Source organism: Artibeus jamaicensis, unplaced genomic scaffold (assembly GCF_021234435.1).
Source record: "Artibeus jamaicensis isolate MK-2021 breed Jamaican fruit bat unplaced genomic scaffold, CSHL_Jam_final contig_410, whole genome shotgun sequence".
In the NCBI taxonomy this organism is placed as follows: Eukaryota; Metazoa; Chordata; class Mammalia; order Chiroptera; family Phyllostomidae; genus Artibeus; species Artibeus jamaicensis.
Genome location: NW_026521820.1, coordinates 2,163,032 through 2,440,107, shown reverse-complemented (window position 1 = coordinate 2,440,107; position 277,076 = coordinate 2,163,032). Strand labels below are relative to the sequence as shown.

The window sequence follows — 277,076 nt, the reverse complement described above, 5'->3', positions numbered from 1 at the left end:
GTCCTGGTCCTGAACTCCTGTATCCAAATGAAATCCTACTTTGCAAGGACACTCGGCCAAAAACTGTGTTACTTGAGGTAGAATCCAGTCACCGAAGCTAGGCCTGTATGCACAAAGCCAGTGTCATTGGCAGTTGGCTCACAGATCCTGGTTAAACTGGATTCTGAGCAGGCATCTGAGCACCCTGCAGACGCCTCACTGTAAGGTAACAAGACCTCACAGCTGTCATCAGATAGCAGCCCATTGTGGAAATGGAAGGATTCAGGTAACCAGACCACAACTTTCTTCATAAAAGTATCAATGAGCTGAGTGCTGCCACATATATGGGGCAGACCTCTTCTTTTCAGTTTGAGTACATTTTCATTTAAATAGACTAGTTGTGATCAGACACAAACTATTTTTTCAAGAGCACCATTTGAATACATTAGAATCTCAGGATTGTTCCCTCTAGTATTTTCTACACAGTCTATTTCTTTGATCAGAAAGGTAAAGCCTGCATATCTCTCACATAGGCATTTTCTTAAGCTGTGGTGCATGTTAAAAGAGATATGAGCCACCAGAAAGTATTTGTGAAATGCTTTTGGACATATATATTAGCATGATTTATTTTTGTTCTTTTTTTTAGAGAGAGAGCTCATGGTTTAATCAGAAATTCAGAGGTTAATAATTAAAAAATAAATTTAAAAGTTTATATGCCATTATAGAATACTAACCTTGCTTTTAAAATATAAAATAAAAGGACATTTTTAATACATCTGTATTGAGCACATTCTCCACATGGGGTATTCTCTTAGTCGCTGTGGTGAGATGGCCCCAAATATGTAGAAGCATTTACACTCTACATTTGCAGAATGCTGTAGGGGTGATAAACTTCCCCATATAAATTAATTTATTGAATCATTATGGCATTCTTGAAAGAGAAGCATCATTTTCATTGTCATCATTATTAATCCTGAATTCACTGATGAAGAAGGTGGTTCTGTGGAGGTTTGGGGATTTGCCTAAGGTCTAAATCAGATGTGTGAGAAATTATTTCTCAGACCAATGTTCTAGCTTCAAGGGAAACTGGTCCCTCTGCCACCTTGATGTCTTGGACATTTAAAGCCATGTGCTCTGAAGTCTCCTGGAGGTCCTCTATCCAGCCAATTTCTTTGTCTCCGCATGAGCACAATATCTAAGCACTCAGAGTTCTAAGCTGACTGAATTTTCTTCCTAGAGGAATCCAGGAACTGTGACCACACAGCCTTTCTCCATAACTTTGCCAGTGGGCTTATAATGATACCTACTCTACATAGATTTAGAAAAAGTTCAAATAGATAAAAAATGAAGTCTAAAATACCATATCCAAAATGCCACAAGAACCTAATCTCTTGATCTCAAAAACAATAAAACTATCTTCTTGTGTATGTTCCACTCTACCCTTACCTCCCCGTTGGATGGAGTCTTCCAGACAGCCAGACTTATGAAGACAGTTTTAGTGACATTTCATGAACACTAAGCCAGCTCATTGCCTCTTTCAACTACTGTACCAGCCTAGCCCCCAAAGCCACTCTTTTCTCTGTAGCTCCTACTGAGGGAGTTGAGGATACAAAATACTTTCTCCCTGTAAAATGACTAGTCATCTCTGCTCAAGAAAATGTATTCTTAGTGGCAACTGCCTTTGTACCTTATTTAGATTTTTGCATGGCCTCACTAGAAGGAACATGTGGGAAGTCAATTTGTGGTCTTAAAAAATAGATTTGAAGGACACTACAAATGCCCATCACTTCCTAATGGGCACACAGGCTTGCCTCTTTCCTTGCCTCATGGAGAATGTTGGGTAAGCACCTAGATGGGGAAAGGAGAAGGACCTTCATCCTCGCTGCCACCTCCAGCCCAGCTCTCCAACACCAGCCCTGCATACTGAAAGAAAGCTGGTTGTGGAGATCTTCTCACTTACACAGACAAGACCTGTTTTTTTGTGTGTGTGTAGTATCAAGAGCCTTGAGGCTTGAGCAGAACCCCAGAGAATCAGCATAACAAATCTTGCTTTACTACAGAATTTCTCAAATTTAAAGGGCAGACTCGATGGCACAGACAGAGCAGACCAGGGAATTTGCTCTGTAGTGATGCCAGGCACTGACAACTATGAGCAGTAGGGGTGGAGCAGGGTGATCACACTTCTGTCTACTCTTAGGTTAGCTTGGTCTGCTTTTCTGGAGCTGCAGTGATGCCCAGGGTCTGGTTGGCAGGGCAGAGTGACATATCTGCCACCTATCAGCTTATGAAAGTTATTTAAAGTCTGAATTTTTGTGTTCTCTTCTAAAGTATTGGCTCTTTTCATAGAATTGTAATGATTAAATGAGGTAATAATGCTTAACATGTCAGATTAGCTTAATCAAAAGTACAAATTATTATTTTTGTGATAGTATATAATATTACTACTACTACTTCTATTTTGTAGCTCTCAGAATATAGTTGCCAAAATATTGTCCCAAGCAAATGTTTTGCATCCAAGCCCCTCATTTTTCAATATTTATAGGTCAGTTTAGAAATGGCCATTTTAGCCCACTGCCCTGCATGATTCTGAGTTTCCCTGAGATACTGGTTGTCCTGAATAGCCCACCTGCTTAGAGGGCACATGCCAGGCATTTCAGTTCCTTCCAGCATGAAATCAAGTGAGAATGTAATTACTTCTTTCTCTCTCACAATGGCATGTTGACTATTACTGTGGTATAACCTGGGCCACACCTGTACTAACCACAAAGAATCTGGAGTCAAAGAAAACAATCTGTGTAGTCATCTGGGTCTAGAAATCCTGTTGGCTGTGTCCCTGACAGGAAAGCAACTCCAAGTCATCACTTCTAAGAAGGCAGGTAAGATGGAGAAGAGGCATGATGGAGGAGGGAATATAAAGAAGGGGGAAGAGATCAAATTTTCTGTGTTGAATATTTAATGAAGACTAAGATTACAAAATTCGACAACGTGTATTTCATGTCACGTTGGTCCATTTGCACAGCATATGGGAGCATTTTGCTTTCTGGTTGTGCTGTGAATTGTGAGGAAAAGAATTTCCCCTATAGACCAGTTTCCCTGGCTCAAGAACAGTGTCCTATGTCTTTGTACCTTTGTCCAATAAAGCACAGCCTCCCTGGGGCAGAACAATTCACATACCATGGGCTTTGCCATCCACATCTGGAAACTGGAAATTAAATAACAGATGTTTTAGGCCCCACCTGTTATTTTAACACCCTTGGAAATCCACCCACCCACATGCACACATGTACCTGTAAGAAAATATCAGATCATCTGGGGTTCATTAGACTAAATTGTCCTGGTACCTGAGTACACAGAACCTTGATGGCTTCATTTGTATCATTCCTTAGAAGGCATGTCCCCAGTTTAATAACTGCTCCTGATTGGAAGGAATAATGAACACTTCTGTGGGTGGGAAAGAGTAACCTCACTGGGCCAAGACTGGAGATCAGTAATGAGAGACTGTATTGGAGAAAGTTGGAAGGAAAGCAAAGGTGGCATCAAGCAGTTAGTTAAAGGAAGCTTAGAGGACAGGTGAACAACTTTGGATTTGATTGAACTGAAAACTTTTTGGCAGAGCTCTGGGAGCCAATTAGGCATATTTATTCAATTTATTTAAAATGTCCCCTCAAGACAAAGGACAGGCAGGGAGTCTACATTGACTGCCTTGGCAGGTGCCCTGGTACAGTGCACAACCCATTTAACTATATATGACAACCCTGACTGGTTAATAATTTAGAGCAGAGGATGGTGTGGCAAATGGAATGAGAAGAAAATTCCACTCAGAAACCTTAAAAAGGAGCTCTGTAAGATTTAATTAAAGTTAGTGCTTTATTTATTATGTACAAATTATCTCAGGATTTAATGGTCTAAAACAATAGTCACATTTTTGCTCAAAATTCTACAATTTAACTGGGGTTGTGTTGGACCTGTAAGTGGCACTCCTGTGCCTGCATTGAACTGATGTGTAGGCAAGGCCAGCCCAGCTGGGGAGCAGGGGTAGCAGAACCTCCCCGTCCCCGATATGGTCCTTCTGCTAGGGTAGCCAGAATTCTCACATGGCTCTTTAGGGCTTCCAGCAGTGCAAAGATGGAAACTGCAAAACCTTGAGGCTTAAGTTAAGAATGAGAAGCCTATTCTTCTGCCCCATTCTATTGATTTAGTCAAATTACAAGACCAGAATAAGTGGAGGGAACTACACAGGGTATGAGTACTAGGAGGCATGGCTCAGTGAGGCCACCAGTGTAAAGGGGACACAGAAAGGATTCTCAGAAAAATTATAGTCTTGACAATATTATATTAATTTCAGGTGTACAAGACAGTGATTTGACACATATGCCTTTTGAAGAGATTACCATGAGAAGTCTGGTATCCATCTGCCACCACACAGTTATTGCAATATTGACTGTATTCCCTATGTTGCACATTATTCCTTATAACTTATTTGTGTTATAGATGTAAGTTTGTACCTTGTAATCTCCTTCCCCTGTTTTGTCCACATTCTCACTGCTCAGTCCTCTGGCAACTATCTATTCTCTGTCCCTATGAATCTGTTTTGTTTGTTCATTTGTTTAGTTTGTTAAATATTACATATAAGTGAAATGTTACAGTATTTGCATTTCTTTGGCTTATTTCACTTAGTATAATACCCTCTAGATCATAGGTCTCCAACCCCCTTCCTCTACATCCATGGATGCTGTCCCATTACTGGCTGAGCTCTGCCTCCTCTTTCCCTACCCCACCCCATCCATGGAAAAATTGTCTTCCATGAAACCAGTCTCTGGTGCCAAAAAGATTGGGGACTGCTGCTCTAGAATCATCCATGTTGTCACAAATGGCCAGATTGTTAATTCTTTTTCATGGCTGAATTATATATATAATCTTCATTATGTCATTCATCTATAGATAGACTCCTGGGTGGCTTTCATATCATGGTTTTTGTAATTAATGCTACAGTGAGCATAACAATGTGTATATCTTTTCAAATTAGGGCTTTTGTTTTCCTCAAATAAATGCCCAGGACTGGAATAGTGAACTGTATAGTAGTTCTATTTTAGTATTTGTAGAATCTCCATACTGTTTTACCTAGTGCCTTTGCCCATTTACAAACCTACCAACAGTGTACAAGAGTTCCCTTTTCTCTACCTCCTTGCCAACGCTTGTTGTTTCTTGTTGTTGTTTTTTTTGATGATAGCCTTTCTGACATTGTGGTTTTTACTTGCATTTCCCTCATGACTAGTGATGTTAATCACCTTTTCATGTGTATATTTGCCACCTATATGTCTTCTCTAGGGAAGTGTTTATTCATATTTTCTGTCTTTTTTTTCAGTTGGACTATTTGGTTTTTTGATGTAGAGTTGTATGAGTTCTTTATAAGTATAATGATTTTATTTATTTATTTTTAGTGGAGGGGGGATAGGAAGAAGACAGAGATGGAAAGAAATGATACTTGGGAAAAATACAGATTGGTAGCTTCTCACATGCCCCCAACTAGGGACTTGGCCCACAAAGCAGGCATGTGACTTTACCAGGAATCAAACCAAACACTTTCACTTTGGGGAACAACACCCAACCAACCGAGCCATGCTGGACTGGTCAGTTCTTTATATAATTTTGATATTAATCCATTATCAGCTATAACATTTTCAAATGTATTCTTTCATTCAGAATATTGCCTTTTCATTTTGTTTATGGTTTCCTTCATTGTGCAAAAGCTTCCTAGGATTAATGTAATCCCATTTGTTTAGTTTTCTATTTTATTGTCCTTGAGATGTCCTTTTATTGTTATTTAGATGACATCCAAAAATATATTTCTAGGATCTATACAAAAAGTTTACTGCATAATTTTCTTTTAGAAGTTTTATAGAATGGGGTTTTAAATTATTTGGATTTTTATTATTATATTTTGAATTTATTGTTTATTGTTGTTCAGATACAGTTGCTCTCTGGTTCCATCCATGGAACCACAAAGGGTAAGAGCTCCTTCTTTCTTTCTGCTGCATAGCATTCTATTGTGTAAATGTATCATAGTTTTTTGATCCATTCATTTACTGATGGGCATTTAGGTTGCTTCCAGCACTTGGCTATTGTAAATTGTGCTGGTATGAACATTGGGGTGATATGTACTTTTGTATTGGTGTTTCAAAGTTCTTAGGACATAATCCTAGTGTAGAATTTCTGAGAAAAAGGCAGTTACAATTTTAGTTTTGTGAGGAAATTCAATACTGTTTTGCACAGTGGCTGCACCAGTCTGCAGTCCCACCAACAGTGCGCCAGGGTTCCCTTTTCTCCAAAACTTGTTGTTTGTTGATTTGTTTATGATGGCCATTCTCACCAGTGTGAAGTGTGGTCTCGTTGTGCTTTTAATTTGTATCTCCCTGATGGCTAGCAATGCTGAGCATCTTTTCATATGTTTCTGGACCCTTCATATGTCTCTGGACCCCTCATATGTCATCCTTGGAAGTGTCTGTTGAGGTCCTTTGCCAATTTTTTAATTGGGTTGTTTGTCTTTCTAGAGTGGAGTCATGTGAGTTATTTTTTTTTAAGATCAAACCCTTGTCCAAGATATCATTGGAAAAAATGTTTTGCCATACAGTTGCTTCTCTTTCCATTTTAATGCTGATTTCTTTAGCCATGCAGAAGCGCTTTATTTTGATGAGATCCCATTTGTTTATTCTTTCCTTTATGTCCCTTGCTTTAGGGGACATATCAGTGAAAATATTGCTGTGTGGAATATCTGACTTTGTTGCCTATGTTCTCCCAAAGTACTTTGATGGTGTCACAACTTATATTTAAGTCTTTTATCCACCTTGAATTTATTTTTGTGAATGGTGTAACTTGGTGATCAAGTTTCATTTTTTGCATTTGGCTGTCCAGATCTCACAACACCATTTGTTGAAAAGGCTATTTTTACTCTATTGTATGCTTCTGCCCCCTTTGTCAAATATTAATTGACCACAGAGCCTTTGGTTTATTATTGGTCTCTCTATTCATTTCCGTTGGTCTATGTTTCTGTTCTTACATCATTACCAGGCTATTTTGATTACATTGGCTTTGTAATACAGTTTGATATCAGGTATTGTGATCCCTCCTACTTTGTTCTTTTTTCTCAAAAGTGCAGCTGCTATTTGGGGTTATTTATGATTCCATGTAAATTTTTGAAATGTTTGTTCTATATCTGTGGGATCTGTCCTTGGTACTTTAATAGGGATTCATTGAATCTATAAATTGCTTTAGGTAGTATAGACATTTTGATGATGTTAATTCTTCCAATCCAGGAACACAGTACATGCTTCTGTTTATTTGTGTCTTCCTTAATTTCTTTCTTCAGTATTGTGTACTTTTCTGAGTACAGATCTTTCCCTTCCTTATTTAGGTTTATTCCTAGGTCCTTTGATGTGGACTCCATGGCATTATGGATGAGATATGAGACAAATTCACACAGACTACCAAGTCCTAGGGAGTAAAAGGGATGGCAAGGTTACTCCCTCAAGGGGGGAGTGCCTCGGAGCAGCCTGGCCACTCTTTCAAGGGGGGAGCATGCCAACCCTTACCTTGACAGGTTTTTATTGGGTTTTAATTTGCACAGGAATACAGGTAAAGTTCAATAATCATTGTCAGGCAGTAAGAATCAAACAATAGATAGCATACAAAGAACTACAAGGGCCTATTTTACTGAGTCAAGGTCTAATGGGCTACAAAACTTTAGGAAACAAACTTATTTTCTGTTTGGGCCTTTATCATTTAACTAAGAGTATTCTTAGCAAAGCAGGTTTCACAAGATTTTACATATTCTTTCTCAGGCCTGATCATCTGGGGAGCCTGTCTTTTCCAGCACAGGGCTGCACCACCCCCTATCATTTTTTCAGGCTTATGTTAGGCAGAGGAGGCAAGATAGCCAAGGAATTTTAAGAGACTTCTTGTGGACAGAATGAGGTCTCCACCTTAGTCAAAGCTGAGGGGCAAGAGTCCATTACCCCCTTTCTTCATAGCCCCCCAAGTCCTTCACTGGGGCCTCCATGTGATCAGGCCTCTTTTAGGTCATTGCCCCCTTGGGGAATCTTACCCATCACTGGCTAACTGATCAAGCATTGAGGGCCAGTTATGAATGAAGGAGCAGAAGCAGCACTCCTGCCAGGGAGATAAGCTTTGTCTTTGATCTTAGTAGCTTATAGTCTGGAGGTCACTCACTCAGCCTTAGCCATGGTGGGGTTTCAGCTCCTGAACCCAGGCAGGGAAGTTCCCAAAAGTCCTTCATTTTTCTTGTTGCTTTAGCAAATGAAATTTTTCCCCTGATTTCTGTTTCCAATATTTCATTGTTGATGTACAGAAATGCCTTTGATTTTGAATATTGTCTGTGTATTATGTAGTTTTGCCAAATTCACTTATTAGGTCTAGTAATTTTTTTTGGTGGAGTCTATAGGGTATTCTATGTACACTATCTTGTCATCTACAAACAGTGACAGTTTTACTTCTTTCTTTCCAATTTAGATGATTTTTATTTCTTTTTCTTCTCTGGTTGCGGTGGCTAGGACTTCCAATACTAATAGAAGTGGTGAAAGCAGACATCCCTGTCTTCTTCCTGATATTCATGGGAAAGGTTTTAATTTTTTCAGGTTGAGTATGATGTTGGCTGTAGATTTCTTGTGTATGGCCTTTATTATGTTGAGATATGCTCCTTCTATTCACATTTTTAGTGTTTTTATCATAAATGTGCAGTCTACTTTATCAAACGCTCTTTCCATATTTGTTGATATTATTATTTATCTTTTGTCTTTTCTTTGTTTATGTGATGTATTACATTTATTGATTTGCAAATATTGTAGCTTATTTGCATCCCTGGTATGAATCCCACTTCATCATGATGTATGACCTATTTAATGTATTAAGGGATGTGGTTTGCCAATATTTTACTGAGGATTTTAGTGTCTATGTTCATCACAGATATTGGTCTGTACTTTTCTTTCTTTGTTGTGCTTTCAGCTGATTTGGGGATTAGGATTATGCTGACCTCATAAAAATATTTGGGGTTCTTTCCTCTTCTTGCACTTTTTGAAATAGTCTGAAAAGTATGGGTTAGCATTTCCTTAAGTGTTTTACAAAATTCTTTTGTGAAACCATCTGATCCAGGGCTGTTGTGAGCTGTGACTTTTGTGAACTCTGCTTCAATGTCATTAGTTGTTATTAGTCTGTTTAGGATATCTTTTCTTTTTGGTTTATTTCAGACTATATTTTCCTAAATATCTGCCTATTTCACCAAGGTATAAATTTATTGACATGGTGTTGTTCATGGTAATTTCTTACAATCCTTTTTGTTTCTGTGATATCAGCGGTAATCTCTCCCCTTTCATTTCTGATTTTATTTATATGGATCCTCTCTCCCCCCTTTTTTGGATGTGTCTTGTAAAAGATATATTTATTTTGTTTATTTTTTCAAAGAACCAGTTCTTAGATTTATTGATCCTTTGAATTATTCGTTTAGTCTATGCTATTTAATTCTAGTCTGATCTTTGTTATTTCCTTCTTTCTGCTCACTTGGGGCTTTGTTTTTGTTCCTCCAGTTCTTGTGGATGTAAGTTGTGTATTTGAAATGTTTCTATCTTTTTTTGGTAGGTCCGTATTGCAATGAACTTCCATCTCAAGACTGCCTTTGGTGTTTCCCATAGCTTTTAGGCTGTTGTGTGTTTATTATTATTGTTTCTAAGAATTTTTTGATTTCTTTCTTGATTTCATTATTAACCCATGTATTATTTAATAGCATGCTATTCAGTCTCAATGAATTCGAGTGTTTTTTGAGTTTTCTTCTTGATGTTGACTTCTAATTACAGGCCCCCTTGGTCCACAAAAATGCTTGATATAATTTCATTTTTTCTTGAATATGTTAAGGTTTGTTTTGTGTCTTATCATGCAGTCAGTCTTTCAAAATGTTCCATGTGCATTTATAATAAAGTGTATTTTGTTCTTTAAATATATATATATATATATATATATATATATATATATATATATATAGTCAGTTAAGTCCACTTGTTCTAGGGTGTTATTTAATGATGCTATAGCCTTACTGGTATTTTGTTTGGAAGGTCTATTTTTGGCAGTGGGGTATTAAAATCACCTTCTATAATTGTACTGCTGTCAATATCTTTCTTGAAGTCCTCCAAGATTTTTATTATATATTTGGGTGCTCTTGTGTTGGGTGCATGTGGCAGACTCTAGCCCACAGAGTCCACATGTTATAACTGAAGATGAAAACAAATGCACAGGCTACAGCAATCCTGTGGAGAAAAAGGGATGGTATGGTACTCTCTTAAGATGAGAGTCCTGCAGCCACTTCTCTCAAGTGGAGAGCACCTTGGCCACTCTCTCAAGGAGAGAGTACACCGACCCTTGCCTGGATAGGATTTTATTGGTTTTCTTGTGTCTTGCATCAAAGGAGGATTTATTATCTATTATGTAGAATATTGTTGTCTACATTTTAGGTACAATCGAGGAAATGAAAATAACGAATGCAGAAGGGAAAGACAACAAGCTCATTAGCTTCATTCTTGGGAAAATTCACACAGGCTTTGGAAATTACCTTGAAGATAGACCATACACATCTACTGCTTCAGACCAGAGTGAGAGAGTTTTAGCAAGAGCAAGCCATAACAATCTGTATGCATTTTCCAGGCCTGATTCCCACAGAAAAACCCAGTCTGAGGGTCTAGCTCTTGTCCACTAAATCACTTCTGGTTTTCCATACAAAGCTGAGTCACATTTGCCAGACCAAAACAAACTCACTCCCTACAGGTACATATATATTTGCAATGTTTATGTCTTTTTGATGGATTCTTTCCTTGAATTTATGAAGTGTCTCTTTTTATGGCCTTTGTTTTAAAATCTATTTTGTGATATAAATATTGCTATGGAAGCTGTTCTCTTGTCCTTTTGTTTGAAATACATTTTTTTTCAACATTTTACTTTCCATCTGTGTAGATATTTTGTTCTGGGGAGGATCTCTGGTAGGCAGCATTGTGTGTATCATATTTTCTTATCCATTAAATCACCCTATGTCTTTTGATTGAAATATTTAATCCATTTACTTTTAAGTTATTTTTAATATATTTTTTATTTTATTGATTATGCCATTACATTTGTTCTATCTCCCCCAGTCCATTCCCCTCCACCCTGCACACCCCTCCCCCACCATTCCCCCCCTTTAGTTCATGAACACGTGTCTCAAATTCTTTAGATTCTATATTTCCCATACCATTCTTACCCTCCCACTATCTATTTTCTATCTACTGTCCATGCTACTTGTTTTCTGTACCTTCTCCCCCCTTCTTCTCCTACCACTCCCATGTTGCTAACCCTCCATGTGATCTTCATGTCTATGGTTCTGCTCCTGATCTAGCTGTCCTCTTAGTTTGCTTTTGTTTTAGGTGTGGTTGTTAATAACTGTGAGTTTGCTGTACTTTCACTGTTCCTATTTTTTATCTTCTTTTTCTTAGGTAAGTCCCTTTAACATTTCATATAATAAAAGTTTGGTGATGATGAACTCCTTGAATATGATCTTATCTGAGAAGCACTTTATCTGTCCTTCCATTCTAAATGAAAGTTTTGCTGGATAGAGCAATCTTGGTTGTAGGTCTTTGGATTTCATGACTTGGAATACCTCTTTCCAGCCCCTCTTGCCTGTAAGGTCTCTTTTGAGAAATCCGCTGACAGTCTGATAGGAACTCCTTTGTAGGAGACTGTCCCCTTATCTCTTGCTGCTTCTAGGATTCTCTCCTTCATTTTAATCTTGGCTAATATAATGATGATGTGTCTTGGTGTGTTCCTTCTTGGGTCCAACTTCTTTGGGACTCTCTGAGCTTCCTGGATTTCCTGGAAGTCTATTTCCTTTGCCAGAACGGGGAAGTTCTCTTTTATTATTTGTTCAAATAAGTTTTCCACTGGTGGCTGTTCCTCTTCCCCTTCTGGTACCCCTATAATTCAGATGTTGGAACATTTAAAGATGTCCTGAAGGTTCCTAAGCCTCTCCTCCTTTTTTTTGAATTCTTGTGCCTTTATATTTTTTTGTTTGGTCATTTTTTTCTTCCTTCTGGTTCACTCCCTGGATTTGAGTCCCAGTTTCCTTTTCATTACTATTGGTTTCCTGTGCATTACCATTCATTTCAATTAGTTGAGCCTTCATTTATTCCTCTAATTTGTTACTAAAATCAACCAGTTCTGTGAGCATCCTGATCACCAGTGTTTGAACTGTGCATCTGAAAGTTTTGCTATTTCCTGGTTGCTTAGAGTTATGGACTCTGGGGCTTTGAGTTCTTCTTGAGCCATTTGTGGTCTGTTCATGCCTGTAATGTATGAGGAGCAGAGCCTTAGGTGTTCACCAGGGTGGGTTTTCCCAGGTCGCTGGTTTGTGATGCTGTATGTGGGTGGGGGGTCATAGCAGGGCAATAGCGGTCTCCTTCACTGCTTCCTGCTGCTGGGGCCTGTGCAGTTTGTATCAATGCTCTTTTCTTCACTGGTTTATCAGTCTGGCCGAAGGGTTCATTGTTGTCGGGCATCGTATAGTTCAATTTTCTGTGTTTTGGTTGCGTTCTTTGTTACTAAAATTTTGTTGTTTTTAAACTTGGTTGTGGGAGAAGGCACAATGTTTCCACCTATGCCTCCATCTTGGTGGAAGTCTGAATAAGAATATCTTAGAAGAATGAAAGTAAATATGAGATGTCTATAGTAAAGAAAAGTGATTTTGAGAGGATGGGGGAAGCTACTCAATAAAAGTAAGGAATAAAGCCCAGGTTGAGAGAAGTTAAGAGAGAGAGAAATAGAACAATGAAATATTCCTCATTCAACTGATGAGGGACAGAGGAAAGGTGAAATGGAGTAATACAACAGGAGAATATTGTATGGGATTTAAAGTACAAAGAAATAGTGAAGAAATAGGATTTTCTTTGAAGTAGTACAGCAATAACTATGTTAGTGCATCCAACCAGCAACTGTTTATAAAAGGTGGAAATGTAATAAATAGGACTCTTATTAAAGGGAGAAAAGAATGTGAGCTGACCTAAGAAATAAGAATGCTTATGCAAGGATAGATAGAGGAGAAATAATAAGAATCAGTGACTTTATGCATCCAGGTCTCTCCTGGCATAGGTCTGGCTGGGACTTTCCCACCTTGGGAGAGGAGGGAGCTGCTAGGCTGTTATCACTGACCTGGCTCTCCTCCAATGTACCTGCAGCAGCCACCATCTCCAGCAGACTTTCCCATTATCTTATAAAACCTCCTTACAGTCCATTTTGACGCGTCCTCTGCACATTTTAGATTCCAAACTCCATATGAAACTTTGTTTTTCAGGTCAGATAAGTGTCCTAGTTGGGTGCACAAGCAAGTGGGCTCAGCTTCTACCTACATAGCTGCCATCTTTGACTTTCTCTCCTTTCTACTTGGTAAGTCTGGATAAAGGTTTGTCAATTTCATTTAACATTTTAAATAAGTTCTTGGATTCATTGATATTTTGTATAATATTTTTAGACACTATTTCATTTATTTTTCCTCTGATCTTTATTATTACCTTCCTTCTGTTCACTTTGGGTTTTATTTGTTTTCCTTTTTCAAGTGTAAAGTTAGATTGTTTATTTGAGCTTTTTCATGAGGTTTTTTCATTTTTATTTTTTTGTTGGTTTTGTTTTGTTTTGTTTTTTAGATATGCCTGTAATGCTATGAGTTTCCCTCTTAGGGTTGCTTTCCTAGTGTTCCATATTTTGGATTATGTTCTTGTTTTCATTTGTTTAAAGATATCTTTTGATTCATTCCCTGACTTTCTTGCTTAATTATTCATTGTTTAATAACATGTTATTTAACTTGCATGTCTTTGTGTGTTTTTTCAGTGAATTTCTTATGAATGATTTCACGTTTCATCATATTATGGTCAGAGGAGATGTTGGATATAATTTCAATCTTCATAAATTTATTGAGACTTGTTTTGTTTCCTAACATATGGTCTATCCTAGAAAACATTCCATGTGCACTTGAAAAGTATGTGTATTCTGGTACTTTGGAGTGAAGTGCTCTGAAGATATTGATTACATCCATTTGATCTAGTGTGTTGTACAAAGCTGTTATCTCCTTGTTGATTTACTACCTGGAAGATCTATCCATCGAAGTAAAAGGTATGTTAAAATTTCCTACTATGACTGTATTTCTGTTTATTTCTCTCCATATATCCATCAAGATTTGCTTTAATTATTTAGGTGCTCCTATGTTGGGTGGGTAAATGTTGACTCAGGTCTTATCCTCTTGTATTGTTCTCTGTTCCCTGTATCATGATGTAGGATCCTTATTTGCCTTTACTATAGTCTTAATTTTAAAGACTATTTTGTTGGTATAAGTATTGTTACTTCATCTTTTTTCTTTGCTATTTGCATGAAATATCTTTTTCCAACCCTTTACTATTAGTCTGTGTATATCATTCGATCTGAGGTTAGTCTCTTGAGGGCAGCCTGCGGTTCTTGTTTTCTTATCAATTCCCCTACACTTTGTCTTTTGTTTGGAGCATTTAAGCCATTTACATTTAAGGTGATTATTGATAAATATATTTTGGGTGCCATTTCATTTTTAGACTCTTTTTCTCCTTCTTCCTTCTTCTTTTTTCCTTCCTTCTTCCTCCTTCCTCCTTTCTTCTTTCTCCTCTCCTTCTTCTTCTCCTCCTCCTTCTTTTTCTTCTTCTTGCCCTTTAACATTCTTATACTATACTAATTTGGTGTTAACAAACTCCTTTAAATTTTCCTCGTTTGGGAATCTCTTTATTTCTTCTTCAATTTTGAGTGATATCATTGCTAGGTATACTAGCTATGGTTGTGGATCCTTGCTTTTAATCACCTTGAATATGTCATGTCACTCCCTTCTGGCCTGGAATGTTTCTGTTGAGAAATTATATGACAATCTAATTGGTGCTCTTTTGTATGCAATTACATGCTTTTCTCTTACAGCTTTTAAGATTTTCTCCTTGTCCTTAAGCCTTGACATTTTGGTTACGATGTATCACACCATAGGCCTCTTTGGATCCAACTTGTTTAGGACTCTCTGAGCTTACTGGACTTGTGCATCTTTTTGCTTCATCAGATTAGAAAAGGTTTCAGTCATTATTTTTTTCAAATAGGTTCTTGATCCCTTGCTCACTCTCTTCTCCTTCTGGTAGTCCCGTGAGGTGGATGTTGTTGCACTTCATATTTTCCGAAATGTTTCTTAAGCTGCCATTTTAACATTTTTTTTTCATTTTGCTGCCCTGCTTAGTTGTGTGTTTTTACCTTGTCTTCCAAATAACTGATCCAATCCTCTGCTTCATCTAACCTGCTCTATTTCTTCCAGTTTATTACTTGTTTCAGATATTGCCTTCTTTATTTCTGGCTGGTCCATTTTTATGGCTTCTATTTTTTTTTCATGTTGTTGAGTAATCTTGTAATCAGTACTTTAAACTCTCTACCTGATGGATTGCTCCCTCCATTTCATCTAGTTCTTTTGGAGAATAGTTTTGTTCTTCATTTGCTATTGTTTCTTCTTCCAATTTCAATAGTTTCTTTTTATTTGTTTCTATGTATTAGGTAGATGTGCAAGACTCTGTGTCATGCTTATGTCAAACCCTGCCTATGACTGACCCTGGACAACCTGTTTGGAGTTATCAGTGATCCACAGTTTGTAGCTCCCTCTGCTGGGCCTGGGTGTATGCAGAAAGAACCAGGCTATGCGCAAGGGATGGATTTTACCAGCACCAGACTCAGGGTTTGGTTAGCTGAAGCATCAGATCTCCCAGTGATCCACCTCTGCCCACAAGCTTTCTATAGGGTTAAAGAGTGCAAGTCTTCCAACTATACTCCTCAGAAGCAGGGCTCAAGCACCAAAAGGTGAGGCAGAGTAATTCCTGTGGAAGAAGCAATTGCTCCCCCTGGAGCTCAGACAACTTGGAGGGGATTGCTCTTCCTGAGAAACCTGGCTTCTTCAGTGTGAAGAATAACTCAGCACAGGGATCCTGATGGCTATTCCTTCAACTCTCTCCCCAGAGGCACCAGCCCCGAACTCTCTTCAAGTGGCTCTATCCACTCTGCCCTTTTTCTGCTGCAGCACAGGGTAAGTGTCTGCCAACAGAATTTTCTGTGTTGGCCCTTTAAGAGGCTCTCTGAATCTCCAGTCATCTCTCCTTGGTATACAGAAACCCCACTGCTTTTCACAGCAATGTTATTTGGGTTTCTTTCTTTTTCTGGTGCTGTAAGCTGGGGAGAAAAGATTTGAGTTCAGACTCCACACTTCTCAGAGGGAACCCCCTGGTTGCTAAAATGTCCCTCCAGGACTTAAGCTGCTACCCATGAGAACCCAGCCAAATCCCTTATGCTTCCACCAACTCCTTACCAGCCACATTGTGGTGATGTGACTTCTTCCATCTGTCTGTGGTTATAGGGTTTTTCTCCAGCTAGTGTTCAGTTGGTTATTCAGGATCATTTTTCTATAATTTAGGTGTAATTCTAGTTTGGTCCTGGAAAATAGTTAGTGTAGCTTCCACTTACTCCTTCATGATCTTTGGTCTCTACTCTTGGATTTTGTTTGTTCATTTTTTAGCTCCTTTATATGTAATATTAGATTATTTGGTGTTTATTTTGTTTCTTGTGGTAGGTCTACATTGCTATGAGCTTACCCCATAAAATGGTTTTGGCTGCACCCCATTGATTTTGTAACATTGTTTCCACTTTCATTTGTCTCAAGGTAATTTTTATTTCTTCATTGACCAGTTGACTGTTTAGTAACATGTTGTTCAGGCTCCATGTGTATTTTTTCCAGTTTTTCTCTTGTAATTGTTTCCTAGTTCATGCAATTGTGGTTGAAAAAGATAGTTAATATGATTTTGTTTGGTGAAGTAACATTTGTTTTATCATGGAGAATGTTCATGTGCACTTGAAAAAAATGTGTATTCTACTTTTTGGGTGGAATATTCAGTATATATCTATTACATTCATTAGTATAATATATCACTAAAGGCCAATATTTCCTTGTTGATTTTGTCTGGCTGATCTATCTATTGATGTAAGTAGGGTGTTTAAGTCCCCTACTATTATTATATTACTGTCAATCTCTCCCTTTATATCTCTTAGTATTTACTGTATGTATTTAGGTGTTCTGATGGTGGGTGCTCTTGCTGAATTGATACCTTTATCATTATGTCATACTTTTGTCTCTTGTTGCCATCATTGTTTTAAAGTCTGTTTTGTACCTGGGTTGGTGCTCCTGTTGCCTCTCTGAGGAGGGGAAATGCCAGAAAAAAATTGGGACCTGTTTTTGGTTATTGGCAGTGAATTTCCCTGGTCTAGAAAGGTAAAGGGACACTGAAGACTAATAATGGTTGACTTCCTTGTATTTGGCCTGTACCACTTTCTGCAGTGGCTTTTCATTTTAGTGCCCTCTCACTACTCCACTCCCTCTCATCTGAAGACTGGGAAAAATGCTAAGAAAAATATAAATAGTAATAATAGTTCCAGCCAAAATGAAGGCATAGGTAGATACACTTTTCCTCCTTTAACAACCAAAAGAATAATAAAACAAATTTCTAACAAGGAAACAAAAAAACAACCAGCAGTACCAGAAAATAAAACTGTATGGAAGTCCAACACCAAGGAGTTAAAGAAGAAACATTCACCCAGACCAGTAGGAGCAGTGGAGAGGACTCATGGCAAGACAGCAGCTGGAAGACTAGGGCAGGCAAGGTGGTAGCTGGTAGCATGAGTGAGGTGGCAGCAGGCAGACCTGGTGATTCCACATTTCCATGCAGGTGAACCAGGAGGAAAAACGGGGGAATGAGACAGATTGTGCAACCCAGGTTTCCAGTGTGGGAAAATAAAGCCTCAGGACCTCTGGCTGTAAAAATCTGTGGGGGTTGAGGTACAGAAGAAACTCCCAGCTTCACAGGAGAGTTCCTTGAAGAGACCTATAGAGTCCTAGAATGTATATAAAACCATCCACTATAGAAGACCGTTCTGTGTGGCATGGGCTCAGCTCCCACTCAGAGATGCACAGGACCCACACCCACAGTTAGGTTCTCCCATGGGGAATCAGGCCTGCACTGTACCTAGACTGCTATGAGACTTGCTTTTGCTAAAATTTCCTCACCCTGAATTGAGTCAGAAAACATTTACTGCAAAGTAACTTCGTAAAATCCATGCTAAACCTTCCAAGAAAAGGAGACAGTTACCTACAAAGAAGTTCCCATTAGACTCTCAGTTGATTTCTCAAAAGAAACCTTGCAGGAAAGAAGGAGCTAGAAAGAAGTATTCAAAATCATGTAAAACAAGGCCCTAGATTCAAGATTACTCTATCCAGCAAAGCTGTCATTTAGAATGAAAGAGCAGGTAAAATGCTTTCCAGAAAAGATGAAGTTAAAGGAGTTCATCATCACCAAACCTTTACCACATGAAATGTTAAAGGGACTTATCTAAGAAAAAGAAGACAAAAAATACAAATAGTAAAATGACAACAAACTCACAACTATCAACAACCAAGCCTAAAAAACAAAAACAAATATAAACTAAGAAAATAACTGGAACAGGAATAAATTCACAGAAATAGAGATCACAAGGAGTATTATCAGTGGGGATGGGTAGGGTTAGAAAGGGGGGAAAGGTACAGGAAATAAGAAGCATAAAATGTAGGTACAAAATATAAAGAGGTTAAGAATAGTATAGAAAATGAAGCCAAAGACTTATATGTATGACCCATAGATATGAACTAACATGGGAGAATGATGGTTGGAGAGAGGGTACAGGACAAAGGGGACTAAAGGGGAGAAAAAAATGAAACAATGGTCATAGCATAATTAATAAAATATATTAAAAACATACTATTGAGTTCCACACATTGGATGTTAATAGACAATGGTGTTGGCTGTGACAGTTTTCATTTTAAGCTTCACATGACAGCTGAAATTAACTATGGTGTTCCATTTGTGTTCTTTTAATTAATGTCATTGGAACTGCAGTATATACTTAGCCATATGGTTCTATTGATATTGAAGTTAATATGGGGCAATATATCAGTGGAGAAAACACAAGTTGCACATTGATAATTGTTCAGTTTGCACGAATAGTTTTCTGGACTTGTCTGTTAAAGTTGTTAGTTGTAGAGTATTGAATAGCTAAGAAATTATTGTCTCTTTTGAAGTAAGATGGTTTTAGGTAGAAATCATTAAGTGTGGTGTGGTAAACCTAGGTGAACTCTATTTTTCGTGGCAAACATGTAAGTCATATATATTTATCTACAGAGCTATTAGTAATAACCTGTGTTATACAGTTATAACTGATATGACCTGATATAGAATGATAATTTTGTAAAACATCCCTTTGTTCACTGTATTCAGCAATATATTGATTCCCAAAAGGAAATGCATTGGAGAGGAGGAAAAGAGAATTCACTGTATAAAATTACTTACTATGCGGAAGTTGACTGAGCTTCAGAAGCTAACATTTCTAGAACAGTGTACTACACAATATCAACCAGCATTTCACTCCCTGAAGGCTACAGTGCAGTATTTGAACATGAATCAGTTTATTTTATATCATGGGAGATTTTGGAATGCTTACTAGCATAGAAAATAATTCCTAAAAACAAGGCCATTATAAAATAAATAACTTACCCTTTACATGTGATACAACATGTTTTATTAGGAAGATATTTGATAATGTCCAAAGTAAAATAAGATAAAACAAGTCATATGTTTGATTAAGTCTTTAATTTATGCTTAGTTCCAAGGTAGAGAATAAAACTGAGAAAGGATTGCAAGCTTAAATTCTGGAGAATTCTACACATTGGAATGTTATTAGACAGAGAATGCTGTTGGCAATGACAGTTTTAACTGTAAGACTTAGAAGACAGCTAAAATCAACTCCTTTGTTATATTTTGTGTACTGTTATTTCTATTACAGTCATTGGAATTGCTATTCTACATAGGCATACGGTTCAGTTGGCATCGAAGTTCATATTGGGAACTATATCATGATAGAAATAACAAGTGCACTCATAACTGTCAAGTTTGCTCTAATGATTATCTAGACTTATGTGTTAAAGTTGTTGGTTTGGAGCAATTAGAAGCTTGGAAATTCTAGAACATTTTGAAGTAAGATTAGTTTGGTTTCAAGTAATTAACTATGGTGTTGTAAACTAGGTAAACTCTGGTTTTCGAGAACAAGTAAGTTATAAAAAGTTCTCTACACAACTAGGAAAGAAGAAGCTACATAATAACAGTATAATTGAAAATGACATGATATATGTTGATATGTATGTAAAGATCCTTTTGTTTTTCATATTCACAATTGTATTGTTTCACACAGGGAAAGATATTGGAAATGGAATTGAGAATTAACTGTATGAAATTACTTGGAACCATGATGTGCTTTCAATTAGGAGACAAATATATCTAGAAGAGTCAACCAATCTCATCCACCTTTTTACTCCATGACAACTTCAGTACAGTGTTTCAATGTACATAAGATTATCTCATATTAAGGAAGATTCAGGAGTGCTTAGCACCAGAGGCTATAATTCCTAAAAAAAAAAAAATCAGTCCTTACTATGAAATGAATAATTTCATCTTTCAAGATGTTAAAACGTCTTATTGGAAAATATTTGATCATATACAAAGTAAAATATGGTAAAACACATGATATGTATATATTATATCTATATGTTTAAGATCTTTATCTATGCTCATAAAAGGTAGGATATTAGATTGAGAAATGATTGCAAGTCAAAATTCTGCTTAATACCATGCACTGGATAATACTAGACAGACAATGGTGCTGACAGTGACAGTTTTCATTGTACTCTTCAGAAGACAGCAAAAGTTAACTCCTGTTATACACTTTATTGTTATTTCTATAAGTGTTATTGCAACTGCAGTTATCTATAGCCTTATGATTCAATGGCATTGAAGTTAACATTGAGAAGAATATCATGAAAGAAACAACAGGTGGCATGTTGACAATTGTTCAACTTTGCTCCGATGATTTTGTAGACTGTGTGTTAAGGTTGTTGTTCATTGTAGTGTAGTGAGAAACTTAGAAATTGTGGTCTTTTGAAGTAAGACAGGTTTAGCTGCAAGTAACTAAAAATGGTGTTGTAAACCTAAGTAAACTCTGTTTCTTAAGGCAAACCAGAAAATTAAGAATAGTTTTCAACAGAGTGATGGATAAACAACCTGTATTGCACCATTGTAAGTGAAAATAGCATGATATATATTGACATTTTTGTAGAAGAAAGCCTTTATTCACTATATTGAGCTGTGCTCTATATCACACAGAGAAACACTTTAGAAATGAAGACACAGGAATTAACTGTTATCAAATTACTCAAAGTCAGGAAGTTGTTTAAGTTTTGGAGGCAAACATATCTAGAAGAGTATACTACACAAACTCAGCCTGCTTTTCATTATTAAAAGCTGCAGTGCATGGTTTGAACATGCTTCAGATTATTTCATACCATGGAGATTTGGGAATGCCTACAAACACAGGCAATACTTCCTAAACACAAACTCTCCTCATTATGAAATGAATATTTTTACCATTAGATATGATACAACATGATTTATATGAAGATATTTGATAGTGTCCAAAGGAAAATATAATAAAACTAGTCATATGTTTGTTTAAGCCTTTAATTTATGCTTAGTTCAAAGGTAGAGTATAAGATTGAGAAAGAATTGAAAGTTAATATTCTGCTGAGTTCTACACATTGGATGTAAATAAACTGAAAAATGGGTTGGTAGTGACAATTTTTGTTGTAATGATGTGGGAAGTTTTGGAAAACCTTTGTTCACCAAAACCCCAGGTGCCCTGGGAGAGCGATAAGGCTGTCTGGGAAAAGCAAACAGCAGGATAGTCACAAGGACTGGGGCTAGCACCCCCGCTGATGGAACCAATTTTCACATTTAGCCTTTGTACTCTGCTTCTGCCTCATAGATAGAACTAATTACCGCATTCCGCTTCTGTATCCCACTTTGCTTTGTAGACAGGAAGACCCCATAGACTATATAACCCCCAAGAATCCTTTGTTCGGGGCTCAGAATTTGGAGGCTGACTCCTCTAGGCCCGTGCACGTTAATAAACCTCATACTCCAGAATCCCTCAGTGTCTGGTTGCTTGATTTTCCTGTAACATTTGGTTCCCTGACCGGGAAGCGACCTTACACAAATTCGGGTCGACTTGTTGCTGACTGGATAAGCGGGGAGGCAGCCGGAGGTCCAACTGGGGAAGCGGGGGTGCACGTGCCCTGAGATTTCTCAGGCCCCATCTGGTTGGGGTGACAGCCGCCAGCCCACACTCCAGGTAGGAAACAAGGGTTTTGGACTATGACCTGATAGAAGGTGCCAAATCCGTTAGTGCCCCAGGGACCAGACCCAAGACCGGAGAGAGACTGATCACCTCTCAAACCAGGAATCAGGTCGGTTCGAGTCCGGCCAGGAGGCCCTCAACCAGGGAGGGATTGTTTAAACTCGGAGAGCCTGAGAGTAAAAAGTGTAAGTGACTGTGTTTGTGGCTCCACGGGCTGGTCCTACAGAGCAAGAGTGGGCCCCAACCTGCGGTTCCTGTATCAGGTCATGTGGCATAACGGTTGGCAGCTAACCCCGAATTCTGCTGGGGCAACTTTAGCCAAGACTGACTTTGTCCCGTGAGAGAGCAGGCCAGGTGGGTGAAATGAAACCCCCTTCCCTTTGTCTGCATCATTCTGGGAGGATCACCATGGGCAGGGGACCTTCCACTGTGTTAGATTGCATGCTGCAAAACTCTGACTGATTCCGGGGCCAGCAACTGAGCATAGATGCCAGTCAGTTTGCATCTCTGAGTAGCCAACATTTGGAGTAGGCTGGCCCCCTGAAGGAACACTGAACTTAGGTATAATTAGGATAGTCCACCTCATAGTCACAGGCAAGCCAGGACACTCCAATTAGTATGTTTATATAGACGGCTGGCAGGAATTAGTGCAGAACATGCTGTCAGGGTGCAGGTCAGAAGCCTAAGACAGTGGGAAAGGCTGGCAGTAGGCAAAAAGTGGCACAATCCAGTGTTTTAGTCACCCGGTCAAGAGGAACAAGCTGCCCCCATTTTCAAAGGAGAGACAGAGGAAGAGCCACCTATCAATCTGCCTTCCCTATATGCTCTGGAAACTCTCAGCCAGACCCGGGGAAGCAAAGACCCTCATTTGCAGCCAAGATTCCGGCTCCTGCTGGTCTCTGGCAGCAGAGTAGAGACCCTGCTCAAAGGGGTTGGCCTCTCTAAAATATGCCCCAGTATAACAGAGCAGCGAGGCAGCAGGCAGTGATCCCCCCCATCTGCTGGAGGGACAGGAGGTGGGTGAGGCCCACATGGCCCCCTGCATCTAGTCCTGCTAAAGAGGTTGCCAGGAAGACAAGCAGGGCTACCCCAGCCAAGGCCCGAGATTGAGCCAGGAGTGAGATGTGAAGACCTCCTGGGCCTGTGCTGGTGGCCCTGGCAGTGGGTCCTTTAGGAAACCAGATACCTCCTAGGAGCAAGGAGCCACCAGATTGCCTAAGAAAAGAAAATAGAGACTGCAGGCCAGAAGGAGAACTCCAAAGTGGGCTGTGGGAAAGGAGCCTCGCGACCCCAGACTCGTGTCCCAGTGGCCTGAGGACCAAAGATCCCATATATCAGGGACACCCCCCGAGGATGACTTACCGCAGCTCCCTGCTCCATATCTCAGGCCTCTGCCTGTGGCACCAGTGGCACCAATAAGCCCAGACGCACCGCCCCATCCGTTCCATCCTTGGCAAATAGTCCAACCCAGGATTTGCCTCAGCCAGAGGCTGAGCAATGGCCCTAGCAGCCCCAACTGCAGATGTCCAGAAAAAGGGGAAAGAAAGGCCATTTAAGGTTGAGAGACCAGTGTGCCTACTACAGAGAGAAGTGGTACTAGAAAAGAGAGTGCCCCAAAAAGGAAAGAAAAAAAGCCCACTGGCGGGCGACAAAGACCAGGGTTACAGGCACCTACAGTCCTTAGGTTAGCTGGCTTAGACCCAGACCAGACTGCCAGAGGGCTTCAGAAACTCTCCCACTCCCCTAGGAGAGGCCCTGGCCAGAGATCGAAAATCATTTACCGGGAAGGAGACTGACCCAGTGTTATCGGTGTGTAGATAACCTTTCAGCCACATCAACCTGAGACTGGTGCTGGGAGGGCCCTTGCCAGCTGTTTGAACTGCTAAGGAAGACAGGGTGCTGGGTGCCCATGAAGAAGGGATGCAGGCCTGGGCAGGGTGGGCACACTGCATGCTGACCCCAGAGCTGGGGAAAAGTAGAGCGCATGAACCAGACTCTCAAGGAAACTCTAACAAAGTTCCACCAGAAGACCGGACTGCCTTAGACTGAATTGCTGCCACTGGCACTACTTAGAGTTAGTAATGTCCCTAACCCTTCAGGCTACACCCTGTATAAGTTTGTCTTTGGGAGACCTCCTTCCATCCTCAGAATAGACAATGGGGGACCCCAGACAGCAGGAACTCCGGTGGTGACACTGCTTTCTGAGGAGGCGAGGCCCACTATGGCTTCTCCCACCCTGCAAGTGGGAAAAGTCTCCACCATGGATTTGCGGACTCTGCAAGTAGGTTCTGCTCACCCACCTCGCAGGGGTTGCCAGGAGCTGCTTTGGCTTCCGAAAATGGAGCTGCAGAGCCACCACCTTCACAGGTGGGCAGAGCCTGCTCTCCACCTGCATTGGTGACTGCAGCCTCAGTGTACCACCCCAGTGGGTGGAAGGCAGCTCTGTGGTGCCCCCAGGCCTGCGGGTGGAAGGGCCTGAGGGCTTCCTGGGCTCCTGAAACCGGAGTCCTGAGACCTTCCCAGGTGGGTGGAACCAGAGTCGGGGTGCTGTCATTTTGGGTAAAATGGATGAGCCATGTGAATGCCCCACCATGGAGGATAGAGCATGCACGGGTGTCACCTTCTTGGACAGCCCCTCATGCATGGGTGCCACCATGTTGGATGACCCCATGTGGGTGGGTGCAGCCATCTTGGAACTGGATAAGGCTTCTGTTCTGATTTATGAGCTGTATGCTACTGCTGTGTGGACACTGCAGCAGTCAAGTTCTCTGTGTAACTAGTTCTGATAGGAATGGCTCTGGTTTTGAAGGTCGTGAACTGAGGTCCAAGAGTGACCATATGATTTATAGGGTATTTACAACGTCTAAGCTTCAGAAAGGTGCAAAATGTCCCTGTGAATCTAGGAACTTTTTAGCGGAAGGTACCTATAGTGCTAGGGACTTTTGGTTGCCACATACTGAGTGTAAATACTGAGTTTAAGTATAGTCCTTCCCAGTGTGGGAAAGGAACTGAAATTAAAAGAGAGAAATAATTAAATCTGGATAAGTAGAAATGTATATAAAGGATATGAAAGTTTTAAACCTAGAGTAAAGGAAACCTCAGCTACTTGTTTTCTGGTTTTATGGGAAAAGAGCAAATTTCTCTGCCATTGGTTGTTTCTGATCAGAAACCCTGTGTACCTGAAGACCTAGAAAAGGTCACTGCAGCCAGTTGGAGAGGATGCCTTTGCCACCCAGGACCCAGAAAGGGTCATTTGGGGCTTATAAGTATTTCAGCCTGAGGCAAAGCAGCATGTCTCTGCCATGAGACCAGGCCTGAAGGAGCATGTCTCTGTGAGGCACCAGTGGACGCATTGGTGCAAGAGAATGCCTCTACCTGTGTATTGTTTCAGAACTCTGTGTTTCGGGTTTTGCTCTGTATCTACTCTGAGAAAGGAAATTGAGGATTCCAGAAAAGTTTGAAACTTTTTACTCTATAAGAAAGTGAATAAGGGAAAGTATAAGATATATAAATGAAGAAGTATATGAAAGGATGTAAAAGATTTTTGGAGGTTGCTGAAAGTCTGTGGAAAGCTGTGCAGATAGAAAAGGGTATGTAAAAGGTTGTAGAAGTTTGCAAAAGTTTTGGAAAGGAATTATGTGGAGTTAGTAATGGAAGGTATAAGGCATGGAGATGGAATCTTAGTGGGTGTCAGAAGGAAAAGGATTTTCCATCACACTTTGTATTTTTCTCCTTATCTGATCCCTCCAGAATTTGGTATTCTCAAGGAATGAATAATAACGTAAGGTTTCTTTGCATAAAACCAATAAGACCAGTCTTTAGCAGTGGTTTTGTTAACCAGGACTTTGACTAGAATGTCACACCTAAAGGAGGCATGTATGGGTTCTGGTCATTACCGGAAAGCCCTGAGGAACTAGGATTGACTTGTAAAGCGAGCGAATGCCCACTAGAAAAGCCTAGTACTTTGGTTAGTTGTGCAGTTTGTGCCAGCCTTTCCAGCGAAGGAACAAAGGTTGCTTTCCTGAAAGATGACTGAAAAGGAACCTGTAAGCACAACAGAGGCTCAAGGATTTGAGTGAAACAACTGGTACAGGCAAAACCAGATGGCTAATGTGTGGCTCTGCTTCTGCACCCCGAGGGGCATACTGAGAAGTCAATCTGAAGGTTCCCTGTGTGAGTTCCAGTAAAGCAGACTTAAGGATCAGAAGTGATCCAGGCTGCTCTTAGTGTGTTTATGCAAATGAACAGTCAAAATCAAAAGTGGGACCCAAAGTAGTCCCTGTAATAACAGTGAGGGTGATCTTAAGGAGAAAAATTGTAGTTCAAAGAAAATCACAATGCTCAGTATTGGACATCAGAATGGTGCAGCTAACTGTCTTGAAAGTTTATTTTCATTAAAAAGTTGAAACCAGGTTTGTGATGTCACTGAAGATGTACAATTTACAGGGACCTTGCAATAGAATGTCTTCCCAAAAGACACAGTGACCAGTCACCAGGCACAATGACTGGTTTGGAGATTGTTGTGTAAATTAACCTGTGTGCTCTTCTGTTTTTATAAGGCGCATGCCTATGACCTGCCTATGCCTATAGATGATTAGTTACAATATAGGCCTCACTTAAGGAGCCCATCTTCATCATCGCACCCCCCCCCACCAAAGAATCAACAGTTTGGTTGAACTAAGTAGTTGGGTTAGTGAAGGGCTGGGGCAGTCTGTGAGCTTCACTTTAGGACTGATTTTCCCTTTTCTGTCTTGATGGCTTGGACAGAAAGGGCCCAGATATCTGAAAGGAGGGAAATCTTAGTATATTCCCCTCAGCCTGAGTGAAATTAGTGAAGCACAGAAGTTTTTAGATAGGTGTAGCATGCCTTGTACACCTTCCTCCAGATAAGCAATTCTTTATTGAAGTCCCTGCCTTTGTCATTTAATAGTTATGATTTAATTGTGCTTCCAATTTCTTGCCTAATCTGTCACCTCCAGAATATGACCTGACCAGAATGCCAACGGTCCAGTAATGCCAGCCTTTGGACACCAAGCATGTGACGTCCAGGTGACAGCCAACTGCCAGGATCCTGTCCCTCCAGTGATACTGTTATCAGATATTACAACAGACCCCTGATGTACAAGAATAACCATAAAGTGATGCTAGAGCAGTCAACAGCACTGTCGAGCATCAAAAGGGGGGACTTATTTATTCCTACAAGAAGAATATTGTTATGCTAAAACAAGCACTAGTGTTGTTTAGCATAAAAGGGCAGAATGATGTGGGAAGCTTTGGAAAACCTTTGTTCACCAAAACCCCAGGCGCCCTGGAAGAGCAATAAGGCCATCTGGGAAAAGCAAACGGCAGGGTAGTCACAAGGACTGGGGCTAGCACCCCCGCTGATAGAACTAATTTTCACATTTAGCCTTTGTACTCTGCTTCTGCCTCATAGACAGAACTAATTACCACATTCCACTTCTGTATCCTGCTTTGCTATGTAGACAGAAAGAACCCATAGACTATATAAACCCCAAGAATCCTTTGTTCAGGGCTCAGAATTTGGAGGCTGACTCCTCTGGACCCATGCACGTTAATAAACCTCGTACTCCAGAATCCCTCAGTGTCTGGTTGCTTCATTTTCCTGTAACAGTAAGCCTAGAAGAGAGCAAAAATTGGTTGGAAGTTGGTGGCAAGGTAGGTGGGAGCTTAAACCAACTCTCCTGTTCCCATAGTGAAACACCTGGTCAATACTGTGGGGAAAAGAGTGAACAGCAAATGGAATCCCAGCTTATATGAAGTTTGGAAGTCAAAGGTTGCAGAGGACATAAAAAAACTGCATGGTAAGGAAATTTTGAAGGGGGACTGGAAAGTCACTGGGCCCTGCTCCTGGGATTGTGGCACAGTGACTGTGGACTCAATCCATGCTGCCCTAGGAGTTTTAGAGGAGACAAGGGTCAGGGATTCTAACCTCACAGCTCTCTGCTCTCCCAAAGCAGGGAAACCAGTCCTGCCTAGGACATACCTGGATGCTTAAAGTTTCTAGGGGGATAAATAGGTAGTGGGAGACACATATCATAGGGAATTCCATGCTTTGGTCTCTTGTCACTGCCTGCATAGTGCAAGATAAATTGTGGAGCAGGGAGACACCTGGAGATGGGAGACGAGTTGGGCCCCAATTAACTGTGACCCAGAGAGTCGCTGATTGGTCAGAGAGTGGGCTGAGTGAAAAGACCTGCACTTATTGAAAATAGCAGCCTGAAACCAGAGGAAACTCAAAAACAAAAAAGAAATGGCATGTATCTGCTATACAAGGATATCTCCCTCCTGGTAGTGGGGCCGTCTAAGAGGGAGGAAGGGGGGCACTGCAGGGACTGATCAGAGGAGGGCAACAGGGGTTCAGAAAGTTACCAGTCCAAGAGAGACTTAATTTAATAGGGGAACTAAACTTCCTGGAAGGGATTTTGAGAGTATGCAGAACCCAGGGCAACAAAGAGGGAGGGGGAAGGGTACAGGTTGCTCCTAATCAGTTCACATCACAGGTGGTACAACTTGGTGGATTAAAGGTCTGGCACAGATAGAAGAAGCAGCTCAGAGTTCAAAAGGCTTGGACTAGAGACTGGGCAACTGTGAATATTGCAGCCCAGACCTAACCCGAATCCTCCCAAAATCATAGGAAAGGAAAAAAGCAAAGCCCAGTCCTGCTCTGACTGCAGAAGCCAGGAAGACCAGCAGAACTAGTTGGTGAGTTTAAAGCCAGAAGGTTTGTTTTATCCCCAAGTTTGAGACAATAGGACCAGCATCTGTAAAAGGAACAAAGAATCAAAGAAAGAACCAGAGAGAAATCAGAACACTAAGGCAAACTGGGAAACAGAAAAAATTCACATTGCTATTCTACAGAACTTGCATATTGTTTTATTTTTATTTTTTATTTTTATTTCTTTTGTTATTATTTTTTTATTTCTCATTTCCCTTTCTGTTTACTTTTTTAAATTTTATTTAGTTATTTTTTCAAGTACAGTTTTTTTGTCTACCTCTCTCATGCCAGCCCTCCTCCCCGCCCTGTGCTCTCCACCTCCCTCCCATTTCCTTCCCCCCAGTACTCATCCCTGTGTCCTTCATACTTCTTCCTCAAAATCCCTTCCCTTTTTCCCCTTAAATTCCCTTCCCTCTCCCCTCTGGTCACTGTCCCCTTGTTCTTTATTTCAGTGTCCTCGTTTTTATTCTGCTTGCTTGTTGGTTTTGTTATTTAGCTTCCTGTTAAAGGTGAGATCATATGGTATTTGTCTTTCAACACCTGGCCTATTTCACTCAGCATAATGCCTTCCAGTTCCATCCATGTTGTTGCAAAGGGTAGTAGCTCCTTCTTTCTCTCTGCTGCATAGAATTCCATTGTGTATACGTACCACTGTGTTTAGATCCATTCACTTACTGACAGGCACCTAGGTTGCTTCTATCTCTTGGCTATTGTAAATTGTGCTGCTATGAACATTATGGTGCATAGTTTCTTTGATATTGATGTTTTAGGATTCTTAGGATATAATCCAAGCAGTGGAATTGCTGGGTCAAAAGGCAGGTTGATTTTTATTTTTCTGAGAAAATTCCATACTGTTTTCCATAATACTTGTACCACTCTGCAGTCCCACCAACAGTGAACTAAGGACTCCTTTTCCCCACACCCTCTCCAACATTTGTTGTTTGTTGCTTTATGATAGCCATGTGACCAGTGTAAAGTGGTATCTCATTGTGGTTTTAATTTGCATCTCTCTGATAGCTAATGATATTGAGCATCTCTTCATGTGTCTATGGATATTCTGTATGTCCTCCTTGGAGAAGTGTCTGTTGAAGTCCTTTTCCCATTTTTTAATTGGGTTAGATGTCTTCTTAGAGTGGAGTCATGTAAGTTCTTTGTATATTTGGGAGATTAAACCTTTCTCTGAGGTATCATTGGCAAATATGTTTTCCCATACAGTTGGCAGTCTTTTTAATTTAATACTGTTTTCTTTAGCCATGCAGAAGCTTTTTATTTTGATGAGATCCCATTTGTTTATTCTTTCCTTTATATTCCTTGCTCTAGGGGACAGATCTGTAAAAATGTTGCTGCGTGGAATATCTGAAATTTTCTTGCCAATGTTCTCCTCCAGGACTTTAATAGTGTCATGGTTTATATTTAAGTCTTTTATCTACCTTGAATTTATTTTGGTGTATGGTGTAAGTTGGTGCTCAAGTTTCATTTTTTTTTGCATTTAGCTGTCCAGTTCTCCCAATACCATTTGTTGAAGAGGCTATCTTTACTCCATTTTATGTTACTGCCCCCTTTGTTGAATATTGACTGTACAGAGTTGGGTTGATTTTTGGGCTCTCTGTTCTGTTCCTTTGGTCTATGTGCCTGTTTTTATGCCAGTACCAGGCTGCTTTGATTACAGTGGCCCTGTAATACAGTTTGATATCAGGTATTGTGATCCCTCCTACTTTGTTCTTCTTTTTCAAAATGGCAGCTGCTATTTGGGGTCATTTATGGTTCCATATAAATTTTGAAGTGTTTGTTCTATGTCTGTGAAATATGCCATTGGTACTTTAATAGGTATTGCATTGAATCTGTATATTGCTTTGGGTAATATGGACATTGTGATGATGTTAATTCTTCCAGTCCATGAACACGGTATATGTTTCCATTTGTTTGTGTGTTCCCTGATTTCTTTCTTCAGTGCTGTGTAGTTTTCTGCATACAGGTCGTTCACCTCCTTAGTTAGGTCTACTCCCAGATATTTTATTTTTGTTTTTGCTATATCAAATGGGATTTTCTTCTTGATTTCTGCTTCTGCTGATTCATTGTTGGTATACAAAAATACCTTTGATTTCTGGATATTGACTTTGTATCCTGCTGTTTTGCCAAATTCATTAATTAGTTTGAGCAGGTTTTGGGTAGAGTCTATAGGATTTTTCCATGTACACTATCATGTCATCTGCAAACAGTGACAGTTTTGCTTCCTCCTTTCCTATTTGGATGCCTTTTATTTCCTTTTCCTGCCTGATCGCTGTGGCCAAAACTCCCAAAACTATATTGAATAGAAGTGGTGAAAGTGGACATCCTTGTCTTCTTCCTGATCTTAGTAGAAAAGCTCTTAGTTTTTGCTCATTGAGTATAATATTGGCTGTAGGTCTCTCATATATGGCCTTTATTATATTGAGGAATGCTCCCTCTATTCCCACTTTGCTGAGTGTTTTTATCATAAATGGGTGTTGTACCTTATCAAAAGCTTTGTCCGCATCTACTGATATGATCATGTGGTTTTTGCCTTTGCTTTTGTTTATGTAATGAATTACATTTACTGATTTGCAAATATTGAACCATCCTTGCATCCCTGGGATGAATCCCACTTGGTCATGGTGTATATAATCTTTTGGATATATTGTTGGATGCAATTTGCCAATATTTTGTTGAGGATTTAGCATCTATGTTCATCAGTGATATTGGCTTGAAGTTTTCTTTCTTTGTTGTATCTTTATCTGGTTTTGGAATTAGGATGATGCTGGCTTCATAAAAGGAGTTTGGGAGTTTTCCACCATTTTGGATTTTTTGAAATAGTCTGTGAAGAATAGGGGTTAGCTCTTCCTTAAATGCTTTGTAGAATTCTCCTGTGAAACCACCTGGTCCAGGGCTTTTGTGTGATGAGAGTTTTTTTATTACTGCTTCAATTCTTTTGCTGTTATTGGTCCATTCAGGTTTTCTACTTCTTTTTCATTGAGTTTTGGGAGATTATATTTTTCTAGAAATGTGTCCATTTCCCCTAGGTTCTCAAATGTCTTGGTATACAGTTCTTCATAGTAATTTCTTACAATCCTTTCTATTTCTGTGGTATCAGTTGTAATCTCTCCTTTTTCATTTCTGATTGTGTTTATTTGTGTCTGTTCCCTTCTTTTCTTGATGAGCCTACTTAAAGGCTTGTCTATTTTGTTTATCTTTTCAAAGAACCAACTCCTGGATTCACTGATTCTTAGAACTGTGCTTTTAGTCTCTATGTCATTTAGTTCTGCTCTGATCTTGGTTATTTTCTTCCTTCTATTTGCTCTGGGCTGTTTTTGTTGTTGTTCCTCCAGTTCTTGCAGGCGTAGGGTTAGGTTGTTTGTTTGAAATGTTTCTATCTTCTTTAGGTAGGCCTGTATTGCTATAAACTTTCCTCTCAAGACTGCCTTCACTGTGTCCCATAAATTTTGAGTTACTGTGAGATTATTTTCATTTGTTTCCAGAAACTTTTTGATTTCTTCCCTAATTTCATTCTTGACCCATTCATTGTTTAATAGCATACAGTTCAGTCTTCATGATTTTGGGTGTTTTGGGTTTTTTCCTTTGGGGTTGGTTTCCAGTTTCAGTCCCTTGTGGTCAGAGAAAATGCTTGGTATGATTTCAATATTCTTGAATTTGTTGAGGCTTGCTTTGTGTCCTATCATGTGGTCTGTCTTTGAGAATGTTCCATGTACATTTGAAAAGAACCTGTATTTAACTTCTTTGGGATGAAGGGCTCTGTATATATTAGATAGGTCCATTTCATCAAGGGTGTTGTTTAATGCCGCAATGTCTTTGTTGATATTTTGTTTGGAAGATCTGTCCATTTTTGATAGTGGGGTGTTTAAATCCCCTACTATAATTTTGTTGCTGTCTATATCTTTCTTGAATTCCTTTAAGATTTCCTTGATATATTTGGGTGCTTCTATGTTGGGTGCATGTATATTTATGATGTTAATGTCTTCTTTGTGGATTCTTCCCTTGAGTATTATGAAGTGACCTTCTGGGTCTCTCATTATGGCCCTTTTTTTGAAGTCTATTTTGTCTGATATGAGAATTGCTACTCCAACTTTTTTTCTTGTCCGTTTGCTTGGAAAATTTGTTTCCAGCCTTTCACTTTTAGTCTGTGATGGTCTTTTGTCCTGAGGTGGGTCTCTTGTAGGCAGCATATGTGTGGGTCATGCTTTCTTATCCATGCAGCTATTCTGTGTCTTTTGATTGGAGCATTTAATCCATTTATGTTTAAGGTTATTATTGATAGGTACTTATTCATTGCCATTTTTGTACCTGTGTTCCTCTCTGTCTTTCTCTTTTCCTTCCTTTCCTTAAAGCAGTCCTTTTAGTATTTCTTGTAGGGCTGGCTTGGTGGCAGCATATTCTTTTAGACTTCTTTTGTCTTGGAAGCTCTTTATTTGGCCTTCTATCTTGATTGAGAGCCTTGCTGGGTAAAGTAGCCTTGGTTGTAAGCTTCTGTTTCTCATTACTTGGAATATTTCTTGTTATTCTCTTCTTGCTTAGAGTATTTCCATCAAGAAGTCAGTTACTAACCTTATTGGGCCTCCCTCATAGGTTACTTCCTTTTTCTCCCTTGCTGCCTTTAAGATTCTCTCTTTGTCTTGGAATATTGTCATTTTAATAATGATGTGTCATTCTTCTGCCAAGATGGAGGCATAGGTGGATGTGCCATGCCTTCTCACACAACCAAGTTTAGAGACAACTAAATATTAGCATCAGAAAACACAGCCAGAACATGGAAAATTGAACTTTTCAGAAGTCAGTTAACAACAAATTCTTCAGCCTGACCCGTAAGGGGTGAAACCAGCGGCTCGTAAAGCGGGATTGCACAGGAGGTCTCGGTCAGCTGGACTCAGGCCGAATCCAGACGCGCGGAATCCAGGCGCAGGGTTGGACCTAGTGAGCGACCGCGTGAGCCACTAGGTGAGCGACCGCGGGGGAGACAGCGGGGGAGTGGTGCTGCGTGTTGACTGTGGTCGCGCATTTGTGCGCGGGCAGAGAGGTGAGGAAGTGGGCGGTTGGACCTGGGCCTGGCTGGTCCCCGTGGCAAGCGGCAGTGGAGGGCGCCGTCATTTCCCTGCTTTGACCCCACCTCCACATACAGCGTCATAACCCAGCGACTCTGAGTGGCCCAGCCCAGGTGAACCACCTAAGGCGCTAATCCTCACCCAGCTGTGAGAAACAGCAGAGGGGGTCGCCATTTCCCCGCTCTGACCACACCCCCACATACAGCGACACAACCCAGTGACCTGGGAGTCCAAGGCACCGCTTCTCACACTTAAAGGGCCAGAACAGACCAAAAATGTCGCAAGATCTCAAAGTCCCTGAGCCCATAGATCTAAGCAATGAAGAAATAGCAAAAACTCTCAGACACACAGTTTAAAACACTGGTCATCAGGATCCTCACAGAACTGGTTGATTATACCGACAAATTAGACAAATATATGAAGGGAAAACTAATTGAAATGAATGGAATTGCACAGGACACCAATAGCAATGAAAAGGAAACTGGGACTCAAATCAATGGAGTGGACCAGAAGAAAGCAAATAATGGCCAAACAGGAAAGAGTCAAGAAGCAAGAATTCAAAGAAATGAGAAGAGACTTAGGAACCTCCAGAACATCTTTAAACGCTCCAACATCCGAATTATAGGGGTACCAGAAGGGGGAAAGGCACAGCCACCAATGGAAAACTTATTTGAACAAATAATAAAGGAGAATTTCCCCAATCTGACAAAGGAAATAGACTTCCAGGAAATCCAGGAAGCTCAGAGAGTACCAAAGAAGTTGGACCCAAGAAGGAACACACCAAGGCACATCATCATTACATTAACCAAGATTAAAATGAAGGAGAGAATCCTAGAAGCAGCAAGAGCTAAGGGGACAATCACCTACAAAGGAGTTCCCATCAGACTGTCAGCTGATTTCTCAAAAGAGACCTTACAGGCAAGAAGGGGCTGGAAAGAGGTATTCCAAGTCATGAAATCCAAAGACCTACAACCAAGATTGCTCTATCCAGCAAAACTTTCATTTAGAATGGAAGGACAGATAAGGTGCTTCTCAGATAAGATCAAATTCAAGGAGTTCATCATCACCAAGCCCTTATTATATGAAATGTTAAAGGGACTTATCTAAGAAAAAGAAGTTAAAGAAACATGAACAGTGAAAGGACAGCAAACTCACAGTTATTAACAACCACACCTAAAACGAAAGCAAACTAAAAGGACAGCTAGATCAGGAGTGGAAACATAGAAATGAAGATCTCAAGGAGGGTTAGCAACAGGGGAGTGGGAGGAGGAGAAGGGGGGAGAAGGTACAGAAAATAAGTAGCATAGACAGTAGATAGAAAATAGATGGGGAGGGTAAGAATAGTAGGCGAAATATAGAATCTAAAGGAATTGAGACACATGGACATAAACTAAAGGGGGGGTAATGGTGGGGCTGGGGGGTAGGGTGGAGGGGAATGAAGGGGGGACTAGAACAACTGTAACAGCATAATCAATAAAAAAATTAAAAGAAATAATGACGTGTCTTGAAGTGGGCCTCCTTGGGTTCCTCTTGATTGGGATTCTGTGTGATTTCTGGATTTATGTCACTTTTTCTCTCATCAAATTAGGGAATTTTTCTCTCATTTCTCTTTCAAATACATTTTCTATCCCTTGTTCTTCTTCTTCTCCTTCTGGTATTCCTATAATTCGTATATTATTACATTTCAAATGTCTTGCATTTCTCTTAATCCCTCTTCATTCTTTCTGAGCCTCTTTTCCCTTTCCTGTTCTTTCTGTGAGAAACTTTCTACTTTGTCCTCCAACTCATTAATCCGATCTTCTGTCTCATCTACCCTATTTTTAATGCTTTCTACTGTGTTTTTCAATTCAGAAATTGTATTCTTCATTTCCTCTTGGCCCTTGCTAATAGTTTCCATTTCCTTTTTCCTGTTGATATAGTTAGCGGTGAGATCATTATAACTCCCCTGTAGTTTCTGGTAGCTCATTGTGAGCTCTTTGAACTTCCTGATAACCAGTGCTTTGAATTCAGTATCAGATAGTTGACTTGCCTCTATTTCATCTAACACTCTTTGTGAGGGTTCCTCCTTTCCTTTCATTTGGGGATTGTTTCTTTGTCTTCCCATTGTTTGTGAGACTCTTCTTGTTAGCCTCAGCTTCTTACATTAATCTGTTTTGACACCCTGGGTTTATGGTGTGAAGTTCTGTGTTGGAATGCCTGTGAATTTCAGTGATGCAGTCTCTTTTGCTTATCCTGTCGTTCTCTGCTTCCACCTACTCAAATATGCAGCAATTTTTGGCTTCTCTCATACAGCAAAGTGCCATTTGTCTCTCTGACTCTACTATTGGGAGGCCTCTTCTATGGGTCCAGCTCTGGTCTTTTCGTATTTTCAAATTGGTTGTGACTCTTGTGGGTAAAAGAAAGAAAAGACAAGGAAAGAAATAAAAGGAAGAAGAAAAAAAAGGTAGGGGAATGGAAGAAAGTCTGGGTGCTGAACACTGTCCCAGGCGCCATCAGGCACTCACCCAGACACACTGCGCACCAGGCTCTGGACCCCCGAACTGTGCGCAGGCTGAAATGCCCTCTGTTCCTTTCTGTTTGGGCCACTTGGCAGGTCCCGACCGAAAAATACTAGGGAGGGAGCTGCTCAGGGGACCAGTCTGGGCGCTGGACGTTGTCTCAGGAGCAGTCCGGCACTCACCCAGATACACTACGAGTCAGGCACTTAGTCCACCGAACTGTGGGCAGGCTGAAATTCTCTTCTGCTCCTCATTGCCTGGGCCACTTGTCCAGCCCTGGCCAAAAAATCCCAGGGAGGGAGCCGTCTGGGCACTGAACGTTGGCCCAGGCATCGTTGGGCATTCGCTGCTGGGCGCTGGTCCCCCAACCATGCACCACTAGAGATCCCTGCTGTTTCTCTTTGCTCGTCCCCAAGACTACTGTACTACTGCTGTCTCCCTACTGTCTGGTTCCTCTGTGACCGTCGAGGTTTCTGGTCCCTTTCATATATGCTTGGCAACTGCTGCCTTGCTGGCTTCTCCTCCTCCGATCTGACACGCTTCTCTTCCTTTTGTACTAGGAACTGGTATCTGCTCCGTCTTACTCCATCACCATCATGAAAGCCTCCCCTCATCTTTTCTTTCTGTTTACTTTTACTTGTCTTTTGTTTGTTTAATTGCATTTTGACTGGTTTTCTCTATCCTATTGTATTTTAATTTTTCTTCTCTCACTTCACTTGTATTCCAATAACACACTCCTCTTGGTCTTTTACTTTCTATTCGTTTTATTCAGATCATATATTTCTTGTCATATTATCGTTAATCCTGTATTTGTGTAAATAATTTTTGTTCCACATTATTGTAAATACTAAACAATACCATCTCTGGTCTGGGCCCATTTCACAATCTTCCTGACCTTTATTATTGTTTTGGTTAACTTTATTCTCTCACACACTATGCCTAGTTCCTACCCTCATTCTCATTCATCTTACCATCTAACCTTACACAAATGCTCTGTCTTCTGGATTCAGCTCATATTATTTCTCTCCTCTAATAAGAGTCTTAATTCTTTTCCACCTTTTATAAAAAGTGGCTAGTTGGGCAAAATATCATGGTTATCACTGTATGTCTCCAAAGGATCGCCTATCTCTTCTCTACTGTTGGTACTTTAAATCCCATAGATACTCTCTGGCTATCTTAATCCATTTTGACTTCACCCAGCCCCTGATCACATACAAGACAAGGTGGGAGTTGTGAACACCAGTAAAGCCACTGGAGGAGAGAATCCACCAACAAAGTAACCACCAACAGGTCAAACCCAAGTATGACAAGAGACATCACATGAATAGAAGGAAGGGAAACCCTAGAACATCCAGAAAAGGAGATCAAACAGACTGTACCACTGAATCACATAAAAGTTCTACCATAGAAGTTTCCCCTACAAAAACAGCTAGCCAAACAGAACATTAGGAATAACAGAAACAAAAACAAAGAACCACCTAAAATAGGGAAACAAGAAAGAAACTGAAATCAAAAGGAATGGAAGACTGCCCACTAAAAGAGCCAAATGAAATAAAGGCAAGCAAAACTCTCATAGAATTCAAAAGATTGGTTATAAGGTTGCTCAAGGAACTCACAAACAACTACAAGTAAATAAGTGAGAACTACAACACTTTGAAAAAGGAAATAGAAGCTATAAACAAAAACCAGAATGAAATGAAGAATACAATTTCTGGAACTAAAAAAAAACACACTAGAAGGTATTACAAGCAGGCTGGATGAAGCAGAGGGCTGAATCAGTGGAAGACAAGGTGGAAAGAAACACACAGGTAGAGCAGAGCATGAAAAAAACCTCAAAACATATGGTGAGAGCTTAAGGTACCTGCAAGATAACATGAAACACAACAGAATTCTAGTCATAGGAATGCCAGGAGAAGAAAAGGAACAAGGGATACAAACACTGTTTGTAAAAATAATGACAGAAAATTTCCCAAACCTGTAGAGGGGTAAACCTACTCAAGTTCAGGAAGCACAGAAAGTCCCAATCAAGATGAAGCCAAAGAGGCCTACTCCAAGACACACCATAACTAAAATGCCAAGTTTTAAAGACAAAAAGAGAATCTTAAAAGCAGCAAGGGAGAGACCAGAAGTAACATACAAGGGAACTCCAATAAAGCTACCAGCTGATTCTCAACAGACACACTACAGGCTAGGAGAGAATGACAAAAAATTATTCCAACTAATGAAAAGCAAAGGCCTACAACCAAGGCCACTCTACCCAGTGAGGCTCTCAATTAAAATGGAGGGCAAAAAATAAGGAGTTCCCCAGATAAAAGGAGGCTTAAAGAATACACCTTCACCAAACAAGCACTGCAAGGTATGCTAAACGAAGAGAAAGGCACTGCTATAAGAAGAGAAAGAAAAATAGTGAGTGAGGATCGAAGGAACAAAGGAGGAAAACAAATAAGTACCTACCAATGATAACCTTAAATGTTAATGGTTAAATAAGCCAATCGAAACACAGAGGGTAGCTGAATAGGTAAGAAAATGTGATCCACACATATGCTGCCTACAAAAGACCCACTACAGGAAAAAAAAAAAAACTAAAGAGACTGAAAGATAAAGGTTGCAAACAAATATTTCTAAGCAAATGGATGGGAGAAAAAAGCTTTGGTAGCAATACTTGTATCAGATAAAATGAACATCAAAACAAAAGCCACTCTTAAAAGAGACACTGAAGGACACTTTATAATACTCAAGGAAAGAATCCATCAAGATGACAAAAACATTATCAACATACATGCACCCACCATAGGAACACCCAAATATTAAGGAAAATCTTGGAGGACTTCAAGAAGAATATAAACAACAACACACTTATACTATAAACAACAACACACTTATACTAGGGGATTTTAACACCCAAATGTCATCAATGAATTGATCTTCCAAAGGGAATATCAACAAGGATATTGTGGCATGGAATAAAGCCCTAGATCAAAGAAATTCAACATATGTATGTGTATATGTATATTTATATGTATATGTATATGTATATCACCTTTCATCTCAAAGATGCAAAGTACACATTCTTTTCAAATACACATGGAACATTTTTAAAGCTAGACCATTGATAGGACACAAAACCAGCCTCAAGAAATTCAAGAAATCACAAATTATACCACGAATTTTACTAGATCATAAGGGCCTAAACTGGAAACCAACCTCAAGGAAAGAATTCAAAAACACTCAAATTCGCAGAGGTTGAATGGCATGCTATTAAACAATGAATGGATTAAAAATGAGATCAAGGAAGGAATCAAAATGTTTCTGGAATCAAATGAAATGAACATCTAATAGTCAAAAACTCATGGGACAGATCAAAGGCAGCCCTGAGAGGGAAGTTCATAGTGGCACAGGCCTACCTATGAAAGATAGAAATATTCCAAATAAATCAACCTAAACCTGCATCTACATGAACTGGAGGAATAACAACAAAGCTCAGAGTGAGTAGAGAAAAGAAACAACTACGAGCAAGCAGAATTAAATGACATTAACATTCAAAGGATCAATAAATCCAAGAGCTGGTTCTTTAAAAATGTAAATAAAATGGTCAAACCTTTAAGCAGACTCATTAAGAATAAAAGAGAGTCCAAATAAACAAAATCAGAAATGAAAGGGGAGCGATTACAACTACTACCACAGAGATACAAAGGATTGTAAGGAATTACTACAAATAATGATACACCAAGAAATTTGAAAATAAGGCTGAAATTGACAAATTTCTAGAAAGATATAATCTTTCAACTGAATTAGAAGAAGCAGAAAGCTTGAAAAGACTAACAGCTGATAAAATCAAAGCAGTAATCAAAATTCCCCTGGTACACAAAAGCCCTGGATTGGATGGTTTCACAACAGAACTTTACAAAACACTTAAGGGACCACTAACCCCTATCTTTCTCAGACTATTCCAAAAAATTCAAAAAAAGGAAGACTCCAAATTTTTTTTATGGAGCTAGCATGATCCTAATTAAAAAATCAGAAGACACAACAAAGAAAAGAAATTAAAGGCCAATACTGCTGATGAAGAAAGATACTAAAATCCTCAACAAAATAGGGGCAAACTGCATCCAGCAATACATTTAAATGTTTATACACCATGATCAAGTGGGATTCACCCCGGGGATGCAAGGTTGGCACAACATTACCAAATCAATAAGTGTTACACATCACACACAAAAAAAGAGAAGGCAAAAATCACATGATCATATCAATAAATGTGGGGAAAGCATTTGATAAGGTATAGGACCCATTTATGATTAAAACACTCAGCAAAGTGGGATTAGAGAGAGAATTTCTAAACATGATAAAGACCATGTATGAGAAACCAGCAGCCAACATCATACTCAATGGGCAAAAACTAAAAGATTTCTTAATAAGATCAGAATCAAGGCAAGGATGTTTGCTTTCACCACTCCGATTCAACATAACATTGGAAGTCCTAACCACAGCAGTGAGACAAAAAAAGAAATAAAAGGCATCCAAATTTGTAAAGGAGGAAGTAAAAGTGTCACTGTTTGCAGATGACATGATACTGTATATAGAAAACCTAATAGACGCCTACCACAAACTACTGTATCTAATAAATGAATTTGGCAAAACAGCAGGATTCGAAGTCAGTATTCAGAAGTCAAGGCATTCTTTAAATTACTTTACTATTGTTCACTTACAGATGTCTACATTTTCTCCCCACCACTCCCCCCACCATAGCCAAACCCACCACCCTCCCTTGCTTCTACCCTCCCACTTGCTTTTGTCCATGTGTCCTTTATAGTACCTGAAAACCCTTCTCCCCACTGTCCCCTCCCAATCTCCTCTGGCTATCGTTAGATTGTTCTTAATTTCAATGTCTATGGTTACATTTTGTTTGCTGTTTTCTTTTGCTGATTATGTCCCAGTTAAAGATGAGATAATGTGGTATTTGTCCCTCACCACCTGTCTCATTTCACTTATCATAATGCTCTCCAGTTCCAACGATGCTGTCCCAAAGGGTAGAAGCTCCTTCTTTCTCTCTGCAGTGTAGAATTTCATTGTGTAAATAAATGTACCATAGTTTTTGGATCCACTCATTTGCTGGTGGGCGCTTAGGTTGCTTCCAGCATTTGGCTATTATAAATTGTGCTGCTATGAACATTGGGATGCATAGGTAATTTTGGACTGGTGTCTCAGGACACCAATCCTAGCAGTGGAATTGCTGCCTCAAAAGGCAGTTTCATTTTTATTTTTTTGAGAAAATTCCATACTGTTTTGCACAGTGGCTTCACCAGTCCGCAAGCCCACCAACAGGGCACTAGGGTATCCTTTTTTTCCACATCTTCTCCAACACTTGTTGATTTGTTTATGATGGCTATTCTAATCAATTTGAAGGGGTATCTCATTGTGGTTTTAATTTGCATCTCTTTGATAGCTAGTGATATTGAGCATTTTTTCATGTGTCTCTGAATCCTCTGTATGTACTCCTTGGAGAAGTGTCCGTTCAAGTTATTTTCCCATTTTTTCATTGGGTTGTCTTCTTAGAGTAGAGTCATGTAAGTTCTTTGTATATTTTGGAGATTAAACCTTTGTCTAAGGTATCATTGGCAAATATGTTTTCCCATAGAGTTGGTTCTCTTTTTATTTTAATACTGTTTTCTTTAGCCATGCAGAAGCTTTTAATTTTGATGAGATTCCATTTGTTTATTCCTTCCTTCATATCCCTTGCTCTAGGGGACATATCAGTAAAAATGTTGCTGTCAAAATATCTGAGATTCTCCTGCCTATGTTCTCCTGTAGGACTTTAATGGTGTCATGGCATATATTTAAGTCTTTTATCCACCTTGAATTTATTTTGGTGTATGGTGTAAGTTGCTGCTTGAGTTTAATTTTTTTGCACATAGCTGTCCAGTTCTACCAACACCATTTGTTGAAGAGGCTATTATTAGTTCATTTTATGTTACTGCCACCTTTGTCGAATATTAATTGCCCATAGAGACTTGGATTGATTTCTGGGCTCTCTGTTCTATTCCATTGGTCTATGTGCCTGTTTTTATGCCAGTACCAGGCTGTTTTAATTACAGTGGCCTTGTAATACACTTTAGTATCAAGTATTGTGATCCCTCCTACTTTGTTCTTCTTTCTCAAAATAGCAGCAGCTATTCAGGGTCATTTATGGTTCCATATATATTTTTATAAATTAATTTATTTTAATTGTTGTCTTTTGCTTCCATCCCAGCTCACCTCCCAGTGCTCCCCACCTCCCTCCCATTTCCACCCCCCTTAGTGTTTGTCCATGTGTCCTTCATACTTGTTCCTGTAAACCCTTCTTCCCCTTTTCTCCTGAAAATTTTCCCCCCTCCCCTCTGGTTCTTGTCAGCCTGTTCTCTATTTGAGAGTCTTTGGTTATATTTTGCTTCCTCATTTGTTTTGTTTAGGTTCATGTTAAAGGTGAGATCATATGGTATTTATCTTTTACCACCTGGCTTATTTCACTTAGCATAATGCTTTCCAGTTCCATCCATGCTATTGCAAAGGGTAGGAGCTCCTTCTTTCTTTCTGCTGCATAGAATTCCATTGTGAATATGTACCATGGTTTCTTGATCCATTCATTTACTGATGGGCACCTAGGTTGCTTCCACCTCTGGGCTATTGTAAATTGTGCTGCTATGAACATCGGGGCACATAAGTTGTTTTGGATGGGTGTTGCATGGTTCTTAGGATATAATCCTAGTGGTGGAAATGCTGGAATAAAAGGCAGACTTATTTTTAGTATTCTGAGAAAATTCCATACTGTTTTCCATGGTGGTTGTACCAATCTTCAATCCCACCAGCAGTGAACTAGGGTCCCCTTTTCTCCACAACCTCTCCAACATTTGTTGTTTGTTGCTTTGTTTATGATGGCCATTCTGGCTGGTATAAAGTGGTATCTCATTGTGGTTTTCATTTGCATCTCTCTGACAGCTAGTGATGCTGAGCATCTTTTCATATGTCTCTGGGCCCTCTGTACATCCTCCTTGGAGGAGTGTCTGTTCAAGTCTTTTGCCCATTTTTTAATTGGATTGTTTTTCTTCCTGGAGTGGAGTTCTGTGAGTTCTTCATATCATTTAGAGATCACACCCTTGTCAGCTGTATTATTGGTAAATATGTTTTCCCATATACTCAGTTCTCTTTTCATTTTACTGCAGTTTTATTTAGCTATGCAGAAGCATTTTAATTTGATGAGGTCCCATTTGTTTATTCTTTTATGTCCCTTACTTTAGAAGACATATCAGTTAAGATGTTGCTCTGTAGACTGTCTGAGATTTTCCTGCCGATGTTTTTTTCTAGGACTTTTATGGTATCTGACTTATAGTTAAGTCTTTTATCCACCTTGTGTTTATTCTTGAGTATGGTGTAAGCTGGTGATCAAATTTCTTTTTTTTTTTTTTTTGCATATATCTGTCCAGATCTCCCAACATTATTGGTTGAAGAGGCTATTTTTACACCATTTTATGCTTCTTCCCTCTTTGTCAAATGTTAATTGACCATAGAGACTTAGGTTTATTTCTGGGCTCTCTGTTCTTTTCCAGTGGTATGTATCTGTTTTTATGCCCATAAAAGGCTGTTTTGGTTACAATAACTTTGTAATACAGTTTGGTATCAGGTATTGTGATCTCTCCTGCTTTGCTGTTCTTTCTCAAAATTTCTGCAGCTATTCAAGGTTTTTTATGGTTCCATATGAAGTTATGAAATGTTTGTTCTGTATCTGTGAAATGTGTCATTGGTACTTTAATAGGGATTGAATTGAATATATATATTTCTTTGGGTAGTATGGCCATTCTGATTATGTTAATTCTTCCAATACATGAGTATTGTACATGCTTCCATTTGCTTGTGTTTTTCTTAATTCCTTTCTTCAGTGTTGTATAGTTTTCTGAGTACAGGTCTTTTACCTCCTTGGTTAGGTTTATCCTTAGGTAGTTTATGTTTCTTATTGGTATATCAAAGTCTTTTAAAAATAATCACGACTGTATTTCTTGATATTTTTTAATTTGTAAGTCACCTTAACGTTTTAAAAGATGTTCAACCAGGTGTGTGTTTTTGATATGATTCTTATTTGATTATAAAGTATAATTCTTTGAATATAATAATAAATTCAGTTTGCTATTATTCTGTTAAAATTGGTGGCATCTGTGTATATCAGGGATATCAGCCTGTAAATAATTTTATTGTGCCTTTGTGTTTTTTTACCAGATTAATGCTGACCTCACAATATGAGTTAGAAAGTGTTATTTTATAATTTAAAAAATAGTTTGAAGAGGAAAGGTACTATTATTGTTTAAAATTATTATTTAAATATTTGGTAGAATTCACCTGTAAACTATCTGATTTTGGAGTTTTGATTTTTGGGAAGTATTCATTACTGTTTCACTTTCATCGATAAGAATTGATCTGTAGAGCTGAGGTTCTGGGGAAGATGGCGGCAGAGTAGGACAAAGGATTTTGCTTCCCACCAGGCACCAGAGAAAAACTAGGCTGATCTGCGGAGGAGCACAGCAGACAGCCAACAGGGACCCAGCACATAGGAAGGTAGGACTCCAGAAATTGGAGCAGACTCTGAATGACCAGATGGTGAGGAGAGACGGCTGCAGGTCAGTAAGGTCCCAGGAAACAGCGCAGAGGCCACAGGCTCTCCGCCAGGCTGCGCAGAGCCCAGGCCATGCCAGGGCCCAGATTGGTCCGCCTCAGTCTCCGGGATCCCAGGGCTGGCTCAAGGATCTTGGGTGAGAGCCAGTCACCAGCTCCCTCCCTACCCAGCTGGGCACAGTTTGAAAAACGCCAAGAGAGATCTGTTTGCTTGGAGTATCAGGGAGAGGAGTAGGTATGAAGAAGCAAAACAGAGAGCTTTGATCACACATGGAGTCTGTGGGTGCCGGCTTGGGAGAATTGAGAGTCACCCTTGGGTCCCCCACTGCACTGGGCCTGGGCTGGGTCTGCTGGGTCTGCCACAGACTCTGGGAGCTGGGGCCAAGGGCTGGCTGCAAGGCCTCTGGGAGAGAGCCAGTCAGCAGCTCCCTTCCTCCCTCACTCCCCAGCTGGGTGCAGTTTGAAAAATGCCAAGAGAGATCTGTATGCTTGGATTGTCAGAGAGAGGAGTGGGTATGAAGAAGCAAATCAGAGAGCATTGATCACATGTGGAGTCTGTGGTAACTGGCTTGGGAGAATTGAGACTCACCTTTGCAATCCCACATAGCACTGGGAAAGGTTCGTGCCCTGGCCTGTGGGACCAAAGAAACCTTGCTGGGAACCCACATCCACACCCCAGGCCAGGACTATGAATCCTGGGGAAAGTCTGCTCTCAGTGGGGTGCTGAGGAGAGGATTTGGGGAGAGCAGTTGTGAGACTGGCTGAGTTCACTAAGAAGGGAGAAATGCAGCATTAATCAAGCCTCAGACTGCTGAAGCTAGTGTGACCAGAAGAAAAGGCTTGAGCAGCTGGAAACCAATAAGAGGTTTTTATTCTTTGTTTTTTAAAATCTTTTATTTTTTAACTTTATTATGGTTTTATCTTTCAATACTTTTACCGTGTCTTCTTTCATACTGTATTCCTTCTTCCTTTCGTTCCAAACCTACCACTTTCTCCTCCCTTCTGCTGCCTTTTTTTCTTTCTTTTTCACCCCTCCCCCCCAAGAGAAACAAAAGACTTGGAACGGCAAAAAGACCAGAGTTGGACTCAAAGAGGGGCCATTCCAAAAGTAGAGACAGAGAGACAAAATTCACTTTGCTATAACAGAAAAATTACAAATTACTGCATATTTGAATTTTTTCATTATTTCTTCATTATTATGACATCTTTTATTTTAATAGTATCTCTGTATTCCTCCTCTTTCTGTATAGTCTTCTTTACCTTGGCTGGATATATTGTATCACTTAACAAGTTTCACCTGTCCCCTCAAACATAGTGTATTGCCAATTTACTGTCCTTTACTTCCCCTTGCCCAGTTAGCAAATTATTGAAAGTCCAATACTCCCTAATCTTGGTATATCATAGATTCTGTTGTACAATTTTTGCTTTAATATTATTGTAAATAATAGTTGTTGCATGCTATTGTAAATACTACATAACACCGCATCCCCCCAATCTTAGACCACAATATTGTTGCCTAAACTATAATACTGCAGTGGTTGACTCTGTTCTCTCTCAAATTAACCTATTTACTACTCCTTATTCTCACCTTACCTCAGAATCTGACCTCCCTCAACCTCACTCCTTTCTAGATCCAAATCACAAGCCTTCCCTCTCCAGCAAGAGCCTTATCTTTCTTCAACCCTTTCTGAAAAGTGGCTAGGTGCATTGAAGATTACGGTTGTCACTGTACATAGTTGGGGAGTGCCTATCTCTTCTCTACCAGCTGCTACTGTAAATATCATAGAATACTCTCCTCCTGTCATAAACCAGTTTGCCTTCCCTTCCAACTAATCACAAAAAAAGAGAGAATAGGTGGAAGCAGTGAACACCAGGATATACAAAAGAAGAGGAAACCCAACAACAAAGTAACCACCAACAGATAACAATAGAGGAAGGTGAAGGAGGGCGTAGAAACCACACAAACCTCAACCCAAGACCTACCTGGAAATACAACTAAAAAGTGGAGAAACTCCCCAGGGCAAACAACTAGACAAGAGCAAAATGGAATCTTCAAAACCCTGTATATGCAGAAAAACTAGCTTCAATACAACCCGCCCTCACAAGCACAGCAAATTAAAATGGGTAGGGGACATAGGGACCATCAGTTTGCCAGCTGGTGGGAAGAACCCACAAAAAAAGACTCAGAAACAACAAAAACCCAAAGAAGAACTCAGAGCCAACGTTAAGGACAGCCCAAGAGGAGCAATTTGGGGAGATCAAGAAGACTACACCACTGAATCTCACAGGTATTATACCACAGAAGTACACACCATAAATCCAGGAACCCAGAACAAATCCATTTAAGAAGCTGAAACTAACAAGAAGAGTCTCACAAACAGTGGGAAGACATAAAACACCCCCAATGAAAGAAAAAAAGGAAGCCTCAGAAAGAATGCTAGATGAAATAGAGGCCAGTCAACTATCAGGTGTTGAATTCAAAGCACTGGCTATCAGGAAATTCAAAGAGCTCACAATGAGCTACCAGAAACTACAGGGGAGCTACAATGAACTCACCGCAAACTATATCAACATGAAAAAGGAAATAGAAACTATCAGCAAGGGCCAAGAGGAAATGAAGAATACAATTTAGGAGCTGAAGTAAACAGTAGAAGGCATAAAAAGCAGGATCGATGAATCAGAAGATCAGATCAGCGAGTTTGAGGACAAAGTAGAAAGAAATGCCCAGAAAGAGCAGAAGAGGCTCAGAAAGAATGAAGAGTGATTAACAGAAACGTAATAATATGAAATGTAATAATATCTGAATAATAGGGATACCAGAAGAAGAACAACAAGGGGTAGAAAATCTATTTGAAAGAGTAATGATGGAAAACTTCTCTAATTTGATGAGAAAAAAAGATGCACAAACTCAGAAAATACAGAGTCCCAATCAAGAGGAAGCCAAAGAGACATATTTCAAGACACATCATCATTAAAATGGCAAAATTTCAAGATAAAGAGAGACACTTAAAGGCAGCAAGGGAGAAAACGGAAGTAACGTATAAGGGAGCCCCAATAATGTTAGCTACTGACTTCTCAATGGAAACACTCCAAGCAAGAAGAGAATGGCAAGAAATACTCCAAGTAATGAGAACCAGAGGCCTTCAACCAAGGTTACTTTATCCAGCCAGGCTCTCAATCAGGATAGAAGGCCAAATAAAGATCTTCAAAGACAAAAGAAGTCTAAAAGAATACATCCCCACAAATCCAGCTCTACAAGAAATACTAAAAGGTCTGCTTTAAGGACAGGAAGGAAAAGAGAGAGACAATAAGAAGCATAGGTATAAAAATGACAATGACTAAGTACCTATCAATAATATCCTTAAACGTAAATGGACTGAATGATCCAATCAAAAGACATAGAATAGCTGAATGAATAAGAAAGCATGATGCACACATTTGCTGCCTACAAGAGACCTACCTCAGGACAAAAGACATCACAGACTAAAAGTGAGGGGCTAGAAACAAATTTCCCAAGCAAACAGCCAAAAAAAAAAAAAAAGCTGGGGTAGCAATGCTCATATCAGAGAAAATAGACTTAAAAAAAAAGACCATAAAAAAAAGACCCAGAAGGTCACTTCATAATACTCAAGGGAAGAATTCTCCAAGAAGACATAAACATTGTAAATATATATGCACCGAACATAGGAGCACCCAAATATGTAAAGAAAATCTTAGAGGGCTTCAAGAAAGATATAGACAGCAACACAATTATAGTAGGGGATTTTAATACCTCACTGTCAAAAATGGACAAATCTTCCAAAGAAAAAGACAACAAAGATATTGTGGAATTGAACAACGTCCTAGATGAAATGGACTTAACTGATATATCTAGAACCCTTCATCCCAAAGAAGCTAAATACACATTCTTTTAAAATGCACATAGAACATTTTCAAAGATAGACCACATGATAGGACACAAAACAAGCCTCAACAAATTCAAGAAAATTGAAATCATCCCAAGCATTTTCTCCAACCACAAGAAACTGAAACTGGTAACCAACTCCAAGAGAAAAACACAAAACATCTCAAATCATGGAGATTGAATAGCATGCTATTAAACAACAAATGACTCAAGAATGAAATTAGGGAAGAGATCAAAATTTTCTGGAAACAAATGAAAATGAACTCACAACAAGCCAAAACTTATGGGACACAGCAAAGCAGTCCTGAGAGGGAAGTTCATAACAATACAGGCCTACCTAAGAAAGATAGAAAAACTTCCAACAAACAACCTAACTCTATGCCTTCAAGAACTTGAAGAACAACAATAAAGACAGCCCAGAGCAAGTAGAAGAAAAGAAATAACCAAGATCAGAGCAGAATTAAATGACATACAGACTAAAAGCAAAATACTAAAAATCAATGAATCCAGGAGATGGTTTTTCGAAAAGATAAACAAAATAGACAAGCCTTTAAGTAGGCTCATCAAGAAAAGAAGAGAGAGGACACAAATAAACACAATCAGAAATGAAAAAGGAGAGATTACAACTCAAACCACAGAAATACAAAGGATTGTAAGAAATTATTATGAAGGACTCCATGCCAAGAAATATCAAAACTTAGGTGAAATGGACAAATGTCTAGAAAAATATAATCTCCCAAAATGCAATGAAGAAGAAGCACAAAGCCTGACCAGTAACAGCAAATGAAATTGAAGCAGTAATCAAAAAACTCCCATCACACAAAAGCCCCAGACCAGATGGTTTCCCAGGAGAATTCTACAAAGCATTTAAGGAAGAGCTAACTCCTATTCTTCACAGGTTATTCCAAAAAATCCAAAATGGTGGAAAACTCTCAAACTCCTTTTATGAAGCCAGCATCATCCTAATCCCCAAACTAGATAAAGATACAACAAAGAAAGAAAACTTCAGGCCAATATCGCTGATGAACATAGATGCAAAAATCCTCAACAAAATATTGGAAAACTGCATTCAACAATACATTAAGAAGATCATACACCATGACCAAGTGGGGTTCATCCCCAGATGCAAGGATTGTTCAATATTCACATGTTAGTAAATGTAATACATCACATGAACAGAAGCAAAGACAAAAATCACATGATCATATCAACAGATGCGGGAAAAGCTTTGAATAAAGTATAACACCCATTTACAATAAAAAAACACTCAGCAAAGTGGGAATAGAGGGAGCATTCCTCAATATAATAAAGGCCATATATGAGAGACCTACAGCCAACATCATAGTCCATGGGCAAAAACTAAAATCTTTTCCACTAAGATCAGTAACAAGACAAGGTTGTCCATATTCACCACTTCTATTCAATACAGTATTGGAAGTTCTAGCCACAGTGATCAGACAAGAAAAAAAATACAAGGCATCCAAATCAAAAAAGAGGAAACAAAACTGTCCCTGTTTGCAGATGACATGATAGTGTACATGGAAAATCCTATAGACTCTACCCAAAAACTGCTCCAACTAATTAATGAATTTGGCATAACAACAGGATACGAAGTCAATATCCATAAATCAATGGCATTTTTGTATACTAACAATGAATCAGCAGAAGCAGAAATCAAGAAAAAAATCCCATTCGATATAGCAAAAACAAAAATAAAATATCAAGGAATAAACCTAACCAAGGACATAAAAGACCTGCATGCAGAAAACTACACAACACTGAAGAAAGAAATCAAGGAAGACACAAACAAATAGAAACATATACTGTGTTCATGGACTGGAAGAATTAACATCATCAAAATGTCCATACTACCCAAAGCAATTTACAGATTTAATGCAATACCTATTAAAGTACCAATGACATATTTCATAGACATAGAACAAACACCTCAAAAATTTATATGGTAGTATCATTACCAATGCTACCAACACCCTTATCTTGGACTTCTAGTCTCCAGAACTATGAGAAAATAATTTTTTTGTTGCTTAAGCAACAAACTTTTTTGTTGCTTTTTTTATTAAACTCCTAATTTTTTGTTGTTTAAAATCCCACTGACTCTGTGGGGTTTGTTATGGTACCCCTAACTAACTAATACAATTTAATAAAATGTCATAACATAGCAAATAAAAAAATTTTATATGGAACCATAAATGACCCCAAATAGCAGCTGCAGTTTTGAGAAGAAGAACAAAGTAGGAGGGATAACAGTACCTGATACCAAACTGTAATACAAGGCCACTGTAATCAAAACAGCCTGGTACTGGCATAAAAACAGGCACATAGACCAATGGAACAGAACAGAGAGCCCAGAAATCAACCCAACTCTCTACAGTCAATTAATATTTAACAAAGTGGGCAGTAACATAAAATGGAGTAATGATAGCCTCTTCAACAAATGGTGTTGGGAGAACTGGACAGCTAAGTGCAAAAAAATGAAACTTGAGCACCAACTTACACCATACACGAAAATTAATTCAAGGTGGATAAAAGACTTAAATATAAGCTGTGACACCATTAACGTCCTAGAGGAGAACATTGGCAGGAAAATCTCAGATATTTCACACAGCAACTTTTTTACTCATAAGTCCCCCAGAGGAAACAACATAAAGGAAAAAATAAACAAATGGGATCTCATCAAAATTAAAAGCTTTTGCATGGCTAAAGAAAATAGCATCAAAATGAAAAGACAACCAACTGTATGGGAAAACATATTTGCCAATGATATCTCAGACAAGGGTTTAATCTCCAAATTATACAAAAAACTTGCACAACTCCACTCTAAGAAGACAAATAACCCAATTAAAAAGTTGGCAAAGGACTGGAACAGACATTTATCCAAGGAGGACATACAGAAGATTTAGGGACACATGAAAAGTTGCTCAATATCACTAGCTATCAGAGACATGCAAATTAAAACCACAATGAGATACCACTTTACAGCAGTCAGAATGGCTATCATAAAGCAACAAACGACAAATGTTGGAGAGGTTGTGGGGAAAAGGGGTCCTTAGTTCACTGTTGGTGGGATTGCAGACTGGTACAACTATTATGGAAAACAGTATGGAATTTTCTCAGAAAACTAAAAATGGACCTGCCTTTTGACCCAGCAATTCCACCACTAGGATTATATCCTAAGAATCCTGAAACACCAATCCAAAAGAACCTATGCACCCCAGTGTTCATAGCAGCACAATTTACAATAGCCCAGAGGTGGAAGCAACCTAGGTGCCCATCAGTAAATGAATGGATCGAATTATGGTACATATTCACAATGGAATTCTATGCAGCAGAAAGAAAGAAGGAGCTCCTACCTTTAGGAATAGCATGGATGGAACTAGAAAGTATTGTGCTGAGTGAAATAAGCCAGGTGTTGAAAGACAAATACCATATGTCTCACCTTTAACAGGAAGCTAAACAACAAAATAAGCCAGCAAGCAAAATAAAAACAAAGACATTGAAATAAAGAACAGGGGGAGAGTGACCAGAGGGGAGAGGGGAGGGAATTTCAATGGAAAAAGGGGAAGAATTTAGAGGAAGTAGTATAAAGGACACATGGACAAGAACTAAGTGGGGTGGGAATGGGAGGGAGGTGGGGAGCACAGGGCGGGTGGGCTTGGATGGGAGTAAAAAACAGAAAACTGTACTTGAACAATAATTAAATAAATTTAAAAAGAAAGAAACCAATCATCTGAAATTTATAATAACAGGCTGCTCAATTAACCATGTACATCTGGAGAGTGTTTTCAGCTTGTCTCATGAGTGGGATATTAAATATTGTTGTATTACCAAAAAAATAAAGAATTGATCTGTAGAGATTCTCTGTTTTTTCTAGTTGAATTTTGGGAAGCTCTAAGTTTTTTAAGAAAATTCATTTTATCTAGACTATGAAATTGCTGATATGCAATCATTCAAAATATCTTTTAATGTTTTTTTAAATCTATGGCATCAGTTGAGAATTTCCTTTTTAATTTTGATATTATTCATTTTTCCCCTCTTCTTCCCTTTTTGATGACTCTATCAGGTTGTTCGTTTTATTTATAATTCATTGAATCAGGCTTTATTTTATTTGATTTTTAAGTTGTACTTTTATTTTACTTATTTGTGCTCAGATCTTTGTTATAAATTTTCTTCTATTTGTTTTTTCTTTGATTTTATTTCTCTGGTATCTGCAGGCATACGTTTCACTGATTATTTGGATTTTTTCCTGCTGTTTTGGTAGCTCTATATAGCTATTCTGTTTTCTCTTTTAACTGCTTTTTCTTCACCCTAGATTTTGTGAGGTTGTTTTTCCATTCATGTGAGTATCAAGCCAGATTTAGTTTTCTATTTGTTTTCCTCTTTGATCTATTTTTTGGCAGCATGTTTAATCTTCACACGTTGTTTCTTGTATTTTTATTCTTAGTTTTAATTATTTGTAATGTTGTGGTCAGATAGTATGGTAGATATACTTTAAGTTTCTTGACTTTCTTGAGGCTTGTTTTCTGGCCTACTACATGATCTATCTATCTTGGAAAATGTTTCAGTCAACTAGGAGTAAACATCATAAAGTGCAGTGTTTGCACTAAATGCTTTATAAGTCAATGAGTAAGAGTAACTCACTGTGGCAGTTAGAGCCATATTTTTCTTATTAATTTTTAAATACATTAAATGACTTTTTATTTTAATTTTTACTTTATTTTTTACATGGTACTCTTTTTTTATTTTGGCAATCAGAAGGTCTCAAAATGCATCTTCCTTTTCCCTTTTTCTTTTTATTGTTGTTCTCATAGAGTTGTCTCTATTTTTCCACCAGTACATTCCCCCACATTACCCACCCCCATCTCCCACCCTCAATCCTACCCTCTTTGGGTTTGTCCATGGGTCCTTTATACATGTTCCTCAATGAACCTTCCGTTTCTTTCCCCTGTTCACCTTTTCCCTCTTACTATTCCCCTCTGATTAGTTTGTTCCTTATTTCAATGTCTCTGATTATATTTTGCTTGCTATTCTGTTTTGTTGATTAGGTTCCATTAAAGGTGAGGGCATATGCTGTTAGTCTTTCACCACCTGGCTAAAATGACTTTTTTTAAATATCTCATTCCATATTCCACTTGACCATTAAATATTGGACTTAAGGTGGTAAAAACACAGTGCAATATACGTATTTCTTACTGTAAACTTTTACATTTGAAATTAATATACTTTTATTGACCAATGTGACACCAATAAATTAAACTACAAAATTAACATAGACCTTTAAGGGAAGAGCTTCTTTTTAAATTGCTGTATTATGATGAAGAAAATAGTAAACATGTTCAATATTGGAACATATATAATTTACCAGGGGCAGGTGTAAAATTATTTGTCACTTTGAACTGAAAGCTGGAAATAAAAAAATAAATTGTTTTTAGCAGGAACTTTTAACAGGTTTGTACAACTGATTCTGTGGTCTGTCTCCAGATTCTTGTCCTATGTCCTCTATGTGGCACAGGTTAATGATGGTGAAGTGAAGTTAAAGGCCATCAAAGTTAGGCCAGAAGTGGAGGTGGAAATGACAAAAAAAAAAGACATTATCTTCAGAAAGACTTGAATCCAGGGTGATGCCAGGCCCTCCTAATACACAATCTCATGATCACTTTTCCAACACAAGTTTCATTTTAAAAAAAGGAAAAGGAAAAAAAATACCCCTTTTTTAGTGACCCCTCAAAGGTCACTAAAATTTCTACGTAGTCCTGTCATCCATTATTCCAGTCAGTGTTAGGGACCTTCCTCCAGGTGCACAGAAGACTGTGAACATGCCATCTATGACTTTGGAAATAAATATCAAATGATGTCTAATGTGACTGACTCTATGACTAAAGGTAAAGCTCAGGATTGTGTCAACTATTTCACTGAGTTATGTTAAATGTCTCAGAAACTTATAGCATGTAGCAGTGAACCGTATCTATAGTTGCATGAAGGAATTCCATTTAAATTCATCCCAGTTATCTGAGTGGGTCTTTGACTTCTCTGCTACTTCCAGAGATCTCTAAACTGGCAAGAACAGATAGCACTCCATAACAGATTCATTTCCTTGTGCTTTCCCAAACTCAGAACGGCAACAAGCCTTGGAAAAAGAGGCAGACAGCTTTCGTGAAGAAGTGAAAATTTCTAAAATTAACCACAAGAATAATAAAAGAGTGAGGGGAGAGGGAAGATGACAGTGAGGTATGAGGGAGGAGATTCCATTTCCCCCTACACACAGGAGAAAAACCTAGTGATCTATGGAGGAACAGAGCAAACAGCCAACAGTATCCCAGCATATATGAAGATAGTAGACCAAAAATTGTAGTGGACATTGAAAAACCAGACAGTAAAAGGAGTGCTTCAGAAAAATAAAGGCCCTGAACCAGGACAGCTAAAGCCCCAGGTCCAGCACCCACTGGATCTACCACACGGTTCTTGGAAGAGAGCCGGGTCAACGGCTCCCTCCCCAGACAAACAAGGTTTCAGCAGCATCTGGAGAGACCTGGTTGCTTGAAGTCGCAGAGAGGAAAATAAGGACTAAGTGGCAAATACACAGGGGTTGTGAGCATCCACAGAGACTGTGGACACCAGCTGGGGAGAGTTGAGAGCTGGGCCCTAATGGGCCCTGAACCAGATAGTCCCTGGTCTGGTGGAGAATTGGGCAGTGACAGAGACAAGGACTCTTCCGTATGGAGTGATAGGTGTCAGTAGGAGGAATTTCACAAAAAGAAAACGTAAAAAAAAAAAAGGACACCTTCTTTTCTTCTTCTTCTTCTTCTTCTTCTTCTTCTTCTTCTTCTTCTTCTTCTTCTTCTTCCTTCTTCCTTCTTCTTCCTTCCTCCTTCCTTTTTCCTTCCTTCTCCTCCTCCTCCTCCTTCTTCTTCAATAGCCACAAGTGAGAAAAAAAAAAAAAACACCTGGAACTGTGAAAAGACCAGAGTTAGACTCAAAGAGCAGTAATCCCAACAGCTGAGACAGTGAGAAAAATTTCACTTTGCTATTACAGAGAAACTGCAAGTTATTGCATAATTGTATTATTATTTTTTCATTATTCTTACATCTTTTATTTGAATAGTATTTTTGTATTCCTCTTCTTTCTATTTAGTCTTCTTTGCTCGGCTGGTTAAATTGTTCATTTGACAGGTTTCCCCTGTTTTCTCTTTCACATGTATTGCTAATTTACTGTCCTTCACTTGTGTTTCATTAGCACACTACTCAAGGTCCTATACTCCCTAATCTTGTTATCCAGGCCACATAGATTCTGTCATGTGACTGTTGCTCTAATATTATTGTAAATAATAGCTATTCCATACAATTGTAAATACTATACAACACCATTCCCAGATATTAGCCCACTTCACGGTTTCCTGAACTCTATTACTATAGTGGTTAACACTATTCTCTCATGCACTATACCTATTTGCTATTCTTTACTCTCACCTTACCTCAGAATCTGATGTCCCACAACTTCACTGCTTTCTAGATCCAACTCACAATCCTTCCCTTCCCCCAAACAGTCTTCTTATTTACATCATTTCTAAAAAGTAGCTAGTTGGGGGAAATATTGATATCGAGGGGGGAATATACATAGAAAAAGGATCTCTTATCTCTTCTCTACCAGCTGCTACTATAAATATCATAGAATACACTCTTGCTGTCTTAAGCCATTTTCCCTTCCCCCTACAACTGATTAAAAAATATAGGTGGAAGTAGTAAACACCAGGATACCTGCTGAAAGGGGAAACCCCAAAACAAGGAACCACTAACAGATAACAACAGTAAAAGGTGAAGGAGGGAGTGGAAGCCACACTAACCTCAATCCAGGATCTATCTGGAAATATACCTAAATAGTGGAGAAATCACCCAGCACACACAACTGAACAAGAGCAAGAGACAGTCCTCAAAACCTTGTACACACCAGCTCCAACAAAACCTGCCCTCACCAGCACAACAAAAGGTGGTAGACAGAGTGACCCTCAGTTAACTAGCTGGTGGAAAGGACACACCAAAGAAAGACCCAACAACAATCATAACCCAAAGACAAACACAGAGCCAGCTTAAACATCAGCCCGAGAGCAGCAAACTCAGGAGAACAAGGAGACTAAATCACTGAATTGCACAGGTATTCTATGATAGAAGTTCACACTGTAAACCCAGGGAGTCAGAACAGATCAATTTAAGAAGCTGAGGCTGACAAGAAGAGTCTCACAAACAATGGGAGGAAAAAGAAACAATCCCCAAATGGAAAAAAGAAAAAAGCCTCAGAAAGAAAGCTAAATGAAATAGAGGCAACTCAACTATCAGATACTGAGTTCAAAGCAATAGTTATCAGGAAGCTAAATGAGCTCACAGTGAATTACCAGAAACTACAGGGAAACTACAGTGAATTCACTGCAAACTATATCAACATGAAAAAGAAAATAAAAACTAACAACAAGGGCCAAGAGGAAATGAAGTACATAATTTCTGAACTGAAGGACCAAATACAAAAAATCAAAAGCAGGATTGATGAAGCAGAGGACTGAATCAGTGAGCTGAAGGACAAGATAGAAAAAAACACCCTAAAAGAGCAAGAAAAGAAAAAAGGGCCAGAGAGAATGAAGACAGGTTAAGGGAGGTGCAAGACAATATGAGACATAATAATACTCATTTAATAGGAATACCAGAAGAAGAAGGAGCAGAGCAAGGGATAGAAAGAAAGGGATTTTGAAGATAGAAAACCTGTTTGAAAAAGTAATAAGGGAGTTTCACTTTCATCCATGGCAGACTGAAGGACTTTGTGGGCAAAGTTGCCCCACACTTCTGTTCAGGGGAAATTTGGCTAGCATCTTCTTTGAGGATCGCCACTGGGACAACTCATGGTCTTTCTCTCCCTCATTTTGACAGGGTCTGATAGTCTTCTCTGGGTGATTTGAACCCATCTAGCTCTTCTGGGCACTGGCGAGCATCCTGAGGTCTGGCTGTGACCACACAGGTGCAGCTGCTGGCAATCAGCCCATATCAAAATGAGCACATTTGTAACACCCTTGAAGGCTCTATGTGGCCCTGAAAACCACCTTCTCTTCCAGCTCCCAGAGGTAACCACTACATGACAACTGTGGCAGAGAGAGGGAAGATGGAGACAGAGTAGTACGGAGCAGTTTCCAGCACCCATAGAGGTGAGTGAAAATCCTGGCAGATCTACTGAGAAACAGTGCAATAAACCAACGGTTCCCCAGCATTTATGAAATTAAAAGACCAGAGATTGTGACAGACGCTGAACGACCCGATAGTGGCAGGTCAGTGGGGTCTGAGAAACCTAGATAAAGACAAGAGCAGCGGCAGAAGGTGGGGCCCACGGCCAGGTGGCCCCGGTGCTGCCTCCGCAGTCGAGGTCCAGAGGAATTCATCTGAGACCAGCGCCAGAGGCATCTGCCACAGGAGCCCGGGCACCCAGCAGCCTCCGTAGGCAACCAGCGCCTGTCAGCAGCTCCCTCCCTCCCTGTCTAAGCAAGGCTGGGCAACACTGAGCAGAGACCTGTCTGCTTGCATTTACAGGGAGGGTTACAAAGACAGAGGGCCATGTTCAACTGCAGACTCTGAGGTCACCAGCCTGGGAGAACTGAGAGGCACATTGTTGTCATTGGTCTGGCTGGGGATTGGACTGGGCTGAGAGGCAGGCTGTCTGGAGAGGAGTTTTTTTAGAAAGTGGACTGAGGTGTTCTCCTGCCATAGCAGCTTGGCTTGCTTCCCAAGCACCCTGGTGGGGATCCAGGGGAGGAGCGGAGGTATTTGAGTCCCACCACAAGACAGGGAAGGACTGTGCCAGATTTCGCAGGACATAGGCAGCCTGGCGGGTGCACGGACAGGCAAACCATTTGAGACCTACCATAGTACTGGGAAGCACCCTGACAGATCCGACGGGACCCAAGCACCCTGGTGGGTGCACGGGCGCCCACACACAGTTCTGGTAGCCAGGCTGGCGCACTCACTTGCGACCACATCCCAGCCTGCAGAGAGGTTCTGCTGCAAACAGAAAAACTGGTCTGGACAGTTTGAAATCAACAAAAGAAGGTCGTTTTGTTGTTGTTGGGTTTTTCCCTTTCTTTAGTAACTTTTCTTTTTTTTTTAGTAATCTTATATTTTTTTAATATAAGTATGTTTCTTGCTGTGTTTTCTTTTACCCACGAGAGACACAAACAACTGGGAACTGCGAAAGACCAGACTGGGACCCAAAGATGGGGCATCTCAACAGTAGAGACAGAGAGACAAATTTCACTCTGCTATAGCAGAGAAGCCACAAGTTACTGCATTTTTTTCATTATTCTCACTTCTTTTATATTTTAATAGTATCTTTGTATTCCGCCTCTTTCTGTATAGGCTTCTTAGTCTTGACTGGTTATATTGTATTACTTAACAGCTTTCCCCTGTTCTTTCCTCCACAGTGTATTGCTAAACCTGTATACATCACACCACTTGTTTTCCTTTAGCAAATTACCCAAAGCTCTATACCCACTATTCAGACAGATCACATAGAGACTGTCATATGATTGCTGCTCTAATATTATCATAAATAATAGCTGTTCTATACAACTGTAAAAACTTCATGACCCATCTCCCAGATCTTACCCCAATTTACAGGTTCCTGATTTCTATTACTGTAGTGATTAACTATATTTCATCACACACTACACCTATTTACGATTCTTTACTCTCACCTTACCTCAAAATCTGACCGCCCTGAATGGAATATATTTTTCGATGATTTTAATTTCAATCTATTTGTGTCTTTGGATCTAAAATAAATCTGTTGTGTGTTGCAAAAAAAAAAAATCTGACTGCCCTGAAACCTCAATGATTTCTGAATCCAACGCACAAGCCTTCCCTCCTCAACAAGAGAATTATCTTATCTCCATCCTTTCTAAAAAGTGGCAAGTTGGGGTAAAAATTACAGTTAACACTATATATATCATAAAGATCTATCTCTTCTCTACTGACTGTGACTGTAAATATCATAAAATACTCTTAGGTTGTCATAAACCATTTTGCCACCCCCACCAACTGATCACACACACACACACACACACACACACACACACAAAAAGGGAGTAGCTGGAAGTGGACAACGTCAAGATACATGAAGGAGACTGCACCACTTAATTTCACAGGCATTGTACCACAGAAGTTCACACCATGTACCCAGGAAGTCAAAAGAGATTAATTTAAGAAGCTGAGGCAAAGAAGAACAGTCTCACAAAAAATGGGAAGACAAAGAAACAATCCCCAAATGAAAGAAAAGGAAGAAACCTCAGAAAGAATGTTAAATGAAACAGACGAAAGTCAACTATCAGATATTGAATTTAAAGCACTGGTTATCAGGAAATTCAAAAACATCAAAATGAGCTAAAAGAAACTACAGGGGAGCTATGATGAACTGACCACAAGCGATATCAACATAAAACAGGAAATAAAAACTTTCAGAAAAGACCAAGAGGAAATGAAGAATACAATTTCTGAACTAAAGAACACTGTAGAAGTTATCAAAATCAGGATGGATGATGCAGAAGATTGGATCACTGAGTTGGAGGACTAAGTAGAAAAAAACTCCCAGAAGAAGCAAGAAACAGAAAAAAGGCTCAGAAAGAATGAAGACGCATTAAGAGAAATACAAGACAATACGAAATGTAATAATATACAAATAATAGGAATACCGGAAGGACAAGGAGAAGAACAAGGAATAGAAAACGTATTTGAAAGAGAAATGATGGAAAATTTTCATATTTGATGAGAAAAAAAAAACGTCACACATATCCAGGAATCACAGAGAGTGAGTCCCAATCAAGAGGAACCCAAAGAGACCCACTTCAAGACACATCATGATTAAAATTGCAAAATTCCAAGACAAAAAGAATGTCTTGAAGGCAGAAAGGGAGAAAAAGGAAGTAACATACAAGGGGGCCCCAATAAGGTTAGCAACTGACTTCTCAATGCAAACACTCCAAGCAGGAAAAGAATGGCAAGAAATATTCCAAGTAATGAGAGCCAGGGGCCCACAGCCAAGGCTACTTTACCCAGTAAGGCTCTTAGTCAACATAGAAGGCCAAATAAACAGCTTCTAAGAAAAAAGAAGTCTAAAAGAATATGCCTCTAACAAACCAGCTCTACAAGAAATACTAAAAGGACTGCTTTAAGGAAATGAAGGAAAAGAGAGAGACAGAGGAACAAGTACAATAATGGCAATGAATAAGTACCTATCAATAATAATCTTAAATATAAATGGATTAAATGCTCCAATCAAAAGACACAGAATAGCTGAATGGATGAGAAGGCATGACTCACACACTTGCTGCCTACAAGAGACCCACCTCAGCACAAAAGACCTACACAGACAAATAGTGAAAGTTGGAAACAGATTTTCCAAGCAAACAGACAAGAAAAAAAAGCCGGGGTAGCAATTCTCATATCAGACAAAATAGACTTCAAGAAAAGGGCCATAAAAGGAGACCCAGAAGGTCACTTCATAATACTCAAGGAAAGAATCCACCAAGAACACATTAATATCATAAATATATATACACCTAACATAGGAGACCCAAATATATAAAGAAAATTTTAGAGGACTTCAAGAAAGATATTGACAGTAACACATTTATAGAAGAAAATTTTAACACCGTACTGTCAAAAATAAACAGATGTTTGAAACAAAATATCAACAAAGATATTGCGGCATTAAAAAAACAACCTAGATGAAATGGACTTAACTGATATATATATAGAGCTCTTCATCCAAAAGAAGCTAAATACATATTCTTTTCAAATGCACATGGAACATTTTCAAAGATAGACCACATGATAGGACATAAAACAAGCCTCAAGAAATTCAAGAAATTTGAAATCATACCAAGCATTTTCTCTGACCACAAGGTACTGAAACTGGAAACCAACATAGGGGAAAGACCCAAAACATTCAAAATCATGGAGATTGAATAGCATTCTGTTAAACAACGAATAGGTCAGTAATGAAATCAGGTAAGAAATCAGGAAATTTTGAGAAACAATAAAAGCGAACTCACAATAACAAACCAAAATTTATGGGACACAGCAAATGCAGCCCTCATAGCAATACAGCCCTACCTAAGAAACAGAAACATACATGAACAACCTACCTCTACACCTACAAGAACTTGAGGAACTACAACAAAGACAGCCCAGCGCAAGTAGAAGGAAGGAAATAACCACCATCAGAGCAGAATTAAATGACATAGAGACTAAAAGCACAATTCTAAGGATCAATGAATTCAGAAGTTGGTTTTTTGAAAAGATAAACAAAATAGACAAGCCTTTAAGTAGGCTCATCAAGAAAAGAAGAGAGAGGACACAAATAAACACAATCAGAAATGAAAAAGGAGAGATTACAACTGATACCACAGAAATAGAAAGGATTGTAAGAAATTACTATGAAGAACTGTATGCCAAGAAATTTGAGGACCTAGGGGAAATGGACACATTTCTAGAAAAATATAATCTCCCAAAATGCAATGAAGAAGCAGAAAGTCTGAACAGACCAATGACAGCAAATGAAATTGAAGCAGTAATCAAAAAGCTCCCATCACACAAAAGCCTTGACCAGATAGTTTCACAGGAGAATTCTACAAAGCATTTAAGGAAGAGCTACTCCTATCCTTCTCAGACTATTCCAAAAATTCCAAAATAATGGAAAACTCCCAAACTTTTTATGAAGCCAGCATCATCCTAATGCCAAAACCAGATAGAGACACAACAAGAAAGAAAACTTCAGGCCATTATCGCTGATGAACATAGATGCAAAAATCCTCAACAAAATAATGGCAAATCCCATCCAACAATACATTACAAAGATCATACTCTATGACCAAGTGGGATTCATCCCCAGAATGCAAGGATGGTTCAATATTCGCAAATCAGTAAATGTAATACATCACATAAACAAAAGCAAAGACAAAAACCACATGATCATATCAATAGATGCAGAAAAAGCTTTTGATAAGGTACAACATCCATTTATGATAAAAACACTCAGCAAAGTGGGAATAGAGGGAGCATTCCTCAATATAATAAAGACCACATATGAGAGACCTACAGCCAACATCATAGTCCATGGGTAAAAACTAAAATTTTTTTCACTAAGATCAGGAACAAGAGAAGGATGTCCACTTTCAACCCTTCTATTCAATATAGTATTGGAGGTTTTAGCCACAGTGATCATACAAGAAAAGGAAATTAAAGGCATCCAAATCAGAAAGGAGGAAACAAAAATGTCATTGGTTGCAGATGACATGATAGTGTACATGGAAACTCCTATAGACTCTACCAAAAAAGTGCTCAAACTAATTAATGAATTTGGCAAAATAGCGGGATACAAAGTCAATATCCAGAAATCAAAGGTGTTTTTGTATGCTAACAATGAAACAGCAGAAGTGGAAATCAAGGAAAAATCCCATTTGATATAGCAAAAAAATAAAGTAAAATTCCTACGAATAAACCTAACCGAGGAGGTAAAAGACCTGTATGCAGAAAACTACACAGCACTGAAGAAAGAAATCAAGGAAGACACAAACAAATGGAAACATATACTGTGTTCATGAATTGGAAGAATTAACATCATCAAAATGTCCATACTACCCAAAGCAATTTACAGATTCAATGCAATACCTATTAAAGTACCAATGGCTATTTCACAGATATAGAACAAACACTTCAAAAAGTTATATGGAACCATAAACAACCTTTAGTAGCTGCTGCAATTTTGAGAAAGAAGAGCAAAGTACAAGAGATCGCAATACCTGTTACAAAACTGTATTACAAGGCCACTGTAATTAAAACAGCCTGCTACTAGCACAAAAACAGACATGTAGATCAATGGAACAGAACAGAGAATCCAGAAAGAAACTCAAATCTCTATGGTCAATTAATATTCTACAAAGGATTACTGAACTTTCAGCCAAGATGGAGTCATAGGTAGACACACTGTGCCTCCTCATGCTACCAAAATAAGAACAACAAAAATTTAGAAACAAAAAAAAAAACCCAGTACTGACATAAAAATGAACTGTATGGAAGTTCAAAAACCAAGGAGTTAAAATAGACACATTCATTGAGACCGGTATGAGGAGTGGAGGTGGGTGGCCTAACAGAGAGGGGTCACAGCAATAAATGCAGTGGCTGTTGGTCCCTGGGCATGCAGGCAGTAGCAGGCAGACCACAGGTGCAGGGTAGCAATAGGTGAATATAGCAAGGTGGCAGATTGTGGAGAGGCATGGCACACAAGGCTGCTGGCGGATCGTTTGGTCCCACATTCTTCCACATTCATACACAGATAAACCAGCTGAAACTGGACATCAAGACAGATCATGCAACCCAGGGCTCCAGTGTGAGGAAATAAAGTCTCAAAACACCAATTGAAAACACCTGTGGGGGTTCGGGTGCCAGTAGAAACTCCCAGCCTAACAGAAAAGTTTGTTGGAGAGACCGATAGGGTCCTAAAACATGTGCAAGCCCACCCAAACAGAAATCACCACCAGAAGAGCACGGTTTGCTTGGGGGAAACGGTGAAAGAAACAGAAATCCAGCAAAGACTGGAGCAAGTGCCATTGTTCCCTCTCAGACCCCTCTCCCACAAACAGCATCACAACACAGAAACGTGATTGCCTTGCCCTGGTGAATATCTAATGTTCCACCCCTCACTACATAACAGGCCGATCAAGACAAAAAAAATGGCCCCAACAAAAGAAAAGATCACAGCTCATGAACAAATACAACTATGCAAAAAGAGATAGTGAACCTATCAGATACACAGTTGAAAGCACTGGTGATCAGAATGCTCACAGAATTAGTTGAATTTGGTTGCAAATTACATGAAAAAATGAAGGCTACACAAGGTGAAATAAAGAAAAATGCACAGGGAACCAATAGTGATGGGAAGGAAACTGGGACTAAAATCAATGGAGTGGACCACAAGGAAGAAACAACCAAACAGATATGAAGAAACAAGAATTCAAAAAAATGAAGAGAGGCTTAGGAACTTCCAGGACATCTTTAAATGTTCCAACATCCAAATTATAGGGGTACCAGCAGGAGAAGAGGAAGAGCAACAAGTGGAAAACTTATTGGAACAAATAATAAAGGAGAATTTCCCCAATCTGGCAAAGATAATAGACTTACAGGAAGTCCAGGAAGCTCAGAGAGTCCCAAAAAAGGTTGACCCAAGGAGGAACACACCAAGGCATATCATAATTACATTACCCAAAATTAAAATAAAAGAATTCTAGAAGCAGCAAGAGATAAGGAGACAGTGACCTACAAGGGAGTTCCCATCAGACTGTCAGCTGATTTCTCAAAAGAGACCTTGCAGGCAAGAAGGGGCTGGAAAGAAATATTCCAACTCATGAAATGCAAGGACCTACATCCAAGATTGCTCTATCCAGCAAAGCTTTTATTTAGAATGGAAGGGCAGGTAAAGTGCTTCTCAGATAAGGTCAAGGTCAAGGAGTTCATCATCACCAAGCCCTTATTATATGAAATGTTAAAGGGACTTATCTAAGAAAGAGAAGATAAAAAACACATACAGTAAAATAACAACAAACTCACAATTATTAACAATCACACCTAAAACAAAAACAAGAACAAACTAAGGAAACAACTAGAACAGGGACAGAACCACAGAAATAGAGATCACATGGAGGGTTAGCAATAGGGGAGTGGAAGGAGAAGAGAGGGAGAAAATGTACAGAGAATAAGTAGCATAGATGGTAGGGAGAAAATACACGGGAAAGCAAGAATACTAAGGGAAATGTAGTAGCTACAGAATTTACAAGTATGACACATAGACATGAACTAAGAAGGGAGAATGTGAGTGGGAGATGGTGTGCAGAGTGGAGGGGAGTGAAGGGGGTAAATAGGACAATCGTAGTAGCATAATTAATAAAATATATTTTAAAATATTTGACAAGGCAGCAGCAACATAAAATGGAGTGAAAATAGTCTCTTCAACAAACAGTGTAGGGAAAGAGGGAGAGCTACATGCAAAAAAAATGAAAACTCGAGCACCAAACTTACATGATACACAAAAATATATTCAAGGTGGATAAAAAATTTAAATATGAGCCATGACACCATTAAAATCCTAGAGGAGAACATTGGCAGAAAAATCTCAGATATTTCACACAGCAATATTTTCACTGATATGTCCCCTTGACCAAGGGACATAAAGAAAATAATAATCAAATGAGATGTCATTAAAATAAATACTTCTGCATAACTAAAGAAAACAGTATTAAAATAAAAAGAACCAACCATATGAGGAAACATACTTGCCAATGATACCTCAGACAAGGGTTTAATTTCCAAGTATATAAAGAGCCCACACGACTCCAATTTAAGAAGACAATCAACCCAATTAAAAAGTGGGCAAAGGGACTTCCGCCAAGATGGAGGTATAGGTGGATGTGCCGTGCCTTCTCACACAACCAAGTTTAGGGACAACTAAATATTAGCATCAGAAAACACAACCAGAACACGGAAAATTGAACTTTTCGGAAGTCCGTAAACAACAAATTCTTCAGCCCGACCGGTAAGGGGCGAAACCGGCGTCTGGTGAGGGGTTGCACAGGAGGGCTGGTCGGACGGACCCAGGCGCGGAATCCAGATGCGCGAATCCAGACGCAAAGCAGGATTGGACCTAGTGAGCGACCGAGCAACCCACCAGGTGAGCGACTGCAGAGGAGACAGTGGGGAGGCGGTGCTGCATGTTGACTGCGGTCGCCTATTTGCGCGCAAGTGGACAGGCCAGGGAGTGGGCGGTTGGACCGGGGCCCAGCGTCCCCGCGGCAAGCGGCGTTAGGGCGCCGCCATTTCCCCGCTCTGACCACGCCTCCACTTACAGCGTCACAACCCAGCGACCTGGGAGTCCAAGGCACCGCTTCTCTCACTTAAAGGGCCAGAACAGACCAAAAATGTTGCAAGAAGACCTCAAAGCCCCAGAGATAAATCTAAGCGACGAAGAAATAGCAAAACTCTCAGACGCACAGTTTAAAACACTGGTCATCAGGATCCTCACAGAACTGGTTGATTATAGCCACAAATTAGAGAAACATATGAAGGCTAAACTAATGGAAATGAATGGAATTCCACAGAAAACGAATAGTGATGAAAAGGAAACTGGGACTCAAATCAATGGAGTGGATCAGAAGAAAGCAAATAATGGCCAAACAGAAAAGAGTCAAGGAGCAAGAATTCAAAGAAATGAGGAGAGTCTTAGGAACCTCCAGGACATCTTTAAACGCTCCAATATCCGAATTATAGGGGTACCAGAAGGGGGAAAGGCACAGCCACCAGTGGAAAACTTATTTGAACAAATAATAAAAGAAAATTTCCCCAATCTGGCAAAGGAAATAGACTTCCAAGAAATCCAAGAAGCTCAGAGAGTACCAAAAAAGTTGGACTCAAGAAGAAACACACCAAGGCACATCATAATTACATTAGCCAAAATTAAAATGAAGGAGAGAATCCTAGAAGCAGCAAGAGCTAAGGGGACAATCACCTACAAAGGAGTCCCCATCAGACTGTCAGCAGATTTCTCAAAAGAGACCTTACAGGCAAGAAGGGGCTGGAAAGAAATATTCCAAGTCATGAAATCTAAAGACCTACAACCAAGATTGCTCTATCCAGCAAAACTTTCATTTAGAATGGAAGGACAGATAAGGTGCTTCTCAGATAAGATCAAATTCAAGGAGTTCATCATCACCAAGCCCTTATTATATGAAATGTTAAAGGGACTTATCTAAGAAAAAGAAGTTAAAGAAACATGAACAGTGAAAGGACAACAAACTCACAGTTATTAACAACCACACCTAAAACGAAAGGAAACTAAAAGGACAGCTAGATCAGGAGTGGAAACATAGAAATGAAGATCTCAAGGAGGGTTAGCAACAGGGGAGTGGGAGGAGGAGATGGGGGGAGAAGGTACAGAAAATAAGTAGCATAGACAGTAGATAGAAAATAGATGGGGGGGCAAGAATAGCATGGGAAATATAGAACCTAAAGGACTTGAGACACATGGACATAAACTAAAAAGGGGTAATGGTGGGGATGGGGGGTAGGGTGGAGGGGAATGAAGGGGGGAATAGAACAACTGTAACAGCATAATCAATTTAAAAAATAAATTAAAAAAAAGAAAAAAAGTGGGCAAAGAACTTGAACCAACACTCCTCCAAGGAGGACATACAGAAGATCCAGAGACACATGAAAGGATGCTGGGTATCACTAGCTACCAGAGAGATGCAAATTAAAACCATAGTGAGATACCACTCTATAGATAGTGGGCTGAGAACAGGCTTACAGGGACCAGAGGGTCAAGGGGAGGGAATTTCAGGGGAAAAGTTTAAGGGTTTACAGGAACTAGTATATAAAGTGCACACAGACAAACACAAGAGGGTTTGGAAATGGGAGGGAGGTGGGGAAGGCTGGGGGATGGGCTGGGATGTGAGTAAAAGGCAGAAAACTGTACTTGAACAACAATTAAAATAGAAAATAAAAAAATAATAATAAATTAAATTAAATTAAATTAAACAACCCCAGGTGCTCCAGCAGCATATTCTGCAGAACCAGGAAGTGGGTAAGCACCTGATATTAATGACCCAAATAATTTAATAAAATTCATATATACTAACACTAACTTCTCAGAGAAGAAAACTGAGCCTCATACCAATGAGCAGATATTCCTAGGAGACAAAATAGAGTCAGCAGGGTCACTGTGTATCAAGAAGGTGGCCGGTGTTTACCTAGTATTAATTTGGACTGGATGAGTTGAAAGCTGTTCAATGCATTATATAGGTGATGTGGGGCCTAGCTGTTAATGATACTTCCACATGGAAAGGCTAGTACCCTAAACACTTAGGGACACTTTCTTATGATGTCTGGAAAGTCCTCAAAATAAGATGGTTCCTTTAGGAACCATCTGGTGTCATCTTCACACTGAGTAAAACAAGTAGGAACATACTGTAAGCACCAACACCATAAACCAACAAATGAGGCAATATCTTAACCTCACCTGAGAACTCCTAGCATTTCCAAGATGTATGTGAAGGGTTACAATGCACCAGCTGAAAAAAGTTTCTGAGCTTTAAATGTAAATTTTTAGTTAAGTGAGTGAAGGGAAAACTTTAAAGTTATTTTCTTCAAGGACTTTTTGTTAGCTGTATAAATTGTCATAACGGCAAAGTGAGATTAGGATCAGGTATTTGTGCCAAGAATGCAGCCTTCCACTCTGCTCTGCTCTGAGTGGTGAGCATTTCATATCCCAAAACAGATCCAGAAAGAAAACATAAAGACATTAACGTCAAAAAATAAAACGTCTAGTTTTATGTATTCTTCACCCCACCCTCATACTGAGAGACAGAGAAATACTTATCTCAGGAATGTTCTCTATATAGCTTTTAAGTAGTCCTTCTTAACTGGGTGCAAATTAGACCAACCTTGATCATCTAGCTACCTATGGATTCATCATCCTTTAATTAGGATAACAGCCAGCCACACACTCCCCATTCCCTCTCTTTCTCAGTTTTTCCCTTGTGATTGACATCTTAAAGTCTTCTCCTTTACCTATTCTAGATCACATAAATTAAATATACTCTACATAATATGTCCAAGTGACAGATAGGCAGAAATTTTCATCAGACACCTGAGGAATCTATTTTCTTGACTCTATTAACAAAGAGGAAATAAAGGCATTGGAAGACCTCTATGAGTCCTCACAAAGCGGGGTTTCTTTGAGAGAATTGGTGCTGCTCTTCTCACTTAGGGGCAGCTGTGGCTGATCGGAAGTGATTGGCCTGAGAATTCCTGTTTAAGATAGAAAGAAAAAAAAAACCATATCTTCTCAAAGGTGGCAGAATTGTGGAACTTCAACTTGGATATTTCTGATTTCAATTCCCTGATGAGAAAACTGACTCTGGGACTTCTGCCAAGATGGAGGCATAGGTGGGAACTCTTTTTATCCTCGCACAACCAAATCTAAAAACAATAAAGTTTTAACAACAATAAACATAACCAAACCACACAGAAAATTGAATACGGAGTCTGGAAATAACGGACCACTCAGCTAAACTGGTGAGAGGGGAGAAACCAGCAGCGGAGCCAGTTGGGCAAAAAAGATCCGAGCGGTACAATGGCAGCCGGGGGCATGGATCCCAGGTGCGGGCTAGCTATGGGAGGAACCCAGGGAAGAGGTGCTGCTGGCTGTCTGCAGTCAGTTGCACATTTGCACGCACATAAACCAGTGAAGAGGCGAGCGTTGAGACAGATCTTGCAGGCCCCAGCGACTGGCGCAGGGCAGCAGACTCGCACATTTGCGCTCGGATAAGCAGGCGGGGGTGAGCAGTGAGGCGGACTGGGCATGTGGAGATGACCGCCATTCCTCCCTCTCTGACCCCGCCCCCACATACAGCATCACAAACCAGCGACCTGGGTGGCCCCGCCCCGGTGAACACCAAGGCACCTCTCCTCGTATGTAACATGCATGAACACATCAAAACATGGCTCAAGAACAACTCAGAGCCCCAGAACCCACAAATCTAAGGGACGAAGAGATAGCCAAACTTTCAGATGCACAGTTCAAAACACTGGTGATCAGGATGCTCACAGAACTGGTTGATTATAGTCACCAATTAGAGGAATATATGAAGGCTAAACTAATTGAAATGAATGGAAATGCACAGGGAACCAATAGTAATGGAAAGAAAACTGGGACTCAAATCAAAGGAGTGGACCAGAAAGAGGAAAAAAATGACCTAACAGAAAAGGATGAAGAAACAAGAATTCAAAAAAAAAAATGAGGAGAGGCTTAGGAACATCCAGGACATCTTTAAACACTCCAACATCTGAGTTATAGCGGTACCAGAAGGGAAAAAGGAAGAGCAACAAGTAGAAACCTTATTTGAACAAATAATAAAGGAGAACTTCCCCAATCTGGCAGAGGCAATAGACTTCCAGAAAATCCAGGAAGCTCAGAGAGTCCCAAGGAAGTTGGACCCAAGAAGGAACACACCAGGGCACATCATCATTACATTAGCCAAGATTAAAATGAAGGAGAGAATTCTAGAAGCAGCAAGAGATAAGGGGACAGTCTCCTACAAAGGAGTTCCCATCAGACTGTCATTGGATTTCTCAAAAGAGACCTTACAGGCAAAGAAGGGGCTGGAAAGAAGTATTCCAAGTCATGAAATCCAAAGACCTACAACCAAGATTGCTCTATCCAGCAGTTTTCATTTAGAATAGAAGGACAGATAAAGTGCTTCTCAGATAAGATCAAATTCAAGGAGTTCATCATCACCAAGCCCTTACTATATGAAATGTTAAAGGGACTTACCTAAGAAAAAGAAGATAAAAAAGTTGAACAGTGAAAGGACAGCAAACTCACAGTTATTAACAACCACACCTAAAACAAAAGCAAACTAAGAGGACAGCTAGATCAGGAGTGAACCATAGAAATGAAGATCACATGAAGGGTTAGCAACAGGGGAGTGGTATAAGGGGGGAGAAGGTACAGAAAATAAGTAGCATAGACAGTAGATAGAAAATAGATAGGGGGGAGGGTAAGAATAGTAGGGGAAATATAGAAATTAAAGAACTTGAGACATGTGTTGATGAACTAAAGGGGGGGGAGAATGGTGGGGGAGGGGTGAGCAGTGTGGAGGGGAACAGAGGAGGGGAAATAGAACAAATGTAATGGCATAATCAATAAAAATAAATAAATTTTTAAAAAAACAACTATAGTACAGCCCTGGCTGGCATGGCTCAGTGGATTGAGTGTAGGCCTGTGAACCAAGGGATTGTGGTTCAATTCCCAGTTGGGGCACATGCCTGGGTTGCAGGCCAGTTCCCAGCAGGGGACGCATGAGAGGCAACCATACATTGATGTTTCTCTGCCTCTCTCCTTCCCTTCCCCTCTAAAAATAAATAAATAAAATCTTAAAAAAAACATATGGTACATTTGCACAATGGAATACTACACAGAAGAAAAAAAAGAAGGAGCTCCTACCATTTGTGACAGCATGAATGTTACTGGAGAACATAATGTGAAGTTAAAGAAGCCAGGTGGTGAAAGACAAATAATACCATATGATCTCACTTTTAATAGGAACCTAAACAACAAAACAAACAAACCAGCAAAATATAACCAGAGACGTTGAAAATATGAACAAACTGGCAGTAACCAGAGGGGAGGTGGGAGGGGATAATTGGGGAAGGGAAATGGGGAAGGGTTTTCAGATACATCTATAAAGGACACATGAAGAAAATCAAATGTCCAAAGAAAACTGTTTGGTCCAATTACATTACTACAGAGTCCATCCCTGTCTTAGCTTCCCTAAGCTTTTGTACAAGAAAGAATATTTTAGAGGAGACTGTATGGCAGCAACTTATTCGAACTTAAAAATGACAGATGCTTATGCAAACATTCACTCAATTGAGTATAGAAAAATGATTTCAGTATCTCTTTCATTTCAAACTTTCTACAAAGTTGATATTTCAGAAAAATACTTCAACCAAAGTGCAAAAAACAGTAAGTGTCACAGTGTACACCATTCATTTCATCTTCCAATGACATGAGTACACTGACCTTGGGTATAAACACTGCAAAAGGTGACTGCTTAAGAACAGCTTCATACAAAACATGTTCATGCCCAAATTATTTGGAAGGGTTCAAACAATTCATTACCCTTTTATCAGAGAGAAATGCACTCAGTGCCAGGAAGTGTCCTGTTAGCATCATGTTCATTTTGACATTCACAAAACTGTCTTGTCCAAGTCATGTTGTATGCTATACAGGTCTGTTTTAGTTAGGCTACACTTTTCTGCTGGAAAACTACATAGGAGACAACTCTAGTAAAGAAGCTTATTCTCCTTCAAAGATCATCTAGGCCTGTGCTAGCATTCACTCATTTGCTGACGGAAAATCATTTCAGTAGCTCTTGTGCTATCACACACTCCCCGGAATTTATATTTCAGAAAGATACTTCAACCAAATGCTGATATAAGTATATACTATGTGGACCCCATACATTTCATCTTCTACTCAAATAAATATGTTCATCAGGCATTCAACAGTGTGTTTGGCACTTGTTGAAAATCCCCTTCATATGAAATATCTTCATTCTTGAGTGATTTAGAGGAGCACAACCACTTCACTAGTTTATTATCAGAGTGGAAAGCATTTGGAACCCCAAAAGTGTATTTTGAGGTTCATATTAACTTAGACATTCACAAACCTGTGGAATCCAAGTTACGTAATACAATTTTTACATGTATTTCTTAGGCTATGCATTTCTCCTTGAAAAATACATTGGAGAAAACTGTGTAGAAGCTTAGTCTATTGCATAGATGACATAGTACTATGCATGAGTTAATTCAGTTGGTGTCAGAAAAGTGATTCAGTAGCTCTTTTGGTATCCAAATTACCCCAACAGTGATATTTCAGAAAACTAATTGACAGCAGTGCTGAAAAACTAAGTTTTACTGGAGACACCATTCATTTGAACTTCCACTAAAATGAATACATTTACCTAGCATTATAAACACTGTAGACAGAGTTTGCTAAAGACTGTTTTGTAGGGTACATGCTCATTCCCAAGTCATTTTAAAGGGCCCAACAATTTATCACTGGATTATCAATGTGAAATGCACTTTGTTATAGAATGTGGATAATTAGCTTCATAATCCTCATGCCCTACACAAAACTGTTTTGTCCCAATCCATTATACAGAGTCCATCCTTGCCTTAGCTTCCCTATGCTTCTGTACACAAAAGAATATTTTAGAGGAGAGTGTACAGCAGAAGCTTATTCTAATTTAAAAATGACACTTATGCAAATATTCACTCAATTAAGTACAGAAAAGCAATTTCACTATCTCTTTCATTATCAGACTTTCTATGAAGGTGATATTTCAGAAAAATACTTCAACAAAGGTGCAAAAAACAGTACGTGTTACAGTGTACACCATTCATTTCATCTTCCACTGACATGAGTACATTGACCTTAGGTATAAACACTGCCTAAGATGATTGCTTAAAATCAGCTTTGGACAAAACATGCTCATTCCCAAGTTATTTGGAAGGTTGCAAACAATTCATTACTGTTCTATCAGGTGGAAATGCCCTTGATTAAGGAGAGTTGACTGTTAGGTTCATATTTATTTTGACATTCATAAAACTGTTTTGTCCTTGTTATATTCTAACCCGTATATGCATGTCTTAGTTCATGTATGCTTCTTTACGAGAAATAATACTTTGAAGGAGACTATTTGGCTGTGGCTTATTCTACTTTAAAGATGAAAGTGACCTATTCATCCATTCACCCATTTGAGGACAGGATGGTGATATCAGTAGTCTTCCGTTATTAAACTTGCCAGGACGGTGATATATCAGAAAGATGCTTCAACAGAAGTGCTAAAAACAGGATGTTTTACTGGGGACACCTTTCATTTGAACTTCAACTGAAATGAATACATTGACAGATCATTATAAACACTTAGACAGAATTTGCTTAAAACCACTTCATACTATACATGCTCATTCCTGGGTGAATTGGAAGGGTTCAAACAATTCATCACCTTTGTGTCAGAGTGAAATGCCCTTGGTGATAAAAGGTGGACAGTTAGCTTCATATTTGTTTTGAGATACACAAAACTGTTTTGTCCAAGTGTGCTGCCTTTGTGCAAGAATGTGCTTTTTTTTCCTGAGTGTCAGAAAAAACTGTAAGTTAGCAGCTTCTTCAAATGTCACTCTAGTTTACAAACAGTTCAAATGATTTATCATCCTGCTGCATAGCCTGTGTGTCCTGGACAGAATTCTTGCCCATGTCATATACTGAATAACCCCAAAATCAATAACAATAAAGAACAGAAAAGGATCTGTTGCAACTAAAAGTGAGTGAATCCCATAGGAAAAATAAAAGGGAGAAAAATGATGAAAGCTGCTAAGAACCATGGTTTTTATGGTTTGTGTAAGATATGAAAAAAGGATCCAAAACTTGTGCCAAAACCTCCAGGTTGCTTCTTCTGCTCTGCTCTACATCTTGGGTGCTGTCTTTCTGCAATCTTATGTGACATAAACACTGACAGACACAAATATCAGAAGAAATAAGAATCCAGATCTATATCTTTTACCCTATACTGTCAGACTGAGGGAAATACATCAAAACTCCTATCTGGAGATTTTTTGATATACAGCTTTTACATGCTCTTTTTCAACTAGTAGCAAACTACAGCAATGGTGATCAACTGGCTAAAAGTGGATTTAACATTGTTTAATTAAAATGATAACCAGTCACACTCCCCAGTATCTCTCTTGCACAGGTCTTCCCTCATAATCATTGTTTTAATGGCACCTCCTTTATTTTTTCCATGGCACATAATTAAAGATACTTTTTCTGTTCTATCTCAAATATTTTAAGTCTATATGCAGGCAACTATCCAAAGATTATCTCTCTGTGCTCATGGCTGTTCCTAAATACAAAAAAAAATTAACTACTATGACACAGATTGTTTCTAATTCAGAAATTTAATAGACAGAGCTTTCCATTCTATGGGTTTAATTAATTGTCTACAGGCAAAACACACATAGTGGAAGTTATACTCACATTCAGTTAAGGAGTAAAGAGAAGAAACATATAGATGAAAAATTTCCCCTCTATATTTGAGGGGAAATGATGCTGTCGATGTTGCTCCTGTTTCTTAAATATGGAGAACACAAATAGCAATGGCAGTACTTCATCTTCCAAATAAAGCACTGTTTAGGTTTGGAATCCAAATGAGAGATCTCAGAGAAACTGCCCCATAAATCACAATACATATAACAATTAAAAATAAGCTGTTTGCAACCTGGGGGCATTTTCCTACCACAAATGCAAAATATAGCCAAAAAATGAGGTAATGAGGTTAACCAAAGAGACAATGTGGAGCAGTGGATTCAGGGCAGTGTCTATACTAGACTGAGGATGAGTCCTAATTTGTTAATAAGCACATGCCCAAACACTGGACAATGAACCAATATACTACAGACTTCTAAGTCCAAGTGGAAGATAAGCGAACATTCTCAACACACATTTGAGAAATAGAAATGCATGTTTCCATTTCCCCCAAACAGGAAATAAACTACTGGGGGACTGGAAAACCTCCATGAGTCCATGATAGCTGGGTTTCTGAGAGGATTGGTGCTGCTCTCACTTAAGGGAGGCTGTGGCTGCTCAAAACTGATTTAGCCTGAGAAGCCCAGTGTGGGATACAAGGGAAATGCCGCCTCTTCTCAAAGGTGGCAGAATTGTAGAAATCGACCTAGGAATTTTCAGACTTCAATTCACTGATGATGACACTTATTCTCAAGAGTTCCAAGGTTGTTTTTTTAAAAAAGACTATGTATATTTGGGGATAGCTATTTTACCTCAGGTTTTGGTTTTTGAATTCCAGAACAAAAACCAAAGAAACACGTGGAGCAGTTTTTATTTATGTATTGAATTTATAGAGGTGATGTGGCATAATGAAACAATAAAGGTTTCAAGTGTACAATTTTATTAGATATTATTGGTCTACATTATTGTGTTTTCATTATCTACAGTCAATTCTTTCTCTATCAATTTCTCTCATACTTATTTTTCCCTATTCTACCCTCTTTGCTTCATTTATCATCATAAAATTCTCCTTCTCCATGAGTTTTTCTTTACATTTTCTTCATTATTTATAAAGAGCTTTGAAATCCATCTGTCAGTCTCTACTTAATTTTTATACTTATAAATGAATCCATGTGGTCTTTTTCTTTCTCTATCTTATTTTGATTAGCACAATATATCCTATGCCCATTGATGCCACTACCAAAGATTTCTTTTATATGGTTAAGGAATATTGAACTGTGTAATTTTTTTCATATACTGCCTTTTAAAAATTTTTAGTTACTTGTTCTTAGAGAGAGAGAAGGGAGAGAAAGAAGAGAGAAACATCAATGTGTGGCTGCCTCTCATGTGTCCCCACCAGGTTCATGGTTGGTAACCGAGATATGTGCAAATACTGGTAATCAAAACAGCAACCATTTGGTTTGCAGGCTGGTGTTCAATCCACTGAGCCTCACCATCCAGGGCCTCATGCACTATTTTGAGAATGTAAATTACTGCAGAAACCATAGAAAAATCTAGGTAATTTCTTCAAAGTTTTAAAAATTAAATTGCCTAACAACCCAGAATTCCCACTTCTGGAATTGTATCTGAAGAAACTCGAACACTAACTAAAGAATATATGCACCCCAGATACAGAGAGATCTAATTAAGATAACTCAGATCATTGGGGAAGTAAAGAGGGGCTATAGGAGGAGTTTGCCTAGACAATCATAGGCAATCTAGGATGCAATTGTCCAAGAAGCTGAAAGCTTCCAGAGCCAGTGAGAAAAAAAAAAAAGCACGCTGGCTCTCTCTAAATGGGACGCCATAGGGCTCCCTGAAACTCTCTGGCTCCTGAGGTGGGGCTCTCTGTCTTGCGCTTTCAGGCTGTTTATCCAGGAGGAGGCCAGGATGATTGGGCTGCAGCTGCCTGAATTCCCAATGGATCAAATTTTCTATGGGTAGGAACTCGGGGAAAAGCCTAGGGTCAGGCTGTCCTGGCAGAGGGTGGCAAGTTTATTTTTTCAGTGTTCTGTAGGGAAAGGCTCTGAGGCAGAAGCCTGCCATTCTTCCAGAATTGTGTGCTTTTGTTTATTATGTTGTTTTTATTTTGTAAGCTAACCCTAAAGAAACAAGACAACTATTGAAACCAACAGGGAAAAGCTAGGATTACTCAGGTGTTAGAGTTTAGTCTTAATTGATGGGCTTAAGTGATTAAAGTTGTGACATGATAGAATTCAGTATCTGCTTTTGAAAAGAGGCTTTTCCCTCTGAAATTTTTGCCTCTGGAGAGGGGCAGTGGGCAGCAGAACACAAAGTGCTGTCCCTTAACACCCCTACTTATTACAATGTGATTTACACTAGCAAATATTTGTAGGCAGACATAGAGCCCATCAATATATGAATATGAAAAAAGCCTCAGGAATTCTTTGCCAATTATGCTTCTTCACCTATTTTGTTTACAATTTGGGAAAACACAGAAAACAGTTTGTGGTAACAGCAATTATGTTTGAATTTACCTTTTTTTTATAGAGCTGGTTCTAGTTTTCTACAATTCTGTCCATTATTATCTTAGTAATATATTTAAAACTCAGTACTTTAAAATAATACTATTTTATCTACTCACTTTATTCCACATTTAACTCTCAAAACAGCCCTCTGAGATAATTGCTTTCTAAAACCACATTATCAGAGAAGAAAGGGGCAAAATACAACTTTTGTTCTCTGTGGCACTTTCCAGATTCTAAGGTGAAAATTTCATCACATCATCCTTGAATATCTTTTTTAAACTGCGTGGAAAAACTCAAAGAGTACAGAAGATATAGGAATATTCTTCTCAGGGATCTCATAATGTTTTGTACAACAGTGTTTGTGCAGTAGAACTGCAGAGACTCTGGCCTCACAAACTGGTTGGCTCAGGCTAGTAATGAAGAATTTGTTTGTGAAGGGCACAAGAACAAAGCCATCAGCTGCAGGGAAAAGGATAAAAGCACCCCACACCATACAATAGGCTTGACAGGATCCAGACTTTGGCTAGGACATCCTCACTCACAATGCAAGGGTTTTCTTCCCAACACATGCTCTGTGTTAACATGAGGCCCTTTTTCTAAAGTCAAAGATTAATCACATAATTAAATGTTTATGTGATTCATCATTATGGGCTGTGTTAGGAACATGACTCCAGATGCATAGAAGGCTCTAAACATACCATCTGTGCCACATGGAGAAGAGAGCCATATGATGCCTATTTTCTCTAAATTTCTACTAAAACCAAAGTTCCAGAATTGTGTGCAATTTTTTCATGAGTTATGCTGTGTTACAGAAAGTACCTGCATCTAGCAAAAGGAATCATCTCTCTCTCTCTCTCTCTCTCTCTCTCTCTCTCTCTCTATATATATATATATATATATATATATATATATATACACACACATATACATATATATACATATATATGTGTGTGTGTGTATGTATAGTTTAATAAATATACTCCATCCAACATTGTACCAAATATCTGAGATCTGGGGCTTCTCTGTAGCCCCAGAGATTCTAAATGTGGCCACAACAAAAAAAAATCAATTATAAGTAAAGTAACATATAATTTTTTAACAGGTTGCTTTCCAGGTGCTTTTCCAAGGTCTGAATGGCCAGAAGCCAGTGAGGAGAAAGGCAGATAACTGCTCATGAGAAAGTGGAAAGTTACAAATATGAAGGACCACAGTAGTTCCAGCAGTATATTATGCACCACAAAGCACCAGGTATGCACTGGCCATGGCTGATACGATTAATCCCACTAAAAATTACACAAATTTTATTTAATTACCCTCTTTCAGAGAGGCAAATTGAAGCTCAAAGGGATGTGACTATTCCCTAGATAGAAGCTAAAAATAGACAGGGTCACTTTGTTCTGTGGAGAAAGCGAGTAATTACCTCATGAAAATCTGGCCCATGATATACTGTGTGGTATTAAATGCCAGATAGTTGAACAGCTAGGTAAGTCATGTACATGGTTATTCCACATTGAATGGTTAGTACCACTGATACATGGGACACCTCTTTCTAATGCCTTCTGTATAGCCCTCAAGGTGCAAATTTCATTCACACATAAGCTGATGATATCTTCATGCTAAGTAAACAGAAAAGAGACATAATGCTAGCAACATCCCTAGGAACCACCAAAAGGATCATGGTGTGAACATCACCCAGGAATGTTGGGTTATTTACAGACATGGGTGGAGGAATAGAGATTTTTAACATAAAAATATTCTGAGCTATAAATGAATAATTTCTGTTTACTGGCTTGAAAAATGCATACAATTATTTCCTTCAGGACATTTTGTTAGGTGAGGAACAACAGATCTTCCTATAGGAAGAGTCTATTTTAAGAGCATGGTCCCAGTGAGTCTGCAAGAAGTAACCTGAGTATGCAGAGTAGAACACAGAAGCTTATGGATTTGAAAGACTGCTCAAACTCCTTCAGTACAGAACCAAGAACTCTCTAAAACACATATCTTCCCATTCCCTTGAAGCTACTGAGGCTTGATCTGCCCCTTACATGAAGCAAAATGATCTACAAAATGTCATATTTCCAATTTGGAGACAGTGAAAAAAAGACACATTATAATAACTTTTAAAATTTCAAGGATGTTGATTGTTCTTCCTTTTGCAGTAAATCAAATTTCCATACCCTCATTATGAACATTTTAGATTTAGCAAAGAGGTAATTGGACAATTTAGTTAGTGGTATAGTCCATTACAGGGATAGAATCTTGAATCAATAACACAAGAATAGACAAGCCTTTATGTGGACAATGAACATCTAATAAATCCTTATACTATCAATGAAACAAGGGGCTATGAAGGAGTACTGAGAGAGCATAAACAACCTGACACCGGGTAGGTTTAAAATATAAGAATAATTATGCCTGTCTTGTGGGTTGGGTCCCCACAAGGGGTTGCATGAGAGGCAACCACCCATTGATGTTTCTCTTCCTCTCTTTCTCCTTCCTTTCTCTTCTAAAAATAAAGAAATAAAACCTTAAAAAGAACTACAAGAACTTAGAACCAGATGCACCTTCTGGCCAAGATGGAGGTGTAGGTAGAAACCCTTTGCTTCCTTACACAGCCAAAAGTAGGATCACAACCAATCTAAAATCAATAAACAACCAAAGTGTCAGAAAATCTTACTGCATGGAACTCCAGCAGCCAAGGAGTCAAAGAGTCAACCAGACCACCCAGACCAGTAAGATGGGCAGACAGAGAGAACACATGGTGAAGCTTCAAATGCATGTGTGGGGTGGGCTGACAAAAACCACAGTGCTACAGCAGATCATGTAGGAGGGGCTAAATGAATGGCAAACTGAGACTCAGAGATGACTCTGGAGTATGGTGGTGTGTGCTATGGTGGGAGAAACTAGAGGTCTCACATAAGTGTTCTTTGGAAAGTGGGCTAGAGCTGAGCAGGCAGCAAGCATTGTTCCCTCTCTGGCCCCTCCCCCACAGGGTGGAAAAGCAAAGAGGGGTAGCCTCACTGGAGAAGACTCACAGCAGGGCATTGGCTGTAGTACCAGGATAGGTGAAGTGGTGGCTGGTGGAGCTGGTGGTCCCACATTTGCTTGTGGATGGATAAACCTGGAGGAACACCTGGGTAGCAAGACATATCACACAACCCAGGGATCCGGCTTGGGGAAATAAAGCCACAAAACCTCTGACTGATAAAACCTGTGGGGGTTGTGGTGCCAGGAGAAATTCTTAGACTCACTGGAGAGTCCATTGGAGAGACCCACAGGGTGATGGAATCTACACAAAACCACCTACACAGGAATCAGCACCATAATGGCCCAATTTGTTTGTGGGTTGCAAAGGAAGTGAGAGAAAGCAGCCAAAAGTCAGGCAAGCATCACTGGTTCCTTTGGGACCCCTCCCAACATTTGGCCCCACCACATAGTGATGTTGAATAACCAGAACAGAATAAGGAAACAAAATTCAAAAAAATGAGAAGAGGCTTAGGAACCTCCAGGACAACTTTATATGTTCTAACATCCGAATCATAGAGGTGCCAGAAGGAGAAGATGAAGACCAAGAAATTGAAAACTTATTGGAACAAATAATGAAGGACAACTTCCCCAACCTGGCAAAGGAAATAGACTTTCAGGAAGTCCAGGAAGCTCAGAGAGTTCCAAAGAAGTTGAACCCAAGGAGGAACACAACAAGGCACATGATAATTACATTACCCAAGATTAAAGATAATGAGAGAATCTTAAAAGCAGCAAGAGAAAAGGAGAGAGTTACCTACGAAGGAGTTCCTATTAGACTATCAGCTGATTTCTAAAAAGAAACCACATGGGCAAGAAGTATTCAAAGTCATGAAAGGCAAACACCTACACCCAAGATTACTCTATCCAGCAAAGCTATCATTTAGAATGGAAGGGCAGCTAAAGTGCTTCCAAGATAAGGTCAAGTTATAGAAGTTCATCATCACCTAGCCCTTATTATATGAAACATTAAAGGAACTTATCTAAGAAAAAGAAGATAAAAAATATGAACACTAAAATGACAACAAACTCACACCCATTAACAATAGAACCTAAGAAACAAAAAACAAAAACAAACTAAGCAAACAACTAGAAAAGGAGCAGAATAACAGAATTGGAGATCACATGGAGGGTTATCAGTGGTGGAGGGAGATGGGGAGAGAGGAGGAAAAGTTACAGAGAACAAGCAGCATAAATGATAGGTAGAAAATAGAGGGAGGTTAAGAATAGTATAGGAAATGTAGAAGCCAAAGAACTTATATGTACCATCCATGGACATGAACTAAAGGTGGGGAATGTGGGTGGAAGGGGGTGTGCAGGGTGGAGGGGAATAAAGGGAGGGAAATGGGACAACTGTAAAAAACATACTTAATAAAATGTATTAAAATTAAAAATGTTTTCATTATTTCACAATTGAGTATTATGTTAGCTGCGAAGTCATATATTGCCTTTTTCAAGCTGAGATATTTTTTTCTATTAGCATTCTTTTGAAATGATTTTATCAGTAATGGATATTTAGTTCTCTAAAGGCTTTTCCTGTATCTCTCAAATAATCATGTGATTCTTGTTTTTGGTTTTTGATGTGATGAATCATATTGATTATTTGCTGGATGTTGAGCCATTCTTGTATCAGTGGTAAAATTCAGCATTGATTAGAATGTATAATCATTTAAAACTATTTTTTAATTTGGTTTGCTAATGTTTTGTTGAAAATTTCAGCCTGGACATTTATTAAAAATACGAGCCTGTAAGTCTTTCTCTCTTTGCAGTGACTTTGTATAGTTTTGATATCAGAGTAATGCTGTCCTTGTAAATTAAATTTGGAAGTGTACTTCTTCAATTTATTATTTTAAAATAAGTGTTAGAGCCCTGGCTGGTGTAGCTCAGTGGATTGAGCGCGGGCCTGCGAACCAGACAATCGTGGTTCGATTCCCAGTCAGGGCACATGCCTGGGTTGCAGACCAGTTCCCTGTAGGCCAGTTCCCAGCAGGGGATGCACGAAAGGCAACCATACATTGATGTTTCTCTCCCTCTCTCCTTCCCTTCCCCTCTAAAGATAAATAAATAAAATATTAAAAAAATAAGTGTTAGAATTCCCCTCAAAATCTATTTGATACTGGGATTTTGCCCTTTTGGTGTTGTGATTACTGCTTCAATTTGTTGCTGGTAACTTTTTTTTAATCTTATGTAATTCTTGCTGGTTTAGTCTCCAAAGGGTGAACTTTCTGGACGTTTTCCCTTTTATTCAATTGTCAAATTAAATGTATATAATTGTTGATGGTATTTCTCAAGAATTTATACTTTTGTGAGGTCAATGGTAGTTTGTCTCTCCTCATTTTATCCATTTGTTTTCTTTATTTATGTCTTGATTCTTACTAGAGGCTTTTAAAATTAATATATCATTTCAAAGAAGGAGCCTAGGTTTTATCAGTCTTTTTTATTATTTTTCTAATTTATTTATTCTGGAAGTCATCTTTGTTTTATATCAAATCAATTTACTTTTTGTTTTGTTACTTTGTTTTTTAACATATTTAGAAATAAGTTCAAATGACCTGACTGAAATTTTCCTGCTCTTTAGTTAGAGTTGTGTAGTTAAAATATTTCCTCTTATCACAGCTTTTGCTAAATCCAGGTTTTCTAAGACCATGTTGATACTTTTATTTTTCAATATAGTTGTTGTTTTTCTGTTTTCATTTTTGATTTATTGGGTGTTTGGTAGCCTTATGTGTAATCTCCACATATTTGTGGTTTTTTTATTTCTAGTATCTTTTTATTGTGGTCTGAACATATGGTTACTATAACTTTAAACAGTTAAAATGTATTGAGGATTGTTTTTTCTCCTAGTACAAGAGCTACCTTGGGAAGTTTTGCCCTAACTAGGGAAAATGGTGTACCTGGCTGTTTTAAATGCAATGCTCTGTAAATATCAAGTAAACCTAACCTCACATTGCAGTTGAGTCTATTTTTATCTTTTAGTGTATTAAAACAGGGTGTTTTTAAATAGGATTACTATTCTTTAATCATCTCATACCACACATAATTTTAAAAGGATTCTTTCAGATAAATGATTTTTCTTCTCAGCATTACAGATAGGAAAGTGAAAGGCATTACATCTACTTTGAAGTCACAACAGTTTTCTGTGTTACTTCCAGTTTTTTAACATGGAACAATCTATTTCTCCAGCCCTCCCTCTAAGGGTACAAAACAGACATTTAAAAAGATTAAGGAGAAAGCTGGAAAAGACAGGGGCTCTCAACAAGGGGCCCCCACTAGCATATGTACAACCGACTCTGTGGGTCTGAACCTCAAAATCTAGCTCAATATTTCTCTGTAGACACAGAATTAGAATGGTACAGTTGATGGTGAACCTTCATAAGCAAAACACCATCAGTTAAAGGACACAAAACAAAGTGGAAACAGTTTTAGAAAGTCTCTTCAATAAGTGGTCTTCATAAATCAGAAAATGATACATGCCAAAAATAAATCTGGGTTACTCTATAACATTAACAAGAAAAAAAGTATACTAATGTAAGGCCTGTCTCCTCTCCCAGAATTTCAATGGACTGAAATTTCATGCACCTTACATTTATTTCTGAATTATTCTAGCCCTAACTTCCATTTCTTCAAACAGTACCATATCTCTCCCTGGCTTCCAATGGATACTGTTCTTGTCCACCTGTCTTTGCCTTCAAACTGACACCAAGTCCACATACCTTTTTCAGGGGTTCAACTACTCCAGCCCCGCATACTTCATCTTCCAACTAACTCCAGTCTCAACCCTGTCTCCCCACCTTCCTAATTCTGACAATCCCCCATATGTATGCTTAACCTCCAACTTACCAGGGCCTTGTTCATTTTATCCTTCCAGACCTGGTGTTACACATTTTTTTCACTCACCTCCTTTTTTACAAAAGCACACAACCTGAAAACAGAAGTGTGTAAAAACACCAGTAGTCTCCCCTTTATTCTGTCTGAAGACTGAGCTTCCTCAAGTGAGACATCTCGAGAAGAGGCCCAAGCAAGACATATCAGAGACTCTTGCTCCCAGTCCTCTAAAACACGGTCCACTTCTAAACTTCAGCTCTTTCTAGCTCTCCACCTATGATGTCTCTCTCTTTATGAGATTCAAGGGTTCCTTCTGAATGCTTCTAAGCTTTGTTGCTTAACATATCCCATGCAATATTTATGTTCTATAAGTGCAGAAAAAAAACTCAAAGAGAGTTTGGATTGACCTGAAAAAAGAAATGGCTTTCTTGTTGGTGGTCCTAATCAGGTTTGTACAAGGGACTCTGTGGAAATTGGCTTCACAGGGTCTGACCACATATCCTGCTATGACACACACCAATGATGGTGAAGGTAATGGTGATGGACAGCAGAGCTGGGCCAGCACCTGCAGCGAGAATAGAAGAAAACACTAGTTAGGATGGACTTGGAGAAAATTCGGGATTCTGCCATGCCTTTCTAACACACCAACTAATGCTCTTGACTTAAACCTATGTTCTGTATAAACGTGAAGTTTTTCTTCTGGACACAAAAATCATTCCCTTTTTATATGGTCCTATGATCTATCCTAACCCATCCTTCTAGTAACCATTTGAAAAATGCCACCAGATGAAACAAAGGCTATGAAAATACCGTAAGTAACCTATGGCAAAGACATTTTGAGTAATGTCTTCTACAAATGTCTGACTCTCCTACTAAAACTGAAGTTAACAATTTTTGTCTCATCCTTAAATAGTATTGTAAGTTGTCTCACAATGTGTCTGCATTAAAAGGTGCATAATGTATAGTTATATGAAAGAAGAGCATTCAAATTATATGAAAAATCTGAGTGGGCTTGGGCATTCTTGCTGCTTGCCTAAATGCTTAACTTGGCTACCAAAAACACAAACCAGGGCCCCATAAATGCATCACAACCTCTTTGATGGTTCTTTTTCATGTACTTTTTAAAACTCCTAATGGCTACAGGTCAGTGAGGAAGAAGGTAAGTGATTTTTATGGAAAGTTGAAATATATGATATACAAGCACAGCTGGGCAAGCTGCATATACTTTAGGAGGAAGCATCAGGGAGGAAGCCTGCCATGACTGATCCACTTAATCCACCTAAAATTACTCAAGGTTTATTTTATATCACCCAGATTTCAGAGATGCAAACTTCATCTCATACATATGAGAGGATACTCCTATGACAGAAACTATATGTTGGGGACTTCCGCCAAGATGGAAGTATAGATGGATGTGCCGTACCTTCTCACACAACCAAGTTTAGGGACAACTAAATAAGAGCATCAGAAAACACAACCAGAACACGGAAAATTGAACTTTTTGGAAGTCCGGTAACAACAAATTCTTCAGCCCGACCGGTAAGGGGCGAAACCGGCGTCTCGTGAGGGGTTGCACAGGACTCCGGTCGGACGGACCCAGGTGCGGAATCCAGACGCCCGAATCCAGACGCACGGGTTCCAAACCCAGGATTGGACCTAGCAACCCACCGGGTGAGTGACTGCTGAGGAGACAGTGGGGAGGCAGGGCTGCGTGTTGACTGTGGTTGCCTATCTGTGGGCGAGCGGACAGGCGAGGGAGTGGGCGCTTGGACCGGGCCCGGCGGTCCCCGTGGCTTGCGGCAGTAGAGGGCGCCGCCATATCCCCGCTCTGACCACGCCCCCACATACAGCGTCACAACCCAGCGACTTGGGAGTCCAAGGCGCCGCTTCTCCCGCTTAAAGGGCCAGAACAGACCAAAAATGTCGCAGAAAGACCTCAGAGCCCCAGAGATAAATCTAAGCGACGAAGAAATAGCAAAACTCTCAGATGCACAGTTTAAAACACTGGTCATCAGGTTCCTAACAGATCTGGTTGATTATAGCCACAAATTAGAGAAACATATGAAGGCTAAACTAAGGGAAATGAATGGAATTCCACAGAAAACCCATAGAGATGAAAAGGAAACTGGGACTCAATTCAATGAAGTGGGCCAGAAGAAAGCAAATAATGGCCAAACAGAAAAGAGTCAAGGAGCAAGAATTCAAAGAAATGAGGGAGAGTCTTAGGAACCTCCAGGACATCTTTAAACGCTCCAATATCCGAATTATAGGGGTACCAGAAGGGGGAAAGACACAACCACCAGTGGAAAAATTATTTGAACAAATAATAAAAGAAAATTTCCCCAATCTGGCAAAGGAAATAGACTTCCAAGAAATCCAAGAAGCTCAGAGAGTACCAAAAAAGTTGGACTCAAGAAGAAACACACCAAGGCACATCATAATTACATTAGCCAAAATTAAAATGAAGGAGAGAATCCTAGAAGCAGCAAGAGCTAAGGGGACAATCACCTACAAAGGAGTCCCCATCAGACTGTCAGCAGATTTCTCAAAAGAGACCTTACAGGCAAGAAGGGGCTGGAAAGAAATATTCCAAGTCATGAAATCTAAAGACCTACAACCAAGATTGCTCTATCCAGCAAAACTTTCATTTAGAATGGAAGGACAGATAAGGTGCTTCTCAGATAAGATCAAATTCAAGGAGTTCATCATCACCAAGCCCTTATTATATGAAATGTTAAAGGGACTTATCTAAGAAAAAGAAGTTAAAGAAACATGAACAGTGAAAGAACAACAAGCTCACAGTTATTAACAACCACACCTAAAACGAAAGCAAACTAAAAGAACAGCTAGATCAGGAGTGGAAACATAGAAATGAAGATCTCAAGGAGGGTTAGCAACAGGGGAGTGGGAGGAGGAGATGGGGGGAGGAGGTACAGAAAATAAGTAGCATAGACAGTAGATAGAAAATAGATGGGGGGGCAAGAATAGCATGGGAAATATAGAACCTAAAGGACTTGGGACACATGGACATAAACTAAAGGGGGGTAATGGTGGGGACGGGGGGCAGGGTGGAGGGGAATGAAGGGGGGAATAGAACAACTGTAACAGCATAATCAATTTTAAAAAATAAATTTAAAAAAATAAATTAAAAAAAAAAGAAACTATATGTTGGTAGAGTCACCTTGAGCCAAGAGGATGACCTAGTGCTCACTTTCTTGAAAAGCAGGTCCAGAATGTGTTGTGTTGTTTGGTGTTATTTCCAGATAAGCGAGGAGGTAGGTAGTCATGTAAACCATGGTTGTACATAGGAATGCTGATATCATACAACACTTTCCCTCAATGCATTCACACAGAAATGGGGCTGTGGATAGAAACATTGGCATATATATCTATATAGAGATCTATAGATTGATAGATAGATAGATTAGATAGATATAGATAGATAGATAGATAGATAGATAGATAGATAGATAGATGATAGATAGCTATAGCCTAATTCCAAACTGAACAGGCTACAGCTGTCACATTGTCATTATCTCTGATTTTAGCTACTTTATTGCAAACAGCTGGACTGTAAATTTATCATTCTTTTAAGTGGAAGTCATCCTTGTGTTCCAATCCTCAAATGTGTGTTTCCATAGATTTGATGAGTCCTTGTTTTAATGATACTTTGAGGCACCCGTAAACTGATTTACCACCAAAACAGATTTCTTCCATCCTGAGTCATCATAAAGATTCTTTGTTGGAATGTGCTAATTTCTTCCTGAAATCATTAAGTATTTGCCAGTTTTAGAAATTTGGAATCTCCATAATAGGAGTATCAAAATTCATTTTAAAGTAAATAGAACAATATTAGTATCTTCATTTGAGATCAAGAAGGCCCTTATTGTTTGTGTTGTTCCCTCACACTGTCTTCAGATTGGGGAAAAAAGGGCATTCTGCAAATATTTCCCTCTATTTCACAGGTAGATGAAGGTTTAGAGATTAAACCAATTGTGGCTCATCCAGTCTTTAGGAGATTTTTGGTTCTGCCCTGTAAGCCTCTGAGGGACAATTTGAAATCTTTAGGCCTCTCTTTTCTTTTTAACAATCTCTAATCCTTTCTTTTTTGTTGTACTATTTACTTATTTCATATTTTATTTTATTCATTTTAAATTTTGGTTTAAATACAGTTGTCTCCTTTTCTTATTTCTGTAATCAGATTGTTGGTTTCAGACTCACTGAGACAATGCTCTTAATACACACTACCCACAAAGGGGGACCAGTTGTTCCTCAGCTAACTAAATGCCTTGAAAACAATAATTGAATAATTTTCCTCACCATGAAATCCAAATTATACATTTATAGCTGAGAGTTTTTTCATCTTTTGCATGCCTATCCCTGAAAAAACATCTCTGACGTTCTGAGTGTTCTTGGGTGACCTCTGGATGTTTATTCACTTTGTTCAATGTAATGGGGATGACATTATTTCCATTTTTGTAACATTTAATGTGAGGATGACATCAGTTAGTCCATGGATGAGACTTGCACATTGAGGAATCTCCGAAGGCATAATGCTGAAGTGCCCATAGTGTCCATGGTACTAAACTTCACATGTAGGACTACCATTTATAGTGTTAGAGGAAATTGGCAAACATTTTAAAACAAAGCACAGCACCCAGAGAATGACTTGGTTTTTTTGCTTCTTGCTTCTGTAAACTGCTTGTCGCCAGTGCACCAGAGGTAATGCTCTGCTCCTTACCCTATAAAAGCAACAGCTACCTGCTGCTCGAGGCCCAGAATTTGAAGACTGCCTCCTCTGGGTCTGTATGTGTAAATAAAGGATCCACTTTGCTTCCTCTAGTGTTCCACCTGAGTTTTTCCCGTAACACTAGGACTACCTAGCTTTCATCCTTTCTAACATTTAATAGCACCCAAAATAATCTGGATCAGTTTTTCACTAGGTGAGCACTGGCCAACTGTATGCCACATGGTGACTGTCAATTTCTAGGTTGTGTCTTAGGGCTAACCCTTCATCTCTCTGAGCCGCAGTTTGCTTCTGTGAAAGTTGTTAGAAAATGTATTTTACATAAATTTGGATTGCTATATTGTATCAGCCATGGCTGGTGTTTACCTGGTACTTGGTTTTGCAGAATATATTGCTGGATGTGCTGTGCTTGTTGACATTTATAAATCTCTACTCACTCATAAAAGGCCTTCTGCTTCCATCTTCACTTGCCCCTGGTCACCCAAAGTTTGAACAAAACACCTGGGAAAGCAAACTGCCAAGAAGTTTCAGATGCCATTTATCTATTCTGGGTTTTCAGATTTTGTGTGGTATCTTTAGGGTTTTCTGGGGGTAGCTGAAAATCTCCAGGTGCACTCAGATATTTGGTATAATTTTGGATGCAGTTCACTCATTCAACTCTGTATTTTTCAATTATCGTTCATATAAAGTTTTCTCTCTTTTACTAACATCATAGCCCACTGCCCCCCAGTGGTCCCAACCTCCCTCCCATTTCCAACCCCCTTAGTTGTTGTCCATGTGTCATTTATACTACTTCCTGTAAATCCTTTATAAATCCTTCCCCATTTCCCCCTGAAATTCCCTCCCTTCTCCCCTCTGTTCACTGTCCCCTTGTTCTCTATTTCAGTGTCTTTGGTTATATTTTGCATGCTTGTTTGTATTATTGTTTACCTTCCTGTTAAAGGTGAGATCATATGGTATTTGTCTTTCAATGCCTGGCTTATTTCACTCAGCATAATGCTTTCCAGTTCCATCCATGCTATTGCAAAGGGTAGGAGCTCCTTTCTTTGTGCTACATAGAATTCCATTGTGTAAATGGACATTGTTTTCTGATCCATTCATTTACTAATGGGCACCTAGGTTGCTTCCAACTTTTAGCTATTGTAAATTGTGCTGCTATGAACACTGGGGTGCATATATTCTTTGGGATTGGTGTTTCAGGGTTCTTAGGATATAATCCTAGTAGTGAAAATACTGGGTCAAAAGACATATTTTTAGTTTTCTTAGAAAATTCCATACTGTTTTCCATACTGGTTGTACCAGTCTGTAATCCCACCAACAAAAAACTAGGGTCCCCTTTTCCCCACAACCTCCCCAACACTTGTTTGTTGCTTTGTTTATAATGGCCATTCTGACCAGTGTAAAGGGGTATCTCATTGTGGTTTTAATTTGCATCTCTCTGATAGCTAGTGATATTGAACATCTTTTCATGTGTCTCTGGATCCTTTGTATGTCCTCCCAGGAGAAATGTCTGTTCAAGTCCTTTGCCAACTTTTTAATTGGGTTGCTTGTCTTCTTAGAGTGGAGTTGTGTAAGTTCTTTGTATATTTTGGAGATTAAACTCTTGTCTGAGGTATCATTGGCAAATATGTTTTCCCATACAGTTGGGTTTTTTTTTAATAATGTTTGCTTTACCCATGCAGAAGCTTTTTATTTCGATGAGATCCCATTTGTTTATTCTTTCCTTTATGTCCCTTGCTCTATGGGACATATCAATAACATGTTGCTGCATGAAATAGCTGAGATTTTCCTGCCAATGTTCTCCTCTAGGACTTTAATGGTATTATGGCTCATATATAAGTCTTTTATCCACCTTGAATTTATTTTGGTGTATGGTATAAGTTGATGCTCGAGTTTAACTTTTTTGCATATAGCTGTCTAGTTCTCTCAACACCATTTGTACAAGAGGCTATTATTAGTCCATTTTATGTTACTGCCACCTTTGTTGAATATTAATTGGCTGTAGAGACTTGGGTTTATTTCTGGGCTCTCTGTTCTATTCCATTGGTCTATGTGCCTGTTTTTATGCCAGTACCAGGCTGTTTTGATTACAGTGGCCTTGTAATACAGTTTGGTATCAGGTATTGTGATCCCTCCTATTTTGTTCTTCTTTCTCAACATTGCAGCTGTTATTCGGGGTCGTTTATGGTTCCATATAAATTTTTGGAGTATTTATTCTATGTCTGTGAAATATGTCATTGGTAGTTGAATAGGTATTACATTGAATCTGTAAATTGCTTTGGGTAGTATGGACATTTTGATGATGTTAATTCTTCCAATCCATGAACAAGGTATATGTTTCCATTTGTTTGTGTCTTCCTTGATTTCTTTCTTCAGTGTTGTGTACTTTTCTATATACAGGTCTTTTACCTCCTTGGTTAGGTTTATTCCCAAATATTTTATTTTTCTTTTTGCTACATTGAATGGGATTTTTTTCTTGATTTCTGCTTCTGTTGTTTCATTGTTGGTATACAACTATGCATTTGATTTCTGGATATTGACTTTGTAACCTGCTATTTTGCCAAATTCATTTACTAGTTTGAGTAGTTTTTGGGTAGAGTCTATAGGATTTTCCATGTACACTATCATGTCACCTGCAAACATTGACAGTTTTGTTTCCACCTTTCCAATTTCGATAATTTTATTTCCTTTTCTTGTCTAAAACTTCCAATAGTATATTGAATACAAGTGGTGAAAGCGGACAACCTTGTCTTGTTACTGATCTTAGTGGAAAAGATTTTAGTTTTTCCTATTGAGTATATTGGCTGTAGGTCTCTCATATATGGCCTTTATTATATTGAGGAATGCTCCCTCTATTCCCACTTTGCTGAGTGTTTTTATCATAAATGGGTGTCGTACCTTATCAAAAGCTTTTTCTGAATCTATTGGTATGATTGTGTGATTTTTTGTTTTTGCTTTTGTTTCTATGATGTATTACATTTACTGATTTGCGAATATTGAACCATCCATGCATCCCTGGGATGAATCCCACTTGGTCATGGTGTATGATCTTTTTAATGTATTGTTGGATGCAATTTGCTAATATTTTGTTGAGAATTTTAGCATCTATGTTCATCAGCAATATTGGCCTGAAGTTTTCTTTCTTTGTTGTGTCTCTATCTGGTTTTGGAATTAGGATGATGCTGGCTTCATAAAAAGAGTTTGGGAGTCTTCCATCATTTTGGATCTTTTGCAAAAGGCTGTGAAGAATAGGGGTTAGCTCTTCCTTAAATGCTTTGTAGAATTCTCCTGTGAAACCATATGGTCCAGGGCTTTTGTGTGACAGGAGTTTTTTTTTATTACTGCTTCAATTTCATCTGCTGTTATTGGTGTGTTGAGGTTTTCTGCTTCTTCTTCATTGAGTTCTAGAACATTATATTTTTCTAGAAATGTGTCCATTTCGCCTAGGTTTTCAAATTTCCTGGCATACAGTTCTTCACAGTAATTTCTTACAATCCCTTCTATTTCTGTGGTATCAGTGGTAATCTGTCCTCTTTTCTTTGTGATTGTGTTTATTTGTGTCCTCACTCTTCTTTTCTTGATGAGCCTACTTAAAGGCTTGTCTATTTTGTTTATCTTTTCAAGAAACCAGCTCCTGGATTCATTGATCCTAAGAATTGTGCTTTTAGTCTCTATGTCACTTAATTCTGCTCTGATCTTGGTTATTTCCTTCCTTCTACTTCCTCTGGGCTGTCTTTATTGTTGTTCTTCAAGTTCTTGTAGGCATAGAGTTAGGTTGTTTGTTTGAAATGTTTTTATCTTCTTTAGGTAAGCCTGTATTGCTATGAACTTCCCTCTCAGGACTGCCTTCACTGTGTCCCATAAGTTTTGGGTTATTGTGACTTAATTTTCATTTGTTTCCAGAAACTTTTTGATTTCTTCCCTGATTTCATTCTTGACCCATTCATTGTTTAATAGCATGCCATTCAGTCTCCATGGCTTTGAGTGTTTGGGGTTTAATTCTTTGGGGTTAATTTCCAGTTTCAGTCCCTTGTGGTCGAAGAAAATGCTTGGTATGATTTCAATTTTCTTGAATTTGTTGAGGCTTGTTTTGTGTCCTATCATGTGGTCTATCTTTGAAAATATTCCATGTCCATTTGAAAAGATTGTGTATTTAGCTTCTTTAGGATGAAGGGTTCTATATATGTCAGTTAGGTCCATTTCATCTAGGGCATTGTGCAATGCCACAATATATTTGTTGATATTTTGTTTGGAAGAGCTGTCCATTTTTCACAGTGGGGTATTGAAATCCTCTACTATAATTGTGTTGCTGTCAATATCCTTCTTGAAATCCTCTAAGATTTTCTTTATATATTTGGGTGCTCCTATGTTTGGTGCATTTATATTTATGATGTTAATGTCTTCTTGGTGGATTCTTCCCTTGAGTATTATGAAGTGACCTTCTGGGTCTCTCTTTATGGCCCCTTTTTCGAAGTCTATTTTGTCTGATATGAGTATTGCTACCCCGACTTTTTTTCTTGTTTGTTTGCTTGGAAAATTTGTTTCCAGCTCTTTACTTTTAGTCTGTGTAGGTCTTTTGTCCTGAGGTGGGTCTCTTCTAGGCAGCATATGTGTGGGTCATGCTTTCTTATCCATTCAGCTATTCTGTGTCTTTTGATTGGAGTATTAATCCATTGCATTTAATGTTATTATTGATAGGTATTTATTCATTGCCATTTTTGTACCTGTGTTCATCTCAGTCTCTCTTTACCTTCCTTAAAGCTGTCCTTATAGCATCTCTTGCAGAGCTGGTTTAGTGGAGGTGTATTCTTTTAGACTTCTTTTGTCTTGGAAGCTCTTTATTTGTCCTTCTATCTTGATTGAGAGGCTTGCTGGGTAAAGTAGCCTTAGTTGCAGGCCTCTGTTTCTCATTACTTGGAATATGTCTTGCCATTCTCTTCTGGCTTGAAATGTTTGCATTGAGAAGTCAGTAGCTAACCTTATTGGGGCCCCCTTGTATGTTACTTCCTTTTTCTCCCTTGCTGCCTTTAAGATTCTCTCTTTGTTTTAGAAGTTTGCCATTTTAATGATGATGTGTGTTGAAGTGGGACTCTTTAGATTCCTCTTGATTGGGACTCTCTGTGATTCCTGGATTTGTGTGACTTTTTCTCTCATCAAAGTAGGGAAGTTTTCCCTCATTATTGTTTCATATAGATTTTCTATCCCTTGCTCTTCTTCTTCTCCTTCTGGTATCCCTATTATTCGGATATTATTATGTTTCATATTGTCTTGCATTTCTCTTAATCCCTCTTCATTCATTCTGAGCCTCTTTTCCTCTTCTTGCTCTTTCTGGGAGTTTTTTCTCTACCTTGTTCTTCAACTCACTGATCCGATCTTCTGCTGCATCGATTCTGCTTTTGACTACTTCAACTGTTTTCTTCAATTCAGAAATTGTATTCTTCATTTCCTCTTGGCTTTTGCTGATAGTTTCTATTTCCTTTTTCGTGTTGATATAGTTTTCAGTGAGTTCATTGTAGCTGCCCTGTAGTTTCTGGTACTCACTGTGGGCTCTTTGAAGTTCCTGGTAACCAGTTCTTTGAATTCAATATCTGATAGTTGACTTGCCACTATTTTATCTAACATTCTTTCTGAGACTTTCTCCTTTCCTTTTATTTGGCAATTGTTTCTTTGTCTTCCCATTGTTTGTGAGACTCTTCTTGTTAGCCTCTTCTCCTTAAATTGATCTGTTCTGACTCCCTGGGTTTATGGTGTGAACTTCTATGGTGGAATTCCTATGAAATTCAGTGGTGCAGTCTCTTTCCTGCACCACTGAGTTTCACCACTACTGAACCCCAGTTATCCTGGCATTCTCTGCTTCCACCTACTCCATCTGGATCCTCTGTGACCGTCGTGATTACTGGTCCCTTATCTTCATATATGCTGAGGAACTGCTGGCTGCCTGTGCTGCTCCTCCGCTGATCGGCCAGGATTCTCTCCCATGTGTACAAGGAACTGGAATTTGCTCCATCCTACTCTGTCGACATCTTGCCTCAGCTCTTATATCCTAAGAATCTTGAAACATCAATTCAAAATGACCTATGTACCCGAAGACTCGTAGTGGCACAATTCATAAATCCAAGTGCTGGAAGGAACCTAATTCCCCATCAGTAAATGAATGGATCAATAAAAAAAAACAATGGTGCATTTACACGATGGAATACTATGCATAAGCAATAAAGAAGGCGCTCCTACCATATGCAACAGTATAGATCATACTGGAGAGCATAATGCAAACTAAGTGAAATAAGCCAGGTGGTGAGGGACAAATACCATATGATCTCACCTGTAAGTGGATCCTAATCAACAAAATATGGAAGCCAGAAAAACATAACCTGAGACATTGAACTTATGAACAAACTGACAGTAACCAGAGGGGAGATCAGAGGAGATAATGGGGGTGAAAATGTGGAAGGGTTTTCAGGAACATCTATAAATGACACATGCAGAAAACCAAAGTGGGGTAGGATTGAGGGTACAAAGTGGGATGGATGGTCAAAGTGGGTATGGTTGGGGAAAATGGAGAGAACTGTAGTTAGTTGAAAACAAAAGAAAAAAGAAAGAAAAAAGTTCCATATAGAGTATCGTGTCACCTACGAATGCTGACAATTTTCTTTCTTTTTTTTAGATGGATTTTATTTACTTTTTGGACTGCTCTGTGTAAATATTCCATTATTATTTTTGGTAAGAGTAATGAGAGTAGGCATTTTTGATATGTTTTTAGACTTTAAAAATGTTTTCATTATTTCACAATTGAGTATTATGTTAGCTGTGAGGTTGTCATATATTGCCTTTATCAAGCTGCGATCTTTCCTTCTATTGGCATTCTTTTGAAATATTTTTATCAGTAATGAATGTTTATTTATTCAAAAAATTTTCCTGTGTCTCTCAAATAATCATATGATTCTTGGTTTTGGTTTTTGATGTGATGAATCATATTGATTGTTTGCTGGGTGTTGAGCCATTCCTGCATCAGTGGTAAAGGGAAAGGGAGGACGAGAGGGAAAGAATTATCAATGTGTGAGAGAATCATAGATCACTTTCCTTCCATATAGGAGACCGTTTTGTATGGTGTGGGCCCAGCTTCCACTTGGAGATGCACAGAACACACACTCATGGATAGTTTCTCCCACAGGGAATCAGGCCTGCATTGTATCTAGACTGCTATGAGACTTGCTTTTGCTAAAAACTCCCTCACCCTGAATTGAGGCACAAGTGCTTACTATAATTTCCTAAAGTCTGTGCTAAACCTCCCCAGTATGGGGTGTAACTGGTTCAACCACTTTCCCCTTTGCATTTGCAAATATCCTCCTCCTGTCATGTGATTAGCAGCATTCTCTTCTTTGTTTTCTGTAAAAGGTAACCACCTAAAGCAAACCTCTGCATAGTAAATGAGGACCATCATGCAATGTGCCCAGAAAAGCAATAAAAGATTATCAAGGCAAGGGTCAGGGCACTCTCCCCTCACACTCTTGAGGCTTTTCTCCTCTTGAAAGAGAAGCCTCGCCATCCCTTTTCCTCCAAAGGACTCGGTAGTCCATGTGAATTTTTTGTGTCTCATCCATAATGCCATGGACCTCATGAGCCAGGGTCTGCATCACTCCCACACATACCCAACCTGGTACCTTGCCTGCATTCTGGGCACATGCTTCGACAATGAAGTTAATCGCTTACTTTCAAAAGTGATGCCCAACCCACTGAGTCATACTAGTCAGGGTTTTTCTTCAGTGTTTTTGTTATCTGTGTATACAAATGTGACAAATTTGGGCATCTTAATGTTGAATTTTGATACCTCAGTAAATTTGTTTTATGAATTTTATCCATTTGTTTTGATTCTCTTGGATTTATCTCTCTCTTCTGGTATAAGCTGAAAAGTGACAACTTGACTTTTTTATTTATTAAATACATGTATGGCATTTTTTTCTTTTCTACAGTGTGCCATACCTAGAAGTTCTAGCATTAGTTTGAATTACAGTGGAGAGAGTGGACATTTTTTTTCTTTTGTCTTATCTTAAAAAGAAAGCTTCATTTTTTCCACAACTGAGTATGATAATAGCTGTGTGCTTATCCTACATAGCCTTTATCAAGTTGCAGGATTTTCATTGTATATTCATTTCTCAGTTTTTTTCAATCATAAGTTGACATTGAATTTTGCCAAATGCTTTTTCTGCAACATTTCAATGATCACATGTGTATAATTCTTGATTTTGTTGATTTGATGTCACCTTAATATTTAAAAGATGAACTAGGTATGTATTTTTGGTTCATTGCTACTTGATTACAATGTATAATTCTTTGAACATCCTGATAAATTTAGTTTGCTATTATTCTGTTAAGAATTGTGGCACCTGTATTTGTTAGGAAGATTGGCCTGTAATCTTTCCATTTTATCTTTGTTTGTTTTATCATATTAATGCTGGCCTGAGAATATGAATTTGGAAGTGTTATTCAATGGTTTTCAAAATAGTTTAAAGAGAAAATGTACTAATTATTATTTAAATATTTGGTAGACTTTACCTGTAAGTCATGTGGTCCTGGGAGTTTATGTTCTGTTGGGATTTTGTATTACTGCTTCAATTTCATTGCTAGAAATTGATCTATAGTGATTTTGTGTTACTTTCTAGTTGAGCCTTGGGAGGCTGTATTTTTTCTGCAAAATCCATTTCATCTAGATGGTACAATGTGTTGGTATGTAATGGTTCATAATATTTTTAATGATTTTTCACCGTGGCATCAGTTGATATTTTCATTTCATTCTATTCATTTTTTGTTCCCTCTTTGATGAGTCTTACTATTGGGTTGTTCATTCTATTTATTTTTCAATGACTCAGGCTTTGCTTCATTAGTCTTTGTCTTATATTTTCATTTGACTTATTCATAATCAGATCTTTGGTAAAGATTTTCTTATACTTATTTTATTTCTCTGGATAATTCAGGAATAAATTTAGCAAATTTTTGGATTATTTTTCTTTTCTTTTGGTAGCCCTATATAACTATACTGTTTTCTTGTTTAAATGCTTTTTAATCATACTAGATTTTGTTAGGTTATTTGTATGAGCCTCAAGATAGATTTTGTTTTCTATTTGTTTTTGTCTTTGATCTATCAACTCTTTAGAAGCATGTTCTTTTAACAATATGAGAGTATCCATACTACCCAAAGCAAGTTATGGATTCAATGCATTGCCTATCAAAGTATTGGTGACATATTTCACAGATATGGAACAAATATTTCACAAATTTATTTAGAACCATAAATGACCCCAAATACTGGCAGCAATTTTGAGAAAGAACACAGTTGGAGAAATCACAAATTTGGCATCAAACAATATTACAAGGCCATGGTAATCAAAAGAGTCTCATAGTGTCATAAGAACAGACATAGATCAATGGAACAGAATAGAGATCCCAGAAATAAGCCTAAAACTCTACTGGCAATTAATATTCATCAAAGAAGGCAGAAACATAAAATGCAGTGAAAATAATCTCTTCAAAATATGGTGCTGGGAGGTCTGCATTGTTATATGCAAAAACTGAAACTCAACCACCAACTTACACCATGCACAAAACTAAATTCCATATGGATAAAAGATTTAAATAACTCACAACCCCATAAAAGTCCTACAGGAGAACATAGGCAGGAAAATTTCAGATATTCCACATATCAATATTGTCACCAATATGTTCCCTAGACCAAGGGCCATAAAGGAAAGAATAAACAAATGGTACCTCATCAGAAGAAAAACTTCTGAATGGATAAACAAAGCATCAGCAAAGTGAAAAGGGAACCAACTGTATGAGAAAACATAGTTTCCCAGGATACCTCAGACAAGGGTTTGATCCCAAAAGTATATTTCATCCTTTTTTTGTTTTTTAAGTTATTTTATTGTTGTTCAAGTACAGTTGACAATTTAATAAAATGGAATTTTTTTAGAAAACTCACCATTTCAAGGTTAAACCAGTAAGAATTATATAAGCATAACAACACAGTTACCAGCAACAAATTTGAAGAAGTAATCACAACACCCAAAGAACAAAAGCCCGGGATCGGATAGATTTACAGGGGAATTCTAACACTTATTTTAAATTAATTAATAAATTATAGACATACACTTCCAAATTTAATTTACAAGCCCAACATTACTCTGATACCAAAACTACACAAAGATACTAGAGAGAGAGAGAGAGCGCGTGTGTGTGTGTGTGTGTGTGTGTTATAGTCCCATATTGTAGATAAAGGTCCAGGCCAAAGTTCTCAACAAAACAGTAGCAAACCAAATTTAATAACAGTTTTAAATGATTATGCATCCTGATCAAGTGTGAATTTTACCACTTATGCAAGAATGGCTCAACATCCACAAACAATCAGTTCCATCCATCACACTAAAACCCCTAAATAAGAATCATATGATGATTTGAGAGCTACAGGAAAACCCTTTGAAAAACTAAATATTCATTACAGATAAAATTTTTTTCAAAAGAATGCTAGTAGAAGGAAGGATCTCAGCTTGATAAAGGCTACATATGACAGCCTTGCAGCTAACATAATACTCAGTTGTAAAATAATGAAAACATTTTAAAGATCAAAACCATGTCAACAATGTCTACTCTCATTACTGTTTTCAGTATAATAATGAAATATTTAGACATGGCAGTCAAAAAAGAAAAATAAATAAAATGCACGTAAATAAAAAACTGTCAGCATTTATAGATGTCATGATATTTTATACAGAATTTATTTTTTCTTTTTTTTTATTGTTGTTCAAGTACAATTTTCTTCATTTTCCCTCTACCACTTTCCACAGCCCAATGACCCCACTTCCCACTCTCAATCGTACCCTCCTTGGGTATTGTCCATGTGTCCTTTATATCTGTTCCTGAAGACCCTTCCCCCTATTCCCCTCCATTACCTCCTCCCACCTTTCCTGTGGTGTCTTTTTTTATTAGGTTGCACTTAACAGAGAGATCATATGATATTTGTCTTTCACCTTCTGGCTTATTTCACTTAGCATTATACACTCCAATTTCTTCCATACTGTCTCAAAGGGTAGGAGCTCCTTATTTCTTTCTGTTGCATAGTGCTCCATTGTGTAAATGTACCATAGTTTTTTAATCAATTCATTTACCAATGAGCACTTTGTTTACTTCCAGCTCTTGGCATTGTGAATTGTGCTGCTATGAACATTGGGGAGCACAGGTTCTTTAGAATTGGTGTTTCAGTTTTCTTAGAGTATAATCCCAGTAGTGGAATTATGTAGTCAAAAGGCAGTTCTATTTATAGTTTTCTGAGGAAATTCCATACTGTTTTCAACAGAGGCTGAACCAGTCTGCATTGCTACCAACAGTGCACTAGGGTTCCCTTTTTTCCACATCTTCCTGTTTAAGTTTTTTAATTATTTCATTGTTTTTCTATTACAGTTGTCTGCCTTTACCCCCTACAACTGCCATCAAAACCCAGACAAGTCCAACTCCCTCCCTTGCATACACATCCTGTTCAATACTTACTGTTTATTGATTTGTTTATGATGACCATTGTCACGGGTGTAAAGTGTTATTGTGGTTTCCATTTCCATCTCTCTGATGGTTAGTGATGCTGAGCATCTTTTCATGTGTCTCTGCGCCCTCTGTACGCCCTACTTGTAGAAGTGTCTTCAAGTCTTTTGCCCATTTTTTAGATGGGTTGTTTGTCCTCTTTGAGTAGACTCATGTGAATTTTTTATATATTTTGGAGATCAAACCCTTTTCCAAGGTATTATTGGCAAATATGTTTTCCCATACAGTTGGTTCTCTTTTCATTTTAATGCCGTTTTCTTCAGCCATGCAGAAGACTTTTCTTTTTTTAATGAGATCCAATTTCTTTATACTTCCCTGTATGTCCCTTGCTCTAGGGGACATATTGGTTGAAATAGTGATACATGGAATATATGAGATTTTAGTGTGTATGTTCTCCTCTAGGACTTTTATGGTGTAAGGTCATATATTTAAGTCTTTTATTCACCTTGAATTTGTTCTGTGTATGGTGTACATTGGTGAATGAGTTTCATATTCTTGCATGTATCTGTCCACGTCTCCCAACACCATTGTTGAAGATGCTCTTGTTACTCCTTCATATGCTGTAGCCTGTTTTGTCAAATATTAATTGACCACAGAGACTTGGGTTCAAGTCTGGGCTTTCTGTTCTGTTCCACTGCTCTGTCTCTTCTTATGCCTGTAACAGAGTATTTTGATTACAGTGGCCTTGTAATATTATTTGATATCAGGTATTATGATCTGTCCTACTTTGTTCTTCCATCTCAAAATAGCTGCAACTGTTCAGGGTCATTTATGGTTCCATATACATTTTTGAAATGTTTGTTCTATACCTGTGATATATGTCATTGGTATTATAATAGTGATTGCATTGATTTATCAATTTTGTTTATCCCAGGGAAAACACCCACCTTGTCTAATTCCCAAGTGATTTGGTAGAATTCCAACAATTCATTACTGTTCTACCAGACAGAAATATACTTGGGGATGAAAGTGATCTGTTTCCTTCATATTCATTTCAACATTCACAAAAGTGTTTTGTGCAAATCAGGTAGTAGGCTGTACCTGAACGTCTTAGTGAGCTATGTATTGCTGCTGGATATAACACATAGTAGAAAACCCTACTACAGAAGCCTATGCTCCTTCAAAGATCACATAGTCCTGTGCTAGCATTCACTCATTTGCTGACATAAAATAATTTCAGTAGCTCTTTTGCTCTCATAAAATCTACAGAATTGGTAGTTTAGAATGACCATTCTTTCGATCTTCTCTTGAAATGAGTACATTGATAAGGCATTAAACAGTGTAGGTGGTTTTTGTTGAAAACCTGCTTCACGTAAATCATTTTATTCCTGAGTGATTGTGAGGAGTGCAAAGTCTTCACTACTGTGTTATCTGTGTGGAATGCACTTGGTGCCCCCAAAATATACTTTTATGTTCATATGTACTTAGACATTCACAAACTTGTAGAATCCAAGTTACTTAGTACAGCATATATGCTTTTCTTAGTTAGGCAATGCTTTTCTCCTAGAAGGAATACATTAGAGAAAACTGGTGTAGAAGCTTACTCTTTTTCATAGATGACATAGTCCAATGCATGTGTTCACTCATTTGCTGAGAGAAAAGAGATGCAGTAGCTCTTTCACAATCAAACTTACCAATGAAAGTGACATTTCAGAAAAAAACTGCAACAGAAGTGCTAAAAACAGTACTTATTACCAGAGACACACTTCATTTCAACTTCTACTGAAATGAGTAGTTTGACCTAAAAATCTCCTAACAGTATATAAGAATATAATTAATCTGAAGCCACACCTACACAACTTGCCCAGAATAAGCCCTGCTCACCACTTGTTGTCTTTAAACTTATTACAGATTTTCCACATCTATTTATGTTCCAGCTGACACCAGCCTTGCTCACATTTCTGCAATCCAACTGATGAGCTGTCTTCCAACAGATGCCAGTCCCATCTGTCTTATTCCAGATCTGCCTCTGTTCTTACAATGTTTCTTCACACACCTCTTTTTTTGAAAAGCTCGACACCAGGGATCATGAGTGTTAAGGAATACCAGTGCTTCTGTCAGAACACCTATTCTGACAGAAGACTGACCTGACTCATGGAGACTTACAGAGAAGATGCCCCAGAGAAACACACTGGAGATTCTTTCAGTTTTCTAAGACTGGGTCTTATTTATGGCTTCAGCTCTTTTCAGCTTTCTTCCTGGGACAGCCACCATTTCTCTGGTTACTGGCACCTGGGACGTACTACTAACTTCTCCATTCTCACTGAAGTCTCACAACTTTCATGCCGTATCTATGAAATTCAAAATGACAAAGTGTAGCAACACAGAAATTTTTACCAAATTCCTCATAGATGACACAGCTTTGATCCATCACAGAGCCACATCCACAGCCTACAGTGTCTTCAAATGTACACCACATATAAATATTTTTGAAGACTAAGGAATAGCAAACAGTAAGTGTGCATTTGCATTGGGCTTTTCAAGTACAGTAACTATTGACATTCTATGTCAAGTATGCTTGTTCTCTGTGGCTGTCCTCTGAATCACAGAATATTCATTAGCATCCTGTCCTCTACCTCCCCCAAATTCCTGTAGCCCCACATCATCTGATATAGATATAAAAAAGAAGAAACAGAGAAACAATGAGAGACAAAACAAGAGATTGAAACAAAATCAAATGAGAAAAACTAAACAGAGTAAAAAAGGTGGCATTATCTTTAAGTATATCTTGTGTGTGATTTCTCATCACCTTGGGTGTTGTGTGTTGTGGAGGATCTGGTTGGTAACCACTTACTGGTGACACAAAGATGTACATATCAGGAGGCAGGGCCTTCTGAGAGCCAAATAGGTGACTGCCCACCAGGTGGGCCTATATCATGCACAAAGTATAACAGGATAACAGTATGTTGTATGAAATAAATAACATCTTTGTCTTTTTAATTTTAACCTCTTTAAGGGGAAGAGTTAAAAATGTGACCCAGTGCTGCATGCCCCTCTCAGGATCACACTGCTGAAATTCAAGCTTAGCCCCTTCTTGTAATTTTGCCATCTCTGTGTTTGCATCAAACATGTGTAACAATGGCCCACAGATGTTATAGGTTTTTGTTATATGCACCTAACAATGTCTCTAGGAATTAGTTGCTTGCATCATTTCCATTGTGCAGCTATGGTTACTCAGGAGAGTCCAGAAGATACACAGATTATGCAAGAAATTAAATGAATCAGGATTCATAGGTCTAACTGCAGCTCTCTCTCCTGAAAGATAGGACTCTGGTTTCACTACTGAGAAGCTATGGGGAGTTCTGTGATGGAAATCTTTGTATATTTATGGAAGTGTTGTAAGTGAGCAGGTGAAAACCTGAGTGGTTTACAGGTCTTTTAAAGGAAAAGCCCTGTGGAATAGAATGTTGCAAGTTGTTACTTCACTTCTTTGGTAACCGAACAATACAGATGTTAGAACTCTGGTAATTAGGCACCCACATTTCTGAGACTGGCCCCTATTATCTTACTTGAGTGAAGAGAGTTGAGAGAGCAGGATGTTTTCCCATCATCTCCAGAATTTCTTAGACTTTGGTATTTGGAATTCCTCTACTAAAACTGTTTCAGTCACTACAGACAGTGGCTCTAACCTCTTCTTTAAGGCCTGAGGTCAGTCAGCAGTGTGGAGTCTCTGGTCAGTTATGGCAGCCTAGGACAGACCTACCGAGGTAACACCATGACTGTGATCCCATGTGGGAATCTTACCAGTCCCTGCCACTTCTCCTGCTCCTGTGTGTTGGAGTGGATGAAACTTCAAGTAATTGTTTACAGCTTTCTTTAGTGATTCTTATCTATAGTGTCAGTTAAAAACCTTTTTATGAAGTTTTGTTTGTCTTTCCTGCTTGACAAGTTACAAGAAGCTTGTAAATTTTAAACATTCTCAAAGAATTAGCACTTACTTTTATTAGCATTTTCTTTGTAGTCCGATTTTATTTATTTGTGCTTTGATATATGTTATATTTATTTTTCAAAATGAATTGTTATTTTGCCTGTTCAGGAATAAATTTAAATTTTTTTTCATATTTTCTCCTGTTGAGGTAGTCCTGAAAGATATAAATTTTCTTCTATAAATGCTTTTGTCATCTCTCAGATTTAGTTAACTTGTTTTCCTATTTGCGTATGTCTCATAGTAGATTCTGTGGGGTTTCTTTGTATCTTTATTGTTTAAAAAAGTGTTGGTTAATCCTGCACTACTTGTGTTATTTTTTTTTATATTTGATTTCAGGTTTCTAACAATTAGGGTCAGATAATATGGTAGGTATCATTTTATGTGTTTTAAACTTATTGGGACTGAACTTGTTGCCTAGTACCAGATTTATCTTAGAAAGTGTTCCATGTACACAAAAATATGCATAAAATGTTGTTTTTCTTTAAATGGTCTATTAAAATCTTTAATATCAGTCTGGTCCAATGTTATAGATTAGATCATTAGTATCATTTTAAATATTATTTACTCTCAACTGAAAATATATTTTTCATTCATTTTAGCAAGTAATGAAGGGAAACAGAAGAAGGTGGAGAGAGTGAGACAGAGAGAGTTGAAGAGAAATACTGATGTGAGAGACATACATTAATCAGTTGTCTTTCCTGTGCACCTTCAGGGGGATCAAACCTGCAAAATAGGTATGTATCCCAACCAACGGAACTCACAATCTTTTGGTGCAACACTTAAACCAATTGGGCCACCTGGCCAAGGAGAGTTCTTAAATGGCTCACATTACAGTATTTTAAAAATAAGAACTATACTTGCCCAACAGTAAAAAAATAAATAAATAAAGTAAAAAAAAGCATTAAGAAGGAACTCATACCATATTTAACTTTGATGGGAAACACTAGGTGACTTCACTTTGTGTGATGGGCACAACAAGTATATAGCATTATAGCATTATACACTTGAAACATTTATAATTTTAATAAGAAATGACACATCAATATATTTAATTAAAAATGTAGAAAATAACCTTTTGAGGTGTTTTTTAATCATGTTCCTACAAATGAGAATACAAACAACTTCTGCATGTTAAGTTTTCATTCCTTAACAGGAGCAGATTCAAGTTTGAATGTGAAATTCTCTGCCCACCAGTATTTCCTATTTCCCAATGGTGTAGTAATTAAGTTCAGAGAGAGTAAAAAAATACCTTGATAATAGGAAATGAGGTATTCTCATCAGGGTTCTCTCATCGGTCTTTGTACAACTAACTGTGTGGAGCTTACTTCATAAATTCAGGCCGTAAGTTCTCTGTATGGCACAGGTCAGTGATGGTAAATTTGAGGGTGGAGGGCAGCAAGTCTAGGCCAACTGCTTCAGTGGGGAAGAAAAGAGGAGATCACACCTTCAGAATGGCTCAGTCCAAGTGTAGGGTTATGCCCGGCCCTTCTCATGCACACTTACACGCTCTCTCCAAATCCATCTCCTGTAGACATATGAAGAATTTATTATGGACACAAAATCAATTAATTTTGTACATGGTCTTGTGACCCATCTTTCAGGTCAGCATTTGGAAATGCATCTAAATGCACAGAAGGCTATGAAGATACCATTTGTGTCATATAAAAAGGAGACGTCAATGATGTCTAAGGTGACTGATATTTTGACTAAAACTAAAGCCCAGAATTGTGTCCACTTGTTTCACTGTGTTATGCTAAATGAGTTAAAACAAGTCTGGAGGTAACAGGTGTATCTTATGCATTCTTGCAAAAGGGATTAATCCAAATTTATCCCAAGTATATGTCTTGGCCAAGAACTTCATTGCCACTTTCAAAAATCCCTAATTTGGCCACAAATAAGACAAGAAACAAGACCCCATGGATGAAATCTCAGAATATATGACAGGTAGCTTTCAATGTGCATTTCCAGATCAGAATGTTAGGTCTGTGAAGAAACAGACAGATGGCTTTTCAATTGTGAGTAGAAATTCATAGACCTGCACAGTGACAGTGACTCCAATTGTATCTTCTGGAGAATGAAACACCAGAGAAGTAACCTGTCATGGCTGGTGTTATTCTACATTAATTTACTGTATCTCCTTTTCATATAAGCCAATGAAAGCCCACGGCAATGAGGGGATATTCCCAACACACAATCTGGAGGTGAGCAGAGTCAGTTTTTGTTGAGAAGATGCCTGGTGTTCTCATAGCAAAATGTTGCACAGAGATTTGTTGAATGGTATTGAATGTCATATAGGTGATTAGATAGCTACATAGAAACTCAGTACCATAGACAATGTGGAACACTTCTGGTGGACCCTGGAGGGCAGAACCCTCCTTATGGACAAGGGATTGTCATTTTAATACCCAGAGAATCTGGAAGGGATATACTGTAAACATCACCATGAACCACCAAAGAATTAGCATCTTGAGCTCATCCCAAAACTGACTTTCAGAACATGTGTGGCGGGACAGATGGACACAAAGTTAAAAGGATTGAGTTTTAAATATATAATTTGAATTTAATGGGCGAAGGAGGATTATCCAATATGACTATTAGGAATTTTTTAGATATATTAAGAGTTTGTAATTATAAGCATTGCCCCAAAAGTCTACAACAAAACCAGAATTTTCTGAACTGTTCTTGTTTCCTTGCTTTCTTTACAGTCCTGGAAATTGCCTAGCAACACAATCATTGTTAACAGCATGAGGATTCATGTTTATCATGAGCAATCTATTTGTTTTGTTCTTCACAACTTAGAGAAGGAATCTATTGTTTGGGACTTACAGTGCTATCAGTGTCTGAGTATGAAACTAAAAGTACCCTTTTGGGGCTCCGAGTGTGTTTCACTCCAGTAACACAGTAATGAAGAGTTTCCACTCCTCTGAAGCACCTGGGAACAAAAATATCTCTTAAGAGCAGGTTTTCAACACAAGCCATCCACACTGTTGAACACCTTATCAGTGGACTCATTCAGTAGATGATGAAATGAGTGGTGTCTCAAATACTAGGCACTGTCATCAGCATTCTGTTGAAGTATCTTTCTGAAATATCACTTTTGTGATACATTTGATAATGAAAGAGCTACTGAAATCACTTTTCTTTACTCAAATGAGGGAATGTATATGTAAGGGTCTGTCATCTTTGAAGTAGAATAAGCTTCCTCAGTACTGTCTCCTCTAAAGTAAACTTTCTAATACAAAATCATAGGGAAGCTAAGACAAGCATATAGTCTGTAGCAACTGACTTGGACAAAACAGTTTTGTGTATGTCAAAACGAATATGAAGCTACCTGTCCACAATCTATCACTGAGGGCATTTTGCTCTGATACAAAGGTGATGAATTGTTTGAACCCTTCCAATTACTCAGGAACGAGCATGTCTAGTATGAGGCAGTTTTAAGCAAACTCCACCTAAGTGTTTATAACAATCTGTCAATGTACTCATTGCAGTTGAAGTTCAAATGAAAGGTGTCCCCAGTAAAACGTCCTGTTTTTAGCACTTCTGTTGAAGTATCTTTCAGAAATAACACTGTCGTGGCAGGTTTGATAACAAAAGACTACTGATATCACTTTCCTGTCCTCAAATGAGTGAATGGATGAATAGGTCACTTTCATCTTAAAAGTAGAATAAGCTACAGCCAAACAGTTTCTTCCATAGTATTATTTCTTGTAAAAAAAGCATACATGAGCTAAGACATGCATATACAGGTTAAAATATGACCCATATATGCATGCCTGGTCTAGGTAAGCAGGTAGGTTTGTCTCTTTATGCTACCTGTTCAGCATAAAATCTGTCTTGGTGTGGGTGAAGATATGAATCAGCAGAGTAGTCTACTTTAGCCAGGGCTAAGATTCTTGTTTATTTATTTAAAGTATTTGCATGGTGAACAAAGAAAAATACTTCTGGTTCTTGTAGTGAGAGTAAAAAGAAATAAGAATAAAAAATTTTAAAAAGGGATAAAAATTCTTTTTCAATTGTCCATTACCACTTCTTTCAATATATTTCCACATCTTATGCCATGTTTATTTATCCCAACTATAGGAACAGAAATTATCCCCAAAGTAGATTAACAATGATTAAAGTTGTAAAACTTACTGTGACTGGTCATGTTTACCCTGTTTGGTTTAGCTAATTGAAAATCAAGGTGGAATCTCTGTCTAGATATATTCTGTATTGTATGACATTTTCAGAATCCTAAAAAATTATGTACTCTTCAATTTTCAAAATATTTTTTTTATTTTTGAGACTAAGAGAACAAATATCCTGTGTATTACAAAAACAGGTAAACAATCCTAAATAGTGACCTAATTAAGATTATTTCATAATTAATTAATGTTCCCTATTTAGCCATTGTTTCTCTTAATCTTTACCAACCCCAAGAGGAGGAAATGAGCAGACAGCAAAGGTAAAGATCTGGGTGCTCCCAGCTGTTTCTCTTGGAAGACATAATATTCAAGCCTTTGAAGAAGTAACTGTAATCTTGCACTTTTGCTTGCCTAATATCAAGAACTTTGCAATGACCTATGCAAAACAAGTGTCCACTTAAGGGACCTTCAGAAGATTTTCTTAGCAAAGAAAATTGTGTACAAGTTGTACTTAATTAGGGGTTAGATAGTCCAGCTGAAGGAAGTAGGGCTGGATTGGCTGACTCACAGCAACCTAAATTGATACTCACAGAAGAGCACAGTGGAAGAAAGGGAGCAAAAGCAAGACAATGGTTTAATTTTCCATTTACTAAGATTAATTTTTGAAATGTAATTCTGAACCCCCAAGAATGATTAAAATTATTCTATGTCTCATTCCAACTTAAACCTTAAATGAATTGTATTTCATTAGGTTCTTGGTAGATACTTTTTTTTTTAAAGATTTTATTTATTTATCTTTAGAGGGGAAGGGAAGGAGAGAGGGAGAGAAACATCAATGTATGGTTGCCTTTCGTGTGTCCCCTGCTGAGAACTGGCCTGCAGGGGACTGGCCTGCAACCCTGGCATGTGCCCTGACTGGGAATCGAACCGCGATTGTCTGGTTCTCAGACCCGGGCTCAATCCACTGAGCTACACCAGCCAGGCTTGGTAGATACTTTTTTACTAGGATAGCCATCTATTAGTGTGAACATCAATAGGCTTCCCCCACCTCTGCAGGTGGAGCCCAGTTTCTTTTTTAAAGTACTACTCATAAATTAAGTTATTTTGCTCTGTAGAAAAAGTTTAGAGTGCTGTCAAATAATTTTTTTTGGAACAAGTAATTTTGGTTTTTTTATAGGACAATTATACAGAGTTTTAGGAAGTTAAAAAAAAAAGGTGGTAAAAAGTCACCTAGTATGAGTCCACAGGCCAATGTTAGGTGAAGAATGTATGATTTGGCTGATAGAAAGTTAGTTCGATACATAATACTAATAAATATGTCATTCTAATGTTGATGAGTGCATCAACATTAACTAATTAGGTCTCCTTTGTCCCAGAGGTAATGGAGGTTACTAAGTCCAGCCATACAATATTACTTGCTTTTCCTAAAGAAGTAATACTGATTCATGCCTCCCTACCTTTGAACATACTGCTCTCTTTCCTGGAAGGTCTTTTCCTCCCTTCTTAATCTACCTACTACTTGTCTTCTATCAAATATTTGATGACTCAAACCCCAAGCCCCCATTTTCTCCCCTCAAAAGTATTGACGAAGTTGTAGCCTAAAGAAACTGACTTCAGTTTCTTTGAGGAAAGTAGGCTTTTTAAAAATAAATTCACTGAACCACTATGGCCTTGGTGAAGCCACTTCTTTTAATGGATATCCAGGGTACTGTACCAAGCTCAGAAGTTCTGTTTCAAATTGTTCATAAGCTAGGGAAGACAATAGCGATAACTAATTTACCTCTTATAGGAAATGCACAGTACATTTTTGGACAATGTGAGATTTATATAACAGACTATGTACAGTGTCCATAATGGAAGAAATTACAGTTGACAGTGTCTGGGAAGAAATTACAGTTGTCAGTGTCTGAGTGAACCTCAATTCCTGATGCTGCTGAATCAGGGAGGAGGAAATAGGGCAGGAAGACAAGAGTAAGTGGTATTTGACCTAGATTCTGAAAGACAAGGCTGATATGTACCTTGGGGCGATGTTAAAAGTAACTAAGCCTGTCCAGGCCAGTGTGGCTCAGTTGGTTTGAGCATTATCCTACAACTGAAAGCTTGTGGGCTCAATTAGTGGTCAGGGCACATACCTGGGTTGTGGGTTCTTAGCCCAGGTTCAGGCACAGACCATCCTGGGTCTTGGTGCATATGGGAGACAACCAAGTGATGTTTCTCTCCCTCTAAAAGCAATGAGAAAAGTCCTTGGTTAAGAATTAAAAAAAAAAAAAGATAACCAGAGCAGAGCCTGACAGTAGTTAAAGCTGTAAAAACAGATTTTATTAAGAAACTATTAGCCCTGGCTGGTGTAGCTCAGTGGATTGAGCGCAGGCCTGTGAACCACACGATCGTGGTTCGATTCCCAGTCAGGGTACATGCCTGGGTTGCAGGCCAGTTCCCAGCAGGGGACTCATGAGAGGCAACCACACAATGATGTTTCTCTCCTTCTCTCCTTCCCTTCCTCTCTAAAGATAAATAAAATCTAAAAAATAAAAAAAAAACTATTAAAGACTTCCGCCAAGATGGAGGCATAGGTGGAAGCACTGTGCCTTCTCTCAAAACCAAGTTTAAAAACAACAAAGTTTTAGCAACAAACACGCAGCCAAACCACAGAAAGTTGAACTATATGGAAGTCTGACGACAACAACAAACCTTCAGCCAAACCAGTAAGAGGGACAGAGCCAACAGCAGAGTGGGGTCAGGCACCAGCAGCCGTGGGCGGATCCCAGGTGTGGCATAACAGCAGACAGACCCACTGAGGGCACAAGGCGGTGGACCCACTGAGGGCTGACAACGGTCACACATTCATGCGCAGACAAACCAGTGAAGAAGCAAGCAGTGAGACAGACCGTGCAGGCCCCAGTGGCGGGAAGCGGCAGAGGGGACCGCCATTGTCTCTCTCTGACCCCGCCCCCACATATAGCATCACAAACCAGCAACCTGGGTGGCCCCACCCTGGTGAACACCTAGGGTGCCTCTCCTCATACGTAACAGGCACAAACAGATCAAAACATGGCTCAAGAACAACTCAGAGCCCCAGAGCCGATAAATCTAAGGGACGAAGAGATAGCCAAACTTTCAGATGCACAGTTCAAAACACTGGTGATCAGGATGCTCACAGAACTGGCTAATTTTAGTCACAAATTAGAGGAACAAATGAAGGCTAAACTAATTGAAATGAATGGAAATGCACAGGAAACCAATAGTAATGGAAAGAAAACTGGGACTCAAATCAAAGGAGTGGATGAGAAAGAGGAAAAAAATGACCAAATACAAAAGGATGAAGAAACGAGAATTCAAAAAAATGAGAGACTTAGGAACATTCGGGACATCTTTAAATGCTCCAACATCCGAATTATAGGGGTATCAGAAGAGGAAGAGGAACAGCCACGAGTGGAACACTTATTTGAACAAATAATAAAGGAGAATTTCCCCAATCTGGCAAAGGAAATAGACTTCCAGGAAATCCAGGAAGCTCAGAGAGTCCCAAAGAAGTTGGATCCAAGAAGGAACACACCAAGGCACATCATCATTACATTAGCCAAGATTAAAATGAAGGGGAGAATCCTAGAAGCAGCAAGAGATAAGGGGACAGTCACCTACAAAGGAGTTCCCATCACACTGTCAGCGGATTTCTCAAAAGAGACCTTACAGACAAGAAGGGGCTGTAAACAAGTATTCCAAGTCATGAAATCCAGAGACCTACATCCAAGATTGCTCTACCCAGCAAAGTTTTCATTTAGAATGGAAGGACAGATAAAGTGCTTCTCAGATAAGATCAAATTCAAGGAGTTCATCATTACCAAGCCCTTATTATATGAAATTTTAAAAGGACTTACCTAAGAAAAAGAAGATAAAAAAGATGAACAGTGAAAAGACAGCAAACTCACAGTTATTAACAACCACACCTAAAACAAAAGCAAACTAAGAGGACAGCTAGATCAGGAGCAGAACCATAGAAATGAAGATCTCATGGAGGGTTAGTAACAGGGGAGTGGGAGGAGGAGAAGGGGGGAGAAGGTACAAAAAGTAAGTAGCATAGATGGTAGATAGAAAATAGATAGGGGGGAGGGCAAGAATAGTAGGGGAAATATAGAATCTAAAGAACTTGAGACACATGGTCCTAAACTAAAGGGGGGGAATGGTGGGGGGGGGGAGTATGCAGGGTGGAGGGGAATGAAGGGGGGGAATAGAACAACTGTAATGGCATAATCAATAAAGTATATTTTAAAAAAAGAAACTATTGAAATAGGGGAAAACAGCCTGCCTCAATTCTCCTGTTGCAATACTTTCTGATAAAATCTATTTTTACATTTCTAACAATTGTTTGGCCCTTGTTTTCTTTAAGGAGGGAGAAGGTAGTTTCAGACAGTGGCAAAAGAATGAACAAATGCAAAAAGGAATGAAGATACTTAGGGAGTAGTAATCCCAAAAAAGTTGAGTAGTTAAAGAAAACAAGAATTCTCTATAGTCAGAGATAGAATACTGTTGAGGAAGTGCTGGAAAATGAGGGAAAGGAGGCTTTTTTTAGTAAATAGTGGAGCTATTTGGTGATGATTAGAAAATAAAGTTTTCATTCATGGGAGCTCGAATGGGAAAAGTTTGAATGAGACTCCTTGGAAAGTTATGAAAGGAAGTTTGGACTTCATTCTGTAGAGCCAATTAGGACTTTTTCAGAAGTGGTACAGTATTTTATGAGTGATTTCATCTCCATAGATAATAGGCTGGAATGGCATGAAGCATCCCCTTTCCAGGCCCTAGTTTACTCATTTATATTAAGAAAAGGCTTGGGGGGAGCCCTGGCTAGTGTAGCTCAGTGGATTGAGCACAGGCCTGTGAACCAGAGTATCCCCGTTGGATTCCCAGTCAGGGCACATACCTGGGTTGCAGGCCAGTTCCCAGCAGGGGACTCATGAGAGGCAACCATACATTGATATGTCTCTCCCTCTCTCCTTCCCTTCCCCTCTAAAGATAAATAAATAAATAAATCTTAGAAAAGGCTTGGGCCATTTGCCACCTTAGGTCTCTCCCGACCTTGACAGCCAGCTTCCCAGGTACCTCTGACTTCCTGCAATCACCTAAGCCCGGTGCCTCACTCCCTTCTTATCTTGGTGCAGTTGCCACATTCTCTAGCCTCTGCCTTACTTATACGCTTTTCAGGTGAGTGTGGGTACACGAGGGAAACGTGCAGTAAAACGAGTCTCTCCTCTCCGGTCCTTCACCGCAGGCAGCACCACGTGGGTGGCACGCCAAGGTGCAGGGAAAGAAGTTGTCAGTAGCCTTTCTGGCCTAGGCTGACCCTCCCCGCTGCCAAGTCATCACGGGAGAACAGGAGAACACCCCTCGCGCGTCTCTGACTCGCCAACAAAACCTGTCGGCCTCCGCAGCCACCAGGCTCCACCGCGACGCTTCGTAGGGCCGGAAGGCTGGACTTGGACAGCTAATCTTCTTCTACAGATGCCGAAGGCCCATGGTCCCACCGCCATAAAGCAAGCGAAGCCAAAGGGCGGCTTTCAGTGGGAGCTGGTTGGGGACCACTACGCCAGCGTCACGTGAGGCTGCCGGGAGCACGTGATACGGAAGGCCCGCCCCTTGCTCCCTGTCTCTCTCACCGCCCCTAGACTGGCCTTGGGCGCTGCGGCCCGCTAGCGTTACTTCCGCCAGCCAATCCTCAGAGGTTCCCAAGGCGCTCCCGGGGGGTGGGCTCGGCTGGCGGCAAGGGGCAGTGGCTGGCCTTCCAGGTAGCCGGTGAGTGCGCACGCGAGCTCTCAAAGGTCGCTTTCATCCCTTCCCTTCCCTTCCCTGCGTCTCATTCCCCACGGGCCGGGCCGGCGTGCCCAGTTGCTTTTGCTCCCTCCCGCTTTTCCTCAGGCTGCGGGTTCTGGTCCTTCGACTCCGCGTAGTTAGCACCTTAGCTAGCGTTTGTTTCTTCGTCCTACGAGGAGGAAACGGGTGGGAACAGGCTAGGGGAAGTTTTCTTTGCTCCTTCTCGTTTTTTAGCTACAGGGACGCGGTTTTGCTTCTAGCTCAAGTCTGTCGCTGCTCTGGTTGTTGTTTTGCGAGAGCTACCTCCTTTGGCCCTCATCATCTGCGATCGCCTTTCCTCTAGATGTTAGCACCGCCTCCTTCGCCTCCGCAGGGGAGAGTAGTGGTATTCAGACCGTATTCTTCAGTTTCCCATTCCCCCACAGCATGGAACTCCATAAAAGGCTCTTCACAGAGTAGACATCTTTATCCAGGAGTGCGGTTAACTGAGTGAAATGACATTTTTCTTGTCCTGCCTCAGATAAACTACCTGTTGTGTTTAAGATAACCATCGAGGCACGGTCCTTCAGCTTTTGTAAGTGGCTTTTTGCTTATGTTTATTTGCGTGTGAGACACTCCGAAGTCATCTGCTGCAGAACTCTGCAGTTAGGGATCACAATTTTATAAAGCAATATTATAATAATGCTTTTAAAACAACAAATTCATTCTTATTTATCTTTGGCCTATTCTTTTTGGGGGGAGGATTACAGCCCTTGGAAGCAGAAACTGAGTTTCTGAAACTGATGTGCATTGTGAAATTAGAACATCAAAACATCAAAGTATATAATGCTGAAAGGAATGAAAAATGATTTAACCCTGATGTTAGTTTATTATGTGGTTTAAACTGTACAAAGTATCCATTTGAAGTGAGCACTGGGTGAATTTCACCTCTTTGAACTGCCTTCAGGGTTGGGTATATAGCTGTGCATTAGATTCTCTGTGGGATGGAGATTTTTTTTTTAATCTTTACCCAAGGACATTTTTTTCATTGCTTTCAGAGAAAGAGGAAGGGAGAAGGAGGTAGAGAGAGAGAGAGAGAGAGAGAAACATCCATTGGTTGCCTTCTATGCTCCCTGCCTGGGGATCAAACCAGCAACCTGGTGTGTGCCCTGATGGGAATCGAAGCCTCAATCCTTGGTCTCTGGACAATCCTCCAACCAACTGAGCCACATTGGCCAGGACTGATATCTTTAAATCTATTTTATGAATAGGAGTCAATCAGTCTATCCTTGTAGTCTTTTTTTTTATAAAGAGGAAAGATATTAGTCATTTAACATTTTTCTTGCACAGTGATTATGTGTGTGATCCAAATGATCAAGTTCTGGGAGCTTCAGAAAATAGCCATAAAAACCAAAGCTATGAAGTTCTCAGCTTTAAAAAAATTCTTTTAAAAATTTAGAATTAAAGAGTACCTGCATGTTCCAACCAGAGTTTGGCTCCATCAGCTCAAGCTGGAAAGCCTGAGACACTGTCCTACTTTATCTGAAAGTCATAGTGCTGATAAAACTGAAGGGAAGTCAAAGATCTTTATTATTACTATACTATTCCTTTGTGTACTACATTCAGTAAGTCAGGCTTTGGGCTTGGAGGCTTGAGCTTAGATGAAGAGTGAGACCACGGAGAGACCCTAGTTAAGTTCCCCCAGTGCCTATGACCTCATGACTAACCCCAGCTGTGTCCAGGTAAAACAAAATTGAGAGGAACAATGCATTGCTGTTGTTTTAAGCCACTGAGTTTTGGGGTATTATATTACTAAGCAAAAGATAAGTGAAGCAACTAGCGCTTTGTGCCACAAAATCCTTGGTTTAAATCTGGCTCACATATAAGTCAGTTCCAAGATGTGATCCCTGGTATGCAGCAGTGTGCTTTAATGATAAATGTCTAAATTAATTAAATATATAAGGATATACTTACTGAATTAGTTAAACTAAACTGGCTGTATTTCATACCCTACAAGGTAACTGACAGTAAAAAGTCATTTTCTTTCATGTAATTGGTTATTATTTGTATGTGATTGTTATTATCAGTGTTAAATTGTTAATGGTTTGTGATATAATTCTCTGACATGTTTTAAAGGAATGACCCATTTTTTAAAAGATTTTATATACTTATTTTTTAGAGAAAGGGAAAGGGAGGGAGAAAGAGAGGAAGAGAAACATCATTGTGAGAAATAACGTGAATCAGTTGCCTCTCTCACACCCCCAACTGAGGACCTGGCCTGCAACCCAGACACATGCCCTGACTGGGAATCCAAGTCTTTTGGTTCCCAGGCCAGCACTCAGTCCACTGAGCCACACCAGCCAGGGCAGAATTACCCATTATTTGAATGATGGATGTGTGATGTTTGTTGCATTTTGTCATTTGATGAATTTAGTACCTAATGATTATAGCTTAAGTCCTTACAGTAAGATCTGCTGCAGTGAACACATGTGCTTTGTTCTCAAGGGTTAAGGAGAGTAAATCTGATGCAAACTGTCATTTCTAATGTGTATGTTGTAGGATTTTTAAACACAAAAACAGTGGATTTTTCAGGAGTACTTCTGTCATTGCCTTTAAATGAAAAAAATCCTCAGAGAAGCTTCCCATTCCAATTCTGGTCAGATCAGTTTAAAACAAAACAAAACAAAACACTTCCCCAGAGAAGAAAATTTCACAGGATGTCAGATGAATAGGATTCTCACACTTCCAGTTTCCACTGGGCTGTCTCAGCATCTTTTTAGGTTTCCCTAGTGAGAACTCTTTATCATACTCCTGGTGACTGCTTTAGACCTCTCTACCTTTTTTTGCTGTTGCTTCATTCCACTTTCTATTGCTATCTATCCTCTTACTTTTAACAGGAAACTTTTTTTTCTTTCTTCACAGGGACTATAGCTGATCTCAAAAGAGAATGTGCCCAAATGCAAATCAAACCACAATGAGCTACCACTGCATACCCACTAAAATGACTATAATAAAAGGAAAGATAAGGGTTGGTCATGTTATGGAGAAATTGGAACCCTCATAAATTGCTGGTAGAAATAAAAAATTCAGACTCAGTAGAATGTGTGTGTATGTGTGTGTATAGAGAGAGAGAGAGAGGAAGGAATTGCCTTCAACTTCTGGTTCCCTAATCATTAAAGCCACTTTCATCCATATCTATCCTTTCCTTCTTCTCCTGTGTTTTAATGGAAGATTTCCCCCCTTTCTACAGCTTACCTACATTTTGCGTCAGATCCCATTTCCTATTACTTTCTCAGAAACCTCAGTATGTCTTCTTCTCTGTCTTTCTATTGTCTCCTTCCCATTAACATTTAAACATTTTTACATCTAACATGTTTAAAATAAAAAGACCACCCAAAATGTGGCCTTCACCTCCCACCTGTTTTAAAATTACTACCCTATTTCACTTTTTTCCTTCATAGTCAAACTTCTTGAACTTTAATATCCATTATTTCCTCTTCACCTTCCACATGCTCCTCATTCTGCCTGCATCAATCTGCCCTCATCCACCCACAACCTCTCTGAAACTATTGTAGGGGTTGCCAGTAAATCTTATCAAATCCAATTGACATTCCTTAGTCTTTACCTTATTTGGTCTTTCAGGAACACCCTGCACTGTTACTACCTTTGTGTGATGCTCACATCCCTAGGCTTCCATGACATTCTTCTGGTTTTCTTCCTACTCTGCCTGTTTCTTCACAGTCTCTTCCATGGAGTATCTGTTCTTGTCCCTTTGCTGTTGGAGTTTCTTAGACTCCAAGATCCTCTTCTCTTCTTACTCCATAAACTTTCCCCTGGATGATCTCATGCCAGATTTCCAAATCTCCAATCCAGATCTCTTTTTGGACATATCTACTTTGATATCCCACAGGTAGCTGAACTGAAAATGTCCAGAGTATAATTTCTCTTTTCCCCTGGAAACTTGCTGTATTCTCTGTTGTAGTGAGCAGCATCGTTGCAGTTTACTCAGTTAATTAAGCCAAGCATCTGTGTCTAATCTTTGGCTCTGCCTTTCCTCTATCTAGCTCCTTTCTCCCATTCAGTCAGTTATCAGTTACAGAATTCTCTTGACTTGTCTCTTGTTCAGTTTTCTCCATTTCCACTTCCTTGGTATATAGGCTTCAATTCTTTCTTTCCTGGATTACTACAGCCACCTGAGGGTCCCTCTATCAACTCCTTCATCCCCATCTAGTCTCTACATTCAGCCAGAATAATCTTTAACATACATCTGATCATACCACTTCCCTGCTTAAGCTCCTTCAGTGATTACATGTTGCTCTTAGGATAAAATCTAAGCTTTTTGGCTACAGTAATGCTGAATTTCTTTCAGTTCCTCCACCAGACCTTTACCTGGATATAAGTTCACTATTCCAGGTGCCAGCCTTATTTTCAGGTAGTTGATACTTCCCAATTCTGATGCTACTCAAGCATCCAAACCTCACCCTTAGAGTACAGGCCTCATTGTGGTGAGCATCTGTTTGTGTGTCTAGACCCCCTGACCCCATGTAAGTTCTACTGGGGATTCAGGTTGCATTGGCTGGTAGTATTGGCTCTATGTTCTGTTTAACTAGAGGACACTTAATAAACATTTATCAAAATGAATACAGTATGGTTCTGCATGTCCATTGCAGAATTTCAATTTGGCTTAGGCCATCACAGATTATGTTTGATACTTTTCATACAGCAGAGACTAGAGACATTTATGTAGAAAGGTTCATGATGATATCATAAAGAGCTTTGAACCCAGCCAAGATGGAGGCGTAGGTGGAAACACTGTGCCTCCTTGCACAACCACAATTAAAGACAACAAAGATTTAGAAACAAAAACACGACCAGAACAGGCAGAAAATTAAACTGTATGGAAGTCTGACAACCATTTAACTGGACCTGTAAGAGGGGCGGAGTCAGTGGATGGTGGAGAGGGATCCTGGCAGAAAAGGCAGTGGCTGCCAGACCAGGGAGCACAGGCAGTACAGGGATGACTACAGTCACACATTCGCATGCACATAAACTAGGCAAAAATGGGCAGCAAAACAGAACACACAACCCAGGGCCCCAGCGATGGGAAATAAAGCCTGAAAGCACCAATTGAAAAGGTGCCGAGGGAGACTCCCAGCCTCACAGGAGAGTTCGTTGGAGAGACCCACAGGGTCCTAGAATGTACACAAGCCCATCCACTTGGGAAACTAGCTCCAGAAGGGCCCAGTTTGCTTGTGGGAAGTGACAGAGGGGACTAAGAGAGAGCAGAACAAGTGCCATTGTTCCCTTGCTGACTCCGCCCCCACATACAGCATCACAACCCAGCAATGTGGGTTGCCCATCCTAGTGAACATGTAAGGCTCCGCCACTCATATGTAACAGGTGCGACCTGACCAAAAATGGCTCAAACAGAACAAATCAAAGCTCCAGAGTCAACACTTTTAAGCAACCAAGAGGTAGCCAACCTATCAGATTGCACAGTTCAAAACGCTGATGATCACGATGCTCACAGTATTGGTTGATTTCGGTCGCAAATTAGATGAAAAAAAATGAAGGTTACACTAAGTGAAATGAAGGAAAATGCATGGGGAACCAACAGTGATGAGAAGAAAACTGGGACTCAAATCAATGTAGTGGACCAGAAGGAAGAAACAACCAAACAGAAAAGAATGAAGAAACAATTCAAAAAATTGAGGAGAGGCTTAGGAACCTCCAGGACATCTTTAGACATTCCAACATTCGAATTATAGGGATACCAGAAGAGCAACAAGTGGAAAACTTATTTGACAAACAATAAAGGACAACTTCCCCATTCTGGCAAAGGAAATAGACTTCCAGGAAGTCTAGGAAGCTATGAGAGTCCCAAAGAAGGTGGACCCAAAGAGGAGTACACCAAGGCACATCATAATCACATTACCCAAGATTAATATTAGAGAATTCTAGAAGCAGCAAGAGATAAGGGGACAGTCACCTACAAAGGAGTTCCCATCACACTGTCAGCTGATTTCTCAAAAGAGACCTTGTAGGGAAGAAGAGGCTGGAAAGAAGTATTCCAAGTCATGAAATGCAAGGACCTACATCCAAGATTGCTCTATCCAGCAAAGCTTTAATTTAGAATGGAAGGGCAGATAAAGTGCTTCTCAGATAAGGTCAAGTTCAAGGAGTTCATCATCACCAAGCCCTATTATATGAAATGTTAAAGGGTCTTATCTAAGAAAATGAAGATAAAAGGTATGAAGAGTGAAAGGACAGTAAACTCATGGTTATTAACAACCACACCTGAAACAAAAGCAAACTAAGCACACATCTAAAACAGGACCGGAGCCACAGAAATGGATATCACATGCAAGGTTAGCAACAAGGGATTGGGAGGAGGAGAGGGGGAAGAAGGTACAGAGAATAAGTAGCATAGTTGGTGGGGAGAAAGTAGTCAGGGGGAGAGCAAGAGCAGTGTGGGAAATGTAGAAGCTAAAATAACTTATGACACATGTACATGAACTGAAGGGGGGAATGCAGGTGGGAGGGGGTGTGCAGGGTGGAGGGGAATAAAGAGGGAGAAATAGGACAACTGTAAGGGCATAATCAATAATATATATATATATATTTTTAATTTAGTTATTTTTCAAGTACAGTTTTCTATTTCTTCCATCCCAGCCCCCCCACCCCTTGTTCCCCACCTCCCTCCAATTTCTTCCCTCCCACCCCCAGTCCTCATCCCTGTGTCTTTCATACTTGTTCCTCAAAATCCCTCCCCTTTTTCCCCCTTAAATTCCCTTCCCTCTCCTCTCTGGTCACTGCCCACTTGTTCTCTATTTCAGTGTCTTTGTTTTTATTCTGCTTGCTTGTTGGTTTTGTTGTTTAGCTTCCTGTTATAGGTGAGATCATATGGTATTTGTCTTTCAGCACCTGGCCTATTTCACTCAGCATAATGCTTTCCAGTTCCATCCATGTTGTTGCAAAAGGTAGTAGCTCCTTCTTTCTCTCTGCTGCATAGAATTCCACTGTGTATATGTACCACAATTTTCTGATCCATTCATTTACTGACAGGCCCCTAGGTTGCTTCCATCTCTTGGCTATTGTAAATTGTGCTGCTATGAACATTGTGGTGCATAGGTTCTTTGATATTGATGTTTTAGGATTCTTAGGATATAATCCTAGCAGTGGAATTGCTGGGTCAAAAGGCAGGTCGATTTTTATTTTTCTGAGAAAATTCCATACTGTTTTCCATAATAGTTGTACCACTCTGCAATCCCACCAACAGTGAACTAAGGACCCCTTTTCCCCAAATCCTCTCCAACATTTGTTGTTTGTTGCTTTGTTTATGATAGCCATCCTGACTGGTGTAAAGTGGTATCTCATTGTGCATTTAATTTGCATCTCTCTGATAGCTAATGATATTGAGCATCTCTTCATGTGTCTCTGGATATTCTGTATGTCCTCCTTGGAGAAGTGTCTGTTCAAGTCCTTTTCCCATTTTTTTATTGGGTTGGTTGTCTTCTTAGAGTGGAGTCGTGTAAGTTCTTTGTATATTTTGGAGATTAAACCTTTGTCTGAGGTATCATTGGCAAATATGTTTCCCCATACAGTTGGTTGTCTTTTTAATTTAATACTGTTTTCTTTAGCCACGCAGAAGCTTTTTATTTTGATGAGATCCCATTTGTTTATTCTTTCCTTTATATTCCTTGCTCTAGGGGACATATCAGTAAAAATGTTGCTGCGTAAAATATCTGAGATTTTCTTGCCAATGTTTTCCTCTACGACTTTAATGGTGTCAGGACTTATATTTAAGTCTTTTTTCCACCTTGAATTTATTTTGGTGTATAGTGTAAGTTGGTGCTCAAGTTTCATTTTTTGCATTTAGCTGTCCAGTTCTCCCAACACCATTTGTTGAAAAGGCTATCTTTACTCCATTTTATGTTACTGTCCCCTTTGTGGAATATTAATTGACTGTACAGAGTTGGGTTGATTTCTTGGCTCTCTGTTCTGTTCCATTGGTGCCTGTTTTTATGCCAGTACCAGGCCGTTTTGATTACAGTGGCTTTGTAATATAGTTTGATATCAGGTATTGTGATCCCTCCTACTTTGTTCTTCTTTCTCAACAGTGCAGCGGCTGTTCGGGGTTGTTTATGGTTACATATAAATTTTTGAAGTGTTTGTTCCATGTCTGTGAAATATGCCATTGGTACTTTAATAGGTATTGCACTGAATCTGTATATTGCTTTGGGTAGTATGGACATTTTGATGATGTTATTTCTTCCAATTCATGAACAAGGTGTATGTTTCCATTTGTTTGTGTCTTCCCTGATTTCTTTCTTCAGGGCTGTGTAGTTTTCTGCATACAGGTCGTTTACCTCCTTAAGTTAGGTTTATTCACAGAAATTTTATTTTTCTTTTCTTTTTTTTTTAATATTAAATTTTATTTAGTTACTTTTCAAGTACATTTTTTTTTTAATCTATTTCTCCCATCCCACCCCACCCCCCCGCTCGGTCTCCCCCCTCCCTCCCATTTCCCCCCCCCAAGTCCTCATCTCTGTGTCTTTCATACTTTTCCCTCAAAATCCCTCCCCCTTTTTCCCCTTAAGTTCCCTTCCCTCTCCCCTCTGGTCGCTGCCCACTTGTTCTCTATTTCAGTGTCTTTGTTTTTGTTCTGTTTGCTTGTTTGGTTTATTCTTTAGCTTCCTGTCAAAGGTGAGATCATATGGTATTTGTCCTTCAATGCCTGGCCTATTTCACTCAGCATAATGCTTTCCAGTTCCATCCATGTTGTTGCAAAAGGTAATAGCTCCTTCTTTCTCTCTGCTGCATAGAATTCCATGGTGTATATGTACCACAATTTTTGGATCCATTCATTTACTGATGGGCACCTAGGTTGCTTCCAACTCTTGGCTATTGTAAATTGTGCTGCTATGAACATTGTGGTGCATAGGTTCTTTGAAATTGATGTTTTAGGATTCTTGGGGTATAATCCTAGCAGTGGAATTGCTGGGTCAAAAGGCAGGTCAATTTTTATTTTTTCTGAGAAAATTCCATACTGTTTTCCATAATGGTTGTACCAGTCTGCAATCCCACCAACAGTGAACTAAGGTCCCCTTTTCCCTACACCCTCTCCAACATTTGTTGTTTGTTGCTTTGTCTATTATAGCCATCCTGACTGGTGTAAAGTGGTATCTCATTGTGCTTTTAATTTGCATCTCTCTGATAGCTAACGATATTGAGCATCTCTTCATGTGTCTCTGGATTTTCTGTATGTCCTCCTTGGAGAAGTGTCTGTTCAAGTCCTTTTCCCATTTTTTAATTGGGTTCGATGTCTTCCTAGAGTGGAGTCGTGTAAGTTCTTTGTATATTTTGGAGATTAAACCTTTGTCTGAGGTATCATTGGCAAATATGTTTTCCCATACAGTTGGTTGTCTTTTTAATTTAATACTGTTTTCTTTAGCCATGCAGAAGCTTTTTATTTTGATGAGATCCCATTTGTTTATTCTTTCCTTTATATTCCTTGCTCTAGGGCACATATCCGTAAAAATGTTGCTGCGTGGAATATCTGAGATTTTCTTGCCAATGTTCTCCTCTAGGACTTTAATGGCGTCAGGACTTATATTTAAGTCTTTTATCCACCTTGAATTTATTTTGGCGTATGGTGTAAGTTGGTGCTCAAGTTTCATTTTTTTGCATTTAGCTGTCCAGTTCTCCCAACACCATTTGCTGAAGAGGCTATCTTTACTCCATTTTATGTTACTGCCCCCTTTGTCGAATATTAATTGACTGTAGAGGGTTGGGTTGATTTCTGGGCTCTCTGTTCTGTTCCATTGGTCTATGTGCCTGTTTTTATGCCAGTACCAGGCTGTTTTGATTACAGTGGCTTTGTAATATAGTTTGATATCAGGTATTGTGATCCCTCCTACTTTGTTCTTCTTTCTCAAAAGAGCAGCTGCTATTCGGGCTCGTTTATGATTCCATATAAATTTTTTTTTAAGTTATCTTAAAATTTTTAATTTGAAACAATAGTAGATTCACAGCCAGGTGCAACAATGCAGGAGGACACTTTACTCAATTTCTCCCTATGGCAACATCCTACAAAATTATAGCAAAATATCACAATCAGAATACTGACACTGATGCAGTCTAGATACAAACAACTTCTTCCCCTGCATGGGTCCTTCATGTTGACCTTGTATAACCAAACACACTCCTAGCCTATCTCTAACTTCTCCTAAAACCTTGGGAACCAATAATCTATTTTTCATTTGTCACTTAATTTATGTCACAAAATTTATAATTTTGTCACTTAAAAATGTGACATAACTTGAATCATAGTCAGTAATTGTTTGAAATTGTTTTTTTTTTCTCAAAACTAGTTGTATGGGAAGTCATCCAAGTTATTGTGTTTGTCAATAATGTATTCCCTTTTTATGTAGCACTCCACGGTGTGGATAAACCACCATTGGTTTAACTAGTCACCCACTGAAAAACATCTGAGTTTTTCTCCATTTTTTGGCTATTATAAATGAAATCCCTATGAAACATTCATGTACTGGTATTTGTGTGAACATAATTCTACTTTCCTGGATTAAATGTCCAAGACTGCAGTTGCTAGGTTGTATGGTAGTTGCAGGATTAGATTTTTTTTTAATTGAGCTAGTTGTGAATTATTTGGGTTACTATACATAGAGTAAAAACTTGGCTTTGTGATTCCATTTTTTGGTCTCAGCTTTGTTTTTATTTTATTTTTTTTTTAATTTTATTTAGTTACTTTTCAAGTACATTTTTTTCTCTCTTCCCCCCCCCGCCCGGTCTCCCCCCTCCCTCCCATTCTCCCCCCCCAGTCCTCATCTCTGTGTCTTTCATACTTGTTCCTCAAAATCCCTCCCCCTTTTTCCCCTTAAGTTCCCTTCCCTCTCCCCTCTGGTCGCTGCCCACTTGTTCTCTATTTCAGCGTCTTTGTTTTTATTCTGTTTGCTTGTTTGTTTTATTCTTTAGCTTCCTGTCAAAGGTGAGATCATATGGTATTTGTCCTTCAATGCCTGGCCTATTTCACTCAGCATAATGCTTTCCAGTTCCATCCATGTTGTTGCAAAAGGTAGTAGCTCCTTCTTTCTCTCTGCTGCATAGAATTCCATGGTGTATATGTACCACAATTTTTGGATCCATTCATTTACTGATGGGCACCTAGGTTGCTTCCAACTCTTGGCTATTGTAAATTGTGCTGCTATGAACATTGTGGTGCATAGGTTCTTTTGAAATTGATGTTTTAGGATTCTTGGGGTATAATCCTAGCAGTGGAATTGCTGGGTCAAAAGGCAGGTCAATTTTTATTTTTCTGAGAAAATTCCATACTGTTTTCCATAATGGTTGTACCAGTCTGCAATCCCACCAACAGTGAACTAAGGTCCCCTTTTCCCCACACCCTCTCCAACATTTGTTGTTTGTTGCTTTGTCTATTATAGCCATCCTGACTGGTGTAAAGTGGTATCTCATTGTGCTTTTAATTTGCATCTCTCTGATAGCTAACGATATTGAGCATCTCTTCATGTGTCTCTGGATATTCTGTATGTCCTCTTTAGAGAAGTGTCTGTTCAAGTCCTTTTCCCATTTTTTAATTGGGTTCGATGTCTTCCTAGAGTGGAGTCGTGTAAGTTCTTTGTATATTTTGGAGATTAAACCTTTGTCTGAGGTATCATTGGCAAATATGTTTTCCCATACAGTTGGTTGTCTTTTTAATTTAATACTGTTTTCTTTAGCCATGCAGAAGCTTTTTATTTTGATGAGATCCCATTTGTTTATTCTTTCCTTTATATTCCTTGCTCTAGGGCACATATCCGTAAAAATGTTGCTGCGTGGAATATCTGAGATTTTCTTGCCGATGTTCTCCTCTAGGACTTTAATGGTGTCATGGCTTATATTTAAGTCTTTTATCCACCTTGAATTTATTTTGGTGTATGGTGTAAGTTGGTGCTCAAGTTTCATTTTTTTGCACGTAGCTGTCCAGTTCTCCCAACACCATTTGCTGAAGAGGCTATCTTTACTCCATTTTATGTTACTGCCCCCTTTGTCGAATATTAATTGACTGTAGAGAGTTGGGTTGATTTCTGGGCTCTCTGTTCTGTTCCATTGGTCTATGTGCCTGTTTTTATGCCAGTACCAGGCTGTTTTGATTACAGTGGCTTTGTAATACAGTTTGATATCAGGTATTGTGATCCCTCCTACTTTGTTCTTCTTTCTCAAAAGAGCAGCTGCTATTCGGGCTCGTTTATGATTCCATATAAATTTTTGAAGTGTTTGTTCCATGTCTGTGAAATATGCCATTGGTACTTTAATAGGTATTGCATTGAATCTGTATATTGCTTTGGGTAGTATGGACATTTTGATGATGTTATTTCTTCCAATCCATGAACAAGGTATATGTTTCCATTTGTTTGTGTCTTCCCTGATTTCTTTCTTCAGTGCTGTGTAGTTTTCTGCATACAGGTCGTTTACCTCCTTAGTTAGGTTTATTCCCAGAAATTTTATTTTTCTTTTTGCTATATCAAATGGGATTTTTTCCTTGATTTCTGCTTCTGCTGATTCATTGTTAGTATACAAAAATGCCATTGTTTTCTGGATATTGACTTTGTATCCTGCTGTTTTGCCAAATTCATTAATTAGTTTGAGCAGTTTTTTTGAAGAGTCTATAGGATTTTCCATTTACACTATCATGTCATCTGCAAACAGGGACAGTTTTGTTTCCTCATTTCCTATTTGGATGCCTTTTATTTCCTTTTACTGCCTGATTGCTGTGGTCAAAACTTCCAAAACTATATTGAATAGAAGTGGTGAAAGTAGATATCCTGGTCTTGTCCCTGATCTTAATGGAAAAGCTTTTAGTTTTTGCCCATTGAGTATGATATTGGCTGTAGGTCTCTCATATATGGCCTTTATTATATTGAGGAATGCTCCCTCTATTTCCACTTCGCTGAGTGTTTTTATCATAAATGGGTGTTGTACCTTATCAAAAGCTTTTTCCGCATCTATTGATATGATCATGTGGTTTTGCCTTTGCTTTTGTTTATGTGATGAATTACATTTACTGATTTGCAAATGTTGAACCATCCTTGCATCCCTGGGATGAATCCCACTTGTTCATGGTGTATAATTTGTTGGATATATTGTTGGATGGGATTTGCAAATATTTTGTTGAGAATTTTAGCGTCTATGTTCATCGGTAATATTGGCGTGAAGTTTTCTTTCTTTGTTGTATCTCTATCTGCTTTTGGAATTAGGATGATGCTGGCTTCATAAAGGAGTTTGGGAGTTTTTCATCCTTTTGGATTTTTTGGATTAGTCTGTGAAGAATGGGGGTTAGCTCTTCCTTAAATGCTTTGTAGAATTCTCCTGTGAATCCATCTGGTCCAGGGCTTGTGTGATGGGAGTTTTTTGATTACTGATTCAATTTTTTTTTTGGTGTTAATTTGTCTATTCAGGTTTTCTACTTCTTTTTCATTGAGTTTTGAGAGATTATATTTTTCTAGAACTGTGTCCATTTCCCCTAGGTTCTCAAATGTCTTGGCATACAGTTCTTCATAGTAATTTCTTACAATCCTTTCTATTTCTGTGGTATCAGTTGTAATCTCTCCTCTTTCATTTCTGATTGTGTTTATTTGTGTCCGTTCCCTTCTTTTCTTGATGAGCCTACTTAAAGGCTTGTCTATTTTGTTTATTTTTTCAAAGAACCAACTCCTGGATTCATTGATCTTTAGAATTGTACTTTTAGTCTCTATGTCATTTAGTTCTGTTCTGATGGTGGTTATTTCCTTCCTTCTACTTGCTCTGGGCTGTTTTTGTTGTTGTTCCTCCAGTTCTTGCAAGTGTAGAGTAAAGTTGTTTTTTTGAAATGTTTCTATCTTCTTTAGGTAGGCCTGTATTGGTATAAATTTCCCTTTCAGGACTGCCTTCATTGTGTCCCATAAGTTTTGGTTTGTTGTGAGATCATTTTCATTTGTTTCCAGAAACTTCTTGATTTCTTCCCTAATTTCATTCTTGACCCATTCGTTGTTTAATAGCATAGCACTCAGTCTCCATGATTTTGGTTGTTTTGGGTTTTTTCCTTCGGGGTTGGTTTCCAGTTTCAGTACCTTGTGGTCAGAGAAAATGCTTGGTATGATTTCAATATTCTTGAATTTGTTGAGGCTTGTTTTGTGTCCTATCATGGGGTCTGTCTTTGAGAATGTTCCATGTGCATTTGAAAAGAATGTGTATTTAGCTTCTTTGGGATGAAGGGCTCTGTATATATCAGTTAGGTCCATTTCATCAAGGGTGTTGTTTAATGCCGCAATGTCTTTGTTCATATTTTGTTTGGAAGATCTGTCCATTTTTGATAGTGGGGTGTTAAAATCCTCTACTATAATTGTGTTGCTGTCTATATCTTTCTTGAATTCCTCTAAGATTTTCTTGTAATATTTGGGTGCTCCTATGTTGGGTGCATATATATTTATGATGTTAATGTCTTCTTGGTGGATTCTTCTTTTGAGTATTATGAAGTGACCTTCTGGGTCTCTCTTTATGGCTCTTTTTTTGAAGTCTATTTTGTCTGATGTGAGAATTGCTATCCCAGCTTTTTTTTCTTGTCTGTTTGCTTGGAAATTTTGTTTCCAGCCTTTCACTTTTAGTCTGTGTAGGTCTTTGTCCTGCGGTGGGTCTCTTTTAGGCAGCATATGTGTGGTTCATGCTTTCTTATCCATGCAGCTATTCTGTGTCTTTTGATTGGAGCATTTAATCCATTTATGTTTAAGGTTATTATTGATCGGTACTTATTCATTGCCATTTTTGTACCTGTGTTCCTCTGTGTGTGTCGTTTTTCCTTCCTTTCCTTAAAGCAGTCCTTTTAGTATTTCTTGTAGAGCTGGCTTGGTGGCAGCAAATTCTTTTAGACTTCTTTTGTCTTGGAAGCTCTTTATTTGTCCTTCTATCTTGATTGAGAGCCTTGCTGGGTAAAGTAGCCTTGGTTGTAGGCCTCTGTTTCTCATTACTTGGAATATTTCTTGCCATTCTCTTCTGGCTTGGAGTGTTTCCATTGAGAAGTCAGTAGCTAACCTTATTGGAGTTCCCTTGTATGTTACTCCTTTTTTCTCCCTTGCTGCCTTTAAGATTCTCTGTTTGTCTTGGAATTTTGCCATTTTAATGATGATGTGTCTTGAAGTGGGCCTCCTTGGATTCCTCTTGGTTGGTATTCTGTGTGATTCCTGGATTTGTGTGACTTTTTCTCTCATCAAATTAGGGAAATTTTCTCTCATTACTCTTTCAAATATGTTTTTTATCCCTTGTTCTTCTTCTTCTGCTTCTGGTATTCCTATTATTTGGATATTATTATGTTTCATATTGTCTTGCATTTCTCTTAATCCCTCTTCATTCTTCCTGAGCCTCTTTTCCCTTTCCTGTTCTTTCTGTGAGATGCTTTCTACTTTGTCCTCCAACTCACTAATCCGATCTTCTGTCTCATCTACCCTATTTTTAATGCTTTCTACTGTGTTTTTCAATTCAGAAATTGTATTCTTCATTTCCTCTTGGCCCTTGCTAATAGTTTCCATTTCCTTTTTCCTTTTGATACAGTTAGCGGTGAGATCATTATAGCTCCCCTGTAGTTTCTGGTAGCTGATTGTGAGCTCTTTGAACTTCCTGATAACCAGTGCTTTGAATTCAGTATCAGATAGTTGACTTGCCTCTATTTCATCTAACACTCTTTGTGAGGGTTCCTTTCATTTGGGGATTGTTTCTTTGCCTCCCCTCATCTTTTCTTTCTGTTTACTTTTATTTGTCTTTTGTTTGTTTAATTGCATTTTGACTGGTTTTCTCTATCCTATTGTATTTTAATTTTTCTTTTCTCACTTCACTTGTATTCCAATATTGTAAAAAATATTGTTTGTGAGACTCTTCTTGTTAGCCTCAGCTTCTTACATTAATCTGTTTTGACACCCTGGGTTTATGGTGTGAAGTTCTGTGTTGGAATGCCTGTGAATTTCAGTGGTGCAGTCTCTCTTTCGCTTATCCTGTCGTTCTCTGCTTCCACCTACTCAAATATGCAGCAATTTTTGGCTTCTCTTGTACAGCAAAGTGCCATTTGTCTCTCTGACTCTACTATTGGGAGGCCTCTTCTATGGGTCCAGCTCTGGTCTTTTCGTATTTTCAAGTTGGTTGTGACTCTTGTGGGTAAAAGAAAGAAAAGACAAGGAAATAAATAAAAGGAAGAAGAAAAAAAAGGTAGGGGAATGGAAGAAAGTCTGGGTGCTGAACACTGTCCCAGGCGCCATCAGGCACTCACCCAGACACACTGCGCACCAGGCGCTGGACCCCCGAACTGTGCGCAGGCTGAAATGCCCTCTGTTCCTCTCTGTTTGGGCCACTTGGCAGGTCCGGACCGAAAAATACTAGGGAGGGAGCTGCTCAGGGGACCAGTCTGGGCGCTGGACGTTGTCTCAGGAGCAGTCCGGCACTCACCCAGATACACTACGAGTCAGGCACTTAGTCCACCGAACTGTGGGCAGGCTGAAATTCTCTTTTGCTCCTCTTTGCCTGGGCCACTTGTCCAGCCCTGGCCGAAAAATCCCAGGGAGGGAGCCGTCTGGGCACTGAACGTTGGCCCAGGCATCGTTGGGCACTCGCCGCTGGGCGCTGGCCCCCCAACCATGCAGCAGCGGAGATCCCTGCTGTTCCTCTTTGCTCCGTCCCCAAGACTACTGTACGACTGCTGTCTCCCTACTGTCTGGTTCCTCTGTGACCGTCGAGGTTTCTGGTCCCTTTCATATATGCTTGGCAACTGCTGCCTTGCTGGCTTCTCCACTTCCAATCGGACAGGTTTCTCTCCCTTTTGTACTAGGAACTGGTATCTGCTCCATCCTACTCCATCACCATTTTGAAAGCCCCCTAAAATATATTAAAAAAAATAAATTTTAGACCTTAAGCTTCTCAGAGGCAAGGGCCATGATTGTATTGTTCTTTATGACTTTCCCCCAGCATTCTTGGTATTTGGGGTCATCGTCAGTAAAAGAATTATTATGCTGTTATTTTATTCACATTATACATTTATCTTAATGTTCATAGAGATTTTCTATCTCTGTGAATTTGACTAGGTATCTCATATAAATTAAATCATACAATTTTTGTCCTTTTGTGTCTGGCTTATCTCACTTAGCATAATGTCTTCAAGGTTTATCCCTATTGTAGCATGTGTCAGAATTTCATTTACAAGGCTGAATAATATTTTATTTTATGTAGATAGCACATTTCGTTTATCCATGTGCTGTCTACATACAATAGAATATTATTCAGGTGTTGTTCATCTGTCAGTAGATATTTGGGTTTTCCACCTTTTGGCTATTGTGAATAATAATGATGTACAGCTATATGATCGTGTCCCTGCTTTCAGTTCTTTTGGGTATATAGTAGAAGTGAAATTGCTGGATCACCGTAGTCTTATGTTTAATCTTTTGAGGAACTGTGGTAATGTCTTCTACATTGGCTGCATCATTTTACATTCCCATTTTCTACATTTAATTTTATATGAATAGTTTATTTTTGCAGATTTGTATGGAACACCTTGCCACCATAGATTGTGAACTTTATGCAAGAATATCTTTTAAAATTTCTAAAAAGTATTTTGTATTGATTATGCTTTCCCACTTTATCCCCTCTCCACCCTGCTCTCTCAACCCTCCAGCATTCCCTGCCCCTTAGTTTATGTCCATGGATTGTACATATAAGTTCTTTAAGTCCTCTGTTTCCTATACCATTTTTTGTCTTTCTCCATCTATTTTATGCCTACTAATTATGCTTCTTCTTCCCTGTCCCTTTCCCCCCATTCCTCCCTTCCCCCTCCCCACTGAAATCCTTCCATGTTATATCCATTTCTCTGATTCTGTTCATATTCTATTGTTACCTTAGTTATTTTCGTTGTTTTTCTTTTCGGTTCATTTGTTGATAGTTGTGAGTTTGCTGTCCTTTCACTGTTCATATTTTTTATCTTCTTTTTCTTAGATAAGTCCCTTTAACATTTTATATAATAAGAGCTTGATCATGATTACCTCCTTTAGATTGACCTTATCTGAGAAGCACTTTATTTGCCCTTCCATTCTTTTTTTTTTTTTCATTTATCTTTAGAGAGGAAGGGAAGGAGAGAAGGAGAGATATATCAATGTATGGTTGCCTCTCGTGAGTCCCCTGCTGGGAACTGGCCTGCAACCCAGGCACGTGCCCTTGACTGGGAATCAAACCACAACTGTGTGGTTCGCAGGCCCTCGCTCAATCCACTGAGCTACACCAGCCAGGGCTGCCCTTCCATTCTAAATGAAAGTTTTGCTGGATATAATTATCTTGGATATAGGTCCTTGCCTTTTCTGACTTCAAATGCTTCTTTCCATCCCCTTCTTTCCTACAAGGGTTGTTTTGAGAAATCAACTCAGCCTTATGGGAACTCCTTTGTAGGTAACTGTCTCCTTTTCTTTTGCTGCTTTAAGCATCTCTCCTTATATTTAATCTTGGGTAACTCGATGCTGTACCTTGATGTGTCCCTCTTTGGGTCCAACTTTTTGGGGACTTTCTGGGCTTCCTGGACTTACTGAAAATCTATTTTTTCTAGATATGGGAAGTTCTCTATTATTTATTCAAATAAGTTTTCAACTTTTTGCTGATTTTCTTCTCCTTCTGGCACCCATATAATTAGGATATTGGAATGTTTCAGTTTGTCCCAGAGGTTCATAACTCTCTCTTCACTTTTTTGAATTCTTGTTTCTTCATTCTGTTCCATTTGGATGTTTAGTTTTCCCTTTTGTTCCAAATTGTTGCTTTGAGTCCAGATTGCCTTGCTGTTACTCTTGGTTCCCTGAATATTTTGCTTTATTTCATTTTGGATATCTTTCATTTGTTTTTTTACCAAGCTCAATTAGTTCTGTGAGCATTTTGATTACCAGGGCTTTAAATTCTCTACCAGATATGTTGGCTATCTCATCACTTAGCTCTCTTTATGAAGTTTTTCTCTGTTCTTTCACTTGGGCCATATTTCTTTGTCTTGGTGCACCTGATAAGTTGTAAGGGGGCAGCAAGGCCTTAGGTATTCCTCCAGGCAGGACAACCCTCTTTGCTGGGCTTTGGCACTGCCTGTGGGGGAGGGGCCAGAGAGGGAACAATGCAGCTCTCTAAGTGGGTCTCTAGCCTGCTTTCCAATGTACTCTCCTGTGAGACTGGGGGTGTCTCCCACCGTGGCAACTGCTATAGGCCACAGTCAGCTCTGAGTCTCAGTTTTGCCTTCAGCCAGTTCCTCCCACGTGGTCCACCACCTCGCCAGAGTCCACTGCCTAGTTTTGTTTTTCTCAGCTGGCCTTGCCCACGTGGTCTGGGGGCGGATCCTTATGGTCTGGTTATTGTGGTTGTTTTTTTTAAATTCCTTGGTTGTTGGAGTTCCAAGCAGTTTGATATTCTGGCACTTCTGGTTGTTAATTGATTTTAGATTGGTTGTTATCTTCCTTTTGGTTGTGTGAGGAAGCGAAGGATTTCTACCTACGCCTCCATCTTGGCCGGAACTCCCCTTCTAAAACTTTCAACAGCTTAGGGTAAACATTATTCAAATAACCAAGCTTTTATTTTCATTTAAAATATTTGTTTATTTTTTGGTCACAAAATATTTTGTTGTAGAAATTTGGAATATATTTAAACAATACAGAGAAAGAACATGTCACCTCTAATCTCTCCAGGAAATACATTTTGGTTTTATATATACTTTTGTGTATATATTATAGTTTAAAATATTGTAGTCGTGTTGTTCATACTATTTTACAACATAGGTAAGCCTTACAGGGTATATTTGTTTTTGTGGAATGTTTTGTTTTTAACGTGAGAATAGGTACTATTTGATACTATTTGAAGTATCTAATTTTTGACACCCTCTGGAGTAATGACTAAAATGAAATTTAGTTTATATTTTTATTCCTTTAAAGTAGAATCCATACAATTAGAACAAAACTGTTAATATGTCTATTTCATATTCAGGCAAATCTAGTAAATGTCATAAGATATCAGAGCTATCCTACTGCTGCTCTTCTTGTGATAGATTTTGGGTTTTGGGGTCAGCCACAAGGTTCTTAAGTCTGACAGAGATTTCGTAACAGATTGAGCTAGTTAATTTTTAGTGATTACACCTGTTTTAGTTTTTAGACTCACTCGTATACACTCTTTATAGTTTTGTGGTAGATGGTCAAATATTAAGTCTGAAACTGAAAGAATTATGATACTTAGTATGATTTCCCTAACACTAGCAAAGTTGCCTCTGCTCCAAGGAAAATGAAGTAATTAAACATCTCACCACAATAATTTCATTATAATGGTGATAGTGGCAATTTTGTGTTAATTAGAAAATTCTGGTGGTATTTACATTTACATTCACATTGTGCTGCTTCAGGAAATACGTGCTGTATCCCTAAGCTCGAGACTGTGATATGCTGTTCTGTATAACATAGTACGTTCTGGATTTTAATATCTCCAAAGAGCCTTTTGGAGAACCTTGCCTGAATTCTGAGGGTCACCTGTTCATGTCATCAACTGCCCAGGTTAAGCATAAATGAAGACATTTTTATACCTTAGCAGTCCATAGCCTAGGGATGCACCTTGCGCTCAGACAGTCTTATGCACCCCTGAGGACAAAGGTCACATTTGGTTTCTAGGGTCGTCCTCCCAATGGCTTTTAGAAGAATGAAGGAATGAATAACAGTCGCAAGGTTTAACCAGGCAAATTTAGAGAGAAGCATATTGGAAAATTCTTTTTGGGAAGTGCTTTTTATACTTAAAGCATTTGAAAACTGGATGCTGGTGTACATTTACGAGGCTAAAGTTGTACAGAAGTAATATTGGAGAAGTTTAGGCATTGGAAAGTTCAGGATTGATGTTTCTGTAAGAAGAATGAGAGAGGTGGGGGTTGAATCCTGACTGTGCCACTTAATGCTCTGTGATATTGGGAAATTATTTCCTTTGAGTCTCATTTCTCATCTGTTGCTGAGAATGGGTTATGGTTTCTTCCTTATAAGAGCATTGTGAGGACTAAATGAAACAGTGTATATAAAGCTACCTAACACAGTGTCTACAACAAAGCAGATTCTTGATCATTGTTAGTTTGTTCTTTGTTTGCTTGTGTTATTAGGAGAAATTATTAAATACTTGCTTGACCAACATACTGCCCTTGTCATTCTCCTGCTTTCCCCCATAGCTGTTTTATTTCATCTTGAACATATACTTATAGTTTTTTACAAAACATATTTTTGAGAAACCCAGGCTTGGAAAAGCAAGTGGCATGCCACTCTGATTGATTAAAGTAGTTGAAAATAAACCTGTAACTAAACACAGGCCTCAGGACTCCCAATCCTTCCCACCACATTATTGGTGATACTTTCTGCTTCTATGATGGGTGTGGACATGGAAGATATATGACTTGGTTTTTGTATTGACTCTCTTTTTTAAAGATTTTATTGATTTCTTTTTAGAGGTAGGGTAAGGGTGGGAGAGAAACATTGATGTGAGAGAGAAACATGGATCAGTTGCCTCTCACCCGTGCCCTGCCAGGAGGAACCTGCAATCTAGGCATGTGCCCTAATCAGAAATCAACCTGCAGTCTTTCACTTTGTGGGCCAGCCAACTGAGCCACACTGGTCAGGGTATTGACTCTTAAATTACAAGTCTTTGGAGAAATATCTTGTAAAATAAAGCATCAAGTAATTTAGCAATATGGGTATACTCAGTTCATATAGTAAGCTATCATTATGAAAGTTAGCTTGGCCCTGGCTGGTGTGGCTGAGTGGATTGAGTGCCAGCCTGCAAACCAAAGGGTCACCGGTTGGTTTCCCAGTCGGGGCACATGCTTGGGTTGTGGGCCCGGTCCCCAGTAGGGGGCACATGAGAGGCAACCACACATTGATGCTTTTTTTCCTCTCCTCCTCCCTCCCTTTCCCTCTCTCTAAAAATAAATAAATACAGTCTTTTAAAAAAAACAGGCTTAGTAATTTAAAAAAAAGAAAGTTACCTTGATTTTTCAGTGGATTGCCAAACCCTTGAGGCAGAGTTGCCTGTAACTGTTTAACACTTTCAGAATAATTGTACTGCTCTCAGAAAATTACATGTTGAATGGTAATATCCCTTTGTGTTATGATTTTAAAGATGGTAAATCTTATATTATGGCTAATTAATTTTATGTCTTCTCCCCCTCTTTATTTATTTCAAATTCAATTCTATATAACAGAAAATATTAAATTTTGAAGACTAACTCTGATATGGTTGATTCATATTCTAGGAAAATATGCTTCTGGATTTTCTTGGAATTTTTTGACTTCCTAGACATGTACACTGTTTTACTTCTTGTGACTCTTCCTTGCCTGTTTTGTAAGAGGCACAGAGCAGGCCATTTGGGGGCATCTTTTTGTTACTTCTAAAATATTTAAAACAATCTTCTTATCATACAATGAACACTTATAATGAAGAAAAAGAAAAACAGTCTAGTAGAAAAGTAGGAACTTCATATAAAAGGACAGCACATGGGCTCTTAAACATGTGAGCCCAACAGGTGAAGAATGCACATGGTGGCTCCAGGCTGCAGGGCTTTAGGTTTTCATGCTGTCACTTACTAGTTGGAGCAAATTCTTAGTATCCTTTTGCCTCAGTTTTCTCATCTCTAAAGTGAGGATTAAATGATTAATAAATGTAAAATATTTAGAATAGTGCTTGGTGTAAAGGGCTGAAGAAATATTCGTTATTGTTGCTATTATTGTGATTATTTCTAAAAATGATTCCCAACTTCATTCATCATAGGAGGAATTGAAGTTTAAACAAAACTAAGACCCATGATAATACACTGTGTAATAAGAGTGTGGGTAAACAGGTGCTGACATAGATGGATGGTTATTTTATATGTCGGTACTACTTTAATAGAGAACAACTTGAAATAGCTGTTAAAGGTAAACCAGCTATTTAATTTTGAGCTGGCAGTTCCATTTCTAGGAGTTTACCTTAGAAATTTATGTATTAAAAAGATAGATATATACAATAATATATGCAAATAGTAACTGCAGTACTATTTATGTAAGCAAAAGACTGAAAATGACTTAAATGTCCCAGTGGAAACAGGTTAATTGTTCAATCTATGTAATGGAATGCTCTGTAGTACCACTGAAAAAGAAATGAAGTAGGTCTACATGTGCTAATATAGAATGATTTGCAAGATGTGCTGTTAAGTGGGAGGGGACACCTTCCACACACCTACATATAATACTAATGTAAATCTGTGCTATCTCTGGAATGAGTGGAAAGTACTGACAGTGGTTGCTTTTGAGGAGAGGGTCTGAAAGGGAGGGTAGGGAGACTTACTTTCCTATACTCTTTTGTACTGTTTGAAACAAAATTTTTTAAACATGTTTATATATTAGCTTTTACCCTTCCCTAAATCCTTTACCTGTTCCCTCCAACACACATATATACACACTCTTGCATGCACAATTTTCAGAACATTCAAATGTTATTCCAGAAATCTGGCTGGATGTGCAGTGACAGAGAATAGTGTATTAAGTTTATTGAATATGTGATATGATACTTCGGGCATAGCAGGCATCTGATTCTTGTCATCTAAATTGGTGCCGATGGTAAAAAATCTCCCTGGATGATGGAAACTGAGGCCTTGGCTGAGTATGCTCAAGCTTTGAGGCATACTTTTAGTGTTGTCATGAGTGCTGGAGCCAGAAAAAGATCTTGGTCTTCAGCCAGCCTCTCTTGGCTATTTTTAGAGGTCTGAGAAGAGAGTGAATAGAAAGGAACTTCAGGGGTTCTGTATCTTCCTAGGGAACTGTGGTTGTATTTACCAACTGTTTGGTTCTATTTCAGGTTCCAGAGCTGAGAGCCAGAATGGAAATTCACTTGGCACAATAGAGTTTTTTGCTTGTGCTGCCCCCTGTAATTTCTGGAAATACTTTTTAACCCTGGAAGAATTGAAGCCATGACCAGGATTCTTTGTGTAAAACTCCTTAAACATATCAAATTAAAGTTTTAAGGGACTTTGTACATCACTCTACTTTTTATTGGGTACTGCTTAAGCGAATTACTACTTGCATAAAGACTATAAGCCATCAGCTCCAACATCAAAATTAGGGTGAATTGTCTCACCTCGTTCAAATAACTTTTCTCAGTGTGAAATATGGTCTGTGTATATGTAGAAAATGTGATCATATAAATTGGGACCAGGATATAATACTTTATTTTATCCAATAAATCTTCGGCTAGTGCTTCTTAATATTTTCACTCTAAACTATCTGAGGGGTGACCCATTCCCATTGTTAAACAGTGGCTTGGTGTGGCAGTGGTATTCTACAGGAGTGAGGAGTTTTTCAGTGCATACTGGAGGTGGCGATGGGAAAGTGGGAAGATAGAGATAATGATTCTGATTTTTATAACACACACACCCTACCCTCACCCTCCTGATGAGAGATCCTGGTTTCATCCAGTTCACTTGTCTTCCCTCTGTTATCTGCTGTCTGTTTGCATATGAGCATGTATATAACAGATTACCACTGCCTTATAAGTACTCAAGACAGACAAGACAACTGGTTGTAGAAAGTTTCGCTCCCATTATAGGCAAAGGCCTAGATCTGAAGGCGGAAGGATTATACAGTGTTGCTGGGGAAAGTGAGCAATCTGTTTGACCAAAGGTGGATAGTTTAGTTTGGAATTAGCTTTTTTTTTTTCTTTTATTAGCAGTGTCTTTTATAAAATTAGTTTAGTAGTTATTTAATTTTTGCTTGTAATCCTTTTTGTTTGTTACAGCAAGGATGTCAGTGCATTTATAGGAATTGCCTGAAGCCAGAGTCATGGTGGATGTAGGAAAGTGGCCAATCTTCACTCTGCTTTCACCTCAGGAAATTGCATCTATTCGGAAAGCATGTGTCTTTGGCACCTCAGCCAATGAAGCACTGTACGTTACTGACAGTGATGAGGTAAGAATCTCTCAAAATCCAGATTTTAATTTTAGGACTTATTTTGGGAATCAGCTTTAAAGCATTCAGTTTGAAGATTAAGAAAAGGTGGGGAATAAAAGAACACCATTTTTGACATAATTTGTCTTTTCTTTCAGTTTCTTGATTTAATACCATTCCATTCTTACTACTCTGCGTTCCATACTATAGCTAAACATTCTGAAACTTAAGTAATGTCAGCAGAGGTTCACTTTTTTTTTTTTTACCTTTTTAGCCTTTCCCTGTCTATTGAGCTGTTAAATTGAACTTGAATGTGCCTTATTTTCAGAGTGAAGAAGAGAGCCTTTGTGTAACTTTAAGCCAAACGACTCAAACAGAACTATTTGTTTTTAGGTCTTTGTATTTGGACTGAACTACAGTAACTGTCTAGGAATTGGAGATAACCAGAGTACACTTATACCCAAAAAGCTAGAAGCTTTATGTGGAAAGAAGATTAAAAGCCTTAGTTATGGCAGTGGACCACATGTTCTTCTCAGCACTGAAGGTAAAGAGGGAATAAGTCCAGCTTTTCAGTTTATGGAAAATCAGTCAGTTAATTCTTTTTTGTAATATATTTTATTGATTATGCTGTTACAGTTGTCCTATTTCCCCCCTTTATTCCCCTTCATTCTGCACCCCCCTCCGTACAGCATTTCCCGCCCTTAGTTCATGTCCTTGAGTCGTACAAATAAGTTCTTTGGCTTCTACATTTTCTATATTATTCTTGATTTCCCCTAATCTGTTTTGTACCTATCATGTATGCTTCTTATTCCCTGTACCTTTTCCCCCATTCTCCCCACGCCCATAACCCTCCACTTCTGTGATTCTGTTCCTGTTCTAGTTGTTTCCTTAGTTTGTTTTTGTTTTTTTGGTTAAGTCATTCACAGCTGTGAGTTTATCATTTTAGTGTTCATATTTTTGATCTTCTTTTTCTTAGATAAGTCCCTTTGACACTTCATATAATAAGGGCTTGGTGATGATGAACTCCTTTAACTTGACTTTATCTGGGAAGCACTTTTTCTACCCTTCCATTCTAAATGATTGCTTTGCTGAATAGAGTAATCTTGGATGTAGGTCTTTGCCTTTCATGACTTTGAATACTTTACAGCCCCTTCTTGCCTGTAAGTTTTCTTTTGAGAAATCAGCTGATAGTCTCATGGGAACTCTTTTGTAGGTAACTGTCTCCTTTTCTCTTGTTGCTTTTAAGATTCTCTCCTTATCTTTTTTTTTTAATTTTATTTATTTATCTTTAGAGGGGAAGGGAAGGAGAGAGGGAGAGAAACATCAATGTATGGTTGCCTTTCATGCGTCCCCTGCTGGGAACTGGCCTGCAGGGAACCTGCCTGCAACCCCAGTATGTGCCCTGACTGGGATTCGAACTGCGATTGTCTGGTTCGCAGGCCCACGCTCAATCCACTGAGCTACACCAGCCAGGGCTTCTCCTTATCTTTAATTTTGGGTAATGTAATTATGATGTACCTTGGTGTGTGCTTCCTTGGGTCTAACTTCTTTGCTACTCTTTGGGCTTCCTGGACTTCCTGGACTTCTCGGAAGTCTATTTCCTTTGGCAGAATGGGAGCGTTTTCCTTCATTATTTTCTCAATTTCTTGCTGTTCCTCTTCTCCTTCTGGCACCCTTATGATTTGTTTGCTGGAATGTTTAAAATTGTCCCAGAGATTCCTAATCCTCTCCTCATTTTTTCGAATTCTTATTTCTTCATTCTGTTTTGGTTGAATGTTTATTTCTTCCTTCTGGGCCAAACCATTGATTTGATTCCCAGTTTCCTTCCCTTCACTGTTGGTTCCCTGTACATTTTTCTTTACTTCACTTTGCATAGCCTTCATTCTTTCCTCAGTTCTGCAACCATACTTAACCATTTTTGTGAGCATCCTGATTACCAGTGTTTTGAACTGTGCATCTGATAGGTTCACTATCTCTTCATCAATTAGTTGTGTTTTTTCCTGGAGCTTTGATCTGTTCTTTCATTTGGGACATTTTTTTTTGGTCTTGGCACTTCTGTTATGTGGTAAAGAGTGAAGCCTTAGATATTCCCCAGGGCAGGGCATCCCACTTTGCTGTATTGTCGGGGAGGGGTCTGAGAATGAACAGTGTTGCTTGCTCAGCTCTCAGCTGGCTTTCAGTCACTTCCTCCTCTACCCACAAGCAAATTGGGGCCTTCTGGTGCTGATTAATGGGTGAGTGGGTTTTTGTACATTCTAGGACCCTGTGAGTCTCTCCAACAAACTGTCCTGTGAGGCTGAGTTTCTCCTCCTACCTTAACCCCCACAGGTTTTTTCAATCAGAAATTTTGAGGCTTTATTTCCTCATACTGGAACCCTCGGTTGCACAGTCTGTCTTGCTTCCCATTTGTTCCTCCGGATTTATTTGCACACTAATCTGAGACTGCCCAGTCTACCAGCACCACCTTGCCCGTTCTGGTCTGCCAGCCGCCACTTTGCCATGAGTCCCCTCTGGCCCTGCTGCCTGCCTCCTGCCAGTCTGGATAAATGTTTCTTTTTTAACTCCTTGATTGTTAGACTTCCATACAGTTCAATTTTCTGGCAGTTTTGGTTATTTTTTGTTGTCTTTCTTTCAGTTGTGTGAGGAGGCACAGTGTATCTACCTATACCTCTATCTTCTCAAACAGTTAATTCTTTGAAAAAAAACAAAAATGTTTTATTTTTAGAGAGAGGGAAGAAATATTAATGTAAGAGAAACATCAATCTGTTGCCTCTCATCTGTGCTCTGACTGGGAACCAAACCCACAATTTCAGGAATGTGCCTCAAACAGGGATCCAGTTGGCAACCTTTCATTTTTTTGGACGATGCCCAACCAACTATTGAGCCACACTGATCCGGGCTTAAGCAGTTAATTCTAAGCTAAGGGAGGTGGGGCTGGATCAAATAATTAATTTCTAATGGTTTGTTCATTAATTTTTGAGAGTTGAAATTTAAACACTGGCTAACTCTGGAACAACCATAGGATGACTTGCAAATTAAGCAAACTTCTGAGACTTTAGGCTATTACTTATGTAAAGTTGTGGAAGATTAGATGTAAGAAACAAAGTGGTCCTTCCAGTCTAATTTTTCACTAGATTTGTGATAACAAGGCAACTTTAAAGTTTTACTTGGTACATTTTTACAAACACAGATAAAACTGGTTTTCCTTTTTGTGTGTAATTCCTGAACTTTGAATTCAAGAACTCTTAGTTACTCCCTGGCATTCCTGTGGGTGCCATTTGGGAAAAATGTGTGATGGATTCCTCTCCCTTTTCTCTCTGCCTCCCCAAGATCATTAAAGTAGACTATTCATTTGTTTTTGACGAGTTTATCTCCAGAACTCTCTGAAACTCTGTTATTTATAACCTAAGTTCTTCCTTTTATATTTTAGATATATTAGTTCTCTCTTTCTCTTAATCTTTTTCTAGCAGAGGTCCTCAGCTTTATATGGGTGATCCTATAGTGTGGCATCTGGGAGACAGTTTACTTCCCTGCCTTTCTGTCTCCAGACTATGAGCTACCTTGGATGTTGCCATAGGTCTTCTGAGTATTGAGCTTTTTAACTACTTTTAACTCATATCACTCCAACTTGTCTGCATCTTTCTCAAGCTGTGAGTTCCAGATCTGAGCATGAGTTTCTAGTAAGAATGTAACTGGTGTTGAGCATAATGAGGGGATTATCTGACTTCCGTGTTATATAATCATGCTGTCTAGCATCACATTGGCTCTTTCAGGCAGTTACAGCTTTGTTGACTGGTTCAGCCTGTCATCCATTATGACCTACTTATTTAATTTTTTCCTAAACATGTATCTATTTTAACAAGTCATTGATTTCTTACCATAAATTCTTTTTTTTTTTTAAGATTTTACTTATTTACTTATCTTTAGAGAGGAAGGAGGGAGGGACAGAAACATCAACGTACAGTTGCCTTTTTTGGGCATCCCCTGCTGGGAATTGGCCAGCAGGGAACTGGCCTGTAACCCAGGCATGTGCCCTGACTAGGAATCGAACCGTCTTACCATAAATTCTTGAGGCAGTTTTTTTAGAGCAAACATACTAAAACACATACATTCAAATTTTTGGTCTTCTTCAAAGTGGTGATTTTAAGAAATTATAACTCTTCTTTTGGAATTATTTTTAGCATCCAGATTGTATAGTTTTAACTATCTCAAATGTTATAATTGAAATATGAATATAAATAAACAATAAACATAAAAATATAAATATCTGATTTTCTTGTGCAAATATTTTAATTTTAATTCAGTTTTATTGTTAAAACACTTTACACAATGCACATTAAACACGTTGTGCATTATATACCATGTAATGGTATATAAATACATATATTTGTATTGTATGTTTTACAGTCATGCTATTTTAAAACAGTTTAACGCTTTAGCCCTTGCTGGTGTGGCTCAGTAGACTGAGCGTCAGCCTGCGCATTAAAGGGTCACGGGTTCAATTCCCGGTCAGGACACATGCATGGGTTGCAGGCCAGGTCCCCAGTAGGGGATGTGGGAGAGGCAACCCACACATTGATGTTTCTCTCTCTCTCTCCCTTGCCCTCTGTCTACAAATAAATAAAATCTTTTAAAAGATACAACAGTTTAATACTTTAAGTCATAAAGTAGTGTGTGGTTTTCCTGGCTGGTGTAGCTCACACCATCGCGGTTCAATTCCCAGTCAGGGCACATGCCTGGATTGCAGGCCGGTTCCCAGCAGGGGACTCACGAGAGGCAACCATACATTGATATTTTTCTCCTTTTCTCTTCCCTTCCTCTCTACAGATAAATAAATAAGAAAATTTAAAAAATAGTGTATGGCTTTTAGTAAAAAGGAAAAGGACCTCTGTCTTAGCTGTCTTCACTCTTAGAAACTGCTCTTTGGAAGGAGCCACTTTTAACTTTCAGTTGCTTCTTCTGATATTTAATCTCATATTTTTAAATTAACATGCCTGTAGTGATATTTATCAATTTTTAATTTTAGATGTTATCCTTTGACTTTTTAGGATGGCAGGTAGGATTTAGCTTTCTTTTCCCTACTTTTCCTCCACTTATTGTTTCCGTATAGTGATAGCACTATTTTGATAAAGTCATTGTTCAGTGTTTACATTATTAGAACTCTAGAAGTGAGCCCACCTCCTTTCTTATATGACTATTTGCTTTTCTGGGGTTCATTTACTTACTTTTTTATACATTTATCATTACCATGTACCCCAACACTTCTACAGGGCAGTATTGCTTCACAGTACATCTGAGCATGTCAGATCATCTGTGGAGCCTCTGTGTCTTCTGCAGCCTGGGCTGTAATTCTCAGCCTGTCGAAAAGCTGTCACCCTAGAACTTCATTTCACCATTATCCTTGAAAGTCCCCTCACCTTTGTCTTCTCTGAATTCCCTATTCTTTGTGCCCCATAATCCTCCTTGGATTGTACCCTCATTTGGGTGAAACACATGCTCTAGTAGCTTCTTAAAGAAAGGACAGTAAGAGAAATCTTTGGGATCTTATCTGAAAATGTCTTTATTTTACCCTTGCAAATGATCAGTGGTTTGGCAGGACTTAGAATTGCTAATTGGAAATCATGTTTTTCTTAGAATTTTTGAAGTCATTGCACCATTTAAGGTTCAAGGGCTGCTCATGAGAATCTGGTGCCATTCTGACTTTTGCTATTTTACATTAGACTATTTTCTTTTCTGGAAGTTTGAGGATATTTTCTTTATTCCAAGTATTCTGAAATAATCATGATAATACACTCTAATATGGGTAATTTTTAATTTACTATATTGGTGACTCTATTGGTTCTTCAATCTAGAAATAACTTTATTACTAGAAAAATTTCTCACAATATTTTATGGACAATTTCCCTTGTTTTCTCCTTTCTGGAATTTTTCTTAGAAAGACATCAGAGATTCTGGATATACCTTTGGGGAAATTTCTTCAACATATCTTACAACCCTCATGGCCAAATTTTTAACATTTCTGCTGTTACATTTCCAAGTTCTCTTTCTTGTTCTCTAAGTATTCTTTCCTGGAGTCTCCTGTTCTTGTCTCATGGATTCAATATCTTTTCTTTGAGGTAATAATTATAGTTTATTTAAAAATTATTTTCTGTTTTCTTAGTGTTTCTTTTTTTACCTCTCCAGATTCTTTTTTCTCTTTCTTTGTATTGGCCTCTGACTTTTAAGAGGTTTTCTTTAAAAGTTTGATGATACTTGGTTGTCTGTTTTCAGGTAAGAGCCAGGTGCTAATACATATTTTGAAGTTCTGTGGTCATGGGTGGGACTTGCCAAGTACTGAGCTTCACTTTCGGGAGATAATAATTATTCATTTAGGATGATCCTGATGTCAGTGTATGAATTTCTGTAGGGTGGCTTCCTTTTTGTGTTAGTTTTTGCCAGCTTTCTAGATACTGCACAAGGGAAGGGCAGGGATCTCAGTGTGTATTATGGGGACTTCCAGTTCTTGTCTCACTACAGTGCCTCCTTGCTGCCTTCAGAGCTTCTCTAATTTTTTTCCCCAGAGCCTTTGGTCTTATTTTCTTTGTTGTGTTACTTGGGGGAAGGGAGGGAAGCAGATTTGGGTTAAAGGGAAAAGTTGGGCTGAATTGCTGTTACTGTAAGAAATTTACAGCATGTAAAGGCCATAAGTCTCTTGTATTTTTCCAGGGTTGGGGCAGAATAGTTGCCTGACCCCCTAAGAAGAAGATGAGGATTTGGAGTCTTACTTCTTCTGTTTTCAGTTGCACCTGCTCATGTATCTCCTGTGGTCCCTGGGCCTTTGTGAAATTCCAGGGCTAGAATTGACTGCCCCTTTTGCTTATGTAGTGTTACCTTGTCTCTTCTGCTGTGTTACTTACCACATCTATTTGCTTTCCAGCTCCCCAAATTTTGTTGACATCTCTCCTGTTGTGTTTTCTTCTTTATTTTTCTTGTCCTTGAGTGCTTATGCCTTCCCCATTCCTATCCCTTACTATCATTTCAGTAGGATTTGGGAATGAATGAAGATAAAAACATGTGTTAAATTCTCCATTCTTTATTGGCCTATGTGGTATTTCTAAAGGGTGTTTTATGAATAGTTCAATAAATAGCTATGTTGTTAAATTGAACATCTAGTCCCACCTGGTGACAACTCTGAAGATCAGTATTCATTTGGTATTATTATTTCACATACATGCCTATGGCTTGTGGATTTCTTTCTGTCTGAAGCAACACTGAATTAGATTACTTGTAAAATTAATTTTTTCTGGTCACTTCTCCAACTCAGTGTCCAGTTTGTGAAGGCTATACTGAGTTTCCTTGAAGGTCAGAGATTCATAGGATGCTGTTTTGCCTCCCTCTAATCTCTCTCCCTTACCCACTGCCTACTCTCCCTTCTAACCTGGTATTACTTTACTGTCATATATCCTTGGGTAATTTTGTTCATCTCAATTCTCAAGTGATCCTGAAGTATCATCCTTAGTATGTTAGAGAGACAGTGTCCAGTCGGTGTCCAGTTGGATTTGGCTGCTTTGAAAGCTTTCCTAAGAATAGGGACTGTAACCCATCTCATGAAGGAGTTAACTTTTCCTATGAGTCATCAAGTAAAAAGGGAAGAAAGATATACATATGCTGTTTTAAAGAATAAAATAATGTATTAACAAGAAAGTAATTGCCAAGGGCCAGTCTGGAGAGGACTTATAGTAACACTGTCAACATCTGGGGAGTAAGTCCTTCATCCTGAGGGGCATCTGAGCAACACAGCACAGCATTTACTACATCTCTGTCATGCACTGCTTATATCCACATCTTCCTGTATGTTTTGGGTATAGCTTCTCCAGGATTCTGGTGGGCCTCTTTTCCTAGGGGAAATTTATAAGATCTTTGGGAGGATATATTACAGCTTCTGCAGCTGGTCTCCTGGCCACAACTACTGTTCATCTTTGTCCCTCTAGAACCTCTCTGGATTACCTTCATATTTGGCTAGCACCTGGTTTGGGTGGCTTACCTGATTGTGTGACCCAGATTCATATCTAAAGAGTAAGAGCCCCTGACCATGCTGTCCTCTGGCTGTGGCTGCTGCACATTCCTGTTTACTGTCTTTACTGGGCAAGTGTACTCCAAAAGACTACCAAGGTCACCTGGGTGCCAGGCCAGCTTGTTATCACTATCTCCTGTAGGCAGCTTTTGGATGCTGTAGTATATGATAGGACCAGCAAGCACTGCTACACCTCTTGCTATAAAGTAAGTCCCTTGGTCTGTTAAGGCCTTTTGTGGGATCCTATGCTAGTGGACTAAATAAATACCCTGTAAGCCCTTAGATAAGTAGTGCTGGCTGAGGCCCTATGCTCAGGAAACCCATATCTGGGTTGTATGTTGATTCCTGTCAGTATGAACAGCTGCTCCTTTCAGATAGAATGGGTCCATTTAGAGTCATCTTGCTATCAGATAGTTAGATGGTCTCTTGATGGGTGGTGCTGTATCAGGGGCTCTGCATTGGTTCTGTTACTGTTGTAGTTGGCATTCAGTAATGGTAGTAAGTAGATCAGCCTTGTTAAGTGGAAATCCTGTCTTCTGTTATTTGCCTTTTTCTCCTTATGAGTGACATTGAGCATCTTTTCATATGTACAGTATTTTGCTATGTGTAATGTGCACCTTTTTGCCCAAATTTTTGAGGGAAAAATGAGGATGTACATTGTACGTGGGTGCAGTAATGGGGTATAATAATCCCACTTATAATGCATACAAAAATGTGGCTGCACATTATACATGGAAAAATTCAGTACATAGTTAAGACCTATTTACATTTCTTTCATTGTGAGCATCAATTCATTTTTCTATAGGTTTCTTGGTTGTTTTCTTTTTTTTTTTAATATTATTTTATTTAGTTACTTTTCAAGTACATTTTTTTTTAATCTATTTCTCCCATCCCACCCCACCCCCCCGCCTGGTCTCCCCCCTCCCTCCCATTCCCCCCCCCAGTCCTCATCTCTGTGTCTTTCATACTTGTTCCTCAAAATCCCTCCCCCTTTTTCCCCTTAAGTTCCCTTCCCTCTCCCCTCTGGTCGCTGCCCACTTGTTCTCTATTTCAGCGTCTTTGTTTTTATTCTGTTTGCTTGTTTGTTTTATTCTTTAGCTTCCTGTCAAAGGTGAGATCATATGGTATTTGTCCTTCAATGCCTGGCCTATTTCACTCAGCATAATGCTTTCCAGTTCCATCCATGTTGTTGCAAAAGGTAGTAGCTCCTTCTTTCTCTCTGCTGCATAGAATTCCATGGTGTATATGTACCACAATTTTTGGATCCATTCATTTACTGATGGGCACCTAGGTTGCTTCCAACTCTTGGCTATTGTAAATTGTGCTGCTATGAACATTGTGGTGCATAGGTTCTTTGAAATTGATGTTTTAGGATTCTTGGGGTATAATCCTAGCAGTGGAATTGCTGGGTCAAAAGGCAGGTCAATTTTTATTTTTCTGAGAAAATTCCATACTGTTTTCCATAATGGTTGTACCAGTCTGCAATCCCACCAACAGTGAACTAAGGTCCCCTTTTCCCCACACCCTCTCCAACATTTGTTGTTTGTTGCTTTGTCTATTATAGCCATCCTGACTGGTGTAAAGTGGTATCTCATTGTGCTTTTAATTTGCATCTCTCTGATAGCTAACGATATTGAGCACCTCTTCATGTGTCTCTGGATATTCTGTATGTCCTCTTTGGAGAAGTGTCTGTTCAAGTCCTTTTCCCATTTTTTAATTGGGTTCGATGTCTTCCTAGAGTGGAGTCGTGTAAGTTCTTTGTATATTTTGGAGATTAAACCTTTGTCTGAGGTATCATTGGCAAATATGTTTTCCCATACAGTTGGTTGTCTTTTTAATTTAATACTGTTTTCTTTAGCCATGCAGAAGCTTTTTATTTTGATGAGATCCCATTTGTTTATTCTTTCCTTTATATTCCTTGCTCTAGGGGACATATCAGTAAAAATGTTGCTGCGTGGAATATCTGAGATTTTCTTGCCAATGTTCTCCTCTAGGACTTTAATGGTGTCATGGCTTATATTTAAGTCTTTTATCCACCTTGAATTTATTTTGGTGTATGGGGTAAGTTGGTGCTCAAGTTTCATTTTTTTGCATGTAGCTGTCCAGTTCTCCCAACACCATTTGCTGAAGAGGCTATCTTTACTCCATTTTATGTTACTGCCCCCTTTTGTCGAATATTAATTGACTGTAGAGAGTTGGGTTTATTTCTGGGCTCTCTGTTCTGTTCCATTGGTCTATGTGCCTGTTTTTATGCCAGTACCAGGCTGTTTTGATTACCGTGGCTTTGTAATACAGTTTGATATCAGGTATTGTGATCCCTCCTACTTTGTTCTTCTTTCTCAAAAGAGCAGCTGCTATTCGGGCTCGTTTATGATTCCATATAAATTTTTGAAGTGTTTGTTCTATGACTGTGAAATACGCCATTGGTACTTTAATAGGTATTGCATTGAATCTGTATATTGCTTTGGGTAGTATGGACATTTTGATGATGTTATTTCTTCCAATCCATGAACATGGTATATGTTTCCATTTGTTTGTGTCTTCCCTGATTTCTTTTTTCAGTGCTGTGTAGTTTTCTACATACAGGTCTTTTACCTCTTTGGTTAGGTTTATTCCCAGATATTTTATTTTTCTTTTTGCTATATCAAATGAGATTTTTTCCTTGATTTCTGCTTCTGCTGATTCATTGTTTGTATACAAAAATGCCTTTGATTTCTGGATATTGACTTTGTATCCTGCTGTTTTGCCAAATTCATTAATTAGTTTGAGCAGCTTTTGGGTAGAGTCTATAGGATTTTCCATGTACACTATCATGTCATCTGCAAACAGTGACAATTTTGTTTCCTCCTTTCCTATTTGTATGCCTTTTATTTCCTTTTCCTGCCTGATCGCTGTGGCCAAAACTTCTAATACTATATTGAATAGAAGTGGTGAAAGTGGACATCCTTGTCTTGTTCCTGATCTTAGTGGAAAAGCTTTTAGTTTTTGTCCATTGAGTATGATATTGGCTGTAGGTCTCTCATAAATGGCCTTTATTATATTGAGGAATGTTCCCTCTATTCCCATTTTGCTGAGTGTTTTTATCATAAATGGGTGTTGTACCTTATCGAAAGCTTTTTCTGCGTCTATTGATATGATCATGTGGTTTTTGTCTTTGCTTTTGTTTATATGATGAATTACATTTACTGTTTTGCGAATGTTGAACCATCCTTCCATCCCTGGGATGAATCCCACTTGGTCAAGGTGTATAATCTTTTGGATATATTGTTGGATGCGATTTGCTAATATTTTGTTGAGGATTTTAGCGTCTATGTTCATCAGCGATATTGGCCTGAAGTTTTCTTTCTTTGTTGTATCTCTATCTGGTTTTGGAATTAGGATGATGCTGGCTTCATAAAAGGAGTTAGGGAGTTTTCCATCCTTTTGTATTTTTTGGAATAGTCTGTGAAGAATGGGGGTTAGCTCTTCCTTAAATGCTTTGTAGAATTCTCCTGTGAATCCATCTGGTCCAGGGGTTTTGTGTGATGGGAGTTTTTTTATTACTGCTTCAATTTCTTTTGCTGTTATTTGTCTATTCAGGTGTTCTACTTCTTTTTCATTGAGTTTTTGGAGATTATATTTTTCTAGAAATGTGTCCATTTCCCCTACGTTCTCAAATGTCTTGGCATACAGTTCTTCATAGTAATTTCTTACAATCCTCTCTATTTCTGTGGTATCAGTTGTAATCTCTCCTCTTTCATTTCTGATTGTGTTTATTTGTGTCCGTTCCCTTCTTTTCTCGATGAGCCTACTTAAAGGCTTGTCTATTTTGTTTACTTTTTCAAAGAACCAACTCCTGGATTCATTGATCTTTAGAATTGTACTTTTAATCTCTATGTCATTTAGTTCTGCTCTGATCTTAGTTATTTCCTTCCTTCTACTTGCTTTGGGCTGTTTTTGTTGTTGTTCCTCGAGTTCTTGCAGGCGTAGAGTAAGGTCATTTGTTTGAAATGTTTCTGTTTTCTTTAGGTAGGCCTGTATTGCTATAAACTTCCCTCTCAGGACTGCCTTGGCTGTATCCCATAAGTTTTGGGTTGTTGTGAGATCATTTTCGTTTGTTTCCAGAAACTTTTTGATTTCTTCCCTAATTTCATTCTTGACCGATTCATTGTTTAATAGCATACCATTCAGTCTCCATGATTTTGGGTGTTTTGGGTTTTTTCCTTTGGGGTTGGTTTCCAGTTTCAGTCCCTTATGGTCAGAGAAAATGCTTGGTATGATTTCAATATTCTTGAATTTTTTGAGGCTTGTTTTGTGTCCTATCATGTGGTCTATCTTTGAGAATGTCCCATGTGCATTTGAAAAGAATGTGTATTTAGCTTCTTTGGAGTGAAGAGCTCTGTATATATCAGTTAGGTCCATTTCATCAAGGGTGTTGTTTAATGCCACAATGTCTTTGTTGATATTTTGTTTGGAAGATCTGTCCATTTTTGATAGTGGGGTGTTAAAATCCCCCACTATAATTGTGTTGCTGTCTATATCTTTCTTGAATTCCTCTAAGATTTTCCTTATATATTTTGGTGCTCCTATGTTGGGTGCATATATATTTATGATGTTAATGTCTTCTTGGTGGATTCTTCCCTTGAGTATTATGAAGTGACCTTCTGGGTCACTCTTTATGGCTCTTTTGTTGAAGTCTATTTTGTCTGATATGAGAATTGCTACCCCAGCTTTTTTTTCTTGTCCATTTGCTTGGAAAATTTGTTTCCAGCCTTTCACTTTTAGTCTGTGATGGTCTTTTGTCCTGAGGTGGGTCTCTTGTAGGCAGCATATGTGTGGGTCATACTTTCTTATCCATGACGCTATTCTGTGTCTTTTGATTGGAGCATTTAATCCATTTATGTTTAAGGTTATTATTGATAGGTACTTATTCATTGCCATTTTTGTACCTGTGTTCCTCTCTGTCTGTCTCTTTTCCTTCCTTTCCTTAAAGCAGACCTTTTAGTATTTCTTGTAGAGCTGGCTTGGTGGCAGCAAATTCTTTTAGACTTCTTTTGTCTTGGAAGCTCTTTATTTGGCCTTCTATCTTGATTGAGAGCCTTGCTGGGTAAAGTAGTCTTGGTTGTAGGCCTCTGTTTCTCATTACTTGGAATATTTCTTGCCAATCTCTTCTTGCTTGGAGTGTTTCCATTGAGAAGTCAGTGGCTAACCTTATCAGGATTCCCTTGTATGTTATTTCTTTTTTCTCCCTTGCTGCCTTTAAGATTCTCTCTTTGTCTTGGAATTTTGCCATTTTAATGGTGATGTGTCTTGAAGTGGGCCTCTTTGGGTTCCTCTTGAATGGGACTCTGTGTGATTCCTGGATTTGTGTGACTTTTTCTTTTGTCAAATTAGGGAAATTTTCTCTCATTACTCTTTCAAATATGTTTTCTATCCCTTGTTCTTCTTCTTCTCCTTCTGGTATTCCTATTATTCGGATATTATTACGTTTCATATTGTCTTGCATTTCTCTTAATCTCTCTTCATTCTTTCTGAGCCTCTTTTCCCTTTCCTGTTCTTTCTGTGAGATGCTTTCTACTTTGTCCTCCAATTCACTAATCCGATCTTCTGTTTCATCCACCCTATTTTTAATGCTTTCCACTGTGTTTTTTAATTCAGAAATTGTATTCTTCATTTCCTCTTGGCCCTTGCTAATAATTTCCATTTCCTTTTTCATGTTGATATAGTTCACAGTGAGATCACTGTAGCTTCCCTGTAGTTTCTGGTAGTTGATTGTGAGCTCTTTGAACTTCCTGATCACCAGTGCTTTGAATTCAGTATCTGATAGTTGACTTGCTTCTGTTTCATCTAACATTCTTTCTGAGGATTCCTCCTTTCCTTTCATTTGGGGATTGTTTCTTTGTCTTCCCATTGTTTGTGAGACTCTTCTTGTTAGCCTCAGCTTCTTAGATTAATCTGTTTTGACACCCTGGGTTTATGGTATGAACTTTTGTGGTGGAATGCCTGTGAATTTCAATGGTGCAGCCTCTTTTGGTTATCCTGTTGTTTTCTGCTTCCACCTACTCAAATATGCAGCAACCTGTGGCTTCTCTCCCACAACAATGTGCAATTTGTCTCTCTGACTCTACTATTGGGAGGCCTCTTCTATGGGTCCATCTCTGGTCTTTTTATATTTTCAAGTTGATTGTGACTCTTGTGGGTAAAAGAAAGAAATGATAAGGAAAGAAATAAGAGGAAGAAAGAAAAAAGTGGTAGGGGAATGGAAGAAAGAGCAATAAGTTTAGAAAGAAAAGAAAAAGAAATAAAACAGAAAATCCGGGAAAAGAGGACAAAAGTATGGAAAGATGAAACAGTAATAAAGTTTTAAAGAAATAACAGATTACTTTAAAAAAGCAAAAAGATAAAGAAAAGGAATGGAGAAGGAAGAAGGGTAGATTAAAAAAGAAAGAATAAAGATAAAATAAAGTAAAAAAAACAAAAAAGGCACAAAAATAATCTCTCAAAAACAACCTCAGAAAAAGGAATTTCACTTGTTGGCTTCAAACTAGCCAAACCGGTTTTTCTGGTTGCAGTTGGCTGAGGGTCGATTGTTGTGATTTTTTTTTTCAGCCAGCCCCTCTCAGGATCCAGACACTTGGCGCCTCTCCCCCAGCTCCCTACAATGGGGAACTAGGACTTTCTCGCAGCGCTCCCCTCCCAGGGGTTACTGCCATAGTCTGGTTTGCTGTGTTTGCAGGCACCTGCACCGGTCTAGTTGCCTGGTTCCCTCGGGATTGAGCACAGGCCTGCCCCCGTTCAGTTGGGAAGCCCCAGACCCTCTGCCCAATCCTGGGCTTGCTGCCAAGCTGGGTGTGAAGCAGACCAGGCTGCCGTGGCTACTGGATTCAGAGCCCCAGGCTGCACCTCTGAGTTTTCCTGGGCTGGTAACCACAGAGTCTTTGGTTGGGGCCCTTTGTCCTCCGCACCCTCTCTGTAAACTCTATCAAACAGGTCTCTCCTGGCCCCCCACCTTGCTTGGCCAGAAAGGGAGGGGGTTGAGGGTCTCAGCTCTTTTCCCAGGACCCCTCAGCGTCCCGGGCTTCCAGATAGTCTGAGGGGGGGTAGACTGGAAGCTGGGAGCAGATCTGAGGACTGGGCGCCGACCTAGAAACTCTGTGTGCTCGTCCTGGCACGCTGCGTGGTGTGTATCCCTTCTGCTCCTGTGTTTGTCTGGGTCCCCTGGCCAACATCTGGCAAAAAAACAAACAAAAAAACCCCCCAAAAACAAACAAACAAACAAAAAAAACAAAAAAACCCCTAGGGATGTAGCAGCACCATGCCGGGTGCTGGACCCAGAACCGTGTGCAGGCTGAAATCTCCTCTGCTCCCCTCTGGTTGGGTCCTCCGGCCTGTCCAGGCCCAAAAATCCTAGGGAGGGAGCTTTCCGGGCGCTGAACGTTGGCCTAGGCGCCCTCAGGCACTGGCCCAGACACACTGCGTGTGGAGTGACTAGCTCCCCAAATTGCGGGCAGGCTGAAGTTTCCTCCACACCTCTTTGCCTGGGCCACTCGGCCTGCCCGGCAGAAAAATTCCAGGGAGGGAGCCGTCGGGGCGCTGAACGCTGACCCAGGCGCCTTTAGGCACTCTCCCAGACACAGTTCCCACCAGGCGCTGGACCTCCGAGCTATGCACAGACTGAAATCACCTCTGCTCCCCTCTGGTTGGGCCACTTGGCAGGTCCCCGGCCCAAAAATCCTAGGGAGGGAGCTTTCCGGGCGCTGAACGTTGGCCTTGGCGCCCTCAGGCACTGGCCCAGACACACTGCGTGTGGAGTGACTAGCTCCCCAAATTGCGCGCAGTCTGAAATTTCTTCCACACCTCTCCGCCTGGGCCACTTGGCCTGCCCGGCAGAAAAATTCCAGGGAGGGAGCAGTCCGGGCGCTGAAGGCTGCCCCAGGAGCCGTTTGGCTCTGGCCACAGGGCGCTGGTTCCCCTACCCTGCACCGGCTGTTTCTCCCTGCTCCGTCCCAGAGACTACTGTACCGTTGCTGTCTCCCTACCGTCTGGTTCCTCCGTGACCGATCTGGTTGTTTTCTTAGAAGCTCTTTTTATACTGGAGATTATAAAGAGATTAACTTGGTAATAAAAATTACAAATATTTTTCCCAATATTTTTTTTGCTCATGTAGTTTATTTGCATGTAAAGTTTTTAAAAATATATAACTAGATTTATCACTTTTTTATTGCTTCTGGATTTTGTGTTATAGGAACATTTTCCCTACTCCCAGATTATGGATGAGTTATAATTTTTTTCCTTTTAGTTCTTATGTTTTACTCTTTCCATTTAAATTTCTGATTTATTGGGAAGTTATGGTACATGGCATGAGGATTGAATCTAATTTTTCTTTTTTTTTTTGAATCTAATTTTTCAATATCACTGTCCAACTGTATCAGTCCAACTTGTGAGTCCATTTTTTCCCAATTGACATAGCTTTTATTTCCATATGTAATTAGTTTATTTCTAGACTTTCCATTCTATTCCATTGGTTTGTCTGTCTGTTCATGTCCTAGTATTAATTTTAGTTTTAGAAAGTTTTCATAGGTTCCAATAACTGATGGAGCTGGCTATCTTCTTTTTAAAGAGGTTTTTCTATTTATTCTTGTTTGTTCTTTCCATTGAACTTTTTAATCAGTTTTTCTAGCTCTGGAAAGTAACTTGAGGCATTTTAATACCATTATTTTACATTTTTTAATTTATAAAGGGAAAACTAGTATCTTTATGATTTGAATTTTACTATCTAAGAATAAGGTATGTATTTTTGTCCATGTATATATTTTTTAATCTTTTAGGAGTTAAGACACACATAATTTCAGGCATTTCTATCACTTGATATAACTTTAACATAATATTGTGGATTTATTTTGAGGTTTTATACTCTTTTTTTCAGTCTTGAGCCTTATACTTCTTAGGATGAAATTTCCCATTTATACTTTCTATCACAATTTCTGTAGTAGGGAAAACCTCTCCCAAGGTACACTTTAGATGTTCTCAAAATCTGGCTTGTTCTACCTGGAAGAGGACCCTAATTTTGTTGGGTTATGGTCATTCCAGAGGAGATAATTAGAAACCTATGTAAGTATGAGTATTTGTCCCCTGATTGCTTGGGGACTGTTGTCAATGAGTTAGCAGCCTAACAATATTACTTGAATTTCTGCCGTCTCTGTTGGATATTGTCATTGCCAGATGTACATTGTTATTAAAAAGTCAGAGTGTTTAATACCATGGGGAAGACATGAGAAAAGTTTGTAACTCGGGTATTTGCTCTTGATACTCAGGATGCTGTAGGAGGAAATGCAAGGAACAATGCTACTTCCAGAGAAGACATATAACATAGTGATCTCTATCAGAATCCCAAAAAGATAAAGCCATTAAAAAAATTAAGCCAGATTTTATACCAATAGTCTGAGAGAGGCCCTGTAGTTTTTTTATTTAGTATATGCAAAAAATACACTTCTTTCCTCTGTACTTTGTGAGTGAGGGACACACACACACATACCCCTGAGAGTTCCCCAAGACTTGGTATTTGGTAAAATGATGGTAAAGATTAGTACATATTGAGCTTTCCTGTGTTACCTGCCTTTTGTTTGGTATCTGACACAGAAACTATTGAGATGATTCAAAGTGTTTAAAAGGTCTCATTTTTGTATGTATTTAAGATGACTTCTGACTCTAAAGCTGATATTCCACATTAGTACCAATTTCTTTAAAAATTTTGCATCTTGTCTATCCTGTTTTCTTATCCATCCCTCTTTCTCCCACCCCTCATGAATAGTTACTTTATAGGGAGGAAGGGCAATATACATAAATTAAGGTTGGAGAATAAATTGTGCAGGATTCATTGAGGAAGAAAATACGAGGGTTACCATTTCTTTTTGGAGCTGATTCCATGTATGTGACCATCCTGTATAGATGGAGTTGTTTATGCCTGGGGCCACAATGGATATAGCCAGCTTGGGAATGGGACAACCAACCAAGGCATTGCTCCCATCCAAGTCTGTACCAATCTCTTGATCAAGCAAGTGGTTGAAGTAGCTTGTGGCTCACATCATTCAGTGGCTCTGGCAGCTGATGGAGAGGTAAGTGCCTTGCTTTTATTCTTTATTTTTAAAACTGTGGTAAAATACTCATAATATAAAATTTACCATCTTACCCATTTTAAGTGTACAGTTCAGGGCCACTGAGTACTTTCACATTGTTGTGTAAACATCACTACCATTCATCCACAGAACTTTTTTTTGTTTTAGATTTTATGTATTTACTTTTAGACAGAGGGGAAGGGAGGGAGAAAGAGAAGGAGACAAACAACAATGTGTGGTTGCCTCTTGCGCATCCCCCACTGGGGACATGGCCCGCAACCCAGGCATGTGCCCTAGACTAGGAATTGAACCAGTGACCCTTAGATTGGCAGACTGGCACTCAATCACTGAGACACACCAGCCAGGGCCACAGAACTCCTTTTCACCTTGCCAAAATGAAGTTTTGTACCCATTAAACATTAACTCTCCACTTCCTCTTCCCAGGGCCCCGGCAATCACTTTCTGTATCTGTGAGTCGAATGATACAGTATTTGTCCTTTTGTGACTGCTTTATTTCACTTAGCAATGTTTTCAAGGTTTATCTATGTGGTAGCACATGTCAGAATTTCCTTCCTTTTTAAAGGCTAAAAATATTCCCTTGTATGTGTATACCACATTTTATTCATTTATCTGTTGATAGATATTTGGGTTGTTTCTACCTTTAAAGTATTGTGAGAGTGCTTTGCTTTAAAAAAAAAAAATGACTGTATTTTACTTGGTATAATGTGAACGTAGTAGCCCTCTGTGCATAGCTAAAAACATTGTAGGAACACATTCTTTTTCTAACACATCCTGTATTATGTGATTAGGACTACTCTTTTGATGACAGACTTAGTCTTAAGGCAGCCGAGTCTTGTGCTGTTTGCTAAGATTACAGATTCAAGTGTTTCAGTGTTATGTACTTATTTTTAAAAAATGACCCCATCCCTTAAGGTGTATTTTGCTTTTCAGTAAATGTAATGATATCATAGAAAATAACATTCACCATACAAGTTTCATCCTTATCTTAAAGGTTACTCATTGTATCGATTCTACTTTCCAATCTCATATCATTTTGTTTCTCTCCATCTCTGTAACCTTTGGTCAGGCCTTGTCATCTGCCTGGACTATTGCTATGATCTCTCTTATTCCATAGATTTTTAATTGGTCTACTTGTCCAGTATTACTTCTCCATCTTCTGTGATTTCTAAAACACAAATCAGATTATATTGTTCCCTGTTTATTTATTTATTTATTTATTATTTATTTATTTATCTTCAGAGGGGAAGGGGGGGGGAGAAACATCAATGTATGGTTGTCTCTAGTGTATCCCCTGCAGGGAACGGGCCTGCAACCCAGGCATGTGCCCTGACTGGGAATCGAACCGCGATCCTCTGGTTCTCAGGCCCGCGCTCAATCCACTGAGCTACACCAGCCAGGGCTTGTTCCCTGTTTAAAGTCCTTCAGTTGTCTTACAGTGATTTTTGTGAAATAGGATGAGTTATTCATGAAGAAACCAAAACATCTCAGTGAAATTGAGGTTTCTTTGCTGGAATATGCTGGGGTTAGACTAGCATGTCAGCCTTATGATCCAGAACCCACTATCTCCTAGTCTGTTTCTTGATTAATACAACTACAGTCCCCATTTTTAAAAAAGCTGCCTTACAAGGGAACTGGGGATGTTTGAGAAGTGCCAGAAAAATGATTGTTGAAATTAGAACTTGCTAATTTGTACAGTTTAGGTTCCTGGTAATATTCACCTTAAACATATGTTACTTTGGGTCATTATGCTAAATATTTGTATTATTATACTAGATATTCCTGTGAATCCACTTTCAGTAATTGTTCTCCTAGTCTAGAAGTTATTTCCTCTGCTGCCAACATTCCCCTTCTGATTCTTTTCTCTGATCACATTCCTGTTTGATAGAACAGAATGTTGGTATTTAACTTAAAGTGGCTTTTTTGGTTCTTTTTCATCTTTGTTACTAGATTTTAACTAGCTTAGAGATCTGTTTGTGTCTCCCTCCCCCATAGAAATATGATTTTTAGCTTATGGCGGATCATAGGCCAAAAGTAATAAGTAGGATGCAGTTGAGGAGGGGAGCTGCTTGGAGCTAAGAGACAGCAAATGAGAACTCAGAGAGAGATAATATTACCAAGAATAGACAGATAGCGTGGTGTCATTTCTGCAGGGATAAAATGTCTCCATAGTACTTGGGAGCATTACTGTGTTATCATGCAGAATTATGATTGATAATTATAATCCTGATGGTCCTGAATCATCAGAAAAGGTTATGAATGTCCAGCATTGGTGATTAGTGAAACAGGGAAAAAGCACAGTATGGTTTCAAAAGGTTCCATGAAAAAAAAAAAAGAATATTTATGGCCAAAGAGTTAAGGAGAATTTTTCATGTCACTTTACTTATGTAGTGTATACTTCATTTCTTATTTATGCCAGATTAAAAAACATATATAGCTACCATTATTATAGAGGCAATACAGCATAGTGCTTAAGAACACAGCTGGACTTTGTTAGGTTCAAATTCCACTTCTACTACTTACTAACTATGGAACCTCAAGCAAGTTACTTAACCTGTGTTTCCATATATAAAATGGGGACGATAATAGTGTCTATCCCAGGGTCACCCTATATGATTGCTATGAGGATTAAATAGGTTAATGCAATAAAGCATGTAGAGCCCTTTAGCACATTGTAAGTACTCTTCGAAGTGGGTTTATTTTTGTTTTGTGATTTTTATTGTAGTTAGATGTAGAATTTTTACCCTTACTATTCCTTCCCTTTTTCCCCCTTCTCTTATATAGGTATTTGCTTGGGGCTATAACAACTGTGGCCAGGTGGGATCTGGATCCACAGCAAATCAACCAACTCCTCGAAAAGTTACAAACTGTTTACATATTAAGAGGGTAGTAGGCATTGCCTGTGGTCAGACCTCATCCATGGCTGTTCTGGACAATGGTGAGGTGAGCTGTATCTGCATTCCCCTTCCACCTCCCCATCTCTTTCAGTGAAATGTCTATTTTTTTATGATGTGTGTGTATTAATTCATGGAAGGAAGAGCGCTTTGCTTGGATGACCCTATTGAGAATTAACTGGTTACTGACTGAGGAGTTACCAGAAAAGTAACTCCTTAGTGTGAATTTTTAAATTCCAAGATTTGTTTGCAAGTAAAGATTCTAATTTTTCTTAAGTTTTCTTTTCTTTTTTTATTATTTTTCTCAATATCACTAATCATAAGAGAAATGTAATTTATATATATTATTTTATTTATTTATTTAATTGTTCAAGTGCAGTTGTCTTCATTTGACCCCCATCACTCCAGCCATCCCCACTCCCCACCCTTGATCCTACCCCTCTTTGGTTTGTCCATATGTCCATTGCACATGTTCCTGAAAACACTTTCCCCTTTCCCCCTCATTATCTCTTCCCACCTCTCCTCTGGTTACTGTCTTTTTAATTTCAATGTCTCTGATTGTATTTTTGCTTACTTGCTTGTTTTGTTGATTAGGTTTCATTTATAGATGATATCATATGGTATTTGTCCCTCACTGCCTGGCTTATTTCACTTAGCATAATGCTTTTAGTTCCATCTATGCTGTTGCAAAGGGTAGGAGCTGTTTCTTTCTGCTATGTAGTATTCCTTTGTGTAAATGTACCATAGTTTTTTGGTCCATTCATTTACTGATGGGCACTTAGGTTGCTTCTAGTACTTGGCTATTGTAAATTGTGCTGCTATTAACTTTGGGGTGCATAGGATCTTTTAATTGGAGTTTCAGGGTTCTTAGGGTATAATCCCAAAGGTGAAATTGGTGGGTCAGAGAGCAGATCCATTTTTAGTTTTCTGAGGAAATTCCATACTCTTTTCCACAGTGTCTGCACCAGTCCGCATTCCCACCAACACTAAACTAGGGTTCCCTTTTCTCCACATCCTCTCAGCACTTGTTGTTTGTTGATTTGTTTATGATAGACATTCTGAGTGGTGTGAATGGTATCTCATTGTGGTTTTAATGTGCATCTCTGATGGCTAGTGATGCTGCATCTTTTCATATGCTTCTGAACCTTCTTTATGTCCTCCTTAGAGAAGTGCCTGTTCAGGTCCTTTGTTCATTTTTATTGGGTTTTTTGTCTTCCTAGAGTGGAGTTGTGTGAATTCTCTGTATATTTTGTAGATCAAAACCTTGTCCAAGTGTTCACAAAACATTGGCAAATATGTTTTCCCATACAGTTGGTTCTCTTTTCATTTTAATGCTGTTTTCTTTAGCTATGCAGGAGCTTTTTATTTTTATGAGATCCCATTTATTTATTATTTTCTTTATATCCCTTGCTGTAGGGGACATAACAGTGTAAATATTGCTATATGAAGTATCTGAGATTTTCCTGCCTATTCTCCTGTAGCACTTTTATGGTGTCACAACTTATATTTACATCTTTTATCCATCTTAAATTTATTTTTGTGTATCATGTAAGTTGGTAATTGAGTTTCATTTTTTTGCATGTAGTTGTCAAGGTCTCCCAACACCATTAGTTGAAGAGGCTATGTTTACTCCATTTTATGCTTCTTCCCACTGTGTCAAATATTAATTGAGCATAGAGACTTGGGTTTGTTTCTGGTCTCTCTATTCTGTTCCATTGGTCTATATATCTTTTCTTATGCCAGTACCAGACTGTTTGATTACAGTGGCTCTGTAATACAGTTTGATATAGATATTGTGATCCCTCCTGCTTTGTCCTTCTTTCTCAAAATTGTTGCAGCTATTAGGGGTCATTATGGTTCCATATAAATTTTGGAAGTGTTTGTTCTATATCTGTGATATGACATTGGTATTTTAATAGGGATTACATTGAATCTACAAATTGGTTTGGGTAGTATGGCCATTTTGATAATGTTAATTCTTCCAATCCATGAACATGGTATATGCTTACATTTGTTTGTGTCTTCTTTGATTTCTGTCTTCAGTGTATTGTAGTTTTCTGAATATAGGTCTTTTACCTCTTAGTTAGGTTTATCCTTGGGTAGTTTATTTTTCTTGTTGCTATATTAAATGGTATTTTTTTCCTGATTTCTTTTTCTGATATTTCATTGTTGGTGTACATTAGCACCATTGATTTCTGAATATTGACTTTGTATCCCACTGTTTTTGCCAAATTCCCTTATTAGATAGAGTAGTTTTTTGGTGGAGTCTATACGATTTTCTATGTACACTATCATGTCATATGCAAACAATGACAGTTTTGCTTCCTACTTTTCAATTTACATGCCTTTTATTTCTTCTCTGATTCCTGTGGCTAAGTCTTCCAATACTATGTTGAATAGAAAATGGAAGTGGACATCCTTGTCTTCTTCCTGATCTTAGTGGGAAAGCTTTTAGTTTTTGCCCATTGGATATGATGTTGGCTGTAGATCTCTCATATGTAGCCTTTATTAGAACACTCCCTGTACTCCCACCTTGCTGCGTGTTTTAATCATAAATGGGTGCTGTACCTTATCAAATGCTTTTTCCGCTCTACTGATATGATCATGTGATTTTTGTCTTTGCTTTTGTTTATGTGATATTTTACATTTATTGATTTGCAAATATAGTACTATCCTTGCATCCCTGGGATAAATCCCCCTTGGTCGTGGTGTATGATCTTTCTGACATATTGCTGGGTACAGTTTGCCAATATTTTGTTGATGATTTTAGCGTCTATATTCATCGGCAATACTGGCCTGATGTTTTCTTTCTTTGTTATATCTTTATCTGGTTTTGGGATTAGGATCTTATAATTCTTCTCTTAGTCTCTGTGTCATTTATCTGTGCTCTGATCTTGGTTGTTTCCTTCCTTCTACTTGCTCTGGGTTGTCTTTGTTGTTGTTCCTGCAATTCTTGTAGATCTAGGCTTAGGTTGGTTATTTGAGATGTTTCTATCTTTTTTAGTAGGCCTGTATTGCTATGAACTTTCCTATCCGGACTACCTTCACTGTACCCCATAAGTTTTGGACTGTTGTGAATTCATTTTCATTTGTTTCCAGAAACATTTTGATTTCTCCCTTTGTGACATTCTTAACACATTCATTGTTTAATGGCATGCTATTCAATCTCCATAAATTTGAGTATTTTTTAGTTTTTTTTCCTTGATGTTCATTTCTAGTTTCAGTCCCTTGTGGTCAGAGAAAATGCTTGCTATGTTTTCAGTGTTCTTGAACTTTTTGAGGCTTGTTTTGTGTCCTATCACATAGGGTATCTGTTAAAATGTTCCATGTGCATTTGAAATGAATGCGTATTTTGTTTCTTTGGGATGAAAGGTTCTATATGTATCAGTTAATGTCCGTTTGTCCTAGGGCACTGTTCAATGCTTCACTTTACTGATATTTTGTTTGGAAGATCTGTCCATTTTTGACAGTGGGGTTAAAATCCCCTACTATAACTGTGTTGCTGTCAATATCTTTCTTGAAGTCTTCCAAGATTTTCTTTATGTATTCGGGTGTTTCTATGTTGTGTGCATATATATTTACAATGTTTATGTGTTTTTGATGGATTCTTCCCTTGAGTATTGTGAAGTGACCTTCTGGGTCTCTTTTTATGCCTGTTTTTTTGAAGTCTGTTTTGTGTGATATGAGAATTGCTACCCCAGCTTTTTTTTCCTGTCCATTTGCTTGGAATATTTTTTTTCCAACCCATCACTTTCAGTCTGTGTATGTCTTTTGTTCTGAGGTGCGTTTCTTGTAGCCAGCATTTGTGTGGGTTGTGTTTTCTTACCCATTTAACTACTCTTTGTGTTTTGATTGGAGCATTAAATCCACTAACATTTAAGGTTATTATTGATACATACTTATTCATTTTTTCCCCCTTTATACCTGTGTTCCTCTCTGTCTCACTCTTTTCCTTTCTCTTCTTATAGTAGTTTGTTTAGTATATCTTGTATTATTGGTTTGGTGGGGATGTATTATTTCAGCCTTCTTTTTTCTAGGAAATTTCTTATTTCACCTTCCATTTTAATTGAGAGCCTCGCTGGGTAGAGTAATATTGGTTGCAGGTATTTGTTTTTCATTACTTGGAATATCTCTTGCCATTCTCTCCTGGATTGGAGTGTTTCTTTTGAGAATTCAGCTCCTAGTCTTACCAGAGCCCCTTTGTATGTTACTTCTTGGTTCTCTGCTGTTAAGATTCTCTCTTTGTCTTTAAAACTTGGCTATTTAATTGTACCTCTTTTAGTAGGTCTCTTTGGGTTCGTCTTGATTGGGTGTCTCTATGCAAGTTCTCTGAACTTGCATGTTCTTTTTCCTCTTCAGGTTCAGAAAGTTTTCTATCAGTATTTTTTCAAACAGGGCTTCTATCCCTTTTTCCTTTTCTTCCCCTTATGATATTCCTATGATTCAAATGTTGTTGCATTTCATGTTATCTTGGAGTTCCCTTAAGCTATCTTCATAAATTTTGAGTCTTTTTTTGTGCAGCTGCTCTACCTGGGTGTTTCTTTCTACCTTCTCTTCCAGCTCAGTAATATGATCCTCTGCTTCATCCAGCTTGCTTGTAATTCCTTCTAGTGTGTGTTTTATTTCTGAAGTTTTATTTTTCACTTCTTCCTGGTTTTTCATTATAGGTTTTAAAAAATATATTTTATTGATTATGCCATTACAGTTGTCCCATTCACCCCCTTTATTCCCCTCCACCCTGCATACATGCTCCACCACCATTCCCTCCTTTTAGTTTATGTCCATGTGTCACAAGTTCTTTAGATTCTGTATTTCCCATACTATTCTTGCCCTCCCCCCTGTTTATTTTCTACCTACCATCTATGCTACTTATTTTCTGTACCTTCTCCCCCCTTCTCCTCCTCCCACTCCCTTGTTACTAACCCTCCATGTGATTTTCATTTCAGTGGGTCCCCTCCTGATCTAGCTGTCCTCTTAGTTTGCTCTTGTGTTAGGTGTGGTTGTTAATAACTGTGAGTTTGCTGTCCTTTCACTGTTCATATTTTTATCTTCGTTTTTTTAGTATTTTTAAAAATATATTTTATTGATTATGCCATTACAGTTGTCCCATTTCCCCCCTTTATTCCCCTCCACCCTGCACACCCCCTCACCCACCATTACCTCCCTTTAGTTTATGACCACGTGTCTCAAGTTCTTTAGATTCTATATTTCCCCTACTATTCTTGCCCTCCCCCCTGTCTATTTTCTACCTACCATCTATGCTACTTATTTTCTGTACCTTCTCCCCCCTTCTCCTCCTCCCACTCCCCTGTTACTAACCCCTCCATGTGATCTTCATTTCTATGGTTCTGCTTCTGATCTATCTGTCCACTTAGTTTGCTTTTGATTTAGGTGTGGTTGTTAATAACTGTGAGTTTGCTGTCCTTTTCCTGTTCCTATTTTTTATCTTCTTTTTCTTAGGTAAGTTCCTTTAACATTTCATATAATATGGCTTGGTGATGATGAACTCCTTGAACTTGATCTTATCTGAGGAGCACTTTATCTGCCCTTCCATTCTAAATGAAAACTTTGCTGGATAGAGCAATCTTCATTATAGGTCTTTGGATTTCATGACTTGGAATACTTCTTTCCAGCTGCTTCTTGCCTAATGTAATTATGATGTTCCTTGGTGTGTTCCTTCTTGGGTCCAACTTCTTTAGGACTCTCTGAGCTTCCTGGATTTCCTGGAAGTCTATTTCCTGTGCGAGATTGGGGAAGTACTCCTTTATTATATGTTCAAATAAGTTTTCCACTTGCTCTTTCTCTTCCCCTTCTGGTACCCATATAATTCGGAAGTTGGAGCATTTAAAGATGTCCTGGAGGTTCCTAAGCCTCTCCTCATTTTTTTGAATTCTTCTTTCTTCATCCTTTTCTGTTTGGTCATTTTTTCCTTCCTTCTGGTCCACTCCCTTGATTTGAGTTCCAGTTTCCTTTCCATCACTGTTGGTGTCCTGCGCATTTCCCTTCATTTCAGTTAGTTTAGCCTTCATGTGTTCCTCTAATTTGTAACTAAAATCAACCAATTCTGTGAACATCCTGATCTCCAGTGTTTTGAACTGTGCGTCTGATAGATTGGCTATTTCTTGGTCACTTAGAGTTATTGGCTCTGGGGCTTTAAGTTCTTCTTGAGCCATGTTTTGTTCTGTTTGCGCCTGTTACGGAGGAGCAGAGCCTGAGGTGTTCACCAGGGTGGGGCAACCCTCCTTGCTGGGTTGTGATGCTGTATGTGGGGGCGAGGTCAAAGAGGGTTAATGGTGGTCCCCTCTGCTGCTTCCCGCCACTAGGGCCTGCATGGTCTGTCTCACTGCTAGCTCCTTCACTGGTTTATCTGCACGCAAATGTGTGACTGCAGTCAGCCTGGCACCTTGCGTCCTCACTGGGTCTGCCCATTGCTACCCCACACCTGGGATCCGCCCATGGCTGCCTGTACGCCTGGGTCAGGGGATCTTTCCTGGTCGACCCCACTCCACTGCCAATTCCACCCCTCTTACCAGTCTGGCTGAATGGTTTGTTATTGTCAGACTTCCGTGTAGTTCAATTTTCTGTGTTTTGGCTGTGTTTTTGTTACTAAAACTTTGTTGTCTTTAAACTTGTTTGAGCGAGGAGGTACAGTGTTTCCACCTACGCCTCCATTATGGCGGAAGTCCCATATTTTTTATCTTCTTTTTCTTAGGTAAGTCCCTTCAACATTTCACATAATAAGGGCTCAGCAATGATGAACTCCATGAACTTGACCTTATCTGAGAAGCACTTTATCTGCCCTTCTATTCTAAATGAGAACTTTGCTGGATAGAGCAGTCTTCGTTGTAGGTCTTTGGTTTTCATGACTTGGAATACTTCTTTCCAGCCCCTTCTTGCCTGTAAGGTCTCTTTTGAGAAATCTGCTGACAGTCTGGTGGGAACTCCTTTGTAGGTGACTGTCCCCTTATCTCTTACTGCTCCTAGGATTCTCTCCTTCATTTTAGTCTTGGCTAATGTGATTATGATGTGCCTTGGTGTGTTTCTTCTTGGGTCCAACTTCTTTGGGACTCTCTGAGCTTCCTGGATTTCCTGGAAGTCTATTTCCTTTGCCAGATTGGGGAAGTTCTCCTTTATTATTTGTTCAAATAAGTTTTCCACTGTTGCTGTTCCTCTTCCCTTTCTGGTACCCCTATAATTCAGATGTTGGAACTTTTAAAGATGTCATGAATTTTTCTAAGCCTCTTCTCATTTTTTTGAATTCTTGTTTCTTCATTCTTTTCTGGTTGGTCATTTTTATTTTTTGTTCCTTCTGGTCCACTCGATTGATTTTAGGATTGTTGCTGTGTAGTATTCACAATCACATGGAACAACTATTATTTACAATAGTCCTGGGACAACAATAATATGACAGAAATACAGCATTTGAATAACCAGAATAGAAAGTACATGATTAAGAGTACTATGTTACTGGAATATGAATGAAGTGAAAGAAAGTTAAGATACAATATGAAAGAGAAAATAAGGAAAACCAGTCACACAATGCAATTAAATAAAGATATAAAATGAAGAAAACTAAACAGAAAGAAGAAAATAAAAAATACTAACAGGATAAAAGAAAAATAAATTAAAAAGTAATAATAATACAAATCAACAGTAAAATGCAATTTCTGTTGCATAGCAAAGTGAAATTTCTCTCAGTTTCTCAGTCATTGGGGTTAGTCTTGTGATCCCTCTTTGGATCTTTCCCTGGACCTTTCACAGTTCCAGGTCTTGTTTCACTTGGGGGAAGAAAGAAGAGATGGCATGGGGCGGGGGCGCTGGGAAGCTTTCTGCTGACTTAAACCCACAGAGCAAGTTCTGCTGGTCACAGGCAAAGGGGGCTGGACTTTGCTTTTCTCCTTTCCTATAGTTCTGTAAGGAAGGGGGCCAGGTTTAGGCCACAATATTCACAGTTGCCCAGCCTCCAGCCCAAGTCCTTCATGAGCTGCTGAGCCCCCACTGTCATCTGAGCCACACCAGCGCCTTTACTCCACCAGTTGTGCTACAGTCTGTGTAATGAGCCTCTTCCTTTGTCTTTGCCCAGTGCTTCTAGAGCCCGCCACTGATAAGCAGCACAAATCAGCTGTGAAGTAAATGGTGCTAGTAGCCTCCACCAGAGGCGCACAAGAGTTCCTTAAACAGCAGCTGACCGCCTTTTTTTGAGTAAAATCTTCTAATTTAAGCCCACCATTCTTAACAAGCACCTGGCTTTTCACACAGCCCAACTTTCTAACCAGACTGGAGACTATCCAGGTCAGGGTCTGACATGGCCCAACTCATCTCCCTTCTCCAGGTGTTGCCTGACTCCCTGATTTCTCTTGTAATGACCTAGCCAGCATCCATAGTCCCAGTGGGTGAACACTGCTTCTGTGTGTCTCCCACTTCATCTGTATTCCCCTCAGTGACTAAGCACCCAGGTCCCTCCTGGTGCCATGCTGCCCTCCCTGCTTGGGTAGGAGAGGGAGCTGGTGCTCTGACTCCTCCAAGGATCCTGAGGCAGGCCTCAGGTGGGAGCCCGCAGCAGCCTTGGTCCTCATGCAGATCCCAGGGACCTTAGCATTCCAACGCAGTCTCCTTACTGTCTGTTTTTCAATGTCCTCTACAATGTTTGGCCTCCAAAGTTCATATAAGCTGGGATTCCATTATCTGTTTGCTCTGTGTCTCAGAGAAGTTGGGAGCAAGGAGAATAGTACAGCAGGGAGAAGTAGGCTCCACTCCTACCTACCTTACTGCCATCTTTTCCCCCAGTAACTTTTATTTTCTTTTCAATATCCAAGTAGCTTAATACTTACAGGTATGTGTTGGTGATTTAATTTACTGATTAAAATTTTGATATTCCTTCGTCTCTAATAAAAAAAAATCAATTGCATACTCTTTCAAGTTAGCTGATGATATTTATAAGCAGTTGATGGCTCCAGTGTGCATGATGTCTCTGTAGAATTACCTGCCTCTATCTGGAATATTTGTTCATGGAAAGAAGCAACTTGCAAAACCAGAAATTTTTGTCCCAATTGTTGTTAGCTACTTTTAAAAACCCTCCTTTCAGTGACCCTCTACTATGTTCATTTTGAATGAATGGTTATTTTTTTTAAGTATATGTGGCTCAGTGGATTGAGCGCAAAATTGTGAACCAGAGGGTCTCCAGTTCTATTCCCAGTCAGGGCACATGCCAGGGTTGTGGCCCGGGTCCCCAGTTGAGGGTGTGTGGGAGGCAGCCACACACTGATGTTTCTCTCCCATTCTTTCTCCTTCCCTTTCCCTAAAAATAAAACCGTAAAATCTTTAAAGAAAATTCTGGTTGTAACCTCTGTTTAAATGGACCTGTTACTACCTCTGCTTTCTTCGTACACAAAAATTATCCAAAGATACATCTTTGGACATACAGGCATGGTATCATGCCTTGGAGTGCTGGAGTGCTCACCTATGTTAACTTATTTTTGAATCAATCCTGATATCCTGGATAACTTCAGAATTCCTTGGGATAGTCATATGGCATCTTCTATTTCAGTATTCTTCACTTACCTTTTATTTTTAAAAATAAATTTAATTTAAAAATTATTATTATGATTATTTTAAGAAAGAAAAAATGAAACACACATGTAAAAAGTACATTAATACATTTTCTCCAATCTTGTTAATAGTTTGATATATTAGGTCTGTTCAGAAGGTATCCAGTAATGTAATATTTTTAAAAAGAGAGAGAGACATTTATTGAAGATACAAGCTACAAGAAACATTGTACATAGGGCAGTGATATCTCAGTCAGCTTCAAAGTAGGCACCTTAAGACCCCACACAGTTCTCCCACTTGCAATCAGCTGCTGCTTCTTATTTTTATGAATTTCATCGAAGATCTGAAATCTCTCCCATTTCAAAGGTGATTTTAGTTTGGGGAAAAGCCAGAAGTTACAGAATGCCAAATCTGGGTTGTGGGGGTGGTGAGTCACCTGGATGATTTGATGTTTCACCAAAAATCTCTGCATGAGATGTGATGCATGAGTGGGTGTGTTGTTGTGCTGAAGCTGCCAATCACCAGTTGCCCACAGCTACGGCCTTCTGAATTACATGAATAGTTTCTGTGGAGAAATGTTCAAGCTTAAGGTAAAATTGGATGCATATTCATTTCTCTACTCAGTCATTTTGAAATGCAAAGGCCACACAGTACACATGCGCAATCAACACTGTCTACCGCCCCCACTGAATAGTACAGTGAACTCCAGTATGCACACGTGTTCCAGTCCACTCTCCCTGGTTGCCAGCTTACATAAGTGTCATGCCAACCATTCTCTTCTTTTTTTTTTTTTAATTTTATTGATTATGCCATTACATTTGTTCTATCTCCCCCCTCCATTCCCCTCCACCCTGCACACCCCTCCCCCACCAGTCCCCCCTCTTTAGTTTATGACCACATGTCTCAAGTTCTTTAGATTCTATATTTCCCATACTATTCTTACTCTCCCCCCTATCTATTTTCTATCTACTGTCTATGCTACTTATTTTCTGTACCTTCTCCCCCCTTCTCCTTCTCCCAATCCCCTGTTGCTAACCCTCCATGTGATCTTCATTTCTATGGTTCTGCTCCTGATCTAGCTGTCCTCTTATTTTGCTTTTGTTTTAGGTGTGGTTGTTAATAACTGTGAGTTTGCTGTCCTTTCACTGTTCCTATTTTTTATCTTCTTTTTCTTAGGTAAGTCCCTTCAACATTTCATATAATAAGGGCTTGGTGATGATGAACTCCTTGAATTTGATCTTATCTGAGAAGCACTTTATCTGCCCTTCTATTCTAAATGAAAACTTTGCTGGATAGAGCAATCTTTGTTGTAGGTCTTTGGTTTTCATGACTTGGAATACTTCTTTCCAGCCCCTTCTTGCCTGTAAGGTCTCTTTTGAGAACTCAGCTGACAGTCTGATGGGAACTCCTTTGTAGGTGACTGTCCCCTTATCTCTTGCTGCTTCTAGGATTCTCTCCTTCATTTTAATCTTGGCTAATGTGATTATGATGTGCCTTGGTATGTTCCTTCTTGGGTCCAACTTCCTTGGGACTCTGTGAGCTTCCTGGATTTCCTGGAAGTCTATTTCCTGTGCCAGATTGGGGAAGTTCTCTTTTATTATTTGTTCAAATGAGGTTTCCACTCATAACTGTTCCTCTTCCCCTTCTGGTACCCCTATAATTCAGATGTTGGAGCATTTAAAGATGTCCTGGAGGTTCCTAAGCCTCTCCTCATTCTTTTGAATTCTTGTTTCTTCATTTTTTCCTGTTTGGTCATTTTTTCCTTCCTTCTGGTCTACTCCCTTGATTTGAGTCCCAGTTTCCTTTCCATTACTGTTGGTTTCCTGTGCATTTCCCTTCATTTCAATTAGTTTAGTCTTCATATGTTCCTCTAATTTGTGCCTAAAATCAACCAGTTTTGTGAGCATCCTGATCAGCAGTGTTTTGAACTGTGCATCTGAAAGTTTGGCTATTTCTTCATCACTTAGATTTATCGGTTCTGGGCCTCTGAGTTTTTCTTGAGCCATGTTTTGATCTGTTTGTGCCTGTTATGTATGAGGAGAGGTGCCCTAGGTGTTCACCAGGGTGGGGCCACCCAGGTTGCTGGTTTGTGATGCTGTATGTGGGGGCAAGGTCAGAGAGGGAGCAATGGTGGTCCTCTCCGCTCGCCTAGTCTGCCTCACTGCTCGCCCTGGACTGCTTATCCCAGTGCAAATGTGCAAGTGCCCCCCCCCCCGCCCTGTGCAGGCCGCCGGGGCCTGCACAATCTGTCTCAATGCTCGCCTCTTCACTGGTTTATCTGCGTGCAAATGCGCAACCTACCGCAGACAGCCAGCCGCACCTCTTCCCTGGGTTCCACCCGTAGCTATCCCGCACCTGGGATCCGGGCCCTCAGCTGCCTGTGCAGCGCCCAGGTCGGGGGATCTTTTTTGCCCGACAAAGTCCGCTGCTGGCTTTGCCCCTCTGACAGGTTTAGCTGAGCAGGTCATTGTTTTCGGACTCTGTATTCAATTTTCTGTGGTTTGATTATGTTTATTGTTGTTAAAACTTTGTTGTTTTTAAATTTGGTTGTGCGAGAACGCAAAGTGTTCCCACCTACGCCTCCATCTTGGCGGAAGTCCCATTCCAACTATTCTTGTTATATTAACAATGGCTGAACTTTTACCTGACAGACCTTTTATGTCCTTTTGGAGTTTTCTCTATAAACAGTTATATATGGGTGAATATAATACCTCTTTTGAAAAATGGGATTATTATACTTACTGCTTTTCCCTCCTGTTCTGTAACTTCTGAGCTTAACAACATATGATTTACCTGAATCTGTTCTCAGACCACTTGTAGCTGCTTTTTATATACTAATGACTGTTTAGTTTTTCTCTCAGTGGAAAAACTAAGAGATCTGGATGACCTACATCCAGATCTCTACTGATGGGCATTTCAATTGTTTGTAATATTTTGCTGTTTTAAACAATGTTGCACGGACTTTCTGTGTTATTTTTTGTGTATGTATATCTTTGTACACTTAGGGAAGGATTTATATAAGTTCTCAGAAACAGGATTTCTGGGTCAGGCAGTATGCCATTACAAATTTTGATGTCTGTTGCCAAATTTCTTCCCATAAAGTTGAAACCTATACTTCTGGTATCAAAAGTGCTTTAACTACTTGTTGCTAGTACCCTAAAGTCCATGTCTCCTTTTCCCCCTCTGTCACATTGCCTTAAAAAGCCACAACCAATTCCTATATGTCCTGCATTGCCATGGGGCATGGTGCCACCACACATCCTGGTCTTCTAATTTGAGCTAGCCCCTTTATCTGTTCCTGTGTCCCACAGTGGCTATTCTAAACTTTTAACAGTTCTGTCAAACCTATGCCCAGCCCCACTACATTCTCCCTCTTACTCTAGATATTTAAGAGATCACCACATTCTATCACATCTTTCTCTTCAACTTATTTTTTTACCATTTCCTCTCTCAGTCCTTGAATGGTCTTTTGTCTTGTACACATTCCAGTCACCTTTCATGTTGTAGCCAGTGTGATGTTTCCAAAATGAAAATTTAAGCATGTTAATTTGTTTTGAAGTATTTCAGTGAAAGACCCATAGAAGCATTCCACTTTCCCTGTGGAAATGGTGTGTTTTGGCACTTTATCCACTTGACTCTTACCTTCTAGTCTTTTCTCCTTCCACTATCCCATTTGTGTCCAGCCAGTCCCACCCGCTTGTCTTCTGAATCTGCCTCCAGCACATTCTGTGCCCCGACCCTGGAGTGTTTTAATCATCATTCAGCTCTGCCCAAATCTCCATGTTCTGAAAAGTCTTTCCTTAACTTTCTTTCTATAGCCAAAGCCTTTCACTTCTCTGCTTCTACATTGCCTTGATTATATCTCTATTACAGCAATTGCCACTTGGCTGGGGAAAGTTTGCATATGTTTATTGTCCCTGTTAAATGGTGATTAAAGACATATTTCTAGTACCTTTCACAATGTCCTAACCTATTATAGGTGCTTAATAATTGTTAATAAGCCTCAGCTTCTTCATGTGTAAAACAAGAATTAATGACTTGCCCAAAACCATCCAACTAGTACTGGTAAGTTATAGAGTAGGAACTGATGCCAAATTCTGTTCATTCCCCACCTCTTAAACAACTTCTGCTTGGAGATCAGTGTAGGATCACATAGAGTAGAATATGAGTATTGGAAGTGAAAAAAAAACATGACTGATTTATCTGTTTCCTCTCACTAGCACTTTTTAAAAGCCCATTCTCTCCCTTTTTCTTTCTAAGGTATATGGCTGGGGTTACAATGGCAATGGTCAGCTTGGCTTGGGAAACAATGTCAATCAGCTGACCCCTGTGAGAGTAGCAGCTTTGCACAGTGTGTGTGTGAACCAGGTATGTTTGGTGGACTCTTAGTTGCTGGTCTCCATCTGTCTTCCCTGCTCTGACTTGGAGGAATGTTGGAGATTTACTCTTCAATAAATCTTTTTGAACGATACCTGTGCTTTCATCTTCTATATTTAATATCATATCCTCCCTAAATTCTGATGATGAGAAGGAACACCATGGTGGTGGCATGTTAGCCTTAACAAGTGAAAAAAGCGATCAGAAAAACTCAGTGGTCTCAGGTTTAGGCTTTTCTAGTTTTTTTTAATGTTTTAGAAAATGTTATCCCACACCTGATGATGAATTGGTGTTCTGTAGAAGCTGGCTGTAATCTTTAGATGTTTTTCCCTGTCTTTCCTGTTTATGATAACCATTTAAATTTACTTGCAGATTGTCTGCGGCTATGCACACACTCTAGCACTAACAGATGAGGGCTTGCTCTATGCCTGGGGAGCTAATACATATGGGCAGCTGGGAACTGGCAATAAAAATAACCTGCTAAGCCCAGCACACATCATGGTGGAGAAAGAAAGGTAACTTGGCTGTACCATGTCTTGGGATCATGTGTGCATTGTGGACTTGGAGCTATGTGTGTTTAGCTTGGTGTGTGCTGGAACCATGGTGTTTGGCTTTGTAACTCTTCTGTTTATTAACATTCTTATTTTGAACAAAGAGTTTGAATACCAGCTTGAGTGAACATGAGGTTGACAGGATTCTTATGCAGCTTTCTAAAATAACCTCTTGATTGATATGCATTAATGCATCTTGGTAAAATCCTACAAACTTCTTGTTGCCCATTTAGTAGGGAAGTAAAATAGGGTCTACCACCATGTTGAAGTATAAAATTTTCCTTTGAGCCAACTAAAACAACTTTTACATGAATAAAAATTGCCCTTGAAAGGACATTATCTGTTCAAATATTGCTTTGATGTAATGTGTGTTACTGGAATAGATGCTTAATGTTTGTTCAGCCAAATCATGAGGTGTTGTTACCCACTAAGTTTTAGAATGTTGACTTTTGATTCTGGGACCCTGCCTAAGAAAGAGACTAAGAAATGTAGTAACTCTGGCTTGATGCCCATTTGGCTTGGAGTGTTCAGAGTTCATGACCCCTAGACCAGTGTTTTATCAGCCTGATGAGTGTTCTGAGCTCTGGTGGGGTGAGAGAAAAAGTTGTATTGTAAGGAAATGGTATATTGAAGATAGTTTTGTTTTGTTTTTACTATGGTCTAAGCCCCCAAAACTGTCAGAACATTTTTGTCAGAGTCCACTTTCCTCATTTACTTTGGTTTCTAGTCCCTTTTTCCAAATTTTCCTCAACAGTTATGTGTTTTTTATCTTAACTCAGAAAGAGACTGAAAAGTAGGACAACAAGGAAGTACTCATGCTCTATTGTTTGATTTTGTCCATAGGACATGATAGCTAATGTCCCTTCTTGAGTGTTTTCGAGGTATTCCAAGCATGAACATTTTATTTACCTTGTGTAATATGTTGTGGGCTTTTATAATACAGAAATAACACATCCATTTTTCTTAAAATATTTCAGGGTAGTAGAAATTGCAGCCTGCCACTCTGCCCACACATCTGCTGCCAAGACCCAGGGTGGTCATGTGTACATGTGGGGCCAGTGCCGGGGCCAGTCAGTGATCCTGCCTCATCTCACCCACCTCTCCTGCACAGATGATGTATTTGCCTGCTTTGCCACTCCTGCCGTCTCCTGGCGCCTCCTGTCTGTTGGTAAGAAAGGCTAGGGCTACTTAATTCCACCCAGGAAGAATCATCCTGTCAACTGACCAGTTTTCCTGCATATTTGCTGGTTATTTGCCCTTTTAGGTTCTAGAATGTTTTATTCCCCATTAAATTTAACCTTTTCTTAAATTAGATTTACTTAATGAAATTTATTGATATGTTATAAAACATTACATGGATTATTTTATCCCTTTAAGTGTTTTCATTTTAATTGAAAGGTAAAATTCATATGTTACATAAAATTAACCATTTTAAAGTATACAATTCAGCATTTAGTTATTCACAAAGTTGTGCAACCTTGATTGATATCAAGTTCTAAAACAGTTTTATCAACCTAAAACAAAACCCTGTACCTGTTTAGCAGTCACTCTATGCTCCCTTTCCCCCAGCCACTGGCCAGTTTGCTTTTTATTCCTATGCATTTACCTCTTTTGGACATTAATGTAAATGGGATAATACAGTGTGTAACATTTTGTGTCCAGCTTCTTTGACTCAACCTTTTTGAGACCCATTCATGTTGTAGTATATATTAATACTTCATTGTTTTTTATAGTGAATAATATTCCATTGTATGTATATACCACATTTCATTTATCCATTGATCTGTTGAAGGATATTTGGATGCTTTCCAATGTTATATTCAAAACAGTGTTATTGTGAATAATGCTGTTATGAACATTCATGTACAGATATTTGTGTGAATAACCTGTTTCTAAGTATTTTTATTGTTATACTAAAATTATTATGTAATTTGATATAATATGAACCAAAAATGAATTTTAGAAAAAGTGAAGAACTTGTGGTTTTGAAGGTGATGTCTTAGCCTCACCTTTTCTCCCTTTTTCTTTCAACCAATTTTAAATACATTTATTTTAGAGGGGCATCAAAACAAAGATATTATAAAGGGTACTAGAAATCAGGGTGTTTTTTTCTGAGTAGACATTAACAGAGATCTTAATTTCTTTTTATTGTTCATTTCTGCCTTTTTCTTCCTAGTCATTTATTCATTTATATGAAGAGGAAAGAAATAGGTCATAATGCATCAAGTTTTAGCATTAGCGTAGCTCTTGATGACCAAGGGGTTTGGGTTGCTCAGCAATTGATATTGAAAGCTAGTCTTATAATACATGTCATCCTGAGTTGTGTCAGACAGCTGGAGCTGTCCCCTCATCAGGTGACCAGTCTTTAGTCTTACAGGCAAGAGTATATTTAAGCAGAGTTAAGCTGCTATTCAACTTAAAGTGAAACATATTGAACATTTTCAGATTTTTTAAATAATACAGCAGTTTTTTTACAGTGAATATTGTGATTAGAAAAATTTAGTTCACCATAAAAATCCTAGAAGACAACAGGTGTTTCTTAGCAATAATTTTCTCTTAGCAATAATTTTTTCTGATATATTGCCTCAGGCAACAGAATAAAAAGCAAATGTACTCATCATCTAAAAAGCGAAGGAAACCATCAGCAGGATGAAAAGACAATCCACTGAATGGGAGAACATATTCATCAATAATACATCTATCTGACAAGGGTTGTATATCCAAAATTTATAAAGAATGCAGAGAGCTCAACATCAAAAAAAAAAAACAATTAAAAGATGGGCCAAGGAACTGAATAGACACTTCTCCAAAGAGGACGTGCACATGGCTGTTAGACATATTAAAAGGTAATCAATGTCACTAATCATCAGAGAAATGCAAATTAAAACTACAGTGAGTTATCTTCTCATGCCTGTTAAAATGGCTGTCGTCAGTAAATCGACAAAAAACAAGTGTTGTAAGGATGTGGAGAGAAGGGAACCCTCATGCAGTATTGGCAGGAATGCATATTGGAGCAGCTAATGTGGAAAACAGTATGGAGTTTTCTCAAAAAATTAAAAATGGAACCGTTGGATGTCAGAGGAAGGGCGGTGTGAAAGATCCCTTGAACTTTCAATAGTTGAAGATCTATAACTCAACAAAGGATTCCCTGCTCAACACACAAAATGCCTGAGAGATCCACACATTGAAACATCTAAAGGTAGGTGAGCCAGAACAAATGGAAACAATGAGAACGTAGAAGGACTGAGACGATCCACAGATACAGCCTTGCAGCTGGAAGCTCTTGGTGGGGCTTAGCCTGGAGAGGGGAGGAATTCAGTTGTAGGTGGTGCGTCCTTCAGCCAGGAGGAGCAAAGAGATTTGAAGGAACAAAGTGATTCTTGCAGGAGTGAACAGTGGGAGCTTCAGCTGAACCTAGAGACCTGGGCAAGGACACAGCACAAGGGTGGGGCCACGGTTGTTGGGTGGCAGGATTCCAGAAAGAGGAACAAAGCCATGGAGCCCTACCATCCCTAGTCTTCCAGAGCTCTCCTCCCTTCACCCTTGGTATCAGATTGTGGAGCAAATTATCTGCAACCCAAGACCTGCTATTATAGAATCACATTTTTCCCTGAGCAAAGGATACACTCTGTGACCTATCCTGGGATGCAGAGAGGACCCTGTGGAGGTCTGAGGTTGCTATTACCTGGAGGACAAAACAACAAGGAAGCCTGCCTATTCCCCAAACCTACCCCTCTTCTACATATTTATAGCATTTGGCTGTGGAGGGACTTCACAGAACTAAAAAGTTTGTAATTCAGAGCCACCTACTGGAAAATAAAAGAAAGACCTCTTTGTATTAATCTGCTAGAGAAGTACCACTTATACATAGATGCCTAGAAAGAAGAAATCCATCAAATACCATGAATAACAGAGGTAGCAAGGCAGCTCAGGAAGAAAATAATCTCTGGAAAACATACTTGAAGACATGGAAATATGTAGTATAAATGACAGAGAATGCAGGATTGTGGCTTTGAAAATGCTCAACAAGAAGCGAGAAAATATAGTCAATTTAATGCACTCAGATAACAAATAAAACGAGTGTATTATGAAACAGATTGAAAGTTTAAAAAAGAACCAAATAAATTCTGGAGGTGAAGAACTCATAAAAGAATGAACTAGTGAGCACAGAAAATACAGCTGACCAAATGGTGGAAATAATTATTTATATGGAAGATAGAAATCTAGAAATGATGCAGAGAGAAAAAGAGAAAGACTTGGGCATAAAAAAATGAAAGATCTCTCCAAAAACTATCTGACTCCATCAGAAAGTACAATATAAAAATAATAGGCATACCAGAAGAAGAACAGAGGGAGAAGGGAATGGAGAGTGTATTTAAGCATATGGAAAGTGCTAGACTCTCAAATTCAAGAGACAAATACAACACCTAGTTACCTCAGTCCAAAGAGGCCTTCTTCAAGGCACATCATATTAAAACTATCAAAAATTAATGACAGACTTCCGGTCAAGAGGGAGGTGTAAGTAAACATGCTCCATCTCCTTGTGCAGCCACAGATAGAATTACAGCTAGACATCAAAACAAATAACACCCAGAACCATCATAAAATCAATTTGTATGGAAGTACAACAACCAAGGATATAAAGAAGCTACATTCATCCAGATTGGTAGGAGGGGTGGAGCTGTAGAGACAGGTGGGGAGGCATGGAGATGCAGTGTGATGCAGAGAGGTAGCAGCAGCAGTGAAATAGGCAGTCCGACATTCACATGTGGTAGATAAAAGTCTGGAGGGACACCTTGGGAGTGATCGATTATAGCTCTACACCAGACCATACAGCCCAGGGTTCCAGCACCAGGAAGATAAATGCCCAACTTCTGGCTGTAAAAACTAGTGGGGGTTGGGTCAGCATAAGATTTTCAGGAGATTCTGCTTAAAGAGCCTGCACAATCTTAAAACATATGCAGACCTGTCTCTTCTGGGATTCAGCACCAGGGCAACAGGTGGAAGGGCACCAGTTGCTCAGAGCAAGTGCCAAGCAAAACTCCAGAAGCCAGACAGTAGCATTGTCCACTCCCCAAGCTCACCCCCAACACAGAGCCACAAAGCAGTGAAATAGGCTGCCCCACCCTGATGATTACCTCAGGTTCTGCCCCATAAAATGTACAGGTGCCTTTTCTACAACAGGCTGTGCTACTAAGGTAGGGAGTCAAAGCAGCTATACCTAATTCACAGAAACAAACACAGGGAGGGTGCCAAATTGAGGAGACAAAGAAATATGGCCCAAATGAAAGACCAGAGTAACACCCCAGAAAAAGAACTAAAGAAAATGGGGATAATCAACCTGTCAGATACAGAGTTCAAAACACTAGTGATCAGGATGCTCAGAGAACTCATTGAGTACAGCAACAAAATTAAAAAGACCCAGGAAGAAATTAAGGTTACAGTAAGTGAAATAAAAGTATATAGGGAATCAACAGTGGAGGGGATGAAGTTGGGATTTTAGATCAATGATTTGGGACATAAGGAAGAAATAAACATTCAAGCAGAACAGCAAGAAGAAAAAAGAATTATAAACAAGAATAGTATAAATTGCCTCTGGGATATCTCTAAGCACACCAACATCCAAATTGTAGGGATGCTAGAAGAAGAGGAAGAACAAGGAATTAAAAACTCACTTGAAAAAATAATGAAAGGAAACTTTCCTAATTTGGTGAAGGAAATAGACATACAAGTTCAGGAAGCACAGATGGTCCGAAACAAGTTGGACCCAAAGAGAAATACACCAAGACACATCATAATTAAAATCCCACAGGTGAAACATAAAGAGAGAATATCAAAAGCAGTAAGAGAAAAGCAGAGTTACCTACAAAGGAGTTTCCATAGTCTGTCAGCTGATTTCTCAAAAGAAACTTTGCAGGTGAGAAGGGAGTGGCAAGAAGTATTCAAAGTGATAAAAAGCAAGGTCCTACAACCAAGTTACACTACCCAGCAAAACCATTATTTAGAATGGAAGGGCAGATAAAGTGCTTCCCAGACAAGGTAAAGCTAAAGGAATTCATCATCACCAGAACATTATTACATGAAATTTTAAAGGGACTTATCTAAGAAAAAGAAGATCAAAACTATGAACATTAAAATGGCAACAAATTCGCAACTATCAACAACTGAAAACAACCAACCAGAACAGGAGTGGAATCATAGATATGGACATCATTTGGAGGGTCATCAGCTGGTAGGCAGAGGGAGAAGAGAGGAAAAGGTGCAAGAATTAAGAAACATAATTGGTAAGTAAAAAAAAAAAAATAGGGCAATGTTAAGAGTACTATAGGAAATGGAGACACCAAAGAACTTATATGCATGACCCATGCAGATGAACTAAGGGGGCAGAGTAGATTGCTGGAGGGAATGGAGAGGGGGCAAAGGAGGAAAAATTGGGTCAACTGTAAAAGCAGAATTAATAACACTTTTAAAAATTAATGACAAAGGATTCTCAAGGCAGCCATGGAAAAGAAGAAAGTAACCTATAAAGGAAAGCCCTTTAGAATATCATTGCACTGCTTAGCAGAAACTTTATAAGCCATAAGAGTGGACCAAATATTCAAACTAATGAAAGAGAAATTACCAGCCAAGAATAATATAATATTTAAAGTTATTCTTTATATATGATGGAGAAATAAAGACATTTCCAGACATCCAGAAGCTGAGGAAATTTATCGTCAGAAGACTTCTATTGCAGTAAATACTCAAGGGAGTTATTCTACCTGAAACAAAGAACAAAATGTCACAAAACTACCAGCAAGATCACCAACAAACAGCCTAAACAAGGATATAATTTGGGACACCAAAAACATAAAAGGGGAGGGTGTAAAGGTCTTAATTTATAAAGCAGGATGGAGATCAGATGCATTCAAAAGAAAAAGGACTACTGTATACATGAAACTTTCTTTTTTCATAAACCTAATGGTTATCACATACAAAGTCTCCCAAACTGAGACACGTAGCTTAAGAAAAAGAGGAAATAAGTATGGAATATCACCAAACAAAAACAACAGACAGAAACACAAAGGAAAAGATCCAATGGAGGAACATAGCTACCCAGAAAACAACACACAAACTGGCTGTAGGAAATTCTCAAACATCAATAATCACCCTAAATTGGACTGAATTCACCAATACAGAGGTACAGGTTAGCAGATTGGATCAAAAATCAAAACCCAAGCATATGCTGCCTCCAGGAGACACATCTAAGCTGCAGAGACAAAGTTAGAATCAAAATGAAAGGGTTGAAAATAATTACACAAAAAATATCCACAGAAAGTAGGTTTAGCCATACTTATGTCTGATAAAACATTTCAAGGTAACAAAGGTAAGAAGAGACCAATATTGACATGTTATGATGATAAAGGGAACACTGCATCAAGAAGACATAACACTTCTCAATATTTATGCAGCCAGTCAGAGAGCACCAAAATATCTATAGCAACTACTAACACAACTAAAGGGAGAAACAGGCAAAAAGAATCATAATTGGGGATCTTCATACTCCTTTGATAGCTCTAGATAGATCATTCAAACAGAAAATCATTAATGAAATACAGACCTTAAGTGACACATTAGAGAGACCAAATGGACATAATGAACATTTACAGAACCTTTTATCCTAGAACATCAAATTATACATTCTTCTCCAGTGCACATGGAGCAGTCTTAGGGATAGACCTTATTTGGGGTAACAAAACTAGCCTCCTAAAATTCAGGAAGATTGAAATTATACCAGATATATTCTCTGAAAACAATACTTTGAAATTGAAAATCAACTGCAAAAAGGAAGTAGAGAAGCCCATAAATATGTGGAGATTAAACAACATACTATTAAAAAATCAGTGGGTTGAAGAAAAAGGTGACATCGAAAGATACAGAGAGACAAATGAGAATGACTATGACATAGTTATAAGAGGGAAATATATGGCTCATCTTAAAGAACTAGAAGAACAAAACCAATCCAAAATCAACAGAAGAAAGGAAATAATGAATATTAGAGCAGAATTGAATGAAATAGAATACAAAAGACTGTACAACAAATTAATGCAACAAAGAGCTGGTTCTTTGAAAAGATTAATAAAATTGAAAAAATTGGCTGGACTCACTAAGGAAAAAAGAGAAAAGTCTCATATAGATTTACAAACAAAATCAGAAATGAAGGAGGTGATGTTACCACAGACATCATAGATACACACAGAATAATACTGGGATACTATGAAAGACTGTATGCCACCAAATTCAATAACCCAGAAGAAATGGGTAAGTTCCTAGAAATACATAACCTTCCTAGACTGAACTATGAAGAATTGAAAAAATCTAAATAGATTGCTAAACAGTGAAGTAATTGAAACAACCATCAAAAACCTCCCCAAAAATAAGTGTCCAGGAATGGATAATTTAACCAATGAATTCTTCCAAACATTCGTCAAAGAAGATTTGATATTTATCCTCTCAAACTCTTCCAAAAAATTGAAGAAGAGGCAATACTTCCCAACACATGTTATGAGGCCAACCTAACCCTGATTACCAAAATCTGGCAAGGATACCACAAAAAAAGTAAATAACAGACCAAAAATTGCCCTGACTGCTGTGGCTCAGTGGATTGAGCACTGGTGTGCAAAGCAAAAGTTGTCAGTTCAGTTTCCAGTCAGGGCACATGCCTGGCTTCCAGGCCAGGTCCTCAGTTGGCATGCAAGAGACAACCAGTTGTTGTTTCTCTTGCTCACTGATGCTTCTCTCCCTCTCTTTGCCCCTCCCTTCCCTTCTGTCTGAAAATAAATAAACAAAATATTTAAAGAATAAAAAAATAAAGATACAAGAATCCTAAGCAAAATACTAGCAAATCAGGCACAACAAAACATTACAAAAACCATACATCACAATCGAGTTTGGTTCATTGCAGGGGCACAAGGATTATTTAACATATGTAAATCAATCAATATAATACACCACATTAACAAAACAAAGGGTGAAAATCATAGGATCTTATTAATAGATGCAGAAAAATCATTTGATAAGATTCAACATCTATATATGATATAAACAATAAAATGGGTATAGAAGGAAAGTTCCTCAACACAATAGAGGCCATATATGACAAACCCTCAGCCAATATCATACTCAATGGTGAAAAACTGAACCCTTTTTCTCTAGAATCAGGAACAAGACAAGGATGTCCACTCATTACTGTTTTTCAGCATAGTTTTGGAAGTCTTAGCCAGAGCAATCAGGCAAAAAAATAAAATAAAATGAAAAGCATTCAGTAAGAGGTAAAAGTGTCACTTTTTGGAGATGACATGATTCTGTTTAAGGAAAACCCTTAAAGACTACACCAAAATTCTAATAGAAACAATAAACAGTAAAGTTGAAGGATCCAAAGTCAATATACAAAAATCTACTGTTTTCCTATATATTAACAATGAAACTTCAGGAAAAGAAATGAAAAAACAATTGTTTTTGTAAGTGGAACCAAAAGAGTTAAAATACCTGGGGATAAACTTAACAAAAGATGTAAGGGACCTATGCACTGAAAATTACAAAGCATTGTTAAAAGAGAATGGAGAAAGACACAATGAAATGGGAAGATAATCCATGTTCATGGATTGGAAGAATCAACATAGATAAAAGGGCATATCACCCAAAGCAATATCTGTATTGCATTTAATCCCCATCAAAATCCCAATGTTATTTTTTTAAAGAAGTAGAACAAAAACATCAGATTTGTATGGAACCACAAAAGACCCCAAATAGTCAAAGCAACCCTGAGAAATAAGAACAAAGCCAGAAGTATCATACTACCTGACTTCAGATTACACTACAGAGCTACAATAATCAAAATAGCATGGTATTGGGGGGGGTGGAAACAGACACACTGACCAATAGCCCAGAACTGAGAGCCCTGAAATAAAACTACATGTATATGGGCAAATAATTTTTGACAAACAAGCCAAAAACACACAATGGAGAAAAGAAAGCCTCTTCAATAAATGGTGTTGGGGATTTTCCTGCCATTGAGAAGTTGCACAGAGGTGGAGGCTTGTATGCATTCAAGATTCAACTCCACCCATAATCCACTGTTATGGCTGAGGAAGGCATTACTGCTGGAGGTGTAATGGACATTAATACTGCTTTACAAGATGTGCTGAAGACCACCGTCATCCATGATGGCTTAGCATGTGGAATTTGTAAAGCTTCCAAAGCCTTTGTGTGTTTGCATACAACTGATGGGCCTCTGTATGTCAAGTTTGTGGCTGCTCTTTGTGCTAAACACCAAATCAATCTAATTAAGGATGACAGCAATAAGAAACTAGGGGTATGGGTAGATCTTTTTAAAATCAGCAGAGTGGGAACGCCCCATAAAGTGGTTGGTTGCAGTTCTGTCATAGTTAAGGACTAGACAAGGAGTCTCAGGCAAATGATGTCATCAAGGGTACTTCAAATGCAAGACATGAACAAATAAACTCTGCATTTGTTTCTCAAATGAATAAAAATGGTGCTTGGAAAATTGGAAAGCCACATGCAAAAGAATGAAACTCGACATAGTTTTCATTTTTGTACATAGTTTGTCCCATGTACAAAAACTAATTCAGAAATGTATCAAAGACCTAAGTATATGATCTGAAATAATAAATCACATAGAAGAAAACATAGGTACTGAACTTATGGACCTTGGTCATGGAGAACATTTTGTGAATTTGATCCCAAAGGAAAGGGAAATAAAGGTAATAATAAATGAATAGGATTATATCTAACTAAAAAGGTTCTGCACAGCAAAAGAAACTGCTAACAAAACAAAAAGGCAAACAACCTAATGGGAAATGAAATTTGCAAACACCCACTCCAACAAAGGGTTAATATCCAAAATGTGGGTATATAAAGAGCTCATAGAACTCAACCCCAAACAAAAAAACAGTGCAATTAAAAAATGGGCAGAGGACTTGAATAGACATCTCTCTCACGAAGACATACAAACATTCTGCAGATATATGAAAAGCTGTTTAACTTCTCTAGCTATTAGGGAAATGCAAATCAAAACCACAATGAGATATCTTCTCTCACCTGTTATGACTATTAACAAGAGAAGTAATAACAAGTGTTGGAGAAGTTACGGAGAAGGGAGCCCTCATTCACTGCTGTGACAACATAAACTGATACAGCCACTATGGAAAACAGTATGGCAGTTCCTAAAAAAAAAAAAAAAAAAAGGAATATCTACACAAAAACCTCAAAAAACATGTATTGGCAAAGATATATGCACCTCTATGTTTATTGCAGCATTTTTCACAGTGGCCAAGACATGGAGACAACCAAAGAAATTGTCGTTCAGTAGAGGGTTGGATGAAGAATGTATGGTACGTTATACTATGCATTACTACTTAGCCATACGAAAGGATGAAATACTGCCATTTGTGACAACACGGATGGAACTTGAGAATATTATGCTAAGTGAAATAAGTCAGTCAGAAAAGGCTAAGAACCATATGGTTTTACTAATATGTAGAATCTAGTGAGCAAAACAAAGTAATGAACAAAATAGAAACAGACTATAGAGAACAGATCAATAGCTATCAGAAGGGAAGGGATTTGAGGGATTGGATGAAAAAGGTGAATGGATTAAGCAAAAACAAAAACAAAAAGAACTCATAGACAACATTTTGGTGATTACTAGAGGGAAAGGGGTTAGGGAGAGGTAGAAGAGAGTATAAGGGGGATAAATTGTGATGGAAGGAGACTTGACTTTGGGTGATGAACACACAATACAATATACAGATCATGTACTAGGGAATTATACCTGAAACCTCTATAATTTTACTGACTGTGTCACTCCAATAAATTCAATTAAGAAAAAAAATTTTATTCACATAATGGGACTATATATCCATAATCACACATACGCATCACAGCCAAAGCACTCTGCCACACCTTCAGATCACATGCTACTAAACTTGCACCTGTTTATAAAAAGCTTCCCCAGGTTTTTGCATCTTAAAATCCTGATCCCAAAAGACATCCTTTTCTGAAGAAATATCCTAACATTTTTTAATGTTAAGCTTGGAAAAAATGTGGTCATTGAATATAATTCTTAGATGATTACTTTTCCTCTACTCACTAAGTCAGAGTGGTTTTTTTTTTCCCCACAATTTCAGATGAGTGATAGGAAGGGTCAGATAGTGCCAGAAGCTAAGAGAAGGAAAGGGTTATTTCAACCCTTAAGACAATGCAGAAGTACACACTGATAAGTTGTTTTCTGGATAGTCTCTATAGCAATCTGGACTCCTGGACTTTGCCCATCTTAGTTGTTTCCTTTCTTTTATTTACCTGTGATCCAGGTTATAGGGTCAGAGAAAACAGGTTTTTTGAGAGATTGCTAACCTCTCCTCCCTAGCCAAGTAAGCTTTGCATCGTTTGTGGGTTGGGTGGCAATAGGTTAAGGTAACAGGGCTCAGACAAGTGATAATTTCTTGTGAGATTCTGATAATAAAGCTAACTCATGGATAAGTTTGTGTTAGGTTTCAGCGTAGGTTTTAGTAGTTGTCTCTCCTACAAGAATTGCCCTGGTAACACCAGGTTACTGAGGGACATAGCTAAGTTATTTTATTTAAGTCATCACTTTTATCTTGTGGGCAGCCACAACCTATCTCTCTCCACAGTAGCTTCGTTCAGTGCTGATGAGAGTAGAGTCTCTGGAACTTTATTTCCCTGTTAGCCTTCTTGTTTTCCTTTGTGCATGCATATAAAGCACAAGAAAGTGTTACATGGATTTCTACTAGTGCCTTTACTTTTCTTCATCGTAACACAAATCTACTTACATATATCTGTAATCGTAATACCAGTTCTCATCAGGCAATGAAATCCTGTTTTTGAAAAACTGTTTTCCTTAAGTATATATTATTACTAATTAATTAGCTCTGTTTTTAGATAGTGTGTAAGGATTATTTGTACATTAATTTATAGGGCTGAGAGGGATGTTTAGACTTCAGGTATCAAGGGAAAAATGTTTCCCTGTGTAAGAACATGACTTAGCATTACCACTTAAGTGATGAGTTTGTTTCTTGTGACTCCTTAAGTAAATATAGTAACCACTTGAAACTACCCCCAAAGCAGGGCAAAGGTGTTGTTAGTGTTACAATCAAAGAAAATTGTCAGGTTCTTAGCCCTAGAAGAAAATCACTCAAGTTTTTAACAAGTAGTTATATAATCATGGGCTACCTATAACTTTTATTTTTTAATACATATTTCTAATGACTAATTTAGTATATATGATTGGTTTTGGCCTTTTCAAATATGCATTTCTTGGTAGATTATACACTCAGGATGCTTATTTTAATACTGTGAAACAGATTTGTCAAGTAAGGCATGAACTTTTTTGAAAATAATCTAGTGAAATTATCCATCATGCCAATAATTATCTTTTTGATGTCTGCCACATGTTGGATATACTTTCTCAGCTTTCTCTATTAATTATGTGTTCATTGCCTCCAGAGCATGAAGACTTTTTAACAGTTGCAGAGTCCCTGAAGAAAGAATTTGACAGTCCAGAAACTGCTGACCTAAAGTTTCGAGTTGATGGGAAATATATCCATGTCCATAAAGCTGTTTTGAAAATCAGGTATTTTTGCAGGAGATAACCTTACTTTCTCTTTATAACATCTGTTTCTTTGTTATTCCATAAATTGGGTACTGATAAGAAACAGCCTTGGCAGTAGAGAGAAATGGCAAACTTCTTTTTGCAGATAGTATCAATCCACTGAGTATTGAAGAGTTTTGTATGTACATGTGCCTTTTTGAAAAAGCATTATGTACCATTGGTCTATATTGTCTTTAAATGAAGGATGTTGTGAATATTTATTTCCAAGATACCTATTTACATGGTCAAAAAACCCACAAAAGATTGTCAGGGAAAAGTATATATATGAGGTCTGTATGGGAAAAAATGCAGCCATTGTTAATATGATGAGAATAGTTGACACCACATCAAGGTAACCTAGCAGCCAAGGAGAGTGGACTAGAATGCGCATGCATAAACAATGACAACTTCACTGTACTATTTAGTGGGGTAGATGCTGTTGAGTGGTCATTTGTACTGTGTGGCCGTCATATTCAAAATGACTGAGTAGAGCAATGAATCTGCATTCAATTTTGAATTAAGTTTAAACATTCCTCCACAGAAACTATTCGAATGATTTAGAAGGCCACAGCTATGGGCAGCTGGTGTTTGGCAGCTTCATCACGACAAAACTCTTGCTCATGCATTATGTCTTGTGCAGAGTTTTTTGGCAAAACATTGAATCACCCAGGTGACTCAGCCCCCCTACAGCCCAGATTTGGCATCCTGTGACTTCTAGCTTTTCCCAAAACTAAAATCACTTTTAAAAGGGAAGAGATTTCAGACTGTTGAAGAGATTCAGGAAAATACAACAAGGTAGCTGATGGAGATTCCAACAAAGGATTTTGCTAAGTGTTTTGAACAGTGGAAGAGATGCTGGGAGAAGTGTGTGAGGTCCCAAGTTGTCTACTTTGAAGGGGACTGAAGCAACATTGTTCTATGTACAATGTTTCTTGTATCTTAATAAATGTCTGTAATAAATTTCATTACATGCCTGGATACTTTCTGGATAGACCCTGTGTGCCTCCTTTTGCTCTTAATTAAAGTCTCATTTTTCTCAAGGAGAAAACTCTCATAGTCAGGAATGCTGGTCTTCTGGCCTGAGGGACATCTAATTCCCAATGAAAGAAAAGTTCTTTAGCTGTATTTCAGGAGTTCTTTGTATAAAGGTGATGGAACTTTGTATTTATTAATAACTGTTTGGACTGTTGCTCCCTGATGTTGCCACTACAGAGAAAGAATCACAAAAAGTCAGACCATTGAGAATTAAACTGGCCATTTACAAGTGTTTTTATAAGTGTAGTTAAAAACCTATTTACAAAATAATTTGTTTAAGGGAATCAAAAAGCTCTATGTCATTCATTACTTAAGGGAATAAATATCTGCACCAAGGTATTCATTGAAAAATGAACTGGAAATGTTTCTGTTTGAACCTGTGGACAACCAGGCTATTCCTTTCTTGTATAGTTTTCTGACCCATTTTTATCTATTATTCCTTGCTTAGACATTCATTTCTTTTTACTCCTCAGATGAAGTAATTCCTTAGGTAAGTGGAGCCATTCTTCTGGAATTCTGGATGAAGTTTGAAAACATTTCATGTTTATTTACACTGTATCTCATTTTAGAAGGATTTAAAAAGATGATATTTTTTTAAATTATGAAGTATGTCATACTTTAAGAAAATCTAATATTCAGAAATCAGTTCCTCATACAGGTGGATTTCTACATGTTAATACAATACAAAAAGACCCACCTAGGTTTATTGATATTATGGCTGTCCTAGTGAATGTGTTTTATAAATACAGTAGTAACAGGCTTGGAAGGAGAGGAAAGGGAGCAGGGCAACGTAAAAAACCAAAATAGGAAGTGACGGCCATTTTGAACATGAGTCAGAAAAAAAAGGAAAATTGTCTGTAAGGTAATACAGCAATAATCAGTTTAACTATAATTCAGTTAACATTAAAACAGTTTTAAGAGTATGCTGACTGCATAAAACAAAACAAAAGAAAGCCAAATGAGTCATTTGAATGTGTTACTTTGTAGTGATAAGTTTGAACTCTCATTTCTGAATTTCTTTTAATATCATTGTTTAAAATATATTTCTGTACATCTTTTAAAAAGAAAGTGAGCAAAAAGTCTTTATATGAGGGCGGACTGCCAAATAGAATTAGTAGCACTGCAGAAGTGCTAGGTTCTCCTAGGCTCTACATATAATTCTTAATATATCATAGGAGGTACTCATTAAAAATGAAAGTGAGTATATGTAAAAGGCAAATATAAAAATTCTTGTACATGGAATATTTTTTAGGGTGCTAAAGATTCATGATCCTAGTGTGTACAAAGCCAATTATAATAGTTAAAGATACCTATAATACATGCTTATCTTACTCCACCAACTGAATTGACTTTTGCTGTTCTATTTTAGGTGTGAGCACTTTCGATCCATGTTCCAGTCTTATTGGAATGAGGATATGAAAGAAGTGATAGAAATAGACCAGTTTTCTTACCCAGTGTATCGTGCCTTTCTCCAGTTCCTCTACACAGACACAGTTGACCTACCACCTGAAGATGCTATAGGTACTTCAGCCACATTGGGAGTGGCCAGATCACATGGTCAAAAATATATATCCTCTTCTTCTTATGGTATTGAAATATGAAAAGTTTCAGATTCATTGGCTTTTATATGGCTTTTTAAAATATTTGAAATAAATATTTTTTAAAATAACATTGCATGGTTGTGGTTAATAATTATGGACACAGTTTATGACTGTGGACTTATTTTAATTTTTTAATGTTGAAGTATAATTTCATAATGGATTTAGCATGCCATTTTGGAAACAAGTTGAGGGGGGAAACTTCATTTTTTCCTTTTCTTTGTACCATAATAAAAATTGTATAAAGTGAGTACAAAGAGTGGTATGTTTGGGAAGTCAGGGAGGTAGAAAGTAACAAAGAGAACTTATTTAATTGAACTCTGAATATTATTCATTAAGAAACTTATACTGAATTACCAGCATAACTGTGCATCAAAATTAAATATATACATATAAACTATAGAAGATTATCATAAAATGTATAAAAATGTCTACACTTTTAACTTTTAGGCCTTTTGGATTTGGCAACATCTTACTGTGAAAACAGACTGAAAAAACTTTGTCAGCGCATTATCAAGAGGGGAATCACTGTGGAGAATGCCTTTTCATTATTCTCTGCTGCAGTCAGATATGATGCAGAGGTAATGTAAAACCACAAACGGGAACTTAAACCACTATTAACTACCCGTGTGCTCCTTTCTCTCCTTTTTCTCACTGAGACAAGGACTATGATGAGTAACTTCCCTTACATTTAGGAAATCAGTGAAGTGAATGATCCCTGAATAATGAAATCCGGTCTTGCTCCTTCATTCTCTGTTCATTGTTTCAAAAATGGTTATTCCTCTACTTTCATTTTTAACTAAGATAAGAAACTGAGGTCCCAGCAGCTGTACTACAGGTTGGAATATGAAGTGCACACCTGATTAGACTAACAAACAGCATATTTTAGTTCATCAAGGTCAGCATTTATATATTTTTTAAGACCCACTTTGTTGTCTCCCTGCTACCCTGTCATTAGTCATGGATGCCATATGGTTTATATCTGTGTATGCTCTGAAATTCTATCATTGTCTAATTATAACACATTATTCATGTGTGAAGAACTTGTTCAGGACTCTTTGTTTGTTTTGCAATGGATTGGATTCTTTTGGGATTCATGGATTTATAAAGAGTCTGTGAATGAAGGGGCTTTTAGGAGTCTGAAATTTTGTTTATATGTGTTTTCTCTTTTTATCTTTTTTTTAGAGAGAGAGAGAGAGAAACATCAATTTGTTGTTTCACTTATTTATGCATTCATTGGTTGATTCTTATGTGTGACCTGATTGGGAATTGAACTCTCAACCTGGGTGTGTTAGGACAACACTCTAACCAACTGAGCTACCCTGCCAGGGCCTTATGTGTATTTTTTTGAAGTGAAGAACCAAAGCATCATCGGATTGTAAGCTCCTCATGAGTAGGGACTTGATCTTATTCATCTGCATACCCTACAGGGCCTGGCACATAATAGGTTTGGGATAATAAATGTTTGTTGAACCACCTGAAGGGAGCTTTAGGCTGGTATGGTTGATTTTACAAATTCATAGGGAATAACAGGTAGAGAGCAGTAGTTTTGGAGTTCAAGATGTCTAGTTAGGATATTTACCCTAAGTGGCACAATTTATCTGTTCTTATAAGTATTTTGTCATCACATGATGAGGTAATACCTGATATCAGGAAATTTACCAAACACTACAAAGATCTGCACTATGGCCTTGGAGATGGGTGAAGGACAGACTTCATTTTTATGCAATTAAGAATCAAAGTTGATCATTACGTCTTCTGTTTTCTTTTTTTGTTTGTTTTTTTTAATATATTTTATTGATTATGCCATTACAGTTGTCCCATTTCCCACCCTTTATTCCCCTCCACCCTGCACACCCCCTCACCCACATTCCTCCCCTTTGTTTTATGTCTATGTGTCACAAGTGCTTTACATTCTATATATCCCATACTATTCTTGCCCTCCCCCCTGTCTAGTTTTTATCTAACATCTGTGCTACTTATTCTCTGTACTTTCTACCCCCTTCTCCTCCTCCCACTCCCCTGTTGCTTACCCTCCATGTGATCTCCATTTCTGTGGTTCTGCTCCTGATCTAGCCATCCTCTTAGTTTGCTTTTGTGTTAGGTGTGGTTGTTAATAACTGAGTTTGCTGTCCTTTCCCTGTTCCTATTTTTTATCTTCTTTTTCTTAGATAAGTCCCTTTAATGTTTTATATAATAAGGGCTTGGTGATGATGAACTCCTTGAACTTAACTGAGAAGCACTTTATCTGTCCTTCTATTCCAAATGAAAGCTTTGCTGGATAAAGCAATCTTGGATGGAGGTCTTTGGATTTCATGACTTGGAATACTTGTTTCCAGCCCCTTCTTGCCTGTAAGGTCTCTTCTGAGAACTCAGCTGACAGTCTGATGGGAACTCCTTTGTAGGTGACTGTCCCCTCATCTCTTGCTGCTTCTAGAATTCTCTCCTTCATTTTAATCTTGGCTAATGTAATGATGATGTGCCTTGGTGTGTTCCTTCTTGGGTCCAACTTCCTTGGGACTCTCTGTATTTCCTGGACTTCTGGAAGTCTATTGCCTCTGCCAGATTGGGGAAGTTCTCCTTTATTATTTGTTCAAATAAGTTTTCCACTTTTGCTGTTTCTCTTCCCCTTCTGGTACCCCTATACTTTGAATGTTGGAACATTTAAAGATATCCTGGAGGTTCCTAAGCCTCTCCTCATTTTTCTGAATTCTTGTTTCTTCATCCTTTTCTGTTTGGTCATTTTTTTCTTCCTTCTGGTCCACTCCCTTGATTTGAGTCCCAGTTTCCTTTCCATTACTATTGGTTTCCTGTACATTTCCCTTCATTTCAATTAGTTTATCCTTCATATGTTCCTCTACTTTGTGACTAAAATCAACCAGTTCTGTGAACATCCTAATCATCAGTGTTTTGAACTGTGCATCTGATAGGTTGGCTATCTCTTGGTTGCTTAGAAGTATTGGCTCTGCTCTGGGGCTTTGAGCTATTCTTGAGCCGTAATGTTTTGGTCAGGTCATGCCTGTTAGAAATGAGGGGCGGAGCCTTAGGTGTTCACCAGGGTGGGGCAACCCACGTTGCTGGGTTATGATGCTGTATGTGTGGGCGCAGTCAGAGAGGGGCAATGGCATTTGTTCCGCTCTCTCTCTGATTTTGGTCCCCTCTGCTGCTTCCCACAAGCAAACCGGGTACCCCTGGTGCCAGCTCCCGGGTGGGTGGGCCTGTGCACCCTCCAGGACCCTGTGGGTCTCTCCAACAAACTGTCTTTGAGCCTGGGAGCTTCTCCCAGCACCTGAACCCTGAAAGTTTTTCTAGTTGGTGCTTTTAGGCTTTAATTCCTGTCACTGGGGCCCTAGCCTGCTCGGTCTGTCTCACTGCTTGCTCCTTCACCTGGTTTATCTGAGTGTGAATCTGTGACCTCGGTCAGCCAGCCACCTGGTCTGCCTGTTGCCACCCCATGCCTGGGATCTGCCAACGGCCGCCTGTGCACCTGGGTCTGCTGGCCACATTTTTCTGTGCAACCCAACTCCACCAGCCGCTGACTCTGCCCCTCTTATTGGTCTGGCTGAATGGTTGGTTGTTGTCAAATATCCATACAGTTCAATTTTCTGTGTTTTGGTTGTGTTTTTGTTACTAAAACTTTGTTGTCTTTAAACTTGGTTGTGCAAAGAGGCACAATGTTTCCACCTATGCCTCCATCTTGGCCAGAAGTCTTAAGTCTTCTATTTTCAATTGTATCCTATTTTTATTTGAAATTATATTATGATTATAAATATTTGATAAGGCCAAATATATGTGACTTTCTCTGTAACCCTTCAATAGAGGGAATAATGATCAAAGGATATATTTTTTAAAGATTTAATTGATACACTTTTTTAGAGATGGGTGGGGAGGGAGAAAGAAAGAGAGTGAACTGTCAGTGTGTGTTTGCCTCTTGCATGCCCCCTTTTGGGGACCTGGCCCACAACCCAGGCATGTGCCCTGAGTAGTAATTGAACCAGTGACCATTTGGTTTTCAGGCCAGCACTCTATCCACTGAGCCACACCAGCTAGGGCCAAAGGATATTTCTAATAGAAAATAAAGTATAGTTTTTTTTCTCCTACCCTTTGATACCATAAGCTTCTTTATGGGAAATGCTATTTATTATTTTATTTTTTTTCTTTTTCTTGAATTAATTGGCGGTGATACTGGTTAACATAATGAAACTGGTATCAGGTGCATGATTCCATAACATGTCATCTGTACATTGTGTGTTCACCACCCTAAGCCAAGTCTTCTTCTATTACCATTTATACCCCTATGCCCTCGTATACCTACCCCTGCTCTGCCTCTGGCAGTCACCACACCATTGTCTGTTCATGAGTCTTTCTCTCCATTTTTTTCTTTCAGCTTAATCATTCCACCTCCCCACCTGGCCCATAAACCTTCCAACCCTCCCTCTCTACAGCTATCAGTCTTCTCTCTATAAGTCTATGTTGCTTGTTCCTTTTGTTCATTAGATTCCACATATGAGTGAAATCATATGGTAATTGTCTTTCTCTTACTGTCTTATTTCACTTAGTATCTTGCTGTTCAGGTCCATCCATGCTGTTGCAGAGTAAGATTGCCTTCTATTTTATGGCTGAGTAGTATTCCATTGTGTAAATGTACCACAGCCTTTTTTGTCTACTCATCTACTGATGATCACTTGGGCTGCTTCCAAATCCTGGATGTTGTAAATAATGCTGCAGTGAACATAGATGTGCATATATTCTTTTGAATTAGTGGTTCAGATTTCTTCAGATAAATTCACAGAAGTGGAATTGCCAGATCACCAGGCAGTTGTATTTTTAAATTTTTGAGGTAACTCTGTACTGCTTTCCACATTGGCTGCACCAGTCACATTCTCACCACCAGTGCTGAGGGTTACCTTTTCTCCACATCCTTGCCAACACTTGTAGTTTGTTAATTTATTGATGATAGCTTTTTCAGACAGGTGTGAGGGGATATCTCGTGGTTTTAATTTGCAAGAAATGCTATTTCTTTAGACTTAAATTTTACCCTATGATATAATTTTTAAATTGGGCAGAGCCTTTTCTCTCCAATTGGTGATTGATTTTAGAATCTTTTCTGTGTTTCTGTATATTCCTTCTCACTGCTGGTGAGTTCCAAATTCTTGGGATGGGATGTTGATGGCTAAAACCACCTGGACAGAGGGAAACATCTTGGCTGTAGTAGTTAGAAATTTCTTCCTCACTTCCAGCTAATGTGTACCTCAGAAAGTTTACAGAAAAAGTCTTATGTCAACTGATCATTTCCTTGATTAGTTTTCTTTTTTTTTCATTTTCAGTATAAATACATTAAAAACTCTCTGTTTTTGAGACCACAAACACATATGGTCCCTCAGAGTCTACTATAATATGAGCATGTACTTAGTACTCAAAAATAAACATCAGGTTAAAAGAATAAATGAATACATTTGAAACACCTAATCACAAAGCTGTGCTTATTAAAAAAACTTTTTAAAAGTCTACCAACACAGTTAATATAGAAAATTAGAAAATAGAAGACAAAAATAAAAAGAATCACTTCTTTTAATGAGAATCACTTCTTTTAATGATTTTTTGTTTCATTTTTAATATGTTTTATTGAATATGCTATTATAATTGTCCCACTTCCTTCCACCCTGCACACCACCTCCCACTGACATTTCCCTCCTTTAGTTCAAGTCCGTGGGTCGTACATATAAATTCTTTGGCTTCTACATTTCCTATACTATTCTATCCTCCCTTCGTCTATTTTCTTTTTTTTTTTTTTAATTTAATTTATCTTTAGAAGGGAAGGGAGGAGAGAGGGAGAGAAATATCAATGTACGGTTGCTTCTTGTGCATCCCCTGCTGGGAATGGCACCTGGTGGGAACTGGCCTGCAACCCAGGCATGTGCCCTGACTGGGAATCGAACCGCGATCTTTTGGTTCATAGGCCCGTGCTCAATCCATTGAGCTACACCAGCCATGGCTTTTTTTAGAGAGAGGGGAAGAGAGGGAGTGAATCATCAGTGACCTGGGTCACAACCCAGGCATGTGCCCTGACTGGGAATCAAACAGGGAACCCTTTGGTTAGCAGGCTGGTGCTTAATACACTGAGCCGCAGCAGCCAGGGCCTGCCTCTGTCTATTTTCTACCCACCATTTATGCTACTTACTCTTTGTATCTTTTTCCCCTCTCTCCCTGTACCACTCCCCCAGTGATAACTCTCCATGTGATCTCCATATCTGTGGTTCTGTTCCTGTTCTAGTTGTTTGCTTAGTTTCTTTTAGGTTTGGTTGTTAATCGCTGTGAGTTTGTTGTCATTTTATTGTTCATATTTTTAATCTTTTTCTTAGATAAGTCCCTTTAACACTTCATAAAATAAGGGCTGGGTGATGATGAACTCCTTTGACTTGACCTTATCTGGGAGGCACTTTATCTGTCCATCCATTCTAAATGATAGCTTTGCTGGATATAGTAATCTTGGATGTAGGTCCTTGCCTTTAATGACTTGGAATACTTCTTTCCAGCCCTTTCTTGCCTGCAAAGTTTCTTTTGAGACATCAGCTGATAGTCTTATGGAAACTCCTTTGTAGGTAACTGTCTCCTTTTCTCTTGCTGCTTTTAAGATTCTCTCCTTATCTTTAATCTGGGGTAATGTAATTATGATGTACTTTTATGTGTGCTTCCTTGGGTCCAACTTCTTTGGGACTCTCTGAGCTTCCTGGAGTTACTGAAAGTTTATTTTCTTTGCCCGATTGGAGAAGTTCTTTTTCATTATATTTTCAAATAAGTTTTCCATTTGTTGCTCTTCCTCTTCTCCTTCTGGCACTCCTATGATTCATATGTTGGGACATTTGAAGTTGTCCCAGCTGTTCCTCAGCCTCTCCTCGTTTTTTTGAATTCTTGTTTCTTCTGTTCTGGTTGAATGTTTATTTTTTCCTTTTGCTTCAAACCGTTGATTTGAGTCCCAGTTTCCTTCTCATCACTGTTGGTTTCCTGTATGTTTTCCTTCACTTCACTTTTCATAGCCTTCTTTTTTTCCCTCTAATTTGAGACCATATTCAACTAATTCTGTGAGCTTCCTGATTACCAGTGTTTTGAACTGTGCATCTGATAGGTTGGCTATCTCTTTATTGATTAGTTGTATTTTTCCTGGAGGTTTCATCTGTCCTTGCATTTGGGCCAATTTTTTTTTTTTTTGTCTTGGTGGGCCTGTTATATAGTAAGGGGTAGAGGCTTAGGTTTTCACTAGGGCAGTGTAACCCTCATTCCTGCATTGCGACACTGGATGTGGGGGAGGGGTCCAAGAGGGACCAGTGCTGCTTGCTCTGCTCTCTGCTGGTTTTGAGTCACTTCCTCTGCTACCCACAATCAAATTGGGCCCTTCTGATGCTAATTTATGGATAGGTAGGTTTGCGTATGTTCTAGGACTTTGTGAGTCTCCCCAATGAACTCTCTCATAAGGCTGGGAGTTTCTCCCATTCCTCAACCAGAGGTTTTGAGCCTTTATTTCCCTGTACTGGAACCCTGGGTTACACAGTCTGTTTCACTCCCCAGTTTATCTGCAGGCAAATGTAGACCCGCCCTATCCACCAGCTGCTGCCTTGCCTACCCAGGTTCTCTAGCCTCCACCTTGCTATGATTCCTTTCTCTAGGTTGCCCATCTCGTGGTTGCCCATCTCTACCCCTCCTACTAGTCTGCATCAGTGATTCTTCTTACACTCCTTGGTTGTTGGACTTGCATACAGTTCAGTTTTCTGGCACTTCTGGTTGTTTTTTGTTTTTAAATTTGTTGTTGTCCTTCTTTTGGTTGTGTGAGGAGGCACAGTGTATCTGTCTACCTACACCTCTATCTTGGCCAGAAGTCTCTTCTTTTGGTTGTGATAAAAGTTACATATTGACTAACGTACTTTTAGATTTTATATCCTTAATGCTATCAAATGTAGTAAGTATATAAATGAAGTCTTTAGAATATAAAAGTAAAACCCACTTACTATATCTGTTAGTTGATAGGAAGCTACTACTAAGCCAGTTGAAATTAACTGCAAAATCTATTGTTTTTCAGGAGCTTAACTTTGGGATACCAGATGACTTTTCCTTCATTCTGTGGGTTGAAATGCTAGGAGATGGAGACTACCTGCTTCTTACATTTCTTCCCTTTTCTATAAATGTTATTGTTGTTCCTCCATACCTCCTTTGACAAGATAATTTTGAAGCAAATGTGCACAAATAAAAGCAACAAAAATGTATGGATCGATACAAAGAATTTTGAAAGTAGCTAACTCTTGTGGAGCCTTTGCGTTATGAATACATTGTCAAACTGTCTAAATTTTAACGCAGTGAAAAAGGACTTGGAGAAGAAGCACTTAAATATTTCTCTAGCACAAATCCAAATAAATATTGACATCAAGGGAGAAAATGGAGTAAAATACTGTCTCAGGATAGTTTTGTGTCACATCATAAAAAATTTGAAATGCTTCTGTTTATACTATTTCAGTAAATTTTTGTTTTCTCTGTATATTTGAACTTTAGGAGAAATAGTTGGGAAGAATTATTTGTTTAACCAGATTACAGAACTTTCTAGAAAATTCTACTTGTTAAGCAACTTATGTCTTAGAATTTTGTTCTTTTGGTAAGCCATAAATATGACTTTAGAAATCTAATCCCAAAATTGGTTTGGGATGTGATATTGGAAAACTTTGTGCTGAAGTCAGATGGTCAGCATTTTTTATTCTTTTTGAGGGCCAAATTAAAAGTTATATATCATCAGTAGATTGTAAATATTTTTTGAGTAGTGAGAGAAAGCACCTTTATTTTTTCCATATTGTTAGATATTTAAGTACATTCTAAAAAAACAAAACCATTTTAGTCTGTAATATTTTATACTCGATATATTATAAAATGAATTCTAGACTTACAGTTTTGGGGTTTTTTATTACAGTTATTTTAACAAGTTTAGACAAAGGTGTGATTCACCATATCTTGCCATCTGAATGTGTCTCAAGGTTGGTTTGTGACATGGAATAACAACTTGTTTTCAGAATATGTATAATGATTGAAATAATTAAATCAAATGTTTAAAAATTTGGAATGATGGTACTTCCTTTTGACCCAGCAAGTCCACTCCTGTGATTATACCCTCAAATCCTTTTGAACACCAGTTCGAAAGGACCTATGCACCCCTATGTTCATAGCAGCATTATTTATAGTAGCAAAGTACCAGAAACAGCCTAAGTGCCTATAAGTAAATGAGTGGATCAAAAAACTGTGGTACATTTACACAATGGAATACTACGCAGCAGAAAGAAAGAAGAAACTCCTACCCTTTGTAATGCATGGATGGAACTGAAGAATATTATACTAAATGAAATAAGCCAGGCAGTGAAAGACAAATACTATATGGTCTCACTTATAAGAGGAACTTAATCAACAGAACAAACAAATGAGCAAAATAGAACCAGAGGCATGGAACAGATTGACAGTGAACAGAGGAGAGGCAGGTAAGGAGGGAAGGAAGGGGAGAAGTCAAGGCACATGTATGAAAAACTCATGGGAATGGACAACAGGTTGGTGATTGTGTGAACAAGGGGTGGGATGGACAGAGGAGAAAAAAGGAAGAAAATTGGGACAATTATAATAGAACAACAATAAAATTTTTAATTAAAAACTTTGGTGTGAAATTATAAATTATTTCAGATAGCAGTTTTAAATTTTTATCTTCCTTAATAATTACAAGTATTTTACACTGTTTGCTTCAGAACCCCTTTCTAATAATTTCACCACAAATTGTCTTAAACATGGACTTTAGTTTCCAAAATACCAACAACACTGCATTAGACCTTGAATCTCCCACTTCCTTATTCCATGGTCCTTGAGAAGACTCTTTCATCCTGTCATGAATTTTATTCATCTGCTGGTGAAGTGATCATTCTTGTTTTATTTAAAGTCCAGCAGTCCTCTTACAGTTGACATATTGGTTGGGTAAGAGTTGCATTTTCTTTTGTTGGCAATTGAAGATCTGTTCATTTGAAGAATGAGGTGAACAGATCATGCAGGTTCTTACAATATTTCAGAATTATCAGAAGGATGTTTATCTAATTCACACATCAGAGCAAACTGCATCAGGGCACTGTGTGAATCAGTTGCTGTGTGAATCAGCTTGGCTCTGGCAGTCTCAAAATTCATGCAAACTTGAGGATTCCAGTTTTCTCTCCCTTCAAGTGCATTCAATGCTTTCTTTTCCATAGATCTGATCTGCCTTCACCAAGGTTCAGTTACTTTTTTAAACAATGGATATTTAGATTATTTTCAGCATTCTCTAGGTATATACTTTTATTGTTTGAAACTGTTAAACATTGTTGAATACTGAGAAATCTCACAAACTGAAACTAATTGAAGGGGAAGAGAAGCTAGTTTGATGTATTTTTATTGATAAGTAAACTGATTTGTAATTGGAAGTGCCATTTGTATTTTTATACTATACAAAAAAGTTCTTAAGGTTTGTGCTTGTAATCTGTAATTAGTAAACTGAAGAAAAACTCATTTCTCATACATACTATAAAGATCTTGTATTCCAAATTAGTCGACACAGAAGTGATAAGATTTTACAGTGCTAGAATTTAGTGTGCTCTTCTTTCTCTTTGAATTTAAAATTATGTAATTAAAAGTTAGTATTTAAAGATCCTTATCTGATAGATTACATGGTTTGAAGAACTTTCTTGCTCATGTCTGGCTATTCCTAAGTTATGTGTAAATTAGTTTTCGGTTGTTGATAAATAAGAGTGAAGTATGACTTGTTTCCCTGTGAAATCTAATTTAGTCCCTAGAGCTATTTATTAACCCTTGAGTTATAGTACCAAGAATAATGCTTTTTCTTTAGTAATAATGTGAGGTAAAATATATATAATTTAACACAGAGCTTTCAGCTGTACATTTATTCTGCTCACTGGGAATCTCTTATCAAAAATATTGATCCAGAGATCTGTTAACATTTTAATGCATTTTGAATTATCTATAAAATGAAACTCTGTAGCAGCTGGCTGATGCACATTAGATGGGGATTATCTTTTACTAGTTATATACCTGCAAGGTGTGGGGGCATTTTTCAGCTAGGAACAGAGGGATCCTTAGGATAAAGAAGTCCATGTTTTCAGTGGTGTGCACTGGGAAAGAAAAAAGGTGTGTGTCCACATGTTTGTGTGGGTCCTTCTCCACTCTGCCTAAAATTTTCATCTATGGTGGCTGGAAATGTGGAACCAAGACTGTGCAGTTTAAATGTTGAGTTCCTGGTTTGATAGAACCCTGAGTACTTTCACTAGATCCAGCCACATAATCAAGCTATTTGTGCTAAGAGCTTTTACTGGGACTTGTTTTTATACACTTAGTCTTTGTATATATTCCAGGTACCTACTTGACTTAATAAATACATGTTCCAACATATAAAGGAACAAAAAAATATTATAGTAGAGTTTTGCTGGGGATGACAGGATGTATTCCTGGGAATACATCCCCAGGAATCCTTTCTGCTAGGCAGAAATAGAGTTTTTAATTGTTCTGGTTTACCACTTGTGTATGTCACTTTCTTGAATGTTGGTAGTTGGTGATTTCCATTTGTCAGACTGAAAAAAAATCTGTGCTTATCCTTTTTTATATTAACCTTCTGAGAAATTGGTGTGGCAGAAGTTGTGTATTATTAAAGGTATTTTTATTTAGGAGAGCTTGAAAGTGAAATTTTTTTAAATGTGTCTGTCACTTTAGATTAACTATACCTCTTCATCACTCCTCTATTTCTTATAGTCTTCTATTCTTTAATCTAAATAACCCACATCTTAATTCTTTTCTCTGACTTCTTGAATGTGGCAAAACATATCATATGGACTAAAGTTGCTTTCAGCTTTTTCAAATAATCTCTTTAAGTATGACTAGACCATGCGATAACCAAGAGGAAGCTTCCCCTCATAGATGGTGTGTGCGTGTGCATATCGTTTTGAAGAGTCAGATGAGATAGGGGACCCACTGCTCTTACTGTGTTGTGAGTAAATAGTACATATTTTTGACACATACTTGTCACCTGTTTGCCTAATTTGAGGTGTTTAGACTCATCTGTCTTTTCTGGGGGAGTGCAAGATCCTTGGGGTGAGGGATTTGGAGACAAGTAATGCAATAAAAATTAATTTTTAAAAGGCCTTTTCTTGTTTTTATATTTGTTGTGTGTGTCCAGGATTTAGAAGAATTCTGCTTTAAGTTTTGCATCAATCATTTGACAGAAGTTACACAGACTGCAGCATTTTGGCAAATGGATGGCCCTCTGCTAAAGGAATTCATTGCTAAAGCCAGTAAATGTGGAGCCTTTAAGAACTGAAGTCAAGGCTGCTGGGTTTTGTGTGAGTCCTCTGGGACACTGGTGATGGTGTGTCCTTTGTGTTCCACTGGTGATATAATTCTGCAGGTAAAAAAACATCAGGTTCTTTTTTTCTTTAAATCTGAGACACAGTTCTCTCTGCAGGAATATATAAAAGTATGACTTTTCCTGAACCTACTTTAAACAACTCTTGTATCCAGATACATATATTTTAAATGTGACTATAGGTTTGATTGGAATATTGTAATGGCTGAAAGTTTAACTGGTTATTTCTTTGTTTTTTATTAGGGGAATTTCTGAACTTGGAAAGGGGAAGTTTGTGACAATTTTCCTGGCTCATATACCAACAACCCTTTTGACACTAGAAGTCAGGATAGTTTGTGAATTGTGAGGTAGACATAGAGGCCCAACCATAAATTAAAGATGCTGATGTTGGGGCTTGTTGAAATGTTGCATTAGTTGCTAGTTCAACTGCCTTACTGTGAAGGAATAGTTGACATCTTTTGAGATTTTCATTTCTGTGTTTGCACTATTGATGAACTTTTTCTTAATGGTGTATGAAAAACAATATTCAGTTTAGTGTGAGATAAATCTATTGAAATAATAATTATGTAAAGATAAATTTCTAGGTTAGCCAAAATTTTTCTTAAGACATAAGCACATAAAGAGTTGTAATTTAAAACTGTCCATAAAAAGTTGATGAGAGAAACTTTGGACAAAGGTAAATATTTTATAAAATTAGAATCTCCACTATTAATAATGTTTTATTAAAACTTGAGAACTCAAGTTTAAATTGCCCCTCACACATACCTTTTCCCCTATAAGTGCCAGTCATAAAAGGAAAACTGACATTGCCTCCCCAATTGTGGCTGTTAAATAATCAGGTCTGCTATGTCTGGACTTAATGGAATTTGTTTTTTATATCTAGGCAAAATCCATTACTAATTTGCTTATTTGAAATTTTGATAACTTTAACTTTTGATTTTCCTCTCTTTTTAAGTGTGTAGTGAACAAAATTATGTTTTTTTGTTGTTTTGGGGCGGGGGCCTGGTTGTGAAGTGTTATTTGATAGGTAAGAATATTTGACTTGAGTTTTATATGTGTCTGTTGAGTTTGCTTTTTTATGTTAATATTTTTATTTTTTAATTAAAAAATTATTGTTCAAGTACAGTTTTCTTTTACTCCCATCCCAGCCCACCCCCTCCCCCCAGTGCTCCCCACCTTCCTCCTATTTCCACCCCTGTTAGTTTTTGTCCATGTGTCCTCCATACTTGTTCCTGTGAGTCCCTCCCCTTTTCCCCTGAAATTCCCTCCTCTCTCCCCTCTGGAGTTTCCTTTATGAACAAAGCTTCATCTGCCCTCTGGCCCACACCTATTTCCATTAGTGGGAGCTCTCAGTAAACTCTTTCCTGCTTAGAAGGTCCTCCCATCTGACATTGAAGCCTACATACATTTTGAGTTAAATTAACAAGAAGGTGAAGATATGCAGCAATTACTTTTAGCAGTATTTTTAAGTGTGTGTGGTGGGTGGGGGGCGTGAGGGCCCAAATATAAGTATTCATTGATAGGTGAAATATGTACAAACCTGAAGTCCCAGCCAGACCCCTTTTCTTTGACCATGTTGCAAGTGATTAAAGCCCAGTCATTAGAGTTACTTCTGCACATGAAAGAATTTTTCATACTTGTTGATAGATGCGCATTAATTTATTAGTTATAATGGATAGTGTTTGTAACAACCACTGTTCTATAGGCTTATGATCTGGACAAAACATGAACTTCAGTATGTTTACTATTGCTCTTACTTGAAACAAATTTATAAAAAGCACAAATTAAAGTACTATGTCCATTTACATACATAGTTCATTCATTCAATAAATATTTACTGAGTTCCTAATATAGGTGAAGAAGCACTTCTTATATTACTAAGTAATTTGTGTGAATGTGTATGTAGTGAAGTATTTCAAAATTACTTGAGTGTCTTTTTTTTCTTTAAATACACTTATTTTTCTACTTGGTTTTATTGTTAATCCTACAGGAGATAAAAACTGTTCTTTCAATTGCTTTTTTCATTTGTTATAATAATGAAAGCCAAAGTACTCATATTTCTTAAAATAGCCATAAATGTACTCTTAAACTCCTTACTGGAACAATGTTTGATACTCTAATGTATAGGTTGTGTTTATGCAATGTTTAGAATCACACATAATAAATCAGGTAATCTGTTAGAACAGGCATTTGGTTGTGCCTCCTCCCCCAAATCAATAATATACTGCCAAAAAAGGAAGGAAATTCTGACATGGTATAACTTATACAAATCTTGATGAAATTATGCTAAATTAATAAAAAGTCACAAAAGGACAAAGACTGTATGATTCCACTTAATATGAGATACCTAGAGTAGTCAATTTCAGAGTTAGAAGTTACAGTTGTGGGCCCTGGCTAGTGTAGCTCAGTGGATTGAGCGCGGGCCTGCAAACCAAAGGATTGAGGTTCGATTCCCAGTCAGGGCACATGCCTGGGTTGCAGGCCAGTTCCCGGCAAGGGATGCACGAAAGGCAACCGTACATTGATATTTCTCTCCCTCTCTCCTTCCCTTCCCCTCTAAAGATAAATAAATAAAAAAATTTTTTTTAAAAGAAATTACCATTGTGGTTGCAAGGGACTTCAGGGAGGAGGAAATGGGGAGGTTAATAGATAGGTACAGAGTTAAGTTTTGCAAAATGAAGAGTTCTGTGACTGGAGGGTGGTGATGGTAAAAACAATGTGAATTTCCTTGATGCTATAGAACTGCACTTAAACATGGTTAGCATGGGAAATTTTATGTATATTCTGTAACAGTTTTTAGAAAATCAGTACTGAGTTCTAGCAGGTATCAGGCCAAAAACAGGTATCACCATACACATGTCAACTATTTCTCAACTACATACACACTCAACCTTATAGATCCTTTGATTTTATTTCTGCTGAAAGATAATACAGTTGAACTGTCACAGCAGAAAAATGGATCTGGATCCTTTGGGGTACTTATAAATGAAGACATAGTCCCTGTCCTCGAGGAATGTATAAATTGTTAGGAGTTAACACAATAACATATTTGTAAACAGCTTTTCATGATAGCAAGAGAAAATCTCATAGAATTATGAAAAGCGTATCTGAAGATGTTTGTGCAGTGTAGGGGAAAACATAAAAGTGTCCTTTTAGCTCATTTCCAAAACAACAGTTAAGTGGCACAAGCAGAAGCTAGCTTACAGGTGGGGGCTAATGAGCCTTCCAGAGGTTAACCTAAGCAAGTGTGTTTGATTAGGATGGAGAAAAGCCAGGGTCTATTAAGTGAAATACTGGCAAGGGGAGAGTGTGTGTGTGTGTGTGTGAGAACATTTATTTCTCATGGTGCCAGTCACCATGCCCTGTGCCACACATACATTTTTTCGTGCACACATTTTGTACCACAAGGTAAGCAGGATTAGGTGTGGATAGAATAAGTAAGTTGATTAAAGTTTCTCAGTAGTAAATGATATAGCTAAAGTACAAAGCCAGGTCTGTTTTAACAGTTTGTCTGGTATTTGCCTACTTTATAACTGAAATTCTTTCTTGTGAATGACAGATTACATTTGAAGGTGGAGGGACAAAGATTTTATTTAAAATAAAAATTATAGTGTCAAAACTATTACTCAGAGGGACAAAGATTTTCTTTAAAATAAAGAGCATAGTGTCAAAACTATTAACTCAGATAAGCTTTGCTATAGGATGTAATATCAGGGGAGGAAGTCGAGCTACAGTTATCTTCTAGACCAAGGGAAATTTTTATTCAGCAGGTCTGGGATGGAGTCTTAACTTTTATACTTTTTTAAGTTGCCCAGGTGATACTTCTGTGCAGGCAAATTGGAAAACCATCAATTTCAATTTTGTCCCTCAGGTAAGAATGACTTGGACTAGGGTGGCCTTTACAACAGGAATGGACACATTGTTTCATCTTCATCATATTCTTTCAACAGATACTTTGAGTACTTATTACATGCCAGATACCATGCTGAGACTCATATCAAATTCATTATGAATAAAATATAGCATTATTGTGAATCAGATTACTATAGTAAAAATTTAGAAATGTGAATGTAAGGTTTTCAGGGATGAGATATGATGGGGCATAAAAGTCTGACTTGTTTATTGTAAGGTTGAGAAAAATCTTAACTACCATTTTTTTTCATTCTTGCGTATTCTCACTGATGTTCTTATTCAGAATCCAGTTTTAAATTTCAGTGTTTATTTTGAAGATGATGTGTGCCCATGTAGTTTCTGTGGCTGAAAAGAAATTAAAAAAACAGACTGTGACAAGACAGGTACATTTGGTACAAGTAAAATAAAATATTCAAATTTATTATATCTTAGAGATATTATGGGCTGAAAATAGTCTCAAAAGATAAAAATAGTTTATGGATTTTCAACAAACATTTATCAAGCATGCTAGTGTTATAGGAAAATGAAGCAACCAGACACCGAGGGATTCTGGAGTACGATGTTTATTATTAACGTGCACGGGTCCAGAGGAGTAAGTCTCCAAATTCTGAGCCCCGAACAAAGGATTCTTAGGGTTTATATAGCCTACGGGGTCTTCCTGTCTACGTAGCAAAGCGAGATACAGAAGTGGAATGGGGTAATTAGTTCCATCTATGGGACAGAAGCAGAGTACAAAGGCTAAATGTGAAAATTAGTTCTATTAGCAGGGGTACTAGTCCCAGTCCTTGTGACTATCCTGCTGTTTGCTTTTCCCAGATGGCCTTATCACTCTCCCAGGGCGCCTGGGGTTTTGGGTGAACAAAGGTTTTCCAAAGCTTCCCATATCATTCCCCCCTTTTATGCTAAACAACATTAGTGCTTGTTTTAGCATAACAATATTTTTGTAGGAATAAACAAGTCCCCCCTTTTCCTGGATTCAGAGCATTAATGAGGTTTCTTTCCTCATCATTTTTCTCCTCCTGTGATCTACTATCAGGGAGGGGTTCCGAGGCCTTTTTCTCCTTTTGGACTATTATATACTTCTTTGTAGAACTACTTACATAGTTCTAACAAAGCAATCAAAGATTTAGAACAAAAAGAATACAGATGGTGTAAAGACCAGGTGTTTCCCTTGCTATTACCTATAATTCTAGTTCTATTATTGCAAAAGAGCAGTCAGAAACCAAGTTTTTTTTTTTGTTTTTTTGGGGGGGTTTTTTTGCTTTTTTTTTTTTTAGAAACCAAATTTTTTAACCTAAAATACTTTCATGTCTTTGCTCCCTACTCGCACTGCCCCAACTCTGGGTACTGTAAATCAGGAAAGAGTACACATCTATGTTTCAGGTTGCTGGCACTGTCAGCTGTATCAGGCAGGATCTCTAGTTAATCTAAAGTTATGTGGCATTCTTTCATGGTCTACTGGCAAGAGTTCTTTTATACCAAGTTCTAGACAAAGTCTCTCTTGCTTTCTAGGCCACGCGACCAAAGGGGGCACCCCAAAACCAGGTGAGCTTCTTCTACTAAAGCTGCAGGGGTCCTCACTCTGCCTTAAACCACGTGGCTCCCTCTTTCACCTGGGTACTTATCCCCTCATGTCCTGGAGCTGATCTTTTCTAAACTCTTATACAGACCTCCCCCCTCAGGGGCTCTGCTCCTAGTTACATCCTGGGTAAGTGACTTCATTCCCCTAGCTCTAAGCCTGGCCACACTATTTAACACATCCACAAAACTAGCCAAAGGCCACAGATATGTCAAATAATCACTCTAGAGGTCAGCTGCAAAACCGTTGCTATGCAAAACAGCTCTCAATGGCCCTGCTCCATTCCTTCCTTCCCCCTGGCGGTGGGGGGGGGGTGGTGAGGACATCTCAATATTTCTTGGACACCCCAACTCCAGACCCTATCCTAAATCCTTTCTGGGGGCTCCCCTTGGATGCACCCTGTATCAATATTCCTCCTTTCAGATTTACACCCACTTTATAATCATATAAAGGAAAATGAACGAAGGTCTCATCTTCTTTTAACTGCTTCTGGCTGGAAATGGATGCTGTCCTACCTACCCCTGGGTTAGGGGTGCCCTGAAAGGGGGGGGGGGTGCAGCACGGAGGGAGTCCTTCCTGTAAGGGGAAAGACCTTACAGGGTCCTGGTCAGTTGGCTGTCACCAGGAAGTCGCAGGCTTGGCGTCCAAAGGCTGGCATTACTGGACTGTTGGCATACTGGTCAGGTTGTATTCTGGAGGTGACAGATTAAGCAAGAAATTGGAAGTTCAATTAAATCATAGCTATTAATTGACAAAGGCAGGGACTTCAGTAAAGAATGGCTTATCTAGTGGAAGGTGCACAAGGCATGCTATACCTATCCAAGACTCTTGTGGCTTACTATACTTCACTCGGACTGAGGGGAATACATTAAGATTTCCCTCCTTTCATATTTCTGAGCTCTTTCTGTCCAAGCTATCAAGACAGAAAAGGGAAAATCAGTTCTAAAGTGAAGCCCACAGACTGCCCCAACCTTTTATTAACTTAACTACTTAGTTCAACCAAACCATTGATTCTCAGGAGGGTGATGACAAAGATGGACTCCTTAAGTGAGGCTTATATTGCTACTAATTACTCATAGGCATAGGCAGGTCATAGGCATCCACCCTATGAAAACAGAAGAACATACAGATTAATTAACACAACAATCTCCAAACTAGTCTCTGCGCCTGTGAGACTGTCTTTTGGGAAGACATTTCATTGCAAGGTCCTTTGCACCTCTAAATTGTATATCTTTAGTGATATCACAAACCTGGTTTCAACTCTTTAATGAAAACAAACTTTCAAGACAGTTAGCTGCACCATTCTGATGTCCAATACTGAGCATTGTGATTTTCTTTGAACTACAATTTTTCTCCTTAAGATCACCCTCACTGTTATTACAGGGACTACTTTGGGTCCCACTTTTGATTTTGACTGTTCATTTGTATAAACATACCAAGAGTAGCCTGGATCATTTGTGATCCTTAAGTCTGCTTTGCTTGAACTCACACAGGGAACTCTTAGATTGACTTCTCAGTCCGCCCCTCGGCACAGAAGCAGAGCCACACATTAGCCATCTGGTTTCGCCTGTACCAGTTGTTTCACTCAAATCCTCGAGCCTCTATTCTGCCTACAGGTTCCTTTTTAGCCATCTTTCAGGAAAGCAACCTTCATTCCTTCCCTGGAAAGACTGGCATGAACCACATAACCAACCAAAGTACCAGGCTTTTCTCATGGGCTTTCGCTAGCTTCACAGGTCAATCCCAGTTCCTCAGAGCTTTCTGGTAATGACCAGAACCCATATATGCCTTCTTCAGGCATGACGTTCCGGTCAAAGTCCTGGTTAAAAAAACTACTATTAATGACTGGTCTTACTGGCTTTATGCAAAGAAACCTTATGTTATCATTCACTACTTCAGAGTGCCAAATTCTGGAGGGTTCAGGTAGAGAGAAAAATACAAAGCGTGATGGGAAATCCTTTTCCTTCTGATACCTACTAAGATTGCATCTACATGCCTTATACCTTTCATTACTAACTCTACATAATTCCTTTCTAAAACTTTTGCAAACTTCTACAACCTTTTACATACCCTTTTCTATCTGCACAGCTTTCCACAGACCTTCAGCAACATCTAAAAAACTTTTATATCCTTTCATATACTTCTTTATTTATAAATCTTATACTTTCTATTGTTCATTTTCTTACAGAGTATGAAGTTTCAAATTTTTCTGGAATCCTCAATTTCCTTTCTCAGAGTAGATACAGAGCAAAACCCGAAACACAGAGTTCTGAAACAATACACAGGTAGAGGCATTCTCTTGCACCAATGCGTCCACTGGTGCCTCACAGAGACATGCTCCTTCAGGCCCGGTCTCATGGCAGAGACATGCTGCTTTGCCTCAGGCTGAAACATTTATCAGCCCCTAATGACCCTTCCTGGGTCCTGGGTGGCAAAGGCATCCTTTCCAACCGGCTACAGTGACCTTTTCTAGGTCTTCAGGTATACAGGGTTTCTGATCAGAAACAACCAGTGGCAGAGAAATTTGCTCTTTTCCCACAAAACCAGAAAACAAGTAGTTGAGGTTTCCTTTATTCTAGGTTTAAAACTTTCATATCCTTTATATACATTTCTACTTATCCAGATTTAATTATTTCTCTCTTTTAATTTCAGTTCCTTTCCCACACTGGGAAGGACTATACTTAAATTCAGTACTTAAACTCAGTATGTGGAAGCTAAAAGTCCCTAGCACTTTAATTTTCTACTAAAAGTCCCTAGATTCACAGGGACAATGCACCTTTCTGAAGCTTAGACATTGTAAATACCCTATAAATCAGGTGGTCACTCTTGGACCTCAGTTTATGACTTTCCAAACCAGAACCATTAGTATTAGAACCAGTTACACAGAGAACCTGACTGCTGCAGTGCCCACACAGCAGTAGCATGCAGCCTATAATCTAAAGAGAAGCCTTATCCAGTTCCAAGATGGCAACACTCGTGCATGCTCTGTCCTCCAGCTGGGGCACTCACGTGGCTCATCTATTTTACCTACAATGGCAGTACCCCGACTCTGGTTCCACTCACCTGGGAAGGTCTCAGGACTCTGGTTTCAGGAACCCCAGGAAGCCCCCAAGACCCCTTTCCACCCGCAGGCCTGGGGACACCACAGAGCTGCCCTCCACCCACTGGGGTGGTGCACTGAGGCTGCAGTCACCAATGCAGGTGGAGAGCAGGCTCCGCCCACCTGTGAAGGTGGTGGCTCTGCAGCTCCATTTTTGGAAGGCAAAGCAGCTCCTGGCAACCCCTGCTGCGGTGGGTGAGCAGAACCTACTTGCAGAGTCTGCGAATCCATGGTGGAGACTTCTCCCACTTGCAGGGCAGGAGAAGCCATAGTGGGCCTCACCTCCCCAGAAAGCAGCATCACCACCCGGAGTTCCTGCTGTCTGGGGTCCCTCATTGTCTATTCTCAGAATGGGAGGAGGTTTCCCAAAGAATAATCCACACGGGGCACAGCCCGAAGGGCTAGGGGCACTCCCAACCCTAAGCAGCGCCAGCAGCAGCAAATCAGTCCAGCCTCCCAGTGGAACCAAGCCAGAGCTTCCCCGAGAGTCTGGGCCATGCACTCTACCCTTCCCGAGCTCTGGGGTCAGCATGCAGTGAGCCCACCCTGCCCCGACCTGCGCCCCTTCTTCATGGGCACCCAGTACCCTGTCTTCATTAGCAGTTCAAACAGCTGGCAAGGGCCTTCCCAGCACCGGTCTCGGGTTGGTGCAGCTGAAAGGAGGTCATCTACACACCACAGTAACACTGGGTCAGTCCCCTTCTCAGTAAATGATTTTCGATCTCTGGCCAGGGCCTCTCCTAGGGGAGTGGGAGAGTTTCTGAAGCCCTGTGGCAGTCTGGTCTGGGTCTAAGCCAGCTAACCTAAGGACTGTAGGTGCCTGTAACCCTGGTCTTTGTCGCCCGCCAGTGGGCTTTTCTTCTTTCCTTTTGGGGCACTCTCTTTTCTAGTACCCCTTCTCTCTGCAATAGGTACACTGGTCTTGTTCCATGCTCCAGTGTGCTGGTCTATGTCTTTTCTTAGGCAATCTGGTGGCTTCCTGCTCCCGGGAAGTATCTGGTTTTTTAAAGGACCCACTGCCAGGGCCACCAGCACAGGCCCAGGAAGTCTTCACAGCTCACTCCTGACTCAATCACGGGGCTTGGCTGAGGCAGCCCTGCTTGTCTCCTTGTCACCCCCTTTAGCAGGACCAGGTGCAGGGGGCCATGTGGGCCTCAGCCACCTCTTGTCCCTCCAGCGGAGGGGGGGGTCACTGCCTGCTGCCTCACTGCTCTGTTATACTGGGGCATATTTTAGAGAGGCCGACCCCTTTGAGCAGGGTCTCTACTCTGCTTCCAGAGACCAACAGGACCTGGAATCTTGGTCGCAGATGAGGGTCCTTGCTTCCCGGGTCTGGCCAAGAGTTTCCAGAGCATATAGGGGAGGCAGACTGATAAGCGGCTCTTTCTCTGGCTCTCCTTTGGAAATGGGGGGCAGCGTGTTCCTCTTGACCGGGCGACTAAAACACTGGATTGAGCCACTTTTCCCCTACCACCAGCCTTTCCCACTGTCATGCTTCTGACCTGCACCCTGACAGCATGTCCTGCACTAATTCCTGCCAGCGGTCTATATAAACATACTGATTGGGGTGTCCTGGCTTGCCTGTGACTATGAGGTGGACTATCCTAATTATACCTAAGTTCAGTGTTCCTTCAGGGGGCCAGCCTACTCCAAATGTTGGCTACTCAGAGATGCAAAAGACCTCTAACTGACTGGCATCTATGCTCAGTTGCTGGCCCCGGAATCAGTCAGAGTTTTGCAGCATGCAATCTAACACAGTGGAAGGTCCCCTGCCCATGGTGATCCTCCCAGAACGACGCAGACAAACAAAGGGAAGGGGGTTTCATTTCACCCGCCTGGCCTGCTCCCTCATGGGACGAAGTCGGTCTTGGCTAAGGTTGCCCCAGCAGAATTCGGGGTTAGCTGCCAACCGTTATGCCATATGACCTGATACAGGAACCGCAGGTTGGGGCCCACTCTTGCTCCGTAGGACCAGCCCGTGGAGCCACAAACACAGTCACTCACACTTTCACTCTCAAGCACTCCAGTTTAAACAATCCCTCCTCTGGTGAGGGTCAAGTGGTCGGACTCAGCATGAATCCGACCCAAATTTCTGATTTGAGGTGATCAGCCTCTCTCCAGTCTCGGGTCAAGTCCCCGGGGCTCTTACCAATTTGGCGCCTCTGGTCTCGGGTCAGGTCGTAGTCCGAAACCCTAGCTTCACGCCCAGAGTTTGGGCTGGTGGTTGTCTCCCCAGCCGGCCAGGGCCTGAGAAATCTCAGGACACGTGCACCCCTCGCTTTCCCAATTGGACCTCCTCCAGCTGCCTCCCTGCTTATCCAGTCCGTGGCAAGTCGACCAGAATTTGTATGACGTCGCTTCCTGGTCAGGGAACCCAAATGTTGTAGGAAAATGAAGCAACCAGACACCGAGGGATTCTGGAGTACGAAGTTTATTATTAACGTGCACAGGCTCAGAGGAGTAAGTCTCCAAATTCTGAGCCCCGAACAAAGGATTCTTGGGGGTTATATAGTCTATGGGGTCTTCCTGTCTATGTAGCAAAGCGAGATACAGAAGTGGAATGGGGTAATTAGTTCTATCTATGGGGCAGAAGCAGAGTACAAAGGCTAAATGTGAAAATTAGTTCTATCAGCAGGGATGCTAGTCCCAGTCCTTGTGACTGTCCTGCTGTTTGCTTTTCCCAGATGGCCTTATCACTCTCCCAGGGCGCCTGGGGTTTTGAATGAACAAAGGTTTTCCAAAGCTTCTCATATCACTAGGTGCTGGGAATTTAATAGTGAATAAACAGAGTAGTGAGTAGTGAGCTCAGTGAGCTTATTCTTTACTAATGTGATGTAAGATACAGTGGGTTATGAAGGAAGTACTCTAAGCTCGAATAAGTGGGAGATCTGTAGAAGGAGCAGTCAGAGAAAGGCAAAAGAGCACTTAAACTTCACAACAGGATTGCAAAAGGACCTGGGGCTAGGAGCATCTGGTGTTACTGAGATCACCCTAGATCACTGAAGCAGAGTAGTTTTAGGAGGCAATGTATCAACAGAGGGTGGGAGAGATGGGATCCAATTTACTGTAGAATCTGAGAAACACTTTGTCAGAGAGGAGAGGTAGAAGTGAGATAGTAAGTGAGAAGCAGTAAACACCCATTTAGGCATGAAGAGATAAGAGCTAGTGAGGATTGAAGGTTGCAGACCAGAGAGACATGAGAGGCCTTGTCCTAGAAATCTGTTACTTTTACAGCTTGGTTTCCAGTTTTCAACCTACTTGCAACTATGCCAGCTTCCTGGCCTAGGAAATGGTAATTCTTAAGAAGATAGAGAAGATACTGAAGTAGAACTTGACCTAAGGTCTCTGTTTTCTTGAACAGAGCACAAGGTTTGTTTTATGTCCTGAAGCAGCTTAATCTCTTCCTTCATCTGCTGCCGTTTTTCTTCAAATTGATGAATTTTAATAACATGGATGCAACTGGAAAGCATTATGCTGAGTGAAATTAGCCAGGTTCTGAAAGACAAATACCATATGATCTCACATTTAACAGGAAGCTAAACAACAAAACAAACAAGCAAGCAGAAAAAAAAAAAAAGACACTGAAATAGAGAACAAGGGGACAGTGACCAGAGGGGAGAAGGAAGGGAAGTTAAGGGGGAAAAGGTGGAGGGATTTGGAGGAACAAATAGGAAGGACACAGGGACGAGAACTAAGGGGTGTGGAAATGGGAGGGAGGTGGGGAGCAAGGGGCGGGGGAGGCTGGGATGGGAAAAATAGACAAAAAACTGTACTTGAAAAATAACTAAATACAATTATTTAAAAAATTGATGAATTTTATTTTCTAATGCTATGATAAGAAGAAAAATGATTTCATGCTGTTCAATAGTTTTATAAATAATGTACAATTTCTATTTCCCTTTCATTTTGCAAGAGCATGGTACACAGTGCTGTGCCCCAAAGGAAAAGATTCTATGGTCTTGTGAGGAGGAACTGGTCCCTTTATGTCCTTGCTTCATAGAATTCTAGTATTTTATTATACATAAAGCTGGTAATTAAATCTTTAAAATTTGTACATTTTTAGTAGAAAAAGTAAGTGCCTTTTGTATATAGTTGAAAACTCTGAAAGCAGCGACTGTTTAACCTTCATACTAAACTAAATCCTTTTGTTGAGAGATGATGATTGGAGAGAGCATGTGGTTAGAATATCAAAGATAAGGGCAAATCTTTCATTCAAATGTATCCAATTTTTAATTTACATAAAAGCCTTTTATTTATTAATAGAACGACTTCTAATGTGGTAACTTAGGGAGATTATGCAGTGGCAATGTCATTTTTTAAAACCTCAAAACTGAAGAATATTAATTCATACTTAATATCAGAACACCTGTATACCTGTAGGTAACTTTCAGGAACATTAAAAAGGTTAAATTAAGCAAAAGTCGTCATCAGTTCGGGTATCAAAAGTTAAGCCTTTTAAATTGGTTCTCATGAGATTACAAAGTGTCTCCTCTTGGTGACAAATACTACATTGTAACCTCACATAATCCCACTCACCCACCCAAGTAGTGACATGTGACATGTTCCAAAGATACAACTTTTATATGAAAGAGAAATAACCACAGATGAAAGTCTACTACAAAATAAAGCTTTTTAGAAAAAGATTTTAAAGGCTGCTTTTAAAAACACATGGATACTCCCTAGCAGTATGGAGACATTCTCAAGACACTGTTAAAAGCTACACTATTTTTGCTAGATTTTTTAAAATATTTTTTTGCTGATTATAAATGTAATACAAAATTCAAATAGAAATGTATGGTATGAAAACAAAACAGAAAAGCTTATGTATATTGAGACAGGGATATGAACTAATATTTTGTCCACAGAGAGAACTTACTGTCCTAATACCATTTGCTGAATAGACACATCATAGAAGAGGAATGTAGGTCACTGTATTTGTGCAATGTCAGGGAAGCCATTTGCCAAAAATTCTGTGTGAATCTGACCCCTATTCCACCTGGATGTGCAGTGCACATGCTGCCCAGCTGTGTGTGGCAGCCTTGATGGAGAAGTCAGATCAGATTCTCAGATAAGTGAAAATTTAGCCTGTTTTGAAGGCATCTTAAACAATGACAAAACGACCTACTCAATAATGGTATTTTATAGAAAGGTCTCTGCCTCCACCAGGTTTTCTTCTTTTTCAAAAATTTCTTGGCTATTCTTGCTCATTTTTTAGTAAGCTTTAATCAGTCACAACTCCCATTCCCATTGGATTTGCAGATTAATGTTGGAAGAATTAAAGTATGTGTATATCATACCAAGTGAGAGGAAGACAAGTGGCAGCTTGATTTGTCACAGCCTGGCTGCCTGAGGGCAGAGTCCAAAAGACTCTTCACCTGTTACTTTTCATTCCTGAACATGGTACCCAAATATTCTGCCATTTTGCAATAAATTTTTGTCATTTCTACACAAAGTATTATACGTATGTTAGAAAATGTAGCCCTGACTGGTATGGTTCAGTGGATTGAGCACCATCCTGCCAACTGAAAGGTTACCAGTTCAATTCCCAGTCAGGGCACATTGCCTGGGTTGCAAGCTAGGTTCTGAACTGGGGGCTTATGAAAAGCATCTCTCTCCCACATTGATGTTTCTCTTCCTCTCTTCCTCCTTCCCCTTCCCCTCTCTTGAAGTAAACAAAATCTTTTTTTAAAAAGACCTTAGTTATCCAATTATTAAATAATTAAAAAGAAGGAAATGTGGAAAATACAACACGGTATTAAAGACAAAAGAAATCACCAGGGACTTCCGCCAAGATGGAGGCATAGGTGGATGTGCCGTACCTTCTCACACAACCAAGTTTAGAGACAACTAAATATTAGCAACAGAAAACACAGCCAGAACACGGAAATTTGAACTTTTCGGAAGTCCGTTAACAACAAATTCTTCAGCCTGACCGGTAAGGGGTGAAACCAGCGGCTGGTGAGGGGTTGCACAGGAGGGCTCGGTCAGACGGACTCAGGCGCGGAATCCAGATGCGCAGAATCCAGGCGCAGGTTTGGACCTAGTGAGCGACCGAGCAAGCCACCAGGCGAGCAACTGCGAAGGAGACAGAGGGGAAGCGGTGCTGCGTGTTGACTGTGGTCACCCATTTGTGTGCGAGCGGACAGGCGAGGGAGTGGGCAGTTTGACTGGGGACCCGGCGGTCCCCGTGGCAAGTGGCAGTAGAGGGCGCCGCCATTTCCCCGCTCTGACCACACCACCACGTACAGCGTCACAACCCAGCGACCTGGGAGTCCAAGGCACCGCTTCTCACACTTAAAGGGCCAGAACAGACCAAAAATGTCGCAAGTTCTCAAAGCCCCAGAGCCCATAGATCTAAGCGATGAAGAAATAGCAAAACTCTCAGACGCACAGTTTAAAACACTGGTCATCAGGATCCTCACAGAACTGGTTGATTATACCGACAAATTAGACAAATATATGAAGGCGAAACTAATTGAAATGAATGGAATTGCACAGGACACCAATAGCGATGAAAAGGAAACTGGGACTCAAATCAATGGAGTGGACCAGAAGAAAGCAAATAATGGCCAAACAGAAAAGAGTCAGGAAGCAAGAATTCAAAGAAATGAGGAGCGTCTTAGGAACCTCCAGGACATCTTTAAACGCTCCAACATCCGAATTATAGGGGTACCAGAAGGGGGAAAGGCACAGCCACCACTGAAAAACTTATTTGAACAAATAATAAAGGAGAATTTCCCCAATCTGGCAAAGGAAATAGACTTCCAGGAAATCCAGGAAGCTCAGAGAGTCCCAAAGAAGTTGGACCCAAGAAGGAACACACCAAGGCACATCATAATTACATTAGCCAAAATTAAAATGAAGGAGAGAATCCTAGAAGCAGCAAGAGCTAAGGGGACAGTCACCTACAAAGGAGTCCCCATCAGACTGTCAGCAGATTTCTCAAAAGAGACCTTACAGGCAAGAAGGGGCTGGAAAGAGGTATTCCAAGTCATGAAATCCAAAGACCTACAACCAAGATTGCTCTATCCAGCAAAACTTTCATTTAGAATGGAAGGACAGATAAGGTGCTTCTTAGATAAGATCAAATTCAAGGAGTTCATCATCACCAAGCCCTTATTATATGAAATGTTAAAGGGACTTATCTAAGAAAAAGAAGTTAAACAAACATGAACAGTGAAAGGACAACAAACTCACAGTTATTAACAACCACACCTAAAACGAAAGCAGACTAAAAGGACAGCTAGATCAGGAGTGGAAACATAGAAATGAAGATCTCAAGGAGGGTTAGCAACAGGGGAGTGGGAGGAGGAGATGGGGGGAGAAGGTATAGAAAATAAGTAGCATAGACAGTAGATAGAAAATAGAAGGGGGGGCAAGAATAGCATGGGAAATATAGAATCTAAAGGACTTGAGACACATGGTCATAAACTAAAGGGGTGTAACGGTGGGGATGGGGGGGTAGGGTGGAGGGGAATGAAGGGGGGAATAGAACAACTGTAACAGCATAATCAATAAAAAATATTAAAAAAAAAGAAAGAAATCACCATAATCCAGCTACCTACAGATAAGTACTGTTCCATAGGGTGCAGTTTTTCTGTGTGCATATATGCCCCGTATGTATTTACATATTTGTGTGTGTGTGTGTGTGTGTGTGAGAGAGAGAGAGAGAGAGAGACAGAGAGAGAGGTCGTACTATTTTATAGTGGGCCTTTCATTTAATAAAACAGTGTGTCCACTGAAATACAATTTTATCACCTGAACACTATTATATTCAATATATGTGATAAATATTTATAAACTTTGTTGCTTGATTGTAACTCATATACCTGCTTGAAAATGTACAAATGTGTCTTCAAACAATCTACAGTCAAAAAGTGAAGTCCCAATTTCTTCATAGTCTGGAAGGAGAAAAACATTTTCAGTTTTAATTATAAGGGCAGAAACCTCACAAAATAACCCGCCAAAAGGAAAAGTAAACAGAGCATTTTTCTATTGTAGATCTTTAGTGTTAAGACTGCAGCAGCAGCAGTCTCACCTGGGAACTTGTTAGAAATGCAAATTAGTGGCACCTTTACTGAATCAGAATCTCCAGGGGTGAGGCCCAGCTATCTGTGATTTAACAAGCCCTCCAGGTGTTTCTGAGGGGCATGCTCAAGTCTGAGAAGTGCTTGGTCTCTCTAGACAAAAGAATAAACAAGAATGAAATGAATGAGCTTTTGGAAATATTTGCTCTTAATTTAATTTTTTGGTTTTGCACTACAGAAAATAATCCCTTCCAAATAATTTATTTTATATCACTGCCTAAAAATATAGACTCTCAGGCTTTTCTGTTAAGCTATATTTACAATTAAGGTCTTAAGCTCAGAAGATAGGTCATAAGAAAGCTAAGTGGCTATATACCTGCACATATGAATGGAACTTGAGTTTCCCAAAGAGCTCCTAAAGAAAGGTCACAGTTAACTAAGCCAAACATCAATCTGGACATTGTAATTACTTACTTTATAACTCTAAACTTGAACAATACCCCCCAAAAACACTTGGTTTATTAAGGATCAGAATTTGAGTCAAATCAAAACTAACATAACTCCATTCTCAGATTTTAGCAACAAGTGTGCTCAGCTGTGGGGGTGGGGATGTGTGACTTGAATTTCTGAAGTGCTCATCTTTTGCTGGTTACTCTCAGCTAGGTACTTCAGGGAAAATACATGGAAACTTTCAGGGAATTCGTAGTTTTTATGAAATTAATGAGTTTGTGAATTACCCACATCCTGTTGATTTATAAAAGACAAGAGATCTGGAACAATGGATTTTATTAATGAGACCAAGAAGGAAAAGAATATCTCAGGAAATGTGTACATGTTTTTTATTTTGTTTTATTTTACATGGAGGTCTGTGAGAAGTCTCTATAGGAATTTTGGTGTTTTAGTACCTGTTCTGAAGTAGTCTCATCCATAAGTCTTTCTTTAATCGAATGAAGTCTGTCTAGTATTTCTTCAAATAAATCATTAAGAAGTCCTGCATCCTTACATTTCTTAAGGAAAGCAGCTTTCACAATTGCGTCTAACTGTTGCAGGAAAATGAAGCAACCAGACACCGAGGGTTTCTGGAATAGGAGGTTTATTAATGTGCATGGCCCATAAAAGTCAGTCTCCAAATTCTGAGCCCCGAACAAAGGGAAAGCAGCCGTTTTATAGAGGGGGGGGGGGATAGAGCAAGGGGGAGGCCTCTCCTTCAGACCAAAGCGGGAGATAATTTATAGAAGCAGAAAGCAGAGCGCTTGCTTCACTATCTCTGGTATGTAGGCGATAAGCTAGAAGAAACAAGGTAAATCACTGGGCTGTTAAACATCCGGGCTGTAAAAAACAGTCCCCTAATTGCTATGCTATATTTTAAAACAGATATCAATTTCCCCCAACATAACAATTAAAAAAATTACAGAAGGAATGTTTTATGGCCATTGTTTCAGGCCTGCTTACTGGTAGCTGAGCATAATTAGTTAAGGAAATATATACATACAGTACCTTTAGTTTTACTATTAATTGTAATTTCATCATACTTCATTTTTCTAGCTGAAATAATGAAATGTTATGAAAATGTGGAAAATTCTGTTTAGAATAATATGAATCAAGATAATTTTCTAAAATTTAGCTTCAAATCTTTGAGATGATAGACACTGTCATTTTTTCAGTTAGTTACTATGTGTTGTTATGGGATGTCTGTCTGCTTAAAGAACAAATCTACAGGTACTGGTTACAGCTACCTGCAAAGCAGGGAATCAGCAGTGTGAGGGGTTGGGAAATCACTGTATTCTGACCTCAGGCAACCTTGGCTTCTCTAACAGAAAATGTCCCTTTGTTAATACTAAAGAGTTACGAAACATCCCAACCTAGTTTAGTTTGATCTGCTGGGGCTATAATAAAGTAGGTAGTTAAAACAAAATTTTTTACTCTTCTAATTAGTTATTACAAGCCTAGAAGAATAAAATGGGATGCCAACTTTGTAATATATAGGTCATTTGTTACAGACAAAACTTGTAGCAAACCTGTGTTTCTTCCATCCTCTTCATTCATTTGTTTTGTGGACTTATTTAATGTCATTGGTTAATGTAGCTAGAAGGACAGAAAAATCATGATTATTTTACACAGATTTTACTGTTGGCATTTAATGTTGCATAAAATGAAAAACTAATCTTTTGTTATATATAATTCAGTGATATGCCTATGATGAAAATCATGCCCCATATTCATCTGTAGATGTAAAATCAAATGTATTTTTGTTTTATATAATAATACATCAAGAGTTGTGGCAAGCACCTTTTGTATAAACAGCAGATGGTGAACATTGTTGATTCATACTAATTTAGCTTATATGAGCTGATGTGTAAAACACTGTTTGAAATCCTCAAAACGGTTTCATATGCTTTACACATAGTAGTAATCCAGAAAATTATGTTATAAATTAGGTCAAGTATGGGTCATGCAGTGGGGAAATACTTGGCTAGGTAAGGGTGCTCAACTGTATCTCTGCCCATTTTAAGACCATAAGCAACCCCCAGACTCATATTCTTCTTACTAATTTGGTACTGGGGATGTGTACAAGAGCTATGGGACTATCATCTCCTGAATTATGTACTTGGGTATCTAATACACATCTTGTCTTTAATATTCATTTCTTATGGTTCTATCATCACTTCACCTGAAATCCAGAATGGTTAAAATGAGGATGTTGTGGTGTGGCTCAGTGGATTGAGTGCTGGCCTATGAATCCCAAAGGTTTGCTGGTTCAATTCCCAGTCAGGGCACATGCCTGGGTTGCAAGCCAGGTCCCCAGTAGGGGTGTGTAAGAGGCAACCACACATTGACGATTCTTTCCCTCTCTCCCTCCCTTCCCCTCTCTCTAAAAATAAATAAAATCTTTTTAAAATTTTGTTTTAAAAAAATGAGGATGTTGATAGAAGAAACTTATAGCTGTAATAAAATTAAGTCCAAATACCTGTATAGGAATGCTTGTTGAGAGACCTTTCTTCTTTCCTCTTTTTCTTTTCACTCTTGGAAAATGAACTGAAAATATAAATCGTGTAGAAGCCAGAATCCATAAAGGAAAAGACTGATGCTTGACTGCACTTTAATATGCCAAAAGTTACTACAAAGTCAAAAGATACAGCAAATGTAGACTAAATGGTGCAACACATATGATGTAATAAGGCCAATTTAAAAAATATAAAAAGATCTCATAAGTCAATACCAAAAAGACATTTCAGTAGAGAAATGGGCATATGGGGAAACCTCAGGGGAGAGATTCATTGAATAGAAAAAGATTTGGTGACAGGAAAATAAATTATTAAAAGGGTTACCCATAAGTAAAGACATGCAAAGTAACTCAATTTTTTTACCTATCAGCTTGACAAAGATGTAGGTGCTTAATATATAATGTTTGCAAGTATTTGAGTAATTATGTAGTGTTGGTACAGCCTCTTCGGAAGACAGTTGGTCAATAGTTATCCAAAGTTTCATTGTTTATACTCTTTGATTCAGCAAATTACTTACAGGAAGTTTTCCTAATAGCAGTTGCATTAAGACACAAACTTGAATGGAGAAAAATGCTAACTATAATATCAAATGTGATAGAAAAAAACTGGAAATAACCTAAAATGTCCAACATGCAGAAGCTAGTTCAATTTTGGTTCAGCTATGTGACTGAATAATACACACAATAGATTACTATGCAGCCTTTTAAGAGTGAGGTAGATCCACTCATGCTAATACAGAAGGATTTCTAGGATATATTAAGTGAAAAGTGAAAAGTACAATAACAGGTATGTTTGTATACACAGAAAATTTTGGGAAGAATTCAAAATAATCCTTTGAGGGAAAGGATTTGCTACAGTGTTATAATCTATTTTTTAAAACTAATACATTATTCTTCTTTCCCTGTCAATAAACACTGACTGACAATACTTTTCATAGTATTTCCTAATAAGTTAAAAGGCTTCCTAAAAAGCAAAAAAAATCAAAGTTAAAAAAAGGATATTGCACTGGAATGGCATTTAGTCTCAATAGCTTATTTTATGCATACCAAATTATTCCTAAGGAGTGTGATGTATGTCCCCAGTCCAACCTCATTAGGACCAAAACTGGGGCCAATGTTTACTACATATGAGGCACTCCAAATTCCTACTTGCAACACATAGTTCAAAAGAACATAAATTAGGATATCTTATTATTCTTCCCCCAAACATCAGGCTATTAAAAAAACTGAAAGATGTTTGGTAAGTGTTGTTTACCACCACAAAATGCAGTTAGCATGACACAGAATTGGTCCTTTTACCAAGAGGTTCTGACTCCAGCCTACAAGGAACATTCCTTGTCCAGTGCTGGTACGACACTGCTACTTCAGAGAATGTAGAAACCATTCATGAGTGAATGTACACCCCACAGTTCCAGTTAGCCAGGGGCCAATTTTAAAACTGAAATGTTAGCTATGCATTCTTAGGATACTTATTTAGGGACCATGAAGTACTTTATCAATTTTATCTACTAAAAATGCTGGTAGTCACCCTGGCCAGGTGGCTCAATTAGAGCATCATCCCATACACCGAAGTGTTGCAAGTTCAGATCCTAGTATGACACATACCTAGGTTGCGGGTTGGATCCATGATGGGGGAACCTACAGAAGGCAACCAAGTAATATTTCTCTCCTCCTTCCTCTCTCAAAAATTAGTAAAAAGCATATCCTTGGGTGAGGATTAAAAGAATAAAATTCTGATATTCTTTTAGAAAAGAAGGAATTTCAAAAGGCAGAGGTTTTTCCCTTGTCTTGGTGTCATCTTCTGATTGCAGTGAGGATGGAAGACACCAGACAATAGCTTTACTGAGAGTAGGCCTAGTTCACAAATAATAAAAGTTAGTAAATTATATTGCATATTGTGTGAAGACACTGAAAATTTCATATGTAAAATTTTAATTCAGATTTGTATTTTAATTCAGTGAGGCTAGTAAATCAGGCTACTTTATGTCTTACCTAAATGTTTACCTTTCTTTAAACCCATAATCTTAAATTTTAGAGACTTACCAGATTGAGTTTCTCTTGATGGAGCATGTTGTTGGCAAAACACTCTGAAAACATGCAATTTCAAAGAATTGTTAAATATTTTTACTTATACTTTTCAAATATTATATTTTCTTGTAATTTAAAGAGGAATTAACCTATTTTTCATGATGATGTTGCCCTAAGTATTTATTTTAAAAAATGCCTTTTGAGACTTCTGGTTGATTGCAGTGTAGATAAACACAGTGCTGGCCTACTCCCATGACCACATCAAATTCACCACTAAATTATAGAACAACTTTTAACAGGTGGGTCTGAGCAAATCACTGGATCAGGGCAGGGAGAAACCCTGATATGGCATAGAGGCTGCATTCTCCTTAAGAAGGCAGGGGGAAGGGTCAAGGGAAGCCCCAAAATAGAGATTGAAATCACAGCTGAAACCTTGTGACGGCCTTCCCACACCATGGGGCTACTGTAACAATCAATGCAGCTGGTGACACAGGCTGCACAGTAGCCTGCATGAGCTGTGGGGGCCGGACACCCCACCCTGGGCAAACATGTGCCCTTGTACTTGGATGAGAAACTTTTGCCCCACTTCCACAACATGGTGGCCAGAAAGATGGGCAAAGTCAAATATGGCCGATATGGCCCACATTGGTTGAAAAGCTGGACACTCCCACAATGCATGGGATTTGGGGAGAGGACATTAAAACAACACAGGCAGAAGCCTGGGGGCTCTCTTCCATGGGCGGGAGTGCTCAGTGCTTATGTCTCACATGATCAGAAGCCAGCTTCCAGAGACCCATGCTGGGATGTGTGCCTCAATTGACCCCAGCCCTTGGGCTCACCCTGAGAGCAGTGTATAGAGGCTGGGAGCAACCCGTGGAGGCATGAGCTGGTAAGTGCTTCAACCTCAAGTGTACAGGCACTCTCAGGCCCCAATGCCCCAAGGATGGAGCTTCCCATGCAACTGATTGGAGTGATCTGGCAGCACAGCCCAGGCCCTGAGAAAGAGAAAAAGCTTCTGCGAGGCAATGGCAATGCTGAAACCCACAAGTGTGCACAGTGAGTCTGAGGATGGAGACACATTCGTGTAACTGCCATCTTGGAACTGCAAAAGGACAGATAATATGGGGCAAGTTGTTTGGACAATGACTCTGGTCCTGGAGGTAGCTGATTTTCTGCGTTTTGTGGGTCAGGATGGCTTAGAACAGGAATGCTCCCAGCCCCCTTAAATTGGTTACCCTGTTAATAAAAACCTATTTCCTTCCCCACAAATCTTCGTGTTATTTGTGTATAAGGTGGTAAGAGGCTGGACCCTAGGATACCCAGTTATACAACTACCCCTGAGAATCACCTGAAGTCGAGTAGAACAGAAGTTCTATAACAAAGGATATAAAGAAGAAGCCATGTCAAATCTTGTGCTAGGGGCAGAGACATAAAATGTGCTGGTCCCACTCACATGTCCACACATGTGGACAGTTAAGAATCAGGAGAAATGGTTTGGTTGCAGAGGTTCCTACTGAGGAGTGAGGGCTCCCAGTACCACACCGGGCTCCCAGTCCAGAGCAATAGTGCCAAAGATATGGACTCTTCCTAAAAATTCTCAAAGGTCCATAAAACCCAAACAAACAATGTCTGGTCTCAGCTTGTCCTGTATCTGTTACTAAGTGGCCCCAAACCTCATGCTGATAGCAGGTGGCCTCGGTACACAGCATAACTCGGCACCTGGTAGTACAGGCAGCAACCAAATGCAGATCACTTTGTAGCTCCTATTAGGTGGCTTTGGGCCAAACAGGCAGAAGTTGACTTGTCCTGCAATGGAGCCTCTCCTAAGATGCCCTGGAACCAACATATCTGGTGGCCAGCTTCAGAGACCACAAGAGCACCAGCCAATTAGGAATTGGAGGAGGATGAGGATGAGAATAAAGAAATGTGAATTAAGAATATTATAAAACCGGACCAAGATGGAGGCATAGATGGAAACACTGTGCCTCCTCGCACAACCAAGTTTAAAGACAACAAAGTTTTAGTAATAATCAAAACACAGAAAACTGAATTGTACAGAAGTCCAACGATAACAAACCCTTCAGCCAGACCAGTAAGAGGGGCAGAGTCAGCAGCTGGTGGAGAGGTACCGCGCAGGAAAAAGCAGCCTGACCGACCCAGGAGCACAGGCGGCAGTTGGCGGATCCCAGGTGTGGGGTGGCGGCAGGCAGACCCAATGGGGCCCCAAGGTGGCTGGCTGGCTGGCTGACCACTATCACACATTCACACTCATACAAACCAGACGAAGGAGCAAGCAATGAGACAGACCATGCAGATTAGGACCCCAGCGCCGGGAGTAAAGCCTGAAAGCATCAACTGGAGAAACTTTCAGGGTCGAGATGCTGGGAGAAGCTCCCAGGCTCAAAAAGAGTTTGTTGGAGAGACCCACAGGGTCCTGGAGGGTGCACAGGCCCACACACCCAGGAGCGGGACCCTGGTTTGCTTGCGGGAAGCACCAGAGGGGACCAAAATCAGAGACCAGAATAAACGTAATTGCCCCTCTCTGACTTCGCCCCCACATACAGCATCAAAACCCAGCAACTGAGTTGCCCCACCATGGTGAACACCTAAGACTCCACCCCTCATATGGAACAGGTGTGAACAGACCAAAACATGGCTCAAGAACAGCTCAAAGCCCCAGAGCCAATACTTCTAAGTGACCAAGAGATAGCCAAACTATCAGATGCACAGTTCAAAACACTGGTGATCAGGATGCTCACAGAACTGGTTGATTTTAGTCACAAAGTAGAGGAACTGAAGGGAGAAACCCTAGGAGACCTTTGCTCACCTAAGACCCCAGGCGCCATAGGAGAACAATAAGGCCGTCTGGGAAAAGCAAATAGCTGGATAGTCACTAGGACTGGGACTAGCACCCCCGCTGATAGAACCAATTTTCACATTTAGCCTTTGTACTCTGCTTCAGCCCTGTAGATAGAACTAATTATCGCATACTGCTTCTGTATCCCGCTTTGCCACATAGACAGGAAGACCCCTAGGCTATATAACCCCCAAGAATCCTTTGTTCGGGGCTCAGAATTTGGAGACTGACTCCTCTGGGCCCGTGCACATTAATAATAAACCTTGTACTCCAGAATCCCTCGGTGTCTGGTTGCTTCATTTTCCTATAACATTTGGTTCCCTGACCGGGAAGTGACCTCACACAAATTCGTGTCGTCTTGCCGCCAACTGGATGAATGGGGAGGCAGCTGGAGGACCAACTTGGGAAGCCCCGGGGGGGGGGAAGCACGTGCCCTGAGATTTCTTAGGCCCCGTCTGGTTGGGGCGACAGCCACGGGCCCGCACTCCAGGCGGGAAGCGAGGGTTTTGGATTACAACCTGACAGAAGGCACCAGATCAGTGAGTGCCCCGGGGACTTGATCCGAGACTGGAAAGAGGCTGATCACCTCAAATTAGAACTTTGGGTCAGATTTATGCTGAGTCCGACCACTTGACCCTTACTCAGGGAGGGATTGCTTAAACTCAGAGTGCTTGAGTGTGAAAGTGTGTGTGACTGTGTTTGTGGCTCCATGGGCTGGTCCTATGGAGCAAAAGTGGGTCCCAACCTGTGGTTCCTGTGTCAGGTCATACAGCATAACGGTTGGCAGCTAACCCCAAATTCTGCTGGGGCAACCTTATCCAAGACCGACTTCGTCCCACGATGGAGCAGGCCAGGCGGACAAGCGAGTCAACCCCACCCTCTGTGTGTCCGCGTCGCGTGGGAGGCTTCAAAAATGGGAGGAAAGCCGCCCACTATCTTAGACTGCGTGCTGCAGAATTTTAGTAGATTCAAGGGACAAGACCCGTCCCTAAATGCTGACCAGCTAGAAACATTTTGTACCTTAGAATGGCCAACCTTCAGAGTCAGCTGGCCCCCAGAGGGAACTTTGAACCTCTCCACAATTAGGGCAGTCCATGTCGTAGTCACAGGGAAGCCAGGACACCCAGATCAGTTCCCCTATATAGACAGATGGCAGGAATTAGTGCAGGACATGCCTCAGTGGCTGAGCCAGTGCGCAGGGGTGCAGGGACGATCGAGAGGCGCTAGAGAGAGGGGGTGAACAAGATCTCGAGCTTGCTGCTCCCGATCTAGCAGTGGCTCATCTGCCATCTTAGTGGCTCGACCCAGGCCTCCCATACACCAAGACCCCTCCCAGAAGGATGAATTAGTTGTCCTCCAGCTGCCCCCCTATCGAGCGTCACCTGCACCCCTGACGGCACCGCCAGCTGAGCCCCTGACACCACCCCAGTCAGTCTCTCAGCAGCAGCCTCAAGAGCAAGGGGCGGCCCATTACCCTGTGCTGCCTCAGCCCTGACCAGACTTGCCGCCAATGGCGGCTCGCCTGAGAAGCCACCACCAGGGTCCATTCCAGATGCCCCTCAGGGAAGTTTAGGCAGCGCCCCGCATAAATGATGATGGGACGGTCCAACCAGGTCCGGTCACGTACTATTATTAACCTTTCAGTACGACTGACCTGTTGAACTGGAAACACCCCACACCACCCTTTTCAGAGAAACCACAAGCAATGATAGAGTTGGTAGACTCCATCTTCCAAACCCACCAGCCAATGTGGTTTGACTGCCTCCAGCTTATCCTCACCTTGTTCAACACTGAGGAGAGGAGAAAGATCCTCCTAGAGGCCCAGCAATTTCTAGAGGCGCATGCCCCAGCCAGGACCTTAGACCCTTTGGACTATGCTCAAGCAGCTGCACCTGAGCAGCAGCCAGCCTGGGACCCAAACACTGAACAAGGTCGGGTGGCCCTTGACCTCTATCGCCACTCCCTCCTCCAGGGAGTTAGCGTGGCAGCCCAAAGGCAGACTAATATGACCAAGGTAGCCACAGTGCTCCAGAGGGCAGATGAGTGCCCCGGGGACTTCCTAGAAAGGCTGATGGAAGCCTATCGAGTATATACTCCCTTTGACCCCGAAGCTGCAGAAAATCAGTGTATGGTAGCCATGGCGTTTGTCTTGCAGTCTGCTCCAGACATCAGGAGAAAATTACAAAAGTTGGAAGGATTTGCTGGCATGAACCTGAACCAGCTGATGGCAGTAGCCAATAAAGTCTTTGAAAAGCGGGATGAGGCATCAGCCACTGCTCGGCTGGAGAACCAAAAGATGCAGGCTGCCCTACTAGCCGCAGCTTTAAGTGGGCCACCTCAAACCCAAAAGTGCCCCACTAGGAAAAAAGGCCATTTCAAGGCAGAGAAAGATCAGTGTGCCTACTGCAAAGAGAAGGGACATTGGAAGCACGACTGCCCAGCCCTAAAGAGGCGGGAGGGACAATTTTCCGATCCGGCAGGGACCACGATCCCAGCAGCGCCGGCCCCCAGTGTCTTAGCCTTGGCAGGATCCAGTCAAGACTAGGACCGACCAGGCTCCATCATTCTCGGCCCCCAAGAGCCAATGGTCAGAATAGGGGGCCAGGACATTGACTTTATGGTAGATACCGGAGCAGAACACTCAGTTGTCACCCAACCGGTAGGCCCACCCACCGGAAAGGAGGTACTAGTGCAGGGAGCGACGGGGCTCTCAGCTAGCCCTCAGAGGTTCTGCCAGGCCCACAAGGTAGAACTAGGAGGCCACCAGATCTCCCAGGAGTTCTTATACCTACCAGACTGCCCACTCCTACTGCTAGGCCGGGACATCCTGACCAAACTAGCAGCACGCGTGACTTTCCGGCCAGAGGGGGCCACGTTGGACCTCTCAATGCCATGGACAATTGCACTAGTACTGCCAAGGGAGGAGGAACACCGACTCCACCAACACCAAGAGGCGGCACCTCGGGACGCCCTATGGGAAGCCTATCCCAGTGTATGGGCAGAGAATAATCCACCAGGACTAGCTCGAGGCAGAGAGCCAGTGCCAGTAGAGCTAGTGCCTGGAGCCACCCCGCGGAGCTTAAAGCAGTACCCAATCCCCCGAGACACGCGGCTAGGGATCAAGCCTATAATCAATAAACATATACAGACAGGGATTTTAACCCCTTGCCAATCCCCATGGAACACCCCTCTGCTCCCGGTAAGGAAACTGGATGGAACTGGGTACCAGCTAGTCCAGGACTTAAGGGCAGTCAATCAGGCCACAGTGACCTTGCACCCAGTTGTCCCGAACCTGTACACCTTGCTCAGTCAGATACTGAACACTGCTACTCATTTCACCTGCCTGGATTTAAAGGATGCATTTTTCTGCATCCCGTTAGCTCCACAGTCGCAGGCCATCTTCGCCTTTGAGTGGGAAGACCCAGTACTGGGTGAAAAGACACAATTAACGTGGATGCAACTGCCGCAAGGGTTTAAGAACTCACCCACCATTTTCAGTGAGGCCCTGGCACATGACTTGCAGCCATTCAGAGATGAGTACCCAGAGGTTACCCTCCTCCAGTATGTAGATGACCTCCTACTGGCAGAGCAAGGAGAAGATAACTGTCGAGCCCATACGGCGGCTCTTTTACAACTGTTGCAAGAGCAAGGATACTGGATGTCTAAGAAAAAGGCACAGCTCTGTCAGGAGACGGTCAAATACCTAGGGTTCCAGATAAGTCAGGGGCAGCAGAAGCTAGGCATAGAGAGGAAAGCAGTCATAAAGCAAATGGCGGCCCCATCAAATCGCCGACAACTCAGAGTTCCTAGGGGCCACTGGGTTCTGTCACCTGTGGATTCCAGGATATGCCCAGTTGGCGAGGCCCCTCTATCAGGTGGTCAAGGGCCCAGACACAGAGCCCTTTCAGTGGACTGGGGACCAGGCAGAGGCCTTCCAACAGATCAAAGACTGCTTGACCAGTGCCCCTGCCTTAGGGCTCCCTGACCCAGAGAGGCCTTTCTGGCTCTACATCCACGAGAAGGACAAAATTGCTTTGGGGGTACTGACCCAAGACTATGGCCTCTGGAAACGACTGGTAGCCTACCTTTCCAGGCAGCTAGATAACGTAGCAGCTCGGTGGCCGCCGTGTTTAAGAGCGGTCACCGCTGCCGCCATCCTGCTGAAAGAGGCCGACAAACTGACTTTCGGGCAAGAGACTTTCCTCTATCTGCCCCATGCTGTGCATAGTCTCCTAGAGGGGGCTGGGCACAAGTACCTCTACAACCCTTGGTTGGCCCAATACCAAGGGCTACTTCAGGGCAAACCCCGTGTGCATCTAAAGACAGTAGGATCGGTCAACCCAGCCACATACTTGCCAGCTGAGGAGGGATTCCCAGATCACAACTGCATAGATGTCACAGATCAGGTATACGCCAGTCGGCCAGATCTAAAAGACCAGCCACTCTGTTCGAGAGACCAGACATTATACACTAATGGGAGCATTTACCTAACAGAAACCGGGGATCGTCCCGTCGGATATGCTGTGACCACCCAAGACACAGTAGTCGAGGCAAAAGCTCTGCCAGCGGGGTGGTCGGCGCAGAGAGCAGAACTGTTTGCCCTCATCAGAGCACTAGAGCTAAGGGAAAAAGGTCAACATCTACATTGACTCAAAATATGCCTACGCCACTTTACACTTCCATGGAGCCATCTATAAAGAAAGAGAACTACTAACCTCAGAAGGAAAAGAGATAAAGAACAAACAAGAAATATTAAGGCTGCTAGAAGCTGTCAATGCACCACTCCAGGTAGCATTCGTACATTGCAGAGGACATCAAAGAGGAAACAGTAAAGAAATAAGAGGAAACTACTTGGTGGACCAAGCTGCTAAAGAAGCAGCGCGTGCGCCCCCAGAGGTCCCGGCTACCATGGGACCGCTGTTAGGGACCATTCCAGCCAAGGAAGATTACAGCCTGGAAGAACACAAATGGGCCACGCGAGTACAGGCCCGGGAAACCCCTGAAGGGCTTTGGAAACTCCAAGACGGGCGTATCTACATACCCCAAAGCCAAGGGAGGAACCTAGTCCAAAACTGCCACCAGCTAACCCACCTTGGGAGGACAAAGCTGAGCCAATTATTAGAAAAGTATCTGTACATCCCAACTCTTGATGCCCTTTGATCCTCAGTCACCTCGCGGTGCCAGACGTGTGCCCAACACAATGCTAAAGTAACAAAGGCAGTCCCACCCGGGATCCAGTACATGGGAAGTCAGCCCCTAGAGGACCTTCAGGTGGATTTCACCGAACTCAAGCCCAGCTGCGGTTACAAGTACCTCCTAGTCCTCGTCTGCACATTTTTAGGGTGGGTAGAGGCCTTCCCCACCCGGACAGAGAAGGCACACGAAGTAGCCCGGGTGCTACTGCAGGAGATTATACCTCGCCACAGACTACCCTACACCCTTCAAAGCGACAACAGCCCAGCCTTCACTGCCAAAGTAATCCAGCTATTAACTAAGAGTCTGAACCTCAAATGGAACCTCCATGCTGCCTATCGACCCCAAAGTTCAGGAAAAGTTGAAAGAATGAACAGGACCCCGAAAGAGACTCTAGGGAAGCTCTGCCAAGAAACCCACCTGCCATGGCCAGACCTGCTACCCCTTGCCCTCTTTAGAGTTAGATGCACACCTAACCTGGCAGGGTACACACCTTTCAAGATCCTTTACGGAAGAGCCACCCCTCTAACACGACTGCCCCGCATGACAGATTTAGCTACCCTAGGAGAAATCAGACAGACTGCTTACTTAATAGTGTTAGGCCAAGAGCTAGATAGAATTAGGCAAGCTCACCTAGGGCAAGAAATAGTCCAAACAGGGGGGCCAGCCCACTCTTTCCGGCCGGGACAATACGTATGGGTAAAAGACTGGAAAAGGGAATCCCTCCAACCCAGGTGGGTTGGGCCCTACCTGATTCTGTTAACTACCCCCACTGCTTTAAAAGTTGCAGGTATAACTCCTTGGATCCACCACACACGAGCCAAGGCTGCAGCACCCCCCAAGGAAACCGCTGAGAGGAGACCATCAGAGCCAGACTGAGTGCCTGCCCTGAGGCTCCAGAAAACCCCCCAGGAGGGGAGAACAGAATGGACCATTGTTCCTGGGAATATCACGCCATCGCCAGGACCTTCACTGTCTTCAGGGGACTTGGACTCTGGTACACCGCTCCAGGAGACTGGTCATCAGGGGAGCAAATCGTCCTAGAACTCCTTTACCTTGGACTAGTGTGTACTTTTCAAGTTCTTAGTTGTTTTATATAGAATCATGACCCCCATAGTTCTTGCTCTGACTGTCCTAACTTTCCCACTTGTCCTCACCACAGGGCAATATAAGGAGACAATAGTAGTACAAGAGTGTAGAAAACAAGGGACTCAGACTAAAGTAATCACTCTGGCTACCTTAGACTGCAAGGGATTGTGTAAGGGAAAAGCTAAAATAGCCATTAAAGTGAGTGCCCTCGAATGTCTAAATGACTGGTTTTGGGGCACAGACCCATTTGTTTGCTTCCAAGAAGATCAGTTCAAAGATAGTTGCAATTGGTGGCCAAAGACATATGGGGGATGTGCCTACCGAGACTGCAGAGTCCACGCTGATGATGGGAGATATATCTGGATCACCCTAGACAAAGCAGAAGACCCGAGATGGGAAAAGGGAGTTAAATGGAAAGTTTATGTAAACATGCTTCATTCTGGACCAGTAGGAGATGTTATAGTCTTCAAAAGAAGGGAATTATATATAGTACTACCTCATCTAAAAACTGTTCAGGAAACAATAGAGAATACTGAGCCAGCAGTTAACAACCCAGGGACCCCCTTCTCCTGGATCACTCTAATCCAGGAGGGAGCAGCTCTCCTCAATTTACGAAGCCCTGAGAACCTCACAGACTGCTTCCTCTGTGCTTCCCTCAGCAAACCCCCTCTGATAGCAGTCCGAGTAAACGCCACCCCCTCTGAGACAGCAAGATCCAGCCCAGGCTGGCACACCGGACCAGTCAAGGCGCCCCTATATAAGAACCAGGGAGAAGAGTCCTACCTCAACAGCTCGGACTGGTGCAAGGGAAAGAAGACCACTACCCTCCGCCCACCAGATGAACTATGTTTCTGGGCTAACCAGACCTTACTACCAAAGATCAATTACTCAGATACTCAGGTATACGTCTTAGTAGCCCTAGCCCCTCAGCTCTTTGCTTATACCCCAGGTGAATTAGAAGCTAAGTACGTTGGCTTCACCTTGCGTAAACGAGCTGTATTCCTCCCAGTTTTAGTAGGCCTGAGCTTTGCAGCTTCCATTGCTAGCATCAGTGTAGGGGGAGCTGGCCTGGCCACTAGTCTGCAATCCCAAGATGCCATACACCAAGAACTCCACGAGGCCTTATCCTCAGTAGCCACCTCCATGGCCTCGCTCCAAGGCCAGATCCTCTCCCTAGCTAGAGTAGCACAGCAGAATCGCCAAGCTCTGGACCTCCTTACTGCAGACAAAGGAGGTACCTGCATATTGCTAGGGGAAGAATGCTGTTATTTTGTTAATGGAAGTGGCCTAGTTGAAGAAAACATCCAGCGCATAAACGAACTAAAAATTAGACTCAGGCCAGGCTCAGGGAATGGGCCCACATCTTGGTGGCAAGATACTTTACTCTCCTTTCTTGCCCCCATCCTAGGCCCAGTAATAGTACTCATACTTATAATTACTATAGGGCCCTGGGCCATCAGGACGGTAGTCAGCCAGCTAGAGAGTAAATTAGTAAGGAAAACCACCAGCCACATATTAATGCTTCAACAACAATATGAGCAAAGGAACCCTCTCCTGGGTGCAGAGACAAACGGAAGCACTGTCTAAGCACCCACAGCGGGGAATGAAGGGAGAAGCCCTAAGAGACCTTTGCTCACCTAAGACCCCAGACACCATAGGAGAACAATAAGGCCATCTGGGAAAAGCAAATAGCCGGATAGTCACTAGGACTGGGACTAGCACCGCCGCTGATAGAACCAATTTTCACATTTAGCCTTTGTACTCTGCTTCTGTCCTGTAGATAGAACTAATTGTTGCATTCTGCTTCTGTATCTCACTTTGCCACATAGACAGGAAGACCCCTAGGCTATATAACCCCCAAGAATTCTTTGTTCAGGGCTCAGAATTTGGAGACTGACTCCTCTGGGCCCGTGCACATTAATAATAAACCTTGTACTCCAGAATCCCTCGGTGTCTGGTTGCTTCGTTTTCCTATAACAGAACATATGAAGGATAAACTAATTGAAATGAAGGAAAATGCACAGGAAACCAATAGTGATGAAAAGGAAACTGAGACTCAAATCAAGGGAGTGGAACAGAAGGAATAAAAAACTGACCAAACAGAAAAGGATGAAGAAACAAAAATTCAAAAAAATGAAGAGAGGCTTAGGAACTTCCAGGACATCTTTAAACGCTCCAACATCCGAGTTATAGGGGTACCAGAAGGGGAAAAGGAAGAGCAACAAGTAGAAAGCTTATTTGAACAAATAATAAAGGAGAACTTCCCCAATCTGGCAGAGGCAATAGACTTCCAGGAAATCCAGGAAGCTCACAGAGTCCCAAGGAAGTTGGACCCAAGAAGGAACACACCAAGGCACATCATCATTACATTAGCCAAGATTAAAATGAAGGAGAGAATCCTAGAAGCAGCAAGAGACAAGGGGACAGTCACCTACAAAGGAGTTCCCATCAGACTGTCAGCAGATTTCTCAAAAGAGACCTTACAGGCAAGAAGGGGCTGGAAAGAAGTATTCCAAGGCATGAAAACCAAAGACCTACATCCAAGATTGCTCTATCCAGCAAAGCTTTCATTTAGAATGGAAGGGCAGATAAAGTGCTTCTCAGATAAGATCAAATTCAAGGACTTCATCGTCACCAAGCCCTTATTATATGAAATGTTAAAGGGACTTATCTAAGAAAAAGAAGATAAAAAATATGAATAGTGAAAGGACAGCAAGCTCACCATTATTAACAACCACACCTAACACAAACGCAAACTAAGAGGACAGCTAGATCAGGAGCAGAACCATAGAAATGAAGATCACATGGAGGGTTAGCAACAGGGGAGTGGGAGGAGGAGAAGGGGGGAGAAGGTACAGAGAATAAGTCACATAAATGGTAGGTATAAAATAGGGAGAAGGGCAAGAATAGTATGGGATATATAGAATCTAAAGAACTTGTGACACATGAACATTAAAGGGGGGAATGGTGGGGAGGGTGTGCAGGGAGGAAGGGAATGAAGGGGGAATGGGACAACTGTAATGGCATAATCAATAAAATATATTTTTTAAAATGTTGCAAAACCAATATTCTCACTGACAAATGCAAACTATAAAAGCACTGGATCAATCAACTACAAAGCTACTATAAAGGATAAAGAGCAAAAGGAGGAAGATCATAGTAATACAATAGTAAAGTAAGGGATACACACACATAAGTAAAAAATGACAGGACCATAAATGTAGAGAGGGAGAGTAAAAATGGTAAACTAAGATTTTACCATTTTTAGAATGTGTTTAAACTTAAGCAACTACCAACTTAAAATAGATCATTTAAACATAATGGGATATATGAAGCACATGGTAATCACAAACCAAAACCTACAGGAGATATACAAGAAATAGAAAGGAATCAAACACAACACTACAGAAAGTCATCAACATACAAAAGGAAGTGAGAGAATAAGAAACAAATAGAGAATAAGGGCTTGGGCTGGAGGCTGGGCAGCTGTGAATACTGCAGTCCAGACCTGGCTGCAATCCTTGCAAAACCACAAGAAAGGAAAAAAGCAAAGCCCAGCTCCACTCTGCCTGCAGCATCCAAGAAGACCAACAGTACTCACTTGGCGGATTTAAAGTCAGCAGGAGGCTTTTTCTCCCCCCGCAAGTGTGAGACAGTAAGACCTGGATCTGTGAAAGAACCAAATACAGATCCAGGGGGAGATCAGAAGGCTAATGCCAACAACTGAGAAACAGATAAATTTCACTTTGCTATCCTATGGAACTTGCATTTTTAAATTTTTAATATTTCTTTTGTTATTTTTATTTATTATTTTTATATCTCTTCATTCTGTTTAGTTTTCATTTTGTTTAATTGTATTGTTTGACTGGTTTTGTTTTCCCTTTCACATTGCGTTTTAATTTTTCTTCTCTCACTTCACTCGTACTCTAATAACACACTACTATTAGTCTTTTACTTTCAATTTTTCAAATTCAGATCATCTATTTCTTGTCATTTTATTGTTGTTCCTATATTATTATAAGTAATTGTTGTTCCATATTATTGTAAATCCTACACAGCACCCCTCCATGGTCTTGGCCAATTTCACTGTCTTCCTGAGCTTTATTATTGCCATGAATAACTTTATTCTCTTGTACACTATGCCTAGTTTCTATCCCTTATGCTCACTATGTCTCACTATCTAACCTCACGCAAGCACCCTGTTTTCTGGATTCAACTCACATTCTTCCCCACACTGAAAAGAGTCTTAACTCTTTCACCTTTTATAAAAAGTGGGTAGGTGGATGAAATATCATGGTTAATACTGTATTTCTCTGAAGGATCTCCTATATGTTCTCTATCAACAAGGAGTTCTGGATGTATTTGTTCTTTTCACAGCTTGATTAAGTCTCATAGAATACTCTCCCACTGTCTTATCCCATTTCGCCTTTGCCCTGGCACTGATCTCACAGAAGATAAGGTGGGAGTTGTGAACAGCAGGAAACCTACTAGAGGTGAGAACCCACAACAGGAACCACTAACAGGTAAAACCCAAGTACAACAAGAGAGCCCACACAAAGAGAAGAAATGGCAATTCCAGAGCATCCAGACAAGGAGATCAAAGAGATCACACCACTGAATCCCACAGAACTTGAACCACAGGAGTTCACCCTACAAAAACAGCTAACAAAGCAGAGCATCAGGAGTCACAGAAATAAACAAAAAGTCACCTAAAATAGTGAGACAATGAAAGAACCTGAAATCAAAGGAACAGAAGACTCCCCACTAAAACAGCTAAATGGACACAAGTAAACTTTTAGACATATAATTCAAAAGAATGGTTATGAGGATGCTCAAAGAACTTACAACTACAAGGAACTGAGTGACAACTACAACAATACAAAAAAGGAAATTATAAACAAAAACCAGGAAGAAATGAACAATAAAATTTCTGAAATTAAAAACATACTAGAAGGAATTACAACCAGGCTGGATGAAGCAGAGGACTGCATTACTGAGCTGGAAAACAAGGTACTACCTGGGAAGAACAAGGTAGAGAAGCTGCATGAAAAAGCACTCAAAATATATGAAGATGGCTTAAGGGAACTGCAAGACAACATGAAACGTAACAAACCATAAGAGTACCAGAAGGAGAAGAAAAGGAGCAAGGGATAATAACCCTTTTTGAAAAAACAGAGAACTTACCAAACTTGGAGAGAGGAAAAACCACACAAGTTCAGGATGCACAGAGGTCCCAATCAAGATGAACCTAAAGAGGCCTACTCCAAGGTACATCACAATTAAAATGCCAAGTTTTAAAGACAAAGAGAGAATCTTAAAAGCAGCAAGGGAGAAACAATACTGTTCAGACAAGAAAGAGAAATAAAAGGCATCCAAATTGGAAAGGAGGAAGTAAAACTGTCACTGTTTGAAGATAATATGATATTGTACATACAAAACCCTATGGAATTAACCCCCAAACTACTCCACCTAATAAGCAAATATTACAAAACAGCAGGGTTCAACGTCAGTATTCAGAAATCAAACGCATTAATGTACACCAATAATAAGATGTCAGAAACAGAAACCAGCAAAAAAAATGCCATTTGATATAGCAACAAGAAAAATAAAATACCTAGGAATAAACCTAACCAGGAGATAAAAACACCTGTACTCAGAAAGCTACACAACACTGAAGAAAGAAATTAAAGAAGATACAAACAAATGGAAGCATATATCATGTTCATCGATTGGAAGAATTAACATCATCAAAATGTCCACACTACCCAAAGCAATTTTTAGATTCAACATAATCCCTGTTAAATTACCAATTTCATATTTCACACATATAGAACAAACACTTTCAAGACTTATATAGAACCATCAACAACCCCAAATAGCTGCAACAGTTTTGAGAAAGAAGGACAAAGTAGGAGGGATCACAATATCTGATATCAAACTATATTACAAGGCCACTGTAATCAAGAGAGTCTGGTACTGACATAAGAACAGACACATAGATCAATGGACCAGAATAGAGAGCCCAGAAATCAACCCAAGTCTCTATGCTCAATTAATATTTGACAAAGTGAGAGAAAGCATAAAATGGAGTAAACAGAGCCTCTTCAACAAATAGTGTTGGGAGATCTGGACAGCTACATGCAAAAAAATGAAACCCAATCACCAACTTACATCATACACAAAAATAAATTCAAGGTGGATAAAAGACTTAAATATAAGTCATTGAAACCACAAAATTCCCAAAGGAGAACATAGTCGGGAAAATCTCAGACAGTTCATGCAGCAATATTTTCGCCAATATGTCCCCTAGGGCAACAGACATAAAGGAAAGAATAAACAAATGGGACCTCATCAAAATAAAAAGCTTCTGTATGGCTAAAAAAAAAACAGCATTAAAATAAAAAGAGAACCAACCATATAGGAAACATATTGCCAATGATACCTTGGAAAAGGGTTTGATCTCCAAAATACATACAGAACTCACATGACTCCACTCCAGGAAGACAAACAAGCCAATTAAAAAATGGGCAATGGGAACAGAACCACAGAAATGGAGATCACATGGAGAGCTGAGAAAAACTGAAACAGGAGAAAACTGAACAGCCACATCCAAAAGAAGAAACTACCTTACACCATAAAAATGAACTTAAAATGGATTAAAGACTTGAATGTAAGACCTAAAACCACAAAACTCCTAGAAGAAAAATAGGTCATAAGCTCCATAACATTAGTCTTAAGGATGTTTTTATGGCTCTAACTCCAAAGGCGAGGACAACAAGACCAAAAATAAGCAAATGGTCTATACTGAACTAAAAAAGTTTTGCATAGTTAAGAAAACTATCAACAAAATAAAAAGGCAACCAATGGGAGAAGATATTTATAAATCATATGATAAGGGTTACTATCTAAAATATATAAGGAATGAATACAATTCAGTAGCAAAAAGTAACCAGTTTAATTTTAAAATGGGCAGACTCTGAACAAACATTTTTCCAAAAAGACATACCGATTGCCAGCAGGCACATGAAAAGATTCTCAACATCACTAATCAGAAATGCAAATCAAAATCAAAATGAGATATCAACTCACATGTGTTAGGATGGCTATTACCAAAAAGAAAAGAAACAACAAGTGTTGGTGAAGATGCGAAGAACCCTTGTATGCTGTTGGTGGGAAAGTAAAATAGTGCAGACACTGTGGATACCAGCATGGAAATGTCTTAAAGAATTAAAAATAGACTTCTGCCAAGATGGAGACGTAGGTGGAACCACCTTGCCTCTGTGCACAACCAAATCTAAGAACAACTATTTTTAACAACAATAAACATAACCAAGCCACACAGAAAATTGACAATATGGAGTCCAAAGACAACTAAATGCTCAGCTAAACCGGTAAGAGAAGCGAAGCCAGCAGCGGAGCAGGTTGGCAAGAAAAAATCCCCTTGTGCGGTGCGCATGCAGCCAAAGGCGCTGATTGCGGGCTAGCTACGGGAGCACACAGGGAAGAGGCACGGCGGGCTGGGGTTGGTTGGTCGCGCATCTGCGTGTGGATAAACCAGTGAGAAGGGAAGCCTGCGCGGGGCAGCAGGCTCGCACAATTCCGATCCCATAAACAGGCCCGGGGCAAGCGGTGTGACTGGATGGACTGGGCTAGCGGAGAGGACCGCCATTGCTCCCTCTCTGACCATGCCCCCACACACAGCGTCACAAACCAGCAACCTGGGTCGCCCCATCCTGGTAAACAACTAAGGCTTCGCTCCGCTCTGCTTACTTAAAGGCACGAATAGACCAAAAATGGCTCTAGAACAACTCAGAGCCCCAGAAGTGATAGATCTAAGCAATGAAGAAATAGCCAGTCTTTCACATGCACAGTTCAAAACACTAATTATCAGGATCCTTACAGAACTGGTCGATTTTAGTCACAAATTAGAGAAACATATGGAAGCTAAAGTAATTGAAATGCATGGTAATACAAAGGAAACCAATAGTAATGGAAAGAAAATTGGGACTCAAATCAAGGGAGTGGACCAGAAGGAAGAAAAAAATGATCAAACAGAAAAGAATGAAGAAATAAGAATTCAGAAAAATGAGGAGAAGCTTAGGAACCTCCAGGACATCTTTAAACATTCCAACATCCGAATTATAGGGGTACCAGAAGGGGGAAAGGCACAGCCACCAGTGGAAAACTTATTTCAACAAATAATAAAGGAGAATTTCCCCAATCTGGCAAAGGAAATAGACTTCCAGGAAATCCAGGAAGCTCAGAGAGTCCCAAAGAAGTTGGACCCAAGAAGGAACACACCAAGGCACATCATCATTACATTAGCCAAGATTAAAATGCAGGAGAGAATCCTAGAAGCAGCAAGAGATAAGGGGACAGTCACCTACAAAGGAGTTCCCATCAGACTGTCAGCTGATTTCTCAAAAGAGACCTTACAGGCAAGAAGGGGCTGGAAAGAGGTATTCCAAGTCATGAAAACCAAAGACCTACAACCAAGATTGCTCTATCCAGCAAAACTTTCATATAGAATGGAAGGACAGATAAAGTGCTTCTCAGATAAGATCAAATTCAAGAAGTTTATCATCACCAAGCCCTTATTATATGAAATGTTAAAGGGACTTACCTAAGAAAAAGAAGATAAAAAATATGAACAGTGAAAGGACAGCAAACTCACAGTTATTAACAACCACACCTAAAACAAAAGCAAACTAAGAGGACAGCTAGATCAGGAGCAGAACCATAGAAATGAAGATCACATGGAGGGTTAGCAACAGGGGAGTGGGAGGAGGAGAAGGGGGGAGAAGGTACAGAAAATAAGTAGCATAGACGGTAGATAGAAAATAGATATGGGGAGGGTAAGAATAGTAGGGGAAATACAGAATCTAAAGAATTTGAGACACATGTTCATGAACTAAAGGGGGAAATGGTGGGGGAGGGGTATGCAGGGTGGAGGGGAATGGAGGGGGGGAATAGAACGAATGTAATGGCATAATCAATAAAAAAGTTTTAAAAAAAAGAATTAAAAATAGAAGTACCATGTAATCTATTTCTGGTTATTTATCCAAAGAAAGCAAAAACACTAATTCAAAAAATATATTCACCCTATGTTCATTACAGCTTTATTTATAATAGCCAACATATGAAAACAACCTAAGTGCCCAACAATAGATGAGTGGATAAAGAAATGTGGTTGATGTGCAGCATGCACACACACACACTGGAATCCTATTCAACCATAAAAAAATTCAGCCATTCTTGATAACATGGATGGACCTTGAGGCTATTATGCTAAATGAAATAAGCAGACAGAAAAAGACAATGTATTATTGCACTTATATATGGAATCTAAAAACTAAGAATAAATAAACAAAACCAATCTTAGAAATACGGAGTATCAGTAGTTGCCAGAAAGGAAGAGGTTAGGATGGGGGTGAAATGGGCAAAGGGAATCAAGAGGTACAAACTTCCAGTTATAAAAGACAGAAAACTGTACATGAACAATTAAAATAAAATAAAATAAGTCATGGGGATGTAATGTACAGCTTGGTGACTGTAGTTAATAATGTTGTATTGCAAATTTGAAAGTCACTAAGAAGTAAACCATAAAGTTTCACAACACAAGAAAAATATGTAAGTTTGTATGGTAACAGATAATAAATGGACTTAGAATGCCAGTCACTTTGCAATACATATAAATGTCAAATCATTGTTATATATCTGAAATTAATATGATGTATATCAATTATACTTCAATAAAAAAGTAAAAGAATATTACAATCTATAAATTTCTCAGGAAATCAAATATAAAAAGAAGTACAATACAAAATTAATGTATTTACATATTACCTTTCCAGTTTCAAACAACAAAATACCTATAAAACTTGCTCAAAATCAGATTTAAAATTACTTAACAAACTTCTTTTAATTGTAGGCAAGCCTGTATTGTTTTGCATATATAGACCCTACACTTAAAGTCAGTATCATGGTGAAGAGCAAGGAATCTAGAGCCCTGAAGCTATGTGGCCTGGGTCCAAATTACTAAGGTCTTTCAGGCCTCAGTTTCCTCAGTATTTGCCTTGTGAGGCTGTTATGAAGATTAAATAAATTAAAATTTATAAAGTACTTGGAAGTATTCCTGGCATAAAATGGCTATTAAAATTAGAGCTGTGTCCCACAGGAAAGAAAACACCTAGCTTCCATATGGAATTTTAAAATATCATTTAGGAATGTAACAGATCTTACAAAAATTATATTAAAAAATAATGCTCTCACTTAACTAATCCTATTATTCAGCACGTTGTGATTGTATATATACATATATATTTCACTAGAACTTGAAATGTCAATCACAATCACAGATATACCCTAAAGAAGTAAGAAGTGTCTGCCTGGCTCTTCAACTTTAATTATTCTCTATTTTATTCCATTTCATAGCCTTAAACAAGTCAAAACTATTTTAAGAAAGAATTTTTTTCCTCAACTTTATATGGTATGTTTTATACTTTGTTAACATGAGTTAACTTAGCATGACCTGAATCAATTTAGTTAAGAACAGGCTTACTTATTTTTTACTATACTGTATGATCATTTAACTGAAATGAAACCTTTCATCAGAAGGAAGCTCAAGTTTCTTCCTGGACAAAACAAATATAATTCTACTGGACTTGAAATATGCATTATTGCATCAAAATTAACTAAAGAATGACTGAAGACATGAAACAGCATTTAAAAGTCAAAAGCAATACAAACAATTTCCTTCAAGGGCTAAAGCACTGATTACTGCTGCATAGTTTATTATTTTTAGAATCTATATGTAGGTAAGATAGTGGTGACAATGGTGGGAAAAGACATTCATTCAACAGACAAGATGGATAAATAATGGACTTGTGGCTAACAAGTAAGGCTCCTTTTCTATTTGTAGAAAAGAGCAAATGTGAACTGGTTTCCAGTCTCATGGCTACCCATTAGGCAGGCCACAGATGCCACTATGACAACCAGTGCTTTCTACTGGGAAAGAAGAACGTAGGAAGAGTACAGCCAAAACCAAAACCAAAACCAAAACCAATCCTGCTTATTTTCTTCCTATGATATATAGAGAAGGTGTTGTGAAGTCAGGTTCCCAACTAAGGACCCCCAACCAAGCTATTACTTGGAAGTGACTTGCATAATATTAGCTTAAAAATCTCCTTGACTTAATCTAACCATTCCTTACTCAAGTTCCCCAAATGAGTTTTATTAAGTACTTATAAATTCCTTCAGATCCAGTGTGTAGAACTGCGTGGTCATTCTTGGCACAGAAAAAGTGGTAATTCTTGGCACAGGCTTTTTCATCACATCCCATGGTAGCTCCTCTTTTACCACAAAATGTGCATTTCTACAAAATAATAAATTTTACCGAGTAAGCATCTGTTTTTAATAATTTTTCCTAAAATTTAAAGTTAAACATGTCATTAAATATTATTTTTAAGTCAGCAGCCCTAACATCCTCAGGTACATTACTTATACTCGGTCACTTAGCAAACTAGAACACTTGGCACAGACTATGTTGTAATGATTTGATTAAAAGCAGAAAACTCTTTTTGTTTAAAAAATAATCTCTCTCTTTTAAAAAGAGATTTTCAAAAAGCGGGGTTGGCAAAATTGTCCAGGTGTAGGCATGGGGGTCTGATATGGACACTGAGTCTGTGGCTAGGGCACCTCCTGGCCATATGAGCTGAATGATCTCCACTAAGAGCCGTATGATCTCCAGCCAAGCCCCCTCTTAGATCTAGAGTCTTAAACAATGCCTGTTTTACAGAATTAAAACTGAGAACATTATGAAATAAAGTAAAACCTTTCTGGAATCTATGTAGTAGGGCCCCAAATTTTAAATTAAAAAAAAAAACCCTGAGTAACAAGGTTTTACTTACTTCAATTTATTTGCTCTCTTGCTTTATATATTAGTCTGTTGATCTGGTATTTTACATATGTAGGTGGTATAGAAATGGCTGGGAGGACAGTATGTGGCCACTGGAATCTAACAAGTTTAGGGGAATCTGAGCCATGATCAGGGCTGATTTACATCACACTCTGGCTGCATTAAGTGGAAGCACAAGGAAACCATCTTGCAAAGTAGGAGACAGCTCACATAATATCCCAAAGTCAGCACAAGCAGCCATATAAATAAAGAAAATTCAAATATAAGTGAGAAATTAGATTATGTTGAAGACAGAATTTTAAATCAAGGCACAAAAAAATGATCATTTAATTTGGGGGGCCATCTGAACATATCTGCAGGAAAAAGAAGTTAGGTCCCTACCTCACAATATATTCCCAAATAAATCCCACATGGATTAAAGCTAAAACTGTATTTAAGAAAACAAATCTTAAAAAATTATAAAGTAGCAGAGAAAGAAAAAAAGTATAATATTAAGATAAGGAAGACTTTCTAAGTGGGGCAGGAAACCCAAGAGCTACAAAGAAAAAGACAGATCTGACTATACATATAAAACATTTAAACTTCTATTTTTATAATGGCAGATACCATTAAAATATAAAGGAAAAGGTTGAAAGAAAAATGTTTGCCGCATATTTGATAGAGGGTTAAGACTGCTAATCCATAGAAAAATGAGAAGTAGCAAATCAGAGAAGAAATACAATGACTAGTAAATATTCATTCATTTAAAGACTATTGAATGGCTGTGATGTGGCAGGAACTGTTCTAGGATAAGGAGACAACAGTGGATAAGCTACCTGCCCAGACAGAGTTACTATTATAGGGGACACAGACAATGGTCACATAAAGCAAACTTAAAAACACAATGATATACGCTTTGTAGAGAATCAGCATAAGGTGAAGTGACACAGTATCACTGAGTCTGTACTTCAGACTGGGTGATCAGTAAAGGTGTCTCTGAGGAGGTGAAGCTTAGATGTGAAGAGCTCCTAGCATGCAAAAATAGGACAAAACAAAAAACAAAGAGGACATTCTAAGCAGAAGGCCTTATTCTGTAAGCAAGAATGAGCTACTCTGTTGGCAGACGTACTGGAAAGACAGTGCTGGACAGGGGGTGCTAGCATCGTAGAAACAGAAAGGAAGGCAACAGGAGAGTCTGGGATAAGATCTAAGGAGTAGGAAGGGCTGTGACATGTAGGGCTTATAAGCCAGGGTAAGGAGTTAGGGTTTTATCTTCATACAAGGGGAGCATAAAGTGAGCAATACTTTTTTTAAGATGCTATGTTGGCTGCTGTGTGGGGAATGGGCTGGGGTAAGAATGAGCAGGAGAGAAAGCAAGACAAGTATCACTAGTGTTCACTAACCATCCAAAAGAGGGAGACCAGGGACTTCATTACAGGAGAGTAGTGATACAGAGAGAGAAGTAGAGGATGCAAAGGCTGTTGGGTGGCACTGACAGGCTTGATGCTGGGCTGGGAGGTTGATGAGATGATGATAGACAAATGATGTGTTGTTTATTGAAGTGAAGAGTGAACAGGTTTGGATGGAGTATGTATATGTGTGTGTGGGGGGGGGTGGAAGTGTGTTCTTTTTTTGGCCAGTTTAACATGAGATGCTGATAGATATCCATGTAGCTGTGTCAGGCTGGCCATCAGGGTTAGAGATATAACCACTGGCATAAGTACAGTATTAAAGCCATGAGAACTGGATGAGGTCATGTAGGAAGGCTGTTCACATTGAGGAAGGGGCCCAGGGCAGAGCACTGGGCACTCCAAACTTTAGAGGTTGAGCAGAGAAGGAAAAAAAGCCAAAGTGCCTAGTAAACAGCAGCCAGAAAGTAAGAGATACACTAGTAGATTATGTCTAGGAGGTCAAAAGAATAAAGTGCTTCAAGGTACAGGGCACAAACAGCTGTGTAATGAATACTGCTAAAAGGTCAACGAAGGACAGAGAAGTGACATTGCAATTGACAATTTTTTGTGGTAAGGGACTTCTTTTTAAAGATGACATGATCTGTTGATCATGTTCATAAGGGTTTACTCCTTAAGAAGGGGAGGGGACTAGTCCCAAAGTCCAAAAGGAAGGTTAGCTTTCACAGCACAGAGGTCCAGGTGGGACAGAGGTAGGTGGTTGGTGGTTTAGGTAGTAGGAGTTCCTACCTAATAGCTGCCATTTTCTTAGTAAAAACCAGGCAAAGAAATGTACAAGAATGAACCCTAATGTAAACTATGGATTGTAGGTGTTTATAACCTGTCAATGTAGGTTCATTACTATTTACCATATGCACCCTCTGTTGAGGGATGTTGATGGTGGGGAAGGCTGTACATGTGTGAAGGACATGTGAAATCTCTGAAACTTCCCCTCAGTTTTTCTGTGAACCTGAAACTGCTCTAAAAATAAAGTCTATAAAAATCAGGTGTAGTTATTAACTTGGGAATGGAAAGTTGATGTGGGGAGAGGTTTTAAAGAGAGATGAAAATATGAAACAGGAAATGTGGAAAGTGAAGTATTTTGAAGGTCTGTTTGAGTATTTTGTAGCCATGAATCTAGTTAAGATCAGCCAACACATTTGTGGGTTTTCTCCAGTTCCCAACTACTCAAGTGTAGGCACTACCCAGCATATGCAGACATGCAGGCAACAGACAGATGCATTTCACTGGGATTGGGGCTTTGCTAGGAAAGTAAGGAAGTGGGGGGTAGGGAGAGGGAGTACAGGGTGTTTGGAAGAGAGTGACTGCAATAAGGGATCATGGTTATGATGTGGAGCCACATACTGTAAAGGGATCATTAAAGAACTGCTGGAGCTGGGTGAGCTGAGAGGATAAAAGAAGTCTAAAGAAAAATAGTGTTCAATTTCTCCAGTAACCAGGGAAATACAAGATAAAATTTTCTTTCAGACTGACAAAAGTTACTAAGTTTGATATTCATTTTTGTCAAGGGTTGGGAGCAGTGCTCTTTCATCCACTGTGTACAGAAGTAGAAAGTGGTACAACCTTCCTGGGGGACAGTTTGTCAGCATGTTTTAAAATTTGTAAAAAGCATCCTCTTTGACTCAGCCATTCCACTTCTTGGAGTATGTTCTACAGTATCACTCAAACAAGTACACAAGGATATATGTACAAAGATGTTTACTGCAGCATTAGTTGTTACAGGGAGAAACCAGAAACAACTGATTATCTAACAACAAGGGAATGGTTTCATGCACTCTGGGTCATCCTATGGAATTCCATGAAGTCAATACAGATAATGGAGTGTCATATGCTTACAGTATTATAAATGTGCCTTGTCATTCTTGCCTTCCACACTTTTGCACATCCTGTTCTCTCTCTCCAAATTCCCACGTCCTCATCTTCATTGTCACCCAACTAGGAAGGATTCCTATGCCCCAGTCACAGTGAAGTATCTGCTTGCTGAGCACCCTGTGCTGATTCTTCTCAAAGCATGTCAAGCTGTGAAAAAACTGTCCATATATGCTGACACCTTGCAAGGGTTAAATAAATGTTCCTCAAATCATTAACCTTATCATGGTAGTGGTAAGGGCTTTAAGTACTAACACTTGCTGTGAAGGGCCGTTCACGGAGGAAGTCTAAATGCAATGGACCCAACAGGGTGAGTATTCAGCAATCTTCCTTATCACTGAAAGCTGACCCCAGCTTCAAGGGTAGATCCTGATTAGTTATAGTCATCTCTAGGAATTGGTGCAGAAAGAAGGGTGTGGCCCAATTAAACTCTCAGGGCTCTTATTCCATGCTTTAGGGATGAACTTTCTCATTCCTTAGACAAAAACAAGAAAGTCCGATGATTCAATTGCTGCCTGCAGCCATTATATGAACAAAAAGGAACTAGAGGATTTTGTGGATAAGAAGGTGAAGAGCATGATAGGCTCTTGATAACATCATTGAGCCACTGAATCAACCAACCTTAAGGCTGTTTCTCCTTTGGCTAAGTGAGAAAATAAGCATCCTTTTTATTAAAGCCAGTTTATGTTGGTATTCCTTCTACTTACAGCCAAAACCATTCTAACTCACATCTATTTTGCTGATGAAGCTTTTTGCCATTTACCTTTAAATATTAAATGTTCAGCCAATCTGAGTTTCCAATAAAGGTCCCATTTCCTTCAGCTCTCCAAGATACATCTCTATCCTTGATTTAGAGGATGGGATAGACTTTCTTGGTTTAGAGGATGAAATAGACTTTCTTTTCAAGGTATCCCAAGGGTCTGTTCATCCTGTATGAGTAATAAAATCACTTATACTTACCAACCTCCTTCCTCTACAGATTTCTTTCTTTACTGCTTTCACACCAAAACTTCTATCATAATTACATGGATCATGATCCTCATATTCCACAAGTGCTGAAGAATACAGCTGCAGATTGGGAAAATAAAAAAGCCTGGAGTAATCACAAATTAATGGTGAAAGCTACAAGTCAAAAATGGTACAAAGAAGTACTCACCATGAGTGGAAGATAGTAGAATAGTGACCACTTTTGGGAGTATGTGAGCAGATCACAAGCCGCACTGATTTTCTTTGGAAGTGGCCCCAATCCCCAGGCTGTTTTCTATTACAGAATCCCAACCCCCAATAGCTAACTGGACCAGGTTGGGGCTCTGTCCCCAAACTGAAACAATCAGGTTCCCTATCCTAGGAAAGTGGAAGAGGCTCTGAATCACATGGTCAGAGCAAGCCAGTCTGCAAAAAGAAGAAAGCAGATATAAGGGCTAGAGAGCATATCCTGGGTTCCTGACAACTTTCCAGTGTTTGTCTCTTAGACCCACCTGCATGCCTGCCTTCTGGAACCATGGAAAGCCCCTGCAACCTTATGATATAGCCTCCTTTATTTCTTTATGTTACTGGAAACCAAAAGAATCTAATCTACCTCAGAATTAAAGATGAACATTACACATATGCTCAAATAACAAAAAGGGCACAAAGAAAAAAATTGTGATACTGGCACATAAGCAAAGATTTGTTAGGAAAAGCAGAAACTACACAGAAAAGTTAATAAGTTTGACTTCCTCAAAACTAAAACTTTTTGCTCTTTGAAAGACATTGATAAGAAAATAAAAAGGCAAGTCAGAGACTGGAAGAAAACATTCACAAAATGTTTATCTGACAAAAAAACTTGTATCAGGAATATAAGAAACACTCTTACAACTCATAATAAAATAAAAACAATTAAATTTTTAAAAGGCAAAACATTTGAACAGACACTTACAGAAAGAATAACAAATGTTGAATAAGCACATGAAAAGAATCTCAATATCAATAACCCTCAGGCAAATTAAAACCACACTCATATACAAACAAATACTCACTAGACTGGTTAAAATGAAAAAGACTGAAAATACCAAGTGTTAAAGAGGTGAAACAAATGAAACTCTTACATATTGTTGGCAGAAGTGTAAATGATGCAATCACTTTTAAAGTTCATCATATACTTACTTTATGACCCAGTATTTTTCTTACAGGTCTTCATCTAAGAAAAATAAAAGAATAAGCCCACATACAAAGACTCATATACATGTTTATAGCAGATTTATCCTCATATCCTCAAACTGGACATGACAGATATGTCTATCAACAGGTAAATGGATAAACAAATTGAGATTATATACATACAATGGAATACTATGCAGAAATTAAAAAATACAAATATATGCAATAAATAACATGGAAGAATCTATACTGAGAAAATTCTACACTGAGCAAAAAAAGCCAAACACAAAGGAATACCTACTATAGGATTCTTTTCATATGAGACTCAAGAAAAGACAAGACCGATTTATAGGGACTAGGGGTAGGAAGGAAGTAAATGCAAGGAGGCATGAAGGGTTGTAATGGAAGTGTTTTGTATCTTGGTGGTGGTGGTTTCATTGGTAAATACAGGTGTTAAAGCTCTCTGAACTGTCCCTGGCTGGGTTGCTCAGTAGGTTGGAGCTTTGTCCCATACGTCAAAGGTTGCAAGTTCATGCCAGGTCAGGGCACATACCTAGGTTTTGGGTTCAATGACCAGTCAGGGTGTGTACAGGAAATGACCAATCAATTTTCTCTCTTGCATCAATGTTTCTCTCTCTCTCTGTCCCTTCCTCTCTCTCTGGAATCAATAAACATGTCCTTCAGTGAGGATTTTTTAAAAAAAGAAAAACTGTCCAAACTATAGACTTAAAACACATGTACTTTGTTTTATGTAAATTATACCAATGAAATTAACCAAAAATAATAGCAAATTAACATTAATAGTATATTACACTAAAATATGATCAAAGTGTTAAATATCAGAATGGTTTAACAGCAGAAAATAAGCACTTAACATATTACTAACAAATTAAAAACAGAAAATCTGAGACATGAAAACCATATGGAACCCATGAATTAGAATCCTTTGTTATTAAGAAAGTTATTAGGACAATAGATGAACCCTGAGGGGTTTGAAGATTAGGTGGTAGTAATATGTACTAATGTTATTTTCTGATTTTGATGGTTATACCATGATTATGTGAAAGAACATACTTGATTGTAGGAGATACACACACTGAAGTATTTGAGAAAGGTATCCCAATTTAATTTCAAATGGTTCCAACAAAAAATTCTTTGTACTGTATATGCAACTTTTCAAAATATTTAATATTCTAGCTTTAAGCAAGCTAGAAACAAAAGGAAATGTCCTTATTTTAATAAAGTCAACTACAAAAAACATAAAGCATACACATATTTATTTGTAGATTTGTAAAAAGATTTTATTAATTTATTTTTAGAGAGAGGAGAAGGGAAGAAGAAAGAGAGGGAGAGAAGCATCGATGTGTGGTTGCTTCTTGCATACCCCCTACTGGAGACTTGGCCTACAACCCAGGCATGTGCCCTGACTGAGAATCAAACCAGTGACCCTTTGGTTCGCAGGCCAGCACTCAATCCACTCAGCCACACCAGCCAGGGCAAGCATATACAAATTTAAAACCTTAGAAGCACCTTATTAATATAAGAAACAATAAAAGGCTCCCTACTTTAAAAGCTTAAACAGGAGTTCTGGCCAAGATGGAGGCCTAGGTAGAAACCCTTCGCTTCCTCATAAGCAAAAGGAGAATAACAACCAACCTAAAAACAATAAACAGATTCTAAAAACAATAAACTTGTATGCTAACAGCAGTAGCTGTGACACTTTGGATTGGGAGCAGAGCACTTCTGAAGGCATGGGATAATTGTTACTTCTGGACTGGAAGACAAGGAGAAAACCTGGCTGATCTATGGAGAAACAGAACAAACAGCCAATAGTACCCCACCATATATGAAAATAAGAGACCAGAAATTGTAGCGGACACTGAAAAACCAGAATGTAAGGAGAATACTGCAGGTCAGTAAGGTCCCAGGGACCAGCACAGGGACGCAGCTATAGCTCCATGCCTGTGCCCAGTTGCCCAGTGCTGGGTCTACCACAGATTCTTTAGGAGCCAGGGGCCTGTCACTGAGTCCTTGGGAGAGAGCCAGATCAACTGCTCCCTCCCTCCCCGGCCAAGCAGGGTTTGAGCACCACCAAGAGAGACCTTGTTGCTTAAAGTTGCAGAGAGGGGAGTAAGGTCAAAGAGGCAAACACACAAGGGCCTCGATCGCTGGTGGAGTCTGTGGTTGCCGGCTTGGGAGAGTTGAGAGCCCCACAGTGATATGCACTGATCCCGATAGGCACTAGTCTGGCTGGAGAATTGGGATGTAGTAAGCGGCATGTTCCTCCTTGAGTATGAGGAATTTCTCAAAAAGTAAAACTGGAGGATTTTCCTGTGACAGCTGCTAAGCCTATGCCCCACCTAGGCAAGAGTAAGGCCCTGAGCTCCCCCATAGCACTGGGAAGGGCTCCCACCAAAGCCCAAACAACCTGGCTGCCGCACAGGCACCCACAGCCCAGCCACAGCAATGACCCTGGGGAAAGTGTTCTCAAGAAGACCTGGAACCCTTGCATGGGGCACTGGGGAGAGGCAACAGACTAACTCTTGGGAGAGTGCTTACAAGACTGGCTGAGTACACATCAGGAAGGGAGAAAAGCCACACCAATCCCCTTAGCCTGCTGCAGATAGCTAGACCAGAAAAACTGGTTTGGCCAGTTGGAAACCAACAAGAGGTGGTTGTTTTTTTGTTTTGTTTTTTTTTCTAAATTGAAATTTTTTATTTTTTATTATTTATTTAAAAAAATATTTTATGATTATGCCATTAGAGTTGTCCTATTCCCCCCTTCATTCAACTCCACCCTGCACACACCCTCCCCACTATTCCCCCTTTTCCTTTATATCCATGTGTCACAAGTTCTTTAGATTCTATATGTCCCATAGTATTCTTGCCCTGCCCCCTGTCCATTTTCTACCTACCATCTATGCTACTTATTCTCTGAAACTTCTCCCCCCTTCTCATCCTCCCACTCCCCTGTTGCTAAACTTCCATGTGATCTCCATTTCTATGGTTCTGCTTCTGATCTAGCTGTCCTCTTAGATTGCTTTTGTTTTAGGTGTGGTTGTTAATAACTGTGAGTTTGCTATCCTTTCACTGTTCATCTTTTTTATCTTCTTTTTCTTAGATAAGTCCCTTTAACATTTCATATAATAAGGGCTTGGTGATGATGAACTCTTTGAATTTGACCTTATCTGAGAAGCACTTTAGCTGCCCTTCCATTCTAAGTGAAAGCTTTGCCGGATAGAGCAATCTTGGATGTAGGTCCTTGCATTTCATGACTTGGAATACTTCTTTCCAGCCCCTTCTTACCTGTAAGGTCTCTTTTGAGAACTCAGCTGACAGTCTGATGGGAACTCCTTTGTAGGTGACTGTCCCCTTAGCTCTTGCTGCTTCTAGGATGCTCTCCTTCATTTTAATCTTGGCTAATGTAATGATGATGTTCCTTGGTGTGTTCCTTCTTGGGTCCAACTTCTTTGGGACTCTCTGAGCTTCCTGAATTTCCTGGAAGTCTATTTCCTTTGCCAGATTGGGGAAGTTCTCTTTTATTATTTGTTCAAATAAGTTTTCCACTCACTCTTCCTCTTCCCCTTCTGGTACCCTTATAATTCAGATGTTGGAACATTTAAAGATATCCTGGAGATTCCTAAGCTCCTACTCATCTTTTTGAATTCTTGTTTCTTCATCCTTTTCTGTTTGGTCATTTTTTTTCTTCCTTCTGTTCCACTCCCTTGATTTGAGTTCCAGTTACCTTTCCATCACTACTGGTTTCCTGTCCATTTCCCTTCATTTCAATTAGTTTAGCCTTCATATGTTCCTCTAATTTGTGACTAAAATCAACCAGTTCTGTGAGCTTCCTGATCACCAGTGTTTTGAACTGTGCATCTGATAGGTTGGGTATCTATTGGTCACTTAGAATTATTGGCTCTGGGGCTTTGAGCTGTTCTTGAGCCATAATGTTTTGGTCTGTTCACACCTGTTCCATATGAGGAGCAAAGCTTTAGGTGCTCACTAGGGTAGATTTAAGTACTCTCTGCTGCTTCCCACAAGCAAACTGGACCACCCTGGTGCCGGCTCCTGGCTGTATGGGCCTGTGCATCCTCTAGGACTCTTTGGGTCTCTCCAACAAACTCTCTTGAGCCTGGGAGCTTCTCCCAGCACCTGGACCCTGAAAGGTTTTTCAATTGGTGCTTTTGGACTTCAATTCCTGTCACTGGGGACCTAGCCTGTGCAGTCTGTTTCACTGCTCGCTCCTCTGCCTGGTTTATCTATGTGCGAATGTGTGACCGTGCTCAGCCAGCCACCTTGGGCCCTCACTGGGTCCACCCCTTGCCACCCCACACCTGGGATCTGCCAACCACTGTCTGTGCTCCTGGGTGGTTCCAGCTGACTTTTCATGTGCAACCTTGCACTGCCAGCTGCTGCCTCCACCCCTTCTACCAGTCTGGATTAATGATTCGTTGTTCTCAGACTTCCATACAGTTCAATTTTGTGTGTTTTGGCTGCATTTTTGTTACTGGAACTTTGTTGTCTTTAACCTTGGTTGTGCAAGGACGCACAGTGTTTCCACCTATGCCTCCATCTTGGCCGAACGTCTGTTTTGTTTTAAGTAATCTTTTATTTTTTAAATTGTATTATTGTTTTATCTTCCAATACCTTTTCCCTCTCTTTCCTTCTTTCTTGTTTTATTCTGACTTCCTTTCTTTCCAAACTTATCTCTTCAGCCTCCCTTCTGCCTTTTTTTTTTTTACCCACAAGTGAGACAAACAACTTGGAACTGCGAAAATACCAGAGTTGGACCCAAAGAGGGGGCATCTGAACAGTAAAAACAAATTTCACTTTGTTATAGCAGAGAAACTACAACTTATTCCATATCTGTATTATTTTTCATTATTCTTACATCTTTTATTTTAATAGTATCTTTGTAGTCCTCCTCTTTTTGTATAGTCTTCTTTGCCTTCGCTGGTTATATTGTATCATTTGACAGGTTTCCCTTGTTCTCTCTTACACAGTGTACTGCGAATATAACTATCCTTCACATGACTTGTGTTCCTTTAGCATATTACTTAAAGTTCTATACCCCCATTCATGTTATCCAGTCACATGGACTCTGTCCGTGTGACAGATTGTTGCTCTAATATTATTGTAAATAATAGCTGTTTCATACAATTGTAACTACTTCACAACACCCCTACCAGATCTTCACAGTTAACCCACTTCACAGTTTCCTGAACTCTAGTAATAGCGTGGTTAACTCTATTTGCTCATACACTACGCCTATTTACTACCCTTAACTCTCACCTTACCTCAGAATCTGACTTCCCACAACCTTATTGCTTTCTAGATCCAACTCACAAGCCTTCCCTCCCAAACAAGAGCCTTATCTTCTGTCCATACTTTCTTAAAAGTGGCTAAATGGGTTGAAGATTATGGTTACTACTGTACATAGCTAAAAGATGTCCTATCTCTTCTCTACTGGCTGCTACTGTAAATATCATAGAATACTCTCCTGCTGTTATAAACCATTCTGCCTTCCCCTCCAACTGCTCACAAAAAAAAAAAAAGAGTAGGTGGAAGTGGTGAATACCAGGATACCCACTGGAAGAGGAAACCCAACAACAAAGGAACCACCAACAGATAACAACAGAAGAAGGTGAAGGAGGGAGTGGAAACCACACAAACCTCACTCCAAGACCTATCTAGAAATACAACCAAATAGTGGAGAAAATATACAGTACAAACAACTGAACAAGAGCAAAAGAGAATTCTCAAAACCTTTTACACATGGAAGAAATAGCTTCAACACAAGCTGCCCTCACCATCACAAAAAATTACGACAGGTGGTACACAGAGGGACCCTTAGTTAACCAGCTGGTGGGAAGGACCCACAAGAGAAAGACCCCAAAACAATCAAAACCCAAAGACAAACACATAGCCAACTTAAAGGACAGCCAAAGACCAGTGAGCTTGGAAGATCGAGGAGACTACACCACTGAATCTCACAGATATACCACAGAAGTTCACACCATAAACCCAGGAAGCTAGAACAAATCAATTCAAGAAGCTGAAGCTAACAAGAAGAGTCTCACAAACAATGGGAAGACAAAGAAACAATCCCCAAATGAAAGAAAAGGAGGAAGCCTCACAAAAAATGATAGATGAAATACAGGCAATTCAACTATCAGATATTGAATTCAAACCAGTAGTTATCAGAAAGTTCAAAGAGCTCACAATGAGCTACCAGAAACTACAGGGGAACTATAATGAACTCACTGCAAACTATATCAACATGAAAAACGAAATGGAAACTATCAGCAAGGGCCAAGAGGAAATGAAGAATACAATTTATGAACTGAAGAACACAGTAGAAGAAATCAAAAGCAGGATCAATGAAGCAGAAGATGGGATCAGCAAGCTGGAGGACAAGGTAGAAAAAACACCCAGAAAGAGAAAGAAAAGAAAAAGAGGCTCAGAAAAAATGAAGAGGGATTAAGAGAAATGCAAGACAGTATGAAATGTGATAATATCTGAAAATTAGGGATATCAGAAAGAAAAGAAGAAGAGCAAGGGATAGAAAATCTATATGAAAAAGTAATGATGGAAAACTTCCCTAAATTTAATGAGAGAAAAAGTCATATAAATCCAGAAATCACAGAGTCCCAGTCAAGAGGAACCCAAAGAGGCCCACTTCAACACACATCATCATTAAAATGGCAAAAATTCTAAGAGAAAGAGAGAATCTTAAAGGCAGCAAAGAAGAAAAAGGAAGTAACATACAAGAGAGCCCCAATAAGGTCAGCTGCTGACTTCTCAATGGAAATGCTCCAAGCTAGAAAAGAATGGCAAGAAATATTCCAAGTAATGACACCAGAGGGCTGCAACCAAGGCTACTTTACCCAGCAAGGCTCTTAATCAAGATAGAAGGCCAAATAAAAAGCTTTCAAGATGAAAGAAGTCTAAAAGAATACATCTTCAGCAAACCAGCTCTGCAACAGATGCTAAAGAGACTGCTTTAAGGAAAAAAAGGAAAACAGAGAGACACAGAGGAACAAAGGTACAAATGGCAATGAACAAGTACCTATCAATTATAACCTTAAGTGTAAACAGATTAAATTCGCCAATCAAAAGACATAGAATAGCTAAATGGATGAGAAAACATGACCCACACATATGCTAACTACAAGAGACCCACCTCAGGACAAAAGACATACAGGGTCTAAAAGTGAAGGTCTGGAAATAAATTTTCCAAGCAAACAGACAGGAAAAATAATCCGGGGTAGCAATACACATATCAGAGAAAATCAACTTCAAAAAAGGCCATAAAGAGACGCCCATAAGGTCACGTCATAATACTCAAGGGAAGAATCCACCAAGAAGACACTAACATTGTAAATATATATGCACCCAATATAGGACCACCCAAATATATAAACAAAATCTTAGAGGACTTCAAGAAAGATATTGACAGCAACACAATTACAGTAGGGGATTTTAACACCCCACTGTCAAAAATGGATAGATCTTCCAAATGAAATAACCACAAAGATACTGTGGCATTGAACAACACCCTAAATGAAATAAGCTTAACTGATATATATAGAGTCTTTCATTCCAAAGAAGCTAAATACACATTCTTTGCAAGTGCACATAGAACATTTTCAAAGATACACCACATAACAGGACATAAAAGAAGCCTAAACAAATTGAAGAAAATTGGAATCATACCATGCATTTTCTCTGACCACAAAAACTGAAACTAGAAACCAACCCCAAGGGAAAAAACCCAAAACACTCAAAATCATGGAGATTGATAGCATGCTATCAAACAACAAATGGGTCAAGAATGAAATTAGGGAAGAAAATAAAAAGTTTCTGGAAACAAACGAAAATGAACTCACAACAACCCAAAACATATGGGACACAGCAAAAACAGCCCTAAGAGCGAAGTTCATAGCAATACAGGCCTACCTAAAAAAGATAGAAACATTTCAAAACAAACAACCTAATGCTATGTTCACAGCAATTCGAGGAACAATAACAAAGACAGCCCAGAGCAAGGAGAAGGAAGGAAATAACCAACATCAGAGCAGAATTAAATGACATAGAGAATAAAAGCACAATTATAAAGATCAAAGAATCCAGGAGCTGGTTTTTTGAAAAGATAAACAAAATAGACAAGCCTTTAAGCAGACTCATCAAGAAAAGAAGAGAGAGGACACAAATAAACACATTCAGAAATGAAATAGGAGAGATTACAACTGACACCACAGAAATACAAAGGATTGTAAGAAATTACTATGAAGAACTGTATGCCAAGAAATTTGAAAACCTAGGTGAAATGGACAAATTTCCAAAAAAATATAATCTTCCAAAACTGAGTGAGGAAGAAGCAAAAAGCATGAAAAGACAATAACAGCAAATGAAATTGAAGCAGTAATCAAAAAACTCCCATCACACAAAAGCCTTGGACCAGATGGTTTCACAGAATTCTACAAAGCATTTAAGAAGAGCTAACCCCTATTCTTCACAGACTATTCCAAAAAATCCAAAATGATGGAAGACTCCCAAACTTTTTTTTTTATGAAGCCAGAATCATCCTAATCCCAAAACCAGAGAAAGACACAACAAAGAAAGAAAACTTCAGGCCAATATCGCTGATAAACATAGATGCAAAAATCCTCAACAAAATATTGGCAAACTTCATCCAACAATACATTCAAAACATCATACACCATGACCAAGTGGGATTCATTCCAGGGATTCAAGGATGGTTCACTATTTGCAATCAGGAAATGTAATACATCATATAAAAGCGAAGACAAAAATCACATGATCATATCAATAGATGCAGAAAAAGCTTTTCATAAGGTACAGCACCCATTTACAATAAAAACACTCAACAAAGTGAAAATGGAGAGAGCATTCCTCAACCTAATAAAGGCCATACATGAGAGACCTACAGCCAACATCATACCAAATGGGCAAAAACTAAAATCTTTTCCACTAAGATAATGAACAAGACAAGGTTGTCCACTTTCAGCACTTCTATTCAATATAGTTTTGGACACTTTAGCCACAGCAATCAGACAAGAAAATAAAATAAACGGCATCCAAATCGAAAAGGAGGAAACAAAACTGTCAGTGTTTGCAGATGGCATGATAGTGTACATGGAAGATCCTATGGACTCCACCCAAAAACTGCTCCACCTAATAAACAAATTTGGCAAAACAGCAGGATACAAAGTCAATATCTAGTAAAAAAAAAAGTCATTTTTTATACCAACAATGAAACTGCTGAAGCAGAAATCAAGAAAAAAATCCCATTCGATATACCAAAAAGAAAAATTAAATATGTAAGAAGAAACCTAACCAAGGAGGTAAAAGACCTGTATGCAGAAAATTACACAACACTGAAGAAAGAATTCAAGGAAGGCACACACAAATGAAAACATATACACTGTTCATGGATGGGAAGAATTATCATCATCAAAATGTTCATACTACCCAAAGCAACTTACACATTCAATGTAATACCTATTAAAGTACCAATGGCATATTTCACAGACATAAAACAAACACTTCAAAAATTTATATGGAACCTTAAATGACCCCAAGTAGCAGCTGCAATGTTGAGAAAGAAGAACAAAATAGGTGGGATTACAATACCTGATACCAAACTGTATAACAAGGCCACTGTAATGAAAAGAGCCTGGCATAAAAACAGGCACTTAGACCAATGGAACAGAACAGAGAGCTCAGGAATAAATCCAAGTCCCTACAGTCAATTAATATTCTACAAAGGGGGCAGCAAAAAATGGAGTAAAATAGCCTCTTCAACAAATGGTATTGGGAGAACTCTACAGCTACATGCAAAAAAATGAAACTCGAGCATCACTTACACCATACACCAAAATAAATTCAAGGTGGATAAAAGACTTAAATATAAGCTGTGGCATTATTAAAGTCTTAGAGGAGAACAGTGGCAGGAAAAAGTCTCAGATATTTCATGCAGCAACATTTTTACTGATATGTCCCCTACAGCAAGGGACATAAAGGAAAGAATAAACAAATGGGATATCATCAAAATTAAAAGCTACTGCATGGCTAAAGAAAACTTAAAAATCAAAAGAGAACCGATTGTATGGGAAAACATAGTTGCCAATGATATCTCAGACAAGGGTTTGATCTTCAAAATATGCAAAGAACTTACGTGACTCCACTCTAAGAAGACAAGCAACCCAATTTAAAATTGGGCAAAGGACTTGAACAGACACTTCTCCAAGGAGGACATACAGAGGATCCAGACACACATGAAAAGATGCTCAGTATCACTAGATATCACAGAGATGCAAATTAAAACCCCCAATGAGATACCCGTTTACACTGGTTAGAATGGCCATCACGAACAAAGCAACAAACAAGCGTTGGAGAGGTTGTGGGGAAAAGGGGACCCTAGTGCACTGTTGGTCAGATTACAGAGTGATACAACCACTATGGAAAGCAGTATGGAATTTTCTAAGAAAACTAAAAATTAACCTGCCTTTTGACCCAGCAATTCCACTGCTAGGATTATATCCTAAGAATCCTGAAGCACCAATTCAAAAGAACCTATGCACACCAATGTTCATAGCAGCACAATTTACGATAGCCAAGTGCTGGAAGCAACCCAGTTGCCCATCAGTAAATGAATGGATCCCCAAAGTATGGTACATATACACAATGGAATTCTATGCAGCAGAAAGAAAGAAGGAGCTCTTACCCTTTGCAACAGCATGGATGGAACTGGAAAGCATTATGCTGAGTGAAATAAGTCAGGTGGTGAAGGACAAATACCATATGATCTCACCTTTCACAGGAAGCTAAACAACAAAACAAATAAGCAAGCAAAATATAACTAAAGACAATGAAATGGAGAACAGGCTGCCAGGGACCAGAGGGGAAAGGGGAGGGAATTTCAGGGGAAAAGGGAAAGGTTTATAGAAACAAGTGTAAAGGACACACGGACAAAAACTAAGGTAGGTGGAAATGGGAGGGAGGAGAGGAGCATTGGGGGCCTGTACTGGGATGGGAGTAAAAGACAGAAAACTGTACTTGAACAACAAGTAAAATAAATTAATTTAAAAAAAAAACAAAACAATAAACAAGCCCTGGCTGGTGTAGCTCAGTAGATTGAGCACAGGCCTGTGAACCACACAATTGCTGTTCTATTCCCAGTCAGGGCACATGCCTGGGTTGCAGGCCAGTTCCCAGCAGGGGACTCACGAGAGGCAATCATACACTGATGTTTCTCTCCCTCTCTCCTTCCTTTCCTTTCTGAAGATAAATAAATAAAATCTTGAAAAAAACACAATAAACAAACAGAAGTACCAGAAAATCAAACTGCATGGAACTCCAACAGTGAAGGAATTAAAGAAACATTCAACTGAACTGGTAGGAAGGAGACAGGCAGCTAGTTGTGTGGAGGAAACCTGAAGCAAGGAGGCAGACCACATGGGTGGAGCAGGCTGAGTGGTCCTTTGGCAAGACAGCAGACTACTGGAGCAAGGCAGGGCTGGCTGAATGGAAAACTAAGACTCAAAGCTAGCCCTAAACTAGACAGGTGTTGCCACATTAGTAGAAGCTCCCAGTTTCACACAAGAGCTTATTGGAAAGTGGGGTAGAGCCGAGCAAGCAAGCCACATTGTTTTCTGACTGACACCTCTCCAACAGAGAGCACCACAATGCAGCAAAGAGGTTTGCCCTGCCCTGGAGAATACCTAAGGCCCTGCCCCCTTACAACATAACAGGTATGCTGACACAAAGAAATATGGCCCAAGTAAAAGAACACATCAAAACTCCAGAGAAAGACCTAAGCAAGTAGGAGATAACCAATCTATCTGATGCAGTGCCACAGCCCGCTGAGGCAAGGGTGGTCGTGAGGCTGAGCGAGGGACTGAAATAAAGGAGAGGACCAAATGCTCTGCTGGCATAAGGCAAGTTTATTGCGCAGTCTTCTGGCTTATATACAATCTTGGATACAAAGGAGAACAAAGGAGAAGCCTTCTGGCACGTAGCTCACTTCCTTGACCTACAAAGTTTATCTCTTCCCTTAGAGTCCGGACGTTCCCAAGCTAACATACTTTCTTGGTACATGATGCACAGGCCAAAGATATGAGTTGATGGGAGAAGCGGCTAGTTTCTCAAGGGGTCAGAGAACTGTTACAACCCAAGATAGCCCCGAGGCCGGAAACCAGGCCCAGTCACCACACCCGCAGTGCTAGACCCTATCCTCGACCCCTCAGAGGCCTCTTGGGCTCCAACATCTCCCCCTTTTTTACTTTATATAATATAGTGGAATTTCATTTTTGGTCATATCCAATTTCTGTTGCTTTAGATCGACGTACAAGCCGTTGATTTGGCTTACAAATACGCTCAGAGACAAAAATCACAAACTAGACATAGAAACACAGACACTGACATAGCTGTAACAAACAAAGACTGACACCGGCACAGACATAGTTTCTCTTCTTATACAAGTGAACCTAATTTCTTCTCATACAGGCGAACCGCGGTTCTCACACATCTAAACCAAAAGTGACCTAGTCACTACTCCTGAGGGCGTCCCCTCTTTTGGGAGCCCCTGGGTGGGCTTCCGGCAACGTCTCGCCTTACCACCTCAGGGTCAAACAGTCTAGACTTCAAATGCAAAAGAGGATTCTCATTACTTACGTTTGCTCGAGCAGCTCACATTCAAGGAGGAATTAAGACAATTGGTTAAAATGCAATCATGACAGGTTAGATTATACATGGTATTCTGAGCAAGCTGTAAATCCCCTGTAATAAACGCAAAGGGGTCAGGTATATAAGCTATGACAGATACATTTTTCTGGGTTCCGTCTACGGAGATAGTGTCTTGTGTTCCTATATGCATCCAAACTACTTGTCTCTTGGCTACGGTGACATATTGGAGGGAGGCGACAGCCTTCCAAAGCATAGTCTGATAGGTCCGATTATTCTTTGTCTATATTCCATATAGCAGGTTCATGGGCCTGTAGGTCCCTTCTTGGTAATCACTCCAGTCACAAATCCCTTGATCACAAACGGTATGGTTGAGATGACAAATTCTCTATGTCGGGCCTCACTGGCTCTGAGAGGGCGTTCTCTGCTTGTATACCGGGATGTCAGGAGGAGGAGACCCCTGGTCAACAGTAGTGGTGCTCACATTTCTATGAAGATAAAGCATGTCCACACCCCAATGAGGTCCATCAGTGAAATTACTATCCTAATCAGTATACCTGGAGATAAGAGTACAATTTCCTGGGGTCGAAGAAAAGCAAATGGGTTGAGTAGTAGACAAGCCGGTATAATTATACTTAGCTGACACGGGCAAGATATGCCCGGAAGACGGCGGGCCTAAGACCTGGGTATTGTTCACATAAACAGGCACAAAATCATTGTCCCCCCAAGTAACTGGATGCAGGACGGGAGGATTTGGAAGGAAGGCCCAGTATTCTTCAGCCTTCACTTGAGTTCTCAGTATCCACAGGAGGCTCAAGATCAGCGCCAACTGCTGGAGTCTCCTCTGGGCTCTCCGGGGATGGGTGTTCCGGTTCCTCAGTGACATGGCCGCGAGTCTCCTTCGGAGCTTCTCTATTTTGCTCTTGGGCATGGCGGACACACCTCTCGGGCAACCACCGTGGGTACTCAGCGTCTGTGGGAAAAACACAAACATACCCTCGGCCCCAAACTAGTACCGGGTCAGGGCCGTGCCGAGACCCATCCATGGGGTCTCTCCAAAATACTTGAGGGTAGTGCCGCATGCGCGGCCCCCAGTGCCTGTCCGCTGCGGAGTGCCCTTCCTATGGTTAAAAAATTCAAAACAAATAAGGAATGAGATACAAGCAGTTTTGGAGAGTGGGGGCTATACCATCTCCCCCCTTTCAGTGTAGCAAATTGTTGTTTGAGAGAAAGGTGTGCTTGTTCGATGACTCCTTGTCTTTGAGGGTTATGAGGGATATCAGTTTTATGAAGGATTTGAAAGGAAGTGCAGAAAGAGGCGAAGGCTTTACTGGTATAGGCAGGGGCGTTGTTGGTCTTCAAAATTTTGGGGATACCAAGTACTGAAAAGCAAGATAGTAAATGAGAGATTACATTGCGAACGTTTTCGCCTGCTAGAGGGGAGGCAAAAAGGAAATGAGAACAAGTATCAATAGTGACATGTAGATATCGAAGTGTGCCAAAGGAGGGGCAATGCATAATATTCATTTGCTAGAGATCGTTAGGCTTGAGACTTTGGGGGTTAACACCAAAACGGGGTACTGGAAGCGGCTGAGAACAGGTGGAGCATGACTTAACAATCTGTCGTGCCGCCTCTCGGGTAAGCTGAAATTGATACCGAAGAGATCGGGCAGATTGGTGGTGAAGGGCATGGGATTGTTGAGCACGTTGCTGCTGCGAAAGAAAGACGTGAGTATGGGAGTCTGCGAGCGCATTCGATGTTGCCAAAGGTCCTGGAAGAAATGAATGTCCCCCAAGATGACCAATAAAGCAGGGGGCTTTTCGCTGTCGAAGCAATTGCTGGATGGAGTGGAATAACTGGAGAACCGTACGATTAGAAGTCGTGATTAAAGGGACAGTTTCCAAAATAGTTAACGCCTGGACAATATATTGACTGTCAGAGTAAAGATTAAAAGGTTCAGGGATAAGGAGGAAGGCCTGATGAACAGCAAAGAGTTCGACTTCTTGAGCAGAATTGGAGGCGACCTGCCAAACCTGGGATTTTTCTGGGGTGATTAGAACAGTGCGTCCATTAGATGAACTATTTGTGAATAAATTGACGGCGGAAGTCAAAGGGATGAGGGAGAGATTTCTGGGAAAGATAAAATGGGCTTGAGAAGCAAAATGCAAAATCTTGTCTTTCGGGAAATGATGAGAGACCTGTCCTGAGAAGCCTTTAAAGGCCAATGGAAAAGAATCATTCATGTTCATTAGCCAGGAAAACTGTTCGGAAGTATATGGTATGACTATAACAGGAGGGTCTCGTCCTAAGATTTGGATAGACACTTTGCGTCCCTGCTGAACTCGCTCGGCTACAAACGAGGCATAAGAGGCAAGCGCCTTCTTTGGCGTTGCCGGGCCGTGAATCCACTGGAGTACCCCATGCTGGTAGAGAGCTCCTGTTGGGGCGATAGAAGAAGGTATTATTAACAAGGACCAAGGTTGTGAAATATCACAGTAAGACAATTGGGTGGACTGAAGAGCGTCTTCCACCAGCCATAGGGCCTGCCGTGCGCTCGGGCTGAGCGCTCGAGGAGAGGCAGGATTGGAATCTCTGTTAAGTAAGGTAAAAAGAGGCTTAAGGTCGCCGGTGGTAAGTTTCAAAGATGGGCATATCCAGTTGATTTCTCCTAGTAGGGTCTGAAAATCATGCAAAGTCCGTAGGTGAGAAGTATCAATCTGTAATTTTTGAGGCGAAAAAGTTAGGGGCTTAAGTTGGTATCCAAGATAGGAGTAAGGGTAAGCATTTTGGATCTTATCAGCTGCTATTTGTAGACTGAAAACGGCTAAATCTTGTTTCATCTTGGAAAATGCTAAAATCAAGAGGTCATGATTGGAATGCGCTAGCAAGATATCATTCATATAATGAATGACTAAAACTGAGGGGAACTTATCTCGTGTTCTCTGAATAGCTTGTTGCACAAACTTTTGACACAAGATAGGACTATTAGCCATACTCTGAGGTAAAACTTTCTATTGAAATCTTAACATTGGTTCCCGAAGGTTAGTGGAGGGAACACTAAAAGCAAATCACTGACAATCAGAAGAGAACAGTGGAATAGTATAAAAACAGTCTTTTAAGTCAATCACAATCTTATAAGTAGATGGAGGGATGGCAGCAGGAGATGGAAGTCCAGGCTGCAACGCACCTATGAGGAACATGGAAGCATTTACTCTTCAAATCTTGAAGGAGCCTTCACTTTCTTGACTTCTTTTTGATAACAAATATAGGAGAATTCCATGGTGACGTGGAAGGTTCAATATGTCTGGCAGTAAGCTGCTCTTGCACTAGCTTTCTAGCTGCCTCTCATGTTATTCCAAGCCTGTGAGCAATTTTAGACCTAGCTTGTCGCTCACAGCTCTCGTGATATTCAGCAAGCCATAACAAATAATCACCCCCAGTTAACACTGCCTTACACATAGTTTTCTAATCTTGCGGGGGAAGAGCAAGGCTTGCGATAGTTTCCATGGTAGCAATGGTGAAGGGGGGCGTAGCCCCATATTGGGCACAGGCTAATTTTAACTCCTTCAAGGTCTTGTAAGGAATATACTCATAATCTCGCCACTGTTGGCCCTGATCATTCTGCCTCTGAAGGACAGGGAAAATCTGTCTCTCGGGGGAGAAACTATCTATTGACTTCCCAATCTTCCTCCAAGTATTAATATTAATCGTTCCCTCTATAGGAAACCAAGGACATACTTGTTGGACAAAATCCACAAAACGATGGATTTGCCTCTTAGAGGTTGTGACACCTCGTCCCCTTAATAGGGTGCACAATACTTGTTCAAACAACTTCTTTTCGGAAGAGTGGGAATTCCCCATTATTATGCTCTCCTACACCGCTCCCTGCTACTTTTACTTTTAACTTACTGGGCCCCCATAGCAGCGGTCCTCTCGGGATCTCAAATCCTCACGATTCTGGACTCTTTAGGTCCCTGTTCGGGCGCCACTCTGCCGCAGCCCGCTGCGGTAAGGGTGGTGGTGAGGCTGAGTGAGGGACTGAAATAAAGGAGAGGACCAAATGCTCTGCTGGCATAAGGCAAGTTTATTGCGCAGTCTTCTGGCTTATATACAATCTTGGATACAAAGGAGAACAAAGGAGAAGCCTTCTGGCACGTAGCTCACTTCCTTGACCTACAAAGTTTATCTCTTCCCTTAGAGTCCGGACGTTCCCAAGCTAACATACTTTCTTGGTACATGATGCACAGGCCAAAGATATGAGTTGATAAGAAAAGCGGCTAGTTTCTCAAAAGGTCAGAGAACTGTTACAATCCAAGATAGCCCCGAGGCCAGAAACCAGGCCCAGTCACCACACCCACAGTACTAGACCCTATCCTCGACCCCTCATAGGCCTCTTGGGCTCCAACAATGCAGAGTTCAAAACAAGGCTCACAGAACTGATTGACTTTGGTTGCAAAATAAAGGAACAAAGGAAGGCTATACAGTGAAATAAAGCGAAATATTCAGGAAACCAAGAGTGAAGGGAAGGAAATTGGGACTCAAATCAATGGTTTGGAGCAGAAGAAAAAAATAAATATTTAACCAGAACAGAATGAAGAAACAAGAATTCAAAAAAATGAGGAGAGGCTTTGGAACCTCTGGGACAACTTTAAACGTTGCAACATCTGAATCATAGGGGTGCCAGAGGAGAAGAGGAAGACCAAAAAAATGAAACTTATTTGAAAAAATAGTGGAGGAGAACTTCCCAAATCTGGCAGAGGAAATAGACTCCTAGGAAGTCCAGGAAGATCAGAGAGTCCCAAAGAAGTTAGACCCCAGGAAGCACACACTAAGGCACATCATAATTACATTACCCAACATTAAACATAAGAACAGAATCTTAAAAGCAGCAAGAGAAAAGGAGACAGTTATCTACAAAGGAATTCCCATAAGCCTATCAGCTGATTTCTCAAAAGAAACCTTACAGGCAAGAAGGGACTGTAAAGAAGTATTTGAAGTCAGGAAAGGCAAGGACCTACATCCAAGATTACTCTATGCAGTAAAGGTATCATTTAGAATGAATGGGCAGATGAAGTACTTCCCATATAAGGTCAAGTTAAAGGAAGTAATCATTACCAAGTCCTTATTATATCAAATATTAAAGGGACTTACCTAAAAAATTAAAGAGGATCAAAACTATGAACAGTAAAATGACAACAAACAACTGTCAACAACTGAACCTAAAAAAATACAAACAACAAAAACAAAAACTAAGCAAAATATCAGAATGGAAATAGGATCAGAGAAATGGGCATCACATGGAGGGTTTTCAATGGGGAAGGAGAGGGAGAGAATGGAGGAAAGGTACAGGAAATAAGAAGTGTAATTGAGGCTTCCGCCAAGATGGAGGCATAGGTGAATGTGCTGTGCCTTCTCACACAACCAAGTTTAGAGACAACTAAATATTAGCAATAGAAAACACAGCCAGAACACAGAAAATTGAACTTTTCGGAAGTCCGTTAAAAACAAATTCTTCAGCCTGACTGGTAAGGGGTGAAACCAGCGGCTGGTGAAGCGGGATTGCACAGGTCTCGGTCAGGCAGAATCCAGACGCGTGGAATCCAGGCGCAGGGTTGGACCTAGTGAGCGACCCAGCGAGCTACCAGGCGAGCGACCGCGGGGGAGACAGCGGGGGAGCGGTGCTGCGTGTTGACTGTGGTTGCGCATTTGTGCGCGGGCGGACAGGCGAGGGAGTGAGCGGTTGGACCAGGGCCCAGCGGGTCCCCGCGGCAAGTGGCAGTGGAGGGCGCTGCCATTTCCCTGCTCTGACCCCACCTCCACATACAGCGTCATAACCCAGCGACTCTGAGTGGCCTGGCCCAGGTGAACCACCTAAGACGCTAATCCTCACCCAGCTGTGAGAAACAGCAGAGGGGGTCGCCATTTCCCCGCTCTGACCACGCCCCCACATACAGCGTCACAACCCAGCGGCCTGGGAGTCCAAGGCACCACTTCTCACACTTAAAGGGCCAGAACAGACCAAAATGTCGCAGGAAGACCTCAAAGCCCCAGAGCCCATAGATCTAAGTGATGAAGAAATAGCAAAACTCTCAGACGCACAGTTTAAAACACTGGTCATCAGGATCCTCACAGAACTGGTTGATTATACCGACAAATTAGACAAATATATGAAGGCGAAACTAATTGAAATGAATGGAATTGCACAGGACACCAATAGCGATGAAAAGGAAACTGGGACTCAAATCAATGGAGTGGACCAGAAGAAAGCAAATAATGGCCAAACAGCAAAGAGTCAAGAAGCAAGAATTCAAAGAAATGAGGAGAGTCTTAGGAACCTCCAGGACATCTTTAAACACTCCAACATCCGAATTATAGGGGTACCAGAAGGGGGGAAAGGCACAGCCACCAGTGGAAAACTTATTTCAACAAATAATAAAGGAGAATTTCCCCAATCTGGCAAAGGAAATAGACTTCCAGGAAATCCAGGAAGCTCAGAGAGTCCCAAAGAAGTTGGACCCAAGAAGGAACACACCAAGGCACATCATCATTACATTAGCCAAGATTAAAATGAAGGAGAGAATCCTAGAAGCAGCAAGAGATAAGGGGACAGTCACCTACAAAGGAGTTCCCATCAGACTGTCAGCAGATTTCTCAAAAGAGACCTTACAGGCAAGAAGGGGCTGGAAAGAGGTATTCCAAGTCATGAAAACCAAAGACCTACAACCAAGATTGCTCTATCCAGCAAAACTTTCATTTAGAATGGAAGGACAGATAAGGTGCTTCTCAGATAAGATCAAATTCAAGGAGTTCATCATCACCAAGCCCTTATTATATGAAATGTTAAAGGGACTTATCTAAGAAAAAGAAGTTAAACAAACATGAACAGTGAAAGGACAACAAACTCACAGTTATTAACAACCACACCTAAAACAAAAGCAAACTAAAAGGACAGCTAGATCAGGAGTGGAAACATAGAAATGAAGATCTCATGGAGGGTTAGCAACAGGGGAGTGGGAGGAGGAGAAGGGGGGGAGAAGGTACAGAAAATAAGTAGCATAGACAGTAGATAGAAAATAGATGGGGGGCAAGAATAGCATGGGAAATATAGAATCTAAAGGACTTGAGACACATGGTCATAAACTAAAGGGGGGGTAATGGTGGGGATGGGGGGTAGGGTGGAGGGGAATGAAGGGGGGGAATAGAACAACTGTAACAGCATAATCAATAAAAAAATTAAAATTAAAAAAAAAGAAGCGTAATTGATAGGCATAAAATATATGGGGAGAGGTTAAGAATGGTATAGGAAACAGAATTCAAAGAACTTGTATGTATAACACATGTACATGATCTAAGGGGGGGAATGTTGGGGGGATCGAGGTGAAGGGTGAAAGGGGGATAAACAGGGAAAAATTGGGGAAACTGTAATAGCATAATGAATAAAATATACTTAAAAAGTTTAAATACATAATTATAAAGTTTCCAATCACTATTATAATACAATGTTCTAGAAAAATGCAATACAACAATAAAGAGAAATTAAGAGGCCCAAAAATCAAAAGGAAAAATATCTTCTCTATTTACAGATAAGGCTTGTCCAAATAAAATACACAGGTGAATTTAGAGACTTAAAATTAATATGAGTTTACAAGACTACTGTATAAGAATAAATAAAATCAATAGTTTTTGTATATGCCAGTAATAGCTCGTTTCAAACAGGTATTAGGAAAAAAGTAACAAAACAAACCTAGGAAAAAGCCTAACCCAATCGTGGAGACACCAATAGAAAAAAATTATTAAATTTTCTAAAATTCATAAAAGAAGACCTGAATAATTGGAGAGGCAGAAACTGTTAATAGATAAAAGTACTCATATATCATGAGGGTGCCTATTTTTTCCCAAATTAATCTATAAATTCAGTGAGGTTCCAGTTAAAATTCAAATGGGAATTTTTATGAAACATGTTAAGCTGATTCCAAAATTCAAAGAAAATAAAATAGCCCAGGTTTATCTAAAATCATAGTAATTAACACAGTGTTGTGCCAGCTCAGCCATAGACAAAGTGACCAATGGGACAGAAAGAACAGAGTGCTAAAAATGCATCTGTACACATATACTATATTGTCAGCACACTGGATAAACATGAGGGTTCAAGACCTAGAAAATCTCGGTGAGAATTCTGTGACCTTGGGCAAGTGATTTAACTTCTCTGTGACTCAGTAGTTTTATCTTTGGATGTAACAATACCTATTTTTTAGGGCTGTTATGAGGGGTAATAGTTTCATACAGGTTAAGCTTCCAGAACATTACCTTACACCTAGTGAACATGGAATAATAATAACAGTTATCATTATTATTACTACAAATCAGTGAAGAAAGGATAGATTATACAATAAACAGTGCTGGGAAAAGTGGTTAATCATAAAAATAAAAGTATATCTATATTAGAATCCAATTAAATTAAGAAGTTATATGACAAAAGCCAAATTTTGAAACTTATGAAAAAAACCAGAATCTTAGTAAATAATTTCTTAGGAGAAAAATAATCTTACAAATTACAAAGAAAAATAATGGTGAATTTAATTATATAACAAACTTCTGCATGATAGAAAACACTATAAACAAAATTAAATGCAACATATATAATGAAGCAGTACAATTAATTTTATGTAAATAAGTACATATAGGCAAAACCAACATCTCAAAGATAAAATGTAGTCTATGAACACGTCACAGAGGTGAAAAATAGAACCATGCATTGGCACAGCAAACAAGGCACAAGCCCACTAATAATCTAAGAACAGTGGGTAAAAACAACGAGAGACCTCTGTAGACTCAGAAAGAAGATACCTACTAAGAAGGGATCCTCACCAGGCTTAAAATTAAAAATAAAAATAAAAACAAAACAAACTCAGAGCCTAGCAACTATTTCTAAGCAGGGTCTCCTCATGTAAACCTTACTTCAGGAAGAAGCCTGCCTCCTGAACTGGACTGCCCAACTGTTTTTGTCACCTGAGCTAGCCCTGATAAAGGAATTCCTGGAATCCTATTTCGACCAATAGGACTGAGGCTTTCCCCATCCAAGTAGAGCTGTACAGTTATATCCACTAGCATCTTCACTAACCAATCTGAGCAGCTCCATACTGACCAACCAGGACAGTGCTTTTTAAAAAATCCTCACCCAAGAACATGCTTATTGATTTTAGGAAGAGGGGAGATGAAGGAGAGGGTGGGAAACATCAGTGTGAGAAAGAAACATCCATCAGTTGCCTCTTGCATGTGCCCTGACCTGGATCAATCAGTTTAGGGGAGGATGCTCCAAGCAACTAAGCCACAGCAACCAGGGCAGGATGGTGCTTTTGGACCAATTAAACTGTGAGGATTTGGAGTCCTCAGTTGCAAGAGGATGGACCAATCAGGGACCAGGGACAGAGACTTCTCTCTATATAGGTCAGCTTCCCTCTGGCTTGGAGTCCACATTTTCCTTTTCCATCCAAGACTGAAGACACTGAAGATGTCTTGTTGGAGCAGAGCAGGCAGAGCAGTGCTGTCTAACAGAAGAGGGGCGTTGCCCCAAGTCTGCCTCACAGCTGTGCTGTTGCAAAGCTCTGCTATTTCATAATTGGACTGTAGCACAATTGTGCTGTTTACACTGAATAAAGTTTCCTTCTTCACGACACCTCAAACTGGGGATTCCTGTTGGCATTCAATTGGCACCAATGACCATTGGTTGATACCTTCACACTAGTCAAAGAGGAAAAAAAATAAAATCTCATAATATCAAGTGTTGGCAAGGAATAAAAGAAATTCTGAAACAATGGTAGGAGTCAAAATGTGGAGAGCTATTTGGAACATGCAGTGAGGTGCACAAGGCTCCCTTCCTGCACCCAGAAGTTCTGCTCTCGCTATGTGCCCTAGATCAAAGAAATTTTCCAGTGAATTAGAACACCTATACAAGGATGTTTGTGACAGCTGGTTCATCGTACAAAAACAAACAAATGAACAAACAAAAAAATCACCGGGAAAAACCTAACCTAACTGCTCATTCCCAAGAAAATATTTAAATAGTTATGAAATGGAATACTGTACCATTTAAAATTAAAGGCAGAGTTGTATTTATTAACATAGATAAATGTCAATGATCCATAGAATTTGGGAGAAATTCTATAAAGTCCAAGAACATGTAAAACAGTATCAGATCCTGTTCATAAATATTTAAATATATGTGTTTGGAGCATAAAGTTAAAAATACAAGGTAAAAAACACCAATTTGTGACAGCAATTATCTCTCAGGAGAAATAAAGAGGTGGGAAGAGCGAGAAGTAGAGGGTCCTTAAGTATCTATGTTTATTTCTTTAGAAAATGTGAAGTTGAAACAATATTATATAATATCCTGATTTTACAAATTTGGTTAAATTGTCTATGGGTATCTGTTACATTTGAAATATTTCATTAAAATTTCTTTAAAAAAGTTTCTTGATAATTTTTGTGTCTTCTATCAGTTGTAAATAAAACTAGAAGTGATCTTAAGGTAATAAGATCTAAAATAATTTAAAAAGGGAAAAATATTCCCCCTAAATCCCTACTTAAAAGCCCAAACCATGGCCAACTCATCATTCTTTGTATTCATAGTACCATTTTTTTTTAATTTTTTAAATAAGATTTTATTCATCCATCTTTAGAGGGGAATGGAAGGAGAGAGGGAGAGAAACAATGTATGGTTGCCTCTCACGTGTCCCCTGTTGGAAACTGGCCTGCAACCTAGGCATGTGCCCTGGCTGGGAATCGAACCGTGATACTCTGGTTCACAGGCCAGCGCTCAATCCACTGAGCTACACCAGCCAGGGCTCCATTTTATTTATTTTGACATGTCCTTCCCTAAAGAACTCATGTGTTTTCTTTTCTTTTAAAAATATTTTTTAATTTATTTTTAGAAAGAGTGGAAGGGAGGGAGAAAGAGAGGGAAAGAAACATCAATGTGTGGTTGCCTCTCATGTGCCCCCTACTAAGGAACTAGCCATCAACCCAGGCATGTGCCTTGACTGAGAATTGAACCAGCAACCCTTTGGTTCACAGTCCGACACTCAATCCATTGAGCCACACCAGCCAGGGTTCATGTGTTTTCAAGTAACTTACCAAACAATTTTTGTGAGCAGCTATGTTCTCTGATGGTGCAAAGTACAGGACACTACACTCGAGTCTTTGGGGCAAAGTGCACATGTCCTTTTTTACATCTTTTCCGCAACCTGGAAGACACCTATAAGAAACACCCCTGATGAGAAATGGAAAAGTGGTTTTCTTGGTCTCAATAACACCTCCAGTAGTGTTAAAGTAGAAAAAAGGCACTTGTTTTTATGATTTTCAACTCTCAGGGAAAAAGAAATTGGGACCCAAGTGGAAAATTAACTTATATGGTATTTTTAATAGCTTAATTAAAAAGCATTAAATAATTCATTTTAAATGTCAAAACATGAAGAAAACCTTTATTAAAGAAACACAAGCAGGAATTTAAAGACAAAGCTTTTGAA

At 39.5% G+C, this 277,076-nt stretch overlaps 3 protein-coding genes across 11 annotated transcripts; 2 read left to right on the top strand and 1 right to left on the bottom strand.

Annotated features, from left to right (window-relative positions):
• Positions 1–115,310: 115,310 nt before the first annotated feature.
• RCBTB1 (RCC1 and BTB domain containing protein 1) lies at positions 115,311–205,797 on the top strand. Of its 9 annotated transcripts, XM_053665384.1 has the most exons (14): positions 115,311–115,447; positions 115,986–116,039; positions 139,340–139,469; positions 140,276–140,445; positions 140,818–140,968; positions 158,405–158,571; positions 161,374–161,532; positions 175,293–175,400; positions 175,782–175,924; positions 176,938–177,128; positions 189,485–189,611; positions 192,034–192,185; positions 192,713–192,843; positions 204,492–205,797. In XM_053665384.1, the coding sequence occupies exons 4-14, from the start codon at positions 140,320–140,322 to the stop codon at positions 204,630–204,632; spliced, it is 1,596 nt and encodes a 531-aa protein (XP_053521359.1). In that variant the 5' UTR covers positions 115,311–115,447; positions 115,986–116,039; positions 139,340–139,469; positions 140,276–140,319; the 3' UTR covers positions 204,633–205,797. The 9 variants fall into 9 exon arrangements, with proteins under 9 accessions (XP_053521359.1, XP_053521358.1, XP_053521360.1 ...); XM_053665383.1 differs by lacking the exon at positions 115,986–116,039; XM_053665385.1 differs by lacking the exon at positions 139,340–139,469.
• LOC119056211 (40S ribosomal protein S12-like) lies at positions 185,423–186,449 on the top strand. Its single transcript, XM_037154567.2, has one exon. The coding sequence runs from the start codon at positions 186,081–186,083 to the stop codon at positions 186,396–186,398; it is 318 nt and encodes a 105-aa protein (XP_037010462.2). The 5' UTR covers positions 185,423–186,080; the 3' UTR covers positions 186,399–186,449.
• A 10,770-nt stretch (positions 205,798–216,567) lies between the features above and the next one.
• PHF11 (PHD finger protein 11) lies at positions 216,568–276,797 on the bottom strand. Its single transcript, XM_053665375.1, is given in 12 exon segments — positions 216,568–216,712; positions 217,088–217,097; positions 221,098–221,171; positions 222,202–222,331; positions 223,314–223,380; positions 224,264–224,333; positions 226,084–226,153; positions 226,343–226,386; positions 246,710–246,840; positions 251,661–251,768; positions 276,685–276,746; positions 276,749–276,797. Coding segments are annotated over 12 exon segments (945 nt in total). The 5' UTR covers positions 276,783–276,797.
• Positions 276,798–277,076: the final 279 nt, after the last annotated feature.

Excerpts from the sequence above, each read along its gene's own strand:
- RCBTB1 (XM_053665382.1), top strand. The coding sequence starts at position 140,320 with ATGGTGGATGTAGGAAAGTGGCCAATCTTCACTCTGCTTTCACCTCAG. Across the intron at positions 175,925-176,937 it reads ATCATGGTGGAGAAAGAAAG|GGTAGTAGAAATTGCAGCCT; the intron begins GTAACTTGGCTG and ends AAAATATTTCAG. Across the intron at positions 192,844-204,491 it reads CAGTCAGATATGATGCAGAG|GATTTAGAAGAATTCTGCTT; the intron begins GTAATGTAAAAC and ends GTGTGTGTCCAG.
- LOC119056211 (XM_037154567.2), top strand. The coding sequence starts at position 186,081 with ATGGCTGAGGAAGGCATTACTGCTGGAGGTGTAATGGACATTAATACT.